General features: G+C 45.6%; 4 protein-coding genes and 1 long non-coding RNA gene across 17 annotated transcripts in view; 2 read left to right on the top strand and 3 right to left on the bottom strand.

The window, feature by feature from the left end:
* Positions 1-73,699, bottom strand: part of FMNL1 (formin like 1) — a 114,132-nt gene extending 40,433 nt beyond the window's left edge. For 2 of the 8 annotated variants that reach the window (XR_014557428.1, XM_083709101.1), the window contains exons 1-9: positions 72,281-73,697; positions 34,438-34,521; positions 25,436-25,519; positions 24,088-24,161; positions 17,956-18,039; positions 14,229-14,366; positions 8,794-8,902; positions 7,612-7,688; positions 5,388-5,481 (exon numbers count right to left, since the gene is read on the bottom strand). Coding sequence is in view for 7 of the 8 variants with exons in the window: in XM_083709101.1 (XP_083565227.1) it covers positions 5,388-5,481; positions 7,612-7,688; positions 8,794-8,902; positions 14,229-14,366; positions 17,956-18,039; positions 24,088-24,161; positions 25,436-25,519; positions 34,438-34,521; positions 72,281-72,436 (900 nt within the window). In the remaining variant the exon portion in view is untranslated. Of the gene's footprint in view, positions 1-5,387; positions 5,482-7,611; positions 7,689-8,793; positions 8,903-10,049; positions 10,204-12,908; positions 14,200-14,228; positions 14,367-17,955; positions 18,040-24,087; positions 24,162-25,435; positions 25,520-34,437; positions 34,522-72,280 lie in introns of those variants that run through there. The other 6 variants (XM_083709100.1, XM_083709099.1, XM_083709102.1 and 3 more) reach the window with 6 other exon arrangements.
* An 8,156-nt stretch (positions 73,700-81,855) lies between these two features.
* Positions 81,856-103,665, bottom strand: PSMD11 (proteasome 26S subunit, non-ATPase 11). Its single transcript, XM_083709647.1, has 14 exons — positions 103,438-103,665; positions 100,229-100,330; positions 99,436-99,560; positions 98,765-98,836; positions 97,646-97,703; positions 93,544-93,738; positions 92,038-92,182; positions 91,441-91,501; positions 90,971-91,033; positions 89,625-89,750; positions 87,973-88,008; positions 86,029-86,080; positions 84,126-84,268; positions 81,856-84,017 (listed from the first exon to the last, which is right to left on the bottom strand). The coding sequence occupies exons 1-13, from the start codon at positions 103,526-103,528 to the stop codon at positions 84,126-84,128; spliced, it is 1,269 nt and encodes a 422-aa protein (XP_083565773.1). The 5' UTR covers positions 103,529-103,665; the 3' UTR covers positions 81,856-84,017.
* An 18,505-nt stretch (positions 103,666-122,170) lies between these two features.
* Positions 122,171-220,528, top strand: NSF (N-ethylmaleimide sensitive factor, vesicle fusing ATPase). 6 transcript variants are annotated; one of them, XM_083709341.1, is made up of 21 exons: positions 122,171-122,301; positions 146,724-146,809; positions 150,628-150,727; positions 153,538-153,577; positions 158,608-158,774; positions 160,844-160,951; positions 162,015-162,090; positions 172,502-172,657; positions 185,807-186,006; positions 188,343-188,508; positions 191,917-191,991; positions 192,869-193,056; positions 196,448-196,543; positions 196,671-196,827; positions 197,449-197,582; positions 199,822-199,888; positions 202,190-202,269; positions 209,347-209,481; positions 211,404-211,517; positions 216,575-216,630; positions 218,294-220,528. In XM_083709341.1, exons 1-21 carry the CDS (start codon positions 122,290-122,292, stop codon positions 218,307-218,309), a joined length of 2,229 nt encoding a protein of 742 aa, XP_083565467.1. In that variant the 5' UTR covers positions 122,171-122,289; the 3' UTR covers positions 218,310-220,528. The 6 variants fall into 6 exon arrangements, with proteins under 6 accessions (XP_083565467.1, XP_083565468.1, XP_083565471.1 ...); XM_083709342.1 differs by having other exon boundaries at positions 218,144-220,528; XM_083709345.1 differs by having other exon boundaries at positions 216,575-216,640.
* On the top strand, positions 212,628-215,349 carry LOC310830355. The gene is made up of 2 exons (XR_014557617.1): positions 212,628-214,321; positions 214,707-215,349. It is a non-coding gene; the product is annotated as an uncharacterized lncRNA (long non-coding RNA).
* Positions 220,529-223,631: 3,103 nt separating the features above from the next.
* WNT3 (Wnt family member 3) lies at positions 223,632-270,036 on the bottom strand. Its single transcript, XM_083709773.1, has 5 exons — positions 269,869-270,036; positions 236,812-237,053; positions 232,568-232,833; positions 227,510-227,993; positions 223,632-225,842 (listed from the first exon to the last, which is right to left on the bottom strand). Exons 1-4 carry the CDS (start codon positions 269,946-269,948, stop codon positions 227,514-227,516), a joined length of 1,068 nt encoding a protein of 355 aa, XP_083565899.1. The 5' UTR covers positions 269,949-270,036; the 3' UTR covers positions 223,632-225,842; positions 227,510-227,513.
* Between the last annotated feature and the right edge of the window lie 18,322 nt (positions 270,037-288,358).

Below are 288,358 nucleotides of genomic sequence, written 5' to 3'. Positions count from 1 at the left end.
TATACACTTTTAGGCACCAGGTAAAAACGTTCCTTTTTAGCTAGGCCTTTGACTGATCTGATTTATATCCTATGCCCTTTTAAAATGTGTTTTTTTGGGATGTGGGCTATTGGGTTGCTGTTTTTCTTTTTATTATGTATTTTGTGGTTTTATATCTTGATTTTATTCTATGAACCTCCCTGAGTTCCCCGGGTATATGGTGGTATATAAATTCAATAAATACCATAATAATAATAATACATGAAGCTTTTCTGCAGAGAAAAATGGAGCAGAGGGGGGTTTGACATGTTGATCCTTCCTTGCAAATGACACACGCAGACTCAAGAGTCCTCCGCACTCACATAAATTGACAGACACGCGTTTACAAAACATCCATTGTCAGTACACTGCACAGTTATGCCTTGAGAGCAAGTACCAAGTTGGCGCGACGGCGGTGGAGGCAATCACATTTTCTCTGAGCTTGTGCCAGGCTATTCTTTCACGTTTGAACGGACTGTCCTTCTGCAAGAGCAACTCTGCACTTACTTATATTTACATGCTCAAGCAGCTCAGAGGTTGTTAAAAAAGAGATTAAAGGAGTTCTGGGCCTTCTACCCTGGAGGAATGGAGAGACACAATGACCTGTGAAGGACTCAAGACAGCCAGGGCAAGGTGTGTGGGCGAGAGAGGGGGGCATCAAAATTTGTCTGTCTGTAGATCAGGGCAGGGCAGGGCAGGGGGTGGGGTGGCAGACTATAGCCCTCCAGACCTGGTTGAACTTCCATCAGCACCCATCTAGCATGGCCAATGTTGGTCTTTAATATGGAAGTTGGGACCTAATCACTTCATCACAACCAGAGTTTCTCTACTCCTGGTATAATCAGTGCTGGGATATAAAAGCCCAGAGTAAACAATCTCCAATTTCTGGCTATGCAATATTGCGGATGTCGTCTTCAGCTGTAGCTAACATTTCACTCATACACCCTCCAATAATGGACAGCTGCAGGACAATGAAAGGCTGGGGTAATTTCCCTTTTAGGAGTACACTAAGTTAGGGCAGGCATAATTGCATATTTCAGAGACATCTGCATCTCTGAAAAGACTTACACATCACTTGGGAAGACAGGAAAACTAATGCCAGTGTACTGGAAGAAGCAAAGATCGCCAGTGTCGAAGCAATGATTCTTCAACATCAACTTCGTTGGACTGGTCATGTTGTGCGGATGCCTGATGATCGTCTTCCAAAGCAACTACTCTATTCTGAACTTAAAAATGGAAAGCGTAATGCCAGTGGTCAACAAAAGAGGTTTAAAGACTCTCTCAAGGCAAATCTTTAAAAATGTAGTACAAACTGACAATTCCCCAATTGACAATTGGGAAACACTGGCCTGCGAGAGCTCCAATTGGAGATCAGCCTTTCCCAAAGGTTTCATGGGCTTTGAAGATGCTCAAACGCAGGACGAAAGGGAGAAACGTTCTAAGAGGAAGGCACGCTTGGCAAACCCTCACCATGATCAACTCCCGCCCAGAAACCTATGTCCCGACTGTGGAAGGAGGAATGGATCCAGAACTGGCTTCCACTGTCACTTACGGACTCGCTTTTAAAACCGTGTTCATGGAAGACAATCTTACTCGGCTATGAGTGATCAACAAAGGAGAAAGAATTGCATGTACAGTGGTACCTCGGGTTACAGACGCATCAGGTTACAGACTCCGCTAACCCAGAAATAGTACCTTGGGTTAAGAACTTTGCTTCAGGATGAGAACAGAAATCGCACAGCAGCAGCGGGAGGCCCCATTAGCTAAAGTGATGCTTCAGGTTAAGAACAGTTTCAGGTTAAGAACGGACCTCCAGAACGAATTAAGTTCTTAACCCAAGGTACCACTGTACAAGCAAAAGTGTCCCTCCTTTTTTCTGAGCTATTTGATATGGGGCAAGCACACAATAAAGAGTGCTATCCAGTGGGTAAACAGCTGGTCTTTAATTTACGACTAATTTAATTTTGTATTTTCTGCCACAGATGATGCACACAACCCTGGCCACCCTGCTATTGCGAAGCCTCCGTTTCCAGTCTGTAAAACGGGGGGAAGAGCCACCCACCTACCTCACAAAGGCCTATCCCACAATAATAATTTTTGGTAGCCATCGTTCGGGTTTTTGCCGCAAGGCAAACTTAACACATCTATGCCTCCCCAACCTCCAGGTATCGCTACCTCACAGGAGAGAAAACTTAGTGGCGGAATTGACTTGCCAAATGCTAAATGATCAGAGTTAGTGGCCTTAAAACTGCAGAAGTAATGATGCATGTCATTTCTGAAAATCTACAGACAATTAAGCCATGCAGGAGAGGAGAGGAAAGGAGGAGAGAGGAGATGGAGGATAATCCCACATATTCAAGCAGAAAGAGAACCTGTGCCCAGGTTTCCACCACCAATACAGGTCCAATTTGTCCAACCGTGCCTGAGTGACAGATCAGGCTTGCACCTGTTTGTTTGGCACCTAGGATTTCATTTCCTCCCATCCAAAAGCTTTGGCACAAGCCAATCTGCTCCATGGGCAAATTTTATCCCATGTAACCTAAGCAGACTCTTTGTCAGCTCTCCCTGTGTCGGTTTACAGCAACAGCACGAGCGCCAAAGAGGCAAGTTTCCCTTCTATCCCCTACTTATTAACTTAGTTCATCTAAACTTACAAAAGACTTAATGGGCAGCGTTAAGTTAAATTCAACGGTGTAAATAAGGGTTGATGGATGTTATAATGGAATACTGAAAGGCTTAGCTTATATAAAATATGCAGGGATTTATGCTGTGCAAAATGAACCATGGAAAGAGAGGAAGGGAAGTCATTGATATGTTAAGGCTGTTTAAGTGAATATTCTAAAATGTAAAACAGAAATTTAATAAAAACTGTAATAATAAAAAATATACTTACAGAGGCTTTACTAAACTTCACTAAGAGCCAAACTACAGGAAACGCTGTATTTGCATTTAAAGTGCAGGATTTTGCTGTTTTTAATGGAAATTGCATCAGCAGGGGGCGGGGGGCAGGGGCGTTTTTGCTGATTATTAGTGGGATCAAAGCAAATATGGAGGAGAGGGGATCTAACCCTATCGCTGAGGAAGAAAATCCCTTTTCTTAAGGTGGAATTTGCATTAGTTCAGTTGGTAGAGCATAAGACTCTCAAATCTCTGGGTTGTGGGTTCGAGGCCCACATTCCTGTGCTGCAGGGGGCTGGACTAGATGACCCTCGTGGTCCCTTCCAACTCTGAAATTCTGTGATTCCTCCAATGGCACCAAGAAGTGATTTCCTCTCAAAGTAAATACCACCTTCAAAAAGCTTTGGCACAGCAAGAAGAATGGGGTAAAACCCTCTCCATACCTCCTCTGCTGCCATTAATCACTCCTCCCCAGCTGATGCAGTTGGCATTTTTAAAAAACGGCACGCATTTAACATCACATTTAGCTTGACCCTAAGGAGTAGGCGCTTTCGTTCTTAATGTGCATATACAGAACAGACTAAAACACTGTGAGAGAATTCAGCCATCGAAGTTTGAGCAATTGTAAACACACTCTCTCTCTTTCAAAGCCACACGCCTTACTTATGGAAAAATAATGTGACCATTTCAGCTTTATAACAAAGCAAGTGGTTAGCATTCAAGGTCATGTAAGGCTGGTCATGAAATGTTGTGTGGATGCCTGATTATCGTCTTCCAAAGCAACTACAGTGGTACCTGGGGTTACATACACTTCAGGTTACAGACTCCGCTAACCCAGAAATAGTACCTTGGGTTAAGAACTTTGCTTCAGGATGAGAACAGAAATCGTGCTCTGGTGGCGCAGCAGCAGCAGGAGGCCCCATAAGCTAAAGTGGTGCTTCAGGTTAAGAACAGTTTCAGGTTAAGAACGGACCTCTGGAACGAATTAAGTACGTAACCAGAGGTACCACTGTACTCTATTCTGAACTTAAAAATGGAATGCTTAAGAGCCTTCAAAGAGGTTCAAAGACTCTCTCAATCTAAAAAAATGTAGCATAGACACCGACAACTGGGCAACACTAGCCTGCAAGCGCTCCAATTGAAGATCAGCCTTTACCAAAGCTGTCATGGCTTTGAAGATGCTCAAACTCAGGATGAAAGGGAGAAACGTGCTAAGAGGAAGGCACGCTTTGCAAACCATCACAGTGATCAACTCCCGCCTGGAAACCAATGTCCCCACCGTGGAAGGATGTATGGATCTAAAATTGGCTTCCACAGTCACTTACGGACTCACTGTTAAGACCGTGTTCATGGAAGACAATCTTACTCAGCTACGAGTGATCGCCGCCAAAGAAGAAGAAGAAGAAGGCTGGGGTACAAATTGCAGGCAGTAGCAGCAAAGGGATCTAGAATAAAATGGGGCAGGGGGAGCCAGTTTCCATCTGTGATAAGCCACCCCACAACACAGTGTTTGCCCCACATCGTTCCATACATGTGCCCCAAGGTTCTGACTGCTGAGTGAGTCACGCTTTATTCCTGAGCAAAATATGAAAACACAACTAACACTTCTGCCTGAAAGGGTCTACCTTTACAGAAACAAAAGCAAGAACTGCCCACAACCTTTAGAGGAGCTCAAGCGCCACTGTTCATGCACGAGTCACTGTTCTGGGCCTACTTCTTCTGAGGGCAAGCTGCCTTTATGCATTGGGAACGGCTGAATGATGAAATCACACAGAATGAAAACTCAATGCAGGAATTTCTATCCCGTGGGAAAGGCCGACTGGAACGAGGCAAAAGCCTGAGCAGTGAATCGTGCAGAAACCCAGTGGACGGATGTACTTTGGGCTACAGTGGTACCTTGGTTCTCAAACTTAATTCGTTCCAGAAATCTGTTCCAAAACCAAAGCATTCCAAAACCAAGGTGCGCTTTCCCACAGAATGTTATGCAAAACGGATCAATCCGTTCCAGATTTTTAAAAACAACCCCTAAATTTAACATGAATTTTACTATCTAACGAGACCGTTGATCCATAAAATGAAAGCAATAAATGTACTGCCGCCACACAATCAATCAATCAATCAATCAATCAATCAGTAGCTGAACTGGATTCCTCACAAAAACAAAACAAAAAAGAGCCACAAAAACAAAAACGCAAAGTAAATAGCAAAAACAGACAGACCTAGCATAACACTCAAAATGGAAGTGTGGCACTCGAATCAGAAACGTAACACTCAAAATGGAGCATGTTTGGCTTCCAAAAAAAGTTCGCAAACCAGAACACTTACGTACTTCTGGGTTTGCAGTGTTTGGGTTCCAAGTTGTTTGAGTACAAAGGCATTTGAGAACCAAGGTACCACTGTATTTGATTGACTTGCAATCTTGTTGCACGCCAGAAACCAGCACCGTCGAAAGGGTTACAGAGCTTACAAACCTCTTTGAAATTGTCAAACGCAGCCAGGATGATGTCGTGTCCCCCTCGGACCAAGCAGACAGCAGCCAACAGCTCCAGGACGAGAGCTTTAGTCCTGCGAGGAGGAAAGCAGTGAGATGAAGGACTCCCAAGTGGGTCATCGTTCCTGAAAAGGGGCCGAAGGGTGTGCTGGATGCAAATGGCTCAAGAGAAACTCCCAAGTGGGGGCAGACAGCTTGTGGGGATGGTGATGGGTTCAAGGGTTGCCATTTCCAGAAACATGAAGCATGGCTGACTAGCTTGAGCCTCCTGGATTAACTTGCTTGGTAGGGACATCTTCTGCGGCAAATTGGTGGGTGGGCCCAGCCTGCTACACAAGGGTTTGGACTATGCTACCTTTCCATCCCTCTGTCATCCACATGAGGGAAGTGATGGGTTTGGGGGCATGTTTTTGGGCTATATAAAGAAAAGCAGGTGGTAAATGGCAAGGGGGTTAGGAGAAACAGCTGACTAGGGAGGAGAGTTAATAGAAAAAGGAACAAGGAAGGCCGCAGGCCGCAACCACAACTGGGAGTGTGCGGGACGGACAGTAGGAGAATAGAACTCATGCTATTTTTTGTGGGCATTTCTTGAGCCTTTCAGGATTCCTTTGGTGGGAAAAGCAGGGATAAGGGACAAGTCAGACACAGCAAACTGCATCTCCCCCATTAAGCAAAGCCTGGGCATTAATAAAGAGGTAAAGGTACCCCTGCCCGTACGGGCCAGTCGTGTCCGACTCTAGGGTTGCACGCTCATCTCACTTAAGAGGCCGGGAGCCAGGGCTGTCCGGAGACACTGCCGGGTGACGTGGCCAGCGTGACAAAGCTGCTCTGGCGAGCCAGCACCAGCGCAGCACACGGAAACGCAGTTTACCTTCCCGCTATAAAGCGGTACCTATTTATCTACTTGCACTTAGGGGTGCTTTTGAACTGCTAGGTGGGCAGGAGCTGGGACCGAAAGACGGGAGCTCACCCCGCTGCGGGGATTCGAACCGCCAACCATATGATCGGCAAGTCCTAGGCACTGAGGTTTTACCCACAGTGCCACCCGCGTCCCTTGGGCATTAATAAGTGCTAATAAAAACGAGGAGTATTTGGCCACACTTTCTGAGGTCAGGCATATACTGTCAAGTGCCATATACTAAGGCATGGGTAGGCAAACTAAGGCCCGGGGGCCGGATCCGGCCCAATCGCTTTCTAAATCCAGCCCACAGACGGTCCGGGAATCAGCATGTTTTTACATGAGTAGAATGTGTCCTTTTATTTAAAATGCATCTCTGGGTTATTTGTGGGGCATAGGAATTCGTTCATTCTTATTTTTCAAAATACAGTCCGGCCTCCCACAAGGTCTGAGGGACAGTGGACCGGCCCCCTGCTGAAAAAGTTTGCTGACCCCTGTACTAGGGTATTCACAATTTTTTAAAAATCCTCTTCTTGAATGGGAAAAAATTGTGCTGTCCACACCCTTTCTCAACTCCCCATAGCATACCTTCCATCTTTTTGTGTGTGGGTCCTTTTAAATGCATCCAAACATAAAGGAAACAGTGGGACTCAGTGTACTGTAACATGCGAAGCAATTGTGAAGAGAGTCCAATTCCTTCACTATGAAACATCCTACCTCCTACCTAGGATTTAGAGAACAGGGCATCCCAGTTTGGAAGGCTCCGACCCCTAGATAGGCCTGAGTGCTATGCATCTTTCTTTTCAGAAATGAAGAAACACATAATAATAATAATAATAATAATAATAATAATAATAATGATAAATTTTATTTATATCCCGCCCTCCCCAGCCGAAACCGGGCTCAGGGCGGCTAACAACACTGAAATAGTACAACATTATAAAAACATTATAAAAATTAATTAAAATCAAAATTGATGGCAACCATAAACTAAAGTTTTGTAAAGATTGCCACAGGAGGGAGTCAGGCTAGGCCCTGACCAAAGGCCTGGCGGAACAGCTCTGTCTTGCAGGCCCTGCGGAAAGATGTCAAGTCCTGCAGGGCCCTTGTCTCTTGTGACAGAGCGTTCCACCAGGTTGGAGCCGCAGCCGAAAAAGCCCTGCCTCTAGTTGAGGCCAGCCTAACCTCTCTGTGGCCTGGGACCTTCAAGGTGTTTTTATTTGAAGACCGTAAGTTCCTCTGTGGGGCATACCAGGAGAGGCGGTCCCGTAGGTACATGTCTGGAAAAAGAGTTCTGAGTCCTTACCTGGGGTTCTTGTTGTTGAGGCTCAGTGTGATCTCATTGACACAGGCTGGGTGGTTCATCACGAGGCTGAACCCGGACTAAGGGAAAGGTGAGAGAGGATGTTAGCAATCCGAGTTGAGCTAGAGGAAATTGGGGAATGGTGACTGAAGGGAGGGAGAAGAGGGTTCCTCTCATTCCATGGAGGGTCAAGGACTGGATTCTTTCTCAAGCAGGAGCCTTGTCATATGAACATTGGCCATGCCTGTGACTCCCCCCCACCTCCCCCCACAGCCAAATGTTCTCAGTTTGGACCTGAAGGAGCGTCTCCACCGTTCAGCCCGGACACTAAGGTCCAGCTCCGAGGGCCTTCTGGTGGTTCCCTCACTGAGAGAAGTGAAGTTACAGGGAACCAGGCAGAGGGCCTTCTCAGTAGTGGCACCCCTCCTGTGGAACGCCCTCCAGTCAGATGTCAAGGAAATAGACAACTATCTGACTTTTAGAAGACATCTGAAAGCAGCCCTGTTTAGAGAAGTTTTAAATGTTTGATGTTTTATCGTGTTTTTAATATTCTGTTGGGAGCCACCCAGAGTGGCTGGGGAAACCCAGCCAGATGGGCAGGGTATAAATAATAAATGTTATTGTTATTATAAAGGTAAAGGGACCCTGACCATTAGGTCCAGTCGTGACCGACTCTGGGGTTGCGATGCTCATCTCGCTTTATTGGCCAAGGGAGCCAGCGTACAGCTTCCAGGTCTTGTGGCCAGCATGACTAAGCCCCTTCTGGTGAACCTGAGCAGCGCACAGAAACTCCGTTTACCTTCCCGCTGGAGCGGTACCTATTTATCTACTTGCACTTTGATGTGCTTTCAAACTGCTAGGTTGGCAGGAGCAGGGACCGAGCAACGGGAGCTCACTCCATCGCGGGGATACGAACCGCCAACCTTCTGATCGGCAAGTCCTAGGCTCTGTGGTTTAACCCACAGCGCCACCCGCGTCCCTATTATTATTATATGGACACCATAATAGGCTGGACACCATACTTTGGGGATTTTTTGGCAGAGAGATGCAGGGAGCATGGCTCCAGATATATATGTTCATCCCACTTTCATCTCCGGTCCGAAGGTTTTTGCATCATTTCAAGAATCTGCAAAAACCTGTTTCTGTGGGCACAAACCTCCCCAACGTCCCATCGCCCGCGGTCACCTGGTAATTCATGATGGCACGGAGGCACATGATGCAGACGTGGACATCGTCCTTCTGGCTGACGATGCGAGAGTTCCTCAGCGCCTTCCTGCTGTGTGCCAGATTGAGTCTGAGGTAGGGAAAAATGGAAGGAGGGAGGAAAGGGGGAAGGAAATAGCTGCATGAGAAAGGACGTCGGATATCACCTGGCAGTCAAGTCCAACAGCATAAAGAGAAGCACGGGAGCAAGGGCCCGAGGAGCAGGAAATTGAGGGGAGGGCAGGGGAGAGGATTAGGCTGGGCAGCAGGATTGCAGTACGAGAACCCTTTGGGTCTCGGGTCACGAGTTCAAATGCTGAACAGGAGATGCCGCTGCCCAATGAAAAACAAACTCTCTCTAGTCTGCTTTTCAGGACACCACTGTCTTTAGTGAAAAGGCCACAGGGATCTCGGCAGGCCAGGGGAAGGTGAGCTCCAGATTATGCTTAAAATACTAAGGAAATATAATACTCCATGATAAGCTATTAACATGGTTATGGGTGCAGCGGAATATGGAATGCAGCAACTTTGGGGGGCCCATCCTATTTTTGTTATTTTAAGTTGTTTTATGTTATTTTTTAACGGTGTGTTATAAATTGCCATAGCCCACCCTGGGAACGGGAGGTAATAAAATAATAATGGCAATAATGATACTTGTGCCAAACGTGGTAGCAGTTGCTCTTAAGATCCTGAAGATCTGAGTTTCTCAGTCTCAAGGTTTCTAGACCTCAGTGTGGAAAATAAAGCCGAAACGCACATTAAACCTTTAAAAAGCTGGTGGTGGCGATGTCTCAAGGGGGTTTCAGAGGCCTGACCTGGTCCCTCCCCTATGTCTGTATCCCCTTCCCACCGCTTCCGTACAACAGCTCCAATTCCCTTCACACAACAATGAAAACTAGAGCCAAAAGCAACAATAGCAGCAGCAGCAACAACAACAACAGCAAAGCAAACAGTGCCGGAAGGTGGTTGTGCAACCGACAAAAATAAAAGCATGCAACTATCTGCAGGTGTTTACAAAATGCATTCCAGTTACAGAGCTTTTTTTTTTAAAAAAAATGGGGTTTTACAAAATGGCCTCCCTGCTTCGAGGGCTCCTAAAGTTCGGTATCCGTGACTGCCTGCCAAAATGAACACACAAGCTTGGGGGGGGGGAGAACATGCCCTTGGCCTAAACGAGCCTATGGCCTCCGGCCGCATTCACAAGGGACGTTTCTGGTTAGGTTTGGGGAGAGGCTCACCGCGGTGAGTAGGAGTTGAGAGGAGGCCTGGGCTTAGAGTCCTGCTCGCTCCCGGGGGCGCTGGAGGAGGGGATGCTTGGGTGGACTTGCTGAAAGAATGTTTGGATCTGCTGGTTCAAATGGCAACACCTGAAGGAGGTGGAAGATTGCAATCCTGCAGGACAGGAGGGAAAAATAGGACGCTTCAGGTGGACGCTTCCCCCCCACACCCCCATTGCCACCCCCCGCAACCTCAGGGGGGAAAGTGGCCCTCGTGGAACCACAGGGGAAGACTTCGCTGTGGCTGGAAAAACACCAACCTCTTTCAGCAAACATAGCAAGTAATTGTGGCTCGTCGCTGCCCACCTGCCCAACAGAATATTGTTCCCTGTGTTGTGTTCCTAAAATGAAGTTTCCTAGGATCGGAGGCCCTGTCCGCACTAGGCATTTAAAACACTATTATACAGGGTGATTCATAATGAAGTACAATCATACCTCGGGTTGAAGTAGCTTAGGGTTGAATGTTTTCGGGTTGTGCTCCACGACGACCCAAAAGTAACGGAGCATGTTACCTCCGGGTTTCACCGCTCACGCATGCGCAGACGCTCAAAATGATGTCACGAGCATGTGTGGAAGCGGCAAATCGCGACCCGCACACATGCACATGTGCAGACACGGGTTGTATTCGCTTCAGGATACGAACGGGGCTCCGGAACGGATCCCATTCGCATCCAGAGGTACCACTGTATGGTTTCCAGATGCTGTAAGACAGTAACAGGCGACGACAAGGACCACAACTGCAAACTGTGAGGTAGATGTACTCATAAGGTTTGTGTTCCGCTACTGAGGCAAGCGACATAGGCAATAGCGCGTGTGTCACGTGGCTAGTCAGGCAAAATGGCTGCGTCTGCAGTGGAGAAGGCGTTTTGTGTTCTTGAATTGAGCAAAACGGAATCTGTAACTGTTGTGCAATGGCGTTTTTGATCGTGATTCGGGGGGGGGGGATCTCCAAGCAGAAAATATATCTACGACTGGCATTAAAAAATTGAAACTACGGGCTGTTTGTACAAACTTAGAAGTCCTGGACGACCATGTGTATCGGAAGAAGTCGTTGATAGTGTTTGAACCGCCATTCAATGAAGCCCAGGAAAATCAACGCATAGGGTGAGTCACATTTGGGCAGAAATGGACTGCCGGTTTGACCTGTATGTGTGACAAAGGGTGCACACACAGAACATCTGTGACTGTTTCTAAAATAAACTTTAAATATTCCCCTACAACTCTGTTACAGGAAACGTAAGATATATTACATTCTTTTTTTTTATAGTGTGTTGAAACTCTATACTTCATTATGAATAACCCTGTACTGTGGAATCTTGGTTTTTGAATGCAATCCATTCCGGAAGACCGTTCGACTTCCGAAACATTCAAAAACCGAAAACTGAAAGCAGAAGCCTCAATACAGTAGGGAAACTCAAAACAGAAGCTGCATGTTCAGCTTCCAGAAAGCGGAGCAGTTAGTTCTGGGTTTTCGGCGTTCGGGAGCCAAAACGTACGACAACAGAGGCGTTCAAGAACCAGGGTTCCACTGTACCGGTTTAACCTTCATTGCTTCCCCCAAAGAATCCTGGGAAATGTAGTTGGCTAAGGATGCTGCTGAGAGGTGTTAGGATGCGTCTCTATTGCCCGCCACAGAACTACAATTCATAGGCAGCGGTTTAACAATCCATCCGCCCAGGGAACTCTGGGGAATGTAGTTCTGTGAGGGGAACAGGGGGTCTCTTAAAACACTCTCCGTACCCTTAACTAACCACAACTCCCAGTATTCTGTGAAATTGTTAGTTTAATGGGGCTTTAAATGTATGCTGCAGATTATGGCCAGAGAGTCTGACCTCAGGGACCTTCTAACTCAATAGGCTGCCAATGTAGGAAATCTGTAGCAAGAGCTTTCCCGATAAATGGCCATAAGAACTTAAGAAGAGCTTTCTGGATCAGGCCCATGGCCCATCTGGTCCAGCATCTTCTTCACACAGCAGCTAATCAGATGCTTATCGGAAGCCCACAAGCAAAACCTGAGCGCAAGAGCACTCTCCTCTTCCGCTGTTTCCAGAAAGTGGTATTCGGGAGCCTACTTCCTCTGACTGTGGTGACAGAGCACATCCATTGTGGCTAGAAGCCACAGATATTCTCCACGCATTTGTCTTCCCCTCTTTCAAAGGCGCCCAGCCTCCGCTTCCTACAGGGCAGGAACTCTTTCCTCTGTGGGTTGTCAGGCAGCAAACAGGCCCAAGGATGGAAAACCTTTCCTTGCAGGGCAGCGGCAACCCCCTTAGGCCAGTCATTTCTAGCTGTTCTGAGAGCCACCCAAACTAAGTTGCTTCACATTAAGGCCCTTAAACCACAGAAAACAGACTTCTGTTACTCAGAAGTAACAGACTTTCCCTCAGGACTATTTGCATTTTGTTGCTGCAGTTAGCAAATGGAGCTCTGAGGCCTAAGGCCTCATCCCCTTCCGACCCCAGAGAAAAAGAGCATCCATGTTTTAATCTCTTTAGTGGAAGTAGAATAAAACGGCCTCTTCTTTTACCAATGCAGGGGGAAAACACTCAGGCACCCTCAGTGCACACCTAAGAAATACAGCCGCTAGCGCAGAGATAGTAACTGATGCCTCAATTTATTATTTGCCTCTTTTTTCATTTTTTAAAAACACCAGGATGGCGGCAGGAGGCAGAGCAAGTCTTCCCGACACACGGTTCAGTGGGCCTCTGCCTTTCTTGGCGTCCATCTTTTCAATATTAAAAAGCTCAGACTACAAGCAAAGCCGAGCGAGCCCCTCTCCCCGCCTCCCTGCCCCCGAGGGGCCCTAGGCTGGGTACCTACCGTGAGCCGTCGTCCCAAGGGGAGCGTGCAAAAGAAGCACGGGGTTAGAACAAGGGGAAAGAGGAAAGGCAGAGACAGGAAAATGCAAGAGCGGGAAAAGGAAACCAGAACCTGCCATTTGTTAGGCCACAAAAGCCATCCGAGGCTACTCATCAATAATCATCAAACTACTCTTAGGGTAGTTTGCTTCTAAGGTGGTAATAGGTTGGGAGAGCTTAGAAATTGGGTGGTGGGTTAACTTGCCTGATGGTTGTGGAAACTTTGTAGGATTGAGGGTTAATATTCTGGGCTCATTGAGGGGGTGTGGGTAGGTGTGGGTGTGTTTGCAGGCCCACAGCTTGGTCAGTTTATGACACTAAATTAAAACTCAGCCCCTGGCTGGTAATATATGTGCATGAACATATGGCGTGTGGGGAGTGTCACCCATGCAAACCAGGGGTTTCTTTCCATGCGCAACTGCTTGCATGTTGAGGAGGCACATGGCTTTTCAACATTGTGGAAACCTGCAACCTCATGCTCCAGGGTTTCTGTATAAGAACTCCTAAACCAGCCCAAACTATGGTAGAGACGGGAACTGAAGCACCAGTTGCAAGCTTTTCTTCATTTTTCTCCCTATTTCCTTATTTAACTGAAGGAAACTTCCATTCCCCACCACCACCACCCCAATTGAAGCAATTTGGATGCTAAATACCTCCAATATTTTTAGATGGAGATTTCCAGATGTCAGCGGAACATCTGACTGAGAATATGGAAGTACCCTTGTATAGGCAAGCCCTCTCTACCTTAAGCCATCAGGCTTGCCTGAGGTACCCCTTCTTCAAAACTCAGTCCTTTCATTTTGCCACGTTTTGCCCAAGTCCATCTCATAGTCTGAAGACCCATGGGGCTACCACCTTGCTGGAGCTAAGCAGTTCTAGGTCTAGTTGGTGCTTGGATTGGAGACCACCTTGGGACCTGCAGGTACACTACCTCAGGTCCCACGATGGGAGAAAGGGGAGAGAGCAATTGAAGAAAATAAATGCAGAGCAGCCGATCTGCTGCTGCAATGAAAACAGCTCCCCCGCCCTTCAACTTTTCATTTTGCAGACAACGCTCTCCAAAAAAGAAACTTCACATTGGTGAAACGAGAGAGCAGTTTCCAACTTGGTGTTTGCTGGGTTGGTGCGCTTTTCCTTTTGAGACGTTTCACTTAAGCGTAGCTTCAAGTGAGGTGGGCAAGAGAATAAGTGTGAAACTGCTTCTTCTCCTGGCGCCACAATCTGTGTCCCAAGATACGGGGGAAGCAGTTCAAGAAGAGCTTGCCAGTGTCCGTTCTGTTACCTGACAGTCAGGTGCCTCGCTTTGGAGGAGCCCTGCGTAGGGGAGTTGCTGCTTCTGCTGAGGTCCTCCATAGATCTGTCCAGGGCCTTCCCCTTGTCGGACCCAGGGCTCCCATTGTCAGTGCTGTCCATATCATACCTGGAGCCATACATATAAAAACGGGCGTGCGTCAGCAGGTGGGCGGAAGGAGGTTTGCCAAGCTGGTGACACTGGAACCGAGGCGTCGAAGCAGGGCTGCCGCTAGGAGCACGTCTGCACTGCAAACTTAACTAGGTCTAGAACTATCCAATGTCTCTTGAACTCGGGTCTCCGGCTGTTGTTGGACTACAACTCCCATCCTCCCTAGCTAGCAGGACCAGTATCTGAGGAATCTGAAGAAGTGTGCATGCACACGAAAGCTCATACCAAGAACTGACTTAGTTGGTCTTTAAGGTGCTACTGGTAGGAATTTTTGTTTTGTTTTGACTATGGCAGACCAACACGGCTACCTATCTGTAACTAGCAGGACCAGTGGTCAGGGATGAAGGGGGTTGTAGTCTAACAACAGCCGGAGACCCGCGTTTGAGAAGCACTGAGTTTTAAGCATTTAATTTCCGCACTTCCCCCTCTCCCTTTTCCTGCAGGTTTCACGAATTGGCTTTCAAACTCTTATCTTCCTGTCCGACAGAGTGGAAGTGAAGTTGCTCTCCATGGTGCTGATGCAGTTCCATTATGACTACACAGTTGTACCTTGGTTCTCAAATGCCAAAAACCTGGAAGTGTTCCAGTTTCCGAACGTTTGTCGGAAGCTGAATGTCTGATGTGTCTGATGTGTCTGTTGGCTATTGTTTCCAGGGCGCCTGCACCAATCAGAAGCTGTGCCTTGGTTTTCAAACATTTCAGAAGTCAAACGGATTAAGTGTGGCGTTTTTGTTTTTGCAATTTATTTTGCGTTTTTGTTTTTGAAGCTCTTTTTTTGTTTTGTTTTTGTGACCCAGTTCAGCTACTGATTGATTGATTGATTGATTGATTGACTGATTGATTATGTGACTGCGGAAATGGGTAAAAGCCCCCCCAACTAAACAAAGCCTATCATCAGTGCAGGTAAGAAAAAAAATTAATTTTAATTTTTATCATCTACAATACTGTCTTACTTCATTTTATAGTACGCTGATTATTGCTTTCACTTTATGGATCAATGGTCTCGTTAGATAGTAAAATTCATGTTGAATTGCTGTTTTAGGGGTTGTTTTTAAAAGTCTGGAACGGCTTGATCCGTTTTGCACTACTTTCTATGGGAAAGCGCGCCTTGGTTTTGGAACGGACTTCTGGAACGTTTTAAGTTTGAGAGGCAAGGTACCACTGTAGTTAGCAACACTGGAAGCTGCCTTAAGCAGAGTCAGACCCATTGGCACATTTTGCTAACTACTGTCCAAACTGCCTGTCAGTTGCCCTCTGGGGTTTCAGGCCCTATTATCTCCCAGTCTTACCCGGAGATGACGAGAACTGAACCTTGTCTGCAAGAAAGATGCTTTGCCACAGAGCCTACAGCCCTCCCCCAAAGAGTATGGGATTTCTATTCAACTGCCTTCATGGACTTTGGCCGCTCTTAAAATGGAAAGCTTTGCTAGTCACAGTTAAGCCACTTCCGAGCTAGGGAGGAGATGGGGTTGCAGGCTTCACGCCCCTCCCCACACTCATGGGGGCTGGCTTCAGCCCCCGCAATACTAGGGAATCCTCGGGGGGCGAGGCCTCGCCTTTCTTAGGTCTGGCACGGCAGAGGGTCTCCCTCTTTTCCGCGCAGCAGCTGACCAGGTTTTCCCTCCCCTCCCACCCGTTAGGCTAGGCTCTCTGACGTTGCTATGGACTTTGGTTGGTCGCCGTCAAGGGGCCTGGTAGGAATTTTTCCAATTGGCAGATTGGCACCAGCCACTTGGTTTTCGCCTACCTCGTAGCAAACCGTCACAACTCCACGGTATTGGCGATTAGGCATTGGTGGGGGTACAGTTGTATTGTTATGCAGATGAAGGGGGAGGAGGTAGTGCCATCACCTTCCCCCAAATCAAAGGGTAGTCCGATAAAGGATTTCGGGGGCGTGGCCTTGTCCTAAGCCTATGGAGGTGTGGGCCCACGGCACGCCCCCATGCGGTGACCCCTGGGGAGGTCCTAGTTGACGTACCTCAGCAGGACTCCCCCTACTGGTGGTTAACCCTCACCGGCCTTCAAGCATGCAGGCTGAAGCTGGTTAGTTGTTAGGACCAATGCCTAAGCCAATACTGCTCAATTCCTGTAATCAATAAAGTTGTGGCCTAATTTGACCCATTAACTCGTATTCTTGTGTCTCATGTCTTTATTTCTGGGGGGAGGCAGGAACTAGCCACGCAACAGAGAAAACTTGGAAAATGTGCAGGTGGCGTTTGCTTGCTTGCTAGCAGAAGCAGAGTTGATTATGCAAAACAAGCAGGTATAAATGCTTAATTTGAGCAGAATGCTACCTCTCTGCGGAATAGCCTATTTGCCAAGAAGAAGCGACTCAGGAAGGGAGTTCTTGTTAGACTGAGGGCTGTTTGTTAGTCCCTCGTTCCGCTTGAGGACAGGAGAGCGTGAAGGAATTATTGACTGCATTATGTCAAATCTCTTCCAGTTCAGGAATGATTCCTCAATAAAGTTATCAACAAGGGAAGCGTAACTGGTGCTCTGACCAAAACTCAGGGGTTATTTCAAAGAAACGGGGAAAGGAGAGAATAAGGAAGAAAACACGGGTTAGATTTCACAGAGCGGAGCCCCTTTCCCTTTAAGAGGACAGCTTAGCACCCAACGCCATATATAAAGTAAAGTTTATAGCCGAAGAATTGTGAAAATTAGTTCGGTGAGGCCCTAGCAGAGTTTAAGACTTTTTCAAAAAGCATGCCTGTCTCGCTAAGCTATGTAGTAAACCACTTTGGTAACTGAGGGGAGTTTCAGATCAGTTTGCAATATGTCAAGGGACAAAAACATAACCCTGATGAGTGCAACCTCTAGGTAGAAAAGCAGCAATTTCCTTCCCAGCCTACACATGAATTATTGGATAGGTGATAGGTGTTCTCTGCTGGACTGGGGCTCACAATAACCAGGCTAGAAGCTTCGCCTGGGATAGCAGCTTCACCCTCAATTTCCAATGGTCAGGTTATGAGTGGCACCACTGATATAGTCAAAACAGCGCCGCCCATGGACAAGAGGGAAGAATCAACAGCAGGGGTCAGCAAACTTTTTCAGCACGGGGCTGGTCCACTGTCCCTCAGACCTTGTGGGGAGGCGGACTATATTGGGGGGGGTGAACGAATTCCTATGTCCCACAAATAACCCAGAGATGCATTTTAAATAAAAGCACACACTCTACTCATGTAAAAACACACTAATTCCCAGACCGTCCGTGGGCCAGATTGAGAAGGTGATTGGGCCAGATCTGGCCCCCAGGCCTCAGTTTGCCTACCCATGATCAACAGGCTTGAGGGAACATTGGTGTTTGCAGAAATGTGAAGAAAAATAAATAGGGGGGTGGGTGGCAGGAGAACGGTTCTAAACATCCCAATGGGGTTTGGGTATGCTCACATATATAAATATGGGTTGATTTGTGGAGGCAGAGCGAGCCGGGTTTTCTGGGATAATGGAATTGTGGGAACAATCTACACTGCACTGTTTTGTTACAGGCCCCACTAGGATCCTAACTTAACCATCACTACCCCACCAAGCTGTGGCAGCAACTTACGTGACAGAGCACTGGGCAAAGGCGAGGTAGTCCACCAACACATCAAGTCCTTTGTTTTCTTCGTTCAGGAATTCCTGGACCCAGCTAAAGGAGGGGGAGAGGAAGAAAATGCAGAATTTTTTCTCACTAGAATAAAACATGGGAAGAGTATCCTACTGCTCTTTCCCCAACATTTGAGATCTGCCTCATCTTTCTCCAGAACCCCTTGCTGGTATTTTCTCCTGCTTCTTTCTAGACAGAGATAGACGTCTCTGTCTTTTAAAACAACAACAACTGCTGATTAATATATTATTAATCCTTTTCCAGCCCGTTTCGATGTACTCAAGTGGTCTAGGCTCCTTCTCTCACTGATTCCTACAATCCTTCAAATCCTGCTATTAAGGTTGCAATTAAGGGAGGCTTTCTTTTGAGTGGACACCGGATAGGGTTTGCATTATAGTCCCATTTTCCAGATGGGAACTAAGACTGAGAGTCAATTCAGACATTCAGGGGGGGAAACATACTCTACAGTCATTCGGAGGCCATATCACTTTAAAACCAAGATTTTCACATGTTTGGCTGCTCCCTCATAACAAAAGCTCCCCTTTTTTACATGTACAGGTAGGTAGCCGTGTTGGTCTGCCATAGTCAAAACAAAAAAAATTCCTTCCAGTAGCACCTTAAAGACCAACTGAGTCTGAATTGCAACTTATTACCAAACTTAAAACCATGGAGAGACCTGGTCTGAACAAAGACATTGGATTCTTATCTCATTATACATGACAAAGCCATTTTTCACCTTCTCACCCCTTGCTTTTTCCTGTAAGACCTACTGCAGTCGTTAAGAGTCATCAACAGGCTCATCACAGCTATCTGCCAATCACCCATTCCCACCACCCTTCTGAGTAATACCCCTCCCCACCTTCTCACTATATAGAAGGGTCTGGTAACTTCTGTTTCAGTGTATCTGAAGAAGTGTGCATGCACACGAAAGCTCATACCAAGAACTAACTTAGTTGGTCTTTAAGGTGCTACTGGAAGGATTTTTTTCTTTTTTACATGGGTTGACTAGCGGGCCACTGAGAATGTTAATCTAGACACTTGAATCTCTCTACCTTTCAGTGATCTGTGAGCCAGAAGAGCACCCAAACATTCTCACCTTCATTTTGTGCTCTGTAGGGACTTTATTACACCAGAGAATTCTGGGCATTGCAATTTAAGAATTGCTCGGAATGGTAATTCTGCGCAGAGTGAACTATAGCACCCAGCATTCTTTGAGGGAAAGAACACACTTCAAATGTGCTTTATAAGCAGAGTGTGCATGCACTCTTAGCTATCTGCCTGTGGTGAGTAAGAAATGCCTCTATTTATTGTTTATACATACATGCATTATTTAATTTTATTTGCAAGCTACCTTTCCACAGTTCAAAGTATGCTCAAGGTGGCTTCCAACATGAAAAAAAAATACATAACTGCAACTTAACAAAAGTAGGCTTGAGTAATAAATAGAACACCAAAATATGCAACCAAAGTAAACAATTTCCACATAAATCACAATTGTCTAAAATAAAGGTACACAAAACCAGCACCAACAACAGTAACAACACCCCAACCCCAATTTATGACTACGTTTATCACGTTGAAGGGACGCGGGTGGTGCTGTGGGTTAAACCACAGAGCCTAGGGCTTGCCGATCAGCAGGTCGGCGGTTCAAACCCCCACGACCTCCCGTTGCTTGGTCCCTGCTCCTGCCAACCTAGCAGTTTGAAAGCACGTCAAAGTGCAAATAGATAAATAGGTACCGCTCTGGCGGGAAGGTAAACGGTGTTTCCGTGCGCTGCTCTGGTTTGCCAGAAGTGGCTTAGTCATGCTGGCCACATGACCCGGAAGCTGTATGCCGGCTCCCTTGGCCTATAGAGCGAGATGAGCGCCACAACCCCAGAGTCAGTCACGACTGGACCTAATAATCAGGGGTCCCTTTACCTTATCATGTTGATAATGATAATGATGAGAATTTTATTATTTATACCCCAGCTATCTGGCTGGGTTTCCCTAGCCACTCTGGGTGGCTTACAACACATAAAAAAATCTTGTAATTGTGATTTTCTTTCCAGGTTGGAAGCCACTTTGAGCATGGTTTGAACTATGAAAAGGTGGCATGCAAATAAAATTGTGTGTGTGTGTGTGTGTGTGTGTGTGTGTGTGTGTGTCTGTGACCATGCTGACTGGTATGCTTTTTCACTTTGTACTACTGTCTGGTATTTTTACAAGAACACGGGAAAGTGGCTGAAAATTCATTTTCTCCCCAGGACATTTAGCCACACAGGAGCACATTTAGAGTGGTTACCAAAATAAAGTTTGGAGATTTGGGGATAAGTTCTATTAAGGGATTTCAAAAGCACCTCTGTGCAAAAGTGAAAATTAAACAGATCCCCACAGAAAAATCACATATGCAGTTGAAAAGGCTGCGTTCAACATATAACATTTCTACCTGGAGGTGTTCAAATGATTACTCAAAAACAAATCCACCCATATGAGCTTCAAATTACAGTTGTACCTTGGATCCTTAATGCCTTGCAAGTCGAACGTTTTGGCTCCTGAACGCCACAAACCCAGAAGGGAGTGTTCCGGTTTGCAAACGTTCTTTGGAACCTGAACGTCCAACAAGGCTTCCGATTGGCTGCAGAAGCTTCCTGCGGCCAATCGGAAGCTGCGGCTTGGTTTCCGAACATTTTGGAAGTCGAACAGACTTCTGGAACAGATTCCGTTCGACTTCCATATGTTGACAATGGCTTCATCAGCAAGTGTCCCCCATGTTAAAAACAACAGCAACACAGTGACTGTAACCAATCGTAAGTCAGTGGCTGATGAAGGAATTTCAACGCAGATCTTCCAGGGTTAGGAATTTTCACATGGGCAGCTAGGAATACCCAACAAGAGATTAGCATTTGTCATTTGTAAATGGTCTCAATGTGGGAGAGAAAACAAAAGAGCTATTTTAAAATCATGACATACATTTTGGCCAATGTAGGTAGCGCCTGAATATTACTGACATGCAACAAATGCAAAAAATAAATAGATGAATGCAACCATCAGACGTGGAAATGGCCTGGCAGCCTTTTCACAGGCCTGCAGTGCACCTACTGGCACTCCTTCCCGATATACAATTTGCTCCTTTGTACTCCATCAGGCCCAATAATACATTTTGTCGCAAAACGCTAACACGACTTGTGCATGCTGGCTCCCACTGTTCCCTTTTATTTTCTGACTGCCTGGCAGGCAATCAATCCAGAGAGATAAATGCTTCCCCATCTAAGCTGTTAATTAGCCGGCATACATCACTGTCGTTAATGGTGTCGGCTGCTACCTCCGACATGCTGGGGTCACCTTCTCTGCAGAGGGCCTTAGACCTTGGCCGCTACCCCCCAGGTTGTTTGAGTAGTTCAAGTTAAAGGGGGTGCTCGACTGCGGGAGAGGGGTCGCATAGCTCAGTTACTGACAAATGAGGCAGGGCCGTTAAACAACCTAAGCCGCTCCGACATTTATGTTCACATGAACAACTAAACGTTTAGCATCTCATTAACAAACTCTTAATGTGCTTCCGATTCTCGAGCTGATGGAGGGGACCAGCGGCTGCGTTCACACGATACCTTTATAGCACTTTCTCGCCCTCAAAAAATTATGGTCGTTGTAGTTTACCCCTTGCCGTGTTACAATTCCTAGCTACCCTTTAAAAACGTGTTGTTTGTTCAGTCGTCTTAGTTGACTCCTTGGCAGGTTTTGACTAAACATTCACAAACTTTTTATTGATAATAATCAGCTAAACAGTTTGAGGGTCTATATAACTTTGTAACATGCAGAAAACAGCAGTCTCAGAGAAACCAAAGACTGGAACTGAGGGAAGTCAGGGGGTGGGGGTGGGTGGGTTTTGTGTGGGAGGGTGGGGGGAGGGAGGAAAAATGGGGGGGGGGGAACAAGGATGATATGTTTTTGGATAATATGTTTTGTTTTAATTTTGAATAAAAAAACTTTAAAAAATAAAAACCAAAACGTGTTGTTTATTCAGTAGCCTTAGTTGCATTTGACTCTCCATGACCCCATGAACCAGAGCATCCCTTGGAAATTCTCACTTTCTTCTCAAAGCTTCTCCTTTTTTTATCTCCATGGAGTTTTCTTGGGAAAATACTGGAGTGGTTTGCCAGTTCCTTCTTCAGGCGGATCACATTTAGTCTAAACTCTCGGCTATGACCTGTCCGTCTTGGGTGGCCCTGCACGGCATAGCTCAGAGCTTCTTGGAGTGATTCAAGCCCCTTCGCCATGACAAGGCAGTGATCCACGAAGAGGCTTTAAAAACTACAGTCCCCAGAATTCTTTCAGGGGGGTGGGGAATGAGCTTTGAGTGTGCTTACCAGTAAGATGGGGATGCTGCCTGTCTGGCTTCTAGTGGGAAAGAGTTTGGGCCCACAACACTGAATCCGTGAGTTTTTGTTGACATAGAGTCATGCATCTTGTCCGCAGGAGACCAGTAGTGCTCCTCAGTATGATCAGTTTGGGGTCTGCAGGGTAAGGTATTGGGGTGTTGTGCGCTGGTAAAGTAAAAGGACCCCTGACCATTAGGTCCAGTTGTGACCGACTACGGGGTTGCGGCACTCATCTCGCTTTATTGGCCGAAGGAGCCGGCGTACAGCTTCCGGGTCATGTGGCCAGCATGACTAAGCCGCTTCTGGAGAACCAGAGCAGCGCACGGAAACGCCGTTTACCTTCCCGCCGGAGCTGTACCTATTGATCTACTTGCACTTTGACATGCTTTTGAACTGCTAGGTTGGCAGGAGCAGGGACTGAGCAACGGGAGCTCACCCCATCGCAGGGATTCGAACCACCAACCTTCTGATCGGCAAGTCCTAGGCTCTGTGGTTTAACCCACAGTGTACAAAAACCTTAAACCTGACCTGGCAATTCTTCCCTCTCTTTGGTTGTAAGGGCTCATAGACTCTGAGAGTCATCTAGTCCAACCCCCTGCAGTTCAGGAATCCTGCCCACAGCTGTCCCTGAGTCGGCTTGAACCAACCAACAACCAACCAACCAACCAACCAACCAACCAACCTTTGTGTTGTGTTGTGCATTGCCTTATTGAGCTAGTAGAAGAAGAAGAAGAAGAAGAAGAAGAAGAAGAGGAGGAGTTTGGATTTGATATCCCGCTTTATCACTACCATAAGGAGTTTCAAAGCTGCTAACAATCTCCTTTCTCTTCCTCCCCTACAATAGACACTCTGTGAGGTGAGTGGGGCTGAGAGACTTCAGAGAAGTGTGACTAGCCAAGGTCACCCAGCAGCTGCATGTGGAGGAGCAGGGAAGCGAACCCAGTTCACCAGATTACGAGTCCACCACTCTTAACCACTACACCAAGGCAGGCTAGAAGCTGGATTGAATCAAGAATAATGATATAAAGGAAAGGCAGGTTCCAAACGTGGGGGCTCCCAGGCATGCCCTGGGACATTCCAGCTGTCCCTCCGACCTCTTGAACCAAGCAGCACCTGCCGAATGGGGGATTATCTGCAGCTGCATCTGACACACTGTGAAGGTACGCATGCAGTCAGCAGGAAAGAGAAGGGAAGCTGCCCCTGAACTCATCAGAAGTGCTTTCGATCCAGGGCCAAATGCACCTCCGCTTTGGCACAGAAAATCAACACTATAAAATCCTTGCTTCGAAACACACACAGATTATACATACACCCTGGATAACAGAGATCCAGAATGTCTTACCCTGCACATCTCAATCTGATCAACAAAAACTGGTGGATTCAGTGTTGTGGGCCCAACTCTGCGGAACTCTTTCCCACTAGAAGTCAGGAGCACAGCATCCCTGCTGAGTTCCAGACACTTGGTTAAAACTGTTTTGTTTTAGGAGGCGTCACAAATGCTTCTTTGGTTTACGTTCCTGATTTGAAATTCCCAAGCTTTTAAATTTATTAGGCTTATCTGATGTTTTATTTTGGTATGTACTGCATATATTTTTTTATCATGGTAATCCACTTTGAGACCTTGATGGTAAAAAGCAAGGGCATAAATTTTAAAAGCAACAAAACAAATAAATGACGCGACTGCGCACAGCTAGGGTTTGCACGAACAAAAGCGTTGGTCGTCAGTACTAACCCTATGTAGTTTGTCCTCAAAGATATCTCCAGCTCCCGAAGAATCTGGGTGGACTCTTGAGCCCGTCTCTTAAACTGGGTGAACAAAGCAAAATGAAAAACAGGTTAACGGGTAGCCATATCAGCGACGTGGATTACCAACGTTTTTACTTGCGTCATGCAGCCAATTCATAAATTGCTTTTAAAAAATAAAATAAATAAACAGGCTTCAAAAATACCCAAGCTTAAGTGAGAATTGCACATGCACAGCACGAGAAATTCTGAATGGCAGGTGTGCATTGAAGCAGTTAGGTTTCCTCAGAATAAAGAAGGGATGGCCCATCTTCTCCTTCCGCCATCAAGGGCCAAATTTCTTCAGAAGTTGCATGGCAGTAGTGTGGTGGATACAGCTCCACTCATCCATTCCCTTTCTCACATGCAACCCATTATACAGAGATCCATCTATCCTCTCTCCCACGCTCTACTTTTCCCTATCTCTTGCCCTCCTGCTACCATGGATTTGCCGCTAAATTCCTTCCCTTCCCCACTGCTCTTTGCATCCAGCCGCCCCTCAAGAGAGAGGCTCGGAAGCAGGAGGGAGCACAGAGATGCTGCAGAGATCTATCTGCCCTGCTCCATGGTTCGGCCTCCAAGCTCACACATGCTCCCATCCGCTGGTCAATCTCGCTCTTCTCCCAAGTCCCGTCCACCTTTAAAGCAGCATCGTACCACTTTAAAACAGCCATGGCTCTCTCTTCAAAGAACCCCACGAGCTTGCAGTTTGTTAAGGGTGTTCAAGAGACCCTTACTCCCCTCTCCCAGAGCTACAATTCTTGGAGTGCTTTAACAACCAAATCCTCTTCCCAAGGAGCTCTGGAAATTATACATCGGCTCCCAGTACATTTCCAAGCACAATTCAAAGTGTTGGTGCTGACATTTAAAGCCCTAAACAGCCTCGGCCCAGTATACCTGAAGGAGCATCTCCACCCCCATTGTTCAGCCCGGACACTGAGGTCCAGGTCTGAGGGCCTTCTGGCGGTTCCCTTGCTACAAGAAGCCAAGGTACAGGGAACCAGGCAGAGGGCCTTCTCGGTAGTGGCACCCGCCCTGTGGAACGCCCTCCCACCAGATATCAAAGAGAAAAACAACTACCAGACTTTTAGAAGACATCTGAAGGCAGCCCTGTTTAGAGAAGCTTTTAATGATTAATAGACTATTGTATTTTAATATTCTGTTGGAAGCTGCCCAGAGTGGCGGGGGAAACCCAGCCAGATGGGCTATTATAACGCTGGGTAGGAGGACAAACTGGAAAGGAAATCAGGGGACAGCATAGAATACAATTACGGTTGCATCGTCCAGTTTGAAGTCACCTTTCCGCTGAATGCACCCGTGTCCAGATAGCTCTTCAGTTTCTGGATGTAGGCAGAAGGTGGGTTCTTGACCTGAAACCTTTCCTGCGGAAGGAGACACAAAAAGAAGAACAAGGCAGGCTTTATCGAATTGCAGGTGGCCATTTCAGAGCTGCCTCTAAAGGCACAAACATACTATGAGAACACGAACAAGGGACTAATTTACATGGCAGATATTTGGGCCAGCGGACGAGACAACACAAAACATCAGGTTTCCCCCTGCAGAGACACTGTAGTGGTTTCTGGGCCCAAACATCAGCATACAGTGGTATCTCGGGTTACAGACCCTTCAGGTTACAGGCTCCACTAACCCAGAAATAGTATATCGGGTTAAGAACTTTGCTTCAGGATGAGAACAGACATTGTGCTCTGGCGGCGCGGCAGCAGCAGGAGGCCCCATTAGCTAAAGTGGTACCTCAGGTTAAGAACAGTTTCAGGTTAAGAAGGGACCTCCAGAATGAATTAAGTTCTTAACCTGAGGTACCACTGTACTACAGTTGCTAGGCAAACATAGGTAAAAGGTAAAGGACCCCTGGATGGTTAAGTCCAGTCAAAGGTGATTATGGGGTTGTAGCTCTCATCTCACTTTCAGGCTGAGGGAGCCGGCGTTTGCCCACAGACAGCTTTCCAGGTCATGTAGCCAGAAGGACTAAACTGCTTCTGGAGCAACGGGACACCATGATGGAAACGGCATTTACTTTCCCGCCACAGCAGTACCTATTCATCTACTTGCACTGTTGTGCTTTCGAACTGCTAGGTTGCCAGGAGCTGGTAGAGAGCAACAGGAGTTCACCCCGTCGCGGGGATTCGAACCGCCGATCTTCTGATCGGCAAGCCCAAGAGACTCAGTGGTTTAAACCACAGCGCCACCCATGTCCCTGCGAAAAGACGTACAACTCTACACACACACCATCGCCCCACAACCTGGTAAAAGCTTCTAGTCCTGTGCAGAAAGCCGCTAGCAGCTTTTCCTCCCATGACAACTGTGTTGCACCACCATCCTTGTGACACAGTGTTGCACAAGAAGGACTGTGTATGTACTGTGACTATCAGCTGATCTCCTCACCTTGTTTATTCCCTAAAACATTGAGTTAAGCAATGCTGTGTTTTGTTTTGTTTTGTTTTGTTTTGTTTTGTTTTGTTTTAGAACAGGGCTAAACCTTTTAACCCCACTCTAAGTCCCACCAAGTCCCACAAACATGAGAGACTTAGGGCTCATCCCCACTTCCACATGTCACGCACGTAGAAAGCACGAGTCCACTTACCATTGCCCTAGTGCTTTGCTCTGGAAAACTCATTCCTTAGTGCTAAATCGGAACGAATGGAAATCCACTCACTGAAAACGTGATTGCTGTTTGTTCCGATTCAGCACTAAAGAGCAGGTTTTCACGGGGCAGGAGATGGGAGCAGCAGGGCAAATGGAAGTATGGATGAGCCATACTGTCAACTCTTTGTGAGAAGTATACCAACTCAGGTTCTCATGCAGAGCCTTTATTCTGAAACAGTCTCCATGTGGTGGGGAAAATTAAAAATAAAATTTGGAGAGGCAACCCATCATGTCCAAGAAATTCCTTCAAATGCCCACAACTCAAAGCACAAACTTTAAAGCACCAAACTTAATTGTATGTTGACCTCTGCTCAAGCCTCATTTTTCTTGTCACAACATTAGCCGATTTCAATCCTTAGCTTTTCATGAAATGTTCTGTTAATTTTCTACTGTGGCTCGCTGTGATGGTGATTTTTGAATAATCATTGCTTTTAATATATGTGGTTTTAATATATTTGGTAAACTGCCCTGGAATGTGGGTGAATACATAGTTTATTTATTTCTTAAATTTGAAACGATAAATACCCGTCATTCCATGTTTCTATTACAACAGAGTAACATAGTCTCTTAGATACAAATTCTGACTGCTATTCCAAACAAATCGCTCTCGGATAAATCTGCCAGTTAACCAGGAAGATGCCAATCTGGACAGTTGCTGCTGTTTTTGTTAATATAACAAATATTATTTTAGTAATTATTGTTTTAGTATTATTATTTTAGGACCAGTTGCCAGAAGCATATTTTTTTTAATGAAGCAACTTTTTTTACTTTTTTGGGGATTCTCCAAACTAAATAATCCATGAGGCTCTGTATAAATTTGTTTTGTATATTCTGGCTTGTGAAATTTCAAACAGATTTTGGGGCAGAAAGACAGGTGGAGGAGAGCTATTCCACACATGCAGCTAATAAGGCGACAGCAGCCATTTTAAGCAGCCTGGAGCTTGCTTGCCCCTGGAAATATGAATGTAGAACAGCAGTTGGAGTAAACTGATTAAAGATGGATGCCACTTTCTTCCCCGACAGCTTTGAAACTCTGAGGCCGTGAAGGGTTTAAGTCACATGGTAGTGCTCCTGTGCCGTTTCTGTTCATTTCAATGGGGCTTGTGCAGGATAGCATCCTAGCAGGTTGTGCCTGTGGATCTGATCTGTGTGCTTCCCTCCGCATTGACTTTTATACTAGGTTGTGCCTGGGTATCTGGCCTGTGTGCTTCCCTCCGCATTGATTTTTTTTAGTAGGTTGTGCCTGTGGATCTGATCTGTGTGCATCCCTCCATACTGACTTTTATACTAGGTTGTGCCTGCAGATCTGATCTGTGTGCTTAATAATAATAATAATAATAGTAATTCCTTTGTATTGACTTTTATACTAGGTCGTTCCTGCGGATCTGATCTGCGTGCTTCCCTCCGCATTGACTTTTATACTAGGTTGTGCCTGTGGATCTGATCTGTGTGCTTAATAATAATAATAATAATAATAATAATAATAGTAATTCCTTTGTATTGACTTTTATACTAGGTCGTTCCTGCGGATCTGATCTGCGTGCTTCCCTCCGCATTGACTTTTATACTAGGTTGTGCCTGTGGATCTGATCTGTGTGCTTAATAATAATAATAATAATAATAATAATAATAATAGTAATTCCTTTGTATTGACTTTTATACTAGGTCGTTCCTGCGGATCTGATCTGCGTGCTTCCCTCCGCATTGACTTTTATACTAGGTTGTGCCTGTGGATCTGATCTGTGTGCTTAATAATAATAATAATAATAATAATAATAGTAATTCCTTTGTATTGACTTTTATACTAGGTCGTTCCTGCGGATCTGATCTGCGTGCTTCCCTCCGCATTGACTTTTATACTAGGTTGTGCCTGTGGATCTGATCTGTGTGCTTAATAATAATAATAATAATAATAATAATAGTAATTCCTTCGTATTGACTTTTATACTAGGTCGTTCCTGCGGATCTGATCTGCGTGCTTCCCTCCGCATTGACTTTTATAGCACCTGAGGCAGCTGAAGCTAACCTTGCCACACGGTAGGGCCCCTTCTCTGTTTTCTGCCTTCCTCAGGCACTCCCCATTTCCTACCACCGGCCCCTCGCGCTCCTTTCCCCTCGTTTCTCCACAGCCGCACTCACACATACAGTTGCACACTTTTTTCTTAGCAAATAAAACAGCCGCGAGGAGGAAACTGGTTGTTTCCCCACACTCCCTGCCACATCCTACACGATTCCGGAGAGACCAACTCTTTCCCTCCTCGACCATCACTCAATGGCGCATGCTGCGAATCACAACGCACAGCGGCCGGTCCCAAGGGTGACACAGGGCCTTGTGACCCGTTTTTGCTCGAGTGCCGAGCAGCGAGTCGAGGACAGGGCTGCCTTCTCCTTCTGCGCTGCCCACTCACTCAGCAAACACCTTGAGATTGCCAGGAGTTTCTATTTCAGATGCCACATCCCCTGTGGCAGAGCTGTCTTCGCAGATCTGTGAAGGGCTGAATCCCACACAGACATCTGCACAGCTCACATGAGTCACTCCTCTCCCCTTTTTTCCCTGTCTTCTCGGCATCATTCACAAGCCTGTTCCTTTATTAAGCGAGAAATATATAGCTTCACAGCATGAACGGGTGCCATATTTTCTCTGTCTGCCAGCAGCTCCTGCTGAAAAGTGACCCTGCCTTTGAACAACTTGTTCCTGGATCTTTAGAAAAAGGAGAGGATAACTCTTAGGCTCGAGATAGAATATTTTTTTTGGGGTGCACATCTCTCCAGAGCAGGGGTCAGAAAACTTTTTCAGCCATGGGCTGATCCACTGTTCCTCAGACCTTGTGGTGGGCCGGACTATGTTTTTATTGGGGGGGGGGGTGTGAACGAATTCCTATGCCCCACAAATAACCCAGAGATGCATTTTAAATACAGTGGTACCTCGGGTTACATACACTTCAGGTTACAGACTCCGCTAACCCAGAAATAGTGCTTCAGGTTAAGAACAGACCTCCGGAACGAATTAAGTACAGTGGTACCTCGGGTTAAGTACTTAATTTGTTCCAGAGGTCCCTTCTTAACCTGAAGCACCACTTTAGCTAATGGGGCCTCCTGCTGCCGCCGCGCTACCGGAGCACGATTTCTGTTCTCATTCTGAAGCAAAGTTCTTAACCCGAGGTACTATTTCTGGGTTACCGGAGTCTGTAACCTGAAGCATATGTAACCTGAGGTACCACTGTACTTAACCCGAGGTACCACTGTAAAAGGACACATTCTACTCATGTAAAAACACGCTGATTCCCAGACCATCCACAGGCCGAATTGAGAAGGCGATTGCGCCGCATCCGGCCCCGGGCCTTAGGTTGCCTACCCCTGGCCCAGAGAGACAAAGGCAGTTTGATAGAAGGAATCACTGCTTGCGGTGCAGACACCTCCACTTCTGTCCGTGGCCAAACAGCTCTGCCAGGTTTTTGTATGGTTCCCAAAACCTACAAAGCCCATTTGACCAAAGGCAACGTTGGAAGAAAATAAATGTATGTGCGCTTTGTGGAGAACTGGCCCCTCTCTCAAAACACATCCCCTCTCCCAATAACCTTATGGGACTTGTGACTTCTGCTCTGGTATAAAAATATGTGGAGTTTAGCTGAAAAAAAAAGCCCATAAATTACACGTTGCCAAAAGGCTCGGGAGACCCCCCAAAATTATCTGCTGTTTGGCGGATTATTATCATATATACAACAAATGCATACACACAAGACTCCCTTCTCCAGGGCATAATGTGAAATTTGGCTTTCCTAATGAGTTTAAGTACAGTGGTACCTCGGTTTTCGAACGTAATCCATTCTAGAAGACCGTTCAACTTCCGAAACGTTCGAAAACCGAGGTGCAAAGGGCGGCCTGCAAATTCAAGAGAGAAAACTGAAGAAGAAAACACTCAGCGGAAGCCATTTGACTTCCGAGGCGCGTTCAAAAACGGAAGCATTTACATCCGGGTTTTCGGTGTTCGAAAACCGAAACGTTCGACTTCTGAGACGTTCGAAAACCGAGGTACCAATGTACTCTACTTACCAAATTTAAATCTCTGCCAGATATATTGCGTTGCTTATTGCTTTGTATTTGTACTTCTGCTATTTTTGCCGTTTTGCTTTGTTTGACTTACCTCAATGAAAAGTGTTTGTTTTGTTTTAAATGATAGAATCTCTCTAAAACCAGGTGTGTACCAAAATACTAAATGCAAGAGTTGGCATGCACCCACCCCCATTACCCGCAATGCAGCGAGTCTGGTTCTTCCTGGCTTTGTACTGCAAATGACAGACGTACTTGCCTCCAAATCAAATGCTGATTTAAAGCTCAACTTTGACTCTCCCTCATGCCAGTTAGAGCTGCTTGCAGCCAGCTTCTGACAGACAGAGACAGAAAGAGCTTTCCCTGAACTTGGTCCTGACAAGAATCTTGCGTATCTGGAACGAAAGTGCAGTAGGCACTTCTGCAGATGTCTCACCACTCATGTCTAACTCTGGACTAATTTGGTGCTAATTAATAATAATAATAAAAAAACCTAATACAGTGGTACCTTGGTTCTCAAGCGCCTTGGTTCTCAAACAACTTGGAACCCAAACACTGAAAATCCGGAAGTAAGTGTTCCGGTTTGCAAACTCTCTTCAGAAGCCGAACGTGCTGTTTTGAGTGTTATGCTTCTGATTCGAGTGCCACACTTCCGTTTTGACTGTTACGCTGAGGTCTGCCTGTTTTTGCTATTTATTTTGCATTTTTGTTTTCGCAGCTCCTTTGTGACTGTGTGGAACCCAGTTCAGCTACTGATTGTGCTGCAGTCGCACAATCAATCATTGTTTATTGCTTTCATTTTATGGATGAATGGTCTCGTTAGATAGTAAAATTCATGTTAAATTGCTGTTTGAGGGATTGTTTTTAAAAGTCTGGAACGGATTGATCCGTTTTGCATTACTTTCTATGGGAAAGCGCACCTTGGTTTTGGAACGCTTTGGTTTTGGAACGGACTTCCGGAACGGATTAAGCTTGAGATCTGAGGCACCACCATATGGGAAACTGGAAAGAAGTGGCGTCTGCATGCATGGTGATGGTGCTGGCAAATCCTGCATGTTTTTATGAAATACTTCAGCGCTCCCCCAAGTCCCTATAACATTATTATGAGCTCAAAATCTATTGCCAGACTGCAGCAAGAATACTATTAGCCCAAAGATGGAAGCAAGAAGAAATGCTAACAAAAGAAGAGTGGCAAATAAAACTGATGGACTACGCCGAGCTGGTGAGACTTACAGGGAAAATTCGAAACCAACAGGACCAGACTTTCCTAAAGTACTGGAAGAAATTTATGTTGTCTTTGAAAGACAACTGTAATTGCAGTGGTACCTCAGATTAAGAACTTAATTCGTTCTGGAGGTCTGTTTTTAACCTGAAACTGATCTTAATCTGAGGTGCCACTTTAGCTAATGTGGCCTCCCGCTGCCGCCGTGCGATTTCTGTTCTCATCCTGAGGTAAAGTTCTTAACCCGAGGTACTATTTCTGGGTTAGCGGAGTCTGTAACCTGAAGCATCTGTAACCCGAGGTACCACTGTACTTAACATCGCCTATAGGGTTGCAAGAAGTTTTGTAAGGAGGACTATCCAAATTATTGTGAGAAGTACTAAGATGAGCTGATGTAAGATTGGATTTAAAACAATAAAGTGCATAATTAGAAAGGAACTTAGAAAACCATTAGAAGGGTTGATGGAAGTCCTAGGCCATGGTAGCCAAGGATTCGTTACGCTGTGTTGGAGATGTTGTGTTGGAAAATTTGTGTAAAATTTAATGAAAATCATTTCAAAACCAAAAACCAAAATCTATTGCCAGAATTTTAAGGTGGTCATGAAAACCGCAGAGCAGGGACAAACTGGACCATGGTGGTATGTGCCATTTTCTATTCCTCAACTCTGAGAGCTATGGCCGTTTAAGGCCGATTCACAATGCAACATATAGAATTACCGTATTTTTCATCCTATAGGGCGCACCGGCCCACAGGACGCACCTCGGTTTTTTGGGGGGGCAATGAATAAAAAATATATATTTCCGCCCCCCCCCAGCCGTGGCTGCCGCCCAAGCCTTGCGTGCCCGGCGGGACCTCCCGCCGGGCTTGCAAGGCTTGCGGATAGCTTCCTGAAGCCTGAAGAGCGAGAGGGGTCGGTGCGCACTGACCCCTCTCGCTCTCCAGGCTTCAGCGAAAGCCTGCATTTGCCCCATAGGACGCACACACATTTCCCCTTCATTTTTGGAGGGGGAAAAGTGTGTCCTATGGGGCGAAAAATACGGTACAGTGGTGCCCCGCAAGACGAATGCCTCGCAAGACGAAAAACCCGCAAGACGAAAGGGTTTTCCGTTTTTTGAGGCACTTCGCAAGACGAATTTCCCTATGGGCTTGCTTCGCAAGAAGAAAGCCCATAGGGAAATCTCCGGGGACCTCTTTTAAATGCTGGCGGTGGGGAGCAAAGCCTTCCCCCCCCTCCGGCCTTCAGAAGAGGTCCAGGAAGGCCGGCGGGGGCCGAAAGGCTTTGCTCCCCACCGCCAGCATTTTAAAAGCAGTCCGGGATAGCAGGGAAGCGCTTCCCGCTATCCTGGACGGCTTTTGAAGGCAGGCGGGGGGAGCAAAGACTTTTGCTCCCCCGCCGGCCTTCAGAAGAGGTCCAGGACCTCTTCTGAAGGCGGGCAGGGGGTGAAAGTCTTTGCTCCCCCCTGCCTGCCTTCCCGGGAGAGCGGAGAAACGCAGCGTGTTTCTCCTCTGTCCCGGACTGCTTTTGAAGGGGGGGAGCAAAGACTTTCCGCTCTCCCGGGAAGGCAGGCACAGGGGAGCAAAGACCTTTGCCCCCCGCCCGCCTTCAGAAGAGGTCCAGGACCTCTTCTGAAGGCGGGCGGGGGGCAAAAGTCTTTGCTCCCCCGTGCCTGCCTTCTCGGGAGAGCGGATGGCTTTTGAAGGCAGGTGGAGGGGAGCAAAGACTTTTGCCCCCCGCCCGCCTTCAGAAGAGGTCCAGGACAGCGGAGAAACACGCTGCTTTTCTCCGCTCTCCCGGGAAGGCAGGCAGGGGGGAGCAAGGACTTTTGCCCCCCGCCAGCCTTCAGAAGAGGTCCAGGACAAAGGTCTTTGTCCCCCCTGCCTGCCTTCCCGGGGGCTTTTAAGAGCGGACGGCTTTTGAAGGCAGGCGGAGGGGAGCAAAGACTTTCGCCCCCCCGCCAGCCTTCAGAAGAGGTCCAGGACCTCTTCTGAAGGCTGGCGGGGGGCAAAAGTCTTTGTCCCCCCTGCCTGCCTTCCCGGGGGCTTTTAAATCGCCCCGGGACAGCGGAGAAGTCCTCCGCTGTCCCGGGGCGATTTTTAAATGCTGTCCCGGGGTTTTTTAAAATGCTGGGGGTGGGAAGAAAAGCCCTTGTCCCCCCCCTCAGCCTTCAGAAGAGGTCGGGGGACAGACTGTCCCGGACCTGGTCTGAAGGCGGTTTCCATAGGAACGCATTAATTGATTTTTAATGCATTCCAATGGGAAACCGTGCTTCGCAAGACGAAAAAACTTGCGGAACGAATTAATTTCGTCTTGCGAGGCACCACTGTACTTGGAAAAGAAAAGAATGGCCACTCTGGTCTTTTACCTGGTCACAGATCAACTCCCATTTCTTTTCGTTGTCATACTGGCTCAGTAGCTTCATTTTGTCTGGTGGCAAGTTCATGGAATTCTAAAGGACAAGAAGGAAATAAAAAAATGACTATATTACAGATGCGGTCAGTATATAAGATGCACCTTTTAACCACTCTGAAGGTTTAATAAAAGCTGCAAATAACAACTGAAGAGGGAGAATTCAGAACAGAGCTGATGATGGAAGCAAGGCAAGGCACTTATTTAACTTTTCTCCCCTCTTTCTAAAGCAATAGAGAACGCTTCAATATCGGTGTTTTTCTCAAAGAAGGATACTGTTTGCTCATGCATCTATTCCCAAGAATTTAGACTCCCCCCCCCCCCTTTTCTATACTGATATTTTCTGTCTGCAGCTACAGCGGCAAGAATATAATGTGCCCAAAAATGGAAAGAATAAGAAGTCCCGACGAAAGAAGAATGGATACAAAAACTTGTGGAACATGCAGAAATGGCGAAACTTACTGGAAATATAAGAAATCAAGATAACAAACTTCATAATAAAAGAATGGAAACTGTTTATTGCATATTTACAAACAAATCATAAACAGGTAAGAACATTGGCAGGGATATTGTAATAACCTGCAGTTTTATAGGAGTATACATTCAAAGTAGATGAATAAATGATCAGGTTATGTTAATTTGGAATATGCAGGAAATATAAAAAATAAATTCCAGGAACCGCAGAAAGAGGGGGAAGGAAGTCGAGTTTCAAAATGTTGAAATATTGTAAAATTATTGAAATGTATTAAATGGAAAATAATTTTTTAAAAAAGGTACAGTGGGGAACCAATACCCAGGGCGCAATATTGCAACCTTACTAAAAACAAGCAAATCCCTCCCTTGGGATGTCCCAGATCAACTACACTGTACAAAACTGAAATGCCTGACGTGGGTGATACAAAAAGCCAGGATTCCCTAACAACACAAATACTCATGGGTTGCTAATGTTTCCCTTTCGCCACAACATACTGGAACAAAAGGGAACTCCCAGGCCCCTCGACCTGTTTGGATGAAATCAGTATGTATGTCAGTTGCACCAGGAAATTGCACGCCCATGTGATGGAAGTGGCAAGCTCTCTTGCTCAACCCAACGCCTTCCCACTTCTCCCACAGAAAGGTTAGTGGTTAGAACTCATCTCTCGACAAGGCTGTACACAGGCTCACTGTAATGCGCCGGTTCTCTTTCCTCCCCCTCCAAAAAAAGAGGAAACATCAAGCTGGAGAAACATTTTCCAATCACTCAGCAGCCGGTGACGGCATCCATGCGCAGGGGTTGAACCTTCGCCTTCGTCACACAACACAGCCTTGCTTTGAGAGGGGAGATGTCCCATTTTTACTTTTTTTATTCTGGCCTATTTTTTATTCTCTAGGATTGCCTGAACAGCACTGACTTCAAGGAAAAGTAGATTCATCGCGAGCAAAGCAAAACGGCTTTGCATGATCCGACATTTGTTGTTCTTCCTGCAAAACCTAGGCTAAAAGATCAGAAAGCAGAGGGTTGTCGTTTTTTGTTTTGCTCTTTTGCAAGTTCTCAGAAGCTTACGAATTAAGATAAAGTCAAGTTGCTTGGTGGTTCATGCCTAAGGCCTCACAATAATATCCCTAGAGATATTTGCTGTTTTCCCCAACAAACTAAGCAAGATAAATCCCAGTTTTAGCTTTTAAATGATGTAAATATCTAAAGTATGGCAGGTAACACATGCTAGAAGCATTTCTAAGTGAAATCTGACATTATTAAAGGATATGAACACAAATATTTTGATGGATCAGGCAGGTTCCTCTTGTCCAGCATTCTGGGTTGTACTCAACCAACTGCTACTCAAAGCAGCCGTGCTGAAATTAATGACTGTAACTAATTTATGCCCTTTAATTTCAATGGGCCTACTCCTGAGTAAAAGGTAGCTGAATGCAACCTCTTGTTTCCTATGCTGAAATACAAAATATGATTGTAGAAGATGACACTTTTTTCACTACTGAAGTTTTAATCAATTGAGCATTAATACCCGGGTTCAGCTGATGCTAAATATCAATATTTCTTAACATCTAATGTATCAATGCATCTATATTTGTTATTTATAGGCATTAACAGATTCTATTTTTGAGTGTATATTTTGTACTCATCTTTACATTTTTTTGTAGGTCTGATTTTAAAAAGTTACTTAATTACAAAAATAAATATGTTTGGATCAGCCAGATCTCGGTTGTTGACAAATGAGATGATTGCAAATCCTTAACAGGCTTACTACAGAGTAAGCCGTATTGAACTCAAGGCTGATTACTTCTGAGTAAATGCTTAAGGTTGTTCTGCAAGGTTCTCATCCCAAACCTCAGTAGCCATAATAAGGAAATGGATATGGCAGCTATTAACTGCAGTTAAGCACACATGGATAACAGAAGCAACCAAATTGAACGAAGAATTTAAAATCTGCCAGGCAGACCCTACGACATCTCTTTTTATTGCAGTGGAGCTTTTTGCACAAGTCTTTCTAACCTTTTAGCATTTAAAAGCGGCCTTGGCTGTTGGGGCCTTGAGATTTTGAGAGCCTACAGGAGCCTCGTCTGGCGTACCTGTTACTATGGCAACCAGAAGAGCTGCCATATTGAAAGGGGCTGCTGGCGTTCAAGGTTACCTTGCAACCAGAAGAGCTGCCCATGTTATTACCAGCTTCACAAGGTTGTCTATCTAGCTGGTTGCAACAGGAAGACTCCTAATGCTCGCCTGAGAAAAGTCGTTCAAATCTCAGGGCTTAAAAATATGGGGTGCAGCCTCACCCCGATCTTTCTGTAGTGTTTTTGTTTTTTTTAACAGTGATTTAGGCTTGGAACAAGTCCACATCCTTAAGAGGAGTCCTATACCTTTATAGGTAGAACCAAGTGGTATTGGAAAACACACTGCCAAACCTTCATTAGCTAGAGTTACAGGAATGTGGGATGACAAATGACAAATGTCAAATGTCAAAAGATTTTGAATAAATGGACAAGTTATAGGAATTGGATAGCAGGGGGGAGGCCAACCCAAGCATCCAAATTAGAATGAATAATCTGTGCACATGGTTAAAGATTTGAAGAGAGAACAATTTGGGGGGGAGGGGTTAAAGGGGAGGGAGGAAGAGGGGGAAATTAGGATAAATGAGTAGGGACAAAAGTATATACTGTTATGCATAATGAACAGGAGGGTGATTTTGATGCATGTTATTGTTAGATTTTTGACTGAATGATGTTTCCTAAGTTATTTGACGTCCCTGGATGAAAGTCTGATTATAAAGAATGGAAAAACAACAACAACAACAAACAACAACAACAATGTGTCTAGCCCTATTCTCTTTCCCCTGTCCCCTTTAAATACCACCTGCTTATTCCTCAACTGTACAACTTCTGGTCTGAAAGCCCAGCTACCGAAAAAGCCAATGAAAAATTGCTTGCAAAGAATGGGGAGGAGCCGAAGATAGAGAATGTTTTTTTGGGGGGAGGGCAATTTAATTTTCAGAATTTTTTTCATTTCTTAGTAATGAAAAACGTTTCGTAGTATCTAAATTAAAATGGTTAGCAGGTATACTTTGCAAAATACTGGGGGGGGGCAAGAAACCAGGTGAGAAACATGGGGTGAAAATAAAGAATGGCACATCAAGGAATCAACACAGGAACCATTTTACAACCTCCTCCTTTCCTATATGATCTACAAGATTAAAGATGGATTTCACCCACTGTGGCCAAGTGTATGAGGTCCATGTTGAATCCACAAAATTAGGAAGTGGAAGCTGCTTTTGCAGAAAGATGTCAACATATCTCAGGTTCTTATTTCCTTTAATTTGTGATTGGGGATTATCTAGCACAAGGCTCCCTTAGATCTTATTGAGCCAAGACATGAAAAATGGGAGTTCAGCCTCTTTCCCGCCCCTCAACCTGAGGTCAAAAGCAAGAAAGGGATACAGTGGTACCCTGGTTTTCAAACACCTTGGTTCTCAAATGCCCCAAACCCGGAAGTAAGTGTTCCAGTTTTTTTTTGAACATTTTTCAGAAGCCGAACGTCCGCTGCGGCTGTCGGCTATTGTTTCCGGGGCACCTGCACTAATCAGAAGCTGCGCCTTGTTTTTTGAACATTTCAGAAGGCAAACGAACTTCCAGAACGGATTAAGTTTGGTGTTTTGTTTTTGCTCTTTATTTTGTGCTTTTGTTTTTAATGCTTTTTCAGTTAATTTGTTTTTGTGACTGTGTGGAACCCACTTCAGCCACTGATTGATCGACTGGCTGATTGTGTGACTGCGGAAATGGATAAAAGCCCCCCATCGAAACAATGACTATCATCAGTGCAGGTAAGAAAATAATAATAATTTTAATTTTTATCATCTACAATACTGTCTTATTTATTTTATAACACTGTACATTGTTTATTTCTTTCATTTTATGGATCAATGCTCTCGTAAGATAGTAAAATTCATGTTAAATTGCTGTTTGAGGGGTTGTTTTTAAAAGTCTGGAACGGATGAATCCATTTTGCATTACTTTCTGTGGGAAACCGCCCCTTGGTTTTGGAACGCTTTGGTTTTGGAATGGGCTTCCGGAACGGATTAAGTTTGAGAACCAAGGTACCACTGTATGTGGCACAGAAGATAGTCTCTGCGGTCCATCTTGCCACACTGCCCCTTCCAAAATATATCTGTCAGAGAAGATCTGTCCCAAAATTCATCCAAGTGGTATTACAAGGGGATGGGGAGGGCATGGAACAAGACACACCCTTCCCCTTCATTGGAACTTATAAGGTCAAATCCAGAGGGATTAAATCAGTGACTCTTTTCTTGATCATCTACTGAATGGTCTGTGCCCCTTTTGGCCACTCCAGCAAATATTATTTCCCTCCACCCTTTTCATCTTATTGTAAAAGAAAGTGGATCATTTGGACTTGAATCTTGGGAGAGTTCAGCAATGAGACATAATAATTCTCAGTGAGGTCTGAGAGCACCTCCAGCACTGAGCTTGGAACAGATATCATCAAAGATTTGCTGTAATTGGCTCTGAACCCAGAGAGACTGCCCCGTATACTCTAGCTATCTCCTGAACAACAGACAGCAGCATGGTACTGGATGGTGCCATTCACAAAGAGGTGGGGTTTTCTGCTCTTCTGAGTCCACTTGGACCCCACAAATGGCTCAATCAATAAAACAGCTAGTGCGGAGGGGGGAGAGAGACGGGACACAGCCCCCGCCTCATCCCTTGGCTTATGCAAAAGCAATTGCATCTTAAGTTGTTAGTTTTGAGTTCAGCAGAAGGGGCATCATAAATCGCCTGGAGGGCAGCCATGCCAAAATTCATTATTCCTCAGAATATGGTTGTCTCCAGGTGATCAGAAGCTGCTGCAGGATCGAGTGACAGCGGTGTTAATAAGCGAACACCTGCCTTTGTCTACAATCACGGATCCTTCGGAGGTTTTCCACAATAGGCCACTGCGAGACCAAACAAAAAACCACTTTGGGGAGACTTAGTAGTGTGCCTTAACTTATTTAGACAACTAACGAGGAGAGTGAAAATTTATTTGCAGCCTGTTTTCTTTTTAAAAAGGGATAAAGGTTATACGGTTCCGCAAGAGTATTATCACTGCCCTGATATTTGCCTCCTTCCAGGAAGGTGAAATCATGCTCCCCTCCCCGGCGGAACCTTATTAAACAAATCCACCAGCAGCAAATGAAGTGTGTTCTGAAACAGTTTTCCCCCCCAATAAATTCTGTCCGGAAGCCATCTCTTACCAAGGTGTTATTACCCTTTAGGGGTTTCCCCTTCGTTGTCTTTCTTTAAAAATAGTTCTCCATCAACACTACACAGGCTTTCATCGGTTTGTATTACTTCTTCATGTTACCTCCTGATGAATGCTAAATGTACACAGCTCACATCTACTGAGCTTAAAAAAACAACCCAGGATCTATTGCCCACCCCATCAGGGGTCTCTTTGATGCAAACCAGTGTTACCCAAGCTTGGGTTTTTGGACTACAACTCCCATCATCCCTAGCTAAGTCAGGGATGATGGGAATTGTAGTTCAAAAACTGCCGGATACCTATGTTTGGGAAAACACTGGTGTAGACCTTTAGAATAATACCTGGCACACCTCTCTGATGCATAGCTGTCAACCTTCCCTTTTTTTGCGGGAAATTCCCTTATTCCAGCGCCGTTTCCTGTTGCTTTCCGCTGCTATCCCAGATTGTTAGATATCCCGTAGACTGTCCCTGGGACAGGTGAGGCTGCTGATCCCTTATTTTCAAATCTGAAAGTTGACAGCTATGCTCTGATGCATCTTTAGTCCCTTCGCAGCTAGTCCCCCTTGACACAAGATAAGGTAAAAGGACCCCTGGAAGGTTAAGTCTAGTCAAAGTCGACTCTGGGGTTGCAGCGCTCATCTGGCTTTCAGGCCGAGGGAGCCGGCGCTTGTCCACAGACAGCTTTTCAGGACACCATGATGGAAACCAGAGCGCATGAAAACGCCGTTTACCTTCCCACAGCAGTGGTAACTATTTATCTACTTGCACAGGCATGCTTTCAAACTGCTAGGTTGGCAAGAGCTGGGACAGAGCAATGGGAGCTCACCCCGTTGCGGGGATTTGAACTGCTGAACTTCTGATCGGCAAGCCCAAGAGACTCAGTGGTTTAGACCACAGCGCCACCAGCATCTGGTTGAGATCAGGTAGGCAAAAGGCAAGGAGGCCAAACTGTAGATGGAGTCAGAGCCAACAACAGGTGAAGCCCACATACAGGTGGATTGGCTATAAATGAGAAGGCGGATGGGCAGAAGCTGGCTGAAGGCAGATGGAGATCAGTGGGGCAGTGCCCCACTTGCCCCAACGGACCAGCCTCTACCTCCTTAGCTTTAGTTAATGGTTCTCTCTGTATGTTGTTGCCACGTTGCCTGGAAGAGCCATCCTGGAGGCGAGGCACCTGGGTAAGAACCAAGTGGTCTTCAGCCATGGAAATTCTGTCAAAAGGAAAAGAGCACCCCAGTCTCCAATAGATCCAAATTTAGTGTGTTTATATGTGAGGAGAAGGCAATCTGGTTTCTTCTCTCCAGTTTTGGAAGCCTGTGTTCCAATCTCAGGATTTTATAGCAGTCCTCTCCACTTCCCACTGCTTCTTAAGATGTGACACCGCTACAGCCTCAAATGGCAACACCGCAATCCCTGTTGCACCTGAAATACTCAGTTCTCTCAGGTAAGATTTGGTCAGCCGTTGTCGTGTTTAGCAAGCTCAATCCACTCATGTCCTTTCATAACTACAGTGGTAACTCGGGTTAAGAACTTAATTTGTTCTGGAGGTCTGTTCTTAACCTGAAACTGCTCTTAACCTGAAGCACCACTTTAGCTAATGGGGCCTCCCGCTGCTGCACAATTTCTGTTCTCATCCTGAAGCAAAGTTCTTAACCCGAGGTACTATTTCTGGGTTAGCGGAGTCTGTAACCTGAAGTAAGACAGTGGTGAGGTACACATTTTGGCCCAGCAGGCCACATCCTTATCTAAAAAGGTAAAGGACCCCTGGATGGTGAAGTCCAGTAAAAGGTGACTATGGGGTTGCAGCACTCATCTCGCTTTCAGGCCGAGGGAGCCGGCCTTTGTCCACAGACAGCTTTCTGGGTAATGTGGCCAGCAGGACTAAACCGCTTCTGACACAACGGGACACCATGACAGAAACCAGAGTGTACGGAACTGCTGTTTACCTTCCCGCCGCAGCGGTACCTATTTATCTACTAGCACTGGTGTGCTTTCGAACTGCTAGGTTGGCAGGAGCTGGGACAGAGCAACAGGAGCTCACCCTGTCGCAGGGATTCGAACCGCCGACCTTCTGATCAGCAAGCACAAGAGGCTCAGTGGTTTAGACCACAGCGCCACCCGTGTCTGTCCTTACCCCTGTAGGCCAACTCTGGCAGGTGAGCTGGGCAGGGCAACCCAACACTTGACATCATTATGATGATTACAGGTGGGCTGTCAAAAGTTCCTTGCTCAATTTTCCCCATGCACCCAACAACTTTAATACAGTTTTCCTTCCCCCATACATGGTTTGTGAGGGGCAGTTGCTAACTGGTGCCTTTGGAGGGTTCACACTCATTTTTTACTTTCTCCCTCTTGCAAAGAAAATGTTTTGCAGGCAGCCTTGGTGCTTCCTTCTCCTCCATGTGGCTCAGCCTGAGTTGTGGCTAATGGACTTTCATTCTTGGAGAGGAAATATCATGCCGAGATAGGGTGCGGCAGAAGGGGGGGGGGGAACAACAACAACTCCATGACAAAAGATGGTGGGAAGTCAACAAAAACAGGAGAAAGGACGAAATTGTGTTCTGAATGTGTATGTTTAAAACGTTGCTCCATAGGGTGCACCAGACAATAGGGCACACCTAGTTTTTAGGGGGGAAATAAAGAAAAAATATTATCCCCTCCCAAGCCCCCAGAACAAGTCCAGAAGCGCTGCTCCCAGAGCTTGCGGGGCTGGGGATGGGGGAAACCCGAAGGCTTGCGGATAGCAGCCTGAAGCCCAGGGAGCACAGCGGGAGTTGGCGCTGCGCTCCCTGGGCTTCAGGCTTCAGGCTGCTATCTGCAAGCCTTGGGAGCCTGGCGGGAACTCCTGCCGCGCTCAGAAGGCTTGTGGATAGCTGCCTGAAGCCTGGAGAGTGAGAGGAGTCGCTGCGCACCGACCCCTCTCGCTCTCCAGGCTTCAGCGAAAGCCTGCATTCGCTCCATAGGACGCACACACATTTCCCCTTCATTTTTGGAGGGGGAAAAGTGCGTCCTATAGATTGAAAAATACGGTATAATTGGGGGGGGGAGGGAGAATAGCATGTTGTTGCACAGCAAGCAGGAGGAGCTTGGAACGAGCTTTGGGCTTAGTGGAACAGCAAGGCAATAAAAGCTGCTTGCATCTGCTCTGCATAGCACTTTCAAGTGTTCAAAAGGCATTTCACATGCATTATCTAGTCATAGCCCTTACCACAACAACCTTGTAAATATAATTATACCCTATATTGCAGATGGAGAGCCTGAGAGAGAATGGGTTGTCAAGGCCAATGAGATTCAAAGTAGGTATATAGCTAGCCCAAAAGTCCTTCTCCCCCCCCCCCCCCGGGACTAAAAAGTCAAACTCTTTCGGCTAAGGAGATTTCATCGTCTTCCACACTTTCAAATATATCTTTCAGGACTAGTAACTTGGACTTTTAAAAAAGCAACACCACCAGCAGCCAATATTCATAGGAGGCTGGATTCTGCCACCAATACCCCCATTTTACAGATTTTTCTGGATGGAATAGCAGCCTGCAGAAACTCCCTGCAGAAAAGTTGTGGGGGTTGTGCGTTGCAAGACGATCTGATGGATTTTGAAAAGCTGGTTTGCAATAAACTGATGCAGCAGGGGAACACAAGTACCTTTCTTTTTTGCTTTTATTGTTTTGACCCTGATGGTTTGCATTTAAAACACCTTGCACATTACTGTTTGAAATGTCCCTGGGCCGCTCTCCACCTCCATTAAGAACCTCTTTAGTACCCCTACTGCCTTCTCCCCAGAAAGGTACTTATTTAAGTCACTCGCCAACTTGAAGTCTTCTGTTAAGTGTTTTTACAATGAGCCTAATGGACTGAGCCTCTCCCTCTCGACCTTCAGTTCCCTACTGTCGGACTTGTTTACCTCCTCTTGAAACTACACTTAGAAATCACGGGAGTGGGGAGATCTCTGGTTTCTTAAAATAAAGAAACATTGCAAAACGAAAGGGGCTTGCTCAGACAGCACTGGTTTAGCAAACCCTTCAGATGTTCACCTGCTTCAATCTCTTGTTTGTTTACAAGAGAAATGAAATGAATCAGGAGGTTGAAGCTAGTTAACAGCGAGAGTCCGAAAGCCCTGGCAAGATCTCTTCCATCTTGGGATAAATGAGCCTGGTCTAGTTGGGGAGCTCACACAACCCCCTAAACCAGCCTTCCTCAACCTGATGTCACTACAAATCCCATCAGCCACAGGCAGCACAGCAATGGTCAGGGATGATGGGAGTTGTAGTCCAAAACATCTGGAAGGTTGGAGAAGGCTGCCCTAGAGAAACCCAGTTATCTGTGAGTCATGGGCTTTGGGACTTCAACTGGGAACGTCAGGGTCCAGAGCTGGGTGGCGCTGTGGTCTAAACCACTGAGGTTCTTCGGCTTGCCGATCAGAAGGTCGGCGGTTTGAATCCCCGCAACGGAGTGAGCTCCCATTGCTCTGTCCCAGCTCCTGCCAACCTAGCAGTTCGAAAGCATGCCAGTGCAAGCAGATAAATAGGTACCACTGCAGCCGGAAGATAAACAGCGTTTCCAGGCGTTCTGGTTTCCGTCACGGTGTCCTGTTGTGCCAGAAGCGGTTTAGCCATGCTGGCCCCACAATCCAGAAAGCTGTCTGTGGACAAACACCAGCTTCCTCGGCCTGAAAGCGAGATGAGCGCCACAACCCCATAGTCGCCTTAGACTGGACTTAACCATCCAGGGGTCCAGGGCTGGGACCCAGCTACTCTCAGGAGGGCTGCCAGATCTCTGCCAAGGCTGGGCCACGAGACGGCAGTCTAAGTGGGGCCCATGGGACCATCCTGTCAGCAAAGAAGAGTCCGTTAGACCCACTGGGCAAACCAGGAGGTTGGCTTGAGTGCAAGCCAGAAGTCAGGATCAAAGTGCAACCACAAATACAGTGGTACCTCTGGTTGCGAATGGGATCCGTTCCGGAGGCCCGTTCGCAACATGAAAAGAACGCAACCCGCACGCGTGGGTTGCGATTCGCCGCTTCTGTGCATGCGCGTGACGTCATTTTGCGGCAAAACCGGGAAGTAACCCTTTCTGGTACTTCCAGATAGCCACGGGACATAAACAGAAAGAACGTAACATGAAGCGGACGTAACATGAGGTGTGAACTGTATAAGCTGGAGCTCAGGAAGAGCACAAGAACTCAAAGAGGACCTTGCTGCGACAGGAAGCCACAGCCCGCAGTTCAGTACACCACACAGGGGAAGTGGACTCCGAACTAGCCATCCCTGACAGAATCCCTGGAGGGATACAAAATCTAACAGAATATGATGGGAGCACATGATGGCGCCTGGCTGATCAGTGGAGGAACATGGCTGTTTCTGGTATCCTGGGGTTGGAGACAGATTGACAGGGGAGGGGCAGCAGAACAGCTATTAAGAGGTCTCATCAAGCAAAGCAAACAAATAATAATAATAATAATAATAATAATAATAATAATAATAATAATATTTTTTAAAAAAAGAAAAAGCTTTTCCCTTCATTAGGGCCCCTCATTCCAAGCTAAACTGCCGCAACTTCAGATCAAACCTGGAGACTAGGAAACCCCAACGGTGGTGTTTGTGTGCACAGCAGCCTGATAAGAGTACTAATATTGAGTTTATTTCTGGAGGAAATTTGTAATTCATTTAAAAGGCCACTGTAAACGATCACTGGCAGGGATGCAATGAGACTTGTAATGTAGATTTTTAAAATGATAATTATGGATACTTAACAGATGGATAATGGTAAAAGATGCAGCAAACTGCTGTTAGATCACAATGTCAAAAATAAGGATGGAGCTATGCAGAGGCACACATCATGATTTGTGATATATTGCCAGGTCAAAAAATTCCGAAACCAGCATCGTGATAGGGACGTGAAACCAGTTTTGGAAGATACATCGCCCAACCCTTACACACATTACAATTCGCGATATATTGCCACGTGAAAGATTATGAAACCGGTATCACGATATGGACTTCAAACCGGTTTTGGAAAATCTCTCACCCAGCCTTGCTCCTCGCCTTCATCTATTCTAAAGCAAATTCAGAGTTTCCTGCGCCAGGAAAATGTGTGAGAAAAGGGATGATAAAAAGAGCTTCACTAGTGCAATTCCTCAGGGGTTTTTATTTTTTTATGTTTTAACACATCCCTTGCCTCCAACATTAGTGCTGGCCTACCAATTCTCGGAGGTATCCCACTGCTCAGGGCTGATGAGCTGTAGTTGAAAGGAATCTCAATTCCTCCTCCAGATTTTGCCCGCCCTGATGTCCAAAGTCCTGCAGGATCTCAGATGAACTGCAAGTGACATTTTCTTGGCTACCATCCCAGATTTCAGCCAACCCGAATTACTGATGGCGTCAGCAATCTAGATGTTGCAGTGGCATCACCAGCCTAAAGTTAACCAGCCATAGAAAACATTATCTTTCCACCTCCTGGCTTTCGTCTCCTTTCTGCTCCCTGCAGCAACAAAGTACTTTTCCTCTGCTGATACGCCCTTATCCTGCTATCGCAAGAAATCACAAGCAGCACTGCATCTCTGCAGAGCGGATATTTAGGGAATCTCGCCATTATCACAGAAGTCAGGAGTCACCTTGCCCAACCTGCAGTAACAACATTTCCTAGAGAGTATATTTATCAGTGGAACTTAAAACCAGGAACCGAAACTCTCTAGAAAGGATCTACTTAATGGTCAAACGATGCAAAAAGCAAACATACTGGGGCCCAGTGGTAAAATCATGGCTGCTTCTCTAAACCCCAACTTCTGCTGCTGACAGCCAAGATACTAAAACATCAGACATTAAAAACTTCCCTAAACAGGGCTGCCTTCAGATGTCTTCCAAACATCAGACAGTTATTTGTTTCCATGACATCTGATGGGAGGGCGTTCCACAGGGTGGGTGCCACTACTGAGAAAGCCCTCTGCCTGGTTCCCTGCAACCTCACTTCTCGCAGTGAGGGAAGTGCCAGAAGGCCCTCAGAGCTGGATCTCAGTGTCCAGGCTGAATGATGGGGGTGGAGACGCTCCTTCAGGTATACTGGGCTGAGGCCATTTAGGGCTTTAAAGGTCAGCACCAACACTTTGAATTGTGCTTGGAAACGTTTGCCACTGGGTTATCTCCAACCTTGGGACTTGGGATTTGTCTTAGTCTAAACACACCACATGGGACGCGGGTGGCGCTGTGGGTTAAACCACTGAGCCTAGGACTTGCCGATCAGAAGGTCGGCGGTTCGAATCACCGCGACGGGGTGAGCTCCCGTTGCTCGGTCCCTGCTCCTGCCAACCTAGCAGTTCGAAAGCACGTCAAAGTGCAAGTAGATAAATAGGTACCGTCCGGTGGGAAGGTAAACGGAAAGATTCCATCAACGGTATCTCTGAAAAATTTTACGCATCACTTGGGAAGACAGGCAAACAAATGCCAGTGTACTGGAAGAAGCAAAGATCAGAAATGATACTTCAACATCAACTTCGTTGGAGTGGTCATGTTGTGCGGATGCCTGATTACTGTCTTCCAAAGCAACTACTCTATTCCGAACTTAAAAATGGAAAGCGTCATGCATAACAAAAGTGGTTCAAAAACTCTCTCAAGGCAAATCTAAAAAATGTAGTATAAACACCGACAACTGGGAAACACTGGCCTGCGAGCGCTCCAATTGGAGATCAGCCTTTACCAAAGGTGTCATGGCGACGCTCGAACTCAGGACAAAAGGGAGAAACATGCTAAGAGAAAAGCACGTTTGGCAAACCCTCACTCCTGCCTGGAAACCTATGTCCCCACTGTGGAAGGACGTGTGGATCCAGAATTGGCCTCCACAGTCACTTACGCACTCACTGTTAAAACTGTGTTCATGGAAGACAATCTTACCTGGTTATGAGGGATCGCCAAAGGAGGAAGAGGAGGTTTCCAGACAGAGGCTTAACATTACAAATGGGATGTTCAGATAATCGTAACTGAAACACTGGCAACAGGGTGTTTCAGTTTTTATCTTTTAACTTGTCAGATTTTCTGTGAAAAGGGCAAGCTTGGATTAAATGTGGGGGGAAATACAGGCTGACATTTTGATTCCAAGGACATTTTTGATACCCTCAGCAACCAAGAAACAACCCTTGCCTGTACCCAGAGCAGCATCCTCGTATCGAAGCATCTCACAAGATGCAGAGATAGCCACCAGCTTCCAAAAGGGGACAGACAAATTAATGGAGGGTGAGGTTTTCAGGATCAGACACCTGGCACCTCTGAACATCAGCTACTGTGAACCAATGGAGAGGTCTATTGCTCTCATGTGCGGCTTAAGGGCTTCCTGTAGGCACCCAGGGTGGATGGATGCAACTCATTACTGCAAATCAAAAGGCAGAAAAAGTGCCCATTTGATTCATTGATTTAAAACCAAGTTTCCCACTGACGCTTCTCCATACTTTCTCAAACGGCGGGTGCGAATCTGCCCACTAATTAATAATTCACAACTACGCAGAGTACTCCATGCACTTCTGATTCATTCGTATAATCAGGCCTCGCATCACATAATCATATACACTGCAGATACTTTGCATGCTTTTCAGGGGGAAATCCATTGGGGCAGCATCTTTAAAATATCCCCCTTATGGCATCTTTCTTAAGACTGGCGCCCATGACTCTTTGTAAAGCGTAATGTCACAATCCTGTACATATTGGGTTCTTATTGAGGTTATTGGGTTGGGGTTATTGGGTTGTTTTTATTTTCACAGTGGTACCTTGGTTCTCAAATTTAGACCGTTCTGTTACGTACTGAAGTTCTCACCCTGGGCCAGCAGGGGGATACTGTAGATAGTTATGCAAATAAGGGATCAAAAGTGACATTCAGTGATTGGATAGTTTTAGAAAATTGTTACAGTTGCGTTGTACTGGAGCTCTATATAAGCAGGCCGACTGAACCCTTCAGTTCAGTTCTTTTCTGGCCTGTGAATAAACAAGAGCTGTTTGAAGAATCACTGTCGTCTGATATGTTCACCCTCAACTTAACACGTTCCACTCCTGAAATGGTTTGAAAACCAAGGTGCGGCTTCCAATTGGCTACAGGAGCTTCCTGCACTCAATCGGAAGCCGCATCAGATGTTCGGCTTCCAAAAAACGTTCGCAAACCGGAACACTCACTTCCAGGTTTGCTGCGTTTGGGAGCCGATTTGTTCGGGAGCCAAGCCGTTCGACTACCAAGGTACCACTGTATTTTGATTATGTATTTTGTGTTTTTGCATTGTGATTTTATCATGTGAACCCACAACTTAACATGAACTGGCCTGAGACCTGCAGGAAGAAGAAGAAGAAGAAGAAGAAGAAGAAGAAGAAGAAGAAGAAGAAGAAAGTCCACTTCAGTGGGTCTTTCTCCCAAGGATGTGGGGTAGAGGGCTCTCGTCTAAGAACCGTCATCTAAGAACGTTATCACCTTCCATCCTTCTTTTCAGTGTTGCAGCTTTCACTTTTGCTTTGCTTTGCTCAGTTCAGCTCCACACACACAGAGACACCCCCACAGAAATCAGCAAACAAAAATTAAGGGCCTGGAATGATGTCAAAGAAATGCTGATTACAGTTTATTTTCAAAGGTGAAGAGGAAAGGTCATATCCAGAGCAGGGGCACTGAAATTTATGGCCCTGATTTAGCCGGACTCATTCAGTGGGCCTGCTCTGAAAAAGATGAGCATTGCTTACAACACCCATGCTGGGCAGGAGGAGCGTAAATATTCGTATCTTTTTACCAAGAACAACCTCCGTTAACTCAGCATGCCTGGCAGAGAAGACACAGATTCCGTTTAGAGATTAACGGGAGGGCTAAGGCAGTCTTGCAAATAAGCCCACAAAGGTAATTAGCCGGCAATTAAAATAAACAAGTAAAAACAGTTACTAGCCATTCTGGGTGCTGCCAGAGGAGGGATGGAGAATTGCATCTCTGTGCTGGGTGCAAAGGACGGCTGAGGAATCCTATCCCTTCTCTGCCAGCATACACACTCACCTGCACTAAATCGCTGGCCGTCTTTGGCTACCAGGCTAGTGTGCAAATATAATATTTACATCCGCATCACTAAATATTAGCCCAGCAATTTATATTTCCAACTGAAATCCGGTAGGGTGGGGAGGTCTCCAGTTTATTTATTTTCAAATCTGGGGGGTGGGGGTTCCCATTTTTTCTTTTTATTCTTTTGTAAATATTTTTTGTTAATTTTAAGTTACTAAATTCCAATGGCATCCACATTTTATCAGTGTCAAATTACAATTCACAATGAATTATATATCAATTAAAAAGCCAAATGTACATGCTGCATGACTTCCTGTGCGCTGGGTTTCAAGGTGTAAAGTTTTTATTTCTTCCTGCTTCCGATGTCTTAATTCATCCAATTACTTTGAATCCTGATCTTAATCCCTTATCACCAGCTACAGAGTTCTTGCCTTCCATTCGTATCCACACATTTAGTAAATTTTATTTCTGCAAAAGGAGTTCTGTATCCTATAAATTTCCTGTGAGAGATGTTTGTTTTCTCCATTTTTTTCTACAATCTTCCTGTTCTGATCATGTCCTGGACAGAATCTCTACTTCCGCTTTTTCCCTCCTCCTTTTCCTGTGTTCCCAAGAGCTGCAATTTCAACTAAGTCTCTCACCATCTTTTTTTGTTTGTTACTGTTTGAGTCTAAGTAAGGAGTGATCTGGGCTCCCATTTTTTCCAATCATTTTTTTTCTCCCCGCCGCCCCCCCCCCCCCAGCCCTGTTGAAAACAGGCTATTGGGCTAAATAGGATTTTGTCAAGCTTCTGAAAGGCTGCTCTTCTGTCATTATGAACTGTCTACGGAACTTATGGGAAACAGCTGGTGTTATCCTCATGCTTCATGAAGGGCCATTTTTTGGAGAACCTGTGGGGTTTTGTAGGGGAGGGGGCAGGCAATATATCGCTGTAGGGGGAGCTGAAAAGCCCCAAGTGGACCATAGCTGTCAACCGTCCCTTATTTGGCGGGAAACTCCCTTATCCCAGCGCTGTGTCCCGCTGCTGTCCCTTATTGACAATGTCCCTTAAATTTCCCGGGTTTCAAAGGAAGCAGCTCCTCTCCCTCCCTCCTTGCCGGCCAGGGAGGAGGGAGGCTCCAACTGTGTTGCTTGGCTGCCCGCCCCGCCCCCCTCCGGCCTCCTCTCACCAGCCTCAGCCCCCGGGAGCCCCTCCCTGCCAGGACTGAGGAGCCTTGAGAGGAGAGCGAGGGCAACCATAGAGAAAGCAGTTCAGAGAGAGGAGGCGGAGGCGCGGGCAGGTGTTCCAAGGGCTAACCATAGAGGGGGAAAGCGGAGGAAGGGCCGCAAGCGCTTCTCCCATAGATTTGTAGTGGGAGACTAGCATAGATGGTCTGATCTGCGGGTTTACTTCAGGCACTATTTCCCTCCCTTCCTCCTGCCCTGCCTGATGGGACTGAGAGCTGCAGATGGAGCACGAGAGAAAAGATACAGAACTGCAGCATCTTCGTAGCTTGGACTTCATTTTGAGCAAAAAGTGGTTTTTGCTTGTAGCTATTTAACTGCAGTGTTTCATCAGCTGGTGTCTTGAGCAGCAACCTCTGGAAACGAAGGGCTAAAAACCGGCGCTGCTCTCCCAAATTATCTGGTCCCTTTTAACTTCGTATTTCAGCTGGTTGACTAAAATCCCTTATTTTGGCTGCTGATCCCTTATTTTCAAATCTGTAAGTTGACAAGCTATGGAGTGGACAACCATTGCAACATTTGGGATCCTGCTAGAGGCCTAGGGAGGTTAACAGTTATGCATTTATTAAAATTTGCAGCTGTTTCTAAAGTTGCAGAACAATGAAGTATGGGACGGAGCAATGGGGAAATTTCTGGAACAAGAATGGGATATCAGCTCCGCCCAAGGCATGATGGATAGCAGCAAAAATGGGGGGAAAGAAAGACGTAACATCTTACAAGGACAGGAAGAAACAGAATAATTACCACACATAGGAAAGCAAGGACATCGGTAGGCAAACTAAGGCCCAGGGGCTGGATCCGGCCCCATTGCCTTCTAAATCCGGCCTGCGGATGGTCTGGGAATCAGTGTGTTTTTACATGAGTAGAATGTGTCCTTTAATTTAAAATGCATCTCTGGGTTATTTGCGGGGCATAGAAATTCGTTCATTTCCCCCCCTTCAAAATATAGTTCGCCCCCCCCCCAAGGTCTGAGGGACAGTGGACCGGCCCCCTGCTGAAAAAGTTTGCTGACCCCTGAACAAGGACATTGTTTGAGTGCCTCCCTTGTACTTTTATAAATCATTTAATGTGTCAACACAAACAGAAGTTACTGATATCGCAGTACTGTAGTTGTATAAGGGATTATTATCATGACCAAAATGTACCGTATTTTTTGCACCATAACACTCACTTTTTTCCTCCTAGAAAGTAAGGGGAAATGTCTGTGCGTGCTATGGAGCGAATGCCTACGGATGGCGGGGGATCTGCTGCAGTCGTGAGCAGAGGATCCATGGTTCCCCTTCCTTCCCTCCTCCGTGGCTTGCTTTGAAACAGCAAAGCGGGAGAAGAGCCGCTGAGTGGGGAGGAGAGAGGGACAGAGAGCCTGCTTCTTTAAAGGAGCAAAGCGGGTGGGGAGAGGAGCCTTCTCCTCTTATACCCCTCTTCTGCATTATTAACAACATCCTTCTCCACCCACCCCACGCGTGTTCCTTGTCCCGCTTTTCCTTCCCTCCCCACTTAAAGCGTGGTTACAAAGCACGGATCCACATGGATCCTCAGGATTTTTGCATTGGGCTACCCCAAACTCACCGTCAGATCACATGTCTGTGGCCACAGCATGAACCACAAAAATCATACATCCGCTGTTTCGTTTAGAATACCTTTTTTCTTGTTTTCCTCCTCTAAAAACTATGTGCATGTTATGGTTGGGTGTGTGTTATAGAGCGAAAAATACGGTAATTGAAATTAGTAAGATTTTGGAACGCAGAAATAAAGCAAATCACCAATTCATGAAATCTAGCACAGAGGGGCTATTTTATCCAAATTATATAATTCGGTATTTGAACGACTGGTATTAATAATTGTATTATAAATTGTTATTGTTATAATGAGGCTATTATTGGATTGTAACTGAAAACTAATAAAAATTATTATTAGGGAGGTTAACAGTTTTTTATTTACTAAAATTTACACACTGCTTGATCGTAAAAACAAAACAAAACCCCACCCTCAAAGCAGTTTACAATTATGCAAAACCTCATGCAAAGACCTCCAAGCATTCAAGTTTTTGGTTTTCCTCCTCAAAATGTTCAAGAGCGGAACAGTATTCCATGCAACACGTTCTACGGAGCTGTCAATGTTGTTGTTTTTTATTTAAAAAACACACACATCAAAAGGTAAAGTAGGCATTTATTCGGATGAGTCAGAAACACAATATATCAGGAGGAAGAAAAGTGGGGAAGGAATCTTTGCATCTTTAGAGATCAAAGTCTTTGACGGGGGTTTTTTTAGGTATCATAACAGCCTGAGAGGATAAATGAAACAAGAAGCTAAAGACCAAGGCAGCTGAGCTATTACAGAACAAAAAGTGGGGAAGCGAGAGGTGTCAGGAGGAAATGTCAACAGTACATATTGTGCAAGCTCTGAAGCAAAATAAAGTCCGGTCCCCCACAAGGTCTGAGGGACAGTGGACCGGCCCCCTGCTGAAAAAGTTTGCTGACCACTGTTCTATCCTCAGCCTGCTCCAACTCAGCCTAAACTGATGTTGTGGTCCAGCACATCAGCTATATTTGTCCACCGCACACAAGTCTGTCCCAAACCCCATTTAAAAACCAAGCACGTTTGCTCTTTAGATGAAAGGTTTACTTGCCGGGGGGCAGTGTAATTGTCCAACAATATGTTATCAAAATAAGCCTCGCCAGAGTGTGACATGCAAAGGCCGCGCGCCACACGACGCCTGACGTGTCTGTACACACACACGGATACAAACGAGAGATAAAACACTTCTGCTTCTAGAGACCCAAGGGAGGATGCTAAATCCCGAAGGCAGACGGCAGATTTACCAGGTCAGGCTAACAAAGTTTTTTTAAAATCAAAGACCACCCTCAGAGGCAAAAACCCAGCTACCAGAAAATAGGGAATATGGCAAGCAAACAAGTGACGCTCATGGGACTTGATGCTGGAAACGTACTTTAAATGTATATTGGATGGATTTCCCCCCCAAATTGATTTTTGAATCCTGAATTTATTGTTATTCACGTTTTATACTGTATTTTATGCTGTTTTTGTTGCATCAGTTAAGTGTTTTAAATTTGTTGTTAGCTGCCCTGAGCCCGGTTTTCTGAACCGGGAAGGGCGGGGTATAAATAAAAAAAATATTATTATTATGTGAAAGAACATTCCCTTCAGGAACTCCATTTTAAATGGAAGGGAAAGAAGAGGGAGTTGAGGGGGAGCAGCATGGTACAGTGGTCAGAGCTGTTGGCACAGCCAAAGACTTGGCCCCTCTGCCAATGCCCAGTGCAGATCGCAAGCCTTCAGTGGCAGCTCTGAACTTTGTCGAGATTATTCATGCTGCCATTTGCAATCTAAGAGCCTCAACAAACAAAGCGGTTAGGAAGGAAACTCATCCCACAGAGAGAGGGGCCTCGCTGGCACCTCCCTACCCAACAAAAAGAGAAGTCGCTTCCTTTCCAAACCACCCAGAAGTGAAATAAGAGAACAAGCTTGGGTGTGTACATGTCAAGTGGTTGCACCGCCAGGAGACGTCAACAGGAAATGAGCAACGTTTTGAAAGAGGGAGCCGCAGTTTCGTTGCTTTTAAAAAATAACCGGGCATGCTCACTTCTGAACTTACCCCTCCAGGGACTTATCTGGGGCGCAAAACATATCTACGCAACAAACTTTAAGCAAGCCTAACTGGTCTGGCCTCCTCACGCTTCAATCGTCTGAGGAAGCAAGGCTTAACGTGGGGCAAGGAAGTCTTTTCATGCTGAGGGCCGAATTCCCTTCTGGACAACTTTCCAGGGGCCAGAGGCGAAAGCGCATGGAGCGATAGATTGCTATATATCTCTATACTTATAGAGGGTTTTTTGGAGGGGAGCACCCTAAACGCTAGAAATTAATAAATGAATTATTGAATTATATACAGTGGTACCTCGGTTCTCGAACGTAATCTGTTCGACTTCCGAAACGTTCAAAAACCGAAGCGCAAAGGGCTGGTTGCAAGTTCAACTGGAAAAATTGAAAAAAAATGCAGCAGAAGCCGTTCAAATTCTGAGGCACGTTTGAAAACGGAAGCAGACTTCTGGGTTTTCGGGGTTCAAAAACCGAAATGTTTGGCTTCTGAGATGCTCAAGAACCGAGGTACCACTGAATGTTGTGATATATTTTGATTTTGTTCTGCAAACGGCCCTGAGACCTCCGGCTACAGGGCGGTATATAAATTCATTCAATCAATCAATCAATCAATACAACAACAACAATGTTTGTTGTTTAGTTTTTTAGTTGTATTCTACTCTTCGTGACCCCATGGACCAGAGCACGCCAGGCACTCCTGTCTTCCACTGCCTCCCGCAGTTTGGTCAAACTCATGCTGGCAGCTTCGACAACACTGTCCAACCATCTCGTCCTCTGTCGTCCCCTTCTCCTTGTGCCCTCCATCTTTCCCAACATCAGGGTCTTTTCCAGGGAGTCTTCTCTTCTCATGAGGTGGCCAAAGTATTGGAGCCTCAGCTTCAGGATCTGTCCTTCCAGTGAGCACTCAGGGCCCCTCCAGTCCATGGGACTCTCAAGGGACTCTTCGAATAATAGTAGGATTCTGATTATTTGGGATGTGAAGGGAACATACAAGCTGCGGAGGAATTCCTCAGCAAAGCCCATGCAAAATGACCTGGCCTGGCTATGGCCATTAAAAAACCATATAGGCCAGTGAGGGAAACTGGCAATGCAAGGGAGCTGTCCTTACCCCAGCCCTGAGGTGTGGACAGAGGCCGGGGATGTGGAAGGTGGATGGGGGGAACGAAGACAGAGAGCAGGCTGGCTGGCTGGGAGAGAGAGATGCCTTGGACCCCAGTAATGCACTGATGCAGGGAACAAGCCCCTCTTGAGTTAGCAATGCTGTAAGATCAGGACTCCATCCAAACTCAGATGTTAATCTGAGTTAAAGCTATGGTTAAAGCTATAGTTAAAGCTATGGTTTTCCCAGTAGTGATGTATGGAAGTGAGAGCTGGACCATAAAGAAGGCTGATCGCCGAAGAATTGATGCTTTTGAGTTATGGTGCTGGAGGAGACTCTTGAGAGTCCCATGGACTACAAGAAGATCAAACCTATGCATTCTGAAGGAAATCAGCCCTGAGTGCTCATTGGAAGGACAGATCCTGAAGCTGAGGCTCCAATATTTTGGCCACCTCATGAGAAGAGAAGACTCCCTGGAAAATACCCTGATGTGGGGAAAGATTGAGGGCACAAGGAGAAGGGGACGACAGAGGACAAGATGGTTGAACAGTGTTCTCGAAGCTACCAGCAGTGGAAGACAGGAGTGTCTGGCGTGCTCTGGTCCATGGGGTCACGAAGAGTCGGACACGACTAAACGACTAAACAACAAGATCAGGACTCCATCCAAACTCAGATGTTAATACGTGAATAAATCATGTTCCTTAAGGCTACGACGGTCTCTGCTGTGTCCTCAATTCTCCAAAGGAGGACGGACCCTGGCTGAGCGCCAAGATCCCAGGAATCCCGTGCACAGCTCAGCAGGAATTGTGGTGTGCAGGGTAACAACAGATTAGCTCTGTACAGTAGGTTCATTCCACACACACCCATCTGTCTATCGTCTATCCTGGAAAGCAAGAAGCATTATCCCAAGCTGGAACATATTTCCAGCCAGAAAACAAACTTGAGGAAGATTGTAAGCAAGTATGTGGTACCAGTACAGTCCTGAGAGCCGGACAGGGATGTCCCATCTGCACTACACGTTTAAAGCAGTATCATACCACTACAGTGGTACCTCGGGTTAAGAACTTAATTTGTTCTGGAGGTCTGTTCTTAACCTGAAACTGTTCTTAACCTGAAGCACCACTTTAGCTAGTGGGGCCTCCTGCTGCCGCCGCGCTGCCAGAGCCTGATTTCTATTCTTATCCTGAAGCAAAGTTCTTAACCTGAAGCACTATTTCTGGGTTAGCAGAGTGTGTAACCTGAAGGGTATGTAACCTGAAGCGTATGTAACCCGAGGTACCACTGTATAAACCATCAATGGCTTCCCTCAAGGAATTCTGGGAAGTGTAGTTTGTCTAACAGTGCCGGTAGTTGTTTGGAGATGCCTATTCCCCTTGCGGAGCTACAATTCCCAGAGTGGTTTAAGAGCCAACTCCTCTTCCCGGGGAATGCTGGGAACCGTAGTTCTGTGAGGGGAACAGGAGCCTCCTAACAATTCACAGCATCGCTGGCAAACTACAGTTCCCAGAATTATTTGGGGGGGAGCCACAACTGCTTAAAATGGCACAATACCACTTTTAAGGTACAGTGTAAAGGGGGCCAGAGACCTGGATGGCTACATTCACACCCCGCCCAGGCCTGAAGTTCCCCACATTTTATTTAAAGGGTCATTTTAAAAGCATCCCTGGTAAACTCTCCAGGACAGAAGAGAGTTAAAATGGTTTCAAACCAATACTTTAACATTTCTATAGTACATTTTCCCAGAAGGACAGGATAATTCTAGCCATAAGGTTGCCAGAAGGCCATTGTCAGTCCAAAATACGCAGCCCTCAGTATGCGAGCCCATATTGTTTTAAGAGGAGAACATTCAGCACATCAATTTTTTATTTCCGGACTCCAAGAATAGTAAAGTGGCTAGGCATATATATATGAAGCAGCTTGATTATAATAGGAACCAATGTATTTCATAAGAGGGTACATAGAGGAAATCAGTTTTGGGGAACACTAAGAACAGGCAAGAGTTCTATAGCCGGTGTTAGGTAAGGAATTACATTTTCCATCTCCCATGGTATCATAGACAGGCACCTTATTTTGCTTTTTAATTCCAGCATTGGGGGATCATTATTGGGGCCGGATAGTCATCGTATACACAATAGTGGTGTTTGTGTAACAGGATGAACAGGCAGGGTTGCAAAGTCCACAGGGCTGTTTCTCCCGCCCATGTATATAAATTATTATTACCATTATTAAATCACCATGATGATGAGAAAATTCCCTGTTGAAATTCCCCCTTCTCTTCCAATTCCTAAAGGTACAAAAGGCTTGCTGGGATGGATCTGGAATTCAACAATCCTGGAACAAATGCCTACAAGTGTGGGTAAATTATTCAGTGGCTAGATGTTGGTTTGGAAGTATTGAACTAGCCCCATCTTTATTGTGGGGTCGGTGTGACTTCTTAGAGAAAGAGCGTCTCCACCTCCATCGTTCTGCCCAGACACTGAGGTCCAGCGCCAAGGGCCTTCTGGCGGTTCCCTCACTGCGAGAAGCCAAGTTACAGGGAACCAGGCAGAGGGCCTTCTCAGTAGTGGCACCCACCCTGTGGAATGCCCTCCCATAAGATGTCAAAGAGAACAACAGCTACAAGATTTTAGAAGTCTAAAACTCTGGTACAGTGGTACCTCGGGTTACGTACGCTTCAGGTTACATACTCCGCTAACCCAGAAATAGTGCTTCAGGTTAAGAACTTTGCTTCAGGATGAGAACAGAAATCGTGCTCCAGCAGCACGGCAGCAGCAGGAGGCCCAATTAGCTAAAGTGGTACCTCAGGTTAAGAACAGTTTCAGGTTAAGAACGGACCTCCAGAACGAATTAAGTTCTTAACCGAGGTACCACTGTACCAGACTTTTAGAAGACACCTGAAAGCAGCCCTATTTAGGGAAGCCTTTAATGTTTAACAGACTATTGTATTTTAATCTTTTGTTGGAAGTCGCCCAGAGTGGCTGGGGAAACCCAGCCAGATGGGCGGGGTATAAATGAATTTTTTATTTTTATTATTATTATTATTATTATTATTATTATTATTATTATTGAAGGTCCCATTTTCAACATACTTTTACTGGGGAGTTAGGACCCTTCCTTAGAGATGGCCTCAAACACAATCCTATTCCAGGGAGCCCTTTCACACATGTAGCCAGGACTTAGGAGCCAACACACCTCAAGTAAAATCAAGCAGTGCGCATGCGTACATGCATGCGCAGAGCAGCCGTTGAGTGAGCACTACTGCAAACCAACATTAGGCCAAACCAGAACAAACGGCTCCAGACACAGACAGCAGCTGAAACAAACATTTCATTTATATAAGGACACCTGTGGGCTGAAATTACGGTACAATGCTGAGAAGGAAGACTCTATCGTTTATAAAGGGCGATTTTTACCTCGCTACAACTATTTGGATAATCTCTAGCATGCTGAAGTTTGCTTTGGCAGCGATCAGTTTCAAGTGCTGATTTCTTCCCCCACGTTTCCTTCAACAAGGCTATTCTTGGCAAATAGGGCAAGCTTTTGCAAGAGCCGAGCTGAGCTATCGAAAGGCGGAAGCTACTTGTGCGAGCTCATTTCCTGTGCAGGCTCATCTGTGTACTGTGTCGTGTGTGCAGGTTAACACAAGCAACTGAACTTCTGAAAATGGCACCAGAGCAGGGTTTCCCAAACTGTGGAGTCGCCAGCTGGTTTTGGACTACAACCCCCATCATCCCTAGCTGGCAGGACCAGTGGTCAGGGATGATGGGAGTTGTAGTCCAAAAAAATGGTAGAGACCCAAGTTTGGAAAACCCAGCAGAGAGGGTCAGCAGGTAGAGATTGCTCATTGAATTGTGAGTTCTTTCACATTTTCCCCAAAACTAGGGTGTGTGTGTGTTCATTTCTGATCACATGGATAAAGGACCCCTGACCGTTAGGTCCAGTTGTGGCCGACTCTGGGGTTGCGGCGCTCATCTTGTTTCTGTATCTAAATTTAATCAGTTACTAAATTGGCTCAGGGCAGACGATTAATACCTGAAAAGTCTTTGATCAGTTGGCAGTCTGGCTTTTTTTTCCACCTTCCCTAAGCATGTGTGACACAGATGTTTGTTCTTTGCAGTCACTTTTTCCCCAGTTCTCTTGTGCTTGTGACCCATTGGAGTTTGGATTATGTAAGAGAGATGGGAAGTGCAAGAGTTTCTTCCTTTGGGACACGAGGCTACTAACATTCTCTTCTAACTCTGCAATCTTGGCCGGGGAGGTGAGCGGAAATCTCTCTCCCTACCCCATGGTTAAACATCGACTGAAAAGTATGTTCAGCCAGTCCTGGAAGGGATTGTCCTAAAAAAAGCAAAGTTTGTACTCCTAGATCAGGCATAGGGAAACTCGGCCCTCCAGATGTTTTGGAACTACAACTCCCATCATTCCTGACCACTGGTCCTGTTAATTAAAGACAATGGGAGTTGTAGTCCCCAAACATCTGAAGGGTTGGGTTCCTAGATCCACGTTTGTCGCTGGAGACCCAGGTAGCTTCTGTGCCAAGAAGTGACTTTCTTAGACTAGTGTACCAGTTGCAGCCTGACCGCTGTTATCTAGGCCCCGCTAGCCTTTAGGATTGATTGCTGTAGTGTGTTGCGTGTGGTGCTGCCGTTGGAGACCCCTCAGAAACTGTGTTTAGTTCAAAATACAACTACCAGGCTGTCAGCCGGGGCCAGTTAGCGGGAATATGTTTTGTCAACACTGAAAGAACTATACAGTGGTACCTCGGGTTAAGAACTTAATTCGTTCTGGAGGTCCGTTCTTAACCTGAAACTGTTCTTAACCTGAAGCGCCACTTTAGCTAATGGGGCCTCCTGCTGCTGCCGCGCCGCCGGAGCACGATTTCTGTTCTCATCCTGAAGCAAAGTTCTTAACCCGAGGTACTATTTCTGGGTTAGTGGAGTCTGTAACCTGAAGCATCTGTAACCCGAGGTACCACTGTACTGGCTTTCTGGTGCTTAGGTTTACAAACAGCAACCAGAGATAAACACACACACACACACAACTTTTCTGGTGAGGCGCCCTGTCTCTGGGATACTGTCCCCAAGAAGGCCTACCTAGTGTCCACATTGTTTTCTTTTTAAATCTCCTAGGCTTTTAATTTTATTTTAAATTTCCTCACCTCATTTTAATATGCATTGCAGGGAGTTGGACTAGACCAGCGGTTCCCAATCTTTTTTTGGCTACCTAAGCATCTCTAAAATCCTAATGTGACATATGATTCTTATTATTCAAAAAGTGAACTCCTTTTCACATGGAGGAAGCCTAAAAGGCCATTAACTGTTAATAACTCATTCTCAAATTGCCCCCCCTTAAAAATCAAATTACCTCCCTGTGGGGTATGTGCCCCATGTTGCACTGTTAAAGACTTCTGAGATTTATGACCGCCAAGGCTCTGAGCCTCCCCACTTTTAGTATCTTGTGGGTAGCACTGCATTTCCACCCAAACCATTCCCCTCCTCTTTTCTGAATGGAGAGAGGCTGCACGATAATCTGATGCAAGCTCAGCAAAAATAATATAAAGCTATTTTGGGATGGGCAGGCTAAGGCTACCGCAGCCCAGCCTCCTGTTGTCTTTGCCCTTGACTGAGTCACAGTTTCATTTCTCTACAAGAAGGAGGGAAACTTTTAAGTTGCACCACAAGAAAGATAAAGATGGATGGAAGCCAGGTTTATCCTCCATGCGGGGAAAGTCCCCAAGGAAGCTCCGCAACCAGAGATGGCTCCATTTCAGCAAACCTGGCGTTGGGTCCCACAGGACAACTAGGGGAAAAAGCCTACATGATACAAATCCATGTGTGGGAATACTGGGCTTATCCACACTTTCTGCCCCACAACTTTGCAGCAGAGCTCTGCGCTGAAACGCTCTGTGTCTTGAACATTGCCCTTAGCTTTCCCCATGAGAAGCTGCTCTTTAAATCAGATCAAATGTCACTTTGCGATTTCTGTGAATTGACGTTTGCGCCAATCGAGCTTTGAACAGTTGTTTTTTTTGCAGGAAAAGCTCTGGGGCGAAAGAAAAGGTGATCGGAAACAGAGCTGTAATTCGTGGACTGTGCCTGAAAAGAGCAGAGGAAAATGTGGATAACGCTGCTCTTGTGTCCTGCCATTTGCCCCTCTCTTACAACTAGCATAAGGAGAGGGGTAGTAAGGTAAAGGGACCCCTGACCATTAGGTCCAGTAGTGGCCGACTCTGGTGTTGCAGCACTCATCTCGCTTTATTGGCCGAGGGAGCCGGCGTACAGCTTCCGGGTCATGTGGCCAGCCCGACTAAGCCGCTTCTGGCGAACCAGAGCAGCGCACGGAAACGCCGTTTACCTTCCCACTGGAGCGGTACCTATCTATCTACTTGCACTTGACGTGCTTTCAAACTGCTAGGTTGGCAGGAGCAAGGACCGAGCAACGGGAGCTCACCCCGTCGTGGGGATTCGAACCACCAACCTTCTGATCGGCAAGTCCTAGTAGTAGTGCTAATAATAATAATAATAATAGTAATATTTTTGTACCCTGCCCATCTGACTGCGTTGCCCCAGCCACTCTGGGAAGCTTCCAACATACATAAAAACATAACAAAACATTACACATTAAAAGGCTTCCCTATACAGGGCTGCCTTCAGATGTTTTCTAAAGGTTAAATAGTTACTCATCTCCTTGACATCTGATGGATGTTCCACAGGGCTGGTGCCACCACCAAGAAGGCCCTCTGCCTGGTTCCCTGCAGCTTCACTTCTCACAGTGAAGCAACCGCCAGAAGGCCCTTGGAGCTGGATTAAGACAAACTTAATCCACATGTGTTTTGTAAGAAATCACACTGTTTATTATCATACTTCAAAATTTGCTCCCCCACCCGCCAAATATTTGGAGTTGCTCAAGACTTCCCTAAAGCTTTTCAGAAACTGCAATGAGTAAAAACATAGCATAGTTATCATCAGTAGACTCCCCAGAAAGCCAAATTAAGGAATTAAGTTCACTCTTAGAAGGTCAGCTCTTGTGACGCCATGAGTGCTCATCGCCACAGCCCAAAGATGGGGGACCTGTGTCCCTCCAAGGGTTGCTAGACTCCTAGCCAGCCCAGCCAAATGATCAGGGATTGTGGGAATTAAGAGCAGCTGAAAACCCTGGCACCATTAAGATAAATTCAACAGTGTAAATAAATTTTGATGGATGTAATAATGGAATACTGAATGGTTTTGTTTTTGTAAAATATGCAGGGATTTATGTGAAATGAGCCATGGAAAGAAAAGAAGGGAAGTCGTTGATATCTTAAGGATGTAAAATGAGTATTTGAAATTGTAAAACAGAAAATTTAACAAAAATTATATATACAAAGAACACCTGGTGGCAGCAACAGCAGGACAGCAAACCACCAGGAGATAAATATGATCAGCGAGGGAAGACTCAACTCAACACTCGCTCGCCTCTGAGATTCTCAGCGGGCTCTGCTACCAGAGAACAACAGAATTGTAGAGTTGGGAGGAATCTTTTTACCCAACATGGGGCTTCAACACATGACCCTGAAATTAAGAGTCCCAAGATGAAGGCAGGGAATGCCGCCTGAATAATCCTGGGTACCCATTTGCAACGCCTGTTCCCGATAGCACACCTGAGCAAAATTGCACCACACAAATATTTCATAGGCAGCTTTGGCGAGGGAGCTTTGCATGGCTATAAAGCAGAATATAGGTGGGAGGTTTTCAAAGTATGTTTCAAAGTACATTTTCGAACGTAATCCGTTCCAGAAGACGATTCGAGCTCTGAAACATTTGAAAACCGAAAACTCTTTTCTTTCTTTTAAAAATTGCTTTAAACATCAACAAACGAAAAACCAAAAGATAATATAAATTACAAAAAGTAAATAGATTTGTTAGAGCACAACTTCTGTTATGACTTCCAGTCACCCCCTCAAGAGTCCTGGGTTACTTTTATGCAACACACTTTTCGTTATCGCTCCAATCATATCCCATATCATTAATTTTATAAGATTTTCTAGGTTTCTACAGGGGTCCTTCTAAGCCTGCCAGAGAATTCACATTTTTACAATGCTCTTTAAGATATTTTCTGTAGATGCCCCACTCTCTAATAAACGTTTGGTCTTTATTATCCCTAATTCTTCTTGTTATCTTTGCTAATTCTGAAAATTCTAATAATTATGCCTGCCAGTCCATTTTGGTCAGGATAGAGTCTCCTTTCCCAATTTTGGCTACTAAGATTCTTTCTGCCACTGTTGCATATAGGAAACCAAAAACTCAACAGCTGGCATCTAGCTGTAGGCCTCAGGATCCTGCACTCAGCAGAAGCTGCATGTTCGACTTCCAAGGCGCGTTCGAAAACCAAAGCATTTACTTCCAGATTTACGGCGTCCGAAAACCAAAACATTCATCAACAGAGACGTTCGAAAACTGAGGATGTGACTCGCAATCGTAGGGCGACAGGCAGCCACAAAGATCAGTGGCTTGCCTTGCTGAGAATGAACGGGCACACAAAACAAAAAAGGCTAAACTTGGCTAGCTCACTTCTCTCTCGCATAGACGGGGCGAGCTTTTGGCAGCGACGATGGGGCTCCGATCAGCAAGGAAGCTGGCAACTCTAAACAAGACCTTCCAGACTGGGATTCCCAGCCACTGGAGCCAGCCAAGACAGAGAGAGAAAAGGGCTTTTTCATCTCAGGCACGTGCCAAAAAGGAAGAAGAAAATGAGGTGAGACTCATCTTTTTGCATTTCTCTCCGAAAACGACTTGGATTGCAGACAAGTATTGGGTTGTTTGGAACATGCTTAGCAGCCATGTGATCCAACAAAGTCTTTGGGTTGTTAGTTTTTTTATATAAAAAACCTCAAGGAGGCCTCAGCAGCTTACCAATTGCAGCAGATCTTGGAGAATGCTGAAGACCTATCTATCTTACTTACGTATTGATTTAAGATCTTCCTCCACACCTGAGGCTAAGGGACAATAATAGCGGTCTCAGCAGCCGAGTCTCGACAACTGAAAGCCAAGCAAGTCCCCACGCCCAAGATTAATAGTGGGATAGGAGGGCTGAGAATGATGTAAATATATTTCACATCTGGCAACCCATGTCCCCCTTTGATTTCAGACAGTACAGTGTTTCCCAACCTTGGGTCTCCAGCTGTTTTTGGACTACAGTTCCATCATCCCTCACCACTGGTCTTGCCATCTAGGGATGATGGGCGTTGTAGTCCAAAAACAGCTGGAGACCCAAGGTTGGGAAACACTGAGATAGTACTTGCGTAAAGGTAAAGGGTAAAGGGACCCCTGACCACCAACTCTGGGGTTGCAGCACTCATCTCGCTTTATTGGCTGAGGGAGCCGGCATACAGCTTCCAGGTCATGTGGCCAGCATAACTAAGCCGCTTCTGGCGAACCAGAACAGCGCACGGAAACACCGTTTACCTTCCCGCCGGAGCGGTACCTATTTTTCTACTTGCACTTTGACATGCTTTCGAACTGCTAGGTTGGCAGGAGCAGGGACCGAGCAACGGGAGCTCACCCCGTCGCAGGGATTCGAACCGCCGACCTTCTGATCGGCAAGTCCTAGGCTCTGTGGTTTAACCCACAGCACCACTCGCGTCCCAGTACATGGGTAGATATCTAGTACTTATCTAGTACATGGGTAGATAAGTATAAAAAGCCCAGGACACAAATTTTCATGGCCTTCTAACAGCTATGGTGGCTCATTTACCAGAAGCAGTGTATTTAAACGACCTCAGCCCAGTATACCTGAAGAAGTGTCTCCACCCCCATAGTTCAGCCCAGACATTGAGGTCCAGCTCTGAGGGCCTTCTGGCGGTTCCCTCACTGCCAGAAATGAAGTTACAGGGAACCAGGCAGAGGGCCTTCTTGGTAGTGGCGCCTGTCCTGTGGAACACCCTCCCATCAGACGTCAAGGAAATAAACAACTATCTGACTTTTAAAAGACATCTGAAGGCAGCCCTGTTTAGGGAAGTTTTTAATGTTTGATGTTTTATTGTGTTTTTAATATTCTGCTGGGAGCTTCCCAGAGTGGCTGGGGAAACCCAGCCAGATGGACGGGCTAATAATAATAATAATAATATTAATATTTTAGCGTAAACTGTGAAAGTGTATACTTGATTCTGACCAAACCAAGTCTCCTGATGTATATTTTAAAATGTAAATCATTTCCATGTAGCTCATGGGCCAGTGGCTTCCTGTGTGTTCTATGGGGCAAGGGCATTCTGAGCCCCCACCAGCCCTCTGTGCCTAGCAAAGGGGAGGAAGGGACAGTCATGAAAATTATAGAAGGGAATTCCTATTCTGCTACACAGCAAGACAGGCATCCCCAAACTCGGCCCTCCAGATGTTTTCGGACCACAACTCCCATCACCCCTAGCTAACATGACCAGTGGTCAGGGATGATGGGAATTGTAGTCCCAAAACATCTGGAGGGCCAAGTTTGGCGATGCCTGCAGTAAGATGTGGGGGACAGGAGGGGGGGAGCATTTTAATACACGTAGGATAGCATCTTGAAAAGCAGAGACATCACCTTGCCAACAAAGGTCCGTATAGTTAAAGCTATGGTTTTCCCAGTAGTGATGTATGGAAGTGAGAGCTGGACCATAAAGAAGGCTGATCACTGAAGAATTGATGCTTTTGAATTATGGTACTGGAGGAGACTCTTGAGAGTCCCATGGACTGCAAGAAGATCCAACCTCTCCATTCTGAAGGAAATCAGCCCTGAGTGCTCACTGGAAGGACAGATCCTGAAGTTGAGGCTTCAATACTTTGGCCACCTCATGAGAAGAGAAGACTCCCTGGAAAGACCCTGATGTTGGGAAAGATGGAGGGCACAAGGAGAAGGGGACGACAGAGGACGAGATGGTTGGACAGTGTTCTCGAAGCTACCAGCATAAGTTTGACCAAACTGTGGGAGGCAGTGGAAGACAGGAGTGCCTGGCGTGCTCTGGTCCATGGGGTCACGAAGAGTCGGACACAACTAAACGACTAAACAACAACAAAAGGATAGCAAAGAAACGAAACCCTAAAAACCATGGCTATCTCTGGTCCACCCTGATCATCGATGGTGAGGAACCCTTCATGGACTCAAGCCCACATTTTCTCTTGGCCGAACTTCGGGGCCGTAGAACGGTCAAGAGAAAATTGGGTGTGTGGCCACACCAATCAAACACCACATTTCATCCTCAGTTGGGTTGCTGGGGTTTTTTTGGGTGGGGAAGGTACCATTAAATGGCAGTAAATTGATGATTAGCTTACACAGTCTACTGGGAGGAATCTATTGGGATTTCCTGCCTCAAGCTCTAAAATCTATTGGTTTGACTCATTTCTGTCTCACACAAACTCTGATAGCAGAAGACAGGGCTTTCAGAAACGTCAATGCCCTGGTGGAAAAGGAGAATAAGCCAACATAGGTGTCAGGGTCGGCTTAGGACATCAATTCACTCATCCCTCCTTGCACAGAGACAAACAGGACAGAAGGCCGGGGAAGCAGTTCATTCTCAGCCTCTTCTGCTACCCACGGCATAAGACAGGGGTGCAAAACCTACAGCCCTGGACTACATTTCCCAGAATCCCTGGCCACAGGTGGGACTCATGGGAGTTAAGAGTGCAATAACATCTTGTTGGCCACATGTTTTCCATCCCTGGCATAAGAGATGTCAAGTGAGTGTAGGAGGGACAGAAAATGATCCCCACTTTCTGCTTATTTCAACAACAACGCTTATGCAGACTTTTGTTCCTCAAATGCTGAAAGTGCATCCCATAAATTATCTCAGTCGTTCGACGGACAACCCTGCAAGGCAGTCCTATCACCCAGACAGTTTTTAGGGAAAGAACTGCATAAATTAAATGCAAGGCCAGCCACTGTTAGCCACAGTAGCTCAGATGACCTCTTTCCAAACACAGCTTGAGTTGACACACTACAGTACCTCCTGGTACTGTGAGAGCCAGTGTGCTGTAGTGGTTAAGAGCGGTAGTCTCGTAATCCTGGGGAACCGGGTTCGTGTCTCCGCTCCTCCACATGCAGCTGCTGGGTGACCTTGGGCCAGTCACACTTCCTTGAAGTCTCTCAGCCCCACTCACCTCACAGAGTGTTTGTTGTGGGGGAGGAAGGGAAAGGCGAATGTTAGCCGCTTTGAGACTCCTTAAAGAGAGTGAAAGGCGGGATATCAAATCCAAACTCTTCTTCTTCTTCTGGGCACCAAGAAGCTGCTGAAACAGAGGGGAAACCAGGACCGTGTAGGAACTCCATGACTTCCTTGCTTACAGCACAATCCTACCCATGTCTACTCAGAAGCAAGTCCGGATGGACGACAGCTAACAGAAGGTTGAATCCTGACAAGACAGAAGTACTGGTTTTGGGGGACAGGAGGTGGGCAGGTGTGGAGGACTCCCTGGTCCTGAATGGGGTAACTGTGCCCCTGAAGAACCAGGTGTGGAACCTGGCAGTCATTTTGGACTCACAGCTGTCCATGGAGGCGCAGGTCAATTCTGTGTCCAGGGCAGCTGTTTATCTGGTACACAGGCTGAGACCCTACCTGCCCGCGGACTGTCTCGCCAGAGTGGTGCATGCTCTAGTTATCTCTTGCTTGGACTACTGCAATGCGCTCTATGTGGGGCTACCTTTGAAGGTGACCCGGAAACTACAACTAATCCAGAATGTGGCAGCTAGACTGGTGACTGGGAGTAGCCTTGAAAGACCTACACTGGCTCCCAGTACGTTTCCGAGCACAATTCAAAGTGTTGGTGCTGACCTATAAAGCCCTAAAAGGCCTCGGTCCAGTATACCTGAAGGAGCGTCTCCACCCCCATCGTTCTGCCCGGACACTGAGGTCCAGCTCTGAGGGCCTTCTGGCGGTTCCCTTGCTGCGAGAAGCCAAGTTACAGGGAACCAGGCAGAGGGCCTTCTCGGTAGTGGCGCCCTCCCTGTGGAACACCCTCCCACCAGATGTCAAAGAGAAAAACAACTACCAGACTTTTAGAAGACATCTGAAGGCAGCCCTGTTTAGGGAAGTTTTTAATGTATGACATTTTAATGTATTTTTAATCTTTGTTGGAAGCCGCCCAGAGTGGCTGGGGAAACCCAGCCAGATGGGCGGGGTATAAATAATAAATTATTATTATTATTACTATCCAATTCAATGGGGCTTGCTGCCAGCTGAATGGGGTTAGGACTGCAGCCTTACGAGCTGTCCATTCTGTAGCAGTTCTGATGGGTCTCTGAGCTGAAGAAGACCACCTGGAGTCACAACTTTTGGATCTGGAAGCTCTTCCCCCTATAATTCCATATGTTTGGGGAGTGGTCAGGATGGTGCCAGGTGGAAGAGGCTCTTGCTTATCACGTCACAGGATCCGGGCTGAACATTAGCACTGGAAACAAATGCTCTTGACCACAAGCTCTTGAGATGCCACCTAGCTTTTGTCGGCAAGGCTGCAGAAATCTTCCTACAAACTCCAGTGCTTGCGAACTCTTTCTTCAGCTCTTAGTTTTGGGAGAAGGCTGCCTTAAGGAGGGAATGGGGGTTGGCAAGCCATTCCACACACCTACCCCCCAAAAGCAAGATGCTGGCAAGTCCTTTGGTCAGTTGTCATATGATTGATTCCCTTGCTGGTGAATTGGCAGCTTAAAGTCAATACAGTGGTACCTTGATTCCCGAACGGCTTAGCTTCAAAACAAATCGGCTCCCAAACGCCTCAAACCCGGAAGCGAGTGTTCTGGTTTGCGAACGCTTTTCAGAAGCCGAACGTCCGACACGGCTTCCGATTGGCTGCAGGAAGCTCCTGCAGCCAATCGGAAGCCACGCTTTGGTTTTCAAACAGTTCCAGGAATCAAATGGACTCCTGGAACGGATTAAATTTGACAACCAAGGTACCACTGTACAAGGGAGCTAGATTTGCTTCAAGGGACACCCACTGCTGATCCCTGTCCCTAAACCCAAAGAAAGAGAGAGTGATTCAATTCAAAACCACCCCCCTCCTGGTTTTGTGTTACTTATTGTCTAGATCTTATTGCCTACCCAAGAGCACTGAGTACAGTGGTACCTCGGGTTAAGAACTTAATTCGTTCTGGAGATCCGTTCTTAACCTGAAACTGTTCTTAACCTGAGGTACCACTTTAGCTAATGGGGCTTCCTGCTGCCGGAGCACAATTTCTGTTCTCATCCTGAAGCAAAGTTCTTAACCCGAGGTATTATTTCTGGGTTAGTGGAGTCTGTAACCTGAAGCGTCTCTAACCTGAAGTGTCTGTAACACGAGGTACCACGGTAACATCTTTGGTTACAAAACTGTGTCTATGGAGGTCCTAAGATGGAGAGGCTAACTGAAGATATACATTGGTGGGTTTCCTCTGCAAAGACCTTCCTCTTGTAGTTGAATAATAGATGCCGAGTCTCTAGCGTGTGCCTGGCTTGGAAACAACCCAACTGGAAACAACCCTCACACCCCTCCTTTGTCTGCAAAGGCAGGTTCTGGGGGCCACTGACTGCCCTAGACCTTTCCAAAGTGCCTCCGTACTATTTAATATTATCTACAAAGTGCAAATTATTCAGACATTTTATATACAGTAAACTGCCTGTTCTCAAACACACACACAAGATCACACCCTTGGCTAATCAACGACTTTCAGCACTGCCTTCAATTCCACAGTAACAGCCGCCAATGTGCTTAAAGCGTTATAAACCATAGAACGGAATCGTAGAACTGTAGAGTCGGTGGGACCCCGAGGGTCATCTATCCCAACCCCCCCTGAAACGAAGGAATCTTTTGCCCAGCTTGGGACTTGAACCCAAGCTCTGCTGACTCTCTGTGCATGCACAAGAGAGAGAAGAGACCGACCCTTTGGCAACAGTAGTGCTCTTTAAGAAGAGGATAGTCAAGGCAACGGTGAGATGGAACTAAGCAACTTTAAGCAACTATGTGCACATGTTTCTCAACTCAGAGGGTTGGATGAAACCCCAGAATTAACACACAACCCAGCTCCCTCGTCCCGCAAGGAAATATTCCACCGGGGCACACGAGCTCCACGTCTCCCCAAAGAAGTCAGCCTTCACAAGGGTGCATGCAAAAGCAGGAGGCCAGCTAGAGGCGTAACTCCCAAACATGTCCCCAAAGCTAAGATCTACAGATCTCACACACTCCGTCCTCCCTACAGCTGCATAGCTCCTGAAAGCATGCACAAAACGCAAACTAGTTTCTTAACTGCAGGTACAGATGCAGCTATGGCTGCTGAAACTGTGGAGGCGGCCCTGTGGTTCTGTCCCATAGGAAGGGGCGTCTGAGAACATCCCAAAAATCTGCAAACAGCCAACTCGGAGCAAGGCCCTAAGAGCACTGCAACCATCAGTGGCTTTCGAGGAGGAGAGAATTGGTTTGGGGAAACATCTGAGGCTAGTTCTGGCTACTTCAGTTTAGCACCAGCTGTTTGCAGAACCTAGTTTTTTTTCCTCTGGGGTGTCTGTTGTAGACTGCAGAGTAGCCTCAGGAAATACTGGGAAAGACCACTTGAACTCACTGGGGAGACTGGGAGGGGCTACACAAGGACACCTGCAGATGAATGAATCCGAAGCAGTCTCCACCCTCACATGCCTCTGACGTGGGTGAGATTCATCCCCACCATCAAGGCAGGTGTGAATCTACTTAAAATCATTTCCAGCTGTGCTCATTTTGACCCTTCTACCAATGCTTTTGTACTTCCAATTTGCAGGCTGAGGTTGCTTCCTTCAGAGAAACCGTGGCACCCCAAAGTATTCAGCAAAAGGAAATAAATAATAATAATAGTAATAATGGTGGAGCTGGAATTATCGGCTCCTTACCAAGTAATACCAGCCCTTTAAAACAGAAAAAGAAGAGGAAAAACCTTCCCATTTCACAGCAATAGGCACTGAAGAGAGTGGGGAAATTTATCTTTGAACCTCTCTTTAACCACACAGATTGCAAGTATGACTGCACCCCTTGATAGATTAGTTTTCCATTTTGGGGGTGTTAAGAGAACCCCCAGCTGGTTGACGTCTTTGGGGTGAAATGAAGGCATGATGGGTTTATGAGGGGGGGGGGGAGAAGAGGAGGAGGAAGACCAGACACTTACCAGTACGTGGGTGAATCGTTCTTCCAGTTCCCCAGAGCTGGGCATAGGTTGCTTGGGGGGCGCTGGCTGCTTGGGGGGCAGGGGTGACGAGGCCGTGGGCTGGCTTTTAATCTCCTTCGCCGGAGACATCTCCATGCTGCTAGCTGCATTGCCCATCCTCAGACTGTACTCTTACACACACACACACACACAAATCTAAAGCACTACAAAATTAAAATATCCAGGATATTTTTTTTCCTCCGGGGGGAAGAGGAGAAAAATGTCAGGGGGAATAAAAAACAAAAAATACCCCAGCAACTTTCCCCACGTCTGCCAAATCGGAGGAGGAAGGCAAAGGGGTGGAGGAGGAGGACTTGCTCCAGGAACTCCCAACACGTGTGAATGTGCGATTCTTCAGATGCATCAGGTCAACACAGTCAGTTGTCCATGCTTCTCTTTTTTCCCCCTTTTCTTTTTTTGCTCCTGCCGCGGCCTAATTCCAGCAAGCAGCTGGAAGTGATGGAGGGGTCGCCAGCACAAGGTGACTTCTCAACGCCTGTCCTCTGGGGCCGGGGCCACCACCATGATGGGCAGGCAGCTTCGCCTGGCTGGCACCCAGCTCGCCTCTAGTGCATTTGCAGCGAGCCCCGTTTCCTAAAAGGGCATTCCCATCTTGTCTCCGATTGCCACGCGTGCTCTTCAGAGAAGTCCGCCGCCGCCGCCGCCGCTGCTGCTGCTAAACTTCCCCCTCTCCTCCACCCAAAAAAAGAAAAGAAAAAGAGGAAGAACCGAAAGCAGCGGCGGTTGCTCTCTCTGCACAGGAAATCGGGTTGCAGGTGCCTTGAATGCAAGAACGCGAGCACAGGTCGAGGCGGAACTTTTGCTGCAGCGCGTTGCTTTTTTTGGAGGGGGGATTTTGCAACCCAGGAGGTGCAATCTCTCTTGCTCTCCTGCCAGCATGCAAGCTCTCTCTCTCCCTCAATTTGGCGAAGAGCAGCAGCAGCAAAAGGCGGCGGCGGCGGCAGCAGAAGCTGCAGGAGGAGGAGGAGGAGAACCGCACGGTTTTTGCAAAGGCAGCGAAGATGGGTAGATCGCCAAAGCTGGGGGGAAAGAGGAGGCGGAGGCGGCAGGAGGAGAGGAAAACGCAGCGGCTCGCCCATGCCCAATTGCAGTAGCCATGGCCTGAGGGAGAGAGGCGAGGAGGGCGACGCGGGAGGCGAAGGAAATAGCAGAGTCACCTGCTTGCTGGAGAAATGAGGAGCGGCGGCGGGTTAGGATTGGGAGCGCCAGGCTGGCGGAGCGAGCGCTTTCTGGGTCTCAAAGCCCCCGGCTTTCGGTTTCGCGCTGCCATGGCTACTTCATCGGGAAAAAAGGGGGCTCGATTTCCCAAACGATTTCTAGATCTATGGGCGGTCATCTGTCATGGATGCTGGGGCTGAGATTCCTGCATTGCAGGGGGTTGGTGCCCCTTCCAACTCTAGGAGTCATCACCTTGCCAACAAAGGTCGGTATAGTTAAAGCCATGGTTTTCCCAGTAGTGATGTATGGAAGTGAGAGCTGGACCATAAAGGCGGCTGATCGCCCAAGAATTGATGTTTTTGAATTCTGGTGCTGGAGGAGACTCTTGAGAGTCCCATGGACTGCAAGAAGATCAAACCTCTCCATTCTGAAGGAAATCAGCCCTGAGTGCTCACTGGAAGGACAGATCCTGAAGCTGAGGCTCCAATACTTTGGCCACCTCATGAGAAGAGAAGACTCCCTGGAAAAGACCCTGATATTGGGAAAGATTGAGGGCACAAGGAGAAGGGGATGACAAAGGACGAGATGCTTGGACAGTGTTCTTGAAGCTACTAACATGAGTTTGACCAAACTGCAGGAGGCAGTGGAAGACAGGAGTGCCTGGCGTGCTCTGGTCCATGGGGTCACAAAGAGTCGGACACGACTAAACAGCAACAAGATGTGATTTTCTAGGTTGCTTAGGAGCACTTAGATATTACAGTTTGGCACAGGGAGGGATCCGGAATCAGGTTCTGCCAGGATCGAGCCCTGGTGGTGGTGGGGACGAGGGAGGCGCAGCAATGCAATTTTCAGCTCTAATCGTTCTCTTTCTGGGTGGGTGGGTGGGTGCGTGGGGAATCGCGTAGGTTTTAGGGGAAGAGAGGGCCTCATGTCCCCCAAAAGCTCCCAATGAATGGAGTGGAGAGCCGCACCGACATTTGGAGGATGCGCGGTAGCTTCCTTGGTCCTGCGACCCCCTTCCTGCCCCAAATCGTCACCCCACTCCTTCAGGGTCCAGGTAATGCACACGACGGCTCCCTCGTTTGACCGGCTCCTCCTCACCCATCCTGAACTCGGGAGAGGCACGGAATCGAGATCGGAGGCTGGTTTCCAGGAAGAGGGAGAAGAAGCCGACCTTAAGAGGTATTGCCAAACCGATTTGCATCTGGAGCAGCCGGCGCATCTGCTGAAGTCCACCAGGCGAGCCGAGCTCCCTCTCGTGGCTGCTGGGAGGGATCTCTCTCTTTTTAACCAAACTGGAAACAAACTTCTGAGTCACACAGGAGTCTTCTTCTGAAAAGAGATTTCGACTAAGCATCAGGGAAAAAAATTCTGTTCAACAAAAGATCGGAGGTTGTGGACTCTCCTTCCTTGGAGGTTTTTAAGCAGTTTGGATGGCCATCTGTCATGGATGCTTGAGCTGAGATTCCTGCCTTGCAGGGGGTTGGACTAGAGGACCCTTGGTGCCCCTTCCAACTCAGCCTTACAAATTTCCAAGCACTACAGTTTGCCTTTGTTATGCTAACACGTGGTCTGCCAAACTTGGGTCTCCAGCTGTTCTTGGACTACAGTTCCCATCATCCTTGACCACTGGTCTTGCTAGCTAGGGATGATGGGAGTTGTAGTCTAAAAACAGCTGGACCCCCTGCACTAATGCTTGTTTGCCAGAGAACAAAAGCCCCAAGAGGAGAGGGGTTGTTTGGTCGCTCGGAGTCTTGCTGACCAGATTAGAGGCACAGCCCTCCAGTTGCTTTCGGACTACAACTCCCATCAACATAGGCCATGCCTCTGATACTGATGGGAGCTGGAGTCCACATGGGGAGCCGCAAATTCCCCAGCCACGATTAAATAAACACTTTATTTTACAGTCATACCTCGGGTTACAGACGCTTCGGGTTGTGCACCACACCAAACCCGTAAGTACAGGAACTGGTTACTTCCGGGTTTCAGTGCTTGTGCATGCGCAGAAGTGCTAAATCACGTTTTGCACATGTGCAGAAGCACTGAATCGTGACCCGTGCAGGCGCGGCACTGCAGGTTGCGAATGTGCTTCCCGTGCAGATCACGTTCGCAACCCGAGTGTCCACTGTACTTTGATAGATCCTGTTCTGATGAATCCTGGATTGTAAGGGGACGGGTAGTACTTCTGGTGGGGGGACACGCCATGCTCCTTTTGGGGTAGTTTGTCCACTTTTGGTCCCCACCTTGCACTCAGCATGCGACAGCAGCCACACCCCAGAAAAACAGCTTCAGCAGAATGGCTAAACTGGGTAGCCAGTGGGTCTCAAAACCCTCAGTGATACTTGCCCTGCATGCAAAGACAGGCTGCAGCAGATTGAATGGACCAGTTGTGGGTCCAGCGGTCAAGAAGGTGGTTTCTGCGCATGTTTTGTAGAGGAAAGTGAGGGGCAGATGGGGCTCATCGACCCAGGAAGGTAGCCCATCTAGGAGAAGGAAGACTGATCCTAAACGTCCGCTGCTTTGCGGGATATCTTCAGGAGAAAAGGAGGAAACCCCACACAAATCCGGACTGGAGTCCCTAAGATGATTGGATGGCGCTTTGTACTCCTGCAGCCAAGCTTGTACCAAATGTATTGAAGCTGATGGGCTACATGGAACTGGCGGAAATGACTGGCAGAATCCGAGACCAGGGAGAAGAGTTGGTGGAAGAAGATTGAAAGAAATTTAAAGTTTACTTACAGAAACATTGTAAAATTAAGGAATGTTAGAAGGATGCTGGAATGAAGTTATGTGGTTTTAGCAGAAATGTTATAAAAGACTAAGTAAAAATGGATTGTTAATTGGTGAAAGAAGAGAATGCAAAATTACAGTATATTAAGATAAACTATTAGGATAAAAACAAAGATGGAAAGGATTTGCTGAAATATCTAACTGAACTAGAATACAAAAAAAGGGAGGTGTGAGGAGGTCAAGGAAACAAGCAAATGAAAGATAAGTTATGGGAAGGTTTGATTTGTTGTTGTTTTTAATTGTTTGTATTTTTCTGGGTTTTTTTTCTTTTTTCCTTTTTTCTTTTTTCCCTTTGTAACTTTTACAATTTGAATAAATATTATTTTTTAAAAAAAACAAATGTATTGTAGGGGCATATATAATGGGGAATGGGTGAAGCCTGAACAGCACCCCATGACTCCTTTTCAAGGTTAACTAGATCCCCTTAAGAAGAGTACAGTATAGAAATGCGCAGCAATATTTCACTGCAGCTCCCACTTAATAAATTTCTAGCCTTTATGGCTGCGATGACTGACAATGCTTGGGATTTCACTTTATCTCACAAAGGAACTTACAGCAACACACATTGTTTGTTGCTTCCCTGGGGGATGATTAAGAAACAGAGCCAAAGTGAAAGCAGCTTAATGCCTTCTGAAAACTTTCTGATGTTAGGAAGGTAGAAGAATAAGGCTTCAATATTATATTAAGCTCTTTGATCAGGAGAAATGGGGGGCAAGGACTAGAATTGTGGCAAATATAATTGCAAATTATGGGAACTATGTGCATTGGCATAATCTGTACAGGTAGCAGAATCCACTATTTGATATAAAATTGCAGGCTACCTTGTTGTTGTTGTTTAGTTGTTTAGTCGTGTCCGACTCTTCGTGGCCCCAAGGACCAGAGCACGCCAGGCACTCCTGTCTTCCACTGCCTCCCGCAGTTTGGTCAAACTCATGCTGGTAGCTTTGAGAACACTGTCCATCCATCTCCTCCTCTGTCGTCCCCTTCTCCTTGTGCCCTCCATCTTTCCCAACATCAGGGTCTTTTCCAGGGAGTCTTCTCTTCTCATGAAGTATTGGAGCCTCAGCTTCAGGATCTGTCCTTCCAGTGAGCACTCAGGGCTGATTTCCTTCAGAATTGATAGGTTTGATCTTCTTGCAGTCCATGGGACTCTCAAGAGTCTCCTCCAGCACCATAATTCAAAAGCATCAATTCTTCGGCGATCAGCCTTCTTTATAGCTTTACCTATACGGACCTTTGATGGCAAGGTGATGTCAATACATGTTTATTTTCATTTTTTTAGTGTAAATACATTCATTCCTTGGTATGTTTCTGGAACAGTGAAACACCAGGTAATTAAAGATGCTTTTCACCCATCACCGTGCAACATGCAATTCTGTAACTGATGGCATTTCTACAGCTGCTAAAAGAGAAGAATGGCTTTGGCTCTCACAACTGTGGCTTCCAGGGCCAAACCCTTGTTACAAAACAATTCTACTGTTTTGTCTTGTATAGTACTAGTAAAGCTGCAGAGTGAGAACACCACAATTACAATTTTTCCTTGGGATATGGTGGTGGTGAGGGGTGTGTGTGTGTGTGTGTACACACAAAGCAGTTCAGGGTTTTTCCACTGTCGTCGAAGGATCAGATATAAAGGAGAGGGAGCAGAGTGGCATGTCTCCCACATATGGATGACTCTGCAACCCAAAACTCTGAATAGCTTTGTGTAGATGTTGTTAGCAGCATAGAGGGCAAGATGAAATCCTGCACAACCCACAGAGATTCCCACCTTCCCACACTGTCTCTTGGTAATGTAAAGGTAAAGGGACCCCTGACCATTAGGTCCAGTCGTGGCTGACTCTGGGGTTGCTTTATTGGCCGAGGGAGCCGGTGTACAGCTTCCAGGTGGCCAGCATGACTAAGCCGCTTCTGGCAAACCAGCGCAGCACACGGAAACGCTGTTTACCTTCCCGCTATAATGCGGTACCTATTTATCTACTTGCACTTAGGGGTGCTTTCGAACTGCTAGGTGGGCAGGGGCTGGGACCGAAAGACAGGAGCTCACCCTGCCGCGGGGATTCGAACCGCCGACCATGCAATCGGCAAGTCCTAGGCACTGAGGTTTTACCCACAGCGCCACCCCCGTCCCTTTTTGTCTCCTGGTACAAGACATCTATTAGGGCAGGCACATCCAACAGGTAGAAGCTAAACAACTTTGGCTCCCCTAAAAAAAGCCCTGCGCTCCTTCTCCCTAAAAAAAGCTGCCAGCTTTTAACTCTGTGAGTAGATTGCAGTCTCTTGGGAGTTGGCCACCCCTGTAGTAGGGCAACCAAGAAAGTCTCCTGAACCCAGACTGGAATGGATCTAAAGGTTTTCTATCCAGAATCTTCACTGCCACCTGCTCACTTCCCTTGCCCAAAAAGAAAATATTTGACACCTGGCGCTGGGTGACAGCTTCAAATCGGAGGGATCCAGTTATTCTACAACCCACCCCAATGATGGGGTGTAGGAACAATACCCTCCGTAGGAAAAGCACTTGCCACTTCACTAACTTTTAAGCCCAACTGAGCCAATTTCACAAGTCAAGACAGGCGAGGGACAAACAGAAAGTTACGCCTTTGCACTTCTCCAAGAATTCAGTCCATGCCATCAGGCTGAAAAATATCCCATAAAATCTGATTAGAAGACTCCATATTGTTTTCCATTACTGCCACCGAATAACCCAGAGTCCAAGTCAGGGTGATTATATGCAAAGTGTGTCACAAATTGGTCGCAGCGGACTTCCAAAGACTCCATTGACAAGGGCCAAGCTGGAACAGATCCTTCACAACACGGGAAAGCTCCAAGGGATGGCATCAAGCAGATTTAATGTTGCCGGAAAGGCAAGCTTTCATTCCCTCTGTCGCCACCACAGACTAGACACAAAATGGGCCCTAAGCTACGCTTAATCATACTCGTTTTCAGTTTTTCTCTAGTTGTTTTGCTGTTTCAGTGCTCCTAGAGCCTCCATAAACTAAGGAGCTCTCTGATCTTTAGCACTCATAGCATGGCTTGCAGGCGCTCTCAAGCACTTTCTTATTAAAGCAGGGATTTTCAGGAAGATAAATTACAGGCAACTTGCAGCTTGTGCGCATTTAACTTGTGTGCATTCAGCTTTATGCACTTGGTAAAAAATTGTTTTGTTTTTTTTTAAAGGGAGCAGAAAGAGGGCGGGCACCCAAGGGGAGAAACTTCGGCAATCCCACCCACCATTGCAGTCAATGTGTTTCGACTACAGAATTTTGGTTTGATGCGCAATCCCCGCATCGTAACCCCTGCGTAAATAGAGTCTCGCCTATATATACACATTGCCATGTTTGGTACTTTTCCTGCATTCGTGCAGAATATGCAATCCGGGATACAGATCTGTGCCACAACTAAGTTGCAAATTTGGGGGGTGGGGTGGCGCGGAGGCAGTAGCAGCCGGGCAGGGGAGTCCAAAAATCATAGGAAAAGGAATCAAATTCTTCTTCTTCTGCGATCACTTGTAGCTGAGTAAGATTGTGTTCCATAAACGCAGTTTTAACAATAAGAAATATAATAATAAATTTTTATTTATACCCTGCCCTCCCCGGCCAGAACCAGGCTCAGGGCGGGTAACACCAATAAAATTATAATAAAACGTAATAGGAAGAAGAAAAAAAATCAGTTAATTAAAATATGGGTTAAAATGCAGCCTCATTTTAGTATTAGCCCATTAATCAAATGAGTCCGCAAGTGACTATGGAGGCCAATTCTGGAACCACACGTCCTTCCACAGTGGGTTTGGAAGACGCCTGTGCGTGAATTTGTTTTATGTGTGTAGATCAGTGAACAATGACCAACGCAGTCTTTGCAGTAGGGCTCTGTTCTGATGGCATGAGTTGTCACGACGAACCGGTAGATTTCTATCTGCTGCAGCCTTCATCTGCTTTCACAGCCGTTGTAACATACCGCTTGTTATCATCCTCCTGTTCTGCCATTGAGGACTTCTTGGATCATTCTTTGTCTAGCTCCTTCCCTTTGACCTTGGGTGACCCTGCCGGGAGTACAAAATTCCCAACAGCTTTGCTCACAAGGATCACAGGAACATGCAAGCCCACTCACCACGACATGGTTGATGATCAAAAGCAGGGCACATGAGAATGTTGGATAGGAAAGTTAGAGTAGGGAGCTAACACTTGAAACCAGACCTGCCGTTCCACCCCCGCCCCCCGCTTTTGCTTCTAATGCACACTTCATTCTTGCCATTAGTTCCTGCATTTACAACAGAAACAGAAATGCAAACAATGCATGCACTTAATGGACTTTTGCAACCATCTTTGAATCCCCTGCCAAATGCTGGCTGCTGAGAAACAAATTGCTACTTAATCACAATGTGCAGAAATCCCAGTAAGCAGCAGTTAGGAAGGAAGAGGGGTGTGGGGTTGTACGATATTTGCCACCCAGAAGGGACAGCTGTGGCTTGCTCCCAATAGCCAAGAATTCTTAACAGCAGAGGGAAAAGCGCTGATGGCTATCAACTGGGTTCCTGCGTGTCCACATGTGTTCAAGGTCAAATCAATGGCAAACTGGACGAGGTAAAGAATTTCATTCCAACCACTGACTAACAAGACAGAATAATGCTTGGTAGCTAAGCCTGCTGACATTTTGTCCTGTATCAAAATGTGTCAGAAATTGCAAAGATGACTGCAGTACAGTTTAACCTGCCGTATGTTTTTCACCTCTGCTTTTATATTTGAAAAGGCAGATTTGTTATCGGTGTTTTAAAGAACAGGGAAAGCTCGGACTTCAGAGGACTTTAAACACTCAGTACGGTATCATTTTGAGCATATACAGTGGTGCCTCGGGTTATGCGTTTTCGGGTTGTGCACCACGGCGAAGCAGGAAGTACCGGAACGGGTTACTTCCGGGTTTTGGCGCTTGCACATGTGCAGAAGCACTAAATCACGCTTTGCGCGTAAGCGCCGAATCACAACCCGCATGTGCGCAGACGCAGCGCTGTGGGTTGCGAATGCTGTGGGTTGCAAACGTGCCTCCTGCACAGATCACGTTCGCAACCCGAGGTTCCACTGTAAAGTGTTTCACACGCGCTGTCAATCATCTTTCCAACCCTTAAGAAGATACCCACCCTATTATTCTGATGGGGTGCAAGGCTGAGGCACAGAGGGTTCCCAAAAGCTCCCACAGTGATCTTATGGCACAGATGAGATTAGGAGTAGAATCTTCCTACCATGTTCTCAGCTGCTATACCAGCACTATTGCCTGTTAATGCTGCTTCAACTGCAGAGCTGGATAAAAAAGTGCATGCAGAAGACTACTCTGCTGTTCCCAGGCAGCCACTAAACAGTTCCCTATGGGCCATTGTCTGAACATGGGACGAAAGTCAATAGCAGCTTGGCAGAGATGACGGCTGACTGCAAGAAGGTTGTCACTAAGGAATACTGTTGTAAGGAAGACTTCCTGCTGTGTAAGGAAGACCAGCTACGGGGGATAGCCAGCAAAGTCACATCATGCTGTTGACGTTGGTCTTATGTTGCTCCTCTGCGGCTGAAGACAAGAGACGAGTCTTTTTGAAAAAGGTTTTTTTTTTATTTGTATGCCATCTGAACATCAGATATACCTGGTGTGTGTTAGCGTGAACCATTTGTACATTTGAATTCATGGTGCCAAAACCCTCCCCAAGACCAAAAAAAAAATATCACTTCCCCAGAACATCTGAACTGGCTGAGACGGAGAGGAAGATTATAGAGTGCAGGAAGGACAAAATAAAGGGAGAACATTGGGGGGAGAAGGGGAGGAAGGTTCAGCCAGTTGAGAGAGATTTCATGCGAATGCAAAAAATATTTTGTGGCATGGGAGTTTTGCAAAATGGGAAGGAAAAAAAAGTGTGAGAAAGCACAGAAAGGAAATGGCGATGCAGAAGGTTGCCCTACTCAGATGCCGGTTAACACCTTAAATATACTTCATCGTTCAATGACATAACGCCAGGGTTAATAGCCCCCTGCCTCTTCCACACAAGAACACCACCCTCATGTTCCCCTGGACTTGAACAAAATTGTGGCGTTGGCACTACAATGTTTAGACCTGCCGCAAAAATGTCAGTTAAGTGATGCTGAAGGGGCAAGGATCCTGGTCTAGGGTCAGTAACTAGCTTTCCTGGAAGATTACTTTGAGATGATGATAAGAGTGGCAAGCCAGGATCTCTTTCTTTTAATTATTCCCCACGGTGGACTGCCACAGACACTGCTTCCTCTACACACACACCCTACTTCCAGGCTGGCAAGTTTCAGGAGGCTAGCTTTTGGCCCTGGGACCACCACAATTGCTGATCTAGTTTTAAGAGTGCTCACCACATTGCAATCTCCCCTTCTCCAGTCCACACCACTGAATGCAGTGGTGGGGAAACCCAAAGTAACCACACTTGAGTCTTGCGGCAAATCCTCCTAGATCTCAATATATGGATGCAGGAAAGCTGCTACGGTAATATGCCGCTTTCGGTGGCATCCCCGCGGCTGGTGTCATGTGCAGCCCTGCCCTCTGCCTAGAACGGCTCATCCGTCTCATTTTGGATGTTCAAGGGGTGGAAAACAGTTTTAAAAGCCTCTGGGTGGCCTAAAGACGGCCAGCTGAAAATAAGACCAATCTGCAGTTGTTGTTGTTTTTTTTTAAAAAAGGTTAATATCGTACAGAAGTTCAGTTCTTTCCAACAGCATATCTTGTTGTGAAGTTAAAAGGCAAGTACATTTCTAGCCTTTTTAAAAAAACAACAATAATAAAGGACAAACGGCATGCAGTACAGAACCCGGAAACCTTCGGAGCCACCGTTCAAAAGTGACTGGGCCATCTCTCGCTCTTTTTATGACCGTGGGACTCCTACCTGTTAAGGCCTCAGAATTCAAGAGGGAGTTTTTAAGGTGGCTGGAGGCCTAAAATTCTTTTCGCTGACATTTCAGCAGTTGTGGTTGTTGTGGATTAGCAAACTGGTCTCGCTTTGGCTGCCTGAAATCTCTGTATTCTGGACACAAGGTTAAGGGAACTCCCGCTTTCTAACTGGCCACTTCACAGATGACAAAATTCCTACATGGAATGCAAGACTACAAAGAGAGTTTGTGGGGGAAACCCACACACAAACTCACAGATAGCTGTTTCTTTTTTTTTTGCTGTGCATGCACATGCTGAGAAGCTGCAATCAGCCACAGCTTCCCAGGGCATGTACACATGTGTACAGTCATGTTATGCTACAGTGTACATGGAAAATGCCTTCTGTGTAGGAATTCTGTGGATGTATGGAGGTGCTTTTGGCGGCTGGGTTCCTACCAGTGTCAAAAGACTTGGCCCACCCTTCTGCCGCCCTCAAGAAAATGGGAAGCAGTTTTTTTGTGTTTTTTTTTTAAGGTAGCATAAGCCTCTCTCCTTTTATTTAGGATACTGCCGCTGCTCCCTTCCCCCCCACCCCCAAGAAACTCTCCTTTTTTATTATTTTAAACATTATTATTTCCCCATCCCAGTACAAAGTTCAGCAGGTAAAAGGTTACATGGAAACTGGAACACACAATCGTATAGACAAGATGGATCAGATGAGGAAGTCTTAAAACTTTCCGAGTGAGAAGTAAGAGCAAAAGGGGGGGTGGGGAACAAAAAACACCCCACCAGTCTTCTAGCCTTTTGTCCCCCCCCCCAAAGGTTTCACGCACCAACTCTCCAAAGCAACAGCCAAGAGTTCCCAACTCTGCAAGAAAAAAGAAAGAAAGATAGATGGAGCCACGTCATTCAACTGAACGACCCTCTCGGGGGGATGCAAAATCTGTCACAGCTCACACTGTAAAGAGCCCCTCACCTATGTTAGCTTTTTGGCTTTGTTGTATAACGAATCCACTACTTTACTCATATTTTGAATGGTCTCCAGAGCAGCTTCGTACGTTTTGTCTACAGGCGGTTCATCAAAAATAATCAGGACGCCTTCGCCTTGGTCGAGGATCCCTGGCAAAAGAGAAAAGCTCCCGTTAGGCCTCTCGAGTAATGGGGCGCAAACTGATCTACCCCTCAAGTGACCGTTTCCCCAACAAAACAGCACAAATGCCTTATTTCTCCGTGTATAAGAAGCCCCCGTGTATAAGACTACCCCTATTTTGGGGGACTCCAATTTAAGAAAATGGGGGGAGACGGCAAAGAGTTGTTGAGCTTTTTGGGGGGGAGGATTGTCCAGAGTTGTTGTTGAGCTTTGGGGGGGGGGGGTTTGCCAAAAATCACTCACAACTGAAATACACTGGCAATCAAAACCATCTGCCCCCTCGCCACCAGCAGCAAGCACAATTGCCACAGCAGCAGCCAATCCTAAGCAGCCCGTGCCAAAGCCACCAATCACTCACCAAATGGCCGCATAAAAGCTCCTGTTCGAGACTGCAACAAATTGCCCGTCTCCCCTCTGCACAATCCGTGTGTAAGACAACCCCATTTTTTAACATTATTTTACAGGAAAAAAAAAAACCCAAGGGGGTTAAGCTCCTCAGGTCTAAAACAACTATAGTTACCAGATATTTTTCAATGAATCCGGGGACACTTATTCTTATTCTTATTTTAAGCTGAGAAGCAACAGGGAGTCAGTAGTGGGGATGGTGAGGCAAAAGACCCTGGGCCCAAGTACACATGCATATTGTATAAAGGTGCAAAGACTTCTTTCGCACCCTGTGAAACATAAATGTGCAGAGTTTTTAAAAACCTGGGCAACCTGACTCCCGAGCCTCTCCCAATCTCCTGCCCCCTTCCCGTTTTGTTTTGACTGATCGGGGGAGGCTTGGGAGTCGCAGGCAGGCGTTTCCCAGTTTTTAAAAAACTCTGCACATTTATGTTTCACAGGGTGCGAAAGAAGAGCTTTGCACCTTGCCAGGCAGAGAAACCGTGTGCCTTGCGCCCCTCCTGGGCAACAGCCACCTGCCTGCGACTCCTGAGTCTCCCCTGATCTGCCAAAACAAAGGGAGAAGGGGGCAAGAGATCTGTACCGCAGGACGTCCCTGGTTCCCCTTTGCAGTGGCGGCGGCAGCGAGCAGCTCCTAAAGCCAGCCATAGCAAACTGCGCTACCAGGCTGGCTCTGGGCTGCTGAGGCTGCCGCTGCCACGTTTCCCGGGGACAGATTTGCAAATCTGGGGACATTCCAGGGATGGAATTTATCCGAGGACAGATTTGCAAATCCAGGGACTGTCCCCAGGAAGATCAGGTAACCATAAATAGGTAAAGGTAAAGGGACCCCTGACCATTAGGTCTAGTCATGACTGATTCTGGGGTTGTGGCGCTCATCTCGCTTTATTGGCCAAGGGAGCCAGCGTACAGCTTCCAGGTCATGTGGCAAGCATGACTATGCCGTTTCTGGCGAACCAGAGCAGTGCACGGAAACGCCGTTTACCTTCCCGCTGGAGCAGTACCTATTTATCTACCTGCACTTTGATGTCCTTTTGAACTGCTAGGTTGGCAGGAGCAGGGACCGAGCAACGGGAGCTCACCCTGTCGCGGGGATTTGAACCACCGACCTGATCGGCAAGCCATAGGCTCTGTGGTTTAACCCACAGCACCACCCGCGTCCCTCAACCCTAAATACAACCCCTCTTTCGTTTGTCCTCTGGCACATCTAAGCTCTTGTTCGTACACATCATGTTCTTGGAGGTGGGGAAGCAAGGCAGGACAAGCAACCCAAGACTGTGGTGGGCATAACTCTTTCACATTTTGCAAGGGGAAGGGGATTTACCATGGAATTTCTTGTCCAGGATCATCTGAGAGAGTTTCCTTTCCACATCGGCCTGAAAGAGAACCAGGAGACGATCAGCTTCTTAGAGCCAACGATGGACCAGCTGGTTTTGCCAGCCTGAAGTTTTGCTGTTCCTGGGATAATAATCTTGAAATAAACCACCTAGAGGTGCCTCACATATGCTCTAGTGACAGCAAGAGTTCCTGCTCTTTTCTCCACACACAAAAACTCCCATGTCTCTCTCACACTCTTAGCACTGAACTGAAGAACGGAAGCAAAAGACATTACATATTTTATTCTAATATACACAACATTTATGACATGCATCTAAACCATACAGTAAAACTGTTAGTTTATGTATAAATATATTTTCAAAGGCTGAAGGTTCTCTATATAAACTACTGATTATAACAGAAATAAAAAAGGTTTTAAACAATGCAAGTTTATGTTGTTCTTCCATGTGTTTTATAAAGGGAAGGGGGGGGAGAGAGATTATCAAATTGTTTGTATTCCTTCCCTTAAATGTACCATTTCAATTAATGCTGTCATTGTGGCAAGGTATCAAATTTTATTAAACCATTCTCATTCTGTTAGCACTATGACTGTTTGGCAACAGTTTAATTTTTTTGACTAAAATTATGATGTTCTGACCTCACATGTTCTTCAAGGTACCCCTGCCCGTCAGGGCCAGTCGTGACCGACTCTAGGGTTGCGCGCTCATCTTGCTCAAGAGGCCGGGAGCCGGCGCTGTCCGAAGACACTTCCAGGTCACGTGGCCAGCATGATGACGCTGCATATGGCGAGCCAGCACCAGCACAGCACACGGAAAACGCCGTTTACCTTCCCACTAGAAAGCGGTCCCTATTTATCTACTTGGACTTAGGGGTGCTTTCGAATTGCTAGGTGGGCAGGAGCTGGGATCGAATGGCGGGAGCTCACCCTGTCGCGCGGGGATTCAAACCGCCGACCTTTTGATCAGCAAGTCCTAAGCACTGTCCCCACATGTTCTTCAAGATGTGCCAAAAATATTATTCAAGGGTTCCTTGGTATGAGGTACCCAATTATTTCTTGCATACACTATCTCCCTCCAAAAAACATTCAAATCTTTTTGCATGTCCATAAAACACCAACATAATCTGTGACTTTCTCCCACATTTTCTTCATGTTCCACTAATTTATGGGTATATCTTTGTTAAGCATGGTTAAATATCAGTTGCGTAACACACACATGGTAATAAAGCTGAATTTGTCATAAATATTTCTTTTCACTTTTTTGCCTGTCACATTTCTAATCTTTCCCCCCACTTATTTCTTTATTGTCTTCATATATACGATAACAGATGTTTACTTTTCCTTTGTGAAATTATTTCTCCATCAATTCAATTTTAATTCTACTTCCTCTTAAGATTCTGTACTGTATTTGTAGAATTTAGCTGAAAATACTGGTGTTAGGGAGGCTTATTGGCTTCCAGGCAGTTTGACAATTTATCAAGTGTTAAATAATGACCATTTTATTATGGTGCTTATTATGCCATAAATCTATTATAATCTGGCAACTGGAACATCACATTATATAGAATAGGTTGAACTTATGACACCCTCAGATGACAGGACTTTCTTATAAATGTCTCATTCCCAGCACTGACTGAATAATTAAATTTGATTTATTAAATTTAAGACTCTTGGGATTATTTCCTCCCTATGAAATTATACATGAAGATCATAGCGTCATACTGTCAGTTTTTGTCAGTTTCACAAACAACCAATTACAGAAGTTTAACAAAACTTTAAATGCAGTTTAATGCCTGCTCTGCTCTCTCTTCCCTGAACTTTATGGCAGCAGGTAGGCCCCTTCTTTTTAGCAACTCCTAACTACTAACAGGAACATTCAGAGCTGCTCATGTACATGCAAGCTTACGTAGTCCGTTGCATCCATGCTCTTACCTTTGACAGCTTGATAAGGCTAGATATGTGTTCAATCTGCAAAAGAAATTGAGAACGAGTGCCAACACAATTCGAAAGTAACAAATACACATGTTATGGTTTTCATTTGCTACAGTTAGCTGAAGAGGCAGTCAGTATGCAACAGCTGTGTAGATTCTGACACCTTTTAGGACATTTTCATGCCAGCAGCCAATTCCACTCATTTTAACTTAACACACAGTTCAAGTCGCTCACATTATCCATTTATTTCCAGTAACCTCTTGATTAAATCTGCATTACTTTCTCTAAAATGCAATACTAGATATAACCTAAAGTCCAGTACAAAGACCAGCAGTCATCCACAGTAAATGCTTTTTTAAAAAATTAAAAATTTAGTTCTTAACATGAAGAAATCTCAGACAAGGTCTCCAACCCATTCTATGGCCCTCAAATTACCGTATTTTTCGCTCCATAAGATGCACCTAGTTTTTAGAGGGGGAAAGCAAGAAAAAAAATATTCTGCACAGAGCATGTAAGCGGCTCTCGCTTTTCTTGCTTTAAACCCTTCCGCCCTTCCCCCTGCTTCGCTGAGAAGCCAGCAGAGCAAGAGCGATAGCTGCGCAGCGCCTCTTCTGCTGGCTTCCCAGCAAAGCGGGATGAGGGACGAAAGGGAGCCTTTACAAGGGAACGCTGAGCAGAGCCTGGCAGCGGCTCTTGCTGGCTTTTCCGGGAGGTGGGGGACGGGACAGAGGGCAGCCCGTCAGTCCCTTCCCCCACCTCACAGAAAACCCCCCAAGAGCCACACACACGCTCCACGCAGCTCTTTAAAGGGAGCGCTGAGCAGAGCCTGTATGTATCTCGGATGCGAATGCAGACGGGAGGCTGCAGGCGGGGGAACACATCAGTCCCTTCTCCCTCCTCGGGGAAAAAGCCCCCAAGAGCTGCACTCCCTTTAAAGAGCTGCACAGAGCATGTGTGTCGCTCTTGGGGGCTTTTCCGCAAGGTGGGAGAAGGGACTGATGGGCTGCCCTTCTCCCTTCTCAGGGAAAAGCCCCCAAGAGCCACACACATGCTCCATGCGGCTCTTTAAAGGGAGCGCTGAGCAGAGCCTCCCGCCTGCATTTGCTCCATAAGACGCACACACATTTTCCCTTACTTTTTAGGAGGGAAAAAGTGTGTCTTATGGAGCGAAAAATACGGTACCCAACCTGTTTATCAGCAATCCATCTTACGCAAGTCATACAAACAGGCTTAGTCAGAGTAATCAATTCTTAAAATGTAGGGATCTGCCACTTTCAACCATTACCTTTAATAAGAAATGTCACTGCAGAATTTGGAAGCAGCAGAAGAAATCCAGGACCCCTGGAACTGTCAATCAATGACTCAAACCACTTAGAGCTCCCCCGCCTCTCTTTTTCTCCCCTGCAATTCCAGTTATACTATTCCAGAGCCTAAGCAATAGTGTAAGAAAATGTTTTACCACACTCTCGAGAAATGCAAAGGAAAGATCTGCACACAGGGTTTTGAAAACAGCCTGTTGTTTCTGCCAATACTTTTGGTATTGGGCATGGTAATGGTTGTTTTGAAAATTTAACTGGGAAATTGAAGTAGATGACCGCCAACCTCATGGAGGCTGAAAAGATGAGAAAGGAAGCTCTTCCAGTACTTCTTACCTGAACTCTGGAGAAAGGCTCAATGACCCGGATCAGGTTTTGTTCCAATAAGTTATCATAGAGTTTGCCCAAATGTGTGTTGATGATGGGGTCATCCCTGAGTTCCACTTTATAATCTTTCAGAGCCTGTGAAAGATTGGATTAAGTCAGCAATGAGCACAGAGGACCAGGCTGCAACCATTCTTAGGGCCAAGGGAGTGAAGGCTCCTTGGACTCATTCTGAGACTATTTGTGTCTAATATTATACAGGGTTGTGTTTATGCTGCATTTAATAGAATCAAAGCACCTGTTCCAAGAAAAGAAGAATTGTGCATATTTGCAGGTGCTTTGGCAATGTACAATTTTTTTAAAAAATGTCTACTAATCTTAGGTGAGAGTGGAAGTTATGCAGAGGCCTGAAACTCCAGTCCTTGACCTCTGGGAATACCATTCACCCTCTGCGCAAGTTTCTTCACATTTAACTTGGACTAAAACGAAATAAAATAAACACACGGCTTGCTCTTCACCCCCCCCCCATGTTTTTACCCATCCTTAGCCCAGTTACAGGAAACGTCGGGGAGCAGTTGCCACTCTGGAACTCTTAACACAAAAGAAGTGTTTTCACCAAGCAAAAATGTTCCTAGGACTACTTCAGTTGATTTACATCTGTTACCCTTTTAAAGTGTGTTGTGGAAGGAGGGATTATTGGTTTGTTTTTATTATGTATTTTCTGTTTTTTATATTGTGATTTTCTGTTGTGAACCGCCTTGAGATCTACAGGTATAGGGTGGTACAGTGGTACCTCGGTTTTCGGACGTCTCTGTTACCAAACGTTTCGGTTTTCAAACGCCGTAAACCCAAAAGTAAATGCTTCCGTTTTTGAGCATGCCTCGGAAGTCAAACAGCTTCTGCTGATTGTTTCTCAATGAAATTTGCAGACTGCCCACTGCATTACGTTCGAAAACCGAGGTACCACTGTATACAAATTTAGTTAAATAATAATAAACCTAATTTCCAATCATGTTAAGATCCAATCCATCACAAACACCACTACTCCGGATATTTCCACTCTTCCTATTTTTAAGAACCAAGAAACAAAGCAGGAAAGGCTGCAACACTCTACATCCACTTTCCTGAGAGTAGGCACTAACTGAACTCAGTGGAACAGCTGAGTGAACAGGACTGGATGAGGCCACAGCCTCTCTTTGTCCAACAGTGGCCAGTCAGATGTGAAAATGCCCTTCCCTTCATTCTCCCCAAGTATGCAGAGATCTACTGCCCCTCCATGTGAAAGTTCAGTTTTTAAGCCTATTAATCAACCACCTAGTCGAAGAATAATTAGCCCATTCCCCATTGTGCCTACTCACCTTTTTGAAGTCATCCAGTGATCTATTCTTACTAGCCTGTGCCACACATTTTAGAGCTTCTGTCTGTGAGGGAGAGAGAGGAGCCACCGTTAGCATTTTCTGGGCCATGTGAATGGCAGGTTGGGTTTGCGGCACTCGCACTTGAGAAAAATACTTCCCAGGAGTCAGGAAAGGACATCAACTAGAATGCTAAGTATCTGTTCTAATTCCATCCTCACTCAAAGCAAAACAGCTGCCATATCACAGAAGAAACAGACTATACAGCTCTAAAGAACAAGCGACCGAGACAGAAGAACCCTAGCTTGGGCAGCAGAGACCCTCAAGATGCAATTGCGCAGCACCTCAAGTCTTCCAAACGCTCCCTACTTCAGAGACCCATCTGCAAGGTGGCCCAATTCACTGAAATATTAACGGCGGGAGATGGGATCAAAAGACTCAAGGACAAAAAAGGTAGATCGGCGTTTCTGTACCTGTCTGCCTGCATACCGCAGTGCAAGCTTCCCGCTCACCAAGGCCTGCACATCTTCAGGCCTGAAAAGGACAGAATATAAAATGAGAGATGTTGATTCATCATGTCCCTGGCTGTTAGCAGAGCTCATTATAAGCAAGGCACTTCTACATCCATTCAGTTAGAAAAACTGGGAACTCAGAATCTAGTGGCCTTTTCACCCTCCCAAGGATCTTCTTCCTTCAAATGAAGGGAAGCACTGCCTGGCCTCCATAAAGACAGAAGGTTTAAGAAATCCAGGCTGCCTTCTTGAGGCAGTGCCATTTCCATGTACCAAAGAGGCCTGAACAAGATTTACAGCAGAGAGAGACAATGACTAGTATGCTGGTTATCTCTACCGCTTCCTAAGACCCTTAACCCTTCTTTCTTTCTTTCCACTGCCCCCTGCATTCTTGTCTCCCTTCTGCAAGCTTTGACACTCATGAATTATGCCAGTTAAGGATCCCGGTGCTTCATCTAATACCAGAGCATGTGTCTTGACCCAAATGACAGCTGAAAAAAAGGGGGGGGGACACAAGGGGCTATTTGCATTCCTTTTGCGATATAATTAGCCACATACAAGTTCAGCATGATCTTGCACAGCAGCATGTATTTCAACGCCGTGATAGCTTTGGGGCTGTCAATGGAATCGTAACCCTCAAACGCCTCGTAAAAATAGGAATATGCCGTCTTCCAGTCCTTTTCTTCCGCTGCATGAATGATGCCTGTTAGAAGGGAAGGTAAACACAAGGACCAGGTTAGAGCATCCAGTTTCGCCGGGAAGGATGGAAGCAAAGTCCTACTTATCGGTCCTTATAGGGAGAGACTGCCTCAAAGGGTCATTTCTCCCCTGCCCCTCTCTTTCTGACAAAGGAAAATCAATGTTATCAAGAGGGCTGCATCAGTTCAGCCAGTCCTCAAATTCTGCACTAATGCAAGCTAATTGGCATCAGTTCCCCAATGCATAATTTCAAGGGTTGCAACTGAACTGGTTTTAGCAGTTGCCCAAAGGTAAGAGGGGAGAGGCACAGCCATGAAAAATTAAAGAACTAACACAGGCACCTAATATAAAATAATATTAGAAGCAAAAAAACTTGTTTTGATGAATTGGAAGAGCGGCAAAAATATTACATTGGGCACATGGATTGATAATATGGACAGACCATCTACATACGAATGAATTGCATGTTGACGCAAAATAAGAATGGATAAATATGAAGAAATCTGGAACGAATATTTAAGTGATAAGGCGGATAGTGGAGGGAAGTAGGGGGAGGAGAGAGAGGTGGGAAAATATTGTTTAAAAAGGTGTAATCATAGGTATATCAGTGTATTCAAATCTGAATTGTCAAATTGTGTTATTGTTATTATGGTTTTTATTACGGTTTTTGTTGTATGTGTCTTTTGCGGTTGTTGTTTGTATTGAAAAAATGATGATGATTATTATTTTTTAAAGGACTAACACAGGTACTGGGGAAAAGAGACCATCTAAGAATGTACATCAAAAGAAGCTACATTTGTAAAGGGGTGGGTTCCTAACAGCTCTGATTGCTTCTGCATTTAATTACTTCAGCTTAACTCTGACAAAAGGAGAACTGAGGGGCTTTTCCAAAATCTACCAAGCTCTGGCCAGTTTTGCTTTCATCTTGCATGATATGCATCAGTTAAGACAGCAATTAAGACAAGAGCTCATCTGTTTTTGTTTTGCTAGACTTCCTCACGCCTGTATTTTGGGTTTCACTACGGAATCTCTAGAGTGAGAGTTGAAAGCGATCCTGCAGATTACCTAGCTCAGCCACATGGCCTAAGAACCTAACCAAGCTTCTTTTAAAAACCTCCTAGGCAGAAGATTCTCTAAAGCTCCCTGGGTGGATTGTTCCAATGTAGGACCTATTTAATCACATTTATCTTCTTTCCTTCTAATGCCAGTCCTATGACAGACTACAAACTCATGATCAAACGAGCACAGCGGCAGCATCTCATTTTCGCACAACACACCACGGCTAGTGTTTATCGCACGAGGCAAAGGATAATAACCCCAAGCACAGCAAGCATGTATGACACAACTGCTGCCTGCATGACTTACCTGACTGCATGTCCAGCGCGGCCTGCAGCTTGGGTGGGCAATAGATTGCATTGGCTGTGGTTCGGGCAGAGGTTAATGCTGCTCTTGCTTTTGGCAGGTTGCTCAAGGCATGGTAGGTCTTGCTCTCCAACAGCTGCACTTCCACTAGGAGGGCCTTGTCATCCATCTTTTTCAACTCCCGCAAAAGCTGTGAGCCTGACAAAAATCATACAGTGGAGCCGGATGTCTCAGAGAATCCCTTTCTGGAGCCCCCCCTCTCTGAACTCTCAAATACTTAAAATTTATCTTTGCTACTCAACAGAACTTGTGATATCAAGGGAAGGAATTCAGCACTGTGTTCTCCTGATCAATGCAAGATTTTCTGTTCGCCAGACAAAATACAAGAGCTGATCTGGAGGAACAAAAGCCCCGTTAGCTTCTGCTAGCACATCAGGTCAGCTGAATTGAGACTGGTCTGTGGAAAGCCAGGGTGATATTCAACTATGTTTGACTCAAGAGTAGACCCACTGAAATTAATGGACCTGACTCATTTCAGTGGGTCTACTGTGAGTAACATGGGGACGCAGGTGGCGCTGTGGGTTAAAGCCTCAGCACCTAGGACTTGCCGATCGAAAGGTCGGCGGTTCGAATCCCTGCGGCGGGGTGCGCTCCTGCTGCTCGGTCCCAGCGCCTGCCAACCTAGCAGTTCGAAAGCACCTCCGGGTGCAAGTAGATAAATAGGGACCGCTTACCAGCGGGAAGGTAAACGGCGTTTCCGTGTGCAGCTCTGGCTCACCAGATGCAGCTTCGTCACGCTGGCCACGTGACCCAGAAGTGTCTCCGGACAGCGCTGGCCCCCGGCCTCTTGAGTGAGATGGGCGCACAACCCCAGAGTCTGTCAAGACTGGCCCGTACGGGCAGGGGTACCTTTACCTTTACCTTTACTGTGAGTAAAATACCACCCATGGTGTCCAGTTTTGATGGGAGAAGGCAGGTTCTATCCCCAGTTCCACTATGAAGCAAACTGGGCGTTCTGTCTCATAGGATTAAGTGACATAACGCTATTAGGAGACCGAGATAAAAGTTAGGTACATACAGTGGTGCCTCGCAAGACAAAAAGAATCCGTTCCGCGAGTCTCTTCGTCTTGCGGTTTTTTCATCTTGCGAAGCAAGCCCATTAGCGGCTTAAGGCTATTAGCGGCTTAGCGGATCAGCTGTTAAGCGGCTTAGCGGATCAGCTGATAAGCGGCATAGCGGATCAGCTGTTAAGCGGCTTAGAAAAAGGGGGGGGGGAAACCCGCAGGAACTCGCAAGACATTTTCGTCTTGTGAAGCAAGCCCATAGGAAATTCATTTTGTGAAGCACCCCCAAAACGGAAAACCCTTTTGTCTAGCGGGTTTTCCGTCTTGCGAGGCGTTCGTCTTGTGGGGCACCACTGTACAAAGCTAACATATTAAGCATGAAAATGAATCCTGTGTTCTTTGACAAGTACCGTGAGACAACACTGCCCTACCTGCCTAATCAGGTCATAGAAAATCAGCCACCGTAATTAAGTATATGTGCATACCACCATTAATAAGAGAGTTAAGTGACGCAACTCTGGGCATGTGGAGAGTTCAGTGCAGATCTCAGCCAGTTAATCATAATAACTCAGGGTCTCTATGACACTGAGAGAAGAGGCAGAACCTCACTTGGTTTTAAAACTGAATCGAAAGAATGGATGGGGAACCTGTGGTCTTCAAACTCCCATAATTCCTGATTTCTAGCCATGCTGGCTAGGCTGATGGGAGTTGGGAGTCCAACAACTTCTGGGGGGCAACAACTCATCCAGGCTACTGAAGTCTTACCCCCTGGCAGTGTTAGAAACTGAGTTATAAAAGCTAGGAGCAAAATTGCTCCTGGAACCTGAGTTACAGGCGCAAAAACAGAATGGTTAGTATCTATTCCTCCCCCCTCCATAATGCAGCAGCATTTTTATTATTATTTTTCAAAAAGCATGAACTAATATGCAATTCACACCAGTGAGTGCCATGTTGTTAATATCATTTTTAATAGCAGTTTTGAACTGGACACCACAAACACAAATAGGGCTCAGCTCTTGCAATACAGTGGTACCTCAGGTTAAGTACTTAATTTGTTCCGGAGGTCCGTACTTAACCTGAAACTGTTCTTAACCTGAAGTACCACTTTAGCTAATGGGGCCTCCTGCTGCCGCTGTGCGATTTCTGTTCTCATCCTGAAGCAAAGTTCTTAACCTGAAGCACTATTTCTGAGTTAGCGGAGTCTGTAACCTAAAGTGTATGTAACCTGAGGTACCACTGTAGTTGCCAAAACCATGTTATTTGAATAATTAATATTTACAGATACCTGTATGGCAACACACACACACACAGCCAGGAACACAAACACAAGAGACAGAGCTGTGAACTCTGCAGAGAACCGGAGGAGGGGAAAGGGGAAAACACAGCAAGCAGAATGTGCTGGATTGGGCTGCGATCAAGAGAAAATGACTATCTGGTAGAGAAACACAACCAATGAATGCTGTCCCCAATTCAACCCAGAAGCAGACCATTTCATGCCCCCCTCCTTCATGCAACAGTGAGACAGAGAGAGAAACCAAACAAATATATATAAACTTTCCCTTCTCTGTACTAGCTGGGGAACTCTCACCTTCAGGGGGCTCACCTTTCCTCCTCTGCCCCTCCGTTCTCTCTGCATTGTATTCAAATGAATCAGGAAACTGCTCTTAAGTTTACTCTGGAGTCTGGCCGGTGGCTTTTCTAGTCCTGCACCTTAAGCGCCAGCCCACAGAGAGAATGGAGAGAAAGGGAGGGAAGGAAGGAGGAAGAATAGCTGTTCTACTGCCTTGTGGGATGAGAGGGTCCTAGGCTTGGACATTAACTCTAATGCAGGAGCTGCTGATGCTGGCGAAGCAGAATGAAAGGATCGGATCGAGGTGAGGAGGGCCTAACTCTTTGAAGTCCCGTCAGGCAGACACGGTCATTGCAATGAGGCCTCCTAAACCAATCGCTGTCACGACATTCCCTCTCACAAATTGCGACTGATTGCATTAAGAGTTTCGAACGCTGTCTCCAGGAAAGTATGCAAGGCCAAATGTAGGTCAAATGAAAACAGAGCACCTTCATAATTTTTACTTTTAACAAGAATCAGGGGAATCGAAGCTTGATGTGAAAGTTGATCTCGTTCCTGCCTAAACCTAGGGAAGGCAGTTTGAGGAATTGCCAAATAAAGTATGGCCATTTATCCACAGCTGATACTGTGAACTGAATACATAACATTTAGGGTGAGTAATTCTGGCCTTTGTCCTAATCCAGGAGGACTCATATGTCCTTTGGTTTTGCCCGCTGTGCTATATGCTCCATGTATTTATTTGTTTTCTGTATTTATCCTTGTAGCTTCTTAAGCTACAGAAATGTTTAACTTTAAACATATATTTATATTTATAACTTTATATCAAAATATATGGTTCCAGACAGTTCTTATTGGAACCCAAAGACTGAATTCCCTCAAGCATCCAGGTCAATACATGATGCTAAAGTGATGAACACACTTCTATGAAGCAGGTTTACAGTAATACTTCCACGAACGTCCGCCTTGTCTAGGGTCATTCTGGCAAATGTCCGCAGCAAACCTGGAAATACTGGAATGGGTTACTTCCGGGTTTTCAGCTCAAGCGTGTGCAGAAACACAAAACGCTCCATGAGCGTGCGCAGACATAGCGCTTTGCCCTGCGTCCTTTTCGGCTAGCAGCCGGGGCTCCGAAACGGATCCTGGCCGCAAAACGAGGTACGACTATATAGTGGTACCTCGGGTTAAGTACTTAATTCATTCCGGAGGTCCGTTCTTAACCTGAAACTGTTCTTAATGTGAAGCACCACTTTAGTTAATGGGGCCTCCTGCTGCTGTTGCGCCGCCGGAGCATGATTTCTGTTCTCATCCTGAAGCAAAGTTCTTAACCCGAGGTAATATTTCTGAATTAGCGGAGTCTGTAACCTGAAGCGTATGTAACCCGAGGTACCACTGTATTAAGGAGCTCTATTCCTTCTAGCCAGTATGAAATCAAAATAGCGGCAAAGAAGTGCCCAGCTGGTAATCTACTTACCTAACTGCAATGCTTCTTGATACCGTTTAGTGTCAAAGTACAAAGAAACCAGCCTTGCCTAGGAGAGAGAAAGGTAAATGACGCATTTCAATGAAAATTAACTCTATGAATGTGAAATACTTATTTCAGACAGGTATGAGGAACTTTCCGCCCTCCAGAACTTGTTGGAATTTAACTCCCATCAGCCCAAGCCCGTATGACCAGTGGTTAGTGATGATGGGAACTGGAGTGTGGCAATAGCTGGAGTGCCACAGACTGCTCATTCCTGACTCGGAAAGCAATATATGTGAACCACGGAAGAGGCAAGGCCTTTGCTGAGAGGAATTGCACGGCAATGCAGAGTAAAGTCGGACAGCAGAGAATGCATGGTCGTGCGGTAATAAGTTTGAAGGGGAAGCTGTTCCCAACATAGGAAGAGGCACAATGGGGGAGAAACATGAGCCAAGGAACAAAGGATGTAACTACAGTTCATTTCAAAGCCACACAGAGCAGAAAGACCGAGAAGCAGAAATCCACAACTACAAATGTATCTGCAGTCAAATACAAACTTCTCTGCATTGGCTAATCCAGACCATCCACCCCCCAAAAAAAAAAAAATTAATGCAGACGGCGTTGAAAGGCTTGGAAAATACCTGCTTTTTTACCAGTCCTATAGAGCAGTGTTCCCCAACCTTGGGTCTCCAGCTTTTTTCGGACTACAATTCCCATCATCCTTGACCACTGGTCTTGCTGGCGAGGGATGATGGGAGTTGTAGTCCAAAAACAGCTGCAGACCCAAGGTTGGGGAACACTGCTATATATCAAGCACAACCGTAGGTGTTAAGGGGGAACACATGTCAACTGTTTGCATCACAGAAAAGGGGAGGAAAGCTCCCAGAGATGCAAGTCTGCATAAAGGTGGCACAGAACTATCACACCCAAAACCACCATTTGAGAAACCTGGTAACACGTCAGCAATAACCCGGCGAAGCAACGCAGCGGAACGTGAATAGATAACAGTTGTCTGGGTTGAGTGCCCCGTCAGGTAGTATGGCAGGTTTCCAAATCCGGGGAATAAACGAGAGACGAGTGTGCACAACTTAGCTGTACCAAGTCACATGGATATACAGCATACCTTACCTCCAGAGCTTGGCGCAGGAATGTCCTCTTCTCGGATTTGGCCCATTCAATGCATTCAAGACACAGGTCAACCTTAAAAAAAGAAGAAGAAAGAAGCCACATTCAAACTGCTTTTTTCTGGCGCTCTATTATTTCTAGAAACAACGGAAGAGATTTTTGTTTTGACAAGCTTTTCCTGACCGATGCATAGTTCTCTGCCTTAGATATGCCTTTGGTATTGATTTTAAGCATATTTTCTGTTATCTTCTATACTTTAAAAAACCTATTTCCACTTTTTTTAGACAGATAAACTTTATTTGCATTAGCCAACGGCCATAGCAACATAAAACAAGCAATATATACAATTAAAAAGACAACAATGGGTAAAAAGGACAATCAAATGACCAAGTTTATCGTTCAGATAGCATATTTTCTGTTATCTTCTATACTTTAAAAAACACATTTTCACTTTTTCATGATAGGGTGAATATTGTGTTTATTTCATTAGCCTCATTTTACAAATGTCACAAGAACATTTACAGTACTTGCTCCAGCACAACCGCCACCGTCTAGAGATTGTCTTTTGTATGAAGTTCTGCGTGCCTTCCTCTGAATAGGATCAGCTATAACAGAACACCTGAAAGCGACTGCAAACACCACGTTTAGAGTTTTGCTTGATTTTTAATTCTCACCTCTTGTCCTGTTGCTGCCTCCATGTCTAGGAAAAGATCTAGCAGAGAGCGAACCAGGCGAGCTGCCTTCGCCTTGCTGATGGAGTTTAAGAAAGGGCGCACATACTTCAGAAGTCCTCCAAGTTCTGCATTAAAAACAAAGTTATGAAGCACAGTTCAGGTTCTGAAGCTGTACAATAACACAACAGAAGCATAATGGCTCATTCCTGAAGTGGCAATGACCACACAGTTTAAAATCTAGTGCCAATTATTCCAGACAGAAGAGGAACGTTCACACAAACTGGCTCCAATTCTTTGGTATTATTATTTTTGGGGGTGCGGATTACCTGTACGCTCCCTTGTAGCATTTTTTCAGACAGTTTTCCATCTTCTCTATGGTGCTAACTGCATGATAAGCGTTTGTGTGGGTATGTTTCTTTTATTAAATAACAACCATGGGGGGGGAGTTTAAATGCTTTCCCCATAGGTCCTTTCCCCACCCCCAGCAGCTGCTTTTTAGTAAAGAAAAACAAGCATACACTGACCCGTCTTATGACTACATGTCTAGTTTGGTCTACAGTGACCAAATCCAAAATTAGCACTCTTCTCTTGTTGAGATACTTTTCCAGATCCCACAAACGTGACATTAGAGCAGTAACTGTTCAGAGAGCAGTAACTTTTCTAAGGTGACATTTTATTCCTTTTCTTATTTGTTATTCACCACCTTTCACCCTAAGGCTGGGCATTAAAACCCAGTATTAAAAACAGATTAAAACGGTTAGGTGTTATTCAGCTGCTTTAAAACAGAATTTACCTTCCGCCTGCCCCGTCTTGGCCAAGAGACTCCCCAGTTCCAGGATGCTCTGCTCTTTGACTTGTACGGCCTCTTCATCGTTCTCCTGGACATCACGCTTCACTGGAAAAAAGAAAAGGTTTTCGGAGGTTAAGACAAGCCTCTGCACCTAATCAAGGATTGTTCAGGCATAATTTGGCTCAATCATCAGCTAGCTTCTTGTGATCCCATAGCACCTGCCTCTCAGATTACGATTAGGAGTTTGTGACACAGAGTAGAGAAATTCAGTAACATGAGGCAGCTCGGTTTTGTGTCATCCAGCATATTTGGCATAATGTAATCACAGCAGCGATGGGGACACAGCTACAGCTGTGAAAAAGCATCTTCATCGCTCTCTAGCGTGTCACCAGATACTGTAAACAAGTCTCTTCACACCAAGAAGAGTGGTTATATCACTAGTTTTAGTGCACTTGCATGAAAGAACATGCACAAAAAATAGTGGTATTAAGAGGAACCAGCACAGTACCATTTCCTGAGGTATACAGCTGCCAATATGTAAAATATAAACTAAGGAATGAAAAACTACAAACCGCCTTTTAAGCATAGAATATTGGCTTCAACAATACAGAAGGACTACTTCACACTATTATAATGGAACTACTTAGGAATCCCCCCATTAGTAGGTAGCCATATCAATACTTTTCTTCTTGCCAAAACTTACATTTCTAGGCAAAGAGGCATCTCTCATAGTTTAATTGTTCCCAATCCACAAGGAACAAACGGTTCCCATCAGCCAAGAGTGAATTCCACCAAAACCTACAGGACTAGATAATTTTGTGCATTTGCATGGGACAATATCAAGTTTTCCTTCGCTGTACACACGTTCTGCTCCTACTGTCAATCTTAAGACAAGTAAAGCTCCTCTAAGCAGGTGCTGTTCTCAGGCTAATTTTGTCTAGGGAAGGAGGAGAAGTGGTGTCTGGTGGCTTTTTTCATTTAATATGATCTACAGAAATGTAGCTCAAGTCTTGAACTAAGAAAGGAAAAGAATATATTTTAAAATATGGGAAGGAGGAAAGGAGAGTTTGCAAGGGGCAGGCCAAAACAGAGAGGCCCTCATGTTCCCTGGCACAACACCCACATTCTAAGGGCATTCCATATCCTAAACTTTTTATAGTTGAAGCTTTGTTTCAAAGGGTGTATTGCAGCTAATCTTCTTTGTTTCACCCTGATTCCCTACTCTGCTCTTTGTGTGAAGTGCACTGAAGGAAGATGATCCACTCTCAGCTGCTATCAACACATGCAAACTGCAAACCTGTATGAGAACTTCAGTTGTTCTGACAGTAGGTAAAATGGATTACTACTTCCTGATCCCAAAACCCACCTTCCTAGTTATGCCTTTAGAAATCCCAAGCCATATTACTTATTTGAACAAAGTCCAAATTGTAGAACACAATAAGAAAATCCATCCTAGATATGAACATTGTCCACATAGCCTAGCATTGTTTCTTTCCGTGGCTACCTAGATGACTCTGAGAAGCCCACAAGAAGGCAGGATGGCAACAGCACTCTCCTGTTGTCAATCTCAGCATTTGGTACTCAGTGGCACATTGCCTCTGAACCTAGAAAAAATGCATATACAGTGGTACCTCGGGTTAAGTACTTAATTCGTTCCAGGGGTCCCTTCTTAACCTGAAGCACCACTTTAGCTAATGGGGCCTCTTGCTGCTGCCACGCCGTCGAAGCGTGATTTCTGTTCTCATCCTGAAGCAAAGTTCTTAACCCGAGGTATTATTTCTGGATTAGCGGAGTCTGTAACCTGAAGCGTTTGTAACCCGAGGTACCACTGTAGTCATTACAGCTAGTAGCTACAATGACCTACCCATCACAAATTTTAGCAATACCGTTTTAAAGCCACCCAGAAACTATCACATTTTGTGTCCCTGTACCTCACTCCCACCCTTCAAATCTAGTTACTGGGTAAGAGATGACTTGCACATAAATTGTCCTCCTTCCCCTAGTAAAACAGATATGGGGTGTGTGTACACAAAATGCCATCTTTTATAGCAAATATCAAGCATTAACCCTCTCACAAGAAGAAAGAGGATAGGCACGCTCCTGAGGTGATTTGGCAACACCCTCACTACACAACCCAAGCTGCTTTCCCATGAAATCTCTTCACCACTAACCCCTCTTCAGATTCATCGCTCCCAGTTATCTCTCCAGCCTTTGTTCAGACCTACCCTCTTCTCCTACCTCTTACTCCACAGCAAACCTCCATCACGTCTTCCTCAAAACTCACCACTTTCTTTAAAAAAAATTTTTTCTAGTAAATAATAACATCTGTCAGGGAGATTGTCTGACTGAGCAGGGGGGGGAAGGGAACCTAGCCGGACCTCCTCCTACGAGGAGAACTGTGATCTCCCAGAACCGGCATCACAAAGCACTCCCTTGTTCGCATCTGCACATCCAGTTGCTGTTAAAAGCATGGGAAACGGGATCCATGTAAAAACCACTAGGAAGCTTATTGTTGGGCCAGCTTCCCCCACCCCAAAACTCCCTCTCCTACCTTTACTTCAGCCAGGAATCTCATGCCATCAAGTTGGCACCCTCTCCAACTTCCATCTTGTTGTTCCTTCTCTCCACTGGCAGCACCCACCGAGACAAACCACTTTCAGAGGTCTGTGCCAGTCTTCTCTCTCTCCCCCCCCCGCCTCTCCTCCCAACAACTTATTCCTACCTCTCTGATTGAAATCAGATTTCGGAGGGAGGGGCGGGATAGGGTTTGATGGCTGCCTTGTCCCTAGGCTGAGATTTGGGATGCACCTGACGAGCAGCTAGGAAATATTAGGGAGACCTGGATAACCCGAGTCCGGTGTTCTCGCCTCCCACGACAAAGAAGAGGCTGGGGCTGGGGAAGGGGGAGCCTGTCAGGGGAGTCCTCCCCACTCCGCTTGCCTAGGCCCTTCCGATGCCCACCCCTCGGCCGGTTTCCGAGGCGGCCCGGACTCCCCCATTCTCACAAGGCCAAGCCTCCTCCCCCCCGAAAACATCCCCGCTCCCCAACTCCCCTCCCCGCCCCGGCTGCCTTCTCCCCCTTCCGAGCCGCTCACGGTGAGTCAGCAGCGGCTCCGGCCGCCAGCCGCCCCTGCCGCCGGCCTGCTGCGCCCGCCGGAGCCCCCGGCAGCCGGCGGAGGATGGCCGGCACTCCCTTCCCTCCGGCTCCTCACCTATGGAGTGCAGGATGCCAATGGAGGCCTCCCGGTCGGTGCTCAGCAAGGACTGGGCGCGCTGGAACTCCAAGCCCGCCGCAGCCGCCATCTTGGAAAAAAAAAGCCCAAACTCGCTCACTCACGCCGGCCGGAACCACAGGGCCTCACTTCCGCCGGAAGCCGCTCGCCCCGCTTCCTTCTCTTGGGCTTTTCCGTGCCGCGAAACCATAGAGATACGAAAGTGCTTTCTTTTTTTTCTTCCTAGCTCTATGGTCGCGGCGTCCGCGGCGGAGCGATGCTTGCTGGGAAATGTAGTACTCGATAGTGCGGGATTGCTAGGAGACCGGAGGAGGCAGAGTGCGGCTGGTTGCTGCTTACTCATCCAAATGTGTCCAGTCGTTGTTTGACTACACCTCCCATCATCCCTGACTGCTCGTCCTGCTCACTAGGAATGATGGGAGTTGTAGTCCAACATGTGACTATGTTGGGGGCTTTTTTTGTTATAAAGCCCTGGTGAAAAATGTCAAAGCAAGTGCAAAAAATGTCTCTGAGCATGCACAAAGTGCAGCTTCCTCTCCCCCCCTCAGCCCGTATATATCACATGAATATACTGTATAACCTAAGCCCAGCCGCTCTCTTTTCAGCAATGAAATCCTGTCCATTTCAATGGAAACATACCTGCTTTAAAGAGCAAGGGTTCAATTGATCAAACCCTTACTGGGAAATTTCCCGGGAAAATCCGAAGCGTCCCATATTAAATATCTTTGGGAAGACAGGTCAAATTATATTACACTGGGGGTGGCAAAGTTTCTTTCCAAGGTTATAAAAAACAAAGATCGTTATGCCCTAGATAAAACAAAATGACTGCCTTGGTTTCTTTCGTCTTTCTGTCTGGATGTTTTAACTGTATCTAGTTTTCAAATTGTTTTGTGGGTCTTTGGGCTGCAATAATGTATTGATTGATACCTGCTTTAAAAGTCGGTGGGCTCATAGCTGTGGTGTGAGACACGCCACAGCCCACAGACCGCTCCTCCTCCTCTTCACTGAAAGTGGTTGGATAACTCAGTTGAAAGAGCACAAGGCTCTTAATCTCAGGTTCATGGGCCCACATTCGGCAAAATTCCTGAATTCCTGAGGGTTAGGCTAGATGACCCGCATTGTAGCACCCTGCTTGTGGTTAACGCTTAGCTGGAATGAAATATTCAACGCAGCAATAGAGAAATTAAAATAATAATTTATTTGTCAGACAAATAAATGAGAGGCTCAGTGGTATATGGTTACCAAGCTCTGGCCTGCCCTCTTGCCATCCTGGCCAGCACTTATATTCCCTTAATCCAGCCCCCTTTGCTCCTCCTGTGGCTGCCTCTGTCCAATCAGCCTGGTTGAAATTCCTATTGGCTGTTTGGTAGAACCAATCACAAAAGATACACCCACAAAAGATACACCCACTTCCTTGCCCTTATAAGGGAGACAAAGAGCTATATATAAATGACAAATAAGTAATAATATATCTTACATGGAATCTTAATTACCAGCTCACCTCTTGCCCTCCTTGCCCTATTGCCTTCTAAAACAAATGTTTAATCTTACATTTTTATGTTCAACAGATGTCAAGGATCTTGAGTTCACATCAACATTGAAAGATTTCCTTCATTTAAGGTTTCTAAACAAATGCCTGACAACTATATATCAAGAGTGCTTGGATGGCGTCTTCTGTCTAGCAGGGGGGCTAGGCTGGTGGCTGACTTAATTTCAGGATAAATACAACTCTTACAACCATATGAAATAAGAATCTAGCATTCCTTAAATCCTTTGCATAATTACATTTAAGCCAATATATTTAAGCTAATATATTTCATTCACTTATCATAGGTAGCCTTTTAAAAGAATAAAGCTTCTCAAAGTAAAAAGGAAGGAACTCAGTAAAAAAACACAGCTTTTAAAATAAACCTCTTCAGTGTACACCTCCCCCCTTTCCCCCTCCTTTCCCAGCCAGCTAGATGCTTCTCCCATTAGCTCTTCCCAACATTTATTGCCTTTTTTAACTCTCTCAGTTTAAGAAAGAAACAGCTTTAGAAAATTTCCCAAAAATGCTCTTTTTTCTTCTAGCCAAGCCAGTTGCCTTTTTCACTGCTCTTGGCCTTTCAACCTTAGAAAGAAGATCTGGCTCATTTTACTGGGAGGCACATTGGTATTATTTTACTATTTACCCATTCTTAATTGTGTTTTCTCAGTCTGCAAGGGCAGCATATGTAATTCTCCCTTTTTATGACTTTGAGAATTGTTTTTCTACTATAAATCAATGGGGCCCCCTTGTCTTAGGAGAAAAACCTCTTGCCAAGGTTCTTTCTGCCTGGCATGAAACATTTGAAAATCCTTTTTTAAGCTCATTTTTAAATACAAGCCTTGATTGCAATATATAAGCTTTGATAAAAATGCAGGCTTATGATTAGGTGCCTCAGCATGACCCCTTTCAGCTCTACAATCCTGTGATTCTGTGATTCCCTTTTTAGCAGCGTAAAAGTAAATCCAAGCTTCAGCCCACAGAGGCAAGGAGATATAATAAAAAACGCTTCCCGTGCATTATCTAAGTAATTACAGCAGTGTGGTGGTAAGTAGGTCAATATTATTAACCCACGGGTTAAGAATTAAAGCCACCTAAATGAGTTTCAAACATCATCCCTAATCTGATGTCCTCCACTGAGGTCCAGCTCCGAGGGCCTTCTGGTGGTTCCCTCATTGCGAGAAGTGAGGTTACAGGGAACCATGCAAAGGGCCTTCTCGGTAGTGGCGCCCACCCTTTGGAACGCCCTCCCATCAGATGTCAAGGAAATAAACAACTGTCTTACTTTAAGAAGACATCTGAAGGCAGCTCTGTTTAGGGAAGTTTTTCATGTCTAATGTTTTACATTTTTTAATGTGCTGTAAAAGTGGCTGGGGAAGCTTAGCCAGATGAGTGGGGTATAAACAATAATAACATCATCATCATCATCATCATTATTATTATTATTATTATATCGCTCACCATCCCTAGCTAACAGGACCAACGGTCAGGGATGATGGGAGTTGTCAATAACATCTAAAGGGCACCAGGTTTGATTAGGCTGATTTATTCAGTGAGCCGTGAACCAAGCTCTTCCTAGGTTACACACTACTTATCAGTGACAGTACTGTATTGTATTCCACACCATATAGCAGGGATTCAAACAACCTATATGCTTCCTTTCCTCTCTGCCCATTGGCCAGGCTGGCTGGGGCTGATGGGACTTGGGAATCCAATTACAACTACTGGAATCCCCGGCGTACATACTAGTGCCTATTCCAAGTTTGCATTTCCAACAATGACATATTAAAAGTGACACACCACAGGGGGAGACTGCAGAATTTGCAGCTTCTGTTAGAATTCTGGTTTCCATGGTGATGCTTCCCCTTTCTTCCACGGTAAAGCCTAATATTATCCAGAACATTCTTTAAACGACATTGAAAAACTGCTCCGCTTCTCAGTATTATATATATAAAACATATGACCTTGGGAAACACAGCTGTTCTCTACAAGAGAGATCTGTGCAAATAGGCTCCTTCAAACACACAAACACGTATTCAGTACACAAACTGTATGGTTTTTTTCCTGTACAATGCAGCAGTTCCCTTTCTAGCTGCCTCGTAGCAACATCCCAAATACTGCAGTATGACCACCGCAGACTGCAGTAAACCGACTCTTTAATATCAAGCAGAGGAGCAGAACACAGAATTATTAGTGTCATCAATCTAACCAAGCCTTGACCTTCACACCCTCCTCTGCGGACTTCCAGGAGCATCTGTGTGGTTACGGCTGGAAAACAGACTGCTATAATTGTGAGATTGCAAGCCTGAGGGAAGAGACTTGGGTTTTTAATTTCTAGGCTTCATCTGTGCTGTACATTTAAAGCATTATTATACCACTTTAAACAGTCATGACTTCCTCTGAAGAATTCTGGGAGCTTTAGTTAGTTAAGGATGTAGTCGTTAGGTGGAGATCCCCTATTTCCCACGCAAAGCTAACAATTTTCAGAGTGGTTTGTTAACAACCAATCCCTTTCTCTAGATAACTCTGGGAAATGTAGTTCTGGAAGGGCAAAAAAAGAGGTTTCCTAGCACCCCTTCAGCACCTTTAACAAACTTCCGTTCCCAGGATGTTTGGAGGGGAGCCGTGGCTGTTTAAAGTTGTGCAATACTGCTTTAAATTAATAGTGCAAATGGAGCCCTTATACAAATCAGGCATGATAATAAACTAAGATAATGACTACACAGACCTTGATCAAAGCTCTTTGATCAATAGAACACTTTGTGAAGGATAGATATTTTGTTGTTTCCATAGTACCTCTGCAGTGTATTTTATAATAATAATTTATTTTATTAAATCTATGGTGGTAGTTGAAGGCAGTGTACATGCTTCTCCTCCTGCCATTTTATTTTCACAACAATCTTGTGAGGTAGATAGTGACTAGCCCAGTGGGACTAGAAACACTTTGAGGGTCTGCGCCTCCCTTTGCTCCTCTCACTTCATACCTCTCCTGGTCCTGGAAGACCAGTAGGTGAGGGGAGAGGAGCTTGTTGCTCCTGTCCCGGAGACAATCTACGGGATATCTAACAATCCGAGATAACAGCGGGAAGCAGCGCTGGAATAAGGGAATTTCCCGCAAAAAAAGGGAAGTTTGACAGCTATGCCTTAGTTTGCCTACCCATGGTCCATGACATGGGGTCTGTTAAGTTGTGGGTGAACATATCAGACGACACAGCGATTCTTCAAACAGCTCTTGTTTATTCACAGGCCAGGACAGAACTGAACTGAAGGACTCAGTTAGCCTGCTTATATAGAGCTCCAGTGCCATGTTACTGTAACAACTTTCTAAAACTATCCAATCACTGAACGTCACTTTCGATCCTTCATTTGCATAACTATCTACAGTATCCCCCTGCTGGCTCAGGGTGAGAATTTCAGTACATAACAGGGTCTGAATGCTGCACCTCTGCAGCTGCTTCCCTGTGGGGAGGGGGACACCATTTTGTGGTTTGCCTCGGGTGCCAAAATGTCTTGGACCAGCCCTGCCTATATCTGATCACCCCCCCCTCACCCAAAGGTGCCTCCAGACTTTGAACCCGGTCCTCTAGGGCAAGAGTGGAGGAATTGTTTGCCCTCCAAGTGCTGTTGGACTCCTCTGCTTCCATCTGTCCCAGCCGGCATGGCCAGTGGTCAAAGATGATGTGAGCTGCCGTCTAACAAATGAGGAATTGGGTAGATCTGCAATGCAAGTAGGAATTTTTAATTTTTTTAAATTATACTATTAAATATGTGTATTGAATGAATCTATTTAGTCAATAAATATATGTATGTCAGGAATCTAATGTGTTGCTTTGCTGTGGATCTACTAAACCGGTTATTAAATGGCCAAAAAAGGAAAATAAAATGCTGGATTGTTTTATTGATGTATATTGGCAACTTGCCCTACCTCCCCGGAGGACATTTAAAAATGGATTCTCCTATCTGAACCTGGAAATCACACACACACACACACACACACACACAGCCAGATGCCTCTGTCTGTGTAATTATTTTCTTATCTTTGTGGACCAGGCAGTGATACTAGAGTTTTATGTCATTCAGAATGACAGGGATTGAATGGAAATAAGAGAGGAGGAAGAACTGGCAGTAACAACTGAGCAAGGAAACTGTGGTGCTAACAACAGAGATGAAGCCTGACTGTGTCAGCTGCTCTGTGCGCAAAGACACAAAAAGTGTGGTGAGCGATATACTTTGCATTTTTGGTGGAACAGAACTACAGATCCCATCATCCCTGATCATCCGTCACACATACTAGTGTAGCACCCTGCTTGTGGTTAACGCTTAGCTGGAATGAAATATTCAACGCAGCAATAGAGAAATTAAAATAATAATTTATTTGTCAGACAAATAAATGAGAGGCTCAGTGGTATATGGTTACCAAGCTCTGGCCTGGCCTCTTGCCATCCTGGCCAGCACTTATATTCCCTTAATCCAGCCCCCTTTGCTCCTCCTGTGGCTGCCTCTGTCCAATCAGCCTGGTTGAAATTCCTATTGGCTGTTTGGTAGAACCAATCACAAAAGATACACCCACAAAAGATACACCCACTTCCTTGCCCTTATAAGGGAGACAAAGAGCTATATATAAATGACAAATAAGTAATAATATATCTTACATGGAATCTTAATTACCAGCTCACCTCTTTGCCCTCCTTGCCCTATTGCCTTCTAAAACAAATGTTTAATCTTACATTTTTATGTTCAACAGATGTCAAGGATCTCGAGTTTCACATCAATATTGAAAGATTTCCTTCATTTGAAAGTTTCTAAACAAATGCCTGACAACCATATATATCGAGAGTGCTTGGATGGCGTCTTCTGTCTAGCAGGGGGGCTAGGCTGGTGGCTGACTTAATTTCAGGATAAATACAACTCTTACAACCATATGAAATAAGAATCTAGCATTCCTTAAATCCTTTGCATAATTACATTTAAGCCAATATATTTAAGCTAATATATTTCATTCACTTATCATAGGTAGCCTTTTAAAAGAATAAAGCCTTTGTAAAGTAAAAAGGAACTCAGTAAAAACAGCTTTTAAAAAGAAGCCTCTTCAGTTTACACCTCCCCCCTTTCCCCCTCCTTTCCCAGCCAGCTAGATGCTTCTTCTCCAGCCAAGCCAGTTGCCTTTCCCAACATTTAACCTTTTTAACTCTCTCAGTTTAAGAAAAAGAAACAGCTTTTAAAGATTTCTTTAAAATGCTCTCTTTTTCTGCCAGCTAGATGCCTCTCCATTGCTCTTGGCCTTTTTAACCTTGGAAAGAAGATCTGGCTCATTTTACTGAGAGGCACATTGGTATTATTTTACTATTTACCCTTGCCTTTAATTGTGTTTTCTCAGTCTGCAAGGGCAGCATATGTAATTCTCCCTTTTTTATGACTTTGAGAATTGTTTTTCTACTATAAATCAATGGGGCCCCCTTGTCTTAGGAGAAAAACCTCTTGCCAAGGTTCTTTCTGCCTGGCATGAAACATTTGAAAATCTTTTTAAGCTCATTTTTAAATACAAGCCTTGATAAAATATAGAAGCTCTGATAAAAAATGCAGGCTTATGACTAGATGCCTCATTCCCCCCTTTCAAGCTCAAGGACCTTCATCCCAAGTGTCCTTGATAGCTTGACCTTCATCATATTCCTGAGGTAAAGCTCTGTATAGGGCCATGATATGAGGTAGAGTTTCATTTGAAACCATCTTGCTAATTGTACTTCTAAAACATGAAATGATACATGGCATCATACACAAAACCATTACCACTACTGTCAAGAAAAACAAGCAAGACAATAGTATCCCTTTGAGTCCTGCGACATTAGGTAACCAATTGGTGAGCCATCCCATATCCCATCCTTCCCATGTTTGTACTGGGACATGTGCTATATTCTCCATCTTTGTGGCCAACACACGGATTGCCTCACCATTATCAGAAATGTTAAAGCAACAGGCATTCCCTGTCAAGTTCAAGACTCCACATAGGCCTCCCTGCCTGGCAAGTACATAATCCATTCCCATTTTCAGCTGCAAAATGGCGGCTCTACTTTCATCCAACTGTTGTGCAATAAGTCTCAAACTCTGGGCCGTTGCATTGGTTACAAGTTCCACTACTGCTTGCAATCGAATTATTCTGTTTAGATTATAAATAGGATCCCGTGCCCCTTGTATGAGCTCACCAGGATTCCAGGAGGCAGGATCATAATAGGCTATAATGCGCTCTGGCGGCCAATCATCAGTACCGCTCCAACTTTGGGTACTTCCTCCTGCTATATGAGAAATATCAGCATTCCTTCGTGTTCGCCTGGCCGAACTAGTGGGCATAATCCACATTGGTGGTAATACCCAACCCAAGAAACAAGTCCCACTCCATTTGGAAGGGAGCTTTTTGTATGCCCATTCTCCACATATCCACCACAACCATGAGGTTTTTGGTACGTGGAGTACAGAAGGCGAAATACCAAAAGAGGTAGAGAGTTCACAGTGCAGTATGTTAGATTGCCTTTTTCTGTCACAGTTATGTTCCACACCACTTTCCATGCGTGAATAAAAGGAGGTGCACAGGGCAAGGTATTCCGAGTTCGATAGGTAGTACCGTGTGCCCAGGTATGACTATTCTTAATATAATCCCAAGTATAGTGACAATGAGAAGAGCCTATCATGGGAGAATCAGCTGCATCTGATGATTTATGTACACAGAATTCCCCTTGTACAGGTATAACTCGTAATGGTTTAGTTGAGTTCCATCCGGGGAAATTCTGTATTTCTGTTTGGTGTGGCATTTCGCTTACCATACCAATGGCATCTAATGGTATCGGTAATAAGGGCATACCTCCCTCTGAATCATCTGGCCCAAGAGAGCAAACAAGGCAATTGGTCCTATTTGCAACATTGGCTACCATTTCAGCTAAACCTACCCACATATTGTGGTCATGGCTGAATCCATATTTAGCCAATTTGGTCAGATTCAAGGACCCTTCCCCTTCCCAAGGGATCAGGATTAATAATAAAATCATGTTGATGTCTAGTATATGCATTCCTTCCACAAAAGATTACCTTATTGTGATAGCAAATAATTATTAGCCCCAATATAATTCCCCCAGTGACAGAAATGGGGAACCACCAAGACCAAAACATATATCCCGAGGATCCCCAATGAGTAATATCTCTGATAATTGTTCCACAAGGGGGCAGTCAATCAATTGTATTAGAGAATCTTTCCGTTCACAGTTGCTGGTTCAGACGCTCCTCAAGCTTCAGGCGTGCGCAGGTCAGCCAGCTTCCAGGTTGTGGCTGCAGCAGGCCGGTCGTCAAATGTTGCCCGTGACCTAGCCCGTTCCCGGTAGGGCTAGATACAGGGGTTTTTGGAGAGAGTTAGTTTTAAAGGATTAGAGGGGTCACCTTTGCACGTCCAACTGCCTTCGGACTTCTTCAAACGAGAGTGATGAATCCAGGGGGTCACCTCAGCTACCTTCACTGCTGTTGGAGTAGAGAGCAAGACGGTGTAAGGTCCACGCCACTTTGGTGCAAGTGGATCACGTTTCCACTCTTTCACCCATACGCTATCGCCAGCCTGGAACTGATGAATCGGCTCGGCAATGCTGCACGGCGTGCGTTCGAGGGCCCACCTGTTAAGAGAAACAAAAACACGGGAGAGAGATTGCACTTGTCCCTGTGTCACATGATCTCCTATTTGTTTAAGGTCAGCTGGAATATCCTGAACAAAGGAGGGCGGTCTCCCATACAGGAGCTCAAAAGGTGACAACTTAAGTCTTTTTGTGGGTGCACACCGAACACGAAACAGTGTTATGGGTAACACATCTACCCATCCCAATCCCGTTTCCTGGGTTAATTTTGCCAATTGGGTTTTCAGAGTCCGATTCATTCTTTCAGTTTTCCCTGAACTCTGAGGCCTATATGCTGCATGCAGTCTCCATTTTACTTGTAGGACTCGACATACATCTTGTACTACTTGATCAATGAACACTGGCCCATTATCACTTCCAATGCATCTAGGTAATCCAAACCTTGGGATCAATTCAGTGAGGAGTCTCTTAGTTACCTCTCGTGCCTTTTCAGTTTGGGTGGGAAAAGCTTCAACCCATCCGGTAAGAGTATCTACAAACACAAGGAGATACTTGAATCCCTTAGAAGGGACCAGCTCTGTGAAGTCCACAATTAGACTTTCCATGGGGACATATCCCACATGTTGAATTCCAGGAGGTTGTACCGGTCCCTGCCTGGGATTGTTTTTAGCACAAAGAACACATTTCTGTGAAATGCAAGTTGCTAATTGTGATAGATTAATAATATACAACTTCCGACTGAGACTCTCTCTGGTTGCAGTACCGCCAAGGTGAGTAGATTCATGATAATTTCTTACAATTGTGCCTGCTAGATGATGAGGTACATAAATCCTATTGTCCGGCAGGATCATCCAACCGTCCTTCATAACCGCTCCTTCCTGTTCAGCCCACTTCCTCTCTTCTGGGGTATAGTGAGGTTTAACTTCTTCTGGAACTACCTCTGGTATGAGGGCTGCTATAAATCCTCCCACAGGCTTTTGGGCTGCCTCTCGGGCTGCTTTGTCAGCAGCATGATTTCCTCTGGTTATTGGATCCCTTCCTCGTCCATGACCTTTGCAGTGCATTACAGCAATCTGTTCTGGAGCCCATACTGCTTCTAACAGGATTTCTACTTCAGGTCCATATTTCAAGGCCTTCCCGTGGGCTCCTATTAGACCTCTTTCTTTCCATAGAGCTCCATGTGCATGCAGGGTTAAGAAGGCATATTTAGAATCAGTATAGATGTTTGCCTTACATCCAGCTGCCAATTGCAGAGCTCTAGTTAAGCCTATAAGTTCAGCTTTTTGTGCTGATGTGCCAGCAGGCAAAGCTTCAGCTTCCACAACTTCCTCATTGGTGACCACAGCATATCCTGCTCGTCTGGCACCTTCATGAAGGTAACTGCTACCATCCGTATAATATACAACATCTGGATTTTTCAATGGTTCATCTTTCAGATCAGGTCTACTGGAATAAACTTCATCCATTACTTGGAGACAATCATGTGATTCCTCATCATCTACCTCTGGTAGGGGCAGCAAAGTCGCTGGATTGAGCATATTCACTACTCGTAGATGAATCCTGGGATTTTCACACAATAGGCCTTGGTATCTAGCCATCCTTGGGTTCGTTAGCCAATAACTACCCTTATATTCCATGAGTGTCAGAACAGCATGAGGTACATTCACATACATCGTCTGGCCGAAGGTAAATTTATCAGCTTCTTTGACAAGGCTTGCAGTGGCCGCTACTGCCCTTAGGCATGGAGGCCATCCTTTTGCTACTGAGTCCAATTGTTTAGACAAATAAGCTACTGGGCGGTTCCAACTTCCTAATCTCTGGGTCAGGACTGCAGCTGCAATCCCATTCTGTTCATGTACATACAGCTGAAAGGGTTTTTCCGAATTAGGCAATCCAAGGGCTGGGGCCTCCATAAGTCGTTGTTTGATAACTAAAAAGGCTTGTTTCTGCTCAGGTCCCCATACGAATGGGTCCTTTTCTGCACCTCGAGTGCTTTCATGTAAGGGCTTGGCCAGACTGCTGAAATCAGGTATCCATAGTCTACAAAACCCTGCTGTTCCCAGGAATCCTCTAAGTTGTTTTCTTGTGGTAGGTTCCTTGATAAGGCAAATAGCTTCTTTCCTCTCTGGTCTCAATGCTCGTTGTTGGTGTGAGATGTCAAAGCCCAAATATTTGACCTTTTCTAAACATAACTGTGCCTTTTTCTGGGAAACTCGGTAGCCAGCTTCCCAGAGCAAGTGGAGCAGTTCCTCTGTCCCTTCTTTACAGGTATTAAAATCCTTTGCCGCTAGTATAAGATCATCTACATATTGCAGAACCACCTTTTCTCCCGGTATTGAGGGGTAACTTGTTAGATCCCTCGCCAAGGCAGTGCCAAATAAAGTTGGGGAATTTTTAAATCCCTGGGGCAATCTTGTCCAGGTTAGCTGGCCTTTTGTTCCTGTCAAAGGGTCTTCCCACTGGAAGGCAAATATAGGTTGGCTCTGTGGTGCCAGCCGGCAACAGAAGAATGCATCTTTCAAGTCCAATACAGTAAAAAATGTTGCTTCTGGTGGGATCAAACTCAACAAGGTATATGGGTTTGGTACATTTGGGTGCAAGGTCTCGATAGCCTGGTTTACGAGCCTCAAGTCCTGCACTGGCCTGTATTCATCTGTCCCAGGTTTTCGAACAGGCAAAAGGGGTGTGTTCCATTCTGATTGGCAAGGCTTAAGCAGACCATATTTTAATAGGCGGTCCAAATGTTTCTGGATGCCCTCTGCTGCTCGCCGGGGTAAGGGATATTGCTTTACAGATACGGGGGTAGCCATAGGTTTTAGGGTTACTACAATTGGAGCTATATTCTTAGCCATTCCTGGTGGGCTATTTTCGGCCCATACTCCTGGTGGCACCTGTAGAGTTCGGAGGAGCTTGTTTAATTCTGTATCCAATGTGGGTTGGACTTGCAGGGCTGACATTAGGCGCCATGATTGTTCCTTAGGTACTGAGAGGGTAATTATTCCTGCTGCTTTTGATGGCAGTTTCATTTCTGGACCTCGAGGAGTGAAGGTGATTTGGGCCTGCAATTTGGACAGCATATCTCTGCCTAAGAGAGGTATTGGACACTCAGGTATATACAAAAACTGATGGGTTAAACGATGTCCCCCAATCTGGCATTCCAAAGGTTGGAGGAAAGACCTCTTAGCTGACTGTCCAGTGGCACTTTTAATGACTACACTTTTGGATGCCTTTTTCTGCAATAGTTCTGGGAGTACTGAGTATTCAGCCCCAGTATCAATCATAAAGTCTATTAAATGGCTCCCTAATTGAATCGTGACCGTGGGCTCCTGGAAGCCTAACTTTATGGAGTCCGGTCGTTCCTAGTCTTGAGTAAAATCCTCTTCTGCCAGTCCAATGAAATTGTCTCTATTCTGTCCTTGTCCTGGTCTCTGATATCTTCCATTTCGGATCATTCCCCGTCCCCGTCCCTGGTTTCTTGGGCCGGAGCCTGGGCCTGGGCCTGGGCCTGGGCCTGGGCGTACTTCTTCCAACCTCAGGGGTTCAGGACACTCCCGCTTCCAATGACCCTCCTTCTTGCAATTTGCACATTGATTCCTTCCCAGTGGTGGATTCCTTCCTCGCCCTCTCCCTCCATTTAAGGGGCGGTGGTCTTGCTTCACTGCTGTGGCTAGCATTACCATCTTTTCCTTCTGCCACTTCTTCTTCTCTTGCTTCTCAGCCTCATCCCTATTCCGATAAACTCGGCGTGCAATGGCCATAATTTGGCTCATCAGCATCCCTTCCCATCCTTCTGATTTCTGAATTTTCTTACGAATATCAGAAGCGCACTGGGCCACAAATGTAGCAGTAATCATTCTGCTGTTTTCAGGGGCTTCAGGGTCAAAAGGAGTCCATATACGATAGGCTTCTTGCAGCCTCTCTAAAAAGTCTCCTGGACTCTCTTTTGGTTTCTGTTCTACTTCTGAGACTTTAGACATATTAGTGGGCTTCTGGCATGCCCTGCGGATACCTTGCACAAGTGTCTGGCGGTAGGTGGTAAGTCTGGCCAGGTGAATTCCATTGTTTGGATCCCAATTAGGATCTTCCAAGGGAAAGTTATCTTGGAGATGACGGTCAATATTAAAAATATTTCCCACTCTGGCCTGCTCACGCAAATATATCTGTGCCTTTTCAATTATGTCTCTCCTTTCCTCAGTGGTGAAAAGAGTATTTAGGAGCTGGCGACAATCTGTCCAAGTAGGGCTATGAGTATTTACTATTGAAGTCACCAAGTCCATCATAGCCTGAGGTTTTTCTGCAAAAGATGGGGTGTGTGTTTTCCAATTCATCAAATCTGTAGTTGTGAATGGAATATATTGCAGGGTCGAAGTTCGAGGTGGCCGTGGTCCGGGTTGCCCGTTAACCAGCGCAGGCTCCTCAAGTGCATCAAATACTCTTCTAAGAGGGGCTACTACGTGATCTTTCTCTTCGCTTTGCTCTAGGGGCCTCAAATCATAGGGGATGGTATTTGTCCCAAGGCGTTCTTTTAGCAGCTTTATACGCCTGGCTGTATTGCTTGCTGACCGATTAAGGTCTCCCTGTAACTTCTGTAATAATTCTCTAGGACTTGGATGTACAGGGGTTTGGGGTGGGCAATCAGTTGTTCCACTAAAGGAGACTGTAGATGCAGGTCTATTAGGAGTCACAGGTGGAATAACCACTTCTGCTTGGGCTTTATTATAGGACTCCAATGCCTCCTGAAGATATTTATCATAATCTATCAAGGAATCAAGCTCTGTGACTCCACTCCCATTATTCATTCCACTTTCTTGCCTTGGGGTTACAACTGGCGGAGTGTTTGAATTAAGCTCCCTTCGATGTGGAGCATAGGGTGGAGGTGGAAGCACCTCTTCCTCTGGTCCCTCAAAAATGGGTTTGAGTTTATTTGGCAAGATTCCTTTCCTAGCTTCAGCTTTTACAGCCAATAATTTGCATCGTTTGACTTTGCATTCCCTTATCCATGGAGGATTTTTATTTAATGTGCTCAGCCAGGAATCTATATATGGAAATTGTTCTGGGCACCCTCCAGTTTCTTTGGCGATATTAGACCAAAGTTTGCTTACTAAATTTATATAAAAAGTTCCCTGAGATGGCCATTCAGTATTTTGTTTCGGCCATTCTAGTTCACATAACGTTCTCAAGCGCTCTGGCGTCATTTTGACTCCATATGCCCCTGAGAAGGCTTTCTTAAAATTATTTAACATACACTCAAGAGGTGTATTTTCCCCCTTTGAACCCCCAACTCCCATTGTATGGCCCTGTGAAGTATCCACTCAGTCACTCACACACACGCTTTGTCAATTTTCCCTTTTCCTCCACCAGACCAACATCTGATGTACCCAACCACCTAGCGTACTCAGTTTCCCCTTACTGAGACGCAGAAGTTTGATCAAGACTTCTCTTCCTCCCAATTAATTGGAGGGCCAAAAATCCCTTTGTGCACTTACCCTTGGTTGGTTCCCTGTTTCCCCCGGTCCGTCGCCGCCAGTGAGCAGGGTATCAGACAGACGAGTCTTCTGCGTTCCCCCTGGAAAAATTTACCAGTGCGCGCTGGGTAAGCAGTGGTCCTCTCTCTTGTACCCTGCCCAGTAGGGCGAAGGGGCTGCGTTCCAGCAGACCACTTATCCGAGTCACAGTGGCACCATAAAATGTAGCACCCTGCTTGTGGTTAACGCTTAGCTGGAATGAAATATTCAACGCAGCAATAGAGAAATTAAAATAATAATTTATTTGTCAGACAAATAAATGAGAGGCTCAGTGGTATATGGTTACCAAGCTCTGGCCTGGCCTCTTGCCATCCTGGCCAGCACTTATATTCCCTTAATCCAGCCCCCTTTGCTCCTCCTGTGGCTGCCTCTGTCCAATCAGCCTGGTTGAAATTCCTATTGGCTGTTTGGTAGAACCAATCACAAAAGATACACCCACAAAAGATACACCCACTTCCTTGCCCTTATAAGGGAGACAAAGAGCTATATATAAATGACAAATAAGTAATAATATATCTTACATGGAATCTTAATTACCAGCTCACCTCTTTGCCCTCCTTGCCCTATTGCCTTCTAAAACAAATGTTTAATCTTACATTTTTATGTTCAACAGATGTCAAGGATCTCGAGTTTCACATCAATATTGAAAGATTTCCTTCATTTGAAAGTTTCTAAACAAATGCCTGACAACCATATATATCGAGAGTGCTTGGATGGCGTCTTCTGTCTAGCAGGGGGGCTAGGCTGGTGGCTGACTTAATTTCAGGATAAATACAACTCTTACAACCATATGAAATAAGAATCTAGCATTCCTTAAATCCTTTGCATAATTACATTTAAGCCAATATATTTAAGCTAATATATTTCATTCACTTATCATAGGTAGCCTTTTAAAAGAATAAAGCCTTTGTAAAGTAAAAAGGAACTCAGTAAAAACAGCTTTTAAAAAGAAGCCTCTTCAGTTTACACCTCCCCCCTTTCCCCCTCCTTTCCCAGCCAGCTAGATGCTTCTTCTCCAGCCAAGCCAGTTGCCTTTCCCAACATTTAACCTTTTTAACTCTCTCAGTTTAAGAAAAAGAAACAGCTTTTAAAGATTTCTTTAAAATGCTCTCTTTTTCTGCCAGCTAGATGCCTCTCCATTGCTCTTGGCCTTTTTAACCTTGGAAAGAAGATCTGGCTCATTTTACTGAGAGGCACATTGGTATTATTTTACTATTTACCCTTGCCTTTAATTGTGTTTTCTCAGTCTGCAAGGGCAGCATATGTAATTCTCCCTTTTTTATGACTTTGAGAATTGTTTTTCTACTATAAATCAATGGGGCCCCCTTGTCTTAGGAGAAAAACCTCTTGCCAAGGTTCTTTCTGCCTGGCATGAAACATTTGAAAATCTTTTTAAGCTCATTTTTAAATACAAGCCTTGATAAAATATAGAAGCTCTGATAAAAAATGCAGGCTTATGACTAGATGCCTCACTAGGGCTTATTGGAGTGGGAGTCCAATGGCTGTTGGCTTCGCCTTTTGAATGCCCTTCTTCTGATGCTTGGGTAACAGGTGTCCTTTCCCTCCCGCCCCACCTGGCCTCCCAAAAAGAGAGGAGAAAATATAGCAGTAGAGACAGGAATCTCTCATCTAACTAACATTATAGTGTGATTTCGTTACTGATATTTTGAACAGTTAAAAGCACAAGCCACCTGCATGCAAATCCACAGAGGACGAGGGGTCTGCATGCAACTAGGCATTGGATTTGTTTCCAGGGGATATTCTCCATAGGCAATATTATTATTATTATTATTATTATTATTACTACTACTTTATTTACAACATAGTCCACAACAACTCATACACACAAACAAACCCACCACCATTGACAATTTAATTATCAAAATTAAAATCCTATCCCCTTTCACAAAGAAAACATAACATAAAAATAAGACACTTCCTTTATCCTGTAAATGGCCTCGTTATTTATTTCTTGTATACTCTTTCTTTTATATGTGATTATTACAATTTTTCCTAATTATGATTTAAAAAACTGCGAAGTCTCCTATAGAAATTTGGGGCACTCTTTAGTAAAGCACTCTTTGCATTTCCCCCATTCTTTTTGAAATTCTTGTCTAGGCTTCTCCATAGGCAATTTAAGCAGATTGACAGTGTGCAACCTAAGGGTTTGTTTTGTATTGAGTTTTTTTTTGCCGGAAATTTAAATCTAAGCCCGATCTCTGATTTGCAATATTAACAGCAGACTGCATTGCAGAGCTAGGGCTGTCATAAATCCATCTCTTCAGCAGGTCCCTCCTGCAATATACTGTTGGTATAAAAACAGTGGCCTATATTGCAGGGTTGTTGTACGCTACTTTCTGCAGACTGATATGGCAGGGATAGCGTATCTGAACTTCAGCCCCAACCCGTAATAGGTTCAGCAACTGGACTACATATCAGGGTTGTTGTAAACCACGCAACGAACTTCAGCCTGATGCTCACCTTGCGATATTTAGAGGAAACTGTGGGACTATTGTATCACCTTCCGCCCTTTAATATGAGGATAATGAACTGCATTTGTATTGGAATATGCAGTGGTAAGTAAGGTTATTTTTTAAAATGTTGGAATACGGAAGCGACATTCCGTTTTTTGAGCAAAATGAAACATATCTTTTAGATTTTACTCTGTTTTAATTTTATGTTCATTGTGACGTATGTGCTGCAAGTCGCTTTGGGTTCCCTTTTGTAAAAAAAAAAGTGACTAAAAAGTGCAATTATTATTATTATTAAATAAATTATTATTTTGCACAATCAAGGCTATCTCTGCTTTAGCTCTTGGATTCCCCTATTCCAAGGTCTGCCAGGAGACATTTAAAAATGGCTTCTCCGATCTAAACCCGGATGCAGCGTATAGAGAAAATAAGATAGTCGTCTTCAACTTTTTAATATCTCTGCCTCTTTGCGGACGTGATTGAAGGCCATAGAAATGTAAAGGAAAAGAGGATTGCTTAAATTTTCAACCCTCACTTCTGGTTCTGATTGGAATGCCTCCACGTGCGGGGCAGTAATGCAGAGAAAGAGAAGGTTCACGAGTAAGCTTGCAATTCTATACTGCACACACCCTTACCTGGAAGTAAGTCCCATTAAACCGAATGGGACTTACATCTAAGTAGAAGTAACCTTGGTTAGTTTTAAGGTGCCGGAATGCAGGGCTTTGTCTTGTCACAAGCCAGCTGCTACTCTTCAGAGTCCGGAGACACTTGCAAGACACGATGAGTCATGATTTATTAAGACATTTCTGCGAAGCGACAGATCTCTTTTTTAAATTAATTTTTTATTTAATAGACAATCATATTGCTATTATTAATGTATGCATTGTGCAAACTGGAGAAATGTCTGCCTTGTAACCCTATCTGTCTAGTTTTCTTTGAAAATAATAATAATAATAATAATAATAATAATAATAATAATAAAATCTCTTTAATGGGATACCTCTGTCCCTTTATTTGTTTGCATTGATTTTTTTGGGCGTCCCCTCCCCAATATTTTTTAGAGGGATCGCTTCAGTTTTAGCGTTTGCCTATCCCAGCACCCTATCCTATAGTATATTATTGTAGATTGTATTTTAAAATGGGGTTTAAGAGTTGTTAGGGGGTTTTGAATGTTTTATGTAGATTTGCAATTTCATTGTTCTGTATGGCACAATGACTATAAAGATATCGTATATCCATCTCAATGGGATATTGATGGCATGTTGACAGGATGTTAACATTTTGCTCGGGGTTTTATCCCTGCAGTTCGAGTGAACCCCCCTTAGCACACTTGGGTCGCCTTAAATACCAATTAAATATTAAAATTAATCAGGGAAATGCTCTTTTTTTCGTCCTCCTCCTTGCTTCCTTGTACGTGATTGTGCCCATCTCTCCTTCCCCCCTTGGAACTCAACCTCAGCCGGCGTCGCATTGGACTCCCGTGAGTGTATGCGGGCGGCTGCCTCTCGCGGCTCCCTTAACTCTTGAAGGCGGAGTCAGCAGACGCGAGAACGAGGCAGTTATAAAAAGAGTCCGGAAGTAGGAGGGGCGAGGACAGGCTCCACCCCTCGCGCTCTGCGTGGCTCCGCCTCCTCCCAGCCGGCTGCTTTCCGCGCTCCGCATCTCGCATCTGTCAGTCGCTGCTTCGTCGCCGGCGGAACAAGATGGCGGCTCGGGTGAGTGGACGGCTGAATGACGGGCGGGATGGGGGGGAGATAGTGACGTGTCAGCTCGGCGGCCTCCCATTCATTCTCTTAGCAGCCCACCGCCCTTCCACCCAGCCCAGTTAGGGAGGCTTCCCTGTTCCCTATGACACTGCTGCGTATATGCCATACATTTTCAGCTCATCCCACACCGCGCCCTTTAAAAAACACCCCCTGGGAAGTATAGCCTGTTAAGGTTGCTGGGAACTAAGGTTCCCGGGATTCTTAGACCTGGGGGTTATAGCCTGTTAAGGGTGCTGGGAATTCCTGTTCTGAGGATTCTCAAACCTGGGGATTATCACTTGTTAAGGGTGCTGGGAACTACAGTTCTGAGGATTCTCAAACCTGGGGATTATCACTTGTTAAGGGTGCTGGGAACTACAGTTCTCAGGATTCTTAAACCTGGGGATTATCACTTGTTAAGGTGCTGGGAGCTACAGTTCTCAGGATTCTTCAACCTGGGGATTATCACTTGTTAAGGGTGCTGGGAGCTACAGTTCTCAGGATTCTTCAACCTGGGGATTATCACTTGTTAAGGTGCTGGGAGCTACAGTTCCCAGGATTCTTAAAACGGGGAACTATCATCTGTTAAGGGTGTTGGGAGCTACAGGTCCCAGGATTCTTAAACCGGGGAACTATCGGTTGTTAAGGGTGCTGGGTGCTACGGTTCCCAGGATTCTTTTGGGGTGTGCTCTTCAAATTCACGGCATGTACACACTTAGGGGGGACCTGAGTGCAGATCCTCCGCCACAGATCCTTGAGTGATGCGGTGCCCTCCCCCTCAGGCTAGCCCACCTCAGCAGGCTGTTGCGAAGGGGCGCACAGTCAACCTTTTTCTTCCTTCTGTTTATTCTCGGTGGGTCTACTTGCTGAAAGATAAATGGGTCTGTTCAGCGTGCTGGAAAAGAAGAAAAGCAGTGCGCTGCTTTCGCGCTGGGTCTCAGTCATCTGAGCATTGTAGCTGAGACATTGGAGAACAGCTCGCTTTTTTGCATTCTTAATGTAAAACGGCTTTCCTCGAAGGCGGCTTGGCAAAAATGTGGCTGCCCTTCTCTCCCCATCTCACCCCCGGTCTGTTACCCTTAAATAGGACATTGCAGGAACAAGGGCAGCCTGAAGGGTTAATGCCGGAATTGTTTGCTGTGTCATAAATACTTCTGGGTGACCTGGAGTTAATAAGCTGTTACTGCAACAAGAGTGTCTGGTGGGTGAAAAGCTGGGAGGCTCAAGCTGTTTATGCGGTGAGCACCTTTACTGCAATGCACACTTGGCTGGCAAGCCGAAGACTCTGTCTTCGGGTTGCATATGAACCGAACTCGTGGCGATGCTGCTGGTTACAATGATGTCAGATTGCTGTTGCTTTATTTTCCCAGTGACCCAACATGTGCCTAGTATTTGGCATCCCTTAGAATGACAGGTGCAGTGCAGGCAGGTTAGCAATGGAGAAGTTGGGGAAAGGCTAATGGATGTACATTTCTCAGGTTTGTTTACCTTCTGTTACGCAGATACTCCAATAAAAAGGCTTATTGGCCTTATGCCACAAAGAATATCCATTTAGTATATAGGAGGAGGAGTGTTGATTCAGGATCATTTAAAATGTTCTCCCTCCCTGCAGATTGTGGCAGATTAAGGAAGCTTCGGGAGGGATGATATATAGGGGAACAAACCAGGATGTAACACAACAGGTGATTGGGGATTTTGGAAGCATAAATAGTGGTTTTCTGCAAAAAGGCATCATCCAGAATTGTAGCAGGTTTGGTTCTTCCACTGGCTTGTGGTAATCGTTCAATGAAAAACCCATTTCTTGAGTTGTGAGAACAGCAGTATATGCCTGTAGGATTTGGCTTAAAATGCAGAAACTATCATTACAATAAATGGTAGTGAGCTCCCTCCATTGGAACACTTCTCAATAAGAGTAAGGAGGAAGTGACAACGGTCAAGTCTCAAAATGCTCGTGATAACTCTGATTGATAACTATAAAAAAATTTGAAGGCAAAATGCAAAAGCACTTAAAAGCCCATCTATACTTAATGCTTTCTGGTTCAAAGAAGCAGGCATGGCGCAGGCATGCATGGCACAACAGAAAGTGATCCAAGGATTTAACTGGCCCTTTGCCATATAAACTGGTACATACTGGAAACGTTTTCCTAAGTAACCCCTTCTCCTTAGTTGTGTTGATTCTGCTTAATTATTGGAGATGCTGAATGCACACTCTGTGGCAACAATATGTCCTTTCTACCTGCTTATTATTATTATTATTATTATTATTATATTTGAATTTCACAGAACAAAAGCAAAATAGAAAACCACAAAATATATAATCAAAATAAAAACAACCCAATAACCCCCCCCCCAACACAATTTAAAAGGGCGTAGGGTGTCAAATCAACCAAAGGCCTGTTTCAAAAAGGAACGTTTTTGCCTGGCACCTAAAGATGTATAATGAAGGCACCAGGCAAACTTCCCTGGGGAGAGCATTCCACAGACGGGGAGCCACTGCAGAGAAGGCCCCGTTCTCGTGTTGCCACCCTCCGGACCTCTCATTATACAAGACTGAGCAATGGAGATTGCACACATGACACTATCCCTGTAATTGTGACCAGGCCATTGCTTGGGGTATCCCACGCTAAGATTGGGGAGAGGTGAAACCAACAGGAAAACCATGATGGGTATTTAGAAGATGATGAGGAAGGCTGGTCTCCATGAGTGGAACAGAAGATGGGCAGTCACTCTCTCATATTTGCAGGCCTGGATGAGTGGCGTAAACTTCTTGTCAGACACACATAGGCCATCTTTCCTGCAATGAATTACGGTGATAAATCACCCTCTGCATTGCCCATCTTCACATTTCAGCAGACACTAAAAGTTGCTTCTTTCCCTTCGTACAAATCTTGATGTGTGCAAGGAAGAAAGGCAGAATTTATCTATCGCTCGCTCACTCACTCACTCACTCATAAGTGATCGCTGACATGCATCTCAGGCACATACATGCTCAGTGACCAATGCAACACAAATACCATTTTAGAATATTGTTTTGGTCTCTGTCTCTGGGTCAGTGGGTTCTCACAGTTGAACTGAGAGAGAGGTTCTGCTTGTCATATGTGGCCAGGCAGGTCCGTGATTATGAGTCCCCTAAGTCGACACAGAGTTCTCTGTTGATCTTGCTCCACCATAAACATGTGAATCAGCCTGTGGAATTTCTCTAGGACCCCAGGCACACACCTTGGGTGAATGAGCTCTCAGAAGCATCTGTTGCCCTCAACTGATATATATATATATATATAAATATTTTTATTAATAATAATAATAATAATAATACTTTTTTTATTTATACCCCGCCCTCCCCAGCCAAGGCCGGGCTCAGAGCGGCTTACAAGCAATAATAAAAACAAGATGAATGATTACAACTTAAAAACAAAAATAAAATACAACATTAAAATAATGGAACATTAAAATATTAAAATGTAGCCTCATCGCAGGAGGAGAAGGAAAAGAAAGAAAGAAAAAAAAAAGAGAGAGGGAGGGAATCAAATTGGCTCCAAGCCAAAGGCCAGGCGGAACAACTCTGTCTTACAGGCCCTGCGGAAAGAAATCAGATCCTGCAGGGCCCTGGTCTCATGAGGCAGAGCGTTCCACCAGGCCGGAGCCAGAGTTGAAAAGGCCCTGGCTCTGGTTGAAGCCAATCTAACTTCTTTAGGGCCTGGGACCACTAGGGTGTTGTTATTTATGGACCTTGAGGCTCTCCGTGGGGCATACCAGGAGAGGCGGTCCCGTAGGTACGAGGATCCTAGGCCGTGAAGGGCTTTAAAGGTCAAAAGCAGCACCTTAAATCTGACCCTGTACTCCACCGGGAGCCAGTGCAGCTTGAAAAGCACTGGGTGAATATGCTCCCATGGCAGAGACCCCGTGAGGAGCCTCGCTGCAGCATTCTGTACCCGCTGGAGTTTCTGGGACAGCTTCAAGGGCAGCCCCGCATAGAGCGAATTACAGTAGTCAAGCCTGGAGATGACTGTCGCATGGATCACTGTGGCCAGGTCGGGGCGGGAAAGGTAAGGGACCAACTGCTTGATGCGGCGAAGGTGGAAAAATGTCGCCTTGGCTGTTGCTGTAACTTGCGCCTCCATGGAAAGGGAGGCATCAAGGATTACACCCAAACTCTTAACGGAAGGCAATGGCACTAATTGGGCCCCCGCAAGAGAAGGGAGTTGGTCCCTCATCCCCATGCCATCCCGACCTAGCCATAGGACCTCTGTCTTCGAAGGATTTAGTTTCAATCGGCTCCCACGAAACCATCCAGCCACAGCTTCCAAGCATCTGGTCAGTGTGTTCGGGGCCGAGTCAGTGTGGCCATCCATCAGCAGATAGAGCTGAGTGTCACCAGCGTATTGGTGACAGCCCAGCCCAAAATTCCGGATAATCTGGGCAAGGGGGCGCATAAAGATGTTAAAAAGCATCGGGGAGAGAATTGCACCCTGCGGCACTCCACACACCAAGGAGTGGCGCGACGACATTTCCCTCCCTAGTGCCACCCTCTGTCCCCGACCAGAGATAAAAGAGCACAACCAGTTATGGGCTATGCCCTGTATCCCCACGTCTGCAAGGCGGTGGTCCAGAAGATCATGATCGACCATGTCAAAGGCTGCTGACAAATCTAAAAGGATCAGCAGTCCTGACCCGCCTCGATCCAGTTGTCTACGGAGATCATCTGTTAGGGCAACCAGAGCCGTCTCCGTCCCAAAACCAGGACGGAAACCAGACTGAAATGGATCTAATGCTGATTTAAAATAAATAAAATATTAGATTTTCCACAATTATAACAAAAACCACAAAGCAAAATAGCACACAAAAACAGAAAGAAAAGAAAAATACATCAATAAAAGAAAAAAAAATAAACAGATAAACAATAACAACAAACTTAATTCTTTACAAATCCTACCTTTTAAACATCTTGGTTGACTTCCTCTAGTCCCTCCCTTCAGAGTTCCCTTGTAATTGAAAGTAACAGCTTCCCACTATCATTATTAAACTAAAACAGTTTCCAATTACAGTAATACCTCGGGTTACATACGCTTCAGGTTACATACGCTTCAGGTTACACACTCCGCTAACCCAGAAATAGTGCTTCAGGTTAAGAACTTTGCTTCAGGATAAGAACAGAAATCGGGCTCCAGCGGCGCGGCAGCACGAGGCCCCATTAGCTAAAGTGGTGCTTTAGGTTAAGAACAGTTTCAGGTTAAGAACAGACCTCCGGAACGAATTAAGTACTTAACCAGAGGTACCACTGTATAATCCATCTTATTCACTTTTCTTAATATTCTAAATCCTGTTTATTTAATTATAACCTCATTTAATCCTCAACTGATATTTGGCCTCGTGTGTGGCTGAAATGACACCTCATGTAGAAGGTGCATGGTCTTAGCTGGATAGCTATCTTCTTATATAACAATCTACAGCAAGGAGGGGATTCTTTAGCTGAAATTGCCAGGGCAATGTAAATCACCAGATTACTGGCATCAACATCCTAGTGATGAAAAATGTCAGCCTAGAGGCTATTCATACGTTTTCTGTGGAGTAATTTTTTTCGGTGGCTCCCAGAACTAGGGACAGGCAGGTATCTACGTATTTCTAGGTCATTTCATTTTTTTCATATGTTCATTCGTGGCTTATTTCTACCTCATTTGTACCTTTATCTGCAACTTTTATTTTAGTCCTCACAAAAACGTGCGTGTAGATATTAACTTAAATACGGTAAGTATCATAAAATGTGTGTTCTTTCAAACTACACATTTCTAAACATATTTTGAGCATCATAGTATTTGGGAAGTGTGAAAGGCAGTCCAGAAGTTGCAGATCAGGTCTGTTCTCATAGGAATTCACAATTAACAAATTCCCCACTCAAAGCTTGAGCTAAAAACAATCAAACACATTTCCTATTTAATGTGTTTGAGAGTTTTGTTCACTCTTCTTAGGAGAACACTGAAACCCAAATCAGATATGATTTGTGATTTGTTTGTTACCTGTGATACCATTTGATACTGTGCATATTTACTCCCAAGTTAAATGTGCATAAGATTGCAGCATTGGTCATTTTAGACCACATTCATGGGGAGAAGGACTGGCTAAATTTTACTCGCCACAGCTGAGTGACTGTTTATAGTCTGGATTTATTATTGTTATTAGTATTTAAATTTGTATACCACCCTTCATCCAAAGATCACAGGGTGGCTCATAACATAAAAAATATAGAATGAGAACAGAAAATACATCATAAAAAAATAAATCTGAAAACCAAAACCAAACCATTAACCCCCCTTCCCACAAAAATATTTAAAAGGCCATAGAGTGTTGAATCAGCCAAAGGCCTGGTTATAGCGAAAGGTTTTCGCCTGCTGTCTAAAGATATGTAATGAAGGCTCCAGGCGAGCCTTGCTGGGGAAAGCATTCCACAGGTGGGGAGCCAAACCACAAAAGGCCAGTTGTTGTGTAGCCACCCTCTGGGCTTCTCATGGAGGAGTCACATGAAGAAGGGCCTTAGATGAAAAGGTGGTCCTTGAGGTATTGCGGTCCTGAGTCATTAAGGCTTTGTAGGTGAAAGTCAGCACTTTCACCTACAAGCTATGGAGCAGGGGTAGGCAAACTAAAGCCCGTGGGCCGGATGCGGCCCAATCGCCTTCTCAATCCGGCCCGCGGACGTTCTGGGAATCGGTGTGTTTTTACATGAGTAGAATGTGTTATTTAAAATGCATCTCTGGGTTATTTGTGGGGCATAGGAATTTGTTCATTCCCCCCCCTCCCCAATATAGTCTAGCCCACCACATGGTCTGAGGGACAGTGGACCGGCCCCCGGCTGAAAAAGGCTGCTGACCCCTGCTATAGAGCTCTAAGGGGTGGCCAACTCCCAAGAGACTGCGATCTACTCACAGAATTAAAAACTGGCAGTGATCTACCCCCTTCTTTGTGGTTCAGGTCAAAGTTGGTGAGCTTTTATTAGGGAGGAGGAGAGCCCCGATTTTTCAGAATTCAAACCTAAGATCAAGGGAGAAAGGGGAACAGCCACTCACCAACGGATCACTGGGGAAACAAACAGCCTCACTGAGTAACTCCATCTTCCCTTCTGCAAATCGTGCAACAGTGGAGAGTGGGGTGAGGGGCTGGGGCCAGATTATATTTTACTAAGGAAAGGGACCCAGCGGTCGACCGCAATCTACCAAAACCTCCCGGGGAATCTACCAGTAGATCGCGACCAACCTGTTGGACATCCCTGCCATAGAGTGATGGAGAAGCAGGAGCAAGGTTGCACTCACGATACACCGCTCTCAGTCAAGGTTGGTTCCGTGGCCGGGCCTGAACCCAAATTGAAAATCGGTGTCAGCCAGGATTTCCTGCCATGACCTCCATGACATCTCTAGGAAGGGGATATTTGCAGCTGGTCAGTAGCTCTTCCAGACCAAAGGGTGTAGGGCCATTTTCTTTCCGAGTGGCAATGCCACTGCTTTTTTCCAGGGTGACAGGGTATCCTCAAATTGTGTAGCCAGGTGGTCATAGCAGGTCCTCTAATGCAGAGGTCCCTCCCCGACAATGGGAGTCCGCAACCTCCAGACTAGCTACTGGAAAACGCAGATGCAGTGCGAAATGCACCATCTTTGCCACTATGTTGGTTTTCTGGGCCTTAGAAAGTCTCTCTTCTTGTCCCTGCACAAACGGTTTCCCTTGATTTCATCTCCCTATGAGGCACAAATGTGGTTTCATTAATAAATTATCTTAATCAGAAATGTTTTGGAAGTAAGAACCGTTAAAAGGTTTTCTGAGTAAATATGGATAAGCTTGGACTGTGAGGAGAGTGAAGGTTGTACTGGTATCTAACTGTAACATGTGACACACAAGTTACACAACTCTTGCATAAGGTTTTCTTCTGTATAATAACCGTGCTTGAAGCTTCTCCTTATGGTCACACGAAGAGCTGTTGTCTTTAGGAAATGCTTCAAATTCTCCCTTTCCCCCAGGATGCAGAAAAGGATACATTTCCAGTAATAGAAATAGCCTGTATGTTCATTCCTTGGGGAGGAAAAACCCCAGATAATTCTCTCAAACCTAGGCTAGGGGGCTAAGGCGTTCAGCATCGCTGGAAAGCTCTTTCCATTCCATATTACCATCTGCTTGAAAATCCTTTTGCTTTCAAAGTTCATTGCCAGGTGGAATGGGCGATGGGAGGGCTGCCGTTAAAATAACACAAACCAAGAGCCCTGTTTGGGTAACAAGATGGAACTCTGTAGGATGCCAGCAGGCAACTCACATGGTAAAAAGGTAAAGGAGCCCTGGACAGTTAAGTCCAGTTAAAGGCGAGTATGGGGTTGCGGCGCTCATCTCGCTTCAGACTGAGGGAACTGGCGTTTGTCCACAGACAGGTTTCTGGGTCATGTGGCCAGCATGACTAAACCGCTTCTGGTGCAATGGGACACCATGACGGAATCCAGAGTGCATGGAAGCACCATTTACCTTACCGCCACAGTGGTACCTATTTATCTACTTGCACTGGTGTGCTTTTGAACTGCAAGGTTGGCAGGAGCTGGGACAGAGCAACGGGAGCTCACTCCGTTGTGGGGATTCGAACCGCTGACCTTCTGATCGGCAAGCCTAAGAGGCTCAGTGGTTTAGACCACAGTGCTACCCGCATCACATGGTGGCAAGCAGTAGCCACCCATAACTAATGGCTGGCCTTGAGGGCAGGAGTGGTGTCATTGTAGCACAGTGCACTTAGTTTCCAGCCCCTGGAGTCATGTCAGAAGGATGCTATCGCCAATGGTATCAGAAGTCTTGGAGAGGTCAAGGAGAATGAATAGGGCCACACTCCCTCATCTCTCTCCCAAGAAATGCCACCAGCCTGGGCAACCAAGGCAGGCTCAGTGCTGAGACTAGGCTTCAAACTAAACTGAAATGCTGCACTTTAAACTACAGTGGTACTGCGGGTTACATACGTTTCAGGTTACATACACTTCAGGTTACATATTCCGCTAACCCAGAAATAGTGCTTCAGGTTAAGAACTTTGCTTCAGGATAAGAACAGAAATCGTGCTCCAGTGGTGCGGTAGCAGCGGGAGGCCCCATTAGCTAAAGTGGTGCTTCAGGTTAAGAACAGTTTCAGGTTAAGAACGGACCTCCGGAACAAATTAAGTACTTAACCCGAGGTACCACTGTACCATATTTTTCGCTCCATAAGACACACTTTCCCCCTCCTAAAAAGTAAGGGGAAATGTGTGTGCGTCTTATGGAGCGAATGCAGGCGGGAGGCTCTGCTCAGCGCTCCCTTTAAAGAGCCGCGTGGAGCATGTGTGCGGCTCTTGGGGGCTTTTCTCTGAGAAGGGAGAAGGGCAGCCCATCAGTCCCTTCTCCCACTTTGCGGAAAAGCCCCCAAGAGCCACACACACGCTCTGCGCGGCTCTTTAAAGGGAGTGTGGCTGTTGAGGGCTTTTCCCAGAAGCCAGAACTGCAAGAGGGATGGCTGCGCAGCCATCCCTCTTGCGGTTCTGGCTTCTGGGATTCAGAATATTTTTTCCCTTGTTTTCCTCCTCCAAAAACTAGGTACGTCTTGTGGTCTGATGCATCTTATAGAGCGAAAAATACGGTACATATGGTGTTTTGCATGATGGGAATGCTCCTTTCATACAAAAATAGTTCCTGCTGTGTAGAAAACCAGGTTGCCAAGGGAAAGCATTCTAACATGTCTCCCTACCTGTTTTCTCTATGTAGGGAAATTTTCTATGTAGTTTATTTTTTGGAGCAGGGAAGATTATTTCATCGTTTGAAAGGTAATTCCGTCAGCAAGCTGCAGTGGTACAATCCTGTCACAAGTTGATCAATTAGACTTCTGTCGCTTACTCATTCATCCTACGAAAACACCCTCTTGTCTGTTCTCATAGAATTGAGCACTGAACCTTTCTGAACGTTAGAAAAAAACCCAGGTTTGCCGTAACTCTGTCACAGTTCCTCCCAGCTGCTGGCTCGAGGATTTGCCCTTTCTACATATGTTCAGTACCATATACCCACTGGGAGGATGGCCAAGGAGAAACTGGCCGTTAGGAAAGACAGAGCCTAGAACAGAAAAAAAATGCTTGGGAGGTCAATTTTGATTTATGAATCAATTCTGAGGTTGCCAGAATCTATACCTGTTTCCTACAGAAATTTGCCTGTGAGGGTGACAGGTGCAACACTTGTTTGAGAGAACAAGCCTAGCAGGAGTAAACTTTCTTACTGAAAAGGTATGTAAGTATTTTAAGCAGCACAGAACTCTTTAATCAGCAGAATGGAAATACAGCCTTTTCTGATTAGGCATACCTGCAAGGATGATCTGTATCCAGGATACTGGGTTTATTCTTCTCATCCAGTCCTATGGTTTTTAATCTTTCTGGATAAATTGCTTCTGCCAGCGCAATTGTGGTCGTAATCTCTTTATTCTGTCTCCACTTGCTTTATCTGCTGTAGCATCATGCAACGTGAGGCTGAAAAAAACAAATACTTATTTAACAGGAATGTATATCCTGCCATTTGAATAGATTCCCGGGATAGCTTACAAAACTACAGTACAGTGGTACCTTGCTTCTCAAACTTAATCCGTTAGGGAAGTCTGTTCCAAAACCAAAGCGTTCCAAAACCAATGCACGCTTTCCCATAGAAAGGAATGCAGAACGGATTAATCCGTTCCAGACTTTTAAAAACAACCCTTAAAACAGCAATTTAACATGAATTTTACTATCTAACAAGACCATTGATCCATAAAATGAAAGCAATAAACAATGTACTGCAGTCACACAATCAACCAGTAGCTGAACTGGGTTCCAGACAGTCACAAAAACAAAACAAAAAAGCCGCAAAAACAAAAACACAAAATAAATAGTAAAAACAGACAGATCTCAGCGTAACACTCAAAATGGAGCATGTTCAGCTTCCGAAAAACGTTTGCAAACCAGAACTCTTACTTCCGGGCTTGTAGTGTTTGGGTTCCAAGTTGTTTGAGTACCAAGGCATTTGATAACCAAGGTACCACTGTAAAAACCTTTTTAAAACGTAAGCACATTATAGATTAAAAGAGGCAGGATCACGAAACAGGAATTGCTCAGGAATATCTTGACCATATCTGAGCATGACACAATCATAGGAATAGAGGATCAGAGTGGATCAGATTTATTGTGTAGCTAACAGACTGTAGCAAAAGAAAAAAATAAGAAAAAATGGAAGATGTTATTTGAGAATCATAGAATTGTCGAGTTGGAATGGACCACGAGGGTCAAACCCACAACCCTGAGATTAAGAGTCTCATGCTCACCTGACTGAGCTTGTTGGACTACAACTCCTGCGAGCCCCATCTAGTATGGCCAGGGGTGATGAGAATTGTGGTCCAACAACAAATAGCCTTTCTAGATAGCCTTTGACACAGGTGTATTTCCCTGAAAGGTCTATATTTACATTGGCCGCTGAGACCATATAACACCAGTCCTGAAAGACCTACATTGGCTCCCAGTACGTTTCCGAGCACAATTCAAAGTGTTGGTGCTGACCTTTAAGGCCACCCCCATCATTCTGCCTGGACACTGAGGTCCAGCTCCGAGGGCCTTCTGGCAGTTCCCTCCCTGCGAGGTTACAGGGAACCAGGCAGTAACGCCCTCCCATCAGATGTCAAGGAAATAAACGAGTATCTGACTTTTAGAACACATCTGAAGGCGGCAACCCTGTTTAGGGAAGTTTTTAATGTTTGACGTTTTATCATGTTTTTAATATTCTGTTGGGAGCCTCTCAGAGTGGCTGGGGAAACCCAGCCAGATGGGCAGGGTATAAATAATAAATTATTATTCTTATTCTTTTTCTTATTCTTTTTCTTTATTATTATGCACTTCTCTCTCCCCCCCCCCCCCCTTGTTTCCTCTGCCTGTCTGCCTGCCACCTTTGGGACCCGTGGTCCTGGTTGAAAGGATGTCTCTAGTACTAAATCTTTCCAGGGATAATTGGTATCTTGCTGTTTCTCTGCTACTAAGTGATAGTTTGCTTTTTCCTAGTGAGAAAACAGAAGCATCCGCATTGTGTGCCCCCCCCCCCCCCAGGCATTTATTACCCAGGGCACACACAAAAGGTCCATTCTTGGGGAATTCTGCTTCCACACCTTGAATCTCCCAATATTTTGAGGTCAGAAATAATAGCCTTTGCCTGCAGCAGCCTCGTCCTGGTTCCAGAATTAGCATGTCTTAACACTGCAGTGTTAGGAAGAATACAAGCAGCAGCAGCAGCAGCATTCTGCTGCATGTTGAGCTACTTGGATGCTTTCCTGAGACCCCATAGCAGAATTATCACAGTATTATTACCAGTATCAGGGAGTTGTTGACTGCTGGTATTTAGGATTTGCCAATCAGAAGGTCGGCGGTTCGAATCTCCGTTACGGGGTGAGCTCGCGTTGCTCAGTTCCTGGTCCTGCCAACCTAGCAATTCAAAAGCACGTCAAAGTGCAAATAGATAAATAGATACCGCTCCGGCGGGAAGGTAAACGGCGTTTCCATGCGCTTCTCTGGTTCGCCAGAAGCGGCTTAGTCATGCTGGCCACATGACCCAGAAGCTGTACGCCGGCTCCCTCGGCCAATAAACCGAGATGAGCGCCGCAACCCCAGAGTCGGTCACGACTGGACCTAATGGTCAGGGGTCCCTTTTCCTTTACCTATAATAAATCATCTTAAACCTTAAAATCCCTCCCCGCCTTTCCTTTTTAAGCTTATTCTGTAATTGCCGTGTAGTGCTGCAGCTGTTTTCGAAATGTGCGCCTCAGGGAAAACCTCTCAGTGTTGACTTGACTCGTCAAGGAAGTCCTATGCAGGACAATGGATTCTGGGAGCACCTTAGAACATGCCCCCTATTCCCAGTGTCTGCACATCAGAGGAACATCTTATTGGTAGAAGGCAAGGCAACTCTGGGAAGCTCTACCATTTTTGAGCTTTACATTGATAAACCTTGGGTAATGAAGTCCAGTATTCATTAGAATGGGGAGGGCTCCTTGTGGTCTTCCAGGTGTTGGACTACAAACCCCATCACCCCTGGCTATTGGCTGTGCTAACTGGGGCTGGTGGGAGTTACAGTAACATCTGAAGGGCCATAAATTCCCCATCTCTGCCCTTGAACATACTGCCATGTTTTTCAAGCTCTTGGCTTGCATGCTTGAAGCTTTGAATCTAGGACTGCATTGCTACCAGATGTTTCACTGTGAGATCTGTGTGTTGGTTATTTAACTTAAGTAATTCTTTAACCACATGCTACTGGTGCTCTTTGCATTGTGTCCTTTCATTCTTGTTAACAGTGCACGATGAACACTGAGCCACAATCTTCTCTAGTCTCAGCCTTCTCCTTTAATTGTGGACACTTTGCTGCTGAAATAAAAAATTAAGGTCTTATATATATAAAATAAATGTTCATAAATGTACCAAGCAAACACATACATAAATATCTAAACCACATGTCTGAGGCAGCACAGGAAAACAGCCTGGAAACCATTTGGCTCCCAAACTGACCAAATGATTTATCTGCAAGGTCAAGGAAAATGGAAAAGCCTCCCCATTGTCTTTTCATTCACAAATCCTGTCTTAATGGTATGTCTGTGTATGAATAGGGTGAGCCTGTGACCTGGCTCAGGTACTAAGTATTTATCATTACAAAAGACTGGCCAGGCTCCCCAGGGTATCCAATCAAGTGAGCATTAAGAGGTAACCTGCCAGACAGTAAGCATTAAGAGGTAACCTGTCAGACAGGAGGTAAACAACGCACTCAGATTTCTGTTGTGAGCTACACTCTTTTCTGTGATGTAGGTATGATGTGTCTGGGGGTGGTCTTCAACTCCAGGGCGGGCAATTTAAAATATTTATATAAGGGCGGGCACACCTGGGTTCTGGGTCCTCCTTCTCCTGCATGTGAAATGGGTACCCTGTTGCAGCAGTTTAATAAAGATCAGGCTTAGTAGCTGCTTTGCTTCTCAATATTCTCTGGTTGGCCTCTGTTATTTTCTCCGACCGATGGAGAACCCTCAAAGGACTCTCTAAGGGCCCTTGTGTTCCCCATAAGGGAATAAGGGCAGATTTTCATTTATTACACTGCAAATGTGGCCTTCTAGGTTGTACTCTGCATTTTTAAAAAAAATTTTTTTTTACAAAAAGTCCAATCCAGCAACAAGATCCGGGTACCAAACAATGGCTTTTGGAATAATAGTGTTAGATGTACACCTAGATTTTTTTAAAACAACAGCAACATGTCTCTGAGCACATGCCCAGTCCATACTAGAAATGAGTTCAGTCCTTTTGCACAAAACACCCACTTACGGTTTTTGCCCAAACGTTCTTCGTTTCTGCAGCATTTAGAAAGAGAGAGCTTTTGTTGCTGCTGCTGCTGTTGTTGTTAGTGAGTCAGAAATCCTTCCTATCAGATGCAGGTTTTCAGATAGCTTCTTTCTACGCCTTCTCTTCTGAGTATATGAGTTTGGAAATTTGGATGGGGGAATGACTGATTTTTCTCTGTTTCGGACACCTTTTGAATGTCATTCTACCGAGGAAATGGAACAACTATATAATATTTTTGTCCCTCAAAACCTGCTATATTCCTGTCATACCCAAATTTCTGTGACCACCTCCAATAGTGGTGGAGAACCTCTGGTGCATGAGCTGAATGTGCCCCCCCCCCCCAGTTTTCTGTCCTTCTATTGGTACTCTCTTAAGAATGGGAAAATTCACAACCCATTCTTCAGTCAACATTTTTCTTGCTGATTGGCTTTTCTCTTTTGCCTGTGTCCTAGGGCTATGAGGAATGGACCCTTCTAACTTTTGCAAGTGGAGGGGGTGGGAGTACTTGGTAAAGGGACGGAGTTGGAATATATGGAAATGTGCTTCACTCCCCTTTTGCAATTCAAACTTAACAACTTAGAGTCATTTCCCATATTTTTCCGTCTATAGGACGCCCCCATGTATAAGACACCCCCCCATTTTGGGGGACTCAGTTTTAAGAAAATGAGGGGAGATGGCCCAAAGTTGTTGAGCTTAGCCCTCCATGCCACTATCCGTGTATTGGATGACCCCAGTTTTTTGGCACAATTTAAAAAACTTTGTCTAATACACGGAAAAATACGGTATGCAGCACTTTTCATGTGCGTGTTATGAATTGTGCTGATCTCTCCAACAACCTTGTGCTACTAGGAGGTCGTTCCAATTCCTGTGTTCCTGGGAAGAAACAGAAGTTGGCAGGATTTGACCTGCTCAAGGCCATCCTGAACAAAGAATAAGAGCCAGGTTTCCCAGACCAGTAATCCGGCTAGAACTTGTGGGGGCATGGAGCCTGGAGGAAAGCAGTTAGATGAAGGGAATTTGAAGGAATATCTGGGACTTTAGGATGAGAAAACTTCGTCGTTGTTGTGAATTTCAACTGTGTACATCGGGGTAGATGACTTCAGTCCGGCATATCCTGCTTTATTTTTTACCAGGTTCCCTGTGGTATCCCAAAGTGTGTTAGAAACTGAGATATATACAGTGGTACCTCAGGTTACAGACGTTTCAGGTTACAGACTCCGCTAACCCAGAAATAGTACCTCGGGTTAAGAAGTTTGCTTCAGGATGAGAACAGAAATCGTGTGGCGGCAGTGGGAGGCCCCATTAGCTAAAGTGGTACCTCAGGTTAAGAACAGTTTCAGGTTAAGAACGGACCTCCGGAACGAATTAAGTTCTTAACCCGAGGTGCCACTGTATATAATTTAATCACCAAATGGCACCTTAAACCTGGTCTGCGATCACCACAATGGAATGTCTAGGCGCCATATCCTCCCCCCTGATTGTAATGAATAATAATAATAATTTCATTTCTATACTACTTTATATTTTAAAGAACAAATTTTGAAGCACATTAAAACATCAAATAAAAGAACCCAGAATAAAACTGATTCAAGCTTCAAGGAAAATATTTCAGATCTTTCTCTAGGTGACATTTTGCTTTCTCCAGTCACCAGCCTGGCACTCAGAAATCTCTACGTGGGCGCGATTGGACCCGCACCAGTCGCAAAACATGCCTGGCGCCTGGCCGATTTTGAACACTAGTTAAATGTCCAAAACCCGAAATTCCTGTTCAGGAGCTCTTAGCAGTTAGCAATTCCTTAGTCTGTGCAGACTCAAATCAAGTCTAAAAGGAGTCCTTGCAGCATTAGTTAAAGACACTTGCTATCCAGCATTCTTCCTAAGAACCCTGGCAATTGTGGTCTAAATTCCTTCCTACCTCTGCATATATACCTCTAGAGAGAAGATCAAACGACTCCATTTTAGAAGCAAGCCAGGTACAGTGGTACCTCGGGTTAAGTTCTTAATTCATTCCGGAGGTCCGTTCTTAACCTGAAGCTGTTCTTAACCTGAAGCACCACTTTAGCTAATGGGGTCTCCTGCTGCCGCCGCACAATTTCTGTTCTCATCCTGAAGCAAAGTTCTTAACTCGAGGTACTATTTCTGGGTTAGCGGAGTCTGTAACCTGAATCATATGTAACCTGAAGCGTATGTAACCCGAGGTAAAGGTAAAGGGACCCCTGATCATTAGGTCCAGTCGTGGCCGACTCTGGGGTTGCGGTGCTCATCTCGCTTTATTGGCCGAGAGAGCTGGTGTACAGCTTCCGGGTCATGTGGCCAGCATGACTAAGCCGATTCTGGCAAACCAGAGCAGCGCACGGAAACGCCATTTACCTTCCCGCCGGAGCGGTACCTATTTATCTACTTGCACTTTGACGTGCTTTTGAACTGCTAGGTGGGCAGGAGCAGGGACCGAGCAATGGGAGCTCACCCCATCGCGGGGATTCAAACCTCTGACCTTCTGATCAGCAAGTCCTAGGCTCTGTGGTTTAACCCACAGCACTACCCGCATCCCAACGTAACCCGAGGTACCACTGTACTAATATTTGCCCAGGTGTTTGAGGTCTGGGGTTGTGTCCAGGGCTGCTGTTTTGTTTGTGCAGCAGATATCCGCTTGCACAACAAAACCTTCCCCTCTCCTGGAGTCCCTCCCTCAAATAACCTCAAAATTTGCTCCAGAGGGTTGGGTGACCCTTCAGAGCAGATTGTGGGGGACGAGGAGCAAAGGGAAGCCCGGTTGCATGAGCAGAACTCAGCTTACACACGCAGCCCTTAGTCTTTCTACACACCTGCATTTCAGGGTTTCAGATTCCAGATTCCAGACCAGAGTGTATAATTTGTAATAGAGCTTGAGACCTGAAATGAGATGCACTTTGCTTAACTGGTCCGTTTTATGAGTAATTGCCACAATTTATCCAGAGGTAGAAAAATCGGTATGAACAAGAGAATTAGGCTGATTCCAGATCCAGTGAATCAAATTAATCTCTGAACATGGTCTGATGATACAGTGCTTCCTTTGACACTCCCCTGTAAAAATAATAAAAAATGACAATTCTCCATCACTTAGGAGATACTGTTTAGCATTAGCGTGTGTTTGTGAGAGAGAAGGAAAGATGCTCTTCGTATGACATAGGAAAAAGCTTAACTCTCTAATCCCTTCAGAGCAGGTTACAAAATAGCATTTAAATCTCCAGGAGATTTGGTGCCCCACCACTGCCTAACTCTGGCAGCCTGGGTGACATTTGAAGGCTCTAGGCAGATTTAAATAATGGGATGCTGATGATTTATTTCCCTTTCTTCCCCCAGGTTGGCATGTGCCTTATATTTAGGCACAGACTCTGGCTTTTGGGACAGTTGTGCTTATAAGCCCAAATTCTCTACCTTTATTTCCAGACTTTTCAGGGCAATCCTCCCAAGTCCTTCTCCTGCCTCCCCCCAGAAGCATTGCAATCTAAGATGGCTTTGTGGACTTTCCATGTTTACAGGTTGAGAAAATGCATCTGCTGAGGTGCAAAAATCTGACCAGGCCTCAGCATCAAAGGAACCCAGAGCCCCTCTGCCTGGTGCTTTTTCCACTCAGCACCTAAGGTAGTTATTTAAACATAAACAAAGCACAAATGACTTATCATAATTTAGGGCTGCATCTGCAGATCCTGGGCTTGATTTTTCAGAAGCTCTGAGTCTCATGTGGCAATTGCTAGACCTGTACTTTATATAACATGTACTTGGCCAAGAAGCGAGGTTCATTGTGATTTATTGTACAGTGGTACCTCGGGTTAAGAACTTAATTCGTTCTGGAGCTCCGTTCTTAACCAGAAACTGTTCTTAACCTGAGGTACCACTTTAGCTAATGGGGCCTCCAGCTGCTGCCGCACAATTTCTGTTCTCATCCTGAGGTAAAGTTCTTAACCCATGGTACTATTTCTGGGTTAGCGGAGTCTGTAACCTGAAGCATCTGTAACTTGAAGCGTCTGTAACCCGAGGTACCACTGTACAGCTGTAGTAGTGCTGTGATTGGTGGCATGAGAGCTAGGACTTATACCAGATTACTCAGACTATCAGCTTCTTTCTTTCTTTCTCTATCTCTCTCTCTCAAATTTTCTGGTTAAAGGCTGATAACAAGCTTAACATGAGTCAACAGTGTGATGCAGCAGCAAAAAAAGGCAAATGCTATTCTAGGCTGCATCAACAGAACCTCGGGTTACAAACACTTTGGGTTACGAACTCCACTAACCCGAAAGTAGTACCTTTGCCCCAGGATGAGAATGGAAATTGTGCTGCAGTGGGAGGTCCCATTAGCGAAAGCACACCTCAGGCTAAGAATGGTTTCAGGTTAAGAACAGACCTCTGGAACGAATTAAGTTCGTAACCTGAGGTACCACTGTATCCAGATCAAGGATAGCAATAGCAGCACTCTGTTATGCCTTGGTCAGACCACACCTGGAATACTGTGTCTCATTCTGGGTGCCACAATTTAAGCAGGTTGTTGACAAGCTGAAACGTGTGCGGAGGAGGTCAGCTAGGATGATCAAGGGTCTAGAAGCTGAGCCTTATGAGGAATGGTTGAAGGAGCTGAGTATGTTTAGCCTGGAAAAGAGGAGACTGAGAGGAGATACGATAGCCATCTTCAAATATATCAAGGGCTGTCACGTGGAAGATGGAGCAAGCTTGTTTCCCCCTGCTCTGGAAGGTAGGACTTGAACCAATGGCTTTAAGCTAAGGGGATTTCGACTAAACATCAGGAAGAGCTTTCTAACAGTAAATGCTTTTTGACAGTGGAACGGTCTCCCTCGAAAAGTTGTGGACTCTCCTTCCTTGGAGGTTTTTAAGCAGAGGTTGGATGGCCACCTGTCATGGATGCTTAAGCTGAGATTCCAGCACAGAAAGGAATAATAATAATAATAATAATAATAATAATAATAATTTATTTGTACCCCGCCCATCTGGCTGGGTTTCCCCAGTCACTCTGGGCCGCTTCCAACAAAGATTAAAAATACATTAAAATGTCACACATTAAAAACTTCCCTGAACAGGGCTGCCTTCAGATGTCTTCTAAATGTCAGGTAGTTGTTTATCTCTTTGACATCTGGTGGGAGGGCGTTCCACAGGGTGGGCACTACCACCGAGAAGGCCCTCTGCCTGGTTCCCTGTAATCTCACTTCTCGCAGTGAGGGAACCACCAAAAAGCCCTCAGAGCTGGACCTCAGTGTCCAGGCTGATCGCTGGGGGTGGAGACGCTCTTTCAGGTAAACTGGGCCGAGGCCGTTTAGGGCTTTAAAGGTCAGCACCAACACTTTGAATTGTGCTCGGAAACGTACTGGGAGCCAATGTAGATCTTTCAAGACCGGTATTATGTGGTCTCGGCGGCTGCTACCAGTCACCAGTCTAGCTGCCGCATTCTGGATTTGTTGTAGTTTCCAGGTCACCTTCAAAGGTAGCCCCATGTAGAGCACATTGCAGTAGTCCAAGCGGGTGATAACTAGAGCATGCACCACTCTGGTGAGGGCAGGTAGGGTCTCAGTCTGCGTACCTTGGGGTCCCTTCCAATTCTATGATTCTGTGATTCTAAGCTTGTGTAAGTGTGAGAGAGAGACAGAGATAGACAGAGGAGTCCCATATTACAGCTTCTTCTGAGACTGACACCTCTCCAGTTCCCAGGAGGGGTGATGCTAGCATGGAAAAGGTTGGGGGGGGGGGAGGAAGGCAGTAGACGAATGTGGCATACAAAAGTGTCATTGTGTACGTGTGGTCTGCAGTCAGCATGGGAAGTAAGGCTCACACTTCTCTTTCTTCAAAACTGGGGTTCTCAAACTGTGGTCTATAGACCACCAGTGGTCTGCAGACTTGATTCAGGTGGCCCGCGGCAGGTCTGTGGATTTCTGGCTGAATATTCCACCACATGGAATATTCACATAGCTGTCAATGTTTCCCTTTTTTAAAGGGAAATTTCCTTATTCCGAATAGGATTCCTCACAAGAAAAGGGAAAAGTTGACAGCTATGAATATTCATATTGATTTTTAGTTTTATGGCTGCTTTTAAATTGTAACACAATAAGATACCATCTATGAGGAATGAAAGAAATCATTAAAGACATCGCAGAAAATCGTGCAGCATCTAGCATGGTGTATCACCATTGCTAAAACAGGCAGAAAAATCATGATTTGGTCCACCGAGACCCCTCACCCCTTTTCAAGTGATCTGTGGGAGAGGGTAGAGACATTTAATAACCCCTGATTGAAAAGCATTTATAATCTTCTTAATATTTTAAAATCTCTAAGCCGTATACAATATCTTTTAAAAATGATAACAGCATCATTAAAAACAAAAATACAACCTGAAGCCAATAAAACCATGGGATGAAAGCATCTAGAAACAAATGCCTGGTTAGCCCACCATATATTTTATGTAACGAGTTATAATCTGAAAGAAGTAAATAATAAACTAAACTAAACTGCGTCACTTAGCAGCCTTCTGCGTTGCATTGTTTTGGAGAAGGCAGATTCACACTCTGCTTCCTGACTGCATCTGGAGACACTGCTTTGAAGAACCTGATGGATCTAACAGGACGAGCCATTAACATTGTTCCCTTATTCATGTTCCCTGCTGCACTTTTGAGGGCACTCTGTTCTTGGCCTCTTCTCTTTTTGGAAGAGAGCTTGAGGCACCCTGCGTCCTCAGTCACATCACAGATTTTCATATTGCTTTGGGTTCACCCGTTTTGCTCCCTGTCAGGCTGCGGATGACTCATAGATCATTTCTGCTGCGCACACTGTCTTGCGGCAGATCAGTGCCCAAGTTAATCTTGTCCTCTGTGTTGTGGAAATTAATGCCAAGGGTTTGCATGTACAATATATGTCAGGACGTGAGGCTCTCCTGGCTTGCAGTTCAGAGCCATTTTTAGATCGTAATCTGCTTGCGAAGCACCAAATTGTCTATTTTTGCTTGTGCAGCTACATAAGGCACCATGCATGTGGATAACCTGTGATAATCTGTCAGGTCCCAAATGCCTGACTTGTGGGCTGTGTTAGAAACTCTGCTATACAGTGGTACCTCGGGTTACATACGCTTCAGGTTACATACGCTTCAGGTTACAGACTCTGTTAACCCAGAAATAGTGCTTCAGGTTAAGAACTTTGCTTCAGGATGAGAACAGAAATTGTGCTCCGGCGGCGCGGCGGCAGCAGGAGGCCCCATTAACTAAAGTGGTGCTTCAGGTTAAGAACAGTTTCAGGTTAAGAACGGACCTCCAGAATGAATTAAGTTCTTAACCTGAGGTACCACTATACAGTGGTACCTCAGGTTACAGATGCTTTGGGTTACAAACTCCGCTAACCAGAAAGTGGTTGCTCCAGGTTAAGAATTCCAGGATAAGAACAGAAATCGCCCTCCAGCGGTGCAGTGGCAGTAGGAGGCCCCATTATCAAAAGCACGCCTCAGGTTAAGAACAGTTTCAGGTTAAGAACGGACCTCTGGAACGAATTAAGTTCTTGACCTGAGGTACCACTGTATAAGCTTGGTATCAAATGGCTCCTTAAACCAGAGTTACAGGTGTCGAAACGGAATGCTTAGTTGCCATTTTTGGATCAGACGGCTCAAAAGTCTTATTTTTTCAAGACGACTTGTTGGTTCCTGAAATTTATCCTGATTGTGCAGATAAAATATAACGGATAGAATTCCACAGGATGTGTTGCTAGTGTGTGAAAACACAGTCAAGATCCTGGCATCCCCAGGTAGGCATCTCCAGATGGTGTAGACATCAGGTGCCAACCTGGTGGTGCCTGGGCATCTTCACGTAGCTGAAGGCCACGTGCAAAATGTGCCTGGTCCCTGGCAAATTTTGAGTGCTGCTTGTGGGATGTGTGTCTTGGGGGGACTCAAGGGGACCCCTGTCTCAACATTATCACGGTCTGGAGATCTGATACAAAGCTTCAGAAAGAAAATATGGGGGTACCTTTTCTTGACTTGTTCCACTTGAAAGAGCAGAAGCTAAGGAACATACGACTCTTCATTTGCCCGCTAAATATATAAACATTATTCACTTCATCCACTCCAGTAGAACAGCTAATAAAGCCACTTTCCTTAAACCATTATCTTCAATTATTAAAAAAAATGCCTTAGGCCAATGGGCTTTCGATTCTGCCTCCTGTATCTGTGATAGTTTTGGTTGATTTTTAATTGTTTGTTTTCTACGTAAGAGCATACATAAATCACCAACGGGCATGAGAAGAAGAAGAGGAGTTTGGATTTGATATCCCGCCTTTCACTCCCTTTAAGGAGTCTCAAATGGGCAAGAGGAATATCATGGCAGTGTGTCATAAAATAATTAAATAAATAATAATTAAATAATTAAAACATAATAAAATGGGGAAATGGTAACACGGGGCAAATAACCAGCCCTGAATAAAACTCAACTCTCTGTCAAATTAACTCTCTAATTGTTAACGTTGAGGTCTCTTTATGGTATTTTGTATTTTTGCTGCAAGATTCTTTGAGGACTTTTTTTTTTTTTTAGAAAGAGGTGATAAATGTCTTAATTAAAACCTCTATCAGGGCACGTTGGGCAATATACACTTCAACCAGGTCTTTGGCTGATTAATATTCTACAGCCTTTAAAACCGTTTGTGAGAGGAGGGTTGTTTTGTTCCGTTGTTTCTGTTTTAACTATTTATTTGTGCTTTTATCTTGTATTTTTGTCTTGTGAACCACCCTGGGATCTTTTGATGAAGGGTGGTATACAAATCTGAATAATAGTAATAATAAGGAAACGTAAAGGTAAAGGTACCCCTGCCCGTACGAGCCAGTCATGTCCGACTCTAGGGTTGTGCGCCCATCTCACTTAAGAGGCCGGGAGCCAGCACTGTCCGAAGACACTTCTGGGTCATGTGGCCAACGTGACGAAGCTGCTCTGGCGAGCCAGCACCAGCGCAGCACACGGAAATGCCATTTACCTTCCCGCTATAAAGCGGTACCTATTTATCTACTTGCACTTATCTACTTGCTAGGTGGGCAGGAGCTGGGACCGAAAGATGGGAGCTCACCCTGCTGCGGGGATTCAAACCGCCGACCATGCGATCGGCAAGTCCTAAGCACTGAGGTTTTACCCACAGCGCCACCCGCGTCCCTATAATAATAATAATAAGTAGTAGTAGTAGTAGTAGTAGTCAAAGGAAAGCTTGGCCTTTCTCTTTTCTTCCTTGATGTGCTGGCTTTCAATGTACAAGGACCCTTGTATGGTGAAGCCATACAGTAATGAGAGTCTTGTTCCAAAGCAACACAACCCAGCCAGATGGGCGGGGTATAAATAATAATATTATTATTATTTATTATTACACAGCTTTGCTTTCTCCGTCTGATCAGTTACCTTCCTTCCTCTATGTCATGAGTGTTCTCAGAACCAGGTTCCCACATGCACAACTAACATGTTTGTTCTGCGGAGGTGTCCCCTTAGGCAGCCTTTCTCAACCTGTGGGTCCCCAGATGTTGTTGAACTATAACTCCCATCACCCCTAGCTAGCAAGGCCAGAGCTCAGGGATGATGGGAGTTGTACTCCAACAACATCTGGGGACTCACAGGTTGAGAACCGCTGCTTTAGAGTACAGTGGTACCTTGGTGCTCGAACAGCTTGGCTCCTGAACAAATTGGCTCCCGAATGCTGCAAACCCGGAAGTAAGTGTTCCGGTTTGTGTACATTTTTCGGAAGCCAAACTTCCGACGCGGCTTCTGATTGAGTGCAGGAAGCTCCTGCAGTCAATTGGAAGCCACACCTTGGTTTTCGAATGGTTTCAGGAGTCGAAGGGACTCCTGGAATGGATTAAGTTTGAGAACCAAGGTACTGTACTAGTATTCTGAATGCCAAGCAAGTTATAAGCAGCTGATTTGCCTTTCCTGTTCGGCTAATTAAAATGTGGACCTTAGAGAGCAAAGCCATCTTGTATACATGTCCTATAATGTCTTGTTACTCTGACCTTTCCTTGTGTCTTCTCTGATTCCCTCACAGACTATGCAAGCTGCGAGATGTCCCACGGATGAACTCTCCTTAAGCAACTGTGCGGTGGTCAACGAAAAGGACTTTCAGTCTGGCTTGTAAGTTTTGGTGGTTATTATCCTCACACATTAATGGAGAATTTGCCTTTTCTTGCGGTGACTGGGGGAAATAATTTACAGGAACCTGCTGTTTCCTAGAGCCTTTAGTAGCTCATCTCCAGAGTATTGCAGGACGTTGTCTGGGCTGGTTGGACAATATATTGCTCCCAGGTTCCGAACCCCTAAAGGTGGAATGTTGCCAAAAAACAGTCATTCAAATGTTGTTGCTTTAGATTGCTTCTCTTACTAGAATAGAAGGCACTTCATGAATTAATGACATAAATCTAAAACAATTACCTGCTCCAAGCAATAAACCAATAAAAAATACAGCCTGAGCCTCGTAAAAGTGGAACACTCATAACCTGCCAGCCACAGGGCATAGTAAAAAAGCTTTCAGGTGCAAATGTGTGTTTATGTTTCCTGAAAGTGAACAATTAGGCATTTGCAGTTTCATTAGTCTAAAGTTCCACCGCTCAGAATGACTCCAATCTCTTCTAGTGGAGATTTGAGGTGGCGCCTTTTGTTAGGAACGATCCTGCTTTGCAGAAGGCAACGCCACACCAAAAACATTCCCTGAGAGACATACGGCACCTCTAACCCAGTTATAGCTGCCTGTTTGATGTGAGAATGTGACTTGGAGGCACAGAGGATGCTTGGACACAACACTGCAAGTTTCATGAATCTCACCCCCTCCCGGACCTCTGTCCTTTATTGTCTAATGTTGTAAACAAAATCTGCCCTTTTCCCCTTATGGGGTATCCAAGAGCCCATATAGAGTCCTTATGTAGGTTCCCTATTGGTAGGAGAAAATAACAGAGGCCAACCAGAGAATATTGAGAAGCAAAACAGCTAGTAAGCCTGATCTTTATTGATCTGTTGTAACAGGGTGCTCTCCTCACACAGAGGAAAGGAGGAGGACCCAGAACCCGGGGTGTGCCTGCCCTTATATAGACATTTTAAATTCTCTGCCCTGGAGCTCAAGACCACCCCTCCATACATCATACCTAAGTCACAGAAAAGGTGGATTGCAACAGAAATTTGAATGTTGTTTTTCCTGTCTACCAGGTTATCTGATAATGCCTTATCTGATTGCCTTTCCTGGTAGTCTGTCACCCTTTGCGATGGTGATTTCCCATTTCCTGAGACAATGGGAAGGCTCCCTGACCCCCTCCCTCCTTGCAGAGAAAACATTTGGTCAGTTTGGGAGTCAAAACGGTTTCAGGTTGGTCTTCCTGTGCTGATCTATGTATGTGCTTGGTTGGTACATTTATGAACATATATATATATATAGGGACGTGGGTGGCGCTGTGGGTTAAACCACAGAGCCTAGGGCTTGCTGATCAGAAGGTCGGCGGTTCGAATCCCCGCGACGGGGTGAGCTCCCGTTGCTCAGTCCCTGCTCCTGCCAACCTAGCAGTTCGAAAGCACGTCAAAGTGCAAGTAGATAAATAGGTACCGCTCCGGCGGGAAGGTAAACGGCGTTTCTGTGCGCTGCTCTGGTTTGCCAGAAGCGGCTTAGTCATGCTGGCCACATGACCCGGAAGCTGTACGCTGGCTCCCTCAGCCAATAAAACGAGATGAGCGCCGCAACCCCAGAGTCAGCCACGACTGGACCTAATGGTCAGGGGTCCCTTTACCTTTACCTATTATATATATAAGACCTTAAATTTTATTATTACACTAACAAGAAGGAGTGTGATGGGCATCAGCAGTCCCCCCCCCCATGGGGGTGTGTGTAAAACATGGAAGGTGAGAGCTAGCTAATTTCTCACCTTAAAATGAGAAGAATTGTGTCTGCACGTTTTGTCTCGTACCTCGGGTTCTACAACAGCTAGAGAAGCCTTTGTTTTTTTAAATGAAAGCTGGGAATCTGGGAGCTACGTTTCACCCCTGGGGGTGGGGGTGGAACTGTCCTCCCTTGCCCCACTGTGGGCGCTCAGCACCCAGCTCCTCCTTCTGTGGCAACAGTGAGGTATCAGCTGGGACCTCATAACATCGCCGATTGTGCAACCATGTATGTTTATCAGTGCTGAGAAATGCATATCGTTCTCCATCACAGTCTCATTTGTAGCGACTACATGGATGATAATAATAATAATAATAATAATAATAATAATAATAATAATAATTTATTATTTATACCCCGCCCATCTGGCTGGGCCTCCCCAGCCACTCTGGGCGGCTTCCATAAAAACCAAAAATACAGTAAAATATCACACGTTAAAAACTTCCCTGAACAGGGCTGCATGGATGGTTTTTCTTCAGCACCTGTCACATTTGGGATTAGAAAGGCCCGTGTGGGGGGAGCGTGGTGGTGGAAAAGACGAGGACGCTCCCATGGTAACCAGTGTAAGGGATGGGAAACGCTGCTTTCTCTGTACATTAGTGAGAGAACACTGTTTATGGCACTCTTCCTTATGAGTCAGTGGAGATGTGTGTATGTACATTTGCGGCTTCCTTTGAGTTCCCAGTTTTTCTCTGCAACCGTGAAGGCTGATATTCACATTTCATTTATACTGCAGACCAACGCTGGTAAAATCCCTGAAACAGATATTTGCCCTGCAGAAAACTACCTGCTTAGGCACGCCTTAAAGCTGAAACCTGTGTGGATTGCATACAGATTATGGGCTCAACCACGATTCCACTAGTCCTGCGATTTCCAGTCACGGGTCTGAGAATTTTTAATCTTTTAAAACCCGTTGTTTACTACTGAATCGAGGAAAAGATATTGATCAGGTTTTCTGCAGATAGATGTTTGTCCTGATTCATCAGTAACCAGCAGGTTTAACCGTGGAAAAGCGGTGGAACAAGAAAAAAAGAAACCCTCTCAGATCTGTGAAAAGAAATCACAGGAGATGTGCTCATGAGTTTGTTGCATTTTGTTCCCGTTGAAATCAGTGGGGCTTAAGTTAGTCATGACTAACTTTTCTGAAGGATTTTAATAGCGTCACTGTGCAGATAGTTTGGATCCCAGCCTTATAAGCTATATGGAATCCCCTTATTCTTTCCTGAATGTGCATATTCTTGAGGGCAAAACTGTGTAGCAGGAAGCTGCCCTGTCCTCCTGGGTTGTACACCGTCACTTGTTCTGCTGCTAGATCTGATGGGAAGGGCCCTTCCCACAAGGGATTGCTCTTTTATCAAGGGCAAGGCAGCCAGAACTGACCTCAGTTGCTCTTCTTGACAGCCAGAATCTGCATGGGAAGAGCTATATTGCTGTGACTTGAAGAACATGTTCTCTGTGCTGGGATGCTTCCAAGGAAGTGGGGGAATTTGGCAGGAATATTGTAACAATCTGAGGGTCTTTTGGGCCAAGGGAAACTGCTTTATCCTGAATCAGACTGTTGGCCCAGCCAGCTCGATACTGACTGACTACATTCTGCCGTGCTGAAGATGGATTTCACGAAACAGTGGGTATATCTGGAATCACTGTTCACTACGTCTTCTTGCAGACCACTTCGACAGCATTGGACATCATAAAAACAAAGCTTTAAGGCTTGTTTTCATCAGATAAGAATCTGACCTGTTGCTTCTTTCAGAGACTTGCATAGTTTACAAAGACTTTCAGAGACTTATAAGACCTATGTTAAATTGGCTCTCTGTTTATTTCATATTGTTCAATGTTTCGTATAGATTATATAAAGAGTTTATATTGATATTGCGTTGCTGTACTTGGTCATCGTGTTGCCTTGGATATTACCTACCAGGATTTCAGGCAGGGTTCTCTCCCAGCACTACCTGGGAGATGCCAAATTTTGATGCTGGAACTTTCTGCATGGGGTGTAGCAAGCCTTGTCCATTTCTCTTCCCCCTTGCAGGCATGTAGTTGTGAAGACCTCCCCGAACCACAAATACATTTTTACGCTAAGAACTTACTCCTCCGTTGTCCCAGGCAGCATCGCCTTCAGCTTACCACAGGTATGTTTTTGACTGTTTATTGCTTGATTGGCCAAGACTGAAATGGAACTTCATACTAAAAGCTATGGCTGTGTGTTGTTTTTTTAACCCCCAAAAATGCAAAACCTGCATATTAAAGTTGGCTTCCCAGGGACATCTGGTCAGTCACTGTTGGGGAGTCAGAGTGTTGGACTTGAAATCACCTTTTGGTCTGATGTGGCAAGGAAGAAGAAGAGTTTGGATTTGATATCCCGCTTTATCACTACCCGAAGAAGTCTCAAAGCGGCTAACATTCTCCTTTCCCTTCCTCCCCCACAACTAACACTCTGTGAGGTGAGTGAGCCTGAGAGACTTCAGAGAAGTGTGACTAGCCCAAGGTCACCCAGCAGCTGCATGTGGAGAAGCGGGGAATCGAACCCAGTTCACCAGATTACGAGTCCACCACTCTTAACCACTACACCACGCTGCGGAAAGCAAGATTGTTTAAGAGTAGAGAGCCATGAAGTATCTCTTATCTCATTCCTCAGAAAGGATGGCTGTTGTCATGTGATGCATCCCATCAGTCAGCTGCTCCGAGACCATGTAACACTGGTCCTGAAAGACCCACATTGTCTCCCAGTATGTTTCTGAGCACAATTCAAAGTGTTGGTGCTGACCTTTAAAGCCCTAAACGGCCTCGGTCCAGTATACCTGAAGGAATGTCTCCACCCCCATTGTTCAGCCTGGACACTGAGGTCCAGCTCTGAGGGCCTTCTGATGTTCCCTCGCTGCGAGAAGTGAGGTTACAGGGAACCAGGCAGAGGGCCTTCTCAGTAGTGGAATGCCCTTCCATCAGATGTCAAGGAAATAAACAACTATCTGACTTTTAGAAGACATCTGAAAGCAGCCCTGTTTAGGGAAGTTTTTAATGTTTGATCTTTTATAGTGTTTTTAGTATTCTGTTGGGAGCTGCCCAGAGTGGGCAGGGTAATGATGATAATGATAATGATAATGATAATAATATTATTATTTTTGGCCTTCTGCTTGGATCCCCTGCCATGGCTTCAGCCCTCTTAAACACAAGCAATGGGGAACAGAGGGTTATAGCTTCCCTGGGAAAGCAGTGCTGCTGCTAAATAATCTCCCAGTGATGTGGTACAGTACTTGCAAATCTCCACTGTAGCGCCAGCATCGCTGGATTTTTAGCAGCAACACTTTGCAGTGTGTGATTAATCTCCTTGGCTTCCCTGAACCTCCTGCAGTGTCAGCAAACACTTTGAACCTGTGAATCAAGTGCAGCCTAGCTTGGGGAGTGAACTGCTAGATGAGATTTTTCCTTTCCTCTTTCAACAAAACAGCAAAAGAGGAATAGCCTACAGGGCTGTGAATTGCAAAAGAGGATTTTCTCTCAGTTTTTTCTTTTTTTATTCAACAACTCTGTAAGGGTGCTTGCTTGGGAGACCAGGCTGCAAATCTTTGTTTCCGTCTCTGACTCATCTGGAGGTGTTATGGAATACCTCTGTTCCCCTGCCTTGAGGAGTGAGGAAGATAAAGATGAACCACCATGAGGAGATCATGTTCCTAATCAAAAGGCTTAGATGGGTCAGGCTAAATAGCAATCTGAATAAAACTACTAAGTTTCTAATACAGCTAGGCATTTTGCAAAAAATTAAAATCGAGATCCTGTTCACAAGCTTATGCTCTCAACAGAGAAGAAAAAACCTGGAGAGGAATCTAAAAATATAGATTGCATTGGCAAGTGCTAACTGAAACAAGTAGGTTTTGAGACACCTTCTTAAAGTGGGTGGCATTGAACAGATTGGATCTCCCCATTTCAAATGTAGGGAGCTGCTGGCAGAAATGCACACAGTTCAGAAACGGAAGTAGAAATTTCTGGTTCATAAAGCATGCATGCAGAGTTCGAGGCGAGAACAAGTTGAAAGATAAGGACATAGTTCACTTTAAAGTTAATTAGCAGTGCTTTAAACAGAATGAAGAGAAGACTCCCTGGAAAAGACCCTGATGTTGGGAAAGATGGAGGGCACAAGGAGAAGGAGACGACAGAGGACAAGATGGTTGGACAGTGTTCTTGAAGCTACTAACATGAGTTTGACCAAACTGCGGAGGCAGTGGAAGACAGGAGTGCCTGGTGTGCGCTGGTCCAGGGGGTCACGAAGAGTCAGACACGACTAAATGACTAAGCAACAATAAACAGAATATGATAGGGGTTCAGTGGTCAGTGCAACAATGGAGTAGCATAATCCGTGCTATGGATTCGCAAACCTAGTTGAACAAATGTGGCTACGAAATCGCTTGAGACCTACTTGCTTGCTTGGCTTTGCTCTCTTCCTCAGCAGGCTAGAGGCAAAAACACTTCAAAAGGGGACCTGCATATAATACCTAGCTTTTATAAGGCACTTTAGCATATTCAGAACACATCATATTATCTTTTTGTTTGTCCAAACAACAACCTTGTATGGTAGGCCAGTGGTCTCGCCCCCCCCCCCCCCGGTTGCATATAGGGTGAGGTATTTGGGAGATGGCTGTCAAAGTAAAGAGCTGTGACAGCGATTTCTTGACATTAGCTCAAACTTTTAGCCACTATGCTGTCCGGAATCTCATACAGGCTATAGTCATGTGTATGTCATAAACTCTTATTGAGGATATGACTTGTAGCATGCTTGCGAAAAATTGCATATCCTTCCTCCATCTTTGAAATTTTGTTTTTAGTTGTGACGAAGAGATGTTTTCCCCCCTAGCTCCTATATCTATCTATCTATCTATCTATCTATCTATCTATCTATCTATCTATCTATCTATCTATCATCTATCATCTTTTTGTTCTCTTTCAGAGAAAATGGGCTGGGCTTTCAATCGGGCAAGACATCGATGGTAAGTTTTTCCTGTAAGTTTGTTTATGGTACAGTCGTACCTTGGAAGTCGAACAGAATCCATTCCGGAAGTCCGTTCGACTTCTGAAATGTTCAAAAACCAAATCACAGCTTCCAACTGGCTGCAGGAAGCTCCTGCAGCCAATTGGAAGCCGTGGAAGCTGCATTGGACATTCGGCTTCCCAAAGAATATTTGAAAACCGGAACAGTCACTTCCAGTTTTCGATTGTTCGGGAGCCGGAACGTTCGACTCCCAATGTGTTCAGTACAACTGTATATAACTTTGTTTTTCTAAAGGTATTTGTATCAGTAGATTGCACTGAGTCAAAAGTAACTAACTTTTCTTGCTCAAATCATTTCTATATTTTGTTTATGAAAGTGGCTTATAGCCTTGTTGCTGTTATTTTGGGATACCTGTTAACAGCTAAATCAAAGGCAATATATAAAATAAATAAATGATTGCCACCTGATGCTAGCATGTGCCGAGTGAAACAAAAAGTCTTCAGGGTTTATTTGTTTTTAAGAAAAAAAGCAGATGTAACAGATTAAATCCCCTTTAGTGGTGCATTTCAAATACAGACAGCAGTTAAAGGAGGGGGGGGGGGGGAGATGCCATGCTGTCAAAACAGAATTTGTGGTTTTGAAATGAACAATGAAAACAGGGCAGAATGAAACAAAGAACCCAATGAATCAATACATTTAAAAGTTATTGACATGAATGGCAATCTTGTATCCATTTAAATGGGTGCGAGCTCCATTGAATTAAATAGGATTTCTGAGTAAAGGTGCGTAAGATTGTACTGAAAAGCACCAAATGTGGAAAGGATAGGAGAATTAACAAAGATAAATACATAATGGAATAATATGACCATATGAACAGGATAAGTAAGTTGAGCAGAGCAACTAAAAGCTGAAATAAAAGGTTGAAGATGAGACCAAGACTAAACCAACTAGTAAAGAATTAAAATAATCCAAATGAGAAAGAAACTAGGGGCAAACTGAATAATGAGCCAAATGAATTTGAAAGAGAAGTCCAAATCTCAGATTAAGCAGCGGGTAGCTACAGACTTTTAGGGACGCAGGGTTAAACCACAGAGCCTAGGACTTGCCAATCAGAAGGTCAGCGGTTCGAATCCTTGTGACGGAGTGAGCTCGCGTTGCTCGGTCCCTGCTCCTGCCAACCTAGCAGTTCGAAAGCACGATGTGCAAGTAGATAAATAGGTACTGCTCTGGCGGGAAGGTAAACAGTGTTTCCGTGCGCTGCTCTGGTTTGCCATAAGTGGCTTAGTCATGCTGGCCACATGACCCGGAAGCTGTACACCGGCTCCCTCGGCCAATAAAGCGAGATGAGCGCCGCAACCCCAGAGTTGGCCACGACTGGATCTAATGGCCAGGGGTCCCCTTTACCCTTTACCTAGCTACAGACTTTACCAACAGAAGAAATATTCAAAGCAAAAGAAAGAGAAAAACCAGAACATCTAAATTATGAGGCAATGATGGTGAAGCAACAACAGATGAACCAGCAATGGGGGGCGAGAGGAAGGGAAATCCAGTATTACCTTAAGTTTGAGCTATCAACCCAGAAGAAAGTGAAAAGACGCAGAGAGATCAGAAATTGAAAAATATAACTGAATGTTGTCAGTGTAAAAAAAGATAACTTCAAAGGAGCAAATAAGAGGACTAAGAGGATGACATAAAAAATATACCAGTAAAGGACTGTGTGCAGAAATGCAAAGTGTTCTTGGATAGGAATAAGCATGGAACATCTGCTCAGAGCAATGTACAGCGGTACCTCAGGTTACATACGCTTCAGGTTATATACACTTCAGGTTACAGACTCCGCTAACCCAGAAATAGTGCTTCAGGTTAAGAACTTTGCTTCAGGATGAGAACAGAAATCGGGCTCCAGCGGCACGGCAGCAGCAGGAGGCCCCGTTAGCTAAAGTGGTCTTCAGGTTAACTATGAACCTCCGGAACGAATTAAGTACTTAACCCAAGGTACCACTGTATATGCCTTATTCACTCTGTAGGCACTTAGTTCTAGTGCTGGGAAAACATGTAACTTGCCCATGCAGTGAAATAGTTGAATTTATTATCTTCCTACACGCTGAACAGCGCCCCAGCTTTGTGCATATTCCTACAGAAAAACGCAAATGTGTGGTGCTGCCCTGGAGACAGTTGTCAAACCTTCCCCCTTCTCCTGTCCCTTATCTTCTAAAACAGGGGTTGGCAACCTAAGGTCCGTGGGCCGGATGCAGCCCAATCGCCCCCTCTTTAAAAAAATAAAATAAAATTTTTTATTGGGAATTTGAACAAAACATATTATATTAAAACATATCATCCTTAATTCCCCCCATCCCCCCATAAAAGGATCCCCTCACCCCTTGACTTCCCTCAGCTCCAGTCTCTGGTTTCTCTACAGATGCTACTCTCTGCATGTTACAAAATTGTATAAATCCTTAATTTATCTGACTGGTTATCGTCAATAGAAAGTTTGTGAGTGTTTATTCAAAGCCTGCCAAGGAGTCCAGTTCACTTTGTTGCTAAGGTTCCCGTTCATCTTTAAAGTCACGGTTTCCTCGTTCTTCCATCCTTTTGCTATTAAGACTCTTGCCGCCGTTGTCGCATACATGAAGATATTTTTCAGCTTCCTTGGCGGGTCTTTTCCTACAATCCCTAACAGAAATGCTTCAGGTTTCTTAACAAATGTTAGATGGAACATTTTCTTCAATTCATTGTATATCATTTCCCAAAACTTTTTAATTTCATTACAATCCCACCAATCGCCTTCTCAATCTGGCCCGCGCACGGTCTGGGAATCAGTGTGTTTTTACATGAGCAGAATGTGTCCTTTTATTTAAAATGCATCGCTGGGTTATTTGTGGGGCCTGCCTGGTGTTTTTACGCAGGTGGAATATGTGCTTTTATTTAAAATGCATCTCTGGGTTATTTGTGGGGCATAGGAATTTGTTCATTATCCCCCCCTTCAAAATACAGTCTGGCCCCCCACAAGGTCTGAGGGATAGTGGACCGGCCCACGGCTGAAAAAGGTTTCTGACCCCTGTTCTAAAAGGTGCACTTTTAATAGTGATATCGCCGTGCACTGTCCAAGGTGCTGGATAAACAAGTTAATGGAAAAACAAGTTAATGGAAACCTAGATTGCAGTTGGTATAATTCTGGGGATGGGCAGAGGGATATTAAAGAAGCAGGAAGCTGTGGGCTACCGTGCATTGCACAGTAAAAGTAAATTTGTACATTGCCCAGCAATATGAAACTAACAGCACTACTGGGCCTTGTGTACTGGTGTTTTAGACAAAGCTGTGCCGTCATTAATGATGCCTTAAAGTGGTAATTACATAAGCTGCATCTTTGGCGTGGCTCTTAATTCTCATTCACTCTGAAAATGAGAGCACTGAGGCCCCCAATGGCATTGCGATGCATCTCCAATAATTGGAACTTGCAATGAGAAACGGAAGATTGGTCCCAACTTTCAATGTTTATCTTTTTTGCTAAGAGCAGGAGAAGGCCGGGGAACTACTCACATCGGCGTAATGACTGTATTCTCTTTCCACTTAGAGGTTTCTTTCTGGAGGTTTGTGCCAGGAAGCAAATTCCCTGTAGGCAGCATGGAAACTGTCCCCTACCAATTGGATGCTTACAACATGTGTGCATTATGGAGGTGGCGTTATGCTTCCGAGGGCTGAAGCATACATCAAGTAGATGCATGAATGTCAAATTTTTGTTTCTCTCACCCTTCAGTGTCCCCAAGAAACAGAAACCAGGGTGCCTCTTTTTTCTTCTCTAGTGGAGGCAACCAGGGCTCCCGTCTGCTTTATTTTGTTGTCACAATATTATGGGGGAAATTGCAAAAATTAGACGGACTTAAAAACAAAACCCAAAATGGATTGACCATGAGACTAGTTCATTTTGTCTCTGAAACAGCCTGATATATTGATTTCGTGGTTTTCACTCTCTTAATAGTCACCAACCATTGAAATCTAATTCAAAGTTAATGGCTTAGGCATTTTTGAAAAATATTTATAACCCCTGTTGCTCATTATGCTTTGATTTCTGCTTACTTTGGAAATTTTGCTCCTTTTTCCTTCCCTTATGGAGGCACCAGAGCTCCTGCTCATCATCATCATTATTATTCTCATTTTTATACCGCTTTATATTTTTAAGACAAAATCTCAAAGCACTTTACAACACATTAAAAACATCAAATAAAACAATCCAGAATAAAACGGTACTGTACCAAATAAAGTCGAATACAGTTGTACCTTGGAAGTCGAATGGAAACCGTTCCGGAAGTCCATTCAACTTCCAAAATTTTCGGAAACCAAGGTGCGGCTTCTGATTGGCTGCAGGAAGCTCCTGCAGCCAATCAGAACCCCATGGAACCCACGTCGGACATTCGGGTTCCAAAGAACATTTGCAAACTGGAATGCTCACTTCCGGGTTTGTGGCATTCGGGAGCCAAAACGTTCGACTCCCAAGGTGTTCGACTTCCGAGGTATGGCTATATAAAGTATACATTCAAAGCAACATAATTAACAGGTGACTAAAATATTATCTTAAAGATTTCAAAATAAAACATTACTGAAGGAAGTCGAGTATAAAATGCACATTTAAAACAGTACAATTAACAAGAGAATGAAATATTATTGTAAGCATTGAACATATATACTGCTGTTGCTGCCAATTCTGCCATTGGTGGTTTATGGTGGGTGACGGTTGTGGAAGTTCAGGCTCGATGACCTGGGTCTGCACTAAGAGTCAGCCAAGATACTCTTGGTTCATTTTTATACCCTCCAAGGAGGCCTCACCGTACAAGGTCATAAAATAGTTGATAATCACATTAAAATGGCACTGCCATTATTCATCATTTCCATTTCCTTGGTTAAGTGTTTGTTGAAGACCCTTTCTATGTTCTTTGGGGACGTGGTTCTTAAGGGGATGTTGGCGAATGACCTGAACTGAGATCCTTCAGCACTCCGCTGACGTCTGTGCTTTCCCTGCCTCCCACACAGTTTCTGTGTATAACTTTGATAAGACCAAGCAGTGCGTCGGCACGATGACTATTGAGATAGACTTCTTGCAGAAGAAGAGCGTCGACTCCAACCCATATGATTCAGACAAAATGGCGGCCGAGTTCATCCAGCAATTCAACAACCAGGCCTTCACAGTGGGGCAGCAGGTTTGTGGTCTTTATATGCGATTCTCACTTAGCGTTGAAACCATTTCTCCCTTCTGAGGACTCGATTACTCCAATCTTGCAAATCGCCAACCGCAGTTCACTAGAAAGCGAATCTTTGCAAAGAAATCAGTTGCACGCTCTTTCTTTTAGACAGCAAATGATAAAAAGAGTTGTTTGTAGGTGGATGGCTTGTACACTTTTTGTAGACTGGACCCTTTTGAGGATTTACCGTATTTTTCGCTCTATAGGACGCACCTGACCATAGGACGCACCTTGTTTTAGAGGGGGAGAACAAGGGAAAAAAATTCTCCCCCTCTCTGCTCAGCGCCCCTTCAGCGAAGCGGCAGGAGAAACGGAGCCCCTTCCATTTCTCCTCCCGCTTCACTGAAGGGGCGTTGTGCAGCTCTCCCTCTCTGCTGAAGCCAGTCTTGCTCTCCCGGCTTCAACAAAAGGAACTCAAAGCATTTGGAGCGCAGCCCGAGTTCCCGCTGCGGTCCAAAGGCTTCAGGGATAGCCATCTGAAGCCTTTGGAGTTCAGCGGGAACTCACGCTGCGCTCCAAAGGCGTCAGGTTCCTTTTGCTGAAGCCGGGAGAGCAAGACTCCCTCTGTGCTTTGGAGGCCTCGCGTTGCTATCGCAAAGAGCCTGCATTCGCTCCATAGGACGCACACACATTTCCCCTTCATTTTTGGAGGGGGGAAAAGTGCGTCCTATAGAGCGAAAAATACGGTATTTGAAAAGAAGTGGGGTTTTTTAGGACCAGCGTTAGACAAGGCTCTTTTTTAGAAGGCCATTCAAGGAGTTCTTGACCCAGGATAATGAGCTTGTATATTCAGGCAGAGTTTCTGCAACCATGAAGGATAAAAAAGAGAACCATGAAAGCTGAAATTCTGAGTTGCATTAAAAAAAGAAGAATCTTTAGGTTCTGCACTAGTACCCTTGAGGCTGGAGAGAGCATATGCTCCCCCCTCCCAAAAGCCCTACAGCTGGCCAGCATTCTGTGGTCATTTATTTCTCCCTCTTGGGCTTTTTAACCAAAAATGTTACTAAAGATTTTTGGCCTTCCATGAGTCCCCACTGGCTTCCAAAAATAGTTCGTGAACCAGAACAGTCACTTCTGGGTTTGCGCCGTTTGGGAGCCAAAACGTTCGAGAACTAAGCTGTTTGAAAACCAAGGTATGACTGTAACAATAACGTGAGAAAAAAAAGTAAAAACAGGATGACATATACATATATATATAGGCATTGAAGGGACACGGACAAGCCTAGGACTTGCTGATCAAAAGGTCGGCGGTTCGAATCCCCGCGACAGGGTGAGCTCCCGTTGCTCAGTCCCTGCTCCTGCCAACCTAGCAGTTCGAAAGCACAACATGCAAGTAGATAAATAGGTACCGCTCCGGCAGGAAGGTAAACGATGTTTCCGTGCGCTGCTCTGGTTCGCCGGAAGCGGCTTAGTCATGCTGGCCACATGACCCGGAAGCCGTACACCGGCTCCCTCGGCCAATAAAGCGAGATGAGCACCACAACCCCAGAGTCATCTGCCACTGGACCTAACGGTCAAGGGGTACCTTTACCTTTACCTATATATAGGCATTATCCCATATACCTTAGCCAATTGTTAAAAGCCCACCCAAAGAGAAATGTCTTACAGAAGTGCTGCTTGATATTCACAGTTGGACTTGGTCAGACTTGTGAGAGGAAAAGTGCCTTGGTCTGGTGAAAGAGCCCATGCGGCAAACAGAGCCAGGAGTTTCAGTACCATGGATAGCTCCAGTATGCAACTTGCTCCAGCAAAGGCTAGAGGTGCAATTGAAGCCTTTTGAGCTTCTAGGGTCCAATCTACCTTGCCTAGGCTCCATTCCCTTTGTGAAAACTGCATTCCTTGAAAGGGCTGGCCTGCAGGGAGACATTGCCTCTCCTCGCTGTGCTGTTGGACCGGTGTGATGGCTTAGGAGGGAGGGACCCAAATAAATCTTGCACTGGAGCTTCATTTGTTTGTTGGCTGCCGCTCTAGCCACGAAAACCTTATTAACCTTAGTAACCTTATTTTCCTTCACTTTGTTTGCACAGCTTGTGTTTAGCTTCAACGACAAGCTTTTTGGCCTCTTGGTCAAGGACATTGAAGCCATGGATCCCAGTATCCTTAAAGGAGAGCCGGCCACAGGGAAAAAACAGAAGGTAAGAACTGGAGCTCCCTTTCTGAGGTACCTCAGTGTAAATTGCAATGATTGGAAACGGAATATGTGAAGAGAGTCCACTAATCCTGAGGCAATGCCCTGATTGTGGACTTTCTGAGAGCACCTTGTCACTCAGTGCTGGACCAACTGTGTCCTTGGCCATATCTTAGCAAGGAGGTTCATCTTGGGTACAGTGATACAGAAATGCTGGTCTGCTTATTTACACATGCGTTTCCCATCTTAATTAGTGGGGAACAAGCATCTGATTAATATCTCCTTTTCATTCTGCAAAATATGCAAGCAAAGTCCCAACCCTGGGCTGTCAGGCTAGAATGATTCCATAATCTCACCCCTGCCAAGATAATCCTACTTAACAACCAAAACAATCCTTTAAAAAAAGAGGAAGAGAGAGGAAAAGGGGGGCAGAAGATAATGGAAGACTGCTATACCTAGAGTTTAAAAAATGGAGTATGACTCACCAGAAGCTTCTAGGAATTAATCTGAAATCCTCCCAAATGTGTCAGGAATATCCTCCTGCCAAAATGGGGAACATGCTGGTTTGAATCAGCTTTTAATTAACCAGGGTTCGTGCCAATTCCACCCTCCCTGCCCCAGAGATCTGTGTTATTTCACAAAGAGGTAAATCTCTTTTACATCTTTGTTTTCCTTGTGCCCACTTCTATATATGGTGCCAGCACCCCACTGATTTGAGCGAAACAGCGTTGTAGCTCTTTCTTCACCTGCCTTCTGTTCTGGCAGCTGATTTCCTTTCCAGAGCCCTGAAGTCCAGGTCCTTTCCCCTGTTTTCGCACCTTTGAGACGGGGGCGGATCGTCACGAATAGGTCTCCTTTGACCATATGCCGCTAGGAGTCTTGTTGAAGCTGCTTACCAGCTGTGCTGGGATGACTTCATCTCATGCCGCCTGCTGGTTTCTGCTGCTATGGAGCTTGTCTTATTATAAAAATGGCCCTCTCTTTCCTTTCTGAGGCTCTCTGGGGAACACAGAGCATGAGTGTCTGTTACTACTCTTCGAGGCTTTTAATTGCAGTTTTCGTTCATTCAGATCGAAGTTGGTCTTGTCGTTGGCAACAGCCAGGTTGCGTTTGAAAAGGCCGAGAGCTCTTCCCTCACCCTCATTGGTAAGTGTGACCCTGGGGCAACAGTTGTGCATTCCTAGTAGTCTGTTGTCTTCCTTATTGGCAAGTCCACAAAAATTACCACAGCAGTATTTACTCGCCTCTCTGTCCTTGCGTCCTTATCTACGTGACTGTCAAACATAGACCTGGGCTCTTCGTTCAAGTTGCATCTTCTCTCCCCTTTTAATTTTTAGCTAGTTTATACAGTGGTACGTACCTTGGTCCTCAAACCCGTTCCGGAAGTCTGTTCCAAAACCAAAGCATTCCAAAGCCAACCAGGGCGTGCTTTCCAATAGAAAGCAATGCAAAATGGATTAATCCGTTCCAGACTTTAAAAAACAACCCCTAAAACTGTTGGCTATTTGCAGTTTAGTTGCGTTGCAGAGACCTTGCTGGGGAGACCACGCATTACAAGGAACTCAAAAATAACTTTAACAAGGTTTTAATAACAAAAACAAAAACTCATTTTACACTAAATATATCAACAAGCATGACCCAACCACCAGCCTATCCCCCAGGGTACTGAGAGAGCTAGGTGCTGCTCTTTATTTTCTGTACCCAATTGCTGACACAGCTTAATTAACACAACTTAGCAGCACCTGCTATACTGTTTCACAGCTGTAAAACTGGGTCTCGTTATTTGCTCTGGCCCTTAAAGAAATACACATCTTGTGGAACAATAATGAACCTTCACATTTAAAGAGACCATTCAACAAAAACAGCAATTTAACATGAATTTTACTATCTAACAAGACCATTGATCCATAAAATGAAAGCTATAATCAATGTACTGCACTATAAAATAAATAAGGCAGCATTGTAGATGATAAAAATTAAAATTATTATTTTTTTCTTACCTGCACTGATGATAGTCATTGGTTGGATCGGGGGGTTTTATCCATTTCCCCGCAATCAATCAATCAATCAGTAGCTGAACTGGGTTCCACACAGTCACAAAAAGAAATCAACCAAAAAAGCCTCAAAAACAAAAACGCCAAATAAATAGCAAAAACAAAAGCGCCCAAGTTAATCCGTTCCAGAAGTCCATTTGACTTCTGAAATGTTTGGAAACCAAGGTGCAGCTTCTGATTGGTGCAGGCGCCTCAGAAACAATAGCCGACAGCTGCACCGGATGTTCAGCTTCCGAAAAACGTTTGAAAACCAGAACACTCACTTCTGGGTTTTCGGCGTTTGAGTACCCAAAGTATTTGAGAACTAAGGTACCACTATTACTATTCCAGGTCCTAAACACACACACACACACACACACACACACACACACACACACGTTGTATCTTAACCAGCGGTTTTAGCTTCTTTTAGTTTATTTTTTCAAGTGGAAAGATAGCAAGAGTGAACAGGAAGAGATCAAGACACATATCATAAAAGAGAGTGACAGGGATTATTATTATTATTTTTAAAAAACTTTACTAGCTGTGCTGCAGAAGAAATTCCAATAGCCAGCCATTCTGCAGGTAGCAAAAGGGAATTTCAGTAACAAAGGCCCATACTGTTGACATTCAAGGTCCAGATGACAGCTGAGGGCTCCTCTCTGATTGCATCCAGTAGCCAGAGCTGGAGAAGGCAAAGCAGCAGGGTTCTTTTCCTTGTCTTGCTGGCAGAAGCTAGCGTCTTCTGCTGGGGGTTGGGGTAGGAGAGCAGAGGACAAGGTTGTAGCATCTCCCAGGGAGACATAGGAAGCTGCCATATACCAAATCAAGCCATTGGTCCATCAACTTTACTATCGCCCATTCCAGCTGTTCTCAAAGGGTGTGGTGTGCTACACTGGTGTAACAAAAGAGGATAGCAAGTTTGGCAGGAAGAGTCAAGGGTAATCTCTCCCCCCCCCCCCAAATCAGCATATACACACACACAGTGGTACCTCGGGTTACATATGCTTCAGGTTACATATACTTCAGGTTACACACTCCGCTAACCCAGAAATAATGCTTCAGGTTAAGAACTTTGCTTCAGGATAAGAACAGAAATCGGGCGGCGCGGCAGCAGCAGGAGGCCCCATTAGCTAAAGTGGTACTTCAGGTTAAGAACAGTTTCAGGTTAAGAACAGACCTCCGGAACGAATTAAGTACTTAACCCGAGGTACCACTGTATATGCTTTTCAAGTTTATACATTTCACTAATTTTACAATCATTTTAACATTTCAAAGCTCGACTTCCTTTCCCCTCTTTCTGCAGTTGCTTGAATTTATTTTTAATATCTTCTGCATATCCAAATTAACTTAATTTGCTCATTTATTCATCTACTTTAATTATATACTCTTACAAAACTGCAGGTTAATACAATAATCCTGCCAATGTTCTTATCTGTTTACAATTTATCTGTAAATATTCAATAAACCATTTCCATTCTTTTATAAAAGATTCAGGGATAATCAAAGAAACATTTGAACATTTCAGTGTAGTATAGTATCATTTTTTTAAAATTTTATTTGTGTAATATGGATAGATACCTTTTCAAAACGAAAGCAAGAGTGTCAAATGTGGGAATGATTCATGTTCTTACGTAGTTGCATTGTTTTATAATTTTTGGATATTATAAGATAGTTGCGTTTTATGCTACAAATAGAACTTCTTTGCTTGTTTTCCAATGTATTTCTTACATATATATATATATATATATATATATATATATATTCTGAAAGTGTGGCCCTGAGGAAAAAAAGTTTGAGAAAAAGTTTGGTTTGTTCAGATTAATGGCGGTAGCTCTCCAAGGTCCTAGACAGAGACCTCTAGTTAAAGTCCTTTTTTAATCTTGTGGATTCAACCTGCATTCTCCTCAGCCTTTCATTATTGAGAAAGGAGAGAGTGCCCCCTATCACCACAAGAGATCAGTTGTGATTTGAGCACTCTCACCAGCCAGCTTCGCCAGTTGTGGTTTTGTGTAAGCCGCCTCAAGTTTTATACGTTCAGATATATAGGTAGCCAGCCCAGCTGAAAAATCAACACGAGACTGCACAAACATTCAGCTCCGGAGTAATAAATTAACTTCAAGAATTTCCAGACTGTAGGTGATACTGTAAAAAGGTAAAGGGACCCCTGACTGTTAGGTCCAGTCGCGGATGACTCTGGGGTTGTAGCGTTCATCTCGCTTTACTGGCCGAGGGAGCCAGCGTACAGCTTCCGGGTCATGTGGCCAGCATGACTAAGCCGTTCTGGCGAACCAGAACAGTGCACGAAAACGCAGTTTACCTTCCCGCCAGAGCGGTACCTATTTATCCACTTGCACTTTGACGTGCTTTCGAACTGCTAGGTTGGCAGGAGCAGGGACCGAGCAACAGGAGCTCACCCCATTGCAGGCATTCGAACTGCCGACCTTCTGATCAGCAAGTCCTAGGCTCTGTGGTTTAACCCACAGCGCCACCCGCGTCCCTAGGTGATACTGTACCCTTGAACAAAATACTGTATAATAGCTTGCATGTATGTCTGTCTGTCCATCTAGCTAAACAACAACTTCCTTCCTCCTTTATTTTACAATTACTCCTCACTACAAATCTTCCTTCTTCAGGCTATATTTGCATTTGCTAAATTCAGGAAACACTTAATGGGGGCGTGCACGTTGCCCTTGTGTCCTTCCCTAACCACATTCAAATAATATTTAGTTTTGTGTTCTTGCTAGAGCCTAGGAGGCAGCCCTAGCTCTTAGCTGCATGGATATCTCTCCCTTTAGTAGTTGCCTGGCATTATAATAAAAAATTATTATTATTATTATTATTACTCTTTCGATGCTCCTTTCCTTTCACACCGTATAGGCAACAGGTGTTGCATGAAGCTGATAAAAGTGGGGCAGGATGGGGCCCAGAGGCAGGGCATTCATCAAGGTAGAACCACACAGAATAGCAGCTGAATTTTGCCTTCAATTATGGGCTGCTGCCAAGTAACAGATTAACTGGGTGAGGTGTTGGCATGGGAAGGTTTGCTGAAACTTTCCGCCTCCCCGTAGCTCCTTTTCTCCTAGCTGGGCTTGGAGCAAGTCTTGTGGGGGAAGGTTTGTGGGAGAAAAGTTTCTGTGGGGAAAAAGAAGCCATGGTAAAACTTCCAAATTCCCAGGAGCTCTTTTAGGCTGAGGGAGTAGACCGAAAAGGGGGTTAGTTGTTGGAAGAAATTTAAAGATTATCTGCAAAAACATTGTAAACTATTTGAATGTTAAAGCGATGCAGGATACAGAGATAGTGCGGCATTAGTGACAAAGTTGAAGGGAATGTGCAAAGATGTTTTACAAGTAACAAGTAAAGAAATATAGCAAAATTAATCAATGATGGGGGATTAGAAGATAAGTGGATAATAGCGGTAATGGTTAATTTAAAAGAAATCAAGCAATATTAAAATCTGTTAAATAGAGGAAGAATTTGCTGAAACTAAATTGGAAATTGGAATACAGAAAAGGGAGGTGTGAGGAAGTTGGGAAAGTAAGTTACATGAAATTAAGAGTGGAACTTATATATTTTTGTTTGATTTTTATGTTTTATATTGTTTATTGTTTGTTATTGTGTTGTCTTGTTTTGTTTGTTATGATAAAATTTGTTGAAACCTTAATAAAAATCTTTATAAAAAAAACAAAAAACGAAAAGGGGGTTAGTTACAGATACGGTGGTACCTTGGTTCTCGAGCTTAATCCGTTCCGGGAGTCCATTCGACTCCCGAAACTGTTCGAAAACCAAGGTGTGGCTTCCAAGTGGCTGCAGGAGGTTCCTGCACTCAATCGGAAGCCGCTTCAAATGTTCAGCTTCCAAAAAACATTCGCAAACCGAAACACTTTCGGGTTTACGGTGTACTGGAGCCGATTTGTTTGGGAGCCAGGCTGTTTGAGGACCAAGGTACCACTGTATGCCCAAATCAAGGAGTACAGTCGTACTTTGGTTTTCGAACAGCTTCGTTCTTGAACGTTTTGGCTCCCAAACGCCGCAAACTTGAAAATGAGTGTTCCGGATTGCGAACTATTTTTGGAAGCCGAATGTCCGACGTGGCTTCTGATTGGCTGCAGGACCTTCCTGCAGCCAATCAGAAGCCATGCCTTGGTTTCTGGAGATTTTGGAAGTCAAACAGACTTCCGGAATGGATTCCGTTCAGGAACCAAGGTACGACTGTATAAGCAACTGAGGTGTGTCCCCAGGGAGATGATAATGAATGGAAAAAGCCAAATCTCATCCCAAAGGCTAAGAACTAGGGCTTTTCCGGCAGCGAAGACAAGGCCCCCTTGGAGTGTTCAGGTGGGGCGAAGACTAACCCTGCCAGGTCCCTCTAGAAGGATGGATATTCCACTCGGCTCCCCTTCGTGTCTCTTGCAGGAGGAGACAGGGCAGGCCTTGGGGAAGTGGGGTTATGCCAAAGCATCCAGCAGGAACTTGCATTCTGGATCTCACTCGTTCCCTTGAATGCCCACTTGCTCTCTGGCTCTCGTTCCTTTGCCCTCTGTGCTCAGAAGGTGCAGAGGAGCTGGCTGGGTGAGTGGGTCAAGCCGGGAGGAAAACTGCTCTGCATGAACCCCTTTTTAGCTGCTTGCATGGCCGGAACAGGAGCGGGTAGGAGGAGCTGCAGGGAGCAAAAATGATGCAAGAAAGAAGAGAAATACCTGTATGTGGGTTGGGGAACTGATCAAATCAAAAGGAGAGTTGATAGACAAGGCTTAACTTTTTTTAAAAGTTAAAGGTTTGGTAGCCAGGCAGTCCCAATTTTGCGTACGGAGAAGTTGAAATCTGTTAGCATGTACGTCAGAAGTCGGACGAGATCCGTTCCGGAAGTCCGCTCGACTTCCAAAACGTTCGGAAACCAAGGCACGGCTTCTGATTGGCTGCAGGAAGCTCCTGCGGCCAATTGGAAGCTGCGGAAGCAGTGTCGGACATTTGAGTTCCAAAGAACGTTTGCAAACCGGAACAGCCACTTCTGAGTTTGTGGCGTTCGGGAGCCAAAACATTTGACTTGCAAGGCACCCGGGATCCAAGGTACTAGTGTACATTTCTTCAAATCGAGCAGCTTCTGTTACTTTGCATAATCTATTCTGATGTAGCAAGTAGAAGCAGGGGTCTCTAGAGAGAACTGGAGCCCCACCCCAACCACTGGAAATCTTACTCAGCCGCACTTCTGACTTCTGAGATTTCCACAAGTGTTGGTTGCAGTGGATCTCTGCAGCCATAAGTGCCAGAAATATCACGGCAATGCACAAATCCCTGCTCTTACTTACTCATCTCCACTGACTGGGAAAAAGTGCCCTGTAAAAAACAGCTTTTGGCTAAGCAGGGCCCCTCTGTTCTGCCTTTGCAATGTGTTTGGGCATGAACTTTTGGAACCTATTGTGAAATCAGGGCTACTCTATGCTAACCGGTTGGGAAAATGACAATGATGTTTTTCTGCAGCTCTTCCTTTTTGTTTTGGACCTGGGAAAACCCTGCCCATGTGGCAGTTAGACTTCACAGTTGCAGGGTTCTGTACCTGGGTGTGGTAGTACTGCAGGGTTGGCATTGAAATTAGCCTCCTTGTGTTGGAAATGGGGTTCTGCTGGTTTTTGTTTTTCATCAGCATCAATCAACCCACAATCTAGTTTCAACTTGGATATTATTATTATTGGTGCGTTGTGTACCCTGATAGATGCATGTGGCCCTCATATATTTAGCACTCATATATTTAGCACTGAGTTTGCGCAAGGTGCTGGTGACTACCTGAGTCGAAACCTTTCCTTTTTTAAAATCAGCAGTGTGCTAATTCCAGCAGGATCTGCCTTGTCTTGCCCTGCTTTAAGCGGCTTGTTCGATTGATAACATCATTTGCGCACATTTAAAACCGCATTCTTTAACAAGGCGGTATTGTAAAATCGGACTCCGGAATCAAGCGAAGAAAGTTTTTCTGAGCGAATGAATGGCCCCAGACATGTTGCTTTCAAATTTTAAAATACGGCCTACAACCAGCGTGTGGCAGCAGAGAATCAGAAAAGTAAAAGGTAAAAATTAAGCAGTCTTAAGAGGCCAGCTAACTCTGGGAAGAGGTTGTATGATTGCAGCCATCCTGCAGGAAACAAAATAAATGAAAACACCAAAAGCCTGCAGACGAAGACTGGCTGAGCTCTTTAAATCAGTACATAAATCGCTACATGTGTGCCTCTTTCAGGTCTGCCACTGCTCCTTAGTGTTGATGGATCACAAAATTACACCCATATAGCAGTAGGAACCACAGCAGGCAGAATTCACTTGGCTCTAAAGCACTCTGTATGTGAAGCCTGTGGCCCTCCAGAGGCTGATGGGAATTGTAGTCCAACAACACGTGGAGGAGAATCACAGGTTCGCCATTCCTGCTGCAAGCCAAGCAGTCCTAAGTCCACTTGGTGGCATGGCTCCTTGGCCCTCGTTCCCTCGCCTCCTTCCTTCCTGCCAGTTTATACAGCCCCACATGTTTCCAGAGCAGGGGTCAACATTTTTTTTAGCAGAGGGCCAGTCCACTGTCCCTTAGACCTTGTGGAGGGCTGGACTATATATATATATTTTTATTGGGGGGGAATGAATGAATTTCTGTGCCCAACAAGCAACCCAGAGATGCATTTTAAATAAAAGTATGCATTCTACTCATTTAAAAACACCAGGCAGGCCCCACAAATAACCCAGAGATGCATTTTAAATAAAAGTACGCATTCTACTCATTTAAAAACACCAGGCAGGCCCCACAAATAACCCAGAGATGCATTTGGAATAAAAGGGCACATTCTACTCATGTAAAAACACGCTGATTCCCAGACTGTCCACGGGCCAGATTTAAAAGACGATTGGGCCGGATCCGGCCCCTGGGCCATAGTTTGCCTACCCATGTTCTAGAGTCTAGGCCGTGTGTAGCTCTGCCCCAAACCTATCCCCCCCCAACCGCCTTAGCACCTTTTTTATTTCCATATCTCCTGCATCCTTGATTTGCTGAGGGTCTCCTCTGTTCAGGCCATGACCTACTTTGCTCACTTTTTAAGGCCCATATCTCATGGCTGCCTTCCTAACAGTCTTGACCCCATATCATATAGGCCCTCCTGACCTCAAGCACCGCTGAGTTTCGTTGGAGCCACCTTTCCCATTTGCCCTTGCCTCGACTCTGTGCCTTTCTCTGCCCTTTTCTTTGAGCATTCTCTCTGCCAACTTCTTTTCCACCTGTCTCTGTCTGCTCTGTAACTTTCCCCAGCCTTCTTGCATCCTGTCTCCCTGTCCTCTAGCTTCCCTACCTCCCAGCGCCTCTTCCCTAGTCCTCAGCTAGCCTTTGTGTCTGCACGGTTGTAATTAAATCCCAGCCAAACTGACAACTTCCCCTTCCTTCACAGAAGCTGGACTACGGTTAGCAGACCATTTTTTGTTGTTAAACCAGGTCAGCTAACCAGGAGGCGTCACCTCTGCATGTGCATTGCAAGATAAAATACAGAAAGGGGACTTGCTGTGCTTTTGTTGGGGCTGGGAAACAATAACACAGAAGATAAAAGCAACTTTAAGGCTGGAGAGTAATTTTACGCCCTAATTATTATTATTATTTTACCAACCTATCCAAAAGATGCTGTTTCTCCCAGTTTTTTTCTGATGCTTTTTCATACCGGGTAATTCTCTGCTCTGACCAGAGAATGGAATGGTGGTACAAAGATAGTAACTGGTTTGCTTTCTTCAGTAGAAAACAGTACAGTCGTACCTTGGAAGTTAACGGAATCCGTTCTGGAAGTCTGTTTTACTTCCAAAAAATTCAAAAACCAAATCACAGCTTCTGCTTGGCTGCAGGAAGCTCCTGCAGCCAATCAGAAGCCCTGGAAGCCCCGTCGGACGTTCGGCTTCCAAAAGAACGTTTGCAAACCGGAACAATCACTTCTGGATTTGCGGCGTTGGGGAGCCAAAACGTCCGAGTTCCAAGGTGTTCAACAACCAAGGTACGACTGTATTGTTTTTAGGGTTTCTATGTGTTACACAAATGTAAACCGTTATGCATTTGGTTGAAAGTCAGTTCTAAAATGTAATAGAAATATACCGTTGTTATAGGAAATAGAATTAAAAAACCAAATATACTGTAATTTTAAAAGTCTCTTGAGTCCTTTAGGCTGCATTCCTATAGTCACCTACCTGAGAGTAAGCTCAACTGAATGCAACAGGGCTTGCTTTTGAGTAGATGTGTATAGGACATGCTGGCCACCTTTTCCAAAGAAATAAATCAAACAAAAACCTACTTTCCCCTTTGATGTCAGGACTACTGCAGTATTGATTTCTACTTACAGTACTTTCAACGTGAAATCAATTATAGGGTCTAGACCAGCAATGACTGCTACGTGTTCTATATCATCTGTGGCTTCCCTGTGCTGCAGTTAAAAGTATATTTAAAACAACAGGAGTGTATTGGCTCCTGGTGCTTGGTGTGTGTTTTTCTTCCATGGAAGAGAACGCTCCTTTCCACACCCTCAAGTTAGCTCAAGTATTTGATCAATTGCTTAAATTAATTGCCAGTCATCAGAATTGATCCTTTCCTATGATGGTCTCTCTCCCCCCCTCCTTCTAAGTATGAAATGCATTTAGCTCACATCTTTGTAATCTTTACAACTCTGCAAGGACATCGGGGTAATAATCCCCACGTTAGATTGGTAGTATGGGGCTGAAGCTGAGATATGGTTGCTTTCCTGGGTCCGTTCAGCAGATCCAAGGCTGAACTGAGATGTGAATAGGCTGGATTAAGCAAAATAAGCATGTGCTTAGGGCATCAAGGGAAGAGGGGCACCACAGAAATTTTCCATTCCAATTTTTACATTAATGGTCACAAATTGCTCACCTGAGTGTTCATTTTCTCAGCTGAAGTACAGTCGTACCTTGGTTTTCAAACAGCTTAGTTCTCGAACATTTTGGAAGTCGAACGGACTTTCGGAACGGATTCCGTTCACCTTCCAAGGTACGGCTGTATATTAAAAATCCCAACAGAACAACTATTCAACAAGGCAGGCTCAAGGCCTTATCTCTACTAAGTATGGAAGCAGATGTGTATTATGTAAGATTAGTTTTGACAATTTGAGCAAAGACTTTGCAATCAGAAAAAGTAGGAGAAATTTTTATCGAATATAAAGTGAAAGTAGACAAAAATATTTTCCATCTTACTGTAGGCTTTGTTTCATTTAAAAAAATAAATTTATTTTGCGGGTTGTTATTGTTTATATTTTGAATTAGATATATATGGGGGCACCAAAATCTTTTAAGTGCTTAGGGTCTCTAAAGGTCTTAATCCACCCCTGAATTTGTGGCTCTTGTTCTTAACCTCTGTACACACACACACACACACACACACACACACACACACTACACTGTGTTCAAAGTTTGCTTTAGCATCTTGCACACAGGAAACAGAACTCTGCAACATTCCCATGCGCTGATTGAATTTGTCAAACTTGAGCTGACTCCTTTCTCCTTTCCCACAGGCAAATCCAAAACCAGAGAAAATCGCCAGTCGATCATCAACCCTGACTGGAACTTTGAGAAGATGGGCATTGGGGGTCTTGATAAGGAGTTCTCTGACATCTTCCGGCGGGCCTTTGCCTCCCGAGTGTTCCCACCTGAGATTGTGGAGCAGATGGGTGAGTACCAAAGCTAAAGGAGAACGAAATCCCACAATGGTGTATAAAGGATGATGACGTAAAGGTAAAAGGTAAGGTAAAGGACTCCTGGGTGGTTAAGTCCAGTCAAAGGCGACTATGGAGTGGCAGCGGTCATCTCGCTTTCAGGCCAACGGAGCCGACGTTTGTCCACAGACGACTTTCCAGGTCATGTGGCCAGCATGCCTAAACCGCTTCTGGCGCAATGAGACACTGTGATGGAAACCAGAGCGCATGGAAATACCTATTTATCTACTTGCACTGGTGTGCTTTCGAACTGCTAGATCGGCAGGAATTGGGACAGAGCAAGGGGAGCTCTGTCGCGGGGATTTGAACTGCCAGCCTTCTGATCGGCAAGCCCAAGAGGCTCAGTGGTTTAGACCACAGCGCCACCCGCTTCCCACGGATAGTGATGTACAAAGGGGGTGAAATAGGAGATGACTAAGATAGGAGAGGAGAAGTGACAGGAGCAGGAAATGTGGAAAACCCAGACATGCAAGCCACGAGGACTATCAAATATTGCAGCATTTTGCCCCCTCTCCCTTAGGCAGTGGTAGCTAAACAAAACAGGGCAGTCTTTTTTTTAGGGTTTGATTTCATGGAGTATAAAGATGAAGTGGAGATTGGAGCAGTGCTTGGTTCCAGGCAAAATCAAATTATAAGCCTGAGCTGAACAGCCAGTTATTCCCTGCTGGGTGCCCACTGTGCTTCAGGTTCCTTCTGTGCAACTATTGCAGGGATTTCACCTGGTTTGGCACCAAAGCAGGGATTTCACCTGGTTTGGCACCAAAATGGAACGGAAGGGCTTATCCCGTTGTTTACGGCAGCCGCTGAAAACAGCTTGAATTGCTAGTGTTAAATTGATGGGATTCCCTCTGAATAATCGAAGCCACAAGATGGGGTGCTGTAACCCACTCTGCTCAGTGCAGCTTCTTGGCTAGGCTGGTTCCCATAACTCCAAGTTCATCAAAATGCCTGAGCCTGCAACACTAACTGTATCTACTCAGGAGTCCCATTTAACTCAGTGAGTCTTACTCCCAGGTAAATGAGATTGGGATTGTAACCCGAAGCATGTAACTGGAGGCACCCTTTCCTCTTAACCTCAACCTTATGTGGTTAGAGCAGAGCTTTCCAGACTCTTCATGTTGGTGACACACTTTTTAGACAGGCATTTCAGGATGCAGTAATTCAGTTTTACTAGCAAGCTGGAGGTTAAACTAACCCCTTTCCAGCCCCAGTAGGAGCGTTTGTGTGAAATACCTACAAGGTAAAAGACTATGGGGTTGCTCCGCTCATCTCACTTTCAGGCCTAGAGAGTCAGCGTTTGTCCACAGACAGCTTTCCGGGTCATGTAGCCAGCATGATTATACTGCTTCTGGCACAACGGGACACTGTGATGGAAACCAGAGCTCATGGAAATGCCCTTTACCTTCCCGCCGCAGTGGTACCTATTTATCTACTCACACTGGCATGCTTTCGAAGTGCTAGGTTGGCAGGAGTTGGGACAGAGCAATGGGAGCTCACCCCGTCGCGTGGCTTCAAACCACTGACCTTCTGATTGGCATGCCCAAGAGGCTCAGTGGTTTAGACCACAGCGCCCACCCGCATTGTAAGGGTGGTATACAAATATAGCGAACAACAACAACTTGGGAGCATCCCGTGGAATTGATTGGCAGTGGGTTCAGGTCTTGGAATGAGCTTGCTTCCAGTGAACCTACCATACTAGTAGCTCATTTTCTGATACCCCTTTGTCCATAATAACTTCTTCCCAGTTTTACTGTAAAATGTTGAACTTTGACATTTGAAGATAGGATCCTCGTGCTGTTCCAGGGAACATATAAATGAAGCTTTAGAAGCATCCTGATGCACAGTGGAAGTATATGGACTTGCCAATCAGTATCTGTTCCTGCCAGGGTCATTGTTGTTCCTGCTGAACGCTTGTTCCTCAACGTGCTACGGCCCACTTCGAGTAGGATGCTTGCTGCCTCGCAAGCGGAGCTTTAAGCCTTCCATCCCAGTTCCCTTTCTCTTCTTCGACAGGCCTCCCTTAGGCGAAAGAAGCTTATCTGAAATTTGAAGAAAAGTGCCGCTTCCTGACACTCATCCTTCCCCCGCCGTGCATTAGTTATGACTTGCTCTTCCAACTATATTTCAGGGCTCAGATGCCAGGTTGACATCTGCTCGGGTCCGCCGTAATAATTCATGAGGGGGAGGGGAGGGAGAAGAAAGCCATTCCTCAGCCCTGCGCAAAGTAGCAGTCGCAGATCTGCCCCCAAGAACCCCTTTTGTGTTTTCTCTCTCTCTCTCTCTTGCCTTTCCCTCCTCTTGTGCCTCACAAGTGAGCAGCAGTCAATATGCCAGATGCAGCTTGGCCAAGATTGACCCATCTTGCATTGCTGTATGCTTCAGCGTGGTTTCCACCAGCTCTTATGAAAGGGAGGAGGAGAGAAGGAGTTTTATAAATCCACTTCAGCGTGCTGCATCTGTGAGGCGGTGGGTTTTTGGGGGGCCATTAAGGCTGGCCCCTGGTGGGTCACACAGCCCCAGTAAAGCGAACAGGTGTTGTACAAGAGTACGGAGCAAAACTAGGAAGTAACTACCGTATTTTTCGCTCTATAGGATGCACTTTTCCCCCTTCAAAAATTGAGGGGAAATGTGTGTGCATCCTATGGAGCGAATGCAGGCTCTTTGGCTTCAACGATTGCAACTCTAAGCCTCCGAAGCGCAGAGGGAGCGCTCCCTCCGTGCTCCAAAGGCTTCGCGTTGCTTTCGCTGAAGCCTGGAGAGCGAGAGGCGTTGGTGCGCACCGACCCCTCTCGCTCTCCAGGCTTCAGGGATAGCCGCGCGCAGCCCCTCCAGCAGGGAGAGGCTGCACGTGGCTATGGCTTCTTAAGCCCCGCGCAGCCTCTACCGGCAGGGGAGAGGTTGCATGGGGCTAAAGAGGAAGCCAAAACAGCCAGCGGGATCCATCCTGCTGGCTGCCTTGGCTTGTGACATAGCCGTGTGCAACCCCTCCGTCTCTTTGGGGCTGGGGGGGAATAAGATTTTTTTTCTTGATTCCCCCCCCCTAAAAACTAGGTGTGCCCTATGGTCCGGTGCGCCCTATGGAGTGAAAAATAGGGTAAGTTGTTTTGAGCCCCATCGCCAAATTCTAGAAGACAGTGGGTAGCCGTGCTCATTTCTTGTGGCAATAATGCGAATAAATCCATCACGGAATAAAGTTTCGTGGACACTGATGACACAGTAGGTCGAATATTAAAGGAACCAAAACCCTCTTTGCTGCTTTCTAGATTGGACTTGAGAGAGAGAGCCCAGAGAGGCGTCTTCCAGCATCCATGACTTGCTGGCTTGCTGGGGTACATAAAAATGAATGGAGGAGGATGGAGGCCCTTGGATTTGACATTATGCCTGACCATCCTAGTGGTAATTAACGTAGCAAAGTTTCCATCCTCTAGGACAATGGACGGGTTCTCCTCCTCAGCCATGTTTGCTCCCCAATTATGAGGGGGAAAGGAAGCATTCAAATTGAACTGGGTAGCAGCCTAAAACAGTTTTGGGCTGGGTGTTTTTGTGCTCTGCCTATGGTGGCCTGTCCCATTCTGCTTCCTTCCATTTCAAGTATGGGTTTCCGGCTAAGACCTGGGACATTCCTGTTTGTCCTCATTTATTATAGTGGCTGGTTGCAGTGGCAGAATCGCTAGTGCTCCATGACCTATCCTAAGCCAAATTTTGACAGCCCTTTGAATTGGTTCCTGCAGAGATTTTGTCTTCCAGTGTAGTTGCTCTTGCTTGTTGTTGTTGTTGTTTAGTCGTTTAGTTGTGTCCAACTCTTCGTGACTCCATGGACCAGAGAACGCCAGGCACTCCTGTCTTCCACTGCCTCCCGCAGTATGGTCAGGCTCATGCTGGTAGCTTCGAGAACACTGTCCAACCATCTCGTCCTCTGTCGTCCCCTTCTCCTTGTGCCCTCCATCTTTCCCAACATGAAGGTCTTTTCCAGGGAGTCTTCTCTTCTCATGAAGTGTCCAAAGTATTGGAGCCTCAGCTTCAGGATCTGTCCTTCCAGTGAGCACTCAGGGCTGATTTCCTTCAGAATGGAGAGGTTTGATCTTCTTGCAGCCCATGGGACTCTCAAGAGTCTCCTCCAGCACCATAATTCAAAAGCATCTGTTCTTTGGCGACCAGCCTTCTTTCTGGTCCAGCTCTCACTTCCATACATCACTACTGGGAAAACCATAGCTTTAACTATACGGATCTTTGCATAGCAAATACTAGACCGGAAGCTAAATTCTATTATCAAGTCAATCCTTTGGCATATCACCTTTTATTTTAAAAACAAGCTTCTGGCCCCTGCCTGTAATGCTAAGCTAAACCGTGGCTTATTTCAAATGTGATCACTCCTGGAGATGAGATCCTAGCTGCTGTGCTCCTCCTGCAATCCTTTGGCTTTGCTGCTGGAAGCTAAATTATGGCTTGGCTTCGTGTGTCGTCCAAACCAGGGCTTGTGGTTCATACCCTCCCGGCAATCCACGAGCTGTAAACCCGATAACAAATACTGGTTAAAATGGTGCAACGGCTGCAGGACTGGAGAAGGGGCAGTTGTGAACTCTTCTCTGGCTTAGCATTATGTGTTCCCAATGGGAAGCAGCACATTTTTGTGCAAAGGATCAGGATTCAAATGTTCAGCGCCTTCTGGGATGCCTAACTGTGGTTAGCCAATTGGTTTGTGTTACGTTGAGCCAGTGTGTCTCAGCACTCTTGTTCCAGAGGAGATGGAGAAAGAGAGAGGGACTGGATTTAAAGCTCTCTATTTGACCATAAGTACCACATTGGCTGAGGGACGCGGGTGGTGCTGTGGGTTAAACCACAGAGCCTAGGACTTGCCAATCAGAAGGTCAGCGGTTCGAATCCCTAGCAGTTTGAAAGCATGTCAAAGTGCAAGTAGATAAATAGGTACCACTCCGGCGGGAAGGTAAACGGCATTTCCGTGCGCTGCTCTGGTTCGCCAGAAGCGGCTTAGTCATGCTGGCCACGTGACCTGGAAGCTGTACGCCGGCTCCCTCGGCCAATAAAGTGAGATGAGCACTGCAACCCCAGAGTCGGCCATGACTCGACCTAATGGTCAGGGGTCCCTTTACCGTTACCACATTGGCTGACAGTTGGCCAACGATGAGGGCCAGTCCTGATGCCTAAAAGGCTGCCTGCAATTGATGGCTGAAACTTAAGCCTCAGCGAGCTGCAACCCATTCCTGTGCTGGTGGCCTTTTCTATAATCTTCAAGCAGCTGTTCGGCCGCCTTCTCATTTTCAAGCTCTTAGTGGATGAGGCTGCTGGCATGTCTCCTCTGCGGCTGCGATTTTGCTAAAAGCCTAAAATTACATGATGAAACATAGTTATTATTATTTTTTAAGCGAGCAAGCCTTGAGTCCCACTTTGGGGCTCAAAGTTTTTCTGTGTGTGTGTTTTTAAAAATGTGTGCAATTTTTACTTCGTAGCCCAGGGCTTTTCTGTATGTGTGTTAAGAATTCCTGCTTTAATCTGATCTCCCCCACATTCCATCAGAAGGAGATAATTGTTCTGCAGTTCACATAAATCCTAGAGGTCCGTTGGTTCCAATTCATCTTCCTTCTTTGTCAACTTTTCCTGCAGGTGGTCTTAGGATAAAACATAACAGTAGAGGTCAATAGACGTTATGCTAAGTGCATGACAGCCACCAGAAACAGCCGTCGCTCATTCAGTTACTGTCTTCCTGCTGTATTGTTGCGTAAAACATATGCATGATATCACAGCACTGTGGTGCAGTGTGAAGTTCCACTTCTTGACCCCTGCCGTTGGACACCAATGATGTGTAATTCGAAAATCAGAACAGGGCACGGAATGTGAATGCAAGAGGGCTAACTTGGATGGTGTTATGGAATGCTCCACTGGCTCCATTGTTTGGCCCAGATAAAAAAGTGCTGTTTTTTATCTTTAAATCCCTTCTTAGTTTGGTACTTGGAAGATTACCTCTCCCTGCATGTATCTTGAGATATTTGAGCCCTTCTTCAAGTGCCTCTGCCACATGAGATACGATAGGGGGCTGCGAGTGATGGAGTCTTTTTAGTGGTGGCTCCCAGTTTGTGGAATGCCATACTTCTCTCAATGCCAGGCAAAGACCTTTCCGCCCCAACGGATTATACTGCTGTTCATCATATTGCTTTAGCTTTGCAGGCTGTTCAGTTTACCTGCCCCCTGCTTTTAATTGATTTGTTTTGCTCTGTTGTATTAAATGGGCGTTTTTTGTTGCCTTTTATTACGGTATGATTTTTTCATTTGTGTTGACTTATTTTGCGCTGCACACCACCCAGAGAACTTTCTCCTATGGGGCAGCCAACAAACGGCATCAGGGATGCGGGTGGCGCTGTGGGTAAAAGCCTCAGCGCCTAGGGCTTGCTGATCGAAAGGTCGGCGGTTCGAATCCCCGTGGCGGGGTGCGCTCCCGTTGTTCGGTCCCAGCGCCTGCCAACCTAGCAGTTCGAAAGCACCCCCGGGTGCAAGTAGATAAATAGGGACCGCTTACTGGCGGGAAGGTAAACGGCGTTTCCGTGTGCTGCGCTGGCTTGCCAGATGCAGCTTTGTCACGCTGGCCTCGTGACCCGGAAAGTGTCTCTGGACAGCGCTGGCCCCTGGCCTTTTAAGTGAGATGGGCGCACAACCCTAGAGTCTGTCAAGACTGGCCCGTATGGGCAGGGGTACCTTTACCTTTACCTTTTACAAACTGCATGCCCAAATAAACAAATGATGAGTTCCCTTTTGGCTTAACCCCTTAATTTTAATCCTCAATTAGAACCAGGCTAAAGTTCACACTTGCTCATATTCAGCCCTTACTATCTTTGACCGTCTCTGCCCCTCCACCTGTTTTCTTCTGCACTGTTGAAATTGAGGACCTCCCTGTCTTCAAACAAAAACACCTTGGAGGTCCCGGGCCACAGAGAGGTTAGGCTGGCCTCAACCAGAGCCAGGGCTTTTTTGGCTGTGGCTCCAATCTGGTGGAACGCTCTGTCAGAAGAGACTAGGGCCCTGCGGGACTTGACATTTTTCTGCAGGGCCCGCAATACAGAGCTGTTCCACCAGGCCTTTGGCAAACCTCACAGAACTCTAACCCAATGGTTGCCATTAATCTGATTTGAACTGATTTTATAATGAACTGATTTTAGAATGTTGTATCATTTTACTGTTGTTAGCTGCTCTGAGCCTGGCTTCGGCTGGGGAGGGCAGGATATATATAAAAAATTATTATTATTATTACTATTAGCTAAAGAGGCTGGAGGCCCCAACCTCACGAAACTCTGTACAATGCTACGTACATTAATGAAGCTGTCTAAATGGGAGCATCTCCCACCTTCCCCCTCCCAACCCATTTTAGTGCCTGCCTTTTGTGGGTACACCTGTAGGTTGACGAAATGATCAAATAAAGTCTGTTCTGTTCCCACTGAGCAACATTCCCAGGCTACAAATGTCACTTATGCATGCACCTGAGTAGTATGAAAAGACTGGAAGAGTCGGTGAGTAGGTTGGGAGCAGCTAATCCCATGAATGGCACCTGAAGCTGACCTTTACAGACCAGTTTCCCGAGATACAATGAGAGTACGGTTGTCTCTGTCTAATTTTCACCATATGTCAACCTGCTGAGAATTCCTTTGTTTGTGGGGAGCCTGCTACGGTGATGACAACGTTGTCTTTGGCCCTTGATTTATCTGTTGCTCTTATTTCGTTGTTTGGCTTATTTGTTTCCTGTTGTGAGCGGGTGAGCGAGTAATTAAAAGCCGCTCGATAACCCTGGTGCCCTGTTAACGCGAGTGACCTTCAGTGGGGAATGGTCCTCGTGCTAGACGGAGGCATTCAGAAATGCCCACCCAGAGGAAGAGGATAAGTTTTGTAAGGTTCTTTGTTAACCGCACTGACATTTGGAGACACTGCCTGCCTTTCTCCCGGAGCGGAGATAAGCTACGAAGCCAAGTGTTGTCTCGCTGCAGGAGGAGCCCACGGCGCAGTCTCGAGCCGTGACATTTTCCAAGTTTGTCATCACTTTCCTATTTTGAATGGAAGCCTGTCTCCGTGTTCTCATTGCTTCCCATGTTGGCCAGGTGGGCGCGATTTTTAGAGGGATGCTTTTCAGGTGGAGAAGAGGTGAGGGGATGGGGGAAGCAAGACCAGCGGCAGAGAACATGTTTAGTCTCTCTCGAAGGTCCCAGGTTTAATGGATGGTATCTCCTGCTTAACAAAAGATGGCAAAGCAATATTCCCAGGCCACTTTTAGGTTGTGATTGCTTTTGTCCTCATAATGCTAGAACAAAGCTGGGGAGGGGAGATTATTGGGTTGCTTTTGTTTTTATTGTGCATTTTGTGTTTTTATATTGTGATTTTATGTTTTAAGCAGCCTGAGACCTGCAGATGTAGGGCGGTATAGGTCAAAGGTAAAGGACCCCTGGACGGTTAGGTCCGGTCAAAGGCGACTATGGGGTTGCAGCGCTCATCTCGCTTTCAGGCCGAGGGAGCCAGCGTTTGTCCACAGACAGCTTTCCGGGTCATGTAGCCAGCATGACTAAACTGCTTCTGGCGCAACGGGACACCGTGACGGAAACCAGAGTGCACGGAAACACCAATTACCTTCCCGCCACAGCGGTATCTATTTATCTACTCACACTGGTGTGCTTTCAAACTGCTAGGTTGGCAGGAGCTGGGGCGGAGCAACAGGAGCTCACCCCATTGCGGGGATTTGAACCGCCGACCTTCTGATTGGCAAGCCCAAGAGGCTCAGTGGTTTAGACCACAGCGCCCACCCGCATTATAAGGGCAGTATACAAATATACTGAACAACAACAACTTGGGAGCATCCCGTGGAATTGATTGGCAGTGGGTTCAGGGCAGACAAAAGAGACTTTGTAGTGTTGAATTAACGGATGGAGTTCGTCGCCACGAAATGTGGCGGTTGCTGCTCAGTTAGATTAGAAATATTTCTAGAGGTTAATATCTATGTTTTTAGGTGTTGCACCTAAAACAGAACCTCCCCTGTTCAGAGGCACAGGGACAGAGGAAGTTGCCTTACACAGAGTCCGAACCTTAGGTCCATCAAGCTCAGTGTTGTCCACATAGACTGGTGGCAGAGCTCCAGACTGGAGCGCCTCTCAGCCCTACCTGGAGACACCAGGGAAGAAGAAGAAGACTGTGGATTTGATGCCCCGCTTTATCACTACCCGAAGGAGTCTCAAAGCGGCTAACATTCTCCTTTCCCTTCCTCCCCCACAACAAACACTCTGTGAGGTGAGTGGGGCTGAGAGACTTCAGAGAAGTGTGACTAGCCCAAGGTCACCCAGCAGCTGCATGTGGAGGAGCGGAGACGCGAACCCGGTTCCCCAGATTACGAGACTACCGCTCTTAACCACTACACCACACTGAGCTATGGCAGTATACCTCTCAGTACTGTAAGCTGTGTGGAGGTTTGTTGCCTTCCTGCCCAGTTTGCGGGTGTCCCAAAGGCACATAGCTGCCATTGCTGGAAACAGGACGGAGCCTTGGTGACAGAGCAAGGTGGTTGCTGTTATGGACCGGCTGGTTGCAGAGGATTGGTGGCAGGCAGAAGCTGGGGAATCCCCAAGGAAACCCCCAGGGGAAGAAGGCTCAGAGCCAGGGGACTGGTGTTGGGACGACGATGAGTGGTCAGAAGGAGAAGACGGGGAAACGGAGGTGTTGGAAGTGGAAGATGCAGTAATGGTTTAGTGAGCAGGAAGAGGCTGGGACAGAGAGCAGTCCAGAATCAGAGGAAGGAGTGGAAGGAGACGAAGAGACAGAGATGGGACGGGCTGCCGAAGAAGCCAAGGGAGCCTGCCCCTTTTGCTGTGACTTGCTTCTCTCATATGTGGACCAGTCTTCCTTGTGATCTACTAGAATTTTCACTTGCTGACACATCATCCCTGCGTGCTGGAATAGCAGTCGCTTACTCCACCAGTGGGGATGCGGGTGGCGCTGTGGGTTAAACCACAGAGCCTAGGGCTTGCCGATCAGAAGGTCGGCGGTTCGAATCCCCCGCGACGGGGTAAGCTCCTCTTGCTCGGTCCCAGCTCCTGCCAACCTAGCAGTTTGAAAGCACGTCAAAGTGCAAGTAGATAAATAGGTACCGCTCCAGCAGGAAGGTAAACGGCATTTCTGTGCACTGCTCTGGTTTGCCACATGACCCGGAAGCTGTACGCCGGCTCCCTCGGCCAGTAAAGCGAGATGAGCACCGCAACCCTAGAGTTGGTCACGACTGGACCTAATGGTCAGGGGACCCTTTACCTTACTCCACCAATAATTTAACACTAAACAACCACAGTTTTGTAATGTCTGCACTGATGACTGTTTATTCCCTATTGAGTTGGCAACGTGGACAGCTCAGCAGTAGAGTCCTTTAGTGATGAAGCTATTGCTGGAGTGAATGGATGTTTTCTGAGAGTACAGATGTGCGCACATCCCCTCTCTGATGCTAAGTGCGTAGTCTAATGATGGGCAAGGAGCAAGTTTTTGAGTATAACATTTTGGTCCAGCAATGAAATGTGCGTGATTATGTATGCAGATCAATTCACAATAATTCTTGTTATTGGCCAGTTGTCTGATAATGGTGAGTCTCAAATAAGTGAAGCCTTTGGGTGTTTCACCTGACCGTGTGGCCTCCTGTTTCAAGGGGGCTAGCACACAGCAGCAAGGGATTACGTCCATCTGGCTTGCCTGACAACAGAAATTCCCTAAACCTGCTTGTGCGAAATCTGCCCCAACTTGCTCGTAGCCTTTCCGTAGCCTCTCTCGTCTCGGCAAGCTGGGATTCCCCTTTGCTGGCATCACTCATCATTCGAATCCCGCCTCACTGTTTTTTTGGCTACACAAGAGATCGTGTTCCCCCAGTATGCTGAATTAACCGGCTCTACCCTGACACTAATTTGACAAGGATCACTTTTAATTTATCACCACCTTGCTGGTTCATGTGTAAAATTAGTCTTTCACCTCCAGTGATATTTTTCTTTCCTCCCCCATTTATACACTGTGTGTATATTTGCTTTTCTGGTTGTCTCTCTCGAATGCCTGAGAGCTGACTAATAAATTTTTTGTTATCCAATTCTCCATCAAGGCAATAGCAAAGGAGAATCATTTTTGTTTTTCTTTTGTAAAAAACAACAACAACTCACAAATGTCAACAGTATTATCACATTTGCTGTTGTGACTCAGCCCATTTCAGAGCTACACACCAGCCTTTCCAAACCAGGGAACAAGTTTGCCTTAGTTCTGCTCCTGGGAACTGCAGCGCCGTGAGGTGCCATTCCGGATACCACTCAAGATCAAGTGGATAGCAATCCCAGAGACCGGCAGGGAATAATCAACTGCTGCTGTTTCATGTTTGCTTCAGCGTATTTCTCATGATTCAGTAGTAGAGCATATGCCTTAATCTCAGATTCAATCCCCAGTTAAAGGAGCTTGCAAAGCAGGGCTGCAAAACATCATCGAATTGTACAGTTGGAAGGGACCCAGAGGTTCATTTGGTGCAGGCATAGGCAAACTTGGCCTTCCAGATGTTTTGGGACTACAATTCCCATCATCCCTGACCACTGGTCCTGTTAGCTAGGGATCATGGGATTTGTAGTCCCAAAATATCTGGAGGGCTAAGTTTGCCTATACCTGATCTAGCACATCCCCCTGCAATGCAGGAATATCAACAAAAGCATTCATGACAGATGGCCATCCAACCTCTGCTTTAAAACCTCTGTGGAAGGAGAGTCTGAGGGAGACTAAGACACTGTCAAACAGCTCATATGCCTTTAATCGGTAGCCAGCATAGTTGTTGCTGGCACCCATCTGTCTCAAGAAACCATGGAGTGTAAAATGTACAAAACCGGGTCAAACATATGTTGGAAATGTAAAGAGAAAGAAGGGACTTTTTATCATATGTGGTGGGAATGTAGAGAAGTTAAAAAAAAATGGGAAATGATATATAATGAATTGAAAAAAAATGTTTAAAATGGCATTTGTAAAAAAAACCCCAGAAGCATTTCTGTTAGGGATTGTAGGACAAGACCTGCCAAGAAAAACAAAGAACTTATTTATGTATGCTACAACAGTGGCAAGAGTCTTGATAGCACAAGGATAGAAGAATGAGGAAATCCCAATGAAAGAACAGTGGCAATAAAAATTGATGAGCTACACAATGTTGGCTAAATTTGACATACAAATTGCGGGACAAGGACAACTGTAACTTTAAGGAAGAATGGGAGCTTTTTACAATTTATCTAAAAAGACAACAAAATGAATTGGACTCCTTGGCAGGTTTTGAATAAACATGCACAAATTTATTAGTTGATAACATGGTAGATAGATAATGTAAGGATATGTATAATTTTATAACATGCAGAGAATAATACGTGCTGAGAAATCAGAGACAGGAGCTGAGGAAAGTCTTGGGGGGGAGGGTTTGAAGGGGGAAAAATAACGAATGTGATATGTTTTGATAATTTGTTATGTTGAAATAGTTAATAAAAACTTTTTTTTTTAAAAAAAGAAACCACGGGGTGTGCTTCTGGGGGTGAATTTAAACTCTTGCATTATCAGCACTGAAATGACCTCTTCAGGGCGCAAGCCTGGGCAGTGTGCATGGAGGTCTTGGGCTGCCCAGACAACCAGACCTCCCTCTCAGCCTCACTGATGTGGTCCAAAGGAAAGCAGAGCAATACGCTTGGCACCATCTTGGATGCAGGAGTTGCTGGAAGGAGGCGTACAAGGTGCCATCCAGCCATTTTATGGGCTCTACTCCAGATTTGTGTAGGGTTTACTTCTGATCCTTGTCTTCTCCCAAAGATGTCCTGCAAGGCAGTGGAGGTTTAGGATCAGAGTTGTCTACATTCTCAGCTGGATGAGCCTCATCTTCCCCAGGTATCTTGTATAGTTCTGAAAACGCTGTAAAGATTTGATATGGGCACCAGTTACTGACTCAGCTGCTGTATTTTCTGTCAATCACCCTTTTCGAACGGTCCCTTGTAGAACGTGTCATTTTCTTTTGGTTACCTCCAACCAGGGAAGAACCTTTGTTTTGACTTCATGATGAGCTGCCCCTTTTTTCTTTCTTTCCAGGCTGCAAGCACGTCAAAGGCATCCTGTTGTTTGGTCCCCCTGGCTGTGGCAAGACCCTTATGGCCCGGCAGATTGGCAAGATGCTGAATGCCAGAGAGCCCAAAATAGTGAACGGGCCGGAAATCCTCAACAAATACGTTGGGGAGTCGGAGGCCAACATTCGCAAGCTCTTTGCAGATGCAGAAGAAGAACAGAAGAGGGTAAGTTGCCTTTTTTTTTAAAAAAAAGGAAGAATAAGATGCAGATGCAGAATAAGATGAAGATTCTATCTCAGGGGCCTCATTAGGAGGCAGAGGTGGTCCAGCGTATGGTCTGACGGCATCTGAGGTCACCTTCTAGTTGAAGGCAAGCAGGTCTTGATCTGGTCAGTGCTTGGCTGGGTATGGAAGAGGGGAGGAGGAGGAGTAGTTTGGATTTGATATCCCGCTGTATAACTACCCGAAGGAGTCTCAAAGCGGCTAACAATCTCCTTTCCCTTCCTCCCCCACAACAAACACTCTGTGAGGTGAGTGAGGCTGAGAGACTTCAGAGAGAAGGATGACTAGCCCAAGGTCACCCAGCAGCTACATGTGGAGGAGCGGGGACGCGAACCTGGTTCACCAGATTACGAGTCCACCACTCTTAACCACTACACCACACTGGCTCCCTGGAACACACCTGGGAATCAGAAACACATACCCCGTTTGGGTTTGATGACCGAAGAAAGGCAGGGTATAAATGTCAGGCTTCAGGGAATTCGATCCCTTCCCTGGTGGCAGCCAAAAAGCAGATAAAGAAGAAGAGTTCTTATCATGTAATTTATTCTGTATTCACAACAACAAAAATTCCTTCCAGTAGCAGGTATCTGAAGAAGTGTGCATGCACACGAAAGCTCATACCAAGAACTGACTTAGTTGGTCTTTAAGGTGCTACTGGAAGGAATTTTTTTTGTTTTGACTATGGCAGACCAACACGGCTACCTATCTGTATCTGTATTCACAGATAGAGAAGAAGGAATGCAGTCTCTATTAAATAATGGCGTTTCTCCAAGTAAAGTCCCTCCCCCACCCCCAGTCTCTCCTATTCTAAGTCATCCATGCACCGGCTGATCTGAGCTTTCTGCCTCTGAGTTTTCTGTCCTACTACTCTCAATGCCCGCCTAGTCATGGGAGAGGGGGGCTCAGGAATGCTTTCCAAAGACACTGTCAACTGTCTTTCCCCCAGTGCTTCTTCCTTTCGCTGTTCCTCTCCCAGTATTTCTCAGCTTCTCCCCTCTGCAGCCTCTGAACTGCGTCCTTCTGCAAACCACTCTTCTAAATCTATACTGCCCTCCTGTTCTTAGAAAGGTTCAGGCAAGGGGGAGTGGCCACCATTTCTCCTTAGTGCAGCCCCTGACAAAATGTAAAAGTAAATAAACTTTATAATGCTGTGGTGTCCAGTATGAGTTGTGCTTAGCTTGCACAAGCTCTTGCATTCCTGGATATGGGCCTATTGCGTAGCAGTTAGTTCCCCCCAGCCCCAAAGTTCATCCCGTAAAAGGGGGAGGTTCAAAAAGTATCTACATAGTGCTTGGAGAATAACTTGCACCTAAATATAGTAAGATAAAGGAGATGGTGTTGGACTTCCGGAGGAAGAGAGGGGAACCTGCCCTGTTGTATATCCGGGGGGGGGGGGGCTGTGTGGAGAGAATCTCCTCCTTTAAATTCCTGGGAGTTTACCTTAGTGATGACCTCACTTGGAAAATCAACACAACTCAGGTGGTCAGAAAGGCCCAACAGAGACTCCATTTCCTCAGGGTCTTGTGAAAGAATAATGTTAAACAACAACTGATGAACTCCTTCTACCAGTTCACAATAGAAAGTGTCCTTTCATATTGTATCACAGTGTGGTATGCTGGCCTGACAGCCATGGACAGAAAGTCTCTACAGAGGGTGGTGAATACAGCACATGATATCATGGGTTCCCTTGGGTTCGCTAGATGATATCGCAAGGGATTGTTGCCTTTGGAGAACGAGAAAAATTCTCAGGGATGACTCACACCCCGGCAATCACCTTTTTAATCTTCTACCCTCGAAGTATAATCAGCCGTACCAACAGGCTAAAAAATAGCTTCTATCCGTGGGCTGTTAGGCCGTTGAACGAAAAATAACATAGCAAAATTGACTTGCGAGGTGGTGTGTTATTTGATAAGAGACTGAATGTTTGGGGGGGAGGCTCATTTAATTTCATTGTACAATGACAATAAAGGTACAGTGGTACTTCGGATTAAGTACTTAATTCGTTCCAGAGGCCCGTTCTTAACCTGAAACTGTTCTTAACCTGAAGCACCACTTTAGCTAATGGGGCCTCCTGCTGCTGTTGCGCCACCGGAGCATGATTTCTGTTCTCATCCTGAAGCAAAGTTCTTAACCCGAGGTACTATTTCTGGGTTAGTGGAGTCTGTAACCTGAAGCGTATGTAACCTGAGGTACCACTGTATTATTAGATAGGAAAAAGGAGGAGCAGCCCTTTTGGGGTCCATGATCTCTGGCATGTTTCTTTTTTTCTTCCTCACTAGCTTGGTGCAAACAGCGGCGTCCACATCATCATCTTCGATGAAATCGATGCCATATGCAAGCAACGCGGGAGCATGGCGGGCAGCACCGGCGTCCACGACACGGTTGTGAACCAGCTGCTGTCAAAAATCGATGGGGTTGAGCAGCTAAACAACATCTTGGTCATTGGTATGAAAGCTATTTGTTCTGTTTTGGGGTGGGGGACTCTGCTGTAGTTTCATGTCGGGCGTAGACTCTGCAGGGTTTGTGTTGGGCGCCATTTGTTGTTCGAATGTCTTAATCTTCAGATTTTAGGATATCTGAAATACACAAGAAGGTGGCCTCGGGCAAGCAGTTAAATTGGATTTTAGCCAAGCTTTGCTTTGGGTGGGTAGAGATTGGCTGATATTTACATTCAGTTTTAAGAATGATTTCATTCCTAAATGGATTATTCCATTCCCTAGGTTTTACAGTTCTTGTGGTAGATGAGGAAAATGCTGGCCAGTTTTTAAAACTTTTGAATTATATAAATAACAGAAAAATCAATGTAAAGCCATATATAGTTTTATTGTACATTGTAATTGTGAATGTTTTAATCTTCTGGTGCAGTTGGTTTCTTGTGTGTTTTAATTATGGATGGATTTGATAGTTGATTTGATAGTTGTAAAGTGCTTAGAAGTCATTAAAAGTGATAAAACCTGTCCAAAAGACACAGTGAGTTTAAAACAGCTTTCAGCTAAAACCTTGATCTACCTTCTGTAATAAATGTTTTCGGGAGCCGTCAAAAAAACATCAAGAGGTTTCCTAGTGGCTTCTCTGGAAGGGGAGATCCGCAAAACAGGATGCTGTCTCTGAAAAGGCCTGCTCCTTTCAAAACACAGTCATACTTTGGTCCGCTAACGCCTTGTGAGTCAAACGTTTTGGCTCCCGAATGCCGCAAACCCTGGAAGTGAGTGTTCCGGTTTGCAAATGTTCTTTGGAACACAAACATCCGTTGTGGGTTCCGATTGGCTGCAGGAGCTTACTGCAACCAATCGGACACCGCGCCTTGGTTTCCAAACGTTTTGGAAGTTGAACGGACTTCCGGAATGGATTCCGTTCGACTTATGAGGTAAACTGTTCAGTATCGAAACGTGCTGCGTTTAAATGCCCGAGTTGTGATTTTTTTCACCTTTCTGATTATTGGGATTTTTCTTTTTTATATATATAATTTTTATTCTTTTCCCAGACATTTTTATACAATCAGCTCATATTTAATCACACATTCATCAATTTTTTACTTCCCTCAGTTTCTCTGCCAATCTTTCGTTAAAATTTCTATTGTTAATGCATTTCTGAAGATTATTGGGATTTTTCAGTGGCAGAACTATTACTGAAACATGAGCCCACCCCCATCCAAAAAATGTTCCGGATAACAATGTACTCTGTACCTGAAACTAAGCTCATGGTATTGAACAAGGTAGCTGCAACCCCAGGGCTCATAATATTCGAGTTCCTCAATGCTGAATATCTTGCCCACTCCTGGCTCGTGTTTGCTCTTGAAAGCGTCTCTTCGCATAATATTCTCATAACTTTCCTGCATTTCTGCTCTGCCTTGCCCCTTTGCTGAACTGTGGGGAAGGATTTGTACAAATACTAGATGGTTCAGTTTGAAGATTACTTGATTAATGCCTGTTTTGTGAGAAAAGAATGCTTATTCTTATTTCTATAGCACCAATTTCACATTATTGTAACGTTAGTATTTATTATTATTATTATCTTTATAGCACCATAATTTTACCTGGCACCTTGGTTTGTATTTCCGTTTTATGAGACGCCTCGTAAAATAAAATCTCTTGGCATAGGATAAATATTAAAACGTTGAAATAAAAACCCTTTTCCAAGAAACAGGAGAGCAACATAAACAAGACAGGGCTGTGCTCTGATTGTAAATTTAGCAAACGAGGAAGCAAACCAAGTAGAGGATGGGGAAGAGGGAAGGATAAATTTGAATACTACCTAAACTTCCCAGTAAGATGGTGTTTGACGCATCATTATTGCTTAATATTTATACCTTGTTCTTTCCTGTGGGCTAAAAATAGGTTGCAGCAGTATTTCCAAACACACAAGGACCTCACTGTCTAATAGCAAGGGAAGCAGAAGAGCTTACAAATAAATGAATAAAATATAGACAGGCTTGCCCCTGAGTCTGTGTTTAACAAAGGGATATAGCTGCTGAGTCTACCTGTATATTGCATATTTCCCAAAAGCATATCTGTCCTGCTCACAATTTACATTTTTAAGTGTATACGGCCCACGGCCACTTTTTCCAAGGTACTTTCTCACAATTTTTTTTGTGGCCACAGCAGTAAATAATGCAGCTTGACAAAATATATGGTCTAACTCGTCTAAAAGTTCATATGCTGTATATCAGGCTTCCTCAACCTCGGCCCTCCAGATTTTTTGGCCTACAACTCCCATGATCCCCAGCTAGCAGGACCGGTGGTCAGGGATGATGGGAATTGTAGTCCCAAAACATCTGAAGGGCCGAGTTTGAGGAAGCCTGCTGTATATAATGCATTGATCTCCCCGTGCATTGAGACACATGGTGGGAAAGACACTTTGCTCTAGGAGAGTCATAGAATGGGCAAAATGATAAATAATGGGCTAAGTCTTAGATGCACTGAAAACTCAAGCAGCTACAGTTTCCCTTGCCTTGTCCGTTCAAAGAAGTAAAGAGAAGCCTTTACTTCTTAAGCCTAAAAGGCTATCCAAGGAGTGATCTGCATGTTACTGTGTGCATGTGTGGTTATTTGTGTAAGAGCATATTTTGAAATCTTAGGTACAGTCAAATCTCGGTTTTTGGACATCTCAGCTGCTGAATGTTTCGGAAAGCCGAAGTGAATGCTTTCATTTTCGAACGTGCCTCGGAAGTCAAATGGGCTTCTGCGGCACGTTTCGCAATTTCCCCCATTGAACTTGCTGACGTCCCTTTGATCCTTGGTTTTTTAATGTTTCGGAATTCAAACGGACTTCCAGAACGGATTACGTTAGAAAACCTGAGGTTCCACTGTACAGCCGTACCTTGGAAGACGAACGGAATCCATTCCAGAAGTCTGTTCGACTTCTGAAATGTTCAAAAACCAAAGTGTGGCTTCCGATTGGCTGCAGGAAGCTCTTGCAACCCATCGGAAGTCACGGAAGCCCCATCGGACATTCGGCTTCCAAAAGAACGTTCATAAACCGGAACACTCACTTCCGGTTTTCAATCATTCGGGAGCCAGAACGTTCGACTCCCAAGGCATTTGGGAGCCGAGGTACGACTGTATTGCTGGATGTGCTGCAATTTAGCCCTGTGAGCTTGCTGGCTCACACACATTCTGATCAGTAGATAGACACCCCCAAACACACACACAATGTGTGAGCAAAGGAACCTCAGCTGTAATGTTTGAAATGGCAAGTTCTAGATGGGGGATAAGGAGCTATTGCACATCCCCATTTGTCCTTCGGGAAATGAGAACTCTGCAAAGAGAGACCAAGGGGTGATAATGTTTCCTGGGCTCAAGCTATTGAAGGTGCTCTTGATGCTTTTGCTAACGGCTTCTGTCTGATACATAGGAATGACCAACAGGCCGGACCTGATAGATGAGGCTCTCCTGCGACCTGGGCGACTGGAAGTGAAAATGGAGATTGGTAAGTAAGTCGAGGGAATGCTCATGGCCACAGGCTGACTGTGTGAACCAGAAAAAGAACTGAAAGGTTGTTCGATTTGAGCAGACTTGCAAATGAGTACATAGGAGTTATCATTCTCACCATGTTTTTGCTGGCCCCTCCTCTCTGCTTTCTGCATGCCAGAGGAGGTGTCTGTAAGCTTCTGTGATTTTAAATCCTGGCTTGTTCTTGCTAACCATAGTTTAAACAAGCCACAGTTTCTCCAAGTCTGGCTGTCATGGACTTAACTGGGGTTAGTTCATTTATTTATGTCATCTCTATACTGCCTGATGTTCAGTGGGAGGTTTACAATAATAAAAATGCATAATATAAAATGAACATATAGAACAGAATTAAACATCACGACAGAGGAAACAGCAATGCAAAAAATATTTAAAAAACTAAAAAACAACAACACATTTCCACCCCAAATGGTGAATAAAAATATGTTCATCTGATGCTGAAAAGCAGAGGTCCCACCACTAAAAAGGCCCTCTCTTTAGTACCTGTCTTCCTTAATTTTTTTATTGGGTCACCTACAGAAGGGCCTCAGAAGGTGACCTTACAGTCCAGGTAGTAAAAAATTAGAGGTTCACAAAATACAAGGAGAGTGAGCACACACGCATATGTCTGAAATCCACCAATTTGACGTCCCATCAGTGCCCTCTGAATGGCCCTTTTCATTCTAGATGAAGCTAGAGTAACACGTGACTTCCTTTCTTCTCTCCCAAGAAGCCCGTCAGAGCCCTGGGTTTTGGAGGAGGATGGCTTATTGCGTTGCAGCACCTAGTATTGCAGCCGTGGAACAGAGCGTTGTTTTCCAACGCAAATAATTCACAGTGTTGATGATCTCGTTTAGGTTTGCCGGATGAAAAGGGCCGGATGCAGATTCTTAACATCCATACCTCAAGGATGCGGACCCACCAGCTGTTGGCCCCAGATGTTGACATTTCGGAGCTGGCTGTGGAAACCAAGAACTTCAGTGGTGCTGAGCTTGAGGGTCTGGTCCGTGCAGCGCAGTCCACTGCTATGAACAGACACATTAAGGTTTGCTTCTTCCCTTCAGATGGCATTGGCTATAAATCCAAGGTGGATGTTCTGTTGCCTTCCTCTTCCTCCTCCTCCACCATCATTCAATAATGCTTCTGAACATCTCCCCTTCCTCGGTTAGAGAAAGAGGTGGACCTTCTCAGATCTCAACCCAGAGCTTCCCTTTCTACTCCCAGCCCCCCACCCTGGGAGATCTTCCCTTCCCAGCCTCTCACACAAGGTCCTTCACCAGCCAGCCGTTACCTTCAACTGTGCAGTCTCCTCATTAACCTAGAGTAGGGGACAACAAGTAGAAACACAGGTGGCGCTGTGGTCTAAACCACTGAGCCTTTTGGGCTTGCCGATCAGAAGGTCAGCGGTTCGAATCCCCATGACGGGGTGAGCTCCTGTTGCTCTGTCCCAGCTCCTGCCAACCTAGCAGTTCGAAAGCACGCCCAGAAGTGCAAGTAGATCAATAGGTACCGCTACGGCGGGGAGGTAAATGGCATTTCCATGTGCTGCTCTGGTTTTCATGTTCTGTTGCTCCAGAAGCGGCTTAGTCATATGACCCGGAAAAACTGTCTGCGGACAAACATCAGCTCCTTTGGCCAGTAAAGCAAGATGAGTGCCGCAACCCCAGAGTCATCTGCAACTGGACTTAACTGTCCAGGGTCCTTTACCTTTTACCTTTTTAGGGGACAACAAAAGCAAAACAAAGCAAGAGCAAAGCAAAAAAAGGAAAAGTAACAGAAAGATTAAAGTAAAAAAGAATGAGAAAGTAATAAAGGGGAAGGATTCGGAGGTGGGGGGTTGTTTTGCAGCTCTCCAGTCACTGAATACAGTCATACCTTGGTTGACAAACGGCTTAGTTGCCAAACGTTTCGGTTTTCGAACGATTTTTGGAAGCTGAACGTCGGGTGCGCCTTGGTTTTTGAACGGTTCCAGGGAGTCGAACGGACTCCCAGAACGCATTCTGCTCATCAACCAAAGTATGACTGTACTGGGAACCCTTCCCCATCCCACTGTTGGTGTCTGAACTTTCATTGCCACACACTTCTTCTCTGCAGCTCTAAGGAGGGCCTGAGATTACGTGAGATACAACTTAAGCTTTCAACAGAAAACTCATTGCTTCTTGCATGTACTGAACCTATAGATCTGCACAGAGGCCTCTTTCTGCGCACAGTTGTGCAGAAAAGTTAAGCACATGTGCTGTGTGCCTGTGTTGCTGTTCAGCTCCCGGAGCTGAGATTTCAAGATGGGATGTAGTTGGTGTTTGTCTCTTTCCCCTGTCCCTTTTTTTTTTTAAAGTTGTAAAGGTCACTGTGCCTTTAATAGGAAATGAGTGATGCAGGCTGCGAAATGTCAGAGTGAGAAGGTTAGAGATTAGCTGGAGCATGCAAAATAAGGGTTTGCTATTGAAGAGTGTTGAAATGCTTATATTATTTTTTTTGTTAGCTTGCCACAGGTGTAGGGCCAGGAATGCACCCTGGAACAGGCAGGCGTTGGTGTAAAAGTTTTAATGTTGTGCAGTGATTTCAGGAGGGGCAAGAGTGCTGTGGCTTGAAAAGGCATCCTAAAGATTTGGTGGCAATGGGGTCCAGACCCTTGGCTCCACTAACATCTCAAAACCGCCCCCCCCCAAAAAAAGCCCTTCGAATTTGCATTACCAAGCTACCGTATTTTTTGCTCTATAAGACTCACTTTTTCCCTCCTAAAAAGTAAGGGGAAATGTGTGTGCGTCTTATGGAGCAAATGCAGGCTGCGCAGCTATCCCAGAAGCCAGAACAGCAAAAGGGATCGCTGCTTTCGTTGTGCAGCGATCCCTCTTGCTGTTCTGGCTTCTGGGATTCAGAATATTTTTTTCCTTGTTTTCCTCCTCCAAAAACTAGGTGGCGATGGGGTCCAGACCCTTGGCTCCACTAACATCTCAAAACCGCCCTACCCCAAAAAAGCCCTTCGAATTTGCATTACCAAGCTACCGTATTTTTTGCTCTATAAGACTCACTTTTTCCCTCCTAAAAAGTACGGGGGAAATGTGTGTGCGTCTTATGGAGCAAATGCAGGCTGCGCAGCTATCCCAGAAGCCAGAACAGCAAAAGGGATCGCTGCTTTCGTTGTGCAGCAATCCCTCTTGCTGTTCTGGCTTCTGGGATTCAGAATATTTTTTTCCTTGTTTTCCTCCTCCAAAAACTAGGTGCGTCTTATGGCCTGGTGCGCCTTATAGAGCGAAAAATACGGTAGTTACCCTCTGCAGGTTTGCCGACCTGCTCACATCCTCAACAGGAACCACGTGAAGACTGTACACCAGCGGTTCTCAACCTGTGGGTCCCCAGATGTTGTTGGACTACAACTCCCATCATCCCTGAGCTCTGGCCTTGCTAGCTAGGGGTGATGGGAGTTGTAGTTCAACAACATCTGGGGACCCAATGTTTGAGAAAGGCTGCTGTACACAAATGCCCCTGTTGTGTAAGAGCATCACAGAAAAGAAGGCCAGGAATGGGCAACATGTGCACCTTCAGATGCTGTTGGACAGAACCCGTTTCAGCCCCAGCCAGCATAGCAAAGGACCAGGGGATTATGGGAGTTGCAGTCCAGCAATAACTGGAAGACCATAGAGCTCAGGCTGATAATTCAAAGCAGCCATCTTGACTGGTTCTCATCATTAGAGGGGATCAGCAAAATATGATTGGGTAGGATGCAAAGAGAGATGGGAAGAAAAGGGGAAAGACCCGTGCAATTCTTCTCCCAAGCTTCTTTTTATCCTCAGAAAGGTCTAAACACATTTCCTCCTTCTGTTTCGACGGAAGCTGAGGCTCTTTAGATTTTTGCAGGGCTTCCAAGGAGCCTCGCCTCATGACCTCAGCAGCTTTCTCTGTGAATACATGTCTCCAGCTGTTTTTCTCTCTCTTTTGGGAAATATTTTTTATTCAGTTTTACAAATACAAATTTGTAACAAATACCATTATAGCTCCATATAAAGAGATTCCCCCAAATCTCCAGACTTCCCCCCCTCATCCCCTCCATGGGTCCTAATGTCAGCATTTACACCTGCTCATCAATCCATTATCCACATATTTTATCCATCCGAGTTATCCATAGTCTTTGTTACCTTACCAGTGAGTTTAAAATCCTGCTAACGTTTCCATCTGCTTACAATGATCTCCTAAGTAAATTATAAATTTTTCCCATTCTTTTTTGAAGTTCTTGTCCTCTTGGGTCCTGAGCTTTCCAGTTAATTTTGCCATTTCAGCATAGTCCATCAACTTGGTTTGCCTTTCTTACCTGGTCGGGATTGTGTCTTCTTTCCATTTCTGGGCTAGTAACATCCGTGCGGCTGTTGTCGCATACATCAATAGTCTCTGATTCCTGCTGGCTGTCTCACTAACAAGCCATCTCCTCTTGCGATCAGGCCACCACCAAAGTGGAAGTCGACATGGAGAAGGCGGAGTGCCTGCAGGTGACAAGGGTAGACTTCTTAACTTCTCTGGAGAATGACATCAAGCCGGTGAGTGAACCCCTTTTAATCCTGCAGACTTTCGTGTTGCTCCCCTCTGTGGAAGACCAGAGGCAGGCTGGAATGAACCGACAATAATGTCCTGATTTTGCATCATCTCCTTTTCTTCAACCTGCAGGCATTTGGGACCAATCAGGAGGATTATGCAAGCTACATCATGAATGGGATCATGAAATGGGGTGACCCTGTCACTCGGGTGCTGGATGACGGAGAGCTTCTTGTTCAGCAGGCCAAAAACAGTGACCGTACCCCGTTGGTCAGCGTCCTTTTGGAAGGTAGGTTTCCCTCTCCACATTGTCTTCTCAGCCAGATTAGGACTGGAGAAACTGATGTCATATGATGTCAGGTAATTGAACATTCAATGTAAATTGAATATTCAGCCACTTATTATGGAGGGGAAGTGCATGGATCAGGTCTTGGTGTTTCAATTTCTGGGAATGGAGTTGAGAGATGGAGTTGAGGTATGTGCCCTTTTATTTAAAATGCATCACTGGGTTATTTGTGGGGCCTGTCTGGTGTTTTTACATGAGTAGCATGTGTGCTTTTATTTAAAATGCATCTCTGGGTTATTTGTGAGGCATAGGAATTCATTGACCCCCCCCCAATATATAGATGGATAGATAGATAGATAGATAGATAGATAGATAGATAGATAGATAGATAGATAGATAGATAGTCCGGCGCCCCACAAGGTCTGAGGGGTAGTGGACGGGACCCCTTCTGAAAATGTTTGCTGACCCCTGTTCTAGATTCATGACAAAACAGTAAAAAACAAACAAACCATGGAAACGAATGGGCATCTTTTCATTTGGACATGCAACTTTTATTTTTCCTTGAGCCTTTCTGAATTTGCTGTTACCTCGTACTCAGTTCTGTCTGTCCTGTGATCCTTACAGGTCCCCCACACAGCGGAAAGACGGCCTTGGCTGCAAAGATTGCAGAAGAATCTAACTTCCCATTTATCAAGATCTGCTCTCCTGATAAGATGATCGGCTTTTCAGAAACTGCCAAATGCCAGGCAATGAAGAAGGTATATTTTGCGAATCCCTTCCATGCCACATTTTTTGTTTGTTAGATGTCACGGGCATTGTGTCTGTTTCCCTACTACTTCGTCTATGTCCTGTGCTACTTTCAAATTTATAAAATGATGCCGCAAACTATAGAAAGTTGTGTGGCAAGGTCCCGACCCCTCCACGAGGTTGAATAAAGACACCTGACACAAGTTTTTTAGGTTAATGGGCTAAAAAAGGCCACAACTTTATTGGTTACAGATCGTGAGCGGTATTGGCTTAGGCATTGGACCTAACCGACTATATCTGACTCTTGCCTGTCTGCGCGGAGTCCGTGAAGGGTTAACCACTGGTAGTGGGAGTCCTGCTGATGCACATTAACTAGGAGCTCCCCCAGGGTCACCAATAGGGGTCGTGCCTTAGGCCCGAGTCTCCCCAGGCTTCGGACAGGACCACACCCCCAGAATCCTTTAACACAGCGGTTCTCAACCTGTGGGTCCCCAGATGTTGTTGGACTACAACTCCCATCATCCCTGACCACTGGTCATGCTGGCTAGGAATGATGGGAGTTGTAGTCCAACAACATCTGGGGACCCACGGGTTGAGAAACACTGCTTTAACGGAATACCCTTCAATGTGTGGAGGAGGTGATAGCGCTACCTCCCTATCTCTCTTCTCCAGCAATATTCCAATGCCTAACCGCCAAACCTTACAACGTTGTGACAATTTGCTATGTGGGTGGCACTGTGGGTTAAACCACAGAGCCTAGGACTTACCGATCAGAGGGCCGGCAGTTCGAATCCCCGCAACAGGGTGAGCTCCCGTTGCTCGGTCCTGGCTCCTGCCAACCTAGCAGTTCGAAAGCACGTCAAAGTGCAAGTAGATAAATAGGTACCTTCCGGTGGGAAGGTAAACGGTGTTTCCATGCGCTGCTCTGGTTCGCCAGAAGCGGCTTAGTCATGCTAGCCACATGACCTGGAAGCTGTACGTTGGCTCCCTCGGCCAATAAAGCGAGATGAGCGCCGCAACCCCAGAGTCGGTCACGACTGGACCCAATGGTCAGGGGTCCCTTTACCTTTAGCTTTTTAGGCGAAAACCAAGTGGCGGAGCCAATTTGCCAAGTGGAAAAAGTCCTACCAGGCCCCTCAATGGCGACCAACCGGATTCCATAGCAAGGTCAAGGGATGAAATAACCTAAAGGGCGGGAGGGTGGGAAAACCGGAGCAGCTGGATGCGCGGAAAGGTGTGAGATTCCCGCTGCGTCCTGCTTAAATCAAGCAGGCCACACCCCCAGAGCAATCGGCTTGGTTGCCTGGGCAGTGGCGCAGGCGGGAAACCCCCCAATTGCGCAGGGCTGACCACACCTTCCTAAGGCGGAAATGGCTTTGTCAGGAATAGATATTGAGCAAGATCATCTTAACCGATTGCTTGGTTGAATGGAACACACAAAGAATTAAAGAATGCAGTAAATCAGAAGGAAGATACCTTCCATTTCCCTGGCTTAAGAAGGAAATAAAATGCAGTCTGTCTGCATCTATGTAGAACCTTCACAGAAAGAGGGTTAAGATGAAGCAAACATCCCCTAATGGGATGAATACATAGGGCAAAGAAAAGATTGACTTTAGAATCCTAAATATTATTCCATCTCTAGAAAGCGCATATTCCCCAGAGACATCTGAGCCACAGTTAATTATACGGCCTTCCAGATGTGGGGGAATTGTTGCTTTTTAATTGCTTTTCACCAGGATCTGCACTGGGGGGGGGGGGAGGTAGTTTGAAAGAACTGAATACGGACGAGCAGAGAGGCGGCTTGGTTTTTCCGAAAAATGGGGGCATTTCCTTTCAAGAATTCCAAACAACCTCTCCAGAGGAGGAGAGCAAAATTGCTGGCAATATATAATGTGCATGATATTTCTTCATTAATCTCCGTGTTTTTAGAAAAAGACTTCAAAACACCTGTTCTTCAGGCTTGACTGTGCCTGTTCAGGGACAGCAACCATTGCCAAGTTGTTGCTCCTGGAATTTGTCTCGCATTCTAAGAAATTTTTTTTCACAGCCTTAGAATACGCTGCGTTTTGTGTGGACGCCAACTGTGCGTTTGGCTTTTGTCTGCTCCTTCAAAGCAAATAAATAAATCAAATCATGTGTTTGCAACTAAGGATTTAATTTCTACCCTTCATGGGTCCCTCCCCCCACTTTAAAGTACAGTCACTGTAGCCAAGAGATAAAAATTTTAACTTTTTGCTTTCCGAAAAACAGATCTTTGACGATGCTTACAAGTCTCAGCTCAGCTGCGTTGTGGTGGACGACATTGAAAGACTCCTAGGTGAGAGAAGTGGAAGACTGTGAGGGGGTCTTGCATGAGACATTTCTTGAGGCAAGATCTTCCTTTCTGTAGCGTTTTCCCCAATCCTAGGGCTCTTGTTACTGGAGCACCTGAACCTGACTCAAGTAGGTGGTTGCTGAGGACAGGCTGAAGCAAAGACCAGGGAAGAACGTTGAAGGCCCTCTGTGCATAGACAAGAGCCAGTCTCTTATTTGCTTGGGCAAATAATAATAATAAATTTTTATTTATACCCCGCCCTCCCCAGCCAAGACTGGGCTCAGTGCGGCTAACAACCAATAATAAAAACAAGTTGATTAAAATACAATTTAAAAAGATTAAAATACAACATTAAGACATTAGGATGCAGCCTCTTCCCAGGAGGAGAAAGGAAAAAGAAAGAGGGGGAGGGAATCAAACTGATTCTAAGCCAAAGGCCAGGTGGAACAACTCTGTCTTACAGGCCCTGCGGAAAGAAATCAGATCCCCAGGGCCCTGGTCTCATGAGACAGAGCGTTTCACCAGGTCGGAGCTAGTGTTGAGAAGGCCCTGGCTCTGGTTGAGGCTAATCTAACTTCCTTAGGGTCCGGGACCATTAGGGTGTTGCTATATATGGACCTTAAGGTCCTCCGTGGGTCATACCGGGAGAGGCGGTCCTGTAGGTACGAGGGTCCTAGGCCGTGAAGGGCTTTAAAGGTCAAAACCAGCACCTTAAATCTGACCCTGTACTCCACCGGGAGCCAGTGCAGCTGGAAAAGCACTGGGTGAATATGCTCCCATGGCAGAGACCCTGTGAGGAGCCTCGCTGCTGCATTCTGCACCCGCTGGAGTTTCTGGGACAGCTTCAAGGGCAGCCCCACGTAGAGCGAATTACAGTAGTCAAGCCTGGAATTACAGTAGTCAAATCTGACATGGAATCCTTTATAGCAGGGCTAGAGAAACAGTAGCCCTCCATAGAGTTTTGCACTCCCATCGTCTGTGACCGGCAGCTATGCTGGTCGGCACTAATGGAGAGTGTTGTCGTTGGCATCCGTCCGTCTTGAGAAACGATGGAGTGCACCTCCAGGGGCAAAGTCACACTGCTGTCTTAACAGCACCCATGTGACGTCCCCAGGGCGCAAGCCTGGGCAGTTTTTATGGAGATCCCAGGCTGCCCAGATTCCTCGCCGATGTGGTCCCAAGGAAGGCAGGGCAATATGTTTGGCACCAGCTTGGTTGCAGGAGTTTCCGGAAGGCGCCGTCCAAACCTCTTAGGGACCCCACTCTGGATTTGTGTAGGGTTTACTCCAGTGTTTCCCAAACATGGCTCTCCAGCTGCTGTTGTTTTTTTTGGACTACAACTCCCATCATCCCTAGCTAGCAGGACCAGTGGTCAGGGATGATGGGAATTGTAGTCCGAAAAAAGACCTGAAGACCCAAGTTTGGGAAGTGCTGGTTTATTCTTGGCCGTTCCTTAGCCCAACCAAAGGCAGCAGAGGTTTGGGATCAGAATTCCCTACCTAATTGTGAAGATAACATAGAATGAAAGCGTTTAAGGTCAGTGAGAAAGAGGAGGATTGGTTTGAGAAGGTATTGGATTATTTGAGTAGGTTTGAACAATTTGGGGCAATTAAAATGTTAAAAGTTAAATAAACCTTGTGGAAGGAGGAGTGTTAAGGTATATAGAAGTGAACATATGGTTAATTTGAATATGTTATTATTGAATATATTTTTGAATATGTATATTATTGAATATTGTATACCCAATGTATCAGCCGCCTGGGGGGTTTCACTGTTTGTGTTTTGGTGGCGGGTGGCACTGTGGGTTAAACCACAGAGCCTAGGACTTGCTGATCAGAAGGTTGGCAGTTCGAATCCCCATGACAGGGTGAGCTCCCATTGCTCGGTCCCTGCTCCTGCCAACCTAGCAGTTCGAAAGCATGTCAAAGTACAAGTAGATAAATAGGTACCACTCCAGCGGGAAGGTAAACAGCGTTTCCGTGTGCTGCTCTGGTTCGCCAGAAGCAGCTTAGTCACGCTGGCCACATGACCCGGAAGCTGTACTCCGGCTCCCTCGGCCAATAAAGCGAGATGAGCGCCGCAACCCCAGAGTCGGTCACGACTGGACCTAATGGTCAGGGGTTCCTTTACCTTTAAAAATAATATATTTATATTAAAAAAGGATGAGAGTTCTTCTCCTCGATGGGCTGCCTTCCCTCTACAGCCCATGCAGAAAGAAACCTGTGGACACCAACATTTGAAATAGAGCCACAACTGAACTTGGTTGGAGCTCAGCGAGTCACCTTGTCCCTTTTCCTCTTTCAGATTACGTTCCGATTGGCCCCCGGTTCTCCAACCTGGTGTTACAGGCTCTTCTGGTGTTGCTGAAGAAAGCACCCCCTCAAGTAAGTCTCCCTTTCTCGCAGCAAAGCGGAATGTTTGCAAACTGCGTTGGGCACTCATTCAAGGCCAATGGGCCTTTCACAAATGCCTATTGGTTTTGATACGTTCTGTTGTGGTGGCCCGTGTGTTTCTCTCCTTGAGCACAGGAGGGCCATGCAGTATGAGGGAAACCTTGCCGGGCTGGGAGGGCAGGTCTTTCTGATTTTAAAGCCTTAAACGGCCTTGGTCCAGTATACCTGAAAGAGGGTCTCCGCCCCCATTGCTCAGCCCGGACACTGAGGTCCAGCTCCGAGGGCCTTCTGGCTGTGAGAAGTGAGGTTACAGAGAACCAGGCAGAGGGCCTTCTCAGTAGTGGCACCCACCCTGTGGAATGCCTTCCCACCAGATGTCAAGGCAATAAGCAACTATCTTACTTATAAAATACATTTGAAGGCAGCCCCGTTTAGGGAAGTTTTTAATGTTTGATGTTTTATTGTGCTTTTAATATTCTGTTCTGAGCCACCCAGAGTGGCTGGAGAACCCCAGCCAGATGATGGGAGGAGTATAAATAAATTATTATTATTATTATTATTATTATTATTATTATTATTATTATTATTATTATTATTATCATCATTATTATTATTATTATTATCATGAAGTCTTCTGCAGGAAGTGGGACTTCCCTCATGGATCTCAGTCGATCCCTTTAACTTTACTACCACAAAGCTTCCAAATTGCAGTGAATACAGCCCTTCTTCGTGGATTGTAAGCTACTCAAAGTTTCTAGGGCAAAGTCTGATTTGCTTATTACAGTGGACGCTCGGGTTGCAAACATGATCCGTGCGGGATGCATGTTCTAAACCCGCAGCGGCATGTCTGCACATGCGTGGGTTGCATGCCTGGGTTGCTTCTGCGCATATGTGACCGTCGAAACCCGGAAGTAACCTGTTCCAGTACTTCCGGGTTTCGGTGGTCCGTAACCCGAAAAAACGCAACCTGCAGCATCCGTAACCCGAGGTATGACTGTATTATTTTTACAGTGGTACCTCAGGTTAAGAACTTAATTCGTTCTGGAGGTCCGTTCTTAACCCGAAACTGTTCTTAACCTGAGGTACCACTTTAGCTAATGGGGCCTCGTGCTGCCACCGCACGATTTCTGTTCTCATCCTGAAGCAAAGTTCTTAACCCGAGGTACTATTTCTGGGTTAGCGGAGTCTATAACCTGAAGTGTCTGTAACCTGAAGCGTCTGTAACCTGAGATACCACTGTATTACGTTGCCAGCAAACCTACAGAATTTGGATTCCCTAAGGCTGATTCCTGCAGGGTATTTGTGTGTGTGTGTGTGTGTGTGTGTGAACTTACCAAAGACATCAGGCGGCCTCTTCACCTTTGCATCTTTCAGGCAGAAAGGTGTTTGTGCAAGAGGAACCCAATCGGAGCAGGAACGGCCATGTTTGCATTAATTGCTTGACTTTGACCAGGCTATTTCCCATTAAGCTCTGGGGTTACTGCTCTTGAGACCACGGGGATAACTCCACATAAGCAACTCTGAGCCCCTTGAAGGGAAGGCTTTGAGGTACTGGTGTGACAGATAATTAAGTGTATATTATTCCACACGGTGGCACACTTGTCCAGGCCCTCCCCACACGTCATTGGTGAAGCTCCCGTGTGGAGGTTTCCATGCGGTATTTTTGTTTGTTAAGCAGCTGAAACCAGCTGAATAAAAAAAAAAGCTTAGTTTGTGGCGTGATTGCTTCCACGATCCACGTACCAAGAGATGTGAAACGGTTCTGTATGCAGCGGCTGGGTTTTATTATTCCACGTTGCTTGCCAGTCATGCAGCCTGAATGCCTTACAGCTTCCTATAAATACACACCCACACAATTCTCTCACAGGGATGAAATCAGATTCTTTTCCTTCCAGAAACCGCTTTGTTGCTCCCACAGAACTCATTAGGAATACCTTGGGTTACAAACACCTCAGGTTACAAACAATTCGGGTTACTGACTCCACTAGCCTGGAAGTAGTACCTCGGGTTGAGAACTTTACCTCAGGATGAGAACGTAAATTGTGTGAGATTATGTTCAACAACCGAGGTTTGACTGTATGCAATGTTTTTGTAAAGAAAAAAAAGTGAGAGACGTTGCACATTCTTTGTAGTTCATGAAAATCTTTAATAAAAATTATTTTTAAAAAAGAGAGAGAACGGAAATTGAGAGGTGGTAGCAGCAGGAGGCCCCACTAGCTAAAGTGGTACCTCAGGTTAAGAACAGTTTCCGGTTAAGAATGGACCTATGGAACAAATTCAGTTCGTAACCAGAGGTACCACGGGATTGCCGCATGCAAAGTACCCAGACTTCCTGGGATTCTTCAGCTTTGCAAACATTCTGTGCAAAGCCATTTTGGGAACCTGACAACCCCATACAGTGGTACCTCGGGTTACATACGCTTCAGGTTACACACTCCGCTAACCCAGAAATAGTGCTTCAGGTTAAGAACTTTGCTTCAGGATAAAAACAGAAATCGGGCTCTGGCGGCGTGGCGGCAGCAGGAGGCCCCATTAGCTAAAATGGTGCTTCCGGTTAAGAACAGTTTCAGGTTAAGAACAGACCTCTGGAACGAATTAAGTACTTAACCTGAGGTACCACTGTATTCTGTACCCGCTTCCCCTAACCTGCAAAGTGTTACGATATAAGGCGAGAATACGACATACGACACAACGCCACGTCTATTTATATGTTATAAATAGCTGTGGCGTTCGTGTCGTATGTCTATTTATATGTTATAAATAGTCCAAGGAGAATTTAAAACATCACCAATTTGGGTTTTTTTTTAATGTTTTTTGTTTCAAAGCTGTTATGAAATGAAAGGGAATCAAGTAAAACTCTTTTCTTTCTCCCTGCTCTTTTATTTCAGTCAGGTTTCCCTGGGTTTTTGCGAAGGGAAGAGATTGTGGAGGGGAGGAATGGTTGTTGGGGGGGGGGGGAGAGAGAGAGAGAGGACTGAAAAGCGTTGCCTCAGCGGGGAGCCAAGCCAGAGAGAAAAAGGCTTCTCTGAGAACGGAGCAGCAACATCTCGCCAAACCGAGAGGCTCGCTTCATCTACATGCAGAGTCACACAAGGCATTGGACGCTCGGGAACCCCATGGAGGTTTCACATGTGGTTCCCTGCTGGTTCCTCTGAAAAAGCTAACAATTGGGCTCGGAGGGTGAAAGCCCCTTGCGGTATCTCTCCCCACCCCCTTCCGAACTCCCCCCAAAGCCGTCCTTAAGCTGGACAGACAATTTGGTCAGTGTTATAAGACGTCCAGTGGACTCTTTTTTTGGGGGGGGGCGTGCTCCCTAGAAAGGCCTGCTTAAGATTTCTTCCGCAGTTTTCCCCCTGCACGGTTTCCTCAGGGAGGCAGAGGGAAGAAACAAGGATTGGCGTTCTTGCGTTTTAGCGCAGCGACGGTCCATCTAAGGACCTTGGAGATGCTAAGGGTGTCGTCGTCCGTCCCCCCCCCCCGCCCGTGCCCGCAGAGCTGCATTTGCATGTATCTTTGGAAAACTAAATGAAAACTGTGTTAGGTCCGGCTTTTAACTGCTTCTTCTCCGTAGGGCCTGCTCACTTTAAATTCTGCTGCGGTCCTTGCAGTTAAAGTGACCCTGCAGTCCTTTGCAAGAGACTTGCGGGCTTCTGCGTCTGAAAAAGCGACGCTCTCTAGATCTGTGTTTTTAAAATAAGCTGTTGCCAGGACATCTGAAGTTCTGCAGAAGCTGTTTCCCGGTTGAAACGCCGGCCTCAGCATTCAGCGCATAGACGTTGGCGACGAACTTGCAATCCTGTTCAGAATTTTACTGGATCTTGAGACCCCTGTGAAATCTAGAAACTGATATTGGAAATGCCAAAAGGAAAAAAAAAGAAAAAAAGCTAAACCATGCTATAACAAAGGAAAAGGATGCTCAACTATGGTATTTTCCCCCCCTGGCGTTTCCACTCGTGTTTCAAAACTATTTGTGCTACATGCTCTTTGATGAACCCAGATGGGATGTGTTAATTGACTCAACTCTCCTAGGTCTCTGTTTAATACATCATTTCTGTTTATTTATTCTGCCAGTACTTAGTCTATAGTAATTTAGCTGCCACAGTAATACGAAACGTTGCTCTTCAGAATTATTTTCAGTACTTTTTGGCCTCTTCATAAGACCACCAACAATAAATAAAGGCACCTGTTCTCTTTCCAACATAAGCTTGAGCAGTCCGTGTTAACCTTAGCTGCCATCACTTTCCCCACAGAGTAGACGCAACTGTAAAAGTTATTGTTTTTCGTGCAGTTAGATTTGTTATATTTAGGGTAATGCTGCCTTGGATTTTTAAATTGGTATATATTCCAAACTAGAAAGTGTTCCAGCTTGCCCTGGGCCACTTCCTGTCCAATCACTTGAAAAGCAAATTCTCTAATTTGAAGATACTTTTAAAAAGGGGGGAGGGGAAAGCAGGTTGGGGTGGGGGGAGCCAATTTCTTCCAGCCCTGTCGGAACTAATTTGATCCTTTTTAACCCAGTCCGTACAGAAGGTAGTACTGAGTTCTACCAAGTTCTTTGTGATTTTGTATTTGTATTTTTACGTGCGATCTCCAGATGAAGGGCTGTATAAAAGTTGAATAATACTCTTGACACAAGTGTCTTGGGTTGAAATCCAGACCCCCAACGTGTAAAGGACAATGGGAGATACGCTAACGTAAAAGGTTTTCCTTCATTTATCCCAAATCTCCTGTAGCCTGGTCACAATTTCTGCATAAACTGCTGTGGCTTACTTATGGAGGGACAGAGGGACAGCAGAGCATTTAGGACATGGGTAGGCAAGCTAAGGCCCGGGGGCCGGATCCAGTCCAATTGCCTTCTCAATCCGGCCCGTGGATGGTCCAGGAATCAGTGTGTTTTTACATGAATATGTGTCTTTTTATTTAAAATGGATCTCTGAGTTCTTTGTGGAGCCTGCCTGGTGTTTTTACATGAGTAGAATGTGTGCTTTTGTTTAAAATGCATCTCTGGGTTATTTGTGGGGCATAGGAATCCCCCCCCCCCAAATATAGTCTGCCCCCCCCAAGGTCTAAGGGACAGTAGACCGGCCCCCTGCTGAAAAAGTTTGCTGACCCCTGGATTTAGGACAACCTCTTGTTATTTAGTTGTTTAGTCGTGTCCGACTCTTCATGACCCCATGGACCAGAGCACGCCAGACACTCCTGTCTTCCACTGCCTTCCGCAGTTTGGTCAAACTCATGCTGGTAGCTTCGAGAACACTATCCAACCATCTCGTACCCTGTCGTCCCCTTCTCCTTGTGCCCTCCATCTTTCCCAACATCAGGGTCTTTCCCAGGGAGTCTTCTCTTCTCATGAGGTGGCCAAAGTATTGGAGCCTCAGCTTCAGGATCTGTCCTTCCCGTGAGCACTCAGGGCTGATTTCCTTCAGAATGGAGAGGTTTGATCTTCTCGCAGTCCATGGGACTCTCAAGAGTCTCCTCCAGCACCATAATTCAAAAGCATCAATTCCTTGGTGATCAGCCTTCTTTAGGACAACCGTACCGCACTTAAAATCTGATCATAAGGGGGGGGGGGGAGTCTAGAGGCAAGCACAGGTTTGAGAACCCTATACTTGTTTGCCATAAATTGACTCCTGTCATTCACAGGAAAGTACAGGCAGGCAAAGGAAGGTGTATAACTACCCCCTGCCCTACTATTTCCCCTGCCTTGATGATACATGTACTGCATGCGCCTGAAAGCTGCTTAGCCCCCTCCAGCTGCCTCTCACCTCTCTCCCAAAGATTGCACCTACTGTTTGGCAGCAAAGGCTGCTGGCTGAGGTTTCCAGTTCTTTATCCCCAAAGGTTTAGATTGGCTGCTTCATTTCACGTTCTTTTCGTGGGGGAAGAGGAAAGGCTTGCGATCCCGTGCGAGTTGAACCACAGAGCAGTTCTAATAATGTAATGTTTTATTGAGCACGTTCCCCGTTCGGATGAAGGGCGTGCCTGACAACCCACTCTTGACATTTTTCAGCAAGCGTTTGATAATCCAGCTCACCAGCAGGCACGTTTATACTCTGCGACCTTCCTTCCCGCTGGCACAGCTGTATCGTTTTATGAGTGGGCTCCATCTTTCGTAGCAGTGATCTCTTTTTATGGCTTTCTGCTTTTCAGGAAGACTGTTTCTCGTTCGGATGTTTCCCCATTATTCTGGGTTTATAACGGGGAGGAGAACTTGCCAAAGCAATAGCTTGGGTGCTGGGCTCCTCTTGAGAAACAGGAAGGAAATTGATTTGTGGATTTGTGAGAAGGTGGCACTTCTTTCATTACTTACTGGGTTCCCTTCGAGATCTTTCTAGCAGAGGCACGGACTTTTCTTGGGTTATGGACTATGGTCTCCAACTTAGTCCTCTAAATGTCTCACCGACGGGAAAGTAGATGTGTTTCAGAATCAGGAACTGATAGAGTTTAGAACAAAGCTTCAGCATTTTCAGCCCTTTGTGTGTGCTAGGTCCCAGTCTCTGGTTTTTCTGTGCAAGAACAACCAATATTTTGTCTTTCTGTGGCCGTTGGGGAAGCTCATAGGCAACAGAGTGCGGCCACTTTTCTCGCTATTAAAGGTTAATACAAGCTGCACTACAAGCATGCATAGGCTGTATGGAAATGTTCAGTGAAGAGCAGTTTCAAAATACTTGGAAATAAATGTAAATAAACACAAACTATGGCTGGGTGGTTGTTGCTTTCATATCCATCCTCCTTCAATGTTTTCATAGGTCTCTGGTGGGCTCCTATTAGAAATGGAGGTCTAGGTCATTTATTACTAATAACAAAAACAAAATTTAATAATAATAATAATAACAACAACAGCAATAATAATAATGAATAATTGCATTTGTTACTTGGGGTTTACCAAAAGGTCTCAAAGCTACTTAGCAAGATAAAATGCAACAGTTGGAAAGTTAAAAGCAGGAAATTTTAAAACTATGTATAATGCTAAATGTCTAAAATGCCTATCCGGTAGTACAATAACAATGACTTCCTCTTATGAATTCCCCCCCCTTCTCTCTCCTTGTGCTCTTTTTAAATGCGCAGGGTCGTAAGCTCTTGATCATTGGGACCACCAGTCGCAAAGATGTCCTGCAGGAGATGGAGATGCTGGATGCTTTCAGCACAACTATCCATGTTCCCAATATTGCTACAGGAGACCATCTCATGGAAGCCCTCGAGGTCAGGATGCACTTGGGAATGGCTGGGGAAGGGAGCTAAGAGAGGAATCGGAAGGGGGCTGTAGGAATCGGAAGACCTGGGCAAGCTGAGTCCCTGGCTACTGCATGCAGTAGACCCGAAAGCCTAAGCAAACTGAGTAGTTGAGTCCCTGGCTACTGTCTGCAGTAGACCAAAAAACTATTGTGGAGTTGTAGCATGAACATTTCAGCATTCATCCTGGAATTGAGAAGGGAAGAGGGGGCAATTGGCAATACATTAATCTCCCATCATGGTCTGGTTGGGTAAACCATCTCCTGAACCATTACCAGATGTTTTCAGGGCATTTACTTGGTCAGATTTGTTAATGCCCAATCTTCCAGCCCCGGGACTTTCACTCCTGTTTTACCTTCGTGATCTGGCATTGTGCCTGAGTCTCCAGGCCCCCACCCCAAAGGTCCAAGCTGGTTTTGCAAAATATTGGAGAACTGTGCTATATGAATATAAGGAGACGTGAAAGACTAGCTTAGGCACCGGGTTTATATAACCTGAAATGAAACTGTCAAGAACGGAACAATGAGTACTAGGACTGTGACTTTTAATCAGTTAATTGATGGCAGAATAAAAAGTGTCCCTAATTAGTAAATTCAGCATTCAGATGTACATGATCTTTAAATACAAGTACTTACAAAAACTGTGGGTGATGCACTCAAACTTATAAGAAGCATGTCTCTTATATAGCAAACAGAGCCCTTGTCCTTTACAGTTTACTTCCAAGGTCTGGGTCCTAGCTGCGGAATCTGGAATCATTTGCTGTTTCGTTTCGGTTTTAGAAAAAAGCAACCCTCCCCCTCAAAAACCCACCCCTGTTCATTTGCAGGATCATGCGTAGCCTCTCCAGATAGTCTTCTAAGGACTACATACCACAATGGGCATTCTGCAGTAATAAATCTGTTCGATTTAATAGGAGCACCTAAAAGGGAGTACAGAAACTCCCCCCCCCAAAAGTCACCTGCTAAATCTGCGGAGAGAAAAATTGTGGGGAGCAGAGGCACAGCTCCTGTACTCGTATCTGTGGGAGTGGCTAGTGGCCTCGATTCTTCTGCAACACACAGTCCCATTCCCCCCCGAATTTCTTTGCTCTGCTCTGCTCCTGGGAGCTGCTTTGGTCTGTGAGGAAGTTGTAAATATTAAGAGGCAAGCTGGTTAACCTTCAGCATGCGGACTGCACAGAAAAAGTTCCTGTTTGAGGGGCTGGAGAGGAGCTTCCTTATGTCCCAGGTCCTCTTCTGTTCCCACCTGATGCTGTACTGGACCAATTTCCCTGTCCTTATGGCTTGTATGATCCGATACGCGAGTAGCACTGTGGGTTAAACCACAGAGCCTAGGACTTGCCGATCAGAAGGGCGGCGGTTCGAATCCCCGCGACGGGGTGAGCTCCCGTTGCTCGGTCCCTGCTCCTGCCAACCTAGCAGTTCAAAAGCATGTCAAAGTGCAAGTAGATAAATAGGTACCGCTCCAGCGGGAAGGTAAACGGTGTTTCCGTGCGCTGCTCTGGTCCGCCAGAAGCGGCTTAGTCATGCTGGCCACATGACCCGGAAGCTGTACGCCAACTCCCTCGGCCAATAAAGTGAGATGAGCGCTGCAACCCCAGAGTCGGCCACATCTGGACCTAATGGTCAGGGGTCCCTTTACCTTTACCACATTGGCTTGTGTGATCTGATACCTGTGCGCTTGATCAGTAGACAGATCCTTTATGACATTGCCACTCAGTGAAGTAAGAGGCTCTGCGATGGAGGGTGGCATGGAGGATCAATTTCAAGTTCTGTAGCAGTGCATAGCATCTTGCCAATGTTACCTGTCTTACTTGCTTGTTAGACAAGGTCTTCCATTGAGTGCTGGGCTTTTCTTAACGCAGCCGGCTTCTCTCTTCTGTCCCCTCGCAGCTCCTGGGCAGCTTTAAAGACAAGGAACGTTCCACCATTGCCCAGAACGTCAAAGGGAGGAAGGTCTGGATTGGGATCAAGAAGCTTCTGATGTTGATTGAGATGTCAATGCAGGTAAGGTGCCTTGCCCTCTGGTCAAGCCAGAGTCTGGAACTGGATTAGCTGTGGGGTAATAAGACACCCACTTGGTTTTGCCTCTCTCAACTCCCAGGGGCTCAAAGCTCTTGACAACCTAAACACCCGCACATTAAAATGTCAGTAATGATTAAGCTAAAAAAAAAAAAAAATAGCAGCATGTACTGCAGGGTATGCTTCCTAGCTGCGATTTAACAGTTTAAAAACTACAGACCCTATCCAAGAACTAGTCATCTAGTCTGTGCATCTTTTTCTTCGCTGCAAATTTGCCCCTTCCTGGTGTTTTTCTGTAGCGTCAGAAAAGGAAGATTTCCTTAGCGGGTTTTTAGCTCTCTTGTTGTAGCATTTCAAAAGCAGCAGGAGCCACAGCTAGATGACTGCTTTGCAAAATAATAACTTGCATGAAAAGGCTGGTATCCAAATTAATGTGCAAGGATTGCTGCTTGCGCAGTAGGGCTCTCCCCTGCCCCTGCCCCCCCCCGTTTCAAATCTGCTCTGGAGGGTGGGGGGAACCCCTAGAGAAGATTTACAGGGGGAGTTCTGTTTCCCAAGCAAAACTCCTTGCACCGATGGACCAAGTTACTTAGCACTACTTTGGATAAAACACAAATTGTTTTCCCTCCCCATCACTAGATATATACAGTGGTACCTCGAGTTACAAACACCTCAGGTTACAAACGCTTCAGGTTACAAACTCCGCTAACCTGGAAGAGTTACCTCGAGTTGAGAACTTTGCCCCAGGATGAGAACGGAAATCGTGTGCCGGTGGCACAGCGGCAGCAAGAGGCCCCATTAACAAAAGCACGCCTCTAGTTAAGAACAGTTTCAGGTTAAGAATGGACCTCTGGAACAAATTAAGTTCGTAACTAGAGGTACTACTGTATGTAAGATGGGGAACCTGCAACTCTCCCAACGTGGCGGGATTTCAGCTCCCATCAGCCCCAGCTGACGTAACCAATGTTCTGGGGTGATGGGAATTGCATCCCAGCAACATCTGTAGGGCTGCGGGTTCCCCATCTCTGATAAATATCAGCAGAGGAAAGGTATACTGATGGCTACTTGAACAACAGCTGGATGGAATTGTCTGGATGTTGCAGGCAAGCAGGGAAAGGCTATCCATCATCGCCAAATTTAGCCATTGATGGAGTTCAGAATATTGAACTTTGGCCTGGCCCAGCAAGCAGTTCTTACTTGGGGTTCAGTGATAAAGCTTGCGCTTTTGCACACGTTCAATTAGAGCAGTAGTCTCGTAATCTGGTGAACCGGGTTCACGTCTCCGCTCCTCCACATGCAGCTGCTGGGTGACCTTGGGCTAGTCACACTTCTCTGAAGTCTCTCAACCCCACTCACCTCACAGAGTGTTTGTTGTGGGGGAGGAAGGGAAAGGAGAATGTTAGCCGCTTTGAGACTCCTTTGGGTAGTGATAAAGCGGGATATCAAATCCAAACTCTTCTTCTTCTTCTTCATTTCACTTTTAATCTGTATGCCGCCTTTCGATACTACAAGGTGCTTTGCAAGCTGAAGAAAGAGCTTAAATAGACAGCAAAGATCACACACCTAATGACAATCTGATCCAATACGGAAAAGTCATAATTTCAGTTTAACACCTTGGCTTCTCCGGCTAAGGGATCTCTGGCAGCAGGGAAAGATCTCTGCTTGCAGATCTGCAGCTCGCCGGAGCCAACAAACCTGGGTGTGATGGACCAGTAGCTTCGTACGTTTATATTCTCGCGTGTACAGCACCATTCCCGGTCTGAGTCTTTTGCAAACTCCCGGGAGTTGTGGTTTTTTTGCCTTCTGCTCCAACTTTGATGGGAGCTCACAGGGGAGGTTATCCCAGTGTATGGTGCCCTCTGTCATCCGCGGGCAATGCCTCTGCACCCTTCTGGGACCGGGCCCTGTCTTCTGGTGCTACTAAATGAAGAGATTCCTTGCACCTTCCTGGGACAGGCTTCCAGGCGCAAGCCAAGAGGCAAGCAGTTCGGCAATGTGTTAAGCCCGTCCCCCGCCCCTTCCCTCCCGTGTGGCTCGTTTTCTGCGATTCTGTTGAAACTTGCACAGGGCTGGGGATCTGCTCTGACTGGATGTCACCCGAGGGTACAGAGTCATTTATCTAGATTACTTTTCCCCCTCTCTCTTCCCCTTGACTCTTTAATTCCATACCCGCAGGCAAAAGTCAGTAAGTTATTGCTCACACCTATTAAAGTGTATATAATGGGCAGAGATCTGCAAGGTTACGGCCAATTTCACCCTTTTCGGGGCGCTTTTTAAAGTTGGATTAGACTTGCGGACGTGCATCCAAAAAAATATTTATCTTTTGGCAGCGGGGTGGCTGGCGGCAGGATTTGAAGTTTAGGGCCTTGCGTTTCCAAGATGCAATGTTTCAGAGGTGCGACGGTGGTATTGTGAGAGAAGAAGGGGTCTGAATGAAGACAGGAGCCGGAGTCAAATTGTATCGCATGTTCCTTGCAACTGCGATTTCCTAGCGGTGGAGGTGTTTATTCCTGGAAGGCAGGTGGCCTTTGACTTTCCCTGCTACTCCTAGAATATGTTCAGAAACCTGAGTGTGCTGCTTTCAATGAGGTAGCATCCTGTAGTCCAAAACTGGACTTGAAACAAGACCAAATTAAGTTTGCACCCCTGTGGTTGGGATATTTTTGAGGGGCTTTAGGGGACAGGGAAAGAAGCATGCTTATTTCTGCACTGACAATAAGGAGGAAAGTGGATTTATTATATTTGGAGCCACAGCTGGTGGCACAGGAGCCAAAATAACTCACATAGTAGTGTTGGGATACTGCCAGGGAGACAAAGGCCATCATGCCTCCACGTCGATTCCGGACGATCCATCAATCTCCCGTAGATACAGTATCAGTCAATTAGTGACACAAGCCTCAGAAATAGCTTGCCACATTCCAGGGCTTGTGCACGCTCTTTCAGCAGAGTTCGTACAGCGAAAGATGCACTCAGGAGAGCATTATTTACAACTTTATTCAGCGTTGGTCAGAACAAAGAAAAAAAACATGACTGCCTGCTTCAATGTCCAGGCACAGAGAGAGGAAACAAAAGCTATATACAAAAACAAAACATCCTGTGAACAGGAAATACGCAGGCTGTGACACAACAACCTGCTCCCTTCTTAAGGTGTAACGGAAATATCCTAACAAGTAGGTGATATCAATGGTCCATCCAGTTTGCCATTGTTTCTTCTGCCCCTGCCCAGCCAGATGACCCAGGAAACGTCATAAACTGAGCCTGACGGCAACATTGTCCTATTTTGGGGTATTCCCCACCAGTGAAGAGTTGAGTGCATCTCCAAAAAAGAGTGACTACTTTGGGGTGTTTAGTGGCTTCTCTCCCACCTCATCCTCCTTCGCCACAGACTTTGGGTTGGTATTCTGAGAAACGAGAGTAGCAAAATGCTTCAACTCGAATCGCAGGATCCGAAGGGCTCCCAAGGACTGGAACAATCTGTTTTTGAAAGCTCCCCCAGCTTCAAAACCATGTTGCCTTAAAGGGCTGGTGGTAATGGGGGTGAGCATGGCAATTTTAAAAAATGGGAACCCCAAGTCCTCTTGGGCAAGTGGAACTGGTTTTGTGGCTCTTTGCATGCTGGCCATAACATCTTCTACAAATCAGTTTATCAGAAAAAGTTTACCAGCCTGCTCATCACCACCCATAAGTTGCTTGCTTGCATTAAAATGTGGCTTCTAAGTAATCACACAACCACTCTTGAATTTCATATCTGGGTCAGAATTTTAGACCCCAAATTTATAGCACTATAAGTATTGGAATTTAATGTGAACACTTTTTTTTTTTACGATCACCTACAGATGTTAGATTCCTTACATTTTTCCAAAGTGAAAAATTACAAAACTTTTTAAATAGGCTGTTGCAAGAACCCCTTGGATTAGTTTGCGGATGTTAATGGGGGGGGGGCGACCCCTCATGCTAGGTTTCCCCCCTCCTCACTGGGGTGCAAAAATTCAGTCACTTACTGGCACCTTAAAAAAAGTGGGTCTGATCAACTGGGTTTCTGAAGGAGGCTGCAGCCCTTTGAAATGTTGACATGTTAAAGGCTCATTCAGAAGCGTTCAGCATTATTTGTAAGGGGCTGCTTGCTTTCCACTGACAAGACCCAGGTTTAGTAGGGATTCCCTGCAGACTCCATATTTGAGGGGAATTTGAAAAATCTCACCTCACGCCTTCCCTTCCTCTGTCTTCCAATGTTTTGCCATGCATTGCCTCCACACTTCTCAGGCCTTTCAGCATCTCGGTCTGCTAAATTGTACCCTGTGCAAATTTCCAGGCTTGTGCAAAGAACCGCAGAATACAAACTTAAGTTTCAAGAGAGGCAGCACAGTGTAACTGTTATAGTGTTCCGCTAGAACCAGGGTAAGGTAAAAGGTAAAGGATCCCCACGACGGGGTGAGCTCCCGTTGCTCTCCCAGCTCCTGCCAACCTAGCAGTCTGAAAGCACACCAGTGCAAGTAGATAAATAGGTACTACTTTGGCGGGAAGGTAAACGGTGTTTCCATGTGCTCTGGCTTCCATCATGATGTCCCGTTGTGCCAGAAGCGGTTTAGTCCTGCTGGCCACATGACCCGGAAAGCTGTCTGCGGCTCCCTTGGCCTGAAAGCAAGATGAGTGCTGTAACCCCATAGTCACCTTTGACTGGACTTAACCATCCAGGGGTCCTTTACCTTTTTTTTAAAAAAACCAAGAACCAGGGAGTCCCAAGTTCGAAGTCCCACTCAGCTATGAGTGGCTTTGGGTCGAATCATTGCCTCCCAATCTTACCTACCTCACAGGGCTCTTGCGAGGATGAAATAAGTGTGTGTGTATATGTGCACGATCACAGTCTTGAGCTCATGGAAGAAGGAAGATATAAGCCTAAGAATAAATAATAAGACAGTTTTGAGTTGGTTTAGCCCCGACTGCCCTCACCTGCTCCTTGTCGCTTCAGCAAGTTGAGCTTTCTGTGGTTCACTGGTTGATTTTTCTCTCTCTCTTTGTGTCTTCCCTTTGAACTTGCGAAGATGGACCCCGAGTACCGTGTGCGAAAATTCCTGGCACTTCTAAGAGAAGAAGGAGCGTAAGTGACAGTAAGAGCATCTGACAGGGGTGTGTCCGCTTATTCTTGCCTAATCTGCCTGCATGCTTAATAACTCGCCATGTGCCGTGGGCCCAGACCAGAATATTACCAGGAGTCCTTTTTGTAAACCTTGGTTTTACAAAAAGAAAAAAAGGTTCATCTTCGTCCTTGGTGGCTGTTTAAATTACTCCATTCCTGCTTCATCCTACTTTTGAGGTTTGGGGTTTTTCTTCTTATTTCAACATTTTGCTTATTCACCACTGACATGAGTGTGTGCGAAAATGTGTTGCATCCATTCGTGTGTGTGTGTGTGTGTGTGTGTGTGTGTGTGTGTAAAAAGGGAGGGAGTTTTGTGGCTCAAGCTTGCATAGGAACCATTATGGCCTCAGGGTGGTCACAGCATAAAATCACAGTATAAAAAAAAGCAATACATAATAAAAACAAGAATAACCCAATAATTCCCTCCTCTCCAACACATTTTAAAAGGCCATTGGATGTCAATCAGCCCAAGGCCCAGTTGAAGAGGAACGTTTTCGCCTGGCACCTGAAGGTGTATATTGAAAGCGCCCGGCAAACCTCCCTGGGGAGAGCATTCCACAAATGGGGAGCCACTGCATAGAAGGCCCCGTTCTTATGTTGCCACCCTCCAGACCTCTCGAGGAGGAGGCACACGAAGGAGGGCCTCAGAAGATGATCTCAGGGTCCGGGTAGGTTCATATGGAGAGAGGCGGTCCTTGAGGTATTGCAGTCCTGAGCCGCTTAAGGCTTTGTAGGTCAAAACCAGCTCTTTGAATTGGGCCCAGAAGCTGATAGGCATGTCATTTATCCTTTCTGTAGTGCCATACTTTCTGACCCTCACAAAGCCCCTTGTTTTCATACGTCTTTTGGCTTGGCTTTGAAATCATTTTGAGGGAAAGCGCTCTGAGCATGAGCGGCTAAGAGCAGCTGATGTACTGCCTTATAACCAAACCCTTGGCCACTAATCTGGGTCACCAGCAAGCTGGAACTCAAGATTAAATGCCACGAGCTGAGCAGCGTGTTGCAAAAAAACCCCAGCACCGTTCCTCCTGCTGTTTCAGGTTTCAGTTGTGTGGGAGGATGGTTGTGTTCAGACCCCCTGCATGTAGAAAAGCAGCACACCAAGGAAGTAGCAAAACGAGACCCGTTTCTGTTCCGGTTTTCCCCATGCACATCTGGTCGCAGCGCACGGCCCGCCTCTGTAGATTTAGCTCTTTCACAGCGGGAGCGGTGTTGCCTGGAAGAGCTCCCATAAGGGGCTAGAAGAGAGGTATAGGCAAATGCGTTCACACGCAGCTTCGTGGGTTCAAGGGAGGAGTTTCCGCAGACCCCCGGTTTAGATCCGGACCCAGTTCTGTACCTCTCCAGGGTGAGATAACACAAGAGAGATTCTGCTAAAGGCAGCATATGGGTCGCCTGCTTTGGGGCTGTGTTGTTACCCCTCAGCCTGCTCCAGTGCCGAGCAATAGCCCGCTGAACCTCTTTCTTTTTGCAGCTTGGAGGATTAATGCCTGATGCACGCCCATCTTTGTGACTCCGCATGCGCTTCCCACCTCTGGATACCCAGCTGTGTGTGCCACTCACCACCCCTCCCCCAAGATATGCCCGCCCCTTGTGGAACCAGTTGCCCTCTTTTTCTTTGCAGCAGCCCGCTGGACTAAGAGGGAAGCCCAGAGCCTTGGGCAGAAGCCGGTGGCTGGGGAAGAAGCCAAGCGAAAGCCCGCCTCCTCCAGGACCTCCTTCTCCTCCTCCTCCTCTTCCGTGTGGTGTGTCTGGACAAGAGCCTAACGTTCGGCCTCCTTCAGAGACTCCCCTCATCCCTCCTCCTTGCATGTCGGACGCAGTCGAACACTCCGCCCTCTGTTATCTATCGTCCTCAATATCCTGGTGTCTCGTGGCAAATCAAAACTCTCTATCTAGAGTAACTGCTTTCGTATTATGCTGCCTGCCGCACCTGCTCACTTGGTTTTGGCGCACAGGGGGGAGGGAAATGAACGTGCCCCATGCAGGCCTGTCCGTGTTAACAGGCAATCTGGCAGTAGCCCCTAAGGCCCCAAACACAGGGAACTCCTCCTCATTCCAGACCCGTGTATGGTCCTTCTTAAAGCTGATGGTACCCTAAGTTCCCCCTTTCTCCCACACATTCACACAAGCGGTTTGGTCCTTGTGGGCCAATACTGCGCTGTGGAGCTTCAGACTCGTCCCAGGGGAAAACGGAGAATGAAGTATTCATCACAAGACCAGGATCCAGAGAGAGTTTTTAGGAAAGAGAGGAAATGGTGGCTGCACCCTTCCCTTCAGAGGCTCAACAACATTTGCAGTGGCGGCGGCAAGTTAATTCCCAGTGGCTATTGGCCACTGGGCATGGACTTTGGACACCCAGCTGGACTTTGGTGCACTAAGGCAGGGGTAGACAGCGCAGGACTACCCCGATGCTGTTGGACTTCAGCTCCCATCATCCCTGACCATTGACCATGCCGGCTGGGGCTGATGGAATTTGTAGTCCCCCACCCCACCCGCATGGGCTATCCCTTCACAAATGGTTTCATATAAAACAGGCAGTGTGGTCCCACCCGTAGATGCAGACAGCTTAGTATTCCTGCAAAAGTTTGAAAACAGCCTGCAGCTTTCTGTTGCGGTGCCCTTCCTCGCTGGAGCCTGGCCCCTTGTGATGTCCCGCAGATCTGTCGCAGGAGGCCTGGTGTGCAGTTTCCTCCGTATGCGGTTGCCATAGGCATGAGCGCATAGCGATCTTCCCAAGTGGCTGTCAGAGACCTTGGTCTCTGCCGTCGGCTTCTTGCTTTTCAGCATAGCAGCATCCCAAAGGCGGAAAGCTGTTACGCTTCTTCCAGAAAGGCTTCCTTTGCTGTGCACTGCAATAGTGAACCAATAGTCCCATTTGCTCTTGGGACACCACCAAGCAATGTTGTGCTTGTTTACGTTAGAGCCGGATGAGTTGTTCCACCTATTGCCACTTCCCGGCTGCATTTTATTGCAGAACTTGCCACCTGGATCCTGCCTGTACCATCAAGAAGTTCCCCCTTCGCAGCAATTTTCCAGCTGGTTTGGGATTGAGGAAACTACATGAGAGGGGTGCACATGCACATAGTACCGAGTTCTGCTAAGCCCATAGGGACAGGAGGGTAAGAAACTAATTACGGAGGTTCTGCTTCCTCTGAATCAGCTCTTAACACTACTCTGTAGAAATACGGATAGTTTAATGGCCCTGAACAATCTTCCTCCACCTCATCCACAACACAAGCGAGTGACTGGACCGATCTTCCATCTTGCTGAAACCCCCCTATATATCACTGACGGGGTCCTCGTTCCCCACCTCTCCCAAGTTGCTACAATCAGGCAGCTGAAAACTACACTTGACTCCTTTCCGCCCTGTGCAGCAAAAGGAAAACAGTTGTGTTAGAAGTTGCTGCAATGTACTTGAATCACAATGGATGCATTTATTATAACGTGGGTTAGCAGCTTTATCCTCTTTTTTAGTTCCACCCCCCGCCCTGTTATTAGTGTTGAGGATTATGTGATTCTCTGGTGGAGCTGTGAAATCCCCTCTTCAGTTGTGCGATTGCTCTGTTTCCAGCTGCACCTTTGCCTCCACCCCTCTCCCCACCCGGCCCAAATCTCAAGAACCTTCTCCTTTCTCCACCTTCTTTCATCTTCCAGCAAAAGGGAAACACACGTGTTGTATTTAACGTAATGTCTTGGAACCAAATGATGTAAAACATTTTTATTGTGGGTTTTTTTTTCCTTTTTTTGTCCAAAGCTATATTCACAGAGAGAGAAAAAAATACAAATATATATGTATATATCGATCGATTGTATGTTTAAAACGCAGGTGAACTGATGCAATAAAAAGGCACAGATATCCAGGTGTTCGGGTGGTTTGTGAACGGTGCGGGAGATGAGCGAGTCGTTCAGCTCTCCTTGTGATGTCTGCGCAATCAAAGACGCAAGCAGTGCCACAGAAATGTTTTAACTAGCTTGCTGCAATGTAAAGCTTTAAAGGCCAGAGCTTTGTTCAGCAGATGTGTGGCTTGAGAGTGTCCCTATTTTCACCGGAGAAAAGTTGGAGGGTATGAGAAGCGTATGTGTACAGTCGCACCTCGTAAGTCGAATGGAATTCGTTCCAGAAGTCCGTTTGACTTCCAAAACCAAAGTGCGGCTTCCGATTGGCTGCAGGAAGCTCTTGCAGCCAATCGGAAGCCGCGATGGGCGTTTGGCTTCCAAAAATCGTTTGAAAACTGGAACACTCACTACAGGGTTCTGATCGTTGGGGCGCTGATTTGTTTGGGAACCAAGGCGTTCGAGATCCAAGGTACGACTCTGTATGGAAGCAGTACCTGGAGGGTACATTCTCAAGGTTGGGTACCATTGATGCCAGAGATGCAGAGGGTCCTGCTTAGTCAACCAGATGAGGAGCAGAAGGTCAGGATTCCAGGATTTATACCAGGCCTGACCTTATACACAGGCCTTATACTGCCTGCCAGTTGCAAGTGTTGCTTGCTCCAGTTCCCTTTCATAGCTGAAGAGGGTTCTGCCACCTCAGCATACACAGTGCCAGGAAATTTTAGGTTAGGACTCTGAGATTCCCATTTCAAACCCACAAGTCCCAGATTCCTTTCCCCTCCCCCTCGCCTTAATGAAAAATCAAATCCACTGCCCCCACTCCCTGCTCTCGTTCCCATTAATAATTCTCTCTTTTAAATATTTCAGAATCAGTGCTCTATGCCTTTAGAAGTTGAGATAAAAAGAACGGGGAGCTAATAACTCCCAAAATGTAAAAGTCCTCGGGTGCAAATTGCCTCCTTCGTTGTGCCTGGTGGGTTCTGACAGTAGCTTTCTCGTGTCTCTTTTCCCTCATGGAACAAGTAATGACATTTTTAAAAATTTCGATTAACCCTAGGCAGCCAACTCCTCCTTTCCAAAGCACTTTATGACACACACACACACACACACACACACACACACCCTGCCTTGCACACTAACACTACAAAAAAACATTCCAATAATTCTAAGGTTGCTTTTAAGTGCCTTTAACTTTATTGACTTAAAGAGGACCAAAGAGAGGTGAAATATATTTCTTCTTCTTCAAATATATATAATATATATATATTTATATAATATATAATCTTAGTTAACTCAAAGGTATATATACATTGTATAATAAATAATTATAAAAAGAGCATTTTCTGAATATAACTTTCAAAAAAGGCTGGAAACCCTCTACGGCTTTGTAAAGAACTTTGGATACAGCAGGTTGAGGGGAGGCTGGGGGGGGGAGCAGGACTTAATGTCCCCCAAAAGATGACTGGAATATATAGTTTATTAGTATGCATATGCCTGTACCAGCCCCTTTCTAGTCAAGCATAATGGATAAGAGATCAGGGGCAGGCTGAGTGACTGCAGGAATGAAACTAGGATTTATTTCACCCAGTTTGGTACACACACAGGCTGGGAGCCTCAATGTTGCCCCTCTGGAGGCTTCACCCAGGGCAGAAAAACCTGGCTAGCGCCCCTGTAGCTACCACACTGCCTCTCTGGAACAGATTCCTTTTTATAATAACAAAAATCAGCCGTGAAGTTAAGCGCGGTTAATGCTAGCCAGGGATCCTCCTAGCCAGAATCTGAAGCTTAGCATTGACCGCTGATCAGCATTAACGGTAGCTAACAATACTGACCTCTTCCTCAGTTGTGGATCGCAGTTTGTGATGCCATCGTCTGCTCTCAACTTCAGTGGGTCAACTCCCATGTTAGGTCTACAGCAGCACAGGGGTCTGTTTAGTGTGGAAATTTTTGCTGCTGAGTAGACAGTGGGCTTAAATATGTACACTGGCTGGCCTCTGGCTAATGCTATAAACGCCCAGACACTTTGGCTGTGGGTAAAGGTCTACTCAACCAGCATTGTGGAGATGGCTTTAGGAGGTATAGCAGATGAGAAACTGAGTGTGTCACATCTCACAAAAGGTCAATACAGTGGTACCTTGGTTCTCGAACTTAATCCGTTCCAGAAGTCCGTTCGACTCCCGAAGCCATTCGAAAACCATTTGAAAACCAAGGCGTCCTGCAGCCAATCAGAAGTCGCGGAAGCCTCGTCGGACGTTCGGCTTCCGGTACGCAAACCTGAACACCTACTTCTGGGTATGTGGTGTTCGGGAGCTGATTTGTTCAACAACTAAGCTGTTTGAGAACCAAGGTACCAGTGGTGATGCAAGTCTTTTATGTTGCCAACAAAGACCCTTGCTTCCAAGAACTGGAAGTTCTAGTATCAGCCTGTCCCAGGCTTCAAAAGTGGCCATTGACAAGCTGGGAAGGATGAAAAGGAGAGCTGTGGAAATGATCAAGAAGGTAAAATCCCCGTGAGGAAAGAAATCGTGTCAGTTCAGACCAGGGGAAACGAAATATTAACGTGGGACAAATCTCTCTTGCATCTTTCCAGCGGTTTAAAAAGAAAAGAAATCTTGGAGGATGAATAATTCTTTCCCATCTCCTTCTGCATGGAGCTATCCAGTAAGTCTAAGGCAGGGAGCAGAAACCTGTGGCACTTCAGATCTTGTTGGACTCCCAACTCCCTTTGGCCCCAGCCAGCATGGCTAGTGGTCAAAGTTGACAGCAGTTGGGAGGTCCTCATCTGCAGAGCCATGGATTCCCTGCCCTGAAGGCAGTTTGATCTGGTGGTACTGTTGCAGTCTTTTGGAAACAGGAGAGACTGCTGGAGCAAGAAAAAAGGAGACATATTTAGGACAAAAAGACATAATAAAAGTGATCCTGATTGACAAGATTTTAAGAGAAGCAAGAGGAAAGTATTAGCATGCTTGGGGAACCCCAATTTGCAGAAGTGTGGGGGGGGCAACAACCCAAAAGGTAAAGGACCCCTGACAGTTAAGTCCAGTCGCAGATGACTCTGGGGTTGCGGCTCTCATCTCGCTCTATAGGCCGAGGGAGCTGGCGTTTATCCGCAGAAAGTTTTTCCGGGTCTTGTGGCCAGCATGACCAAGCCACTTCTGGTGCAACGGAACACCGAAACCAAAGCAGCGCACGGAAACGCTGTTTACCTTCCCGCCGGAGCGGTACCTATTTATCTACTTGCACTTTGACGTGCTTTCGAATTGCTAGGTTGGCAGGAGCTGGGACCGAGCAACAGGAGCTCACCCCGTGGCGGGGATTCGAACCGCCAACCTTCTGATTGACAAGCCCAAGAGGCTCAGTGGTTTAAACCACAGCGCCACCCGTGTCCCATCCACAAAAAACCCAACCCATCCCCCCAAAAACCCCACAACTTCAGCGACCATGAATGTTGCAGAGAGTTGGAATGCCTTGCTTGAAACTCTGAACTCCTTTTGGGAGAGAGGACACATTGTGATGCGCTGATGCAGACCTCACTTGCTCTTACAGCAAACTCCAGTGCTTGAGTCCCTTTCAAAACAGAGCCGCCCCAAAATAAGATGGCGGTCTCTCCGGACCTGCATTTGCAAATTAAAAGATAACGGTGTTTCTTAACAGTCTAAAACCTGCCTGACGGGAACCCGTGAGCATCTTGATGGCAGCTGAGCCTGCAGAGGAAAAAATGGTCTAAAGAAACTGGGAGGCGATGGGAGTATTCCAATCATGTCTGCATTTTGAGACATGGAAGAACAGTTGACCAAACCCCATTCCCCATCAAAAGGAAAAGTATTATGGGATGAGAAGGAAGAAGTGACTTGCTCAAATCCCTGACAGCTTTTAGTAAGTATCCTAAAATGGGAAGGGAAGGATAAGAGTTGGGGGGGGGGGTACCTCTCTCAACTCCAGAACTGCGGCCCTCCCTCTTATAAAATACCCAAGTTTGGGGCTGACAGCCTTTTAGCATGCTGTAAAGGTAAGCAGGGGTGTGTTTTTTATTGCTTCCTTGCTCCTGAAACTCGACTCACCAACCCTGAGCCTTCACAGCACTACAAGGCTCCCATTCCATTGTCTGGAGCCATGAACAGGAAGAAGCATTTCTCTTAGGGGGAGGAGAAATGCAATGTTTTGTCGCAAGTTCTGCTTGTTTCCTCTAAGAGCAGATTCAAACAGACAAGTGCCTTTATCAGTTTGGAAACAAACAAACAAAAAACGAGCAGAATTTTTTACACAGGAAATTCGCTAGGTGTGCAGAAATCCACGTTTGTCAATTTAAAAGCAATGGCCATCGGTCTCCACGAGCTGCTGAGCGTTGGGTGGAGGAAAATGGAAAAAAGAGAGGAGGGGGGTTGGCTTACAATATGCAAGAGGCTGGTTGGCTGGCTGGAACCCTCAAACTGGAGTGGTAAGAATCCATCTCAACGGTTTGTTGTTGCAGATCCCATCGGTTGCTCTCCGGTTAACTCAACCTGCTGGGAAATGCTGTTAAGGTTTTAACAAAGGTTTACATTTTGAAGGAGAAGCTGGCGCTGCAGCTGCTTCCAAGGAGCCCCCGCCACCATGCCAGTTCTTTTGGAATGTGCCCGGGTTATAGCAACACAACTGTATATACACATTAAATAGGGGGTTTGGGGAAACCCAGTTGAAAGGAGAACGATGAGACGCTCTTTACTCTCTCCCCCCCCCCTTCAACACCAAAATCAATGCTGTTTCCACAGTGGATTGCTCAAAACTCAGGCCGGGCATACAGGTGTGTAAGTGCGGAGGGAAGCTCAAGGTTTTAACGTATGAAGCGATTCACAAAACAACCGCAGTCGTCGCTTGATGACTCCGAGGCCTGAGGCGGCCATCACAGGGTTGCTTTTTGTTTTCTTGAGCACCGACATTCCTTTCCTGCACCTCGGTAACTGCAGTGAGCAGCTGCAGCCATGCCCCTCTCGTCAGTGTCACTACAGCCTTGCTCAGTCCTTAGGGTTTTAAAAAATATATTATATTCTGATATGTGCAACAACAAAAAAAACCAGACCCCCTCCCGTACCCCAAAACTGTTTCGGCTTGAAATCAGGAACCTGTTTTAACAAGAAAGAAGGGAGATCCTGGCAGGATTGGCAGAAGGTCCAAGGAAATCTTGTTACGTTGATTTCCAACAGGGTGGTTCTTCCACCATTGCCTGCCTTGGCTAGGAAGGAGGGAGAGAAGGGCTCCTGTAGTTTCTTCTCCGTGTTCAGGCGTCAGGGGCTGCAACGCTGGTGTTTCCTGGCAGTCTCTTCACATTTATCATTCCGCTCTATCAAGGGCCTCTTTCTGGGAAGACAAAAACAACAGCATGATCACTGCCAATGTTTATTATTATTATTATTATTAGGGTTCCTTTTCTCTGTCTTAACAGCAGTCACCTTGTCCATCGCTGGCTCTCCTGCCTCGATTTTTATTTTTAAATTAAAATCTGCCATAGGGTGGGGAGGGGAGTCAAATTGGGAACATTGTGCAGCTTTGGAAGAGCGTCACTGCTTCCTTGATCAAAATGGCTTCTGAAAAGCATCTATGCTCCATGGGAGTGAACAAAGGTTTCAGTCAAGGAAACTGCACACTAGGGAACGGCCCGTCCCAAGTCACCCTCCTGCTTGCTTTTAATCGTTTTAAAAAATACAAAGGAGGCCATCAGGACTTCCATACTGTCTTGGTCAAAGCTATGCCATGCATTTAAGAGCATACAGTGTTTTAACAGTCATAGAGAATCCTGGGAACTGCAGTTGTTTAGGGTGCTGGGAACTTTAGTTCTGTGAGGTCCACATCCTTAAAAAGAAAACCAAAAAAACTCCAGTTCCTAGGATTCCCTGACTGCTAGTGATAAAAGAGTGCTTTAAATTCATGGTGTCTGAACAGGGGACGGTTTCACGCTGTTTCATGCAGAATTATTGCCAGGTGTGCCATGTTCAATAGGGAACATGATGTTGGACTCCCAGCATCATGGCCAACGCTCAGGGTAGAAGTCGTCATTCGGCAACCTCTACAAGGCCACAGGTTCACGAACCATGTCCTAGAATCTCTTTAAAGGAGACAGGAGGCAGACTAAACAAGAGGGATATTGTTCTGCCCTCTGTGCCATAAAATGGAGCAGCCTGCATCCTCGTCACCTGCTCCGCATCTTGTACGTAATCTTTACTCTCATCGTAAAAGGTGTTCATATTGGGGTTGAGATCTCCTAAGCTATTTTACTGTCAAATCGGGGTAACCCAAGACCTAAACAGTCCTTAACATCCCTATCCCTAAACAGCCTCGGTCCTGTATACCTGAAGGAGCGTCTCCACCCCCATCGTTCTGCCTGGACCCTGAGGTCCAGCGCCAAGGGCCTTCTGGCAATTCCCTCACTGCGAGAAGTGATGTTACAGGGAACCAGGCAGAGGGCCTTCTCAGTAATGGCGCCTTCCCTGTGGAATGCCCTCCCACCAGATGTCAAGGCAATAAAAAACTATTTTACTTTTAAAAGATAACTGAAGGTGGCTGTGTTTAGGGAAGTTTTTAATGTCTGGCGCTGTATTGTTTTTAATATTATATGTCCTGGGCAGATGCTCCCAGGCACCAGTCTTGCTGCCACATTCTGGATTAATTGTAGTTTCCAGGTCAAAGGTAGCCCCATGCAGAGCGCATTGCAGTAGTCCAAGCGGGAGGTAATCAGAGCACGCACCACTCTGGCGATACAGTGCGCAGGCAGGTAGGGTCTCAGCCTGTGGAGCAGATGGAGCTGGTAGACAGCCGCCCTGGACACAGAATTGACCTGCGCCTCCATGGATAGCTGTGAGTCCAAAATGACTCCCAGGCTGCCCACCTTGTCCTTCAGGGGCACAGTTACCCCATTCAGGCCCAGGGAGTCCCCCACACCCGCCTGCCCCTGTCCCCCCAATACAGTACTTCTGTCTTGCCAGGATTCAACCTTTTAGCCGCCATCCATCCTCCCACCGCCTACCTTTTTATTTGCACGTGTGGACATCATAAACTCGGATGCATTCCTGGCAGCTGACATAGCAGCACCAGTGGAAGATGCAATGGCACTTCTCCTTCCTCTTCTCCGTCCGGGTGTTGTGGCCACGGCCGCAGCAGAGCAAGTCGCACCCATCGATCCCGTGCGAGGTCACGTTGCACATCCTGTCTCGGGTGCCAAACGAGCCGGTCTCGGGGTTGGGCTCGCAGAAGTTGGGCGAGTTCTCATAGTAGACCAAGTCGCGCTCCGTCGGCGGCTTGAAGAGGGCGTATTTCGCACGCAGCGTCTCCACCCACCCGCGAGACTCCCGGTGTTTCTCCACCACCATCTCCGAAGCGCTGTCGTATTTGTCCTTCAAGTAGTCCCCAATGGCGCGGAAATCCGGCTGGGCCCACCAGCATGTTTTGACCTCGCAGCTGCCCGACAGCCCGTGGCACTTACATTTCAGGTGCATGTGGTCCAAGATCGTCTAAACCAAAGTGAAACGAAAACATGCCAGTCAAGTCCAGAGAAGCCCCCACAGGGCATCTTCCATCTAGTCTCTATTGGGGCTAAGGCCATGGACCAGGCAAGATTATTCTAATACAGTCATACCTCGTGTTGCGTTAGGTCCTTGTTACGTCTTTTCGGCTTGTGAACGTGGCAAACTCAGAAGTGTATACTTCTGGGTTTCGCCACCCATGCGCGCGCAGAAGCATTCTGCATGCTTTGTACATGCACAGAAGCACTCTATCACGCTCCGTGCTTGCGCAGAAGCGCCGCTCTAGTTGTGTACTTTTTGGGGTGCAAACGGCACCCCAGAACGGATCATGTCTGCAACTAGAGGTACCACTGTACAGTGGTACCTCGGGTTAAGTACTAAATTCGTTCCGGAGGTCCGTTCTCAACCTGAAACTGTTCTTAACCTGAGGTACCACTTTAGCTAATGGGGCCTCCTGCTGCTGCCATGCCGCCGGAGCCCGATTTCTGTTCTCATCCTGAAGCAAAGTTCTTAACCCGAGGTACTATTTCTGGGTTAGCGGAGTCTGTAACCTGAAGTGTATGTAACCTGAAGCATCTGTAACCTGAGGTACCACTGTACAGTGGCACCTCAGTTCTCGAACGTCTCCTTTGACAAACGTTTTGGAACCCGAACACCAAAACCCCAGAAGTAAATGCTTCCGTTTCCGAACACGACTCGGAAATTGAATGCCTTCCGCTGCGTGTTTTTCAATTTTCTCAGTTGAATTTGCAGGCAGCCCTTTGCGCCTCGGTTTTCAAACGTTTCAGAACTCGAACGGTCTTCTGCAATGGATTACGTTCAAGAACCGAGGTTCCACTGTACAGTATATATAAGATTACAGGGGCTAGATTGTTACATGCACAAGGATGGAAGGATACAGTCCTGCTATGGAGGAATGGTTGATAAAATGATTGGACTGAGATGGCAAAGTTGACGTGTTTAATTAGAGAAAATCGTTGGCATTGATTAAGGATTGGAAACTTCTTATGGACTTTTTGCAGGAAAGGGAAAATGGACTTGTAATATATGGATTTGAAGACTGAAAAAATATTGGCTTATAGAAAATAAAATAGCTGGATGTTATTGAGTGAACACTATATTGAGCTGACAGACAGAGAACGGGAAGTCTTTTATCCTTTTCCATTTTCTTTTCTTTCTCTCTCTTTCCTTTTTCTTTAAATTCTTATTTTATAACCAAAGATACCACTAACTAGATGTAGTAGTGAAAATTTTGAGTTTTGTGTTTGGTGGTGGTTGTTGTTTCGGATTTCCCAACGATATAATCACATGATCAGCACACAGGTGAATTGTACAGTTGTCTCAGCCTCAACTTCTTCAATGTTAATATTATGTCATTTCGCCAGGGTTAGCGATTCTAAAGCTATTGAGAAAAATAAAACGGACGAAGAGACATCTTTGCATAGTTCCTTTTTAGCAGTATCATTTTTTTCTTGTAAGCGAACTCTGCACTCAAATGCTTCTATGCAAATTTCTCTCATTAGACTTCTTCATTAAGGAAAAATGCTACCAACCACTATGTTGCTCCATGAATTGTCATTCAAACCTTAAGGCCTTGATTTAATAAGGAAATTGGGTGGTAATTATGATAGAATAGTAAGCTGTTTGAATAGCGTTTTAGATTGTTCAGCCCTGCAAAGGCAAATTTATTTTATCATCCCCCATATTGCTGATGGGCACTGAGGATGAGAGTAGTTTGTCTAAGGGAAACTAATGGCAGAGGTCAAATTATTTGCAGCTCAGCCGTTTAGCTACCATGTTACACTGTGTATGATTCCTGTCTTGCTAAATCATATCTGCATTTTGGCATGATTTCAGCACAATCCAATGCACGTTTAAAGGTACCCCTGCCTGTACGGGCCAGTCGTGTCCGACTCTAGGGTTGTGCGCCCATCTCACTTAAGAGGCCGGGAGCCAGTGTCCGGAGACACTTCCGGGTCACGTGGCCAGCGTGATGAAGCTGCTCTGGCGAGCCAGCACCAGCGCAGCACATGGAAACGCCGTTTACCTTCCCGCTATAAAGCGGTACCTATTTATCTACTTGCACTTAGGGGTGCTTTCAAACTGCTAGGTGGGCAGAACTGGGACCGAATGATGGGAGCTCACCCCGCCGCGGGGATTCGAACTGCCGACCATACGATCAGCAAGTCCTAGGCACTGAGGTTTTACCCACAGCGTCACCCACAGCCCCAAAGCATGTTTACTTGCTAGTAAATGCAGACAGCTTTCAGCGGCTTTCTTTATCTCTCCTCTATTGACCAAGGCCTCCATCTCTTCTGTATATTCCTCCCATACTCTTGGATGTCATATTTTCTTAACTCAGTTCTGGGTAATATTTCTGAATTTTTATTGGGTGACTATAAGATCAGTTCATAGGTTATGCTATGTCGAACCATTGTTTAGCACGAATGAGCAGATGTGCAGCTTTGTGAGGAGCAGATTGTAGTCACTCCTCTCCCAGTACCACAGTCGCTAGACTACCTGGGGCTAAACCATGGTTTGGCTTAGCATTGTGTCTAAACTGCAAAGCGCCCATCTGCACCTCCCAAGAGCACACCAGGAAGGCTATGGAACAAGTGCAAATATCTGCTGGAAATGTAAATAAAAAGAAGGCACCTTTTACCATATGTGGTGGAGGTGTAAGGTAACATAGTGGGTTACATACACTTCAGGTTACATACACTTCAGGTTACAGACTCCGCTAACCCAGAAATATTACCTCGGGTTAAGAACTTTGCTTCAGGATGAGAACAGAAATCGTGCTCCAGCAGCAGGAGGCCCCATTAGGTAAAGTGGTGCTTCACGTTAAGAACAGTTTCAGGTTAAGAACAGACCTCTGGAACGAATTAAGTACTTAACCCGAGGTACCACTGTAAAAGCATTATGGGAAATGATACATAATGGATTGGGGGGGGGGGGAAATGTTTAAAATAACGTTTGTGGAGAAACCCAGAGGCTTTTTTCTTAGGAATGGTAGGTACCGATATTCCAAAGGAGCAGAAAATACTTTTTATGTATGCGACGACAGCTGCACGGATGTTACTAGTTCAGAGATAGAAAGAAGACACAATCCCGACAAGACAAGAATGGCAAACTAAGCTGTTGGATTATGCCAAAATGGCAAAACTGACCTGAAGGCTCAGGAACCAAGAAGACCAAAACTTCAATAAAGAATGGGGGGAAAATATAATTTAACTAGGAGACCACTCTGTAAGCAGAGTGAAAACGTTAGCAAGATTGAAATTGTACTTATAGCAAATATGATGGAGATATATATAATGTGGATTATGAAATAATATGCAGTTGAAAAGGTTGACAATAGGCCCATGGAGGGGAAGGTGGGAAGTCCAGAGATTTGGAGAAATCTCTAAATATGGATATGTATATTGTATTGTTATAATTCTATATTTGTAAAACCAAATAAAAATTATTATTATTTTTAAAGAAAGGAAGGCTAGGGAATGAAGGGGAATACCCGCCTTCAGGCAGAGGACGAGCCTTTTCTGAAGTTCTCTCAAAGAACTTTTTGAAGGTAGCCTGGAGGAGGTAGTCTTTTCTGCCCCGTTTTGCCTAGCTTACTCGCTGGAAAGGCCTCCGGTTTAAGAACAGAGAAACCCAAAATGTGACTAAACCCAGACCTAAGGAGGCCATCTTTTCTAACCATGCAGAAAAGCCAGAGGCTTACAGGGCTTCACTCTGTTCCTGACCTTTGTCAGGATTGCTTGTGGTCCTGCCATCTTTGAGTAGCCTGTCTCCAGCCGTAGTCCCATCTTTGCCGCTTTCCCCATGGGTTCTAGTACTAGACCGGAACGCAACCGCTTGGGTGCTTGGAATAAACATTTGTGTCCTGCTGCCCCAGAGGGCGGGACTAGATCCAGTGCGCTGAAGTTACAGGAGAGTAGATTTGAACGTTTGAGAAACTGCTTGGCAGTGACAACACTTGGGACACTGGGGCCAATTACATAAAGGGTGGTGGGCTCTCCATTGCCAGAGGTTTTCAAGCTGAGGCTGGACAGCCATCTAACAGGGATGGCTCTGGGTTATCTTTTTTTTCTTTTTTATAATAGATTTTATTAGTATTTTCCACACAACAACACGAAAAATATCGAAAAATAACTATACACAAAACACAAAAACCAGCATACAAAGAACAACACCACCAAATCCGTATCTTACAAGTTAATAATATAAACACTAAAAGGAAAAACAAACATTGACTGGAACCCATGGGGAAAGCCGCAGGGCTGGAGACAGGCTGCTCAAAGATGGCAGGACCACAGGCTATTCTGAGGGAGCAATTTGCTCTGACAAAGGTCAGGAGCAGGATGAAGCCCTGTAGGCTTCTGGGTTTTCTACATGGTTAGACAAGATGGCCTCCTTAGGCCTGGGTTTAGTCACATTTTGGATTTATCTGTTCTTACACCAGAGGCCTTTCCTGTGAGTAAGCTAGGCAAAATGGGGCAGGACATCTTTCCCCCATGCTGTCTCGAGAAAAGGACAAAGAGGTGAAGGGGCACACTCACTGTTCTCCCAGCTTCATTGTTGTGCCTGTTCATGGCGGAGCGGGCATCCGGGCGATTTTCCCGGGCGTCGGCAAACTCCCGTGAAACCAGCACGCCAAAGTCGGCGTCCTCGCTGCAGCCTCCCCATTTCCAACCTTCGCCCGGTGGCCCCTTGTGATGCGAGTCGCAACCGCAGATGGTGGACGTGCCTTCAGCGCAGGAGCGAGTGACGGCAAAGGCCACGCCGGCTGAGGCGATGGCGTGGACAAAGGCAGATTCTCGCGTGGCTGCGAACAAGAGGGAGAAAAAGACCCGGTTATTTTGCAAGCTGTGATCTTATCATTCGCCTTCCCATATGAAGCCTTCCCATATGAAAGTTCAGACCAAAAGTCCTGTCTTTGTTGTCTTTTAGCAGAATTAGATTTCTTCCAAGTTCTGCCTCCTGCTATCTGCCCTTTTAGTATTTCTTTTAAAAAGATGAGATTATGTGCTATCTTTTGTTTTGTATGAAATGTCGCAGAGAGCTGCTTTGAGAGTTTGCGTCCAACAGTGAGGAATAATCCATCGCTGAGCTATGCTCAGAACAGGGACTGGGGCAGAAATGTAGGGGTTGGGCTCTTTGGAAAATGTGTCGTTGTCCATTCACAAACTCCAGTATAAAGATTTAATTCCTTTTGTGTTGGTAGCTGCATAGCTAGTAACAGCGTATCACTGGAAATCCCAGGTACAGCTACCTCTTGAGACAGGGTTCAACAAAATTTGGGTTATAGCTCGTTCAGAACGAAGAATTGCAAATGGGTTTATTATAAAGAACATCCTTGGTGAAACCTATATGGACTGCCAACATTTTAAGACCATGTAAAATGATGCCATAGACTTGACACTTTATTCTTTTCTTTGCGATGACTGTACTGTATAATTAAAAACTCCAAAAACAAACACTTTTCAGCTGTAAAAAGAGTGCACCTTCGATTTTAAATCTGGAAAACAAGAGTGCCTCCGGCCTTGGACATTTTGGAACCGTCTTGAGCCAATGTAGCTCCCCTCAGGAAGGTTGCCTTTGAAAAATAAAGTAAGATACGGCGTGCGAAGATAAAAACTCTGAGGGGAAAGTTGCTACCTCGAAACCGACGGAGGCTTCCGAAGATTCGGGAAAAGGCTGTCTGGAAGAAAGCCCAACTCTCTACCCCACCCCATGAGACATGGGGGGTTGCCTGAGAGAGATTTCCCAGTGGCAAAATTGAAAGTTCCCAGAAGCGCTGAGGGGGCCGGGTTGGGGGGCAGAGCCTGGGTGGATTAGGGGCTCTTGACAGAGCTCCACTGTAACGGTCTCCTATCCAGACCCCGTTACCTGCTGGGACACTCAATTTGCCATTGTTTGTGGAGTGTCACACTGTATTACCCACATAATGTGGAATGTTTCTGCCAGGCCCGGCAGTACCCACGGGGCTGGCATTCCCCGCGGCCACCCCTTGGCAACGGAGCCCGCGACCGCCCTGCCCTGCCATCCCCCCGCGAGCCCACCAGTCAGGCTAGGAAATCTCTATTGAGACCTCTGGTGCCGCCGGTCCTCCCCTCCCGGGCTCCGGGTGGCGAAAGGGCGTGTGAATGGCGCGGGGTTGTGAAACAGTTCAAGGTCTGGAACGATATCCCCCTGCCCCGGTGCACAGTGGGGATGGGAGCTTAGCTCTTTTCTCCTGGATATAAGCTCATTTTCTCTCCCTCCCCACCACCCGCCGCTGCCTTTAAATCTCCAGCGTTTATATCCAGTCCCCCTCTTTAAATGCAAATTTGTCATCTGTGTCACAGCTGAGGAACACTGCTGGGTTATCACAATGCTGTAGGGCCATTTCGCAGCCTCTGATTTCCTCAGCCGAGGCCCTGGAGATGCGGGTTTTGTTCGCCACATTTGTTCCAGGGAAATGCAGTCAGCTTCTCTTACACAGAGAGTCATTTGCTACGGCTCCCTGAGGAGGTGGCCTTTTCAGTCCTGGGGGGACCCACCTTTAACCATTTCCCCCCTCAGCTGTCAGAAACCTTTATTTATTTTTGAGGCCTTGAGGTGGTTAAAAACCTGTGTCTGAGCTGTGCTACTTCAGGCTGTGGGTGATAGCTGTCAGACTCCTCCATGTAAAAAACACACACAACACACTTCACTTTAGGCCAGTGGTTCCCGACCTTTTTTTGGCCATGCCACACCTAAAAAATGTAAAGGACCCCTGACAGTTAAGTCCAGTCACGAACGACTCTGGGGTTGCGGTGCTCATCTCGCTTTATGGGCCAAGGGAGCTGATGTTTTCCGGGTCATGTGGCCGGCATGACTAAGCCACGTCTGGCGAAACCAGAGCAGCGTACAGAAACACCGTTTACCTTCCCGCCAGAGTGGTACCTTTTTATCTACTTGCACTTTGACGTGCTTTCGAACTGCTAGGTTGGCAGGAGCAGGGACTGAGCAACGGGAGTTCACCGGGGATTCGAACCGCCGACCTTCCAATCGGCAAGCCCAAGAGCATCTCTAAAATCCTGATGCCCCTCCCCTGTGACATATAATTCTTATTATTCAAAAAGTGAACTCCTATTCACATGGAGGAAGCCTAAAAGGCCATCAACCTGGTCTAACTCATTCTCAAATTGCTCCCCCTAAATCAAATTGGCCCCTCTGTGGGGCGTGTGCTCCACGTTAGGAACCACGGCTTTCGGCAGTGAGATATTCAGGAGATTTATCGTTCTTCATCCTTTTGGCTGAGAAGCTAGTTTTCTATGTCAAGGAAAATGTCTGCCTGGGGGGGCGTTTGATCATGTTTCCCACCCTCCACAGCCTAAAAGCCAAGACCAGGAAACGGGATTGTTCTTCCACTTTCTTGGTCTTCCTTTAACGTGAAAACATGGTACAGTTAATATGGCCCGTTTTAGGCGTGGCACTAAGTTCAGCTCATATTTCAGATTCTTCCCCACCTTGGTTTTATTTATTAAAATTAAGCTGCTTGTTAGCTTGGGCCTGCACGCATATGCAATTCATATCTTCCCTGGTTCCTTATTTCCAAATTGATCGATCGTGGGGTTACATCAATCATGTTGTTATGGCTGGCTGGCTAATAAATCACGACTGACTGATACATTAATCACGTCTAGGCAGAGGGGATTTTACCACTTCCCCAGATTTTTTATTATTCAGACGTGGAGTGAAATTCTCTTCCCTTTGCCCATTATTCCAAGTTGCCTCTTGATAAACTGCTGATCTGAAATTTGATGAGATGGGTGGGGGCAATAAGAGAAACGGGAATTAAATAAACAGCCCCCCGGGAGAATGAAATATCTATTAAAAATTGTGGTGTTTTTTTACAACCGCGAGTTGTCACCTGTCTCCCTCCCTCGGAAAATAAAATGTACAAATTTAATGGTACGGTAAATGCCAGCGGGCCTTGAGCGTGATCCACTAGGAAGGCCACCTGTCCAATGAGATGGCTGAGAACTTTGCAATGGCCTGGTAGGTTACTTTCACAGTTTCCCATTCAATTCATTGGGGTTTCCACAGGAGATCTTATTGCTGGATGGTGTGTTTTGTTCCACAAGGCCTTTATCATTCTCCTGTGGGCTGTTGGGGGTGTCTCTCTGTGTGTACAGGCTCGGTAATTTGTTAATCTGTACTTGCCCTTAAACAGAGAGGATGTGAAGTATACCTGTATGTGAGATCTTAGATCTGACTTATTGAGCAGCTTACAGTAAATTCATTTTTCCCCTTCCCTCCCTCCCTGTATGATTATACTGGGACAACCTATGCAGCCTCCCTCTGTTGTTTGCAACAAAGCTGTATATATATATTTCCAGCAACATATAATTTGGTGTTGAAATCAGACGTCTTTTTTTTTTTTTAAAGGAGAGTGACACACACATTATTTTGGAAGTCAACACTCCACATTAATGCCCTTAAACTGTTGCCATTTAAATTTTTTTTAAAAAGTCAGCTGTAATTAAAAAAATTTAAAATCTTTTAAAGTCACGCTTTGCACAAATTGGGTGCCAGTTATTGGCATGTTCTATACGATGATTGTGAAGCTGCCTTCTCCTTTTGGCTCAATGGGTCGATGCCTCTCAGCCTAAGCCAACTCACAGGGTTGTTGAGGGGAATAAATTAGGACTGGGAGAACCTTGAGCTCCTGGGAGGAGGAAAAAAAGTGGGGGAAGGAATGCATAATAATGAATAAAATGTGGTCAACTACTGGCAAACTATGGGTGCCCCTCCTCCAACCTGGCTTGTGCTGTACCTTTATCGAGAACAGGCCCGAAAATGGCCAAGCTGTCGTCGATGGTGGTGCAGTTCCAACGCCGCCCCCGGAACTGGTGCTGGCATTCCTGGATTCCTAGCTTCACGCCCTCGGCCACGCTGGGCATGATCTCGATGTAGTTGCGGCAGAACCGGAGCTGCTTGGGCACTAAGCCAGGAATGGAACCGCACAGGATCGGCTGGGAGCCCAACGAGGTATATTGCTGGCCTAATGCGAGGGACCTGCAAAAGGAGAACATATACAACCCCCTGCTTGAAAGGGCATTGGGCACTTTGCATGCCCGCACTGACTCTTTCACCCGGTGGCAGGCTGTCAGGAGCCAGCAGTCAATCACACCCTGCAAATGAGAGTTAACTCTTCATTCGCAAAATCAGGATCTGCACAGGAGGATCTGTCAGGCCTAAGGATCACAGCAACTCTTCTCCGGCAGGTCTTGCCCCCTATGAAGAGGTTGCTGAAACCTCCCCACGGCTGCCTAAGCCCCCTCCTCTCCAGGGTTTCCCCCAAGCAATCTGAGACTATGCCTGAAGCCAACCTCGGCTCTGCCCTTTTCATGCCTCTTCTGGTTCTGGGAGACCAGGGTTGCCTTGGGATATTTAAAGTCATAGCTAGTCAAAGGGCTGCCCCAGGGCAGGATATCATGTATTGAAAACAATCCTGACATCTGCCTATTGAACCTGCTCCCAAGAGAGCTAATTCTTCTCCCTATGTGAAATGTCCCAAACCAAAGGTCCACCCGACTCCACTCTGTTTTCTGAAAATCTTTCAGATGTTTGAAAACAATCTGCATACCCATCCTGTCTTTCTTTAGCATTTGTTTTCTCGGGGGTAAATATGTCTAGTTCATTCGGTTTTTCTTACTATCATTCACTGTGCATGGCAGTTTATCAGCCCCTAAAGATATTGCAGTCTAAAATTAACAATGAAGGAGGGAGGGAGGGAGAGAGAGAAGGAAAGAAGGAAGGAAGGAAGAAAGAAAGGAAAGAAAGAAAGAAAGAAAAAAAGAAAGAAAGAAAAGGTAGCAAGGGCTGGATATGAGCAATTGCATCTACAAGCACTTAAACTTTGCTAAATTGGGAACAAGGATTAAGGGAGTAGCCCAAAGTCCTTGCAGAAGTAATAGGAGGGACGAAAGGAAGAAATATAAATCTTGAGGGAGAGACATCCCAGCACAGTGAAGTCATGATTCCAACATAAAACTTACTGTTTATCTTCTACCCTTTATCAGTTTGCATAGTTCTCTCCTGAGTCCTTTCCCATGTTTACAACTGTGGTACAAAGAGAACGATCACAGCACCGCCACCTCCTGAATCCCAGGATAAACGATGTTTCCTTAATACACCTAAGACAACCTTGGGGGGGGGGGGGATGAATGGATTGTGATATTTCCATTTCCATTTTATAGATTTGGGAGAACTCAGACGGAGAACCTGCAGTTTGTCCCTGAAATGACCCTGCATGTTCATGACCTGGGTAGGATTCGAACCTGAGCCTGATGCTCTGCTGAACCGCACTGCCTCAACCCCTCATTAAGACTGGGGAAGTGCTGCATGCCACAAAAGCACACAGGCAATTATATCACCTCATTATCTTCTTACCAGCGCTGCATTAAGCTGCGGTGCAAAGATCAAAGCCCTTGTTTTCTTTCAGGGTGCTCAAGTCTTGTCGTTCGGAATCTTTTTTTGCTAACTTGGCAGCAGAACCGTTTTCCTTCGCTGTGGTGGAACCCGGCCTGCTTTTCAGGAAGCAGCAGCTGTAATCTTGCGGAGAGCCCAGATTCCTCTGCAAATTTATCCCCCCGGAGAGGCATTGCATGGAGATGATGAAGTGTGCGATGTTAGCACCCTGCTTGTATTTTCTAGGAACGTCCAGTGCTGGGATTAGATTCTACGTACAAGGCTGGTTCTACGTGGAAGCTGCTTTTTGAAGGTTACTTGCAACTACACGAAGCTAGACCATGGGTAGGCAAACTAAGGCCCGGGGGCCGGATCTGGCCCAATCGCCTTCTCTGCCCACGGACAGTCCGGGAATCAATGTGTTTTTACATGAGTAGAATGTGTCCTTTTATTTCAAATGCATCTCTGGGATATTTGGGGGGCATAGGAAAATGTTCATCCCCCCCCAATAGTCCGCCCCCCAAGGTCTGAGGGACAGTGGACCGGCCCCCTGCTGAACAAGTTTGCTGACCCCTGAGCTAGACTCCCATCCTAACTAGGACTAGCCATAGGGACCATAGTACACCTGTCCTCAAAGAATGTACTGTTACCAGTTGGTTCCTGGGCATACTTCAAGGGGCTGTGGTCATAACAGTGCCTTTTAAGTCTGCACACTGCTTAGCTGAAGCGAAGTCTCCTTCCAAATAATAATAATAATAATAGTAATAATAATAATAATAATAATAGTTGCATTATTATTATTATTATTATTATTATTATTATTATTATTTTAAATGATATTTTATTAAGTTTTAAGAATAACAACAAACAGAAAAAGGAAAAAAACACATACACAAAGATATAAAGTTATAAAATACAAAAAAATACAGAAGTTTAACTTAGAAAAAAAGAAAAAGAAAAAAGAAAAGAAAAAAGCACATTAAAAACACACACAAAAATCCCTCTTTTTAATTCCTCATCTTTGATTCACTTATTTTCCTGACTTCCTCACATCTCCCTTTTTTGTATCCCTTTTGAAAATTAATTCAGCAAATTCATATCCAATTAATTTATCTATTATCAATCCAATCTTATTTTTTACCTTGTTGCTATAACCCCTTCAGTTCATTTCAATGTCATTAACATTCAAAAATTTTACAATGTTTCTGTAGATAAATTTTAAATTTCCTCCAATCTTCTTCCACCAACTCTTCTCCCTGGTCTCGGATTCGGCCAGTCATTTCCGCCATTTCTGGGAATAGTTGCATTATTTATATCCTGCCCAACTGGCTAGATTGCCCCAGCCACTCTGGGCAGCTTCCAACAAAATATTAAAAGCACAGCAAAACATCGAACATTAAAAACTTTATTATTATTGTGCATTGCCCTTTATCTGTAGATCTCAGGCTGTTCACAACTCAGGCCCATTCCTTTTTAGAAAGCATGCACATTTATTTATTTTTTAAATCCAATGGGCATTTGCCTCGCCATAATATAAATTGGTATTGCAGCCAGCTGCTGTTTTGGACCATAGAAGTGCTGTTTTCAATTCTTGTCCACATTTTCTTGATCTCTTGGCTTGTTATTTTAATAAACAGGAGGGGGGGGGGACACACTATCAGATTATACTGATAACTATTCTGAGAACTTCATTCTATACAGCAAATATAGGAATCTGAGGGGGAAATAAGTTTGAGAGGCTGGTGTAGATCTATAAAGCCACCAACAGTTTATTCTATTTTTCAGTTGAAAATATCTCAGTTAAACAAAATAAAGCAAAAAAATGAAAAATAAGCAAAATATGCATATTATTATTAAGTATATAAATGAAATTATTATTCTAATACATATATATTTATAACCTGCTATATTTTTAATAAATGCTTTGAAAATATCATAATATTTGTCCACACGCAATCAATGCCTGTAAGCTATCATGTCTCTTCTCCATTGATAAAGTCCCCAACATTGTGGCTCATGCAGGTATATTTTTGCTCTCTCTTTTTGGTGACCTGCCCAAAGCCTTTTGGTGTGGCCCCTCTTGGATGGAGAATGGACCAAATGGATGGCCCTCTACGCTGAACCTTTCACAAGGTGCAGGTCAGCAATAACTCACAAGGTGTCAATGAAGTTAACCCTTTATTCAAAGAAACAAAAGAGCTCAAGCTTAGTGAGCACAGCAACTCTTCCCAGTAGGTCTTGCAGTTGCAAGGACTGAATCTCCCAAAGTCTCCTCCACCCCAGTTCCTTCCCAAACAATCTGAGGCTCCAACGCCTTGTCTGTCTCTGCTGCGCCCTCTTCATACCTCCTCTGGTTCTGGCAAACCAGCGGGAGGGTAGCTAGTCACAGCAGGAGAGGGAGACCCCCTGGTTTCTTCAGCAGCCTGCCTAATCTCTGCCTCTTGGCCTTTCTCCTCTCCACTCTCCACTTCTGCCCTCTGCCACAGCCTCTTCCTTCTTACTAAACCCTGTTACCTCTTCAGCTTCCAACACCTCCTCTTCCCTGTCTTTTCCATCTGCTCCCTCTGACCACTCATCATCATCCCACCACCAATCTCCTCGATCTGAGCCTTCTTCCCTTGGAGTTTTCCCAGCTAGGGCCTCTGGGGAACCGGGTTCGCGTCTCCGCTCCTCCACATGCAGCTGCTGGGTGACCTTGAGCTAGTCACACTTCTTTGAAGTCTCTCAGCCCCACTCACCTCACAGAGTGTTTGTTGTGGGGGAGGAAGGGAAAGGAGAATGTTAGCCGCTTTGAGACTCCTTCGGGTAGTGATAAAGCAGGATATCAAATCAAAACTCTTCTTCTTCTTCTTCTTCCCACCGCTCCTCTGAATCCAGCCAATCCATGGCAACAAATCTTGAGCATCTTCTTATACTCCTCCTTTCCAACTACCATAATCTAGACCAGGGGCAGGATGAACCTCAGGCTTGGGGGCAAAGACAGCCTTCCAGGACTCTCTTTCAGCCCTCAGGATTGTCTGCAGGCCACAAGCTCCATCAGCCCCAGTCTGCAACCACTACCAGTCACATCCACTGCCAGGATACACCTGGACGTTTGTCCACGAGGGAATGACACTGCCTTCCCATAGCTCAAGCCATACACAAGGTGGCTTACAATAGGAAAAGACTCACATAATTACAAACAAAAGTAGTCATAAGCAATAAATAAAACTCATCAAAAAGCACACAACCAAACTGAATGATTCCCTCATCATAAATCATAATAAGATCTAAAAATAAGGGTACAAAAATGATATTAAGAATATCAGCAAAAAAAACCCCAACAACACCCCAGCCCAAGAGTCCTCTCAGCAGCTTAATTTTTTGTAGTTGGAGTCAGTCCACGTCCCACCATCCCAGGCCAGGTCAGCAAGGCAGGGAGCAAGTCTTCCTGGAGTCAAAGCCAATGTGGTCCTTGAGTTGAGAAAGGTTCCCTACCATGGGTCTAGAGTACAATCCCTGGAGGTAGTCAGGGACCTGACTCTCCCTTGCTTTCCTTTAGCCCACAAAAGTGCCATGCATGCCGATAATAATTAGGCAGCCCTTCTGTTCTTGTTCCATACTGTCTTCTTCAGTGACCATTCATAGCTGAGTAGGATTGTCTTCCATGAACACGGTTTTAACAATGAGTCCGTAAGTGACTGTGGAGGCCAGTTCTGGATCCATACCTCCTTCCACAGTGGGGACATAGGTTTCCGGGTGGGAGTTGATCATGGTGAGGGCTTGCCAAGTGTGCCTTCCTCTTAGCACATTTCTCCCTTTCATCCTGAGTTTGAGCATCTTCAAAGCCCTTTACCTTTGGTAAAGGCTGTTCTCCAATTGGAGCACTCACAAGCTGGTGTTTCCCCGTTGTCGGTGTTTATACTACATTTTTTTAGATTTTCCTTGAGAGAGTCTTTAAACCTCTTCTGTTGACCACCGGCATTGCACTTTCCATTTTTAAGTTCGGAATAGAGTACAGTGGTACCTTGGGTTACATACGCTTCAGGTTACATATGCTTCAGTTTACACACTCCGCTAACCCAGAATTAGTACCTCGGGTTAAGAACTTTGCTTCAGGATGAGAACAGAAATCGTGCTCCGGCAGCATGGCAGCAGCAGGAGGCCCCATAAGCTAAAGTGGTGCTTCAGGTTAAGAACAGTTTCAGGTTAAGAACGAACCTCCAGAACAAATTAAGTACTTAACCTGAGGTACCACTGTAGTTGCTTTGGAAGACGGTCATCAGGCACCCGCCCAACATGAAGTTGATGTTGAAGAATCATTGGTAAGTTTGGTTTCTTCCACTACACTTACATACTGTATGATCACTGGGGCAGGGACCACTGCATACTTGTGAGCTCTGTACCAGCCTGCACTGCTGAATGAACTGTTATATACTAGAAGAAGTCACTATTGAGAATTGAGAGCTGTGAATCTTTGTTTCACAAATGGGAAACATTGAATGCTAGCTGGCTGGTCATTCTCCCTGCACAGGGAGCTATCCAAATGAAGGTGCTGAACCTATGTTTTGGGAGTTTAGCAGCCCACCTGCAGGAGATTTTGAGGCCCCTAATGTGGGTAACCTGAGTTGGCTAGGGCATTTCCAATTTAACTGCAATCCATGTCAGTTCATAGGCTATTATTTATAAAGGTATTGGGTGTGGCGGGTAGTCATTTGGTCCTAACAGACTGGATGGGTGAAGGCACCCGTATCTCTCTGTCCTAAATGAAATTTTAGCACAGAAGAAGGGATGAAAGGCAGAAGCAAACATCAAAGGCCTTGCCATTTTAATTTTTTTTTAAAAAGCATCTTTCCAAAGTCATGTTTGCGATTTTGAAATCAGGCGTGCCCTCAGTTTGTTTTAAATCCATGGCACTGAATTAAACTTTAGTCAAAGTCCATGAAGAAACAATTTGACTTGGGCAAATTCCAAATCTTCAGCCAGATTTGTTTTTAGATAATTTGGCGGGTTGGGGTTGGAAACAACTTTTGAGCCTCTTGTACTTTCGTTGGAAAATCTTGTCCTGAAATAGGGAATGGTGCTTATCTACCCAGCCACACAGTTCCTCCTCAGTCCTCCAAATAAAGAGATTTTTCTTTATTTGCTGCCAGCAGGAAATCTACAAATCTACCAATTTTTACTTCCTAGAATAATCTCATACCTATGCTGTGAGGTGCTTTCAGACTGTCTAGCAACATGTCTGTCTGAAAGACCAGGAAGACACATATCCGCATTTCGACTCTGCAACACAGCTAACTGGGTTGTTGTTGTTTAGTCATTTAGTCGTGTCTGACTCTTCGTGACCCCATGGACCAGAGCACGCCAGGCACTCCTGTCTTCCACTGCCTCCCGCAGTTTGGTCAAACGCATGCTGGTAGCTTCGAGAACACTGTCCAACCAGCTAACTGGGTAGCCTGGGCCAAATCCCTTTCTCTTAGCCGAACCTAGTTCACAGGGTTAATAGGAAGATAAAATGGAGTAACCCCAAATATGTGGCCCATACATCACTGGAAAAAGGGTTATATATGTAACAGTGTTTTATATCGGTGGCGTGCGGGGTGGACAGAAACAGCACTGTTCTCTCACTCACTTGTATTCCTAGTATGGTTTATTACAGACTCACATGAACAAACATCTATCACAGCTCTGCTTTGCCTTCTCTGAAAATGCAGATCCATGGATGCTGTGCCGCACAACGGAATTGTTCAATTTAGCAGCACCCCAGGTGACTCTTAAGTCTTGGTCACACCCCGGCATCCCCTTCCCTCCCTTTCTCCTTCCTTTCTTAGGGCTCTTGGCTGATTAAAGGATTTTTTTTTCTTGTTAGTTAGATATCTGCTTCTTGGCCTTTTTTGAACCTTTTAAAATTCAAACCATATCACCAGTTCTTCATAATCGGCACCTCTTCAAGACAAAAACCACGTTTCCCCACAAGCCTTTGCAAGTGCAATCCCAGGAGCCTTTGCACCAACCTTTGAGGCCTGTGGAGAGTTGGAGTTTGAGAAAGGAGGTTTTCAGGGAGCAATTGCGGTGGAGAGTTTGGTGTATTTTGGGGTGTTTCCAGAGGCTTGCTGGCTTCCTCAACCTCGGCCCTCCAGATGTTTTTGGCCTACAACTCCCATGATCCCTAGCTAGCAGGACCAGTGGTCAGGGGTGATGGGAACTGTAGTCTCAAAACATCTGGAGGGCCGAGGTTGCGGAAGCCTGCATTAAAGGGACATTAGGACTGAGTTACTCTGTGTTAGAAGGAAAGTTTGTCTAAGCATTCCCACCCACCCTGATCCCTGTGAATATACCAGAACCAAAAGCTGTCTCCAAAAATGTGCCTGTTGCTGACACTCCACTGATTTAAAAGTCACTCTCCCTAATGAAAATCAACCAACCAACCAACCAATGCTTTTGTCGGGTGGGGGGGCATGTCTGTGCAGATGTTGGGTTTCAACTCCCGACAACCAGAATGACTAATGGTCAGGGGAGATGATCTTGAGGGCCACAGGCTCCCCATGCCAGCATTAGCTGATCTGTCTGACAAATAAATGCTCTCTGTCACACTGTTCTCTGTTTTTCAAACCCTCCTCTTTTGGCTCCCCTCCTCTGTACCCCATTCCTTACACTTGTCAACATCCATTATTATTATTATTATTATTATTATTATTATTATTATTATTATTATTTGCCTTCTCTTCTCCAGTACTAGGGCTAGTTATTCAGTTCCAGGGTTGGGTAACAATGCTACAGGGCAGCCAACCTCTGTTTCAGGTGATAGTTGGAACTTTGTTTATGCACCACAGAGTTGCAGAGCTGGAATGAACCACAGGTGGCATTTTATCCAGCTAATTCCATCCCTCCCACCCTTGGCCCTAAAGGATTATCCCTCCACGGCCCACCAGTCCTCTACCATTCAGTCCTTTGCAATTCAGCAAACTACAGCCTGCCTCATGCTAGAAGCGGGTGGAATCCAGGGAAACAACCACAGAGCAAAATATTCCAAGTGACTCCCAACAGATAAGCCAACTCTCTCCCAATTTCATCTACTAATTGCTTCCTGGTTCGAAATACGGCCTTGAGTCATCTGAAACATGAACCAAACCCATGCCCAATACATAAAATAATGTTTGTACCTTTCATCTTTGGTATGGCTCTGAGGGAGAGGGAAGAGAGGACTAAACGCCCTTAGGGAATGAAAAACCTGGAGTGTCACAGTGGAACTTGAATATGGGAAGTAGCCATTGAGGATCATGAACGGAGTGTCTCTATCTCCTGACATGGAGGTTATCTGGAGTGTCATTTCCCCAGTACATTAACTCAGCAGCAGGCGAAACTTCGGCCCTCCAAATGTAGTTGGACTACGACTCCCATCATCCTTGACCACTGGCAAGGGCCGATGGGATTTGTAGTCCAATGTCTTTTGGGTCAAAGATCCCCCAATTCTTCATTAGCTGATGATGTGTGGTAAAATTGTCATTAATCATTTGGCAGGATGAGCTGGACGGTCAAGTTATGCTAGGGCAAGAAAACTTAACATGGCCATCATCAGTGTAGCCTCAGTCTCCCAAATACACCAGCTCTTCAGTAGATGCAATTTGCACCTTCAGCTGAGACGGGTCCATTGAGCTATTGGGCAATTCATGCATCTCTGCAAATCAAGTCTTAAGGCTTACATACCTTTGGGGATTTCAGAAAACTGGTCAAATTAGCTAAATGTTATCTAGTATTCTATCCTCCCCCACCTCCAAGCAAAGGATTGGGAAGAGCTTTTTCCATCATCATCATCATCATCATCATCATCATCATTTATTTATACCCTGCCCATCTGGCTGGGCTTCCCCAGCCACTCTGGGCGGCTTCCCAAAAAAAAATTAAAATACTGTAATACATCAAACATTAAAAGTTTCCCTAAACAGGGCTGCCTTCAGATGTCTTCTAAAAGTCTGGTAGTTGTTGTTCTCTTTGACATCTGGTGGGAGGGCGTTCCACAGGGAGGTGCCACTACCGAGAAGGCCCTCTGCCTGGTTCCCTGTAACTTGGCTTCTTGCAGCGAGGGAACCACCAGAAGGCCCTCAGGCCCTCAGTGCTGGACCTCAGTGGGATCATGGGATGGTCCTCTTCCTTGGGGATCATTGGGGAATACATCATCTGGGGACAATGGATGGTGTTGCAGATTTGCCTTCTCCCCCTGCCCCCCAATTTTCTCAGTGGTTGGGTGATTGTTCATACCCAGGTTCTTACTGACCTCCAAATTTAAGAGTCTAGAACAGCCATTCTCAACCTGTGGGTCCCCAGATGTTGTTGAACTACAGCTCCCATCACCCCTAGCTAGCAAGGCTAGAGCTCAGGGATGATGGGAGTTGTAGTCCAACAACATCTGGAGACCCGCAAGTTGAGAACCGCTGATCTAGAAGGGATTTTCTCACCCAGATCAACCTTGGCATCCGGCCCTGAATTATCTACCTGTCTCTTGTGTCTCCAGGCTGCTTTTCTATTTAACAAAAGATAAAACGACAATATAAAATGACGCAGCGGACAGAGGCGGTAAAAACAAGGCTATTTAAAAGACAGAGAAGATTAATAGAACATGTATAAAATCAATATAAGCAACAAAAGAGCATTAAATTAAAACCCCCTAAAAGGTTTGGGAGATCAGAAAGTATTAAATTGACTTTGAAATGGTGGACTGCAATTGGGCCTCAATTACCTGGTGGGGATAAACAGCAGAGGTTATAATCTGACAGGGCCCCAGGATGCCAATATATCCATGCAACACTTTATGTAAAGCACACCTTGCTGGGTTAATGCCTGCTTTTCTCTAGTACGATGTGGCTTGCCTCAGGACTTGAGTTACCTGAATTTATTACTACGTAGTCTCCCGCTCTCTTTGCTTGTAGTCTAGCGGTCTGCACTACAAAGGTTTATCTGACATGATGTTAGTGGATAGTTCACACATAAATGACCATTCCTTGATTTCGTCATCACCAGATTAAGTGACACTTAGGGAAATACGTGATCTGACTCTACTATAAATTGCTGTTGAATTTATGTGCATTACTTTTGAATCGCTGTGAAACCGGCTTGCATTTCAACTGCGATGGCCAGTAATTCTAAGCAGTGCAAAATAGAAATGGAATGTGATCATTTTGTGCTTTGGTTTTTAGCATGAGTGCATGCATTAGTGTTTATCAGTAAGCTGTAAGGCAGGGGTAGGCAAACTAAGGCCCCGGGGGCCGGATGCGGCCCACTCTCTTTCTAAATCCAGCCTGTGGACGGTCCCGGAATCAGCGTGTTTTTACATGAGCAGAATGTGCCCTTTTATTTAAACTGCATCTCTGAGTTATTTGTGGGGCATAGGAATTCGTTCATCCCCCTCCCCCATATAGTCCGGCCCCCCACAAGGTCTGAGGGGTAGTGGACCGGCCCCCTGCTGAAAATGTTTGCTGGCCCCTGCTGTAAGGGGTGGGGGAACGCACAAGATGAAATATGCACAAGACGAAAACGACAGCAAACTACACTATGGCAATGCGCTTTGAAGGTGACTCAGAAGCTACAACTAAACCAGAATGTGGCAGCTAGAATGGTGACTGGGACCATATAGCACCAGTTCTAAAGGATCTACACTGGCTCCCGGTATGTTTCCGAGCACAAGTCAAAGTGTTGGTATTGACCTATAAAGCCCTAAACGTAATTGGCCCTGTATACCTGAGGGAGCGTCTCCACCCCCATCATTCAGCTCAGATACTGACGTCCAGCTCTGAGGGCCTTCTGGCAGTTCCTTAACTGTGAGAAACGAATTTACAGGGCCTTCTTGGTAGTGGCACCTGCCCTGTGGAACGCCCTCCCATCAGATATCAAGGAGATAAAGAACTACCCAACTTTTAGAAGACATCTGAAGGCAGCCCTGTTTAGGGAAGTTTTTAATGTTTGACGTTTTATTATGTTTTTATACTGTATGTGTCAGAAGCTGCCCCGAGTGGCTGGGGCATAAATATATGAAGAAGAAGAAGAAGAAGAAGAAGAAGAAGAAGAAGAGGAGGAGGAGGAGGAGGAGGAGGAGGAGGAGGAGGAGGTGGTGGTGGTCTTTGGACAAAGTCCAGAAATACCAAAGAACCGTGGGTCACAAGTGTATTAGTGCACCTCAGGAAACAAGATCGGGTGGTTTAGAGGACAGAGCGATGGGGGGGGGGATTTCTTAAACATTCCTACTTGAAAACGGGGACGTATCATTCATCTGCCACAGCCTGACCTCGGAGCACTTTCATTATAAGACAAGCAGGCCAGGGGGAGTGTCCGACAGGCATTTGAGCATCTTGTCCCTTGGGCATTTTCTAAAGCCTTTCCCCTTGTGATCCTTTATTTTCACCCCTGCTGAGAGTGCTCCTTATCGAAAGGGCAACCGCAGACATTATAGGCATCTTTAACCCCACCGGGCCGTTTCCCTGGCTACCTCATTAGAAGATGCTTATACCCTCTTGTCCGTGGGGGCGGGAGGTTTCTGCTGCTGATCCCACAATGGAATCAGCCCACCATGTAAGCTGCACGGAAGTCTGCAGCTTGCGCTGGGAGGGATGATGGCTGGAGCAGGCGGCCAACGGAGGCACCATCGAAATGTGGCGAATGGATAATAATAATAATAATAATAATAATAATAATAATAATAATAGTAATTTATTATTTGTACCCCGCCCATCTGGCTGGGTTTCCCCAGCCACTCTGGGCGGCTTCCAACAAAGATGAAAGATACACTAAAATGTCACATATTAAAAACTTCCCTGAACAGGGCTGCCTTCAGATGTCTTCTGAATGTCAGGTAGATGTTTATCGCTTTGACATCTGATGGGAGGTTGTTCCACAGGGCGGGCGCCACTACCGAGAAGGCCCTCTGCCTGGTTCCCTGTAACTTGGCCTCTCGCAGTGAGGGAACCACCAGAAGGCCCTCGGAGCTAGACCTCAGTGTCCGGGCAGAACGATGGAGGCTCTCCTGAGCTTGCAGCCCTAGGCCGCAAGCTTCCTTGGGAATCTAGGGGGCCTTCCCTCTCAGGAAGACTTGCTACCAGGCAACCTTCTCTGCTCCCCTCTCCTCCGACCTTGTCAGACAAGGGCAGGGAACCTGGAACTCTCTAGATAGCGTGGGGCTCCAGCTTTCATCAGCTCCAGGCATCAGGGCCAACGGTTAGGGGATAAGGGAGTTGTAGTACAGCATGCTACATCTCCCTGCTACATTTGGTGGTAGGCCGCACATTCCTTCATATATGAAAAGCATGAAAATAATAGCAATAATAATAATAATAATAATAATAATAATAATAATAATAATACTATATTTATTCCCTGATGGCAAGGAGATGAGTAATGATATAACCTTTAGAAGACATCTGAAGGCAGCCCTGTGTAGAGAAGCTTTTTTTAAAATGTGTGATGTTTTTATGGTGTTTTTATCTATGTTGAATGCCTCCTGGAGTGGCTAAGGCAACCTGGTTGGATGGACGGGGTAGAAATATTATCAATCCCACATGCTGCAATCAGCATGCAATCAACACAACCAATAATAATAATAATAATAATAATAATAATAATAATAATAATAATTTATTACTTATACCCCACCCATCTGGCCAGGCCTTCCCAGCCACTCTGGGCAGCTTCCAACAAAATATTAAAAATACAATAAAACATCAAAACATCCCAAAACAGGGCTGCCTTCAGATGTCTTCTAAAAGTCAGATAGTTGTTTATTTCCTTGACATCTGAAGAGGGTGGGTGCCGCTACCGAGAAGGCCCTCTACCTGGTTCCCTGCAACCTCACTTCTTGCAGGGAGGGAACCTCCGGAAAGCCCTCAGAGCTGGACCTCAGCGTCTGGGCTGAACAATGGGGGTGGAGACACTCCCTCAGGTATACTGGACCGAGGAATTTTAGGGCTTTAAAGGTCAGCACCAATACTTTGAATTGTGCCCGGAAATGTACTGAGAGCCAATGTAGGTCTTTCAGGACGGGTGATATATGGTCTTGGCGGCCACTCCCAGTCACCAGTCTAGCTGCCGCATACTGGATTAATTGCAGTTTTTGAGTCACCTTCATTTTTTTTTTAAAAAAAGATTTTTATTAAGGTTTCAACAAATTTTATCATAACAAACAAAACAAGACAACACAATAACAAACAATAAACAATATAAAACATAAAAACAAACAAAAATATATACCGGTAAGTTCAACTCTTAATTTCATGTAACTTGCTTTCCCAACTTCCTCACACCGCCCTTTTCTGTATTCCAATTTCCAGTTTAGTTTCAGCAAATTCTTCCTCTATTTTGACTGATTTTAATATTGCTTAATTTCTTTTAAATTAACCATTACCGCTACTATCCACTTATCTTCTAATCCCCCATCATTGATTAATTTTGCTGTATTTCTTTACTTGTTACTTATAAAACATCTTTGCACATTCCTTTCAACTTTGTCACTAATGCCACACTATCTCTATATCCTGCATCACTTCAAACAATTTACAATGAGTCACCCCACGTAGAGCGCATTGAGGTAGTCCAAGTAGGAGATAACCAGAGCATGCACCACTCTGGCAAGACAGTCCATGGACAGATAGGGTCTCAGGTTGCGTACCAGGTGGAGCCGGTAGACAGCTGTCCTGGACACAGACTTGACCTGAAGAGCACTTATAACAATAGGGCATTAGAATTGTAGACGGGACCACAAGAGTCATCTAGTCCAAACCTCTGCAATGCGGGAATCTTTGCCCAATGTGGGGCTCGAACTCACAACCCTAAATTAAGAGTCTCCTGCTCTTGCAGCTGAGCTATCCAGCTATCCACTCAATTTTTGCATCACCTCTGAGCAATCCCGGGCAATTTCTTTGGAAAAATGAGAGCTGTTGGCCCTGCAATGCACTAGTGAAAATCCTGTGTTTCTCCTGCTGTCCCACCCAGCATGGCCAGGGGTCATCATCCAGCAACCATAAAGAGGGCCCCAGGCTTCCCAACAGTCTTAAGGAATGGTTTCATGAGCCAAGACAAACAGTGTTAGTACAGGGCTTCCTCAGGGTTCAGTGCGAGACCAGGCTCAGCCCCTGAATCAACCCAATTTCAATACAGTGGTACCTTGGGTTACAGATGCTTCAGGTTACAGACTCCGCTAACCCAGAAATAGTACCTCAGGTTAAGAACTTTGCTTCAGGATGAGAACAGAAATCGTGTGGTGGCAGCAACGGGAGGCCCCATTAGCTAAAGTGGTGCTTCAGGTTAAGAACGGACCTCCAGAACGAATTAAGTTCTTAACCCAAGGTACCACTGTACTAGCCCTAAACCCTTCGGCTTCGAATGAATCATCATCACCATGGATGCTAGTTTAACTGCCTGTTAGTTGAACCCAACGTTTGCTCCTCCATACCTACCAATCATCTCTTTGCATCTGATGAAATGGACTCCTAAGTCCACAAGTACTTTGAGCATCTAATGCCAAACCTGGCATTATGGTGCTGACCTATAAAACCTCACGTCTCAGGACTTCAATATCTTAAAGACCGCCTGTCCCCATACGAGCTGACCCAGACCATGTGCTTGTCGTACGAGGCCCTTGTCTATGTCCCCACTCCCTGAGAGGTTCAGAGGGTTGCCACATAAGAACACACCTTTTCTGTGGTGGCTCCTCGTATTGAAAGGCTCTCCCTACAGAAGCTCAACGGGCGACAACATTGCAAGACTTTAGGCGTCTGGCTAAATCATTCCTCTTTACCCAGGCCAGGCCTTTAGCCTATGGCCTGTGAAAGGTGGTTCTGGGGACTGTTATTATGATTATTTTACTATTATGCTGTCTGTTATTATGCTGTCTGTTATGTTTATTATTATGATGCACTGTCAAGTGTGTTTTTAATGCAGTACACTGCCCTGGGATCTTGTGATAAAGGGTGGCACATAAAGCTAAGAAATAATAATAATGATAATAACGATGATGCCATAGTAAATGCGCAACCGCAAAACTTTTCTCTTTTTTTTTGCTGCAACAGGAAGGCAAAAAGTCTTTGACAATCATTGCAGCTGAAAAGAGTTTTTCTGAGCATGTACAAAGCGGCATTTCCCTGGCTCTAAGTAATCAGGATCAGAAGGTACAGTGATATCCCAGATGCTTTTATTGAGGTTTCCGGCAATCAATTAAAATAAATAAATAAAAGCCCCTTCCGGTTCTTTTACTGGGGATTTAAAGTGTGGGGTGGGAGCCTTCGACAAGCCGTATGTCGTTGAACTCTAGCTCCCATCAGCCCCAGCCAGCATGATGCTGGGAACGGTAGTTCAACAAGAAGTTCCCTGACAATGCTTTGAAATAATATATTCAAATTTAATACTACTGGGGAAATGGGGAAAATTATGAATGCTTCCAGGGGATATGATCTGCAATAAGCACACTGTAAAGTCTAAACGCTTGAGGGGTGGGGTGGGTTATCAGGCCAGATTCGGGGCGTTAGTTGGCAGGACAGGCCCCTGTAGGTATGGAAGCTTTTCCCTCGTACAATGAGAGGTGTGGCCCGCTCTAAAAAGAAGAACCATCTCCGCAGAGCAGCAGTGCTGAGCTTTGGCAGCCTTCCCTGCCTCGGGGAAGCGATTAGGTTGAGATAATTGCTCTTTAACTGGCTGCTTGCTTTGTTGTCATTACCTCTGGAGGTAACCTGACTTGGGGGCAAGAAGCAGCGGCTTATTTTTAGCAGCAAGGAGAGGTACGAAGTTGGCACCAGCTCCACTCTGTGCCTCCTCCTCCTGCCAAAGCCAAGAGGACTTCCAAGTTAGGTAACTGGGCTGATGACTTGGGATCGGGAAGTGTTCCTGTTTTGAATGCTACAAGCTCCGAAGAAATCAGGGGTCTGGGGCGGGTGGGAAAGAGACTGGGACTTAGAGCTAGAGAGAGATGTTCGAAGGAGATCTGGGGTGGTGATGGTTGGAGGAAGCTAAGCGGACATGTATGGAAGTGAGAGCTGGACCATAAAGAAGGCTGATCGCCAAAGTATGGATGCTTTTGAATTATGGTGCTGGAGGAGACTCTTGAGAGTCCCATGGACTGCAAGAAGATCAAACCTATCCATTCTTAAGGAAATCAGTCCTGAGTGCTCACGGGAAGGACAGATCGTGAAGCTGAGGCTCCAATACTTTGGCAGCCTCATGAGAAGGGAAGACTCCCTGGAAAAGACCCTGATGTTGGGAAAGATGGAGGGCACAAGGAGAAGGGGACGACAGAGGACGAGATGGTTGGACAGTGTTCTCGAAGCTACAAACATGAGTCTGATCAAACTGCGGGAGGCAGTGGAAGACAGGAGTGCCTGGCGTGCTCTGTCCGTGGGGTCACGAAGAGTCAGACACGACTAAACAACTAAACAACAACAACAAAAGCGGACATCTTAAAACCAGGAACATCATGACCAATCCAGATGTCTATGGGGAAAGGGGAGAAGGCCTTTCAGGTGCAGGGAGGCAAGCTTAAAGGACCCTCTTGAAGGTATTCAGAATGGCAAAAACAACCATTAGTAAGATCACTTGCTATTGGTTTGTTCATTTAAAAGCATGGCATGTGGTGCAGCCTGGTATTAAGCAGTTTCCTTATAGCAGTTTGTGTGTGTGCATGGGCAGGCAAAATTTTATTTCCCTCCTCTATGCTTGTATGGTGCAGGGAAAGGGGATTTTAACCTCGCAGCACGCACACCCAGTGGCGTAGCATGTGGGGGGAGGGCACGGGGCGCGAAATTCCAACCCCTGGTGCTGCCTCGATACAGCTACATGCTTCTGTCGCTGGGCTCCGTTGAAAACGGCTTCTCTGTGTGATCCAGGAAGTGACCTTGCTAGAGAAAGGAACAACTCTTCTTATCTCTGTGATCTCCTGGGTGACGTGGACGACATTAGGCAGTTGAAAGTGCATGTGTTCTCCATTTGTTTCCTTCCCTCCCACCTCCCTCTGCATGGCCCCGGGCCCTGGCAACCCACGCTATGCCACTGTGCAACCCTCCTCTCCTAACCCCCTGCTCCAGGGCAGCATCCCTCATTCTTAGTCATGCAGTTTAGTGCTGATGGGAAATGCGGGTCCAACAACAACAGGAGAGACACAGGAGAACAGGCTTCGTCCGCCCCACACTTTTCTTTTCTCAACTGAACCACAACGTTCCATTTCAGTGTTTAAAAAACATTCCCCCCCTCTAATTAAAAAAACACATACACTTACACGTACTAATGAGGGAGTTCCTCCGTATAAGGAATAACCGCTATATCATTGAAACATCAGAACCACTGATGTTTTATTGTATTTTTTAATATTTTGTCGGAAGCTGGCCAGAGTGGCTGGGGAAACCCAGCCAGATGGGTGGGGTATAAATTATTATTATTATTGTTGTTGTTGCTGCTGCTGCAGTTCGGTGTTCTCGTTCTACTTCCAAGCTTTTGGGGTGTACATCCCCCTCCCAGATTCTTATGCATTTATACATACAGTGGTACCTCAGGTTACGTACGCTTCAGGTTACATACGCTTCAGGTTACAGACTCCGCTAACCTAGAAATATTACCACTATTGCTACGGGCCCAGCATGCTTGCTGTTGCATTTCACACACAAGAGGTTCTGTGTACCCGATTGTACCAGTCACAATCACCTCAAAAAGTCGATTGTAGGGTTGGAAAAGTTTCAGAAAAGGGCAAGTGAAACAGTCAAGGGAATGGAATGATTCCTCTATGTGGAGAGGTTGTAGGGTTTGGGGCTTTTTAGTTGAGAGGGAAGTAAGAGGTGACATCAGTGCTTTTTTTCTGGGGGTACACATACCCCTAAACATTTTGTGAATCTAAGTTTGGCTTCATTGAGGGGCAGTATTTCAATATGAGTAGGAAAATGAGAGTACCCCTAAACATTATTATTTTTGGGGGGGGGGGGAAGCACTGGGTGACATTATACAAGCTTATGAAATTAAGCACACCATGGTTAGTAGGGATAGTTTTCCTTCCTCTTTCGTAACACTTGAACTCGTGGTTATTGAATGAAGTGTTGTTGGAAGGTTCACACAGCTCATAGTCATAGCTGTCAGCCTTCCCTTTTTTTGGTGGGAAATTCCCTTATCCCAGCACCGTTTCCCGCTGCTATCCTGGATTGTTAGATATCGCGTATACTGTCCCGGGACAGGGGAGGCTGCTGATCCCTTATTTTTGAGGCTGTTGATCCCTTATTTTCAAATCTGAAACTTGACAGCTATGCTCATAGTAAACTATGGAAAGTGCTCCCACAAAGGGATGGCCACCAACTCAGATGGCTTTAAAAGAGGATAGGACAAATTCATGGAAGAGAGGGCTATCGATGGCCTGTAGCCACGAGGGCCAAGCTCAGAGGCAGAAATGCTTCTGAATGCCAGCTGCTGGAAACCCAAATTTGTGGGTTTCCTACAGGCACCCGGTTGGCTTGTGAGAACAGGATGCCAGACTAGATGGTCCATTGACCTGGTCTAGCAGACTCTTCTTGTGGGAATGTTCAGGGAGGCAGGAGAGGATATATTGTTTAATTATATCCTTCCCAACTTGTGTTAACAAGTCCTGTGATTTAGCAGAGTAACATTCCCCTTTTAAAGTTACACAGCCGATAGGTTTGCCAGGCTTGCATAAGCCTCTAAAATAAGTTTCCTGGTAATTCCCCTTTTATTCCCTCCTAAAAAGAATAGACGCGACACAGCCTTGTATGAAAGTATAAAAAGAGTTTACTCACACGTTCTGTTCACAAATGGATCCCAGAAGGCAGACTTAAGTTACAAAATATATACACGTGGAATCTATCCCATAAGGAGATAGTTCCTTTGTCTTCTCTTGGCTGGCCAAGAGAGCATCTCGAGGAATGGAGTCAGAGAGAGATGTGGTGGCCAGTCCTGTGCTCTTGTTACCTGCACAGGTAAAGTCACGCCCACCTCTGGTCGCATGTAGAGGAAGTTTGTCCCAGCACAGGAGGAAACAGGAAGTTTATCTACTGGCTGGACAAACATCCCTCCTCATGTCTAAACATGTCCACTCTAGGAATGTTGTATTTGACTGCTCTGTGTTTCACACCCCACACTTCTTAGGAGGCCTGGCATGCAACTCAACTACGACAGCCAGCCAGCAATGCAGGTGTGCCATTTGGGTGGCCCAAAGCCTTTGGGGGGGGGTGAACTGCCCCATATTCTTGTTCATATATACGGTATCTATATTGGCAGTTATTGGTTTGGGCACAGTAGCAATTATGCTTCCTGTAGGGTGCCAGTCTCTCAGTGACATGGGGAAGTCTGGATAGCTCAGCTGGTTAGAGCGTGGTGCTGAAAACACCAAGGTTGCAGGTTCGATCCCCGTATGGGACAGCTGCATTTTCCTGCACTGCAGGGGGTTGGACCAGATGCGATTCTATGATTCGAGACGTCATATCTCTCCGGGCCACACTTAAGTATTAGGGGCCAAGGGTTTTACACCCCAAAATAACATTTGGGCCATTCCAAATCTAGAGTTGGAAGGGAGACTGAGGGTCATTAGTCCAGCTCCCTGCAGTGCAGGAATCCTGGCCACAGCTGTCCCTAGGTGGGCTAAAACCACCAACCTGGTTAATCCACTGGCCTATTGTGCATCAAGGGAGGGGTTAGGACACATGCTCAAGCCCATAACGTCTTGTGGAGGAGCTCAAGTCTTGCAAGGAGTCTTGATTTGCCTCGACAGTATAACCTGTGCAGGTTTCACCTGCTTAGTCTTTAAAACTGGGTTGCAGAAAAATTGCGCCCTTGCTGCGGCTACCGATTTCGTTTCACCTGCTCGGCTCCTGCAAAACCGCACCTGGCTCCTTTGCAGAGGAGCTGAGCTGTTGCAAAGAGCTCTGCTTCAATCGCAGCAATTTAGTGTTTATAGAGATTTTATTCTGCTCTCTCAATTGGCGGTATGGCTTCCTAAGCGGTTTAGCCGCACTTCTGATGAAGCTAACTCCGACTCGAAAGGCAAAGATCAGCCCTGAATCAGTGCGTTTCCCAGGTCTGAGACAATTCATTTCAGCAGGCCACTGTTTCCTAGAAAAGGACCTTCTTTCCAGAGTACTTCCTTAGCTGCTCTATAAATAACAACAACGATAAATAAAGACACTCTAGTATTGTCTTCCTGTAGCTACTGCTGTTTTCCTGCTTTGTTCCCTTCCCCCCTTCTCTTTCCATTTTGCAGCCCCTTAGCTCCTCCACCGCCCCGCATCGTAGCACAAAGAAAGAAAGGGGGAAGGAGAAACAGGTTTAAACATTTTTCAGGAGTCTTGTCATCGTTTATCAGATCAGCCTGGAGCTTTTAGGTTGGGAGCTTGTCAAGCTGCGCTCCGTCCCCTTACTGTACGGCAGCAGTTCACATTCCACAAAGTTTGGTCAACTCCTGTTGCACCTTCCAGCTACCCCAAGCACCTTCCCATCAACCCATTTGCTTGCACCGCCCCAAATCATCATCAGCAGTAGCAGCAGGCAGGCTTTACTCTCACTTCCAGGTAAATGCATCTCACATATTGCATTCAACAGGGAGCTGCTGCAGGCACTCAAAGTATGATATATACAGATCTTGCAAAAGCATGTTTGTGACATTTACACACTGGGTTCTTTTTTGTAGTTGGACACTTAATGCGTGAAGTCAGGGCCAGATTTAGGTTTGAGGAGGCCCTAAGCTACTGAAGGTAATGGGGCCCTTTATATGTCCAGCTGTCTTTTGTCAACAACAAATTGTTGCTGTTTTTTGTGTTGTATATACTATGCGGTCATTTGTAGACCTAATAGGTATCTAAAGCCATTTGCACATGCAGAATGTAGGCATCCTATATATAGTAAAGGTAAAGGGACCCCTGACTATTAGGTACAGTCGTGACCGACTCTGGGGTTGCGGCGCTCATCTCGCTTTATTGGCCAAGGGAGCTGGTGTACAGCTTCCGGTTCACGTGGCCAGCATGACTAAGCCGCTTCTGGAGAACCAGAGCAGCGCACGGAAATGGTGTTTACCTTCCCGCTGGAGCGGTACCTCTTTCCTTGCACTTTGACGTGCTTTGGAACTGCTAGGTTGGCAGGAGCAGGGACCGAGCAACGGAAGCTCACCCCGTCGCAGGGATTCGAACCGCCGACCTTCTGATTGGCAAGTCCTGGGTCCACAGCACCATCCACGTCTGTTAACCCTATATATAAACTAGGGCTATTTTAGGGAGCAGGCTAGCAGGTGGGGCCCATGACTTACATCACAGGAGCCTACACAACACCAAACACTGTTGCTGTATGTAGGCTTTATTTTATTTGTTTTTTTATCTTATATTTTGGAAATGTACATCCAGTTTTTTGGGGGGGCCCAAGAGAGTGGGGCCATAAGCTATAGCTTGTTTAGCTTATACGTAAATCCAGCACTGTGAAGTGCTCCCTCTGCAAGGAAATTATGTTCTGGCAGTTAGGGGTACAGGGGGAAAAATAGATTTGATTTGCATATAAAGCCATATTTATCAAATTTGCACTTTCCCAAACAAGATGAGAACTGGAACTCTGCCATCCTTCAAAATCTCGCCTCTACAAATTTTACATTGCAGTTCTCCAACCAAACAACGTTTATCAAAAATGCAATATGTCTTTGGCGGGGGGAGGGGACAGTTATAACAGATGAATATATTAATGTAAATAACATCAACTTGCATTATATTAGGATAAAACTCCTGTAAAAAATGTGTACATTAGTCCAACCTTCAGAGAAAAAATGTGTGCACCGGGAGAAATTCACACTACAATCCTGAAGGATTTTCATGAGGATTTTTAAAAATGAAATTTGCTGCAGAAGCCTGGAGAACTGAGCTTAAGATTGAAAAAAAAAAATGAGAAACTGAGAGAACCAGAACTTGACATTACCTTCCGTCCCTGCTAGCAATACAATCCTATGCACGCTTACGTAAAAGTAAATTTTATTGAGAGTACATTTCTTATTACGGTATGTTTTTATATTATGCTGGAAGCCGCCCTGAGTGCCTAGGGAAACCCAGCCAGATGGGCGGGGTAATAATAATAATAATAATAATAATAATAATAATAATAATGGGCGCCCATTCTTGGTAAGTGTATATAGCATTGCAGCCTAAAGCAGATTTGGATGAAATCCTAATTTTAGACTCCTTTGTTGGAATCCCCATCTGGAAAAAAAAGTTTGAAGTCTGATATTTATGATATGGTTTGAGTCCATTCTGTGTTTCCCAGAAAGGTTCACCTTTCAGCTATTTTTGTTTTCCTTTCAACATTAGCCAGGCCTTTTTAGAATTAATTTTGCTTCTGTTGATTGTTTTTATCTGGCTTCTAAGATCTCGCTGCCTTTTCATTACCGTGCTTCGTAATGGTTTGGATTGGTTGTAGCTGCCTCATAATTGCTCTGCATTTTCTTGTTATGTAAGCTGCCCCGGGAATTTTTATGGAACGGTAATTTGCAAATACTTATAATAAATGCTATAAATACAACATCCAATCTCTGATGCCCCAGGGAAAGGATGAGGGGAAATCCTTCCTTACTTCATTGGATGGAATCACAGAGATGGAAAATCGCCCAAACATCTCCATGAATTTATGCAACTGTGTCAAGGCACTTTGATCCCCTGTTTGCCAGCCTAAACTGACTGTCAAAACATAAAAAGGGATTCCACATTTTTTAAAAAATCAGTGCTGAACCCCTGACAAGTGTATATGTTGAAGGGTGTTAGGCAGGCCACGACAGTGGAAATAGGCTAAATAAAATTGTGGACAAGGAGGGCATCTTGCCGGCAAAACCAAGTTTATTTTTGCAGGAGACGGTGCCAGATAGAAATGTCATGTCCAAACTAGGAGCATTTCTCCCTTTGTGTAGAGAGAATATAATCAAGCAATTTGCCATTGCAGCAGACTTCTTCCAAGGTCTCTGATATTGTTATTTGGTCAGCCATTTACGTAAGTGGGTACCGTTTGCATTCCTAAACTAGGCACTCAGATGGCAACAGTTTTAAAAGAGTGCAAAATATTAGATATGCACACAAATATACTGTAGTCCATGTCAGGGGAAAGGTGCATCTTAACATTTACGGGCAATTCCTACAATTCAGGTGGACCTTTGGTTGTTCTTGAGATTAACCAGTAAATATCAGAATTTCCTGAAATTTCTTACTGGGCATCTTAAAATCTTACAGCTAAACATTAACATGCAGTACTTTTATGGCACTCAGTACAATATATTAAGGGATGCGGGTGCCGCTGTGGGTTAAACCAGAGCCTAGGACTTGCTGATCAGAAAGTCGGCGGTTCGAATCCCTGTGACGGGGTGAGCTCCCGTTGCTCGGTCCCTGCTCCTGCCAACCTAGCAGTTGGAAAGCACGTCAAAGTGCAAGTAGATAAATAGGTACCGCTCCGGCGGGAAGGTAAATGGTGTTTCCGTGCGCTGCTCTGCTTCGCCAGAAGCGGCTTAGTCATGCTGGCCACATGAACTGGAAGCTGTACGCCGGCTCCCTCGGCCAATAAGCAAGATGAGCGCCGCAACCCCAGAGTTGGCCACGACTAGACCTAACGGTCAGGGGTCCCTTTACCTTACCTTACAATATATTATGTTTTCAGGCATTTAAAAGGGTGTCATAAAGAAAATAAAGGCCACTAAAGAATTGGGATGGGCAGTTGGTTTAGGGCAACTGCAGGGAGGTGGAAAAATGATATAGGCGTCTGAGATTGTCCAAAGTGCTTTTGCCCTTGCCTCTGATGGCAGCTTCCATGTTGGGAGGTTTTCACAGAACGGTTGGACAGTCATCTTTCAAGGATTCTCTATTTATCAGTGTCTGTCTCTGAAGTAAGGATGAAGGTGAGATGATCCTACATATACCCCATAACACTGTGAATCTGTAGCCTGGCCTAGTAAGTTGGGCAAGGATTTGATGGTATTTAGCTTAGAGCTTGTTTTTACTGCCAAAGCTCAGCTCAGCCACTGTCTCCCTTCGATGGCTCATCCTCCAAAATTCATTTGCGTCACCTGGAAAGTTGGCACGGATGCCGATTTTTTGGATTTGCACGGGCAAAACGGCGGTGGCATCTCATTGGTTCACTTCAGCTGCCGCCTGCCCACTGACTGGCAGCTAGCCCCCAACATTATCGGCTGCCAAGTTTTGTTCTTTTTAAGCACGCAGTCAACATTTTGGGTGATGAAAACGAAATCCAGTCTCTAAAAATACTTCTGGGTCCGAGTTCCAGAGTTGGAGAGGAGCCGCCAAGAAAGCCTCTCTGGGTTCACTTCTCTGAGTGCTCTTGTGATGAGACCCCAGGGAACTCGATACATTTTGTTTCCTGACGATGGCGGGTTTTTGAAGCAACCACAAACCGCGCCACAAAACATTCACAGTCCTCCTTGTGTTCTTGGAGGGGAATGACTACTTGATTTCACGTTTTACTAGTACAGGTATGAGCCTTGAACACAGAACCTGTGGAGGTTCAAGTTTGAGTGTGTAGGTCGCAGCTGTTAACTCTCCCCACACTGAATTACAGTGAATAATTTTGGTTGCTTCTGCACTTTCCTTCTTCAGGGATACATATATATTGCCGCTCAGGACCCCAATACCTTAAGGCAGTGTTTCCCAACCTTGGGTCTCCAGCTGTTTGAGGACTACAATTCCCATCATTCCTGACCACTGGTGTTGCTAGCTAGGGATGATGGGAGTTGTAGTCCAAAAACAGCTGGCGACCCAAGGTTGGGAAACACTGCCTTAAGGAATGCCTGTCTCCATATGAACCAGAATCATCTCTTGAGGCCCTTCTTTAGATGCCTCCTCTACGAGAGGTCCGGAGGGTGGCAACATGAAAATGGGCCTTTTCTGCATGCTTCCCCTAGGGAGGTTTGGCCATTATACACCTTTAGGTGCCAGGCAAAATCCAGGCCCCTGGCTGATTGACATCCAATGCCCTTTTAATAAGTGTTGGGGAGTGTTATTGGGTGGCTCTTGTTTTTGCTTTTATTATGTATGTTATATTGTGATTTTTTTCCCTTCTTGTTAACTACCCTGAGACCTCCAGGTATACAGTGGTACCTTGGTTCTCAAAACACCTTGGTACTCAAACAACTTGGAACCCAAACACTGCAAACCCGGAAGTAACTGTTCCGGTTTGCAAACCTTTTTTGGAAGCCGAACGTGCTCCGTTTTGAGCGTTATGCTTCCAATTTGAGTGTTACGCTGAGGTCTGCCTGTTTTTTCTATTTATTTTGCGTTTTTGTGGCTTTTTTGTGACTGTGTGGAACCCAGTTCAGCAACTGATTGATGGTGTGACTGCAGTACATTGTTTATTGCTTTCATTTTATGGATCAATGGTCTCGTCAGATAGTATAATTCATGTTAAATTGCTGTTTTAGGGTTGTTTTTAAAAGTCGGGAACGGATTAATCCATTTTGCATTACCTTCTATGGGAAAGCGTGCCTTGGTTTTGGAACGCTTTGGTTTTGGAACAGACTTAATCCGGAATGGATTAAGTTTGAGAACCAAGGTACCACTGTATACAAATTTCATAAGCAACAACAACATATAAGGTATCTTAGGTGTTTCACTTAAACAAGACCTGCCTGCACTTTGAGATCAGCAGATGAGGCCCTCCTAGGAGTCCCTGAGTGGGATGAAATACATGGTATAAGGGCCTGAAAAAGGGCTTTTTTGGTGGTGGCTCCTTGTAATTAGAACTCTCTCCCTACTGAGGTATGTCTGGCCACACCTCTCTATGGTTATGTGCACATCACAGCTGACTCCGGCTTCAGCATGCTCTCATTGCTGGTGTTTGGAGCCGAGTGCACATGATGTCGGCTGCAATTCGTAGCTTCTTAAGAAACGCCCCCCTTCGACGCGCCAGCTTCTATCCCTTTTGAAAACGGAAGCTTGAGGTGTGTACATTCCAGGCAGCTATTGCTCATGGGGCAGGCAACAGCTTCATTGAATTGGAGTTCAGCACAGGGAAATGAATCAGGTTATGGGCTTTGGGTGGAGACATCCTTGCTCCATTTATGGAGCAATGTAGGAATACCACCTTAGACTCAGCAATGGGGGGGGGGGAAGGGGGAGCAGAATGGACTCACTGCATTTCAAACAACTAACGCGTACATGCTTCAGGCAGTTAGTCAAGAAAACACCTATTTTCAAGGGGGTATTTGGAGAAGGAGACCCCTGGTTGCTGCTTCTGCTCTTAGCAATTGCCGTTCAGTGATTTGTTGTGTGTTTTTAACAGTGGTGTAGCGTGGGGGGTGCAGGGGGGGCCGGCCGCACCACATCTGGGGGTTAGGGTTCGGGGGCGCAAATCCCCGGCTTAGGGGGCGCAAATCCATGGGTTAGGGGGCGCAAATTACTTGCCTTGCCCCGGGTGCTGACAATCCACGCTACGCCACTGGTTTTTAATGGACTGCGGTATTTTATTTATTTAATTTATTTATTTAATGGATTTAATGTATTCGTATCTACTTGTTTTTCTTGTGGCCTGTGCAAGAAGAAGCCATTAAATAAATAATAAATAAATAAGTGATCCCAAGCGGTATTTCAAATGTGATGAATTGCCTACAGTATTAGGAGCAAATGTGCAAAAAGTGTGTATGCGTCTATATTGCTGTGTGTACACATGTTGGGAAGTTGCAGCCAAGTGAGATTTTTCAGAACGCGTAAATCCAATAAAACAGATGTATACTAGATACACACACACAAACATATCTATACATTTCCCCCAGAAATTTCAGCATGGCACTGCTGTACAATTAGAAAATGCCATTCCCTATGAAGCAGCCCTAAACCTGGTCCTTTCTTTGCAACAAGTTACACCGTACGTAACTGCTCCAGTGATCAAACTGCTTCCCCCATGTTAAACTGATCTCCTTTCATCACCTGATATGCTCGAAACTGTTTCATCTTCATTTAAGTTCCCTAAACATTTCCCCTTTCTTTTGCAATGACAACACACCAGCCTGCTGGGCTCTAGAAACAGAAACACTTTGCAAGACAGCTGCTCCTCTGCAAACCGTTCTAAATAAGCTTTGCAGTAGTTGAGCTGCTGGATCAAATCAAACCAAGGCAACAGCTCCCTCCCTCAATTTTTGTGCCATGGGTCAAATAGAGGGCACAGGGCGGGTAAGGGTCTTCAAGGTTAGGAGGAGGGGTCTCAGTGGCGTAGCGTGGGTTGTCAGCACCCGGGGCAAGGCAAGTAATTTGCACCCCCTAACCCGTGGATTTGCGCCCCCTAACCCGTGGATTTGCGCCCCCTAACCCTAACCCCCAGATGTTGCGCCCGGTGCACCCGGCCCCCCCTGCACCCCTCACGCTACGCCACTGAGGGGTCTAAATCTTGTATGTATGGTGGTACCTCCGGTGACGAACTTAATTCATTCCGGAGGTCTGTTCTTAACCCGAAACCATTCTTAACCTGAGGCACGCTTTCGCTAATGGGGATTCCCGCTGCTGCTGTGCCGCTGGCGCATGACTTCCGCTGGCATCCCGGGGCAAAGTTCACTACCCAGAGAACCTACTTCCAGGTTAGTGGAACTCATAACCCGAATTCGTAAGGAGGTCGGTACGTAACACGAGGTTCCATTGTACAGTAGTACCTCGGGTTAAGTACTTAATTCGTTCCGGAGGTCCGTTCTTAACCTGAAACTGTTCTTTACCTGAGGTACCACTTTAGCTAATGGGGCCTCCTGATGCTGCCGCACCCCTGGAGCACGATTTCTGTTCTCATCCTGAAGCAAAGTTCTTAACCTGAGGTACTATTTCTGGGTTAGCGGAGTCTGTAACCTGAAGCGTATGTAACCTGAAGCGTATGTAACCCAAGGTACCACTGTATTTAGTTTCACATTTAGTCCTATGCAACTGCACAGCTGTCAACTTTTCCCTTTTCTTGTGAGGAATCCTATTTGGAATAAGGGAATTTCCCTAAAAGAAAGGGAAACATTGAAAGCTATGATGCAACAGGCTGAAAGCCCTGGTGTGTGTGTGTGTGTGTGTGTGTGTGTGTGCACATGTGTGCATGTTCAGGTTATATGTGCTATTTGTACACAAATTCGAATGTTATTAATGTGGACGAGAACAAAGTCATTGAGTGTGCACTGGTTTAAGTAAACCTTCTGTGGTCTCTGGCCTATAATTTGCGTCTTGTTTTGGCTCTGATTCCTGACCCTGGCATTGTCACCTTCTGCCTCCAGGAGAAGGCCTTGACCTCTGACCCCTGTTTGACCCAGACATGGCCTAGGTTCATAGAGAACATTGGTACAGTATATCCTCCTGCTTGCAGGTCGCACCTTCGGCTGTGTCTACACATTTTTGCACTCATCCTTGGGCTGAATTCTGCAAGGCATGAGAATACTGCAAGCACATGCCTTGCTACCCTTTTTTGCTCCATGGCACCCTAGGTCAAATCTCCCTTTTCTTTTCTTTTTAAGACAACAACTCCTAGAAAGACGTTTCCAAATTCTTTGCAGGAGCATGCGCCTTGAGTAGTGGCGATACCATTCCCCCCCCCCCCTCAGCCTACTTTATTGATGATTTTATTCTGTGAACTGCCCTGACATCTTATAATGAAGGAATTGTAAATCGAATAAATCTAATACATAAATAAATGATTTGGGCTGGGTGTGGTCACAGAATTCAACACATTCGTTGCGGAATGATAGCACCGTCTGAACGGTCTTGCCCAGGAACTGGGAGCTCTGTTTTGGATAGAGATTCTTCTTTTTTGCAAAGCTGATCTTCCTGCGACGACTGCTCTTCGCATTAATCTGCAAACACCACTTGCCCTTCCCAACTAACTGCCTGAAGCTATAGCCCTTGCAACAGCTCTCTCCGGTTTGTACAGATCGGAACACACCATTCGATTCACGTCAGTGGAAGGATGCGGAAAACCTCCACTGGATTGCACTGACTATGCCTAGTCTGTTTGCCAACAATACCGCCTAATGGCAACTGAATGATGAAATATGCAGCAGCTAACACATCAGATGTGTTAACGGAAGCCAATTAGGACAAGCAGAAACGACAAAGCAGCAGGTAGAAAGTTAGCGAGATAAATCGTTTCCTCATAGCAGGGATATACTGTACATGCAGGCAATTCGTATTAGAGGGTGAAGCTAAATATCTTTCTTGCCCATGCTACTTGCATTTTGCATTGCCGTTTATCCCTCCCCCAGCACAATCCTTGCCTCATCCCCAGAATTCCAGACAAGTTGGAAACTGTGCAAACATTCCTGCTCTTTTCTATTTTCCCCGTATTACTGCCACTCCATCCTTGTTTCCCAGAACCACACCTCTAAACAGTTCCTCTAGAGAAGGTACCACCTGCACCTGAATTTCAGACTTTGCAGCTGGAATAAACTGGATACTTTTAACCCGACAAGTCTAAATTTGGCCCCATATCCAGAACTGCATTCCTAATTACATTATTTCTTTTTCAGATTGCTGGTTAGACTGGAGAATTAGGGAGGCGTTGTCTGCTTGCTTGTTTGAAACAATGAGGTATAAGCATTTTAAAAGGTAGAAGTGGATTGCGACTCTCCCAGCTACCTGGGTTTAAAAGTCTGTGGCTTGCTGCTGATCTACAGCTTCCACCTCATTGCTGAAAAAGAGCTAAGTAATTTATTTAAATACTTGCCAGCATTTGTGTTCTTTCAGATTGCGTTGCTCAGTGTTTGTTAAACCGCCAAACCGTGAAGGGGCTTGAATGGGTATGTTTCAGGCTATAGAATCTGCCTCTATTGCATTGTTTGAAGGTTGTATTAGGTTGCAATTCTATACACACTTACCTGGAAATAAGTCCCATTGAACTCAATGGAGCTTACTTCTGAGCTGACATGCATGTGGTTAATTTACTGTCTAAGCTCTTCCCAAATGCATTTATCCTGCAGGGGGAGTTGCAAGGGGCTCTCTGGCTTGCTCCAGATTTGAAATTCAGCTCTTTGCAACCCATTTCTTAATATCTGGTGAAAAATGCAAGGTGGAGGAACTAACACTTTCTATCTGGTCTCTCCAATGTGGTGCCCATGGGCACCACAGCACTCTCAGACACCATCCTTGGTTCATGACAAAGCTCTTATGTCTCTCCAAATTTTTATTTTTATATTGGAGAGTTGTTGGTGCTTTATTCTTCTTCATGGGGCAAGCACTGCTTTTTTTGTCTGTGTTTCATTTGTTTTGGAATGTGTACAGGTGTTTCAGCTGTTTTGTCTGAACGTCACTAGATTTTCTCCTGGGAAATGAGTATTTTGTGATCTCCACAATAATTTCTCCCAATATCCCGAAAGGCTGGGGAGCCCTGCGTTATGTCAGCCGAAAACAATAAACTGGACTGGAAGGGGAGGGAAGCAAAAGACTAAAAGGCAGAAAATATCCAGAGTAAAAAGATAGATCTAGGTTTAGAACATACATATCAGCTTGTGACAAATGTACACTCAGTTTCAACCGCACATTAATGTACTCAAATCTGCAATCACCTTTAAACGAAAAGCAAAACAAAGTTTTTGGTCTTAGTACTCAACGAAATTCTTCTAGTATTTGCCGTCCTACTTCATAATCGTCGAAGCAAAAAGTTCAATTCAGACAATGATATATTGCCTCCCTGAAATGGTTGCTGACCCTTTAAAAATCCGATCTCCTAAAATATGTTGAATGCAAACCCTGTTAAATTACGTATGTTACGTCATCTAGATTCTCGCAACCAGAAATTTCATCCTTTGTTTTCTATGAGGTCATTGAAGATACCCCTTAGTGGATCTGAGGAGGTGAGGACAGGTTTTTTTGGGAAACTATAGGGAAAGAAGGCAATTAATCCCTTCTTATTGCCATTATTTGAGAAGGCTAAAAGAACAGATCTTGTCATTGAAATATTGAGATACCTCTTTGTGTTTCAAAAGTGGTTGACTTAATTAAGATTTAGGGGCCTGTTTTGGTCAGAAAACCCAACTGGACTCCCTGAAAGCTGTGTTTGGTCACCAAATGTATCTCTCATTGTCACTTTCTCCAATTCTAACAAAGCTTTTAACTGTGGTGTTGTTCAGAGGTGCCCACTAAACAATACAGGAAGCTGGTTTTATCAAACTGGGGTTAAGAGAGATCTGATTAATCTAAATGTTGAATTGAAGAAATATCCTGGCTGTGCCCTCAGTGTATGACTCATGTCCATAGAGCCAGGGAAACGGGCTTGTTTTTGTCGGCATTTAAGTCTCTATATTATTCCCACATAACGAGACAATAATAATATAAAATACTGCCCGATGTGCTAAATGTTCGTTCTTCCATGTTTTTAAAATAGGGAAACCAAGCAGAGCTTTACAGTAAACATCGGATTTCAAAATACGGTCCCTTTTTAGCCTATTTCCACAGTCTACTTTAGCTCATTTCTTTGTTGTGTCGGCTTAGAAAGGACTTAAGGAATGAATAATATGAAAAGGACTCTTGAAAGATGGAAGAGGGGCTTCTTTAGGTGTTACTCAAGTTAACATTGCTTTTGTGATTTCTAGTCACATTAGGCTGAGCATTTTCCACCACATATACTTCAAGGAGGAATCTTAACAGATCAGGAGAGAAATTCCCGGGAAGGGAAACTGAATTATTAAATGCTGACATCTTTCAATGAACCTTAGATTTGCCTTTACTGTAAGTCTCTGCCCCCCAAAATACAAAGTCTTTGACCACATTTTCTTTAGTGATTGTCTTTTTGGTTTGTTGGAGCCTAGATACAACTCCAATGGGAGCGAAAACTGCTTATTTGCTTTTCGTGCAAAGTGGCAAAGTAAAATTCCAAGCCGTTACAAAAATCTTCGTCAAATCAGAACTTGTAACTTGCTTGGTTTTCGTTAACCGTGTTTCTGTAGCCCAATGACTTTACATACGACCAAATCATCATTATTAAAGAGAACAATTGTAGCATAGCCAAAGAAAACAGACACACACTACCCATTCAGGTGAACTACTTAAGAGGAGACTGAAGGATGGTCACATTATTTAAAACGAAAAGACACATCTGACGAAGGGCCTTTTGAAAAACATTGTCAGTATTCCATTGTGGTCCTTGCCAAAACACTTAATAACAATGAATCTGAATTATACTTCTCCCTCTGAGATGCCATCCTTTGCAACTGGCTTTGCAACATTCTCGTCCGCTGCCTAAAAATTACATTCAGAGGCGTTATATCTAGCTACTGAGGGCTGAGGCTGGGAGGCGAACTATCAAGCTATCAATGCAAAAAATTATTAAGAAGCACGTCACCCTTCCAAAATGAGAAACCTTGCATTAACCGTGGAAAAAGTGGGAGAATAGAAATGTGTGAATGAAAGCAGGGCACTAAGAGAAAGAATTGAGGATGTGCAGAGACAGGATGCAAATGGGAAAAACAAGCTGCCAAAAGTTTGAGACGAGGGGGAAAGTTAAGCCTTACCACCAAATGGGATAACCGGCTAAAACGTTGGCATCACCGAGGAGGAAAGCTAAAATTAATCCGAGCACGTGGTAATCCATTAGTCCAGGCTTGGTGCTGAGGAGAAGACCACTCTCCCCGAAGTTTGCAGAAAAACATTTAAGTACAAAAAAAACAAGGAAATCAAAAAAACCCAGGCCCTTTCTACCCCCACCCACCCACCCCCACCAAAAACAGCCCAGGGAAAAGTCTTCTCGAAGTAGGGAAAATGACTTTATGCCTTGTCAGAAATGCACCTCACTGAACCTTTTCCCCCACCCACCCCCGACGATCTACCCAAAGCTTCTATTAAAAAGTGCTGCGCTTTGGGGATGTCAGGAGACAGCCAATCGGATTGCATGGCCTAAGGTAAGGGATGAGCCTATAGTTCAGAGCTGTCAATCATTCCAACATCTTTCTCTCTCTCTCTCTCTCTCTCTCTCTCTCTCTCTCTCTCTCTCTCAGCCCCCCCTTTGCTTTTGCAACTTTATTCCTACCGCTTGCCAAGGGAAGGGAACAGACAAACCTTGAAAGACAGTTTTCCAGGCTAACAAGATTTCTTCTTTATATATATTTATATATATATATATATTAAAAATCTCCCAGGGGTGTGCATTGCATGGCCCATCTGGTGTGACACGATAAGGCAAGGCTCTTGGAAGGTAAGGAAGGGGGGGCGGGAAGGGGGAGGGAGTAACTGGATTCTGAATTTCGTTTCAGTGCAGGAAAAACGCACGAGATGCAGCTAAATGGCAAAAAGCAAAATTCAGTGCAGCTCACGATGTGCAGGTCCATGTTAACTAGGCACCGAGTGACCTGTTCCTATTTTATTTAGACATCTTTCCCACCCTAGCTCAAGGGCTCAGGTCTGGTTAAAATTCAGCTTTTCGCTCACATTCTTCGCAGGGCACTTTTGAGACTGAGAAGATCAGTTCACTGGGGTGAGGAGAGATTCTCTCCTTCACAGAGGGTTATCCCAAACCTACGAGAGGCATGGCATTTTGCCCAGAGCAAAAGATTTTTGGGGGTTTGTGTGTGTGTGTGTGGCGGGGGATTTTTGTACACTTGATGTCAGAAACTTCCTCCCCCTTTGCGTGCACGTCTGAATGTTGTTAAGGTGCGAGCAAGAAAGAGGGAGGCAGAGGCGTTTTGAAGGGGATGGACGCCAACAGCCGGTGCAGTTTCATGTTAAAAATTGAGCGCATGGAAAATGCCCAAAGCGATTCATATGAGCAAGAACTTTGGGTGTTGCATGTCAAACGGGTACGCAATATGGACCTGCCTTATAAATTCATCGGAGGAGCGTTCTGTACAATTACACTGACCTGGCAGGCTAAAGTGGTACAATTCTGGACAGCACCGCTTCACATTGCAGGAGAGAGAGGATGTTTTCTGAATGCTTCCTGGCTTTAAACAGCGACACCCTGGGAGTAGTAAACAAGCGTATCAGAGAGAGAATTATGCTACACATTTCTCTCTTGCAGCCTGTTGTGTTTTGTTTTTTTTCATGCCAGTGGAAAGATTTAAATGAGGGAGAAAATTCAAAAATACGACATCGCCTTCACCTGAATTTTTAAGTTGTCCGATGCAGAATCTTACCATCTCAGCCAACTTCTTCCTTCTGCCTGACACCCAGAATGGGCCCAGAATTATAATATCTGTGGATACACACACCACAGCCCACACAAAGACATGAGGGCATATTGTGGCTTCTTAGACCATGTTAGGTCAATCCATGCATGTGATCTGACATCCAGAGCCTTGCCCCATGTCCTCCTTTTTCAGGAGCTACACTTCAGCTGCAGGAGCTACTCCCTGAGTGAGCCTGCCAATCTCTGCTTGCTTCCCGGCAAATTTGGCCATCTGGGGAGGAGTGCTTCGATTTCAAAAGCTGGTTGGAGGTTTTATCCAAGTGCTGACAGCCGGTGAATTTATTTTGGGGAGACCACTTCACTCTTAATTGATTTTGCACCAGTTATTATCAAATAATTGTTTCACTGTATCTGTTGCTAGCTGCCTTGCACATCAAAATTGCCAGGAAAGATAAGGCATCGAACCCTTTAAATAAATAAAACACTGACACTAAGGATGGGTGTTACAGTGCTCATACTGTAATATAACGGTAGATTCATTACATATGAAATGTGCCTTGGTGGATGGGGTTCTGCTCACGACCTGAGCTTTGTTTATTGTGTGGCAAGTTTCCTCCCCCAGTTGAAATGAAGACACAGACACGTTGCTTTAAGGTTAATGGGCGTGAAAGGCCACAACTTTATTGATTATGGAATTGAAGGTATTGGCCTTAGGCATTGGCTTCTATCGACTACCCGGCATGGTGACCGGGAAGGGTTGAACACACCGCAGGAGTCCTGTTGAAGTACGCCAACTAGGATCCCACGGGTGTCACCACTCGGGGGCGTGCCGGAGGCCCTACCTCTCCAGGCTTCGGACAAGGCCACGCCCCCCTGGGAGTCCTCTACCGGACTACCCCTTCTCGTTGGGGGAAGGTGATGGCGCTCCCTTCCCCCCTCCTTTTTCCTATAATTTGCCCCATGCCAATGCCTAACCGCCAACACCGTGAAAGTTGTGACGATTGCTACGAGGTAGGCGAAAAAACCAACTGGCAGGAAGTGCGCCAATTTGGAAAAATTCCTACCAGGCCCCTTGCGGCGACCAACCGAAGTCCATAGCAAGGCCAATTCTAGCTAAACCTAAGGGTGGGTGGGATGGGAAAACCGCTCAGCTGCTGGGCGAGGGGAAAAGAGGGCGGTCCCTGGGCGTGCCTGGCCTTAAGTAGCCCAGGCCGCGCCTCCCCTCGCCCGCCGATTGGTGGGCTGGGTTGCAGGCACGCCCAGGGATTCCCCAACTCTCGCGGGGGGCGAGGGAAGCCCCCGCGAATGTGGGAGTGTCCTGCCCACAACACCCTCTCCTCTTCATGCTCGGAAAGGGCTTTGCCAAATCAATCAATATTGATTGATATTGATTGATTGTCATATCTGAGGACTGACGGCTCATCACCAGTAGCAGCCATATGTGTACATTAAGAGTGACTCCGTGCGACATGACTTGAATGGCACAGCTAGATCCAGTGTGTGTCTGTAGATAAACAGATGGTTTTACCTCACAAGCAGGTGAGTACAGCTACAAGACCTTTCGGAGTTCCTACAGCACTCATGGATCATCGGGTGATTAACAAAGTGTGTTTTGTGACAGAGAGCGGGGATTTCAAATTTGATATCCCGCAAGCAGCGGTTTACCACTCCAAAGCATGCGCAAGTTATGCAGCTCGCTTTAAAAAGAAGTTGTTATGTACTGAGGTTCTCACCCTGGGCCAGCAGGGGGATGCTGTAGATAGTTTTCACTCAGGTCCACATATGCAAATAAGGGATTGAAAGTGACGTTCAGTGATTGGATAGTTACAGAGAATGGTTACTGTTGCGTTCTAGTGGAGCTCTATATAAGCAGGCTGGCTGAACCCTTCAGTTCAGTTCTGTTCTGGCCTGTGAATAAACAAGAGCTGTTTGAAGAATCGCTGTGTCGTCTGATATGTTCACCCACAACTTAACAGAAGTAACTTCATAATTTTAAAATCATAATATAAATGAATGCAAGTGACAAGCTGAAATGGTCATTGCAGATTAATGGGCACATATCACTTAACCCGGAATACTTGCCCCCCTTGAATACTTATTTTTATTTACCTACTTTATTGTATCAAACAATGTGGTGATTCAATTGTGGTAAATAGGTGCATTTCTGATTTCCTTTTTCCTTTCTTTAATTAGAGGAATAAAGGAAGCTGCCTTTAACTGAGAGAGACCATATTGGCCTGCCTAGTTCAGCACAGTCTACAGCTGGGATCGCCAACCTTTTTGACCAGTGGGTACATTGGAATTGTCTTGCAGGCTGGTCACAAAATGGCTGCCGGCGGGGTGGGAGGCGCACATAGCACAAAATGGCTCACTCATAGAGAGAAGCTCTTTACACCTCTCTTCCACTCAGAAAAGATGGGAAGCTGGGTACCCAACCCTGACCTACAATGAAATGTGGACATGTTTAGGTGTGGGGTGTTCAATGCAAGAGAAGCTGAGCCAATGCAAACAGGAACTGAGCAGGAATTTACAGATAGGTAGCCGTGTTGGTCTGCCATAGTCAAAACAAAAAAAATTCCTTCCAGTAGCACCTTAAAGACCAACTAAGTCAGTTCTTGGTATGAGCTTTTGTGTGCATGCACACTTCTTCAGATATCTACCAAGAACTGACTTAGTTGGTCTTTAAGGTGCTACTGGAAGGAATTTTTTTTGTTTTGAGCAGGAATTTGTTTATGAAGTACAGTGGACGCTCGGGCTGCGAACGTGATCCATGCGGGAAGCACATTCACAACCTGCAGCGTTCGCAACCCTCAGTGGTGCGTCTGCGCGTGCGTGGGTCACGATTTGGTCTTCTGCGCATGTGCAAAGCGATTTAGCGCTTTTGTGCAAATGCGAAAACCTGTAAGTAACCCGTTCCAGTACTTCCGGGTTCGGCACGGTGCGCAACCCGAAATTGCGCTACTCAATGCGTCTGTAACCCGAGGTATGACTGTATCCCATTTGAGGGAATATTCACAGTGCCACAGGAGGTGCTTTTGAGCCCTCTAGTGCTCGTAGGTATCACGTTGACATTTCCTCTTCTACAATGACCAGCAGCCGTTTCCCAGGATTTAAGTTTTTTCCAGTCCTAGCTGGTGGACACGTTGTGGGGATTGAATCCTTGCGATCCAAAACATTCCATAGCCCATTGCTATACATGTGTATCAGTTAAGAGGGGACTGTAACTTACTACACCGAGGGTTGCCAACATGGCACCCATGGTGGTTTTCACTGGCACTGCAGACTCTTCCCCTCCTTTTTAAAGCAAGTCTCTAGGTCTCTTAGAGAGAAAGTTAAAGGCACAGGTATCTCCCAAGTGATTTCTGTGAAATGAGAGTGGCGTTGGAACCACCTTGCAAACAGCCTAATAGTAAAATAATTGTCATAATAACAGCGCTCGTCTCCAGTGTGCTCCTCGTGGGGTTCCCATCGGGGCATTTGGCTCTTCACTTTGGGCAGGCCGCATGTGGAACTATGTGGACAATGAAAAGACCCAGCATAAATCTTTATTTTAATTCAGTTCAGGATACCACACGTCCAGTTTGAATGTCCAGCGAGTGAACCCCATGCCATTGCTTCCAGGGGCACACAAGCAAATTTCACCTCACCCGTCCTGTTGCAGCCTGGCTCTGGTAAGAAGGGTCATGTTTTCCATAATGCTGACTAGCTCTCAACTCCTGGGCTTTAATTTAAATATATTAGCTATGTTGTTTCTCTCCTGCAGAGAGCTCTCCTCCGCTCCCGCCCCAACCCTAGGAAAAAGCCAGAGTGGAAATGGCCGGTGGATTTTGCCACAGGGCGCATGACGCGTCCGAGGAGAGTTTGCCTGTACTTGTCCCGCATTCTGCAGCATAATCAGCCGGCTGGCCTTGCAAAGGTGAAAGCCATCTCCGAAGCAGCTGCCTTGACTTCCACGAAATCTACCCTGAGGGGGAGAGTTTTGCGCCGGTTTTGGAAGTCAGGTGAACAATTAGAACGCAGGCAAAGGAATGGTCGGTTGTGTCTAAGAGAGTCAGCAGAAAACAAAAAACTCCTGATCCGAAAAGCCAGACAGGAAGAGGAAAGGGCATAGCCGGAGGCTGTACTGTGCCAGCTTGTCACATTCAGGAGATCAGGATGACAGGGCACAAAATCTGACTCTTAAATCTCAACAAGATGTAAAACCATCTCTGATGAATCAGGCTGGGGCCCTATGTAGCTCAGCAGAGGCGGCTGACAGTGCATAGTGCTGATTGGCCCCTGCAACTAAATTTATTTATTGTCGTGGGTTTTTTTTTAAGAAAGCAAAGAGATACCATATTTTTTGCTCTATAAGACTTACTTTTTCCCTCCTAAAAAGTAAGTGGAAATGTGTTTGCGTCTTATGGAGTGAATGCAGGCTGCACAGCTATCCCAGAAGCCAGAACAGCAAGAGGGATCGCTGCTTTCACTGCGCAGTGATCCCTCTTGCTGTTCTGGCTTCTGAGATTCAGATTTTTTTTCTTGTTTTCCTCCTCCGAAAACTAGGTGCCTCTTGTGGTCTGGTGCGTCTTATAGAGCGAAAAATATGGTATTTAAATAAATAAAAAATACAGCATGAAAAGGACATGAGGACATAGGAAGAAGGGTCCATTGGGCCCAGCATCTTCTAAGAGTGGCCAACCGGGTATCTCCAGGAAATTCGGGGAATGAAAGCAATAAGAGCCCTCCCTGCTGTCGTCCCCCGACCCCCGGGCAGCCAATATTCAGAGGAAGGTTAAACTGTAAACCTAGCTATCGTATCTCTGCTATATGCGAAAGGGATTGAAATTCTGTGTTTGAGAAAAGTTGGATGATATGGCCTGCGTTGTTAATTCTGTAGCTTAAGAAAAATTACAGGGGTTCTCTTGTTTTGCATATTTTCTTGCTAATTTAAGCTGCTTTGCATACTTTGCTTTCTGTTTCTGCTAATCATGCTAATCCGTTAATCACGGGGAAAGCGAAGGAGCTTCGCAGGCCACTGCAGTGAAGTGGCTGACAGAAGGATGAGGCACCATCCACTAAGAAGTCCCCTCATGGAAGCATCCTATTCATTTCAATAAACCTTTTATTATTGCTGTTCTTTTTAACATCATAGCTTTCCATAGATTACATCCCACATTTAGTCACTGAGACAGTGGCAGGGATGTTGTTTGGATTTTGTGCTTCGGACGTTGAAATAAAATGGTCCAGTCTTGGTTTAAAGAAGGAGGATTTGGAGTGGGTTACTTCTGAGGAAGAATTTGAGCAGCCATATTGAAGAGCGAATGTTAGCATCGAAGAATCGGAAAGCTCGTTTCCCCCCTCAATCCCTGTCATAAAACTCACTCGGTGGCCTTAGAGCAGAAATGGAGACTACCAAATGTTGCTTGACTCCTTTTAGCCACAGCAGGGATGATGGGAATTGTGGCTCAGAGGAAATAGCTCTGTTGGTTAAAGCATGGTGCTGAAAACGCCAAGGTTGCAGGTTCGATTCCCGTATGGGGCAGCTGCGTATTCCTGCATCGCAGTGGGTCGAACCAGATGATCCTCAGGCTCCCTCCCAATACGACACCTCTATGATTCTAGGATGCAGGTTCCCTATCCCTGTCTTAGACAAATCGCTTTGCCTCAGACTGGGTTAAACCACAGAGCCTAGGACTTGCTGATCAGAAGGTGGCCGGTTCAAATCCCCGCGACAGGGTGAGCTCCCATTGCTCGGTCCCAGCTCCTGCCAACCTAGCAGTTCAAAAGCACGTAAAAGTGCAAGTAGATAAATAGGTACCGCTCCGGCGGGAAGGTAAACGGCGTTTCCGTGCGCTGCTCTGGTTGGCCAGAAGCGGCTTAGTCATGCTGGCCACATGACCCGGAAGCTGTACGCCGGCTCCCTCGGCCAATAAAGTGAGATGAGCGCCACAACCCCAGAGTCAGTCACGACTGGACTTAATGGTCAGAGACATGTTTTGTTTCATCTGGGGCAGGTGAAGGCGTCCGGTTATGCTGATGGAGATGCGCCATGGCGTTTCTTCTCTCTGCGCTCCTCCCAGCAGTCATGACTAAGGTGCTTATATAACCAATGTAGTCCTGGCTTGTATGGCTAATACCTGGAGGGTGACAAATGCCCCGTCATGTCTGTTTCCTGCAGTGGCTGGGTGTGCTGGGAGTTCCAATGAGACATAGGCCTTGTGGGATTGAGTCTGGGCAACATAATAGGATGGTTGCTTACCAGACATGTAAATTTGTAGAGGCAACAGTCAATCTCTCTTTGCAGGGAACTTGCTGCTCTGTGAAGAAAATCTTCTTCTTTGGCGATCACTCGTAGCTGAGTAAGATTGTCTTCCATAAACACGGTTTTAACAGTGAGTCCGTAAGTGACCGTGGAGGCTAATTCTGGATCCACACGTCCTTCCACAGTGGGGACATAGGTTTCTGGGCGGGAGTTAATCACGGTGAGGGTTTGCCAAGCGTGGCTTCCTCTCCCTTTCATCCTGAGTTTGAGCGTCTTCAAAATCTTTGGTAAAGGCTGATCTCCAATTGTAGCGCTTACAGGCCCGTGTTTCCCAGTAGTCGGTGTTTATACTCCATTTTTAAAGATTTGCCTTGAGAGAGTCTTTAAACCTCTTTTGTTGGCCACTGGCATTATGCTTTCCATTTTTAAGTTTGGAATAGAGTAGTTGCTTTGGAAGACGATCACCAGGCATCCGCACAACATGACCGGTCCAACGAAGCTGATGTTGAAGAATCATTGCTTCGGCACTGGTGATCTTTGCTTCTTCCAGTAAACTGGCATTAGTTTGCCTGTCTTCCCAAGTGATGTGTAAATTCTTAGAGGCAAAAGTCAATCCCTGTTTGCAGGGAACTTGTTGCTCTGTGAAGGAAATAGGGGACGCGGGTGGCGCTGTGGGTTAAACCACAGAGCCTAGGACTTGGCGACTAGAATCCCTGTGACGGGGTGAGCTCCCATTGCTTGGTGCCTGCTCCTGCCAACCTAGGAGTTCAAAAGCACATCAAAGTGCAAGTAGATAAATAGGTATCACTCTGGTGGGAAGGTAAACGGCGTTTCCGTGTGCTGCTCTGGTTTGCCAGAAGCAGCTTAGTCATGCTGGCCACATGACCCGAAAGCTCTACACTGGCTCCCTCGGCCACTAAAGCAAGATGAGCGCCGCAACCCCAGAGTCATCCGCGACTGGACCTAATGGTCAGGAGTCCCTTTACCTTTACCTTTAACAACTCCGAGCACCATTAACAAATGAATTATTTGAGGGAAGCCATGACTGTTTAAAGCAGGATGGTACTGCTTTAAATGTATAGTGCAGATGAGACAGGGATTCAAACCTCTATAGGCAGATACCACGATGTTGACCTCTTACAGTCACTCATGGAGAGCACAATGGTAAGACTAGCTGGTGGTATTTGATGGAAAGATGTCAATGAGTGGACTGGCTCTTTCTGTGCTGTTCCTCATGGGGGTGGTATCCAGTTCTTTCAGGCTGCCCCCAAAGTGTTTCTGTCATAGATCAGGATGTACTGGCAGATCTTTGAGTGATCTGCAGTTGGTCAGCTAATGACTTTCCCCACTTTAATTAGGCTACTCAAGAAGACTAACTAGAAACGGGCTTTTGCATGAAAACTCAGTTCTGTTTTGCTGCTGAGGACAAAATTCCTAAGATCAGAATATGCTCAGAGACACCCTGTTCTTTCATTCTAAATGTAGGTCTTTTGCACCTGGCTCCGTTTGGTAGATCTTTAGAATTCCAGTAAGAAAACAAAGTAGATCTAAGATAAGCTTGCTCTAGATCTAGGTACACAATCCATTGGGGTGTTGTTTTGTTCCAAGTATCCAACCCAGCAGAAATGAACAGGAGCTGCACAAACAGCACTGCAATTAATTCTGTGCCAAGGCGATTCTATAACTTGAACAAGTTTATGCAAATTAAACAGATGTAGATATGGCTGCTTGTTTTGTATAATTGATTCTGCCTCTGTTAGTCATGCGGAGAGGAGGGATTGAACTAAGCCCATTTCACACTGACTGCTGAAATCCTGCTTAGTTCCCCAATCTTTCCAAACTGCTTCACTTACTTGAGGACTAGAAACTAGATTTTCTAAAAGGGAGGGCAGGGAGTACATAAACTGAGATTGTCCGCATGCTGAATTCTGTGCTCCCTGGCTGTAAATGCAGATCTGACCTACAGTACATTGCTGTCACACAAGTTCCAGTGCCTGGCCACTCCTCTGAGCACTTGTACCAGCTTTCAGTCATGGGGGAATTTCAGCACAAGAGGGCAGGTGGTTTCTCAAATCGTAAGAAGAAGAAGAGGAGGAGGAGGAGTTTGGATTTGATATCCCACTTTATCACTACCCAAAGGAGTCTCAAAGCAGCTAACAATCTCTTTTCCCTTCCTCCCCCACAACAAACACTCTGTGAGGTGAATGGGGCTGAGAGACTTCAGAGAAGTGTGACTGGCCCAAGGTCACCCAGCAGCTGCATGTGGAGGAGCGGGGAAGCGAACCCGGTTCACCAGATTACGAGACTACCGCTCTTAACCACTACACCACACTGGCCCTCTTGTGCTGAAATTCCCCCATCACCGAAAGCTGGTGCAAGTGCTCGGGCTCACCCACATCTCCCATTGTCCCACTATTCTTTCATTTGTCCTTATATTTCTAGGCACGACTCCGAAAGAGCCTTTCTCTTGCCTTGCCACTCTCCCCAGGAAATCTCGGTTTCCTACTGAATCACAACAAACTTCAACCTGCCGAAAAAAATGGCGGACGCTTGTTCCGATTCAGCAGCAAACAGCAGGTTTTCCCGAGAAAGGCGGCGGCACAAAGGAATAACCTCTTCTGGAAATCACGGGACAAACGAGAGTGTGGATGAGTCTCAGCTTCACTTCAAGGGACATAAAAGCAGGACATAAAAGAAGAAGGATCTGGTGCAGCTGCCATGAGCATTCCTTGATGGAATGGTGGCTCTGAACACTTCTGCAACTAACTTTCTTCTTATCTGCAAATGCATCAAATATTTGTTAATAAAATAATCCCAGCGAAACATGTCCCCACCCAACATTGCACAAATGAAAATAGGGCTGCTCTTGAATATGCGGTTACACCCCTGTTATTTCCCCAAGGATCGTTCTCTGACTTGCTCTCTCTTTCCCAACCCCACTATGCACTGCTGAAGGTTCTTCTTCAGCAGCTAGTCAGCTAATTTACAACACACTCCTTTATTTTCCAGCGTGTTCAGTGGGGCTCGCTTCCTAGCAAATGCGTGTTAAGATTGTATCCTGATTTGCTCAGGCCTACATGGCCTTCTGAAGCAGGAGTGTTGATAGGCTGTGTACATGCTCAGCCTTTAAAGCACACTCGAAACCAATTCTTTCCCTGAATGAATTATGGGTACTATAGTTCACCCATCACAAAGTTACAATTCCCAGAAAGCCTCGGCAAACTACGGCACCCAGAATTCCTTCTGGGAATGGATGTGCTTTGACGGCACTTAAAAGGTACAGCGTGTATGAAATGACAATTTTGTTCAACCAAGTAACATCTGGTGAGATGCTCAAGGCCAGAATGGTTCTGGTTGTGGCCATTATGGAGTACAATCGTACCTTGGAAGTCATACGGCTTAGATCCCGAACGTTTTGGCTCCTGAACGTTGCAAACCCGGAAGTGACTGTTCCGGTTTGCGAACTATTTTTGGAAGCCAAACGTCCGACGGGGGTTCCGATTGGCTGCAGGAGCTCCCTGCAGCCAATCGTAAGCCACGCTTTGGTTTCCGAACGTTTTGGAAGTCGAATGGACTTGCGGAATGGATTCCATTTGACTTCCAAGGTACGACTGTAATTTAATCATGAGTTGGAAAAACCCAAGATGAGGCTCATCTTGGAATCTCAGTGTCCAGTTCCCATCCAATTTTGAAACCATACACAACCCTGCTTAGCTTTGCAAATGTGCTTGCATTTTTATCACTCAGAAGCATTTAAAATGTGCTCAGGCAGTTATCGGGGTGGGCGGTGGGTGGGAGAGAAAATAAAGGAATAGAAGCCCTGCAGCAGCTATTGGACCATGCGCCTCCATTTACCTGCACATGTGCTACAATATCAGGGCACCTCTCCCAGAGTTTTAAAGTCAAAGACACGAGAAACTCAGGTCCAGAACTCTGGAGCTTGTGTGAAATTTTCAAGAAGGCACCCAAACTTCTCCCCTGAAAAAGGTGCTTCAGGTTGTTGATAATAATAATAATAATAATAATAATAATAATAATAATAATAATAATAATAATTTATTATTTATACCCCGCCCATCTGGCTGGGCTTCCCCAGCCACTCTGGGCGGCTTCCAAAAGAATATTAAAATACTGTGATACACCAAACATTAAAAGCTTCCCTAAACAGGGCTGCCTTCAGATGTCTTCTAAAAGTCTGGTTGTTGTTGTTCTCTTTGACATCTGGTGGGAGGGCGTTCCACAGGGCGGGTGCCACTACCGAGAAGGCCCTCTGCCTGGTTCCCTGTAACTTGGCTTCTCGCAGTGAGGGAACCACCAGAAGGGCCTCGGTGCTGGACCTCAGTGTCCGGGTAGAACGATTGGGGTGGAGACGCTCCTTCAGGTTTCAGGTTAAGAATGGATCTCCGGAACGAATTAAGTTCTTAACCCTTCAGACGCTCCTTCCGGTTTCAGTTTCAGGTTAAGAACGGACCTCCGGAATGAATTAAGTTCTTAACCCGAGGTACCACTGTAAAATCAAACAACAGCAGTGATTTACTAGCCACAGACTCCGGTGGGGGGGATAGTCCCTGGCAAATAAATGCCAACTGGGGGAGCCCATAGTGAATCGGGGTGGTGGTGCTCGCACCTCAAATTGATGGCAGGGGTAGATGGAGGCTTGGAAAACTGGTTGCTAAACACAGTATCTCTCCGAGTTCCTGGAAAGGGATTCCAAAGAGAGGGAGGGGGAGAGAGGGAGCAGGAATGGGATTGCCCTAGATTCCCCCACCCCCCCTTTTGGCGAGAGGGGAAAATGAGTCGGGGGGGGGGCTGCTGCTAACTAGAGAGGCCGGCCCTTGCGACCAAAAGAGCGCACGTCTCCCTTTATCAATGGCCATAATGCCCTCCATGACTCAAAGGCGGCTGTGAAAAGCGCAGGCCTGGTTCAAACTTCCTTGGGGTCTCCATGGGAACTGGCCCTGCGGGGGGGGGGGGGAGGCTTTTCTCACTTTCCTCCTTTTCCTCTTTTGTCGATGGTGGTTGTTGTTGTTTGTGTCATTAAAACTTCCTTTCTCAAGGAACTGGGAGTGAGCCTCTTCTTGGCCTCTGTTACAGACTCCCCTTGCCCTCCTTTCCCGCTGTTGCTGATCACAGTCCGACCTGCAGCCTGAACGCAACGGGGGCTAGAATTGTATTTATGACACTTTTAAAGTATTCAAACCGCTCTGCCAGGCCTGTCCCCTATTCCCGACCATTAGAGACAGGGTGTCGTTCTTTGTGAAACCATTCCCAGTACGCCATCCTCGAGGCAGGTGGACATGTTCTGTTTGGATTTTATTTCTGACAGGGCTCCTTCAGCACATTTCACAGCTGCACAATGACAGGTAGATGTTCAACAGGGAAAGCTTTCCCCAATACTGAGATGGGGGGAAACTCAATCATGTCGATTTCTGCGGCTGGTTGTGTGGCATTCCCTCCAACATTTTTCTGATGGAAATAGGGACATTGAATTTAACAACAACAACATTTATAACCTGCCCATTTGAGTTTAATATATTTTATTAAATTTCTGTTTTACATTTTATAACATTCACTTAAAGGTAAAGGGACCCCTGACCATTAGGTCCAGTTGTGGCCGAATTTGGGGTTGTGGTGCTCATCTTGCTTTATTGGCTGAGGGAGCCAGCGTACAGCTTCCGGGTCATGTGGCCAGCATGACTAAGCCGCTTCTGGAAAACCAGAGCAGTGCACGGAAATGCCATTTACCTTCCCGACACAACGGTACCTATTTATCTACTTGCATTTCGGTGTGCTTTCGAATTGCTAGGTTGGCAGGAGCAGGGACCGAGCAACAGGAGCTCACCTCGTCACGGGGATTCGAACCGCCGACCTTCTGATCAGCAAGCCCTTGGCTCTGTGGTTTAACCCACAGCACCACCCGCGTCCCAATATTCACTTAAACAACCTTAAATTATCAATGGATTCCCTTCCTTTCTTTCCATGTAGGTAGCCTTGTTGGTCTGCTGTAGTTGAAACAAAAAAAAATAAATCCTTCCAGTAGCACCTTAAAGACCAACTAAGTTTGTTATTGGTATGAGCTTTCGTGTGCATGCACACTTCTTCAGATATGTACCAATAACATACCAATAACAAACTTAGTTGGGGTCAACGATGGACTATACACACACAAGACGTAACCGGCTGTATGTTTGAAAAAATAATATATACTATTCATTGTATTGAATTGTAGATTTCAACAGAAGTAGCTCATAAAGTTGAACGGAAAAAGTAGAAGACCCAGTGGATCAGTTCATTCTCTAATCAGTTTATACATAAGGTCCATATATGTGAAAATGTCTATTCCACCTGTGTTCATAGAGTCCAACAATCCACACGAAAGGTTGTTGCAGTTCCACAGAATCCTTTCACAAAGACAAGGATTTCTGGAATATTAGCCTTGTTTCGCCGTCCTAGGCTTCATCAGTAGTACAAACACATATATGATATCACAGGACAGTGGATCTTATAGCATAGTGGTAGCTGCTGTAGATTGACTGGCACTAGATTCGGGGCAGAAAAAAGGGAGTATTACTTTGCACAATCCCATAATTCATTTGCGGCCATCGCTGCCACAAGATGTGGCGATGGCTACTGGCTTAGCCTTAAAAGGGCACTAGGCGAATTAATGAAGTCTGTCGACAACCATGGTAGCTAAGTGGAGCATCTATGTTCAAGTGCAGTATATCTCTGAATCCTTCCTCTTGTCTTCATGCTCTGCTTGTGAACATCCTGGCAGCATTTGGTCAGGCACTACTGGAGACAAGATGCCTGATCCTTTGGGGATTGCAACGTATAAAGGGGGGAAAGCACACAGGTTTTTAAAAAGTTATTTTTAAAAAAGCAACGACCCCCAGTTGTGCAGTCCACTTTCTAGCCAGAGGAAGGACCTTGAGAATTTGCAGTGAGATTTTATTTGGGAGGGTACAGTGCCACTAGGTGGATTCTGTGATGAATTGAATAATCAAACTTTTTGTTTCTTGAGTGCGGCGATATTGCCATCTGGTGGAGAAGACGAGAGTCCTACTTTAAAGAAGATTAGCGAAAGGAACTTGGCAAACCAGAAATGAGGACTAAAATAGAGAAGAATAGAAAGGAAAAGAGGTTGTGATTGAGGAGGGGGGAGGTCTCCTTAATCTCATTGCATAATATGGGGGGGGGGGACATAATTTTAAAATCCTATCTCATATCTTATGACAGGGTAACGAAAAGGCGACCTCCTGATGTTTTGGACTGCCACTCCCATCAGTCCAAGTCAGCATGAACAAGAGCCAGGCATGATGGGATTTGTAGTCCCAAACCGCTGAAGGACACCCAGTTGACCACACCCGCCTTATGGACTATGTAAGATACAGCTGATCAGTTTGAAGGCCATGGGCTGGATTGGGACCCTGAAACAACCACAGCCAGCCACCAGCAAGCTAAACCAGATTAAAAAAAAAAAAAATGTGGAGTTGCATTTGTTTTGTTTGTTTTTTTGGAAGACTGCTGCGTGTGTGTTTTTTTTAGGAAAAGCAGCAATGAGTCGTACATTTCTTTTCTTTTTTTAATTTTTTTTAATTCAAAGTTATAACAAGGCATATTATCCAAAAACATATCCTTATTTTCCTTCTATTTTTCCTCCCCCCCCCACTCCACGGAACCCCCCCACCCACCCACCGACTTCCCTCAGTTCCAGTCTTTGGTTTCTCCAATAATGCTGTTTTCTGCATGTTACAAAGTTGTATAGATCCTCAAACTGTTTACCTGATTATTATCAGTAAAAAAATTGTGAATGCTTATTCAAAACCTGCCAAGGAGTCCAGTTCGCTTTGTTGCGTCTTCAGATACTTTGTGAAAGGTTCCCTTAAAGTCACAGTTATCCTTGTCCTGTAGCTTTTATGTCAATTTTGCCAGTTCTGCATAGTCCACCAATTTTTCTTGCCATGATTCTTTAGTTGGGGTTTCTTCAGTCTTCCATCCTTGTGCTACCAGACCTCTCGCGGCCGTTGTAGCATACATGAAAATGTTTTTCAATTTTTGGGGCAGGTCGTACATTTCATGAAATGTAACCGCATTGGTCTGTCTCTCTGTCTTTCTGTCTGTCTGTCTTTGATATCCTGAAACTCATGGGAATAAATATTTGGAGAATATTTGGTGAATTTCCACCAGTTTCACCGCCTGCAAATAGGATGCAGAATTTTGGGGAGGGCTTTTTTCACATAGTTTTCAAATGCCACCTAGGGCCATCTTTGCTTTCCCTCATATTCCAGGGATTATGGAAGATGTTTAGGTGCCAAACCAGCACTCGAGATCAGCATTTGCCCAGGCAGCAGTTAGAGGTGAGGAGGGTGTCAGGAGCTAGGCCACGGTGGAACTGGGTTAGAGCAACGGAACAAGCTAATAATAATAATAATAATAATAATAATAATAATAATAATAATAATTTTATTATTTGTACCCCGCCCATCTGGCTGGGTATCCCCAGCCTCTCTGGGCGTCTTCCAACAAAGACCAAAAATACACTAAGATGACACACATTAAAAACTTCCCTGAACGGGGCTGCCTTCAGATGTCTTCTGAATGTCAGGTAGTTGTTTATCTCTCTGACATCTGATGGGAGGGCGTTCCACAGGGCAGGCGCCACTACCGAGAAGGCCCTCTGCCTGGTTCCCTGTAGCTTTGCTTCTCGCAATGAGGGAACGAACCGCCATTTTACTTTTAAAAGACAACTGAAGGCAGCCCTCTTTAGGGAGGTTTTTAATGTCTAATGCTGTATTGTTTTTAATATTCAGTTGGAAGCCGCCCAGAGTGGCTGGGGAAACCCAGCCAGATGGGCAGGGAAGGAAGGAAGGAAGGAAGGAATAAATAATAACAATAATTTATTTATACCTTCCCCTCTGGCTGGGTTTCCCCAGCCACTATGGGCGGCTCTCAACAGAATTAAAAGCACAATAAAACATCAGGTTACATACGCTTCAGGTTACAGACTCCGCTAGCCCAGAAATAGTGCTTCAGGTTAAGAACTTTGCTTCAGGATGAGAACAGAAATCGTGCCCTGATGGCGTGGCGGCAGTGGGAGGCCCCATTAGCTAAAGTGGTGCTTCAGGTTAAGAACAGTTTCAGGTTAAGTACGGACCTCCGGAACAAATTAAGTACTTAACCCGAGGTATAACTGTAGTTGTTTATTTCCTTGACATCTGATGGGAAGGCGTTCCACAGGACGGGCGCCACTACCAAGAAACCCCTCTGCCTGCTTCCTTGTAACCTCACTTCTTGCAGTGAAGGTACCACCAGAAGGCCCTCGATGCTGGACCTCAGTGTCCAGGTTGGACAATGGGGGTGGAGATGCTCCTTCAGGTATACTGGGCTGAGGCCATTTAGGGCTTTAAAGGTCAGCACCAACACTTTGAATTGTGCTTGGAAACATACTGGGTGCCAATGTAGGTCTTTCAGGACCGGTGTTATAAGGAAATCAGGTCAGCCAATGTGCTTGGATCACAGCTGGATTAGTGCAATGAGTGCTACCTGAAGCTGCTGTTGAAAAGCGTCTGGGAACTTCAGCCAGTCCAGAACATGTTGACCGGACCCAGCTGTTGGGATCTTCCTACCCACTTGGAGATTTTTGAAGCACAAATCAGCATGTAGGTGCTTTGAAATCAAATCAAATCAAAAAAATATAAATCCCATGACTTCCTTAATAGGCAACTTCGCCTGTTTACAATCCACTTCTAGGCCCAGTTCAAAATGCAGGTTTCTGTCCAGTCATGGCAAAGCGGAGCTCTTGTCAGCTAGGTGTAAGTCCAACAGTTAGTCTGGGGCAGAAGAAGAGGATGGACGAGGTTCAGTCGCTGAGGAAGAGGATTCTTAAAAATAAAGAAATTGGGATTGGAGGTAGGACCCTGGACAGAGCCCAGGGAGCAGACAACTTATTCTGACAAGAATCTGGACTCCAGTGAGCCATTCTGTTTGTTGGTTAACTGTTCTAATAGGGTGGTTTCCCATACACTGTGGCTCTGATAGGTCTCCCCTTTATCACACACACCACACAAGAATTCCACCGCTACAGAATATGAATTGATGTGGCTTATCTGACTCAGCAATACCCTGCTTTCCAGGATGCGGGTGGCGCTGTGGTCTACAACAGGGAGCCTCTTGGGTTCACCGATCAGGTGGTCAGCAGAACAAATCCCTCTGATGGGGTGAGCTCCTGTTGCTCTGTCCCAGCTCCTGCCAACCTAGCAGTTTGAAAGCACACCAGTGCAAGTAGATAAATAGGTACAGCTGTGGCGAGAAGGTAAACGGTGTTTCCGTGCGCTCTGGTTTCCATCATGGTGTCCTGTTGCGCAAGAATCGCTTTAGTCATGCCGGCCACATGACCTGGAAAGCTGTCTGTGGACAAACGCTGGCTCCCTCGGCCTGAAAGTGAGATGGGCGTCACAACCCCATAGTCTCCTTTGACTGTACTTAACTGTCCAGGGGTCCTTTACCTTTAAGGTAAAGGTAAAGGGACCCCTGACCAATAGGTCCAGTCGTGGCCGACTCTGGGGTTGCAGTGCTCATCTCGCTTTATTGGCCGAGGGAGCTGGCGTACAGCTTCCGGGTCATGTGGCCAGCATGA

This window comes from Podarcis gaigeae, assembly GCF_964106915.1.
Source record: "Podarcis gaigeae genome assembly, chromosome: 13".
NCBI classification, from domain to species: domain Eukaryota; kingdom Metazoa; phylum Chordata; class Lepidosauria; order Squamata; family Lacertidae; genus Podarcis; species Podarcis gaigeae.
This window is presented reverse-complemented; position numbering and strand designations above follow the sequence as displayed.

Bases quoted from the DNA above. Each gene is read 5' to 3' on its own strand.
- PSMD11 (XM_083709647.1), bottom strand. From the start codon at position 103,528: ATGGCGGCTGCGGCGGGCTTGGAGTTCCAGCGCGCCCAGTCCTTGCTG. The intron at 91,502-92,037 runs GTATGTGGCTAA...TGTCCTTTTCAG, and splicing joins TGCAAGATCATGCTGAACTT to GCCTGAAGATGTGCAGGCCT. The intron at 89,751-90,970 runs GTGAGTAGGCAC...AATCTTTCACAG, and splicing joins CACTGGATGACTTCAAAAAG to GCTCTGAAAGATTATAAAGT.
- WNT3 (XM_083709773.1), bottom strand. From the start codon at position 269,948: ATGGATTACCACGTGCTCGGATTAATTTTAGCTTTCCTCCTCGGTGAT. The intron at 232,834-236,811 runs GTACAGCACAAG...TCTTGTTCGCAG, and splicing joins CGGGCCTGTTCTCGATAAAG to CCACGCGAGAATCTGCCTTT. The intron at 227,994-232,567 runs GTGAGTGTGCCC...ACTTTGGTTTAG, and splicing joins ACAATGAAGCTGGGAGAACA to ACGATCTTGGACCACATGCA.
- NSF (XM_083709341.1), top strand. The intron at 150,728-153,537 runs GTATGTTTTTGA...GTTCTCTTTCAG, and splicing joins TCGCCTTCAGCTTACCACAG to AGAAAATGGGCTGGGCTTTC. The intron at 197,583-199,821 runs GTATATTTTGCG...TCCGAAAAACAG, and splicing joins AATGCCAGGCAATGAAGAAG to ATCTTTGACGATGCTTACAA.